General features: G+C 43.0%; 3 protein-coding genes and 1 non-coding gene across 9 annotated transcripts; 2 read left to right on the forward strand and 2 right to left on the reverse strand.

Annotated features, from left to right (window-relative positions):
• Window positions 1-18985: 18985 nt before the first annotated feature.
• CNBD2 (cyclic nucleotide binding domain containing 2) lies at window positions 18986-74839 on the reverse strand. The gene is made up of 12 exons (XM_047771192.1): window positions 74789-74839; window positions 71688-71825; window positions 68716-68769; window positions 62500-62663; window positions 57497-57653; window positions 56839-56990; window positions 54263-54401; window positions 44805-44919; window positions 37240-37417; window positions 34625-34745; window positions 26512-26675; window positions 18986-19329 (listed from the first exon to the last, which is right to left on the reverse strand). Exons 1-12 carry the CDS (start codon window positions 74837-74839, stop codon window positions 19011-19013), a joined length of 1752 nt encoding a protein of 583 aa, XP_047627148.1. The 3' UTR covers window positions 18986-19010.
• A 10502-nt stretch (window positions 74840-85341) lies between these two features.
• SCAND1 (SCAN domain containing 1) lies at window positions 85342-86200 on the forward strand. The gene has a single exon (XM_047771191.1). The coding sequence runs from the start codon at window positions 85465-85467 to the stop codon at window positions 86002-86004; it is 540 nt and encodes a 179-aa protein (XP_047627147.1). The 5' UTR covers window positions 85342-85464; the 3' UTR covers window positions 86005-86200.
• Window positions 86201-88056: 1856 nt separating this feature from the next.
• PHF20 (PHD finger protein 20) lies at window positions 88057-236055 on the reverse strand. Of its 6 annotated transcripts, none has more exons than XM_047771195.1 (18): window positions 235972-236055; window positions 213501-213615; window positions 185056-185227; window positions 183712-183796; window positions 170643-170722; window positions 166364-166751; window positions 161122-161235; window positions 159952-160140; window positions 158959-159138; window positions 131994-132272; window positions 116607-116705; window positions 116016-116180; window positions 114459-114634; window positions 107126-107225; window positions 103795-103990; window positions 96468-96873; window positions 94797-94980; window positions 88057-90093 (listed from the first exon to the last, which is right to left on the reverse strand). In XM_047771195.1, the coding sequence occupies exons 2-18, from the start codon at window positions 213581-213583 to the stop codon at window positions 89951-89953; spliced, it is 3039 nt and encodes a 1012-aa protein (XP_047627151.1). In that variant the 5' UTR covers window positions 213584-213615; window positions 235972-236055; the 3' UTR covers window positions 88057-89950. The 6 variants fall into 6 exon arrangements, with proteins under 6 accessions (XP_047627151.1, XP_047627150.1, XP_047627153.1 ...); XM_047771194.1 differs by having other exon boundaries at window positions 114459-114637; XM_047771197.1 differs by lacking the exon at window positions 159952-160140 and having other exon boundaries at window positions 114459-114637.
• Window positions 106641-106743, forward strand: LOC125123774 (U6 spliceosomal RNA). Its single transcript, XR_007134154.1, has one exon. It is a non-coding gene; the product is annotated as a U6 spliceosomal RNA (small nuclear RNA).
• Window positions 236056-262923: the final 26868 nt, after the last annotated feature.

Below are 262923 nucleotides of genomic sequence, written 5' to 3' on the forward strand. Positions count from 1 at the left end.
CCTTACATGTATACTGAATTCAACCACTTTTCGCCATCTTTGCTGCCATCATCCTGGTATAAACCACTAACCTGTTTCACCCCATGTACTGCAGTAGCCTACTAGCAGTCTCCCTGCTTGCAGGTCTCCCTGCTTCTACCCCTAGCCCCACTTCAGCTTTTCTCCATGCTGCAGGTCAAAGCCCTCTAATGGCTTCCATTTCACTCAGAAAAAACCACCAAATTCCCTTTGCTGTCTTTCACATTACATGAGTAGTTTAACCTCTACACTCTTTTTTTTTTTTTTTGTCTTTTCTGGGGCCGCTTCCCGCGGCATATGGAGGTTCCCAGGCTAGGGTCTAATCGCGGCCTGTAGCCGCCGGTCTATGCCAGAGCCACAGCAACGTGGGATCCGAGCCGCGTCTGCAACCTACACCGCAGCTCAGGGCAACACCGGCTCCTTAACCCACTGAGCGAGGCCAGGGATGGAACCCGCAACCTCATGGTTCCTAGTTGGATTCCTTAACCACTGAGCCACGACGGGAACTCCTAAGCTCTACACTCTTGCCTGCTCACTTTGCCCCAGCCTGTGTGCTGCACCTAGATCAAGCCAGCCCCATATAGCTGTAGCTGTGCACTGGCAGCTCCCTCTGACAGGAAGGGTCTTCCACCTAACAACCCCTTGAATGGCTCATTCCCTCACCTCCAGATGTCTGTTCAAAAGTTACCTAGCCACCATCTAAAACATTCCACACACACACTTCATATTCCCCTTCTCTCGTGTGCGCTTTTTTTTTTTTTTTTGGAAGCACTTTCTATCTTTTACGCATTTTAAAGATTATCTGTTTTCCCTACTATAGAGTAAATTTCAAGACATTTTTGTGAGTTTTTTTTTTTCTTTCACCGCTGCCTTCCCCAGTGTTTATGTGACACAGAGTAGGTGCTCAATAAACAGGTGGTAAGTGAGCGAAAGAATGAAAGATTGTAAAGAGCCTCCTTGTCCAACAGCGGAGCTGTGAGGGAATATAGAAATACGCATGCTCGGAGAATTCTGAAAAATTACCGTTTCGAAGCGCAAGCCAGGAGGGCGTGGAATTTACCTCAAGTGACACCTCCCTCGTCCTTCCCCTCGGAACGTTTCCGTGCCGGAACCTTGGCTCGAGGGGCCCGGAGCGGTGCGAAGGCACTTCCGGTGCCCCTTCTCGATTGCCAGTGAAGAGAACTGCCAAGTCAGTTCCGGCAGAGAGCGCGGTGAGAAGCGGATCGCGGCCTTCTGTCCCGGGGCCCTCCGGGCCCTCTGGCCTCGGCCGGCGGTGAACTGGGGGGCCCTGGGACAGGCCTGAACTGTGTCCTGCAGAGCCCCAGAGTCCTCGCGGCCGTCCATGGCCCAGGCCTTGGAGTAGCAGCGAACCTCTCCCCACCCCCACCTCCGCGACCAAATGGCGGCGGACCCCGCGAGCCCGGGCCCAGCCGATCGCCGAGTCTCTTGGCCCAGCGCTGCAGGGCTTAGGCGAAGCCTCTGCCAAATCGCCTTTGGGAGTCCAGCGTGGCAGGGCGAGAAGAATGGCGGCCACTCGAACGCCATGGAGAGCCGTTAGATCCTCGAAGGCCCGAGAAGGCTGCCACTCTTGGGCCTTGGAGCCGTGCGGATTTGGGACCTGTGGTGGCCGCTCTGTCCCGGTTGGACGAGACCTCACCTCATCCGGTAAACGACGGACAAAGGCCTTTACGGGCCCGGAAGGTGAGCAGAGCCCCATCAACGACTGGTGGAACGTTAGTGGGCCATCGTTGGCTCTTGTTCTACCGAGACCTTGAAGATAGAAATGGTAGAATAACGTACCACATGTGTCCAATAGGAAGTGCCCGCCACCTTTTGGGAAGATTTATTGGCCGTTTAGAGAAGGCCTGTGTATATAATATGAAAAAGCTGCTCTCAACTTTCCCCCCAACCTTTCAGAAGAAAACTTTTTGCTACATCTAGGCCTCCTAGATGTAAAGAGGTTGCCGACGTATGATAAAGTAGAGTTAGAAAATCGCATGTCTTGTAAATGCCCATTTTGGGTTTTTTTTTTTTTTAAATCAAAAGAAAAGGAATGTCTTCTGGAAATGACTTTGAGATGGAATTGTTTGACCACCTCTGAAGTGACATCAGGAGCGACAGAGATCCACGTTTGTTCAGTGGGTTAGAGGACATGGAGTGGAAGATTTCGAGGAAGAAGAAGGTTCTGTGCCAGACTCGTCATACTTAGAAGACATTTGCATATTATAACCATTGTTTTGTGTGTGTATTTTATTCCTCACTTCTATATATAGTTGACAATAAGTACTTTCTTGAAATATCTAGGCTTTCTAGATTTTCTGAAGTGCCTGACGTATGTTAAAAGTAGAGGTAGTAAAAAGACATCTTTTTGTTAAATATCTTTGTTAAAACTCATATGAAATATTGTTTATTTGGGGGGAGGGGGGTTGGCCAAACCACCTCTTTGAATAGTGCATTGTGTTTGTGCACTGGTTCAAGGTCGGGGGAGGAGAAGGAAGTGCAAGGAGCTCTTTGCTAGTGTTTATAGCAAGGCAAGGTTAACCATTGTTCTTTTTACGTGCATTTCGTTTCACTTTGTGTGTATATAGTGTACATAACGGACAAATGAGTCCTAATTTACAACATCTGGTCCTTCTAGATGTTAAAGAGGTTGCCAGTGTATGATAGAAATAGAGATAGTAAACTAATACCATCCTATACATTTTGTGTCCTGAAAATGTGAGCATTATAGCCCTCTGGGTTGGTAGAGGGGGGAGAGAAGAGAAGGGGGGTGGTCTTATGCTAGAATGCTCACATTTGGAAGACACTTTCAGATTATAACTGTTACATGTCGCAGTTTATTCGAGACTGCTCTGTATATAGTGGACAAATTAAGTCCTTATTTGAAACATCTAGTCCACCTAGATGTTTAGAAGTGCCCGACGTATGTTAAATGTAGAGGTAGTAAAATATCACTTTGTAAATAGCTTTTAGCTAAAATTCATAGGAAATATTGTCTTTTGAAAATGGAATTGTTAAACCACCTCTGTGACCAGTAGTTTGGAGTAGGTGAGAAGGAAAGAATTGGAAAAGGTAATATGCTAGTGTGTTTGGACGTTTTCAGACAAAACCATTTTTTGTATGTTAGGTGCATTTTGCTTTTCTGTGTATATAGTGTATATAATGGACAAATGAGTCCTAATTTTGCAGAGGTTGCCAGTGTAGGACAGAATAGTAAGATTTACATATTTTGTACACTTTGTGTTGAAATTTATAGGAAAGCTTGTCTTCTGTAGATGACTTCTGGATATGAATTTGTTCATTCACCTCTAAGCATTACACATTGCCTGTACTTGTCCACTGAATTCATGGTGGAGAGAAGGAAGTGAGGGAGGGAATGCTTCAGGCCAAAATGGTCATATTTAGAAGATACCTCAGATTATAACCATTGTTACACATGTGCAATTTTATTTAACAGTGCTGTGTACTTAGTGGACAAGTAAGTTCTTATATGAAATATCTAGTCTTGCTGGGAATTTGCTAGAAGTGCTTGATGTATTTAAAAGTAGTAGTAGTAAAATAATGCTTCTTGTAAATAGCTTTTAAAAACATGGGAAATGCTGTCTTTGGAAATGGAATTGTTAAACCTCCTCTGACCAGTATACTCTGCTCATTCATTGGGTTGATGGAAGTGGGAGGGAAGATTGCAAAAACATGTTTTGCTAGTGTGTGCTAAAAAATTTCACCTTATTGGTTGCTCTATGTTAAATGCATTTTGTTTAACTTTACTGTATATATTGTGTATATACTGGACAAATGGGTTCCAATTTTATAATATCTAGTCTCTAGATATTAAAAAGAGGTTGCCAATGTATGACAAAAGTAGAGTTAGTAAACTAAACCATTTTGTACACTTGTGTTAAATTCCATTGAAAGGCTGTCTTCTGAAAAGGACCTTTGGAAATAAAATTGTAAATCACATCTAAGTGACACATGTGCCTGAACTCAGCCACTGTTGGATGGACAGTGGGAAGGAAGAGTTAGGAGCAGTGAAGCGTTCTAATAAGCTAGAATGTTTCTGTGTAGAAGACACTTTCACATATAACCATTTTTACATGTGTGTGGTTTATTCAACACTACTGTGTATATATAGTGGACAAACTTAAGTCCTTATTTGAAACATCTAGTCTTTCTAGATGTTTAGAAGTGCACAAAGTATGTTAAAAGTAGAGGTAGTGAAATAACATTTTGTAGATATCTTTTTGTTAAAATTCATATGAAATATTGCCTTTTAGAAATGGAATAATCAAACCACCTCTCTGAGCAGTGCACATTATTTTATTTGTGCTGGTTCAAGGAGGAAGAAAAAAGTACAAAGGGCTTTATACCAATATGTTTATAGTTAGGAAAGATTAACCATCGTCCTGTATGTCTGTGTTTTGCTTTACTTAGTTGTGTATATAGTGTACATAAAGGACAGATGTCCAAATTTACATCTAGTCCTCCTAGATGTTAAAGAGGTTGCCAATGTATGACAAAAGTAGTTAGAAAATAAATACATTGTGAATACTTTGTTAAAATTCATAAGAAAAATTGTTCTGAAAGCAACTGGAGGAGATGAAATTGTTAGAATCCCCTCTAAGCATTTCAGATGCTTTATTACACTTGCTTACTAGGTTGATAGAGATGAGAAGGGGAAGGGTTCTAGGCCCGTGTTCCTGTTTAGAAGACACTTTGAGATTATAGCCTTTGTGTGCAGTTTATTCAATACTACATGTATGTATAGTAAACTAAAATCCTTATTTGAAACATCTAGTCTTTCTAGATGTTTAAAAGTGTACAACATATGCTAAAAGTAGATAGTTAACACCTTTTAAGATTTTTTTCTGTTAATTCATAGGAATGGTCATATTTGGGGAATGGGATTGTTAAACTTGAGCCTTGGAGAGTATGCTGACTGATGACTGGGGTGGTGGGGGTTGGGGGGGACAGGGAAGGAAGCTCAGAGAAGGGTTCTGTGCTCATGAGTCTTTAGAAAGCTTCAGATTTTCTAACCATTGTTCTGTTTGTGTGTTTGAGTTAATATTGCTGTGTATTAAAGAATAAACAAGTCCCAGTGTCCAAAGTATATCGAAAGTAGAGGTAGTAAAATAATTCCTTTATAAATGCCCTTTTGTGGGTTTTTAGGAAGGGCTATGACTTCTGGGAGTGTCTATGTTAATCCACCTTTTGTAGCTAGATGTAGTCCTGTAGTTAGTCACTGAAATGCTGGAAGAGGGTTAAGAGGAAGGGTGAAGGGAAGGGCTCTTGGCTATTATCTCCATATCTAGACAGTTTTAGTTTATAACCATAGGTCTATATGTGCATTTTTGTAAAGTATCTGTTTATTGTGGACAAGGTTCATTCTTTATCTTGCAACATCTATGTCCCAAGGTAACAACATATGATAAAAAGTAGAGTTAGTTAACCAATTTGTAAATAAATATCTTTGTTACAATGATATAAAACAGCATCTTGGACATGAATTGTTAAAGTCTCAGAAATGTATGTCAGGACTTGTTCACTAGGTTGGCAGCAGAGGGGCAGAAGGAAAGTATAAAGGGAGGGTTGTATGCGAATGTGTTCATATTTATATTTTGGTGATAACCATTGATGTGGGTGCATCTTTTGGCTGTAATATAAGCAATTCAGTGGAAACATACCTCCTTGCTAATATTTTAATAGTTTAGATTGGATAATTAGTCCTCTTAGAAGCATTATACTTTATGTACTCTGTTGCTTTATGTGTCTTTTTTAATTGAACATAAGGGAATGTAGTATTTTAATCATAACTCTACCAATATCTTTATCTTGAAGCCTGTTGCTATTTTTGTCTTTTATGTAATTTTATCGCTAAGAAAGGCAGGATTACATTTTTTTTCCTTCCAGATCGAGTTGGTGTAGTATATTCTTGGTTATCAAAATAAAATACTCATATAGCTTTGGGACTTTGAAATGGTAAATATTCATGATGTGTGAAAAAGCATGATACATAACTATGATCTTAATTACATAAAAATGGATGCTTCATTGTGTAGATACACAAACGAAATCTAGAAGGACATATCAACCTGTAAACTGCTTGATTATGGATGACTTTGTTTTTTGCTTCCTATTTGCTTGTGTTTTTCAGTTTCCTATTATGCACATGTTAACTTTTAAGAAATAAATGTTACTTAAAATAGCCTTCATGAAGTCGCCATTGCTTGTTAAGTTAGCATACTCCATAGAAGCATAGTGTTCACATCCTGCCTGCCTAGGCTAAAGTATCTGAAGTTTTTACCTCCTATGATGCCTTCCACTGCTTAGATATTAACCCACACCCCACAACCTGTGCCTTGGTGTTCAAGATAACTCTGCACTTTGCTGGTTCCAGCTTTGCTCAAGCTATGGCCTGTGGTGCCCTCTCCACATTCTTCACCGAGCAAACTCATTCTTCATTGCCCTATCAAATTGTAATGTAGATGCAGTCTTGCAGACTGACACCCCAGAATTAAAGTGCTAGAATCGAATGTCAGAAATTATGCCCTTTCCTTTGTAGCTCCTACTTGCCTCTTGTATATAGAACCCACTTGTACTGTTACTGTTACCTGGAAGTACTGGATTGAGTCTAGGCTTAAATCGTATGACAAAGTGCAACACAATGCCTGATAACATACTAGGGGCTTAGGAAGTGTCCACTGAATACAAGGGAGACAAAGGTCAGCTTTGGGGACTGATTTTATGGCATAGCTGCTACAGGCACAGGTTGAATAGTCAGGGCTTCCCAGGCTGACAGTTCCTATCATAGCTCACCAAACCAGAGGGTAAAAGTTGAATGCTAATCAGACATAAAACATGGCAGGGCTTCTCATTCCCAACTCAGGATGAGGCTAGAGACATGCCTGCCTCCAAATGTAGGGAGGTAGCATTTCCAGTGTTTGCCTGGCTGCCGTTGGTATAACCTAGGTGGGCTGGGAGCCAGTGAGGGCAGGTGGAGGCCCTTCCCATTGCCATCTCCTCTCCTGTTGAGGCTCCTATGAGACAGGCGTTAGCCTATGAAGGTGGAACTTCAGGGAGGCACCTATGTCTGGAACCCCTGGCCTGGAGGGGGAGAACCAGGTGTATCTGGATAACTCATCCCAGGCTAGGACCAATCTGCAATTCCCAAATTCACCAGAGCTGGAGCTGAGGCTCTCTAATTAAAGGTGGATTCACCCTTAAAGTCCGGGGTCTGGGGGCTCATAAAGATCTAAAAGAGACAAAGTTAGTTTTCAAGCAGTCTTGGACCCCCAGGGCAAAGCTAACCCTCAGTGGACAGAAGACAAATGTCAAGTCCAGAGAGGGGACAGACCCCCCCACCCCTGGGATCACACATAGCTAACAATACGTATTGCCAGGGAGAGAGCACCGGGTGTCAGAGGCCTCAACTCTCATCTAAGCTCTCACAAACTGGGGAATATTGGCCAGTTGATCCCATCTGGGCCTCAGTCTCCTCATCTGTGAATGAGGGGTTATTCTGGCTGGTTGATGAGGGAGGCCTCACCAGATCAGCTGCTGGGCCTTTCAAAGTCACAAGTTTCATCACCTGCAGAGCACGGGCTAGAAGCTTCTAAATACCATTCCCTACAAAGGACCCAGGGTCCTTGGAGAAATGGCTAGTTCCAGGGCTGCAACAGAAAAGTACAAGATCATCCTGGAATATCCCGTTGTGGCAAAAGAACAAGAAAGTGCCTCAGAGAATGATAGAACCATGTCAAAAGGAACCCAGAAGCCAGCCTGAAGTGGCTTCCACTCCAAGCCAATGGAAGCATCAAAATATAAAATGTAATTTGTGGGAGTTCCCGTCGTGGCGCAGTGGTTAACGAATCCGACTAGGAACCATGAGGTTGCGGGTTCGGTCCCTGCCCTTGCTCAGTGGGTTAACAATCCGGTGTTGCCGTGAGCTGTGGTGTAGGTCGCAGACGCGGCTCGGATCCCGCGTTGCTGTGGCTCTGGCGTAGGCCGGTGGCTACAGTTCCGATTAGACCCCTAGCCTGGGAACCTCCATATGCTGCGGGAGCGGCCCAAAGAAATAGCAAAAGGACTAAAATAAAATAAAATGTAATTTGTGCATCAAAATATAAAATGATAATAACAGATTATAACACATTGAATAAAATAAGCCATGAGTCCAATGCTGATATAATAAATGTATAAGTAAATGGAAAATATAAGGGGAGAGTTATATAGTTCCAAAGAATCTCCTCACAAAATACCTATTAAAAGAGAATAAGACCCACTGAACAGAGTGAAAAGGCAACCTATGGAATGGGAGAAAATATTTGCAAATCATATATCTGATATATCCAGACCACAAAAAATTGGACAAATGAATAGATATTCTTCCAAAGATGATACACAAATGGCTATCAAATGTATGAAAAGGTAGAGTTCCCACTGTGGCACAATGGGATTGGCAGCATCTTTGCAGCTCCAGGATGAAGGTTTGATAACCCAGCTGACACAGTGGGTTAAGGGATACGGCATTGCTGCAACTATGGCTCAGATCTGACCCCTGGCCTGGGAATTCCATATGCTGCGGGGCACGCACTCCCCCGAAAAATGTACGAAAAGATGCTGAATGTCACTAATAAAGAGAAATGCAAATTAAAACCAAAATGAGGACTTCCCATTGTGGCTTATAGGGTTAAGAACCCAACTAGTAGCCATGAGGAATGCAGATTCAATCCCTGGCCTTGCTCAGTGGGTTAAGGATCTGGCCTTGCTGTGAGCTGTGGTAAAGCTCACAGAAGTGGCTCCAATCCGGGTGTAGCTGTGGCCGGTAGCTGTAGCTCCCATTTAACCCCTAGCCTAGGAACGTCCATGTGCTGCAGGTGCGACCCTTAAACACACACACACACAATGAGTTATCATCTAATACCCATTAAGACGGCTACTAAAAAAAAAAAAAAAAAAAAAAAAAAAGAGAGAACAACAAGTGTTTACAAGGATGTGGAGAAACTGGAACTCTTGTTCACTGTTGATGAAAAAATCGTACAAATGCTATGGAACACAGGATGATGATTTCTCAAAAAAATCAAAACTAGAACTACCATATGACCCAGCAGATCCACTTATGGATATATATCCAAGAAAATTGAAAGCAGGTCTCAAAGAGCTATCTCCATACCATGTTCATAGAAGCATTATTCACAAAAGCCAAGAGGTGGAACCCAAATTTCCATCAACAGATGGGTGAATGGATAAACAAAATGTATGTACAGGCCATGGAATATTATTCAGCCTTAAAAAGGAAAGAACTGTCACATGCTACAACTTGGATGAACCTTGAGGACATCGTGTTAAGTAAAATGAGCCAGTCACAAAATGAGAGATACTGTATGATTCCACTTATATGTGATATCTAAAGTTGTCAAATTTATAGAGACAGAAAGTAGAATAGCAGTTACCAGGGGCTGTGGGGAGGTGGGAAAGAGGAGTCATTTAATGGGTACAGAGTTTCAGATTTGCAAGATAAAAAAGTTCTGGTTATCTCTTTCACAACAATGTGAATATACTCAAGACTCCTGAACTATACATTTAAAAAGGTAAAAATGGTAATTTCATGTTATGTTTTTACATAACAAACATACACACATTTTAAAATAAAGAGAGTAAGAAAGAGTAACTTTACAGTGGAGACACCATTTTAATCCAGTAATCAAAATTACCACCAGTAATGGGACAAACTGAAATCTTGGCGCCACCATATAGCATCTAGTGGGGAAAACGCAGCATCACTTCTGTCATTTCCCGCCAAAGAGGCATAACCTAAATCTAATCATGAGAAAACATCAAACAAGCTCTTCCTTATAGAAAGCACACTACAAAATAACTGTTCTATAACCTTTAAAAGTGTCAAGATCATGAATGTCAAAAAAAGGCTGAGAACTATATCAGACTGAAGGAAACCACAGAGGCATGACATCTAAGTGTACTGCATGATCATGAGCTGGATCCTTTGCTCTAAAGGACACTACTGGGACAACTGGCAACATGTGAATGGACTCTGAGGGTTCAATGGCTATGATATGTCAATAATATTTGCCTGATTTTGACGGTTGTGGCTATGTAAGGAATGTCCTTGTCTGAAGGAAATAAACACTAAACTATTTGGGTGTGCTAATGTACACCAGACTTACTCTCAAATGGCTCAGGGGAAAACTTTTGTACTGCAAAAAGCTGTAACTTTTCTGGCTGCCCCACTTCTCTTACAAGTCTTCTCTATCTCAAGAAATGACTACTCCATCCTTCCAGCTCTGCTCAAACCAAAATCTTTGGCATTATCCTTAGCTTCTCCCATTCCTCACATTCAGTGCTTTAGCAAACGCTGATCAGTTCTACCACTGAAATTTGTCCATGATCAGCTTCATCCAGACACCTCTACCACAATTCTGTGATCCAAGCCAACATAATCTCCTATTTGGATTATGGCACTGGCTTCCCCTGTCCTCTAGTCTCCCCCATTCCACCTTCATGCTTAAACCCTAAGTCTGTAGCCATATCATATCACTCCCTTGCAAGAGCTTTTCAGAGGCTTCCATCCCTCATTTACCCTGATTTTTCTTAGGCATTTTTTATGTTCTTTAACCACTGACCCAGAATGCAAGCTCTTTGATGCCAAGGACCTTGGTTTGGTTTGATGCTGTATCTTCAAACCCTGACCAGCTCCCTCTCCCTAAAGCACATCTGCTAATTGGAGATAACACTGGTTGAATTCATCTAGATTTTAGTTCAGTCCTGCCAGTTCCCATATGCCTCCCTATCTAATGGAGATGCCAGAAGCCTGGCAGCTAAGGGACAGAAGGCAAGCACTGGCAGAAAGGGAGGAGGAGGAAGTAGGCAGCCAACAGGCTCCAGGGCTCTTCTCTTAGAGAGGCAGAAGATCCCATGAGCTGGGCATCAAAGTGGATAAGGTGTGTGGGGTAATAGAGCAATATGCAAATGCAGAATGGTTCACTGGTGAGATCTTTCACATATGCAAATCCCCCAGCTGCTGTGATCCATTAAGCTGAGAAATATCCACATGTGGGACTCTTAAATTTTATCTCTGTGGGCAGGGCTCCCAGACCTACTAGCAGTATCATTTTGTCCCTGGGAACTACTTTTTCTCCTAATTCAGACATCTTTCTGAGAGTCAAACTCTGAATTTAGTGTTTTATATAGACTACTTAATCTTCACGATTTTATGAAACACATGTTTTTATTATTCCCGTGTTACAGGTGGGGAAACTGAGGCAAAGAGCCGTCGCTTGCATCATGTCATACAGCTGGTTGAGAGCAGAACAACCTAAATCCAGAACTGCTGCTCATGATGCTGCTCCTTTTGTTCTGTGATGTCAGTAAAATCAGAAAGACAAGAAAGGGGCTGGCTTTATTGGGAGGAGGCTTCCAGAAGAGCAATGAGCAATTACTCTCCATCTCCACCTCATATAAAACAAGAAATAGTCTTGAACTATAGTGTGAGTTTTAAGTTATGACAGGAAGAAAGACTTTCTGACAGTAAGGGGTTTTTTTGTTTGTTTTTGTTTTTTGTCTTTTTGCCTTTTCTTTTTTTTTTTTTTTTTTGTCTTTCTGCTATTTTTTTGGCCGCTCCTGCGGCATATGGAGGTTCCCAGCCGGCCTACACCAGAGCCATGGCAACTCGGGATCTGAGCCACATCTGCAACCTACACCATAGCTCACGGCAATGCCAGATCCTTAACCCATTGAGCAGGCCAGGGATCGAACACGCAACCTCATGGTTAGTCACATTCGTTAACCACTGAGCCATGACGGGAACTCCTCTGACAGTAAGTTTTAAGATAAAAACCTGCTCTCAGGAAAAGATAATAGTCTCAGTTTCTAACCATTAAAATCATAGATAACTGTGTTGTTAGGGCTTAAAGACCATGAGTCCTCTGCCTTCTTTCACGTGACAAGCCTTCAATAATGGAGCAAGAGAGGAATGGCCCTCACCTGCAGCCAACCATTCTAGATGCTAACTTTGTGGTATCAGGAAGGACTTGAGATTGAGAAGTCTAGAGCCAAGTAGAAACAGGCAGACCCTTCATTTAAGATACCCTCAGAGAAGGGAGCTCACAGAAAACTGAGTAGGAGGCACATATGAAAGAAGGGAGTGACAGAGTTCCCGTCGTGGCACAGTGGTTAACGAATCCGACTAGGAACCATGAGGTTGTGGGTTCAATCCCTGGCCTTGCTCAGTGGGTTAAGGATCCGGTATTGCCGTGACCTGTGGTGTAGTTTGCAGACGAGGCTCGGATCCCGAGTTGCTATGGCTCTGGCGTAGGCCCAGTGGCTACAGCTCCAATTATACCCCTAGTCTGGGAACTCCATATGCTGCAGGAGTGGCCCTAGAAAAGACCAAAAAAAAAAAAAAAAGAAAGAAAGAAAGAAAGAAGGGAGTGAGGACAAACTTCTCCAGCCTCCTTGGGTGAGAAAAAACTTTATTACCCTGCTGAGGGACTGAGCAGTTTCTTCCTTTCAAATAATGAAATACCATGTTTCTTTTTTTTTTTTTGCCTTGGCTGTCAGGGAGCTCAAAACTAGATTTTATAATCACCATGGCTAATGCTTCTACAAATCCATATTGACTTCCATTTTCTTCTTGCTCTCTCTCTCTCTCTTTTTTTGAGGCCACACCTGAGGCATATGGAGGTTCCCAGGCTAGGGGTCTAATCGGAGCTACAGCTGCCATCCTGTGCCACAGCACAGCAACGGCAGATCCAAGCCGCTTCTGCAACCTACACCACAGCTCACAGCAATGTCAGATCCTTAACCCACTGAGTGACGCTAGGGATGGAACCTGCAATCTCATGGTTCCTAGTCAGATTCGTTCCCCCTGTGCCATGACAGGAACTCTTCTTACTCTTAATTATCTAATTTCTAGTGAAATAGCATGCTTCCCCTTTTGCCTTGGCTATCAAGGAGTTTATTATCAGATATTAAAATCAATTATCATCTAATTACAAAGTCAATTATACAGACAATTATGGTTGTAATTTCTTGTTGTGGGGGGTGGGGGGAGCTGAGCCCACAGCATGCAGAAGTTCCCAGGCCAGGGATCAAACCCATGTCACAGCAGCAAGTTGAGCGGTTGCAATGACAACGCCATATCCTTAACCCAGATCCTCAACCCACTGCACCAAAAGGAAACTGGTTTTAATTTTTATTTTAAAATAATTTCACACCAAAATTGCAAGAATGGTGCAGCCACTGTGGAAAACAATTACTCAAAATATTAAAAATGGAATTATCATATGATCCAGCAGTTCCATTTCTTAGTATATACCAAGAGAACTGAAAGCAGGATCTCATAGATATTTGTACACCCATGTTCATAATAGCATTATTCACAAAAGCCAAGAGGTAGAAGCAACCCAAGGGTTCATCAGTAGATGAATGGATAAACAAAATGTGGTCTATACCTACCTTTTTTAGCCTTAAAAAGAAGGAAAATTTTTTTTTTTGTCTTTTTGCCATTTCTTGGGCTGCTCCCGCAGCATATGGAGGTTCCCAGGCTAGGTCTAATCAGAGCTTTTTGCTGCTGGCCTACGCCAGAGCCACAGCAACATGGGATCCAAGCCACATCTGCAACCTATACCACAGTTCACGGCAATGCCAGATCCCCAACCCATTGAGCAAGGGCAGGGATCGAACCCACAACCTCATGGTTTCTAGTCGGATTAGTTAACCACTGAGCCATGACGGTAACTCCGAAAAAGAAGGAAATTCTGACACATGCTACAATATGATCCTTGAGAATACTATATTATGTGAAATATGACACTTACAAAAAGATATTGTATAATTTCACTTATTTAAGGTATGTAAAGTAGTCAAATCAGAGACAGTAGAATGGTGGTTGCCAAGGGCTGGGAGAGAAGGGTAGGAAATGGGAAGTCATTGTTTAAAGGACACAGAGGCTCAGTTTAGCAGGATGACAAGAGACCTGGAAATGGATGTGGTGATGGTTGCAAACAGTGCGAACACCAATGAACTTAAAAACTTAAAAATAGGAGTTCCAGTTGTGGCTCAGCGGTAACGAATCCGACTAGTGTCCACGAGGACAAGGGTTCAATGCCTGGCTCTGCTCAGTGGGTTAAGGATCCAGCATTGCCATGAGCTGTGGTGTAAGTCACAGATGCGGCTCAGATCCGGGATTGCTGTGCCTTGGCGTAGGCCGGCAGCTGCAGCTCTGACTCAATCTCCTAGCCTGGGAACTTCCACATGCTGTGGGTGGGGCCCTAAAAAGACAACAAACAAATAAAAACAAACTTAAAAATGGTTGCAAGGGTAAATTTTATGTTCATTATTCAATTAGAGTAATTTTTACAAAAAATAAAGGAATTGTTCAAAGAACTCCTAGGTATCCTTCATCCAGATTCACCAATTGTTATTATTTCGCTATACATGCTTTGCTGTTCTAAATATACACATAATACATTTCTAAATCACTTGAAAGTAAGCTGAAATCATCTCCCTTGATAACAGCCAAGTACCTCAGTGTGTGTTTCCTAAGAACAAGGAGATTCTCTTACATAACCACAGTACAATTACCAACATCAGGACATGTAACATTAATACAATACTACTATGTCATCCGCTATTCATTTTCACACTTCACAAGGGTCTCAATCCATTTTCTTTTTTATTCTGATTTGCTGTTGTGTGTGGGGAGGTTTTAGAAGATAATAGGTGGGGGTAAAACAAAAGACAGGATCAGGGGCTCTGCAGAGCCCTGGAGTTTCGGGGAAGCTTAAGAATATTTACTGGACTCCACGGATTTTACAAATGATGGTAGTGAAGATCCAGAAGGGGGAGGAGGGAGCCTGGCTAAAAGTTACACAGCCCTTGTCCAGATTCCCACTTGTCCCCAGGGCTAAAGCCCACAGCCTTTAGTAGCCACGAAAAGCCCTTGTTCCAGCTTTGGTGCTGCTTCTCAGCCACCAAGAAACTACTTGTCTTAATGTCAGCTCTGAACTAGTCACTCAAATTCTGCATCTCATCACCCTTGTGATTAAACCCCTTAAATTCTCAAGTGACACAAAAACATCACGGCAAAGTGGCCTCTGGTGGTGCTATGGGAATCTCGAAGTGACACTTCTCACCCCTTAGACTTTCCAGAAGTGGAAGGTAAGATTTTTCCACGAGTTATGTAAAAGAATCAGAGGATTTAAAGAATGCCTTTTGCTTCCAGCCCCAAGAAGGGATCTTAAACACATAACAAATGCTGGCAATATCTCTTGTGTTTCTCAAATGGGTTTTTTCATGTATCCCAAACAGTGGAAGCTCTCAGTGCTGGGGGCTATATTTTTGTATATTTTTGGCTTGAGTGTCCTAGGTGTGCCTCTCCAAGTATGACTACACTTATTTACATATGGCAAATCATCCCAGAGGGCCAATATTGTCTCTCTAGCACAGTTCCAGGGTTGTGTGTACAGAATTTCTGTTTTGCAAACAGGTGGCTCATTTGGGATAGATGAGTAAGGGTGCTGTCACAGTACACACCTGCTACGTTGCTATTTGCCTAGGAGGGCGCCAGGGCACAGTGAAAGCACATGGATTTCCTGGAACAACCACCTGGTAGCTTAGACAAGGCCTTTGCCTCTCTGGGCCTCAGGCTCTTCATCTCTCAAATAGGGACAATACCACCTAGTTAGTAGCCAGGAAGTATGTTCAGGATAAGTGATAGCCTCTGTAGAGTGCCTCACACAATGCAGGCATACACTGGGCACTCTGCACCTAAGCCTGCGCCTTTCTCCCTTGTGACAGGTCACTGCAGGCTTCCTGACCCCCGGATCTGTGCCAGGTGGGCAGGGAGAGCCCCTGTAGCACTGAAAACACTTGTGCCAAGAGGTATCATAGTAGCTCCTTCTACATGAGCTTTCCTCCCATATAAGTCCTAATTTATCCTCCCTGCCTGATTCTGATCCCTGCTGCCAGAGCAGGTAGGGGTGGGGGTGGGGATTCTGAAGCTCACAGCCCGGAGGCTACAAGGCTCTCACACACACAACCACTAGCCCTCCCCACACTCTTTCAGCCATTCTTCCTTCAAATAGCAAGCACCCTCATCCACAGTGCTTGTTAATGCTTTGGTGACCTGCCTCTGCTCTCTCCCTCCAAGGCTGCCCCTTAATACTGACATTAACCATTTCATTTAGTGAAGAGTGTGGGGATTGGGCGGAGATGACATCTAGGACCCTCCCATCCCACATCTCTCAGGGATGGCCCTCCTTGTCCATCATGAAGGTTTAGCCTTTCAAAGCCTCAGTTTCCTAGTCCATTGAGGGGGATGAGAGTCTCTGGATGGCCAAATTGATCTTGGTCAAAAATGTACTAATACCATTTAATGTAGCTTACCATTAAGCACTTAGTCTCTACAAGGGACCGTACATGTGTAACTGAACACAACTAGGGCCAAGTGCTGCCCACTCGCTGCTTGATTACTAAATTCAAAGAAGCAGTAAAACTGCATAAAATCATAAATAAGAGCTATTCAAATGTTTATTTGGATTTTAAAGAAAATGCCAAAGGAGAAACTCATTCTCAGTGCACAGAAAAGCTCTTTGAAGACTGGATATTTCTTATTCTCAAGTTTTGTTACATAGTGGTTTCGGAAAAAGCTTTGCTCTTTCTCTGTTCCCCTCAAGACTTCCTAAAGGTCTGCCCTCACAACCTCTCCCCCTGCACATGGTGCCCTCACTCCCAAGATGCCCTTCTAGACTATTTTCTCACCCACCACTCCCCTAGAAAGCAAGCTCTGCCTCTTACGCTGTAAGTCTTTTCTCTCACTTCCCAGGAAGCAGGGCACAGGGGTCTTGGTGAAATCCTCCACCTTGCTGTACATGTACCACTTCTTTAAATCCTCAGCAGCTATTAACTGGCAGACCTAGGATCTTAGCCCTGAAGTCATTAGACTCCAGTCAGATGCTCAGCAAGATGGCTGTCATGGAATAAACGCTCAATAATAAGTTTCTCCCTTTCTCTGGTCCTGTCATGTCTGCTCAAGAACCTTCAAGATTTCCCTATTGCCTAGAGCATGGATCAACAAACAATGGCACACAGACCAAATCTAGGCTGCCACCTGTTTTTGTAAATAAAGCTTTATTGGAACACTAAAGCGACTTTCACCAGAGTTGGTAGTTGCAACAGAAACCATAAGGCCTGCAAAAACTAATATATTTATTATGTGGCCTTTTATAGAGTTTGCTGACTCCTGGCCTAAGGCAAAAGAGGGAACACAGATTGCCCCTTATCTTCCTTTGGATCTGCTGCAGAGCAAATACTTAATAAACACATTGCAAATGAATGAACAAAATATCCACATCATCATCTTGAGCCACAGCCCTCCATGCAAAGAGGCCCCTAAATATAGTCAGATACCCCAACTTACCTGGTCCCCAAACAGTGCCACTTAGCCTTGTAGGTCACAGACAACCCTTCCAGGACTGCCACAGATGTCCCAGACTCCTCCACCCTCTGAGGCCATCAGGGTCGTCCCGATGATTAAGTCCACTGCTTCTCTCCTCTTGTACATCCACGCTCTCTTCTGATGGAAAATTCCCTACTCCTCCTGCTTGGCTGCACGTGTAAAGTTTTCTTTAAAATTCAGCAAACAAAATTATAATGTTGAATATGCATTTCAAACTATACTCACCTCTCACTGGTGAAAACCATTGATCCAGCATGCTCATTTTGCCACGGGAGGAACTGGGGCTGCAGGCGAAGGACTCAAGGCGCTCAAAGGGGACCTGTGAGACAGACACAGAGCCAGGCTCTCCAGAGCTCCTAATGCCCGGCTCAGCGTCCAGGTGTTCCTCTGGGTCTGCTCACGGGGTGGGGGTGGGGGTGGGGGTGGGGTCGGTGAGTGTGTAGGTACTGGGTGGAGGAGGGCTCCTGTCTCTCCTGGCAGCTCCGGGCTGGACTCTTGTGCTGCCATGGCCTCTACCAGGCCCCTCAGGGCTCTCAAAGCTAAACCATAGGGTTTCCCAAGGGAGAGAGGTGACTTGGTCCTGGGTCTGTGGTGCTGAGACTAGACAGGAATCCTGAGTTCTAGACCCAGCACTACCAGCAAGGAGAGCCAGCCCAGGCCAGTGATGGGTGTTGGCCAGGACCCACCAGAGGGACTGAGGAGCCCTCTGAGTCCCACAGACCACCTTCTTGTCTCTGGTCTGCATCCTCTCAGGCTGCTCACTCCTCATCCTTGAGCCAGAACGCCGGCTCCTGTGGCTGCCCATCTGTCTTTGGCTCCTCACACCTCCCCTCACGGTCACACCTCACTCCACTTGCTGGCAAAGCCCTGTCAGTCTGACAGAGCTCCGTGACAAGCTACTGGCAAACCAGCAGCCTGTGGGCCCAACACAGCCTACGTATGTGTTTTGTTTGCCTAACGTAGTATTTCAAAAACAATTTGAATTTGTTGCTCACATTTGAAAACCAGTAGGAATCATCTAAAATATTGGGTTTCTGGATTGTCTTAAAAAAAATCTAAAGATCGGCAGTACCAGGCCTGTATTATTTCTTGGCATGGCATCAGCTGACAGGCTGTGGAGCAGCTGCTCCACCTGGATAGGGAATGAGTGCACCAGTCCCCACCATTCCCTGTTGCCTTCCCAGTCCTTCTGCTACACTCCTTTAGAGGACCTCTCTGGCCTTGCACCCCCCATCCCCCATCCCCACCCCCATCTTGTCTCTGTGCTTCCCACCTATCTCATCAGGTAAGACCCCTCAACCCTGAGGCTATCCCCAGTGATTAACCCATCCACATCTAGCTGCCTGAGCATAATTTACTCAGTCTCACAATGTCAAGGGAGACAGAGCCCCAGCTGCTGCTCCCAAATACCTCTCTGGACCCAGAGCTCAGCCTCCAGGATCACCCAGGTGTAGGCCCCACAACTCCCATGGTAGGTATGCAGAAAACATGGTGGTCAATCCAATACCTTTTATTGATTCTAAACAAGGACCCCTGCATTCTTATACTGAGGCAGGAGTTCTTGGATTTTGTACCGGGGTGCTATAATAGCTTGAACAATCCTCAATGGGGGGAGATATTTCTGGGGTGCCATAAAAATGGGATGATGACGTTTAGTCTTCTTGTCTAAGCTACACAAATCCAGCATCACAGCCTTGGGGTTGTAGATCCCTTTCTTCTTGGGCCGGATTGGGGTGAATGGTGGACATTGGCGAGGCTCTACAAGCAGTCGTACCAGGTCCTTTCGAAAGATATTCCAGGTGTTCTCCTTGAGGAACTTCTGGCACATATCTTCATCGCTAAAGGTAAGGCACAGATGCTGACGTTCCCACACCAGCTCCTCCCTGACCCCTACCCCTCCAGCCCTGCCTCCTGCCACTTTTTCCAATCCCTAGACACACTGTGCTCCGACCCACTTCTGTGCCTTTTCCCAGACTCCTCTTTGGATACCTTACCTTTCCATGCATTCATCCCCTAAACATGCACTAGTCCATGCAGTGGCCATGAGCCACATGTGGCTACTGAGTAGCAGAAGTATGGTCAGTCTGAATCAAAGATGGGCTCTGAATGTAAAATACATACCAGATTTCAAAGACTTACAACAACAACAAAAAGAATGTAGAGTATCTCAGTAATTTTTTTGTTGATTACATGTTGAAATGATAATGTTTTAGATATATTGCATTCAACAAAATAAATTATTAAAATTAACTTCACCCATTTTATTTTAATGGCCACACCTGAGACATATGGAAGTTCCTGGGCCAGGGATTCAATGGGAGCTGCAGCTGAGGCCCATGCCACAGCCACAGAACTACCAGATCCAAGCCACACCTGCGACCTCCACTGCAACTCACAGCAACACCAGATCCTTAACCCACTGAGCAGGCCAGGGATCTAACCTGCATCCTCACAGAGACAATGTTGGGTTCTTAACTCACTGAGCCACAACAGGAACTCCTCACCCATTTCTTTATCTCTGTCTTTCCTTCTTTTTTTTTTTTTGCTTTTTAAGGCTACCCCTGCAGCATATGGAAGTTCCCAGCTCAAATCAGAGCTGCAGCTGCTGGCTTACACCACAGTCATAGCAGTACAGGAGCCAAGCCACACCTGTGACCTACATAATAGCTCATGGCAACACCAGATCCTTAACCCACTGAGTGGGGCCGGGGATCGAACCTGAATCCTCATGGATACATTTGGGTTTGTAACCCACTGATCCACAAAAGGAACTCCTTTTTTTTTTGTTTTTAATTTTAGGACTACACCTGTGGCACATGGAAGTTCCCAGGCTAGGGGTCGAATCAGAGCCATAGCTGCTGGCCTACACCACAGACACAGCAATGCCAGATCCGAGCTACATCTGCGACCTACAGTGTAGCTCACAGCAACGCTGTATACTTAACTCACTGAGTAAGGCCAGGGATCAAAACCACATCCTCATGGACACTTAACGCATTGTGCCACAATGGGAACTCCCCCACTTCTTTCCTTTTTAAATTGTATTTAAAGTTTTCTTAAATTATAGTTGATTTACCACCACCATTTCTTTTTATTCCTTATAAGGTGGCTATTGAAAATTCTAAATTATGTATGTGATCATTAGCCATCAGGGAAATGTAAGACAAAGCCACACAAGATGCCACTTATGCCCACTAGAATGACAATAATTAAAAAGACAAATAATAACAATGTGTTAATAGGGATGTGGTGATGTTGGAACAAGGGTTTCAATACATTGTTTGTTTTTTTTTTCTTTTTTTTCTTTTTAGGGCTGCACCTGCAGCATATGGAAGTTCCCAGGCTAGGGGTCAAATTGGAGCTGCAGCTGCAGGCCTACACTACAGCCACAGCAACTTGGGATCTGAGCCTTGTCTGAGACCTACACCACAGCTCACGGCAATGCCAGATCCTTAACCCACTGAGAGAGACGAGGGATCAAACCCAAGTCCTCATGGATCTTAGTCGGACAGCTGAGCCACGACAGGAACGCCCCAATACATTGCCGACAGAAATGTAAAATCATTTGAAAAACAGTCTAGCAGTTCCTCAAAAGGTTAAACAGAGTTAACGTACGATGCAGCAATTCCAATCCTAGGTATACACCCAAGAGAAATGCTTGCACAAGAATGTTCACAGCAGCATTACTCATAATAGTCAAAAAGTGGAAAGAACCCAAATGCCCATCAACCGATGAATGGATAAAGTGTGGCATATACATGCACTGGAATATTATCTGACAACAAAAAGGAATGAAGTACTGGTACTTGCTACAACTTGCATGAACCTTGAAAACATTATGCTAAGAAGCCAGTCACACATATATGGTTCCATTTAACTGAAATGTCCAGACTGGACAAATCTATAGAAACAGAAAGTAGATTGGTAGCTGCCTTGGCTGGTCTTGGTGCCCTGGCGCTCCTCTGCCCCTTTCCCTCATTGCACATGAAGGTGAGGCAAGTAGAGGAGGGTGGAGTAGGCTCAGGACTCACTGGCTTATTTCCTCCTGAGACCACGGCAAGAGACGGGCACATTCAACTTCTACCAACTTACCTGGACTCCCACCTAAGGAGACAAGCCTGATAAATAACACATTAGAGCATTCCTACGGGTAGACTGCATTGACCAGAACAAAATTAACTCTGATTTATAGGGATCAACTTAATACAAAATTGAGAGGTCAGAATGGGCTACAAGTTAGTTCTAGTGGTCTCAGCTGTGCCAGAGTCAGCTCCTACCACCTCATGAGAGCAACTCCTTAGCTCAAAACCGGCCATGGCGGGAGTATGTGCACCTCAGGACCAGCAAGCACTTCCAGTCAGGGAACACTTCCACCTCCCAGAGAGCTGCTTCTTGAACATTCTCCAGCACACCACTGGATAGCCTCCACTTAAAAAGTTCCATTAGGAGTTCCCGTCGTGGCGCAGTGGTTAACGAATCCGACTAGGAATCATGAGGTTGCGGGTTCGGTCCCTGCCCTTGCTCAGTGGGTTAAGGATCCGGCGTTGCCGTGAGCTGTGGTGTAGGTTGCAGATGCGGCTCGGATCCCATGTTGCTGTGGCTCTGGCGTAGGCCGGTGGCTACAGCTCCGATTGGACCCCTAGCCTGGGAACCTCCATATGCCGCGGGAGCGGCCCAAGAAATAGCAACAACAACAACAAAAAAAAAAGGCAAAAAAAAAGTTCCATTAACTCCTAATTTCTTCATTAACAAATAACAATATCTGGGAGTTCCCGTTGTGGCGCAGCAGAAACAAATCCAACTAGGAACCATGAGGTTACGGGTTCAATCCCTGGCCTCACTCGGTGGGTCAAGGATCTGGCGTGGCTGTGGCTGTGGCGTAGGCCAGCAGCTGTAGCTCCGATTGGACCCTAGCCTGGGAATCTCCATATGCCGTGGGTGTGGCCCTAAAGAAAAAAAAAAAGGAAAAAAAAGCAAATAACAATATCTAACTCTACCTGAGCAATTACCATGCACCAAGCACTAAAGTTAACTCATTTGATCCTCACCACCACCCCATTTCACAAACATGGAAACTAAGACTCAGTGATGCTAAGGAACTTGCCAAAACCTATGAAGGGGCAAGCAATTGATTACAAACTCTTAAGGGGGAGTTCCCGTCGTGGCGCAGTGGTTAACGAATCCAACTAAGAACCATGAGGTTGCGGGTTCGGTCCCTGCCCTTGCTCAGTGGGTTAAGGATCCGGCGTTGCCGTGAGCTGTGGTGTAGGTTACAGACGCGGCTCAGATCCCACGTTGCTGTGGCTCTGGCGTAGGCCAGTGGCTACAGCTCCGATTCGACCCCTAACCTGGAACCTCCATATGCCATATGCTGATTCGACCCTTAGCCTGGGAACTTCTATATGCCGCAGGAGCGGCCCAAGAAATAGCAAAAAGACCAAAAAAAAAAAAAAATTCTTAAGGGATTTTTTTTTCTATTCTTTTGGATCAAGAGTCCAAGTTAGGATGGACCAGATTCCATGTCGCCTCCTGATGCTGGTGGCCATACTGACTTCTAGTCTAGTCTTTCACTAAATGCAGTAGCTCATCTAAAGCCCTCAGCTTCATGTAGGGATTCCAGTTCCAATCTGGGTTGTGCTTGAACTGTCCTTGCAGGCTGCAAAGCTTCAACCCATGAGGCCCTCAGCCTCCACCCCTACCGCACATCCACCCAGCAATCTAGCATTGGATCACGATCTGGGCTTTGGTTTTAGGCTGCTCTTCCTTTGAGCCCTTGGAGACTTCCTTTCTTTCTTATGAACTCAGCTGTTCATGCTCTACATGGTACCCCCCCTGTGTTTTGTCGAGGGCGAGGCTTCAGGTTATCTCGTCTGTGGGATCCACAGCACCCACTGACTGTGTGATCTTCAGGATGTCACCTCCCCTTTCCTGGGCCTCAGAGTCCTCAATTAAAACATGGAGGATTTGAGCTAGATAATGGATATGTTTTCTGCCTGCTATACCAGTCTAGAAAACTATGAGTTCAACAATTAATGAATAACCCCAAATTCTATCTGTCAGCATTACAGATGCTTACAGTGAAGTGTTGACTGGGCAGCACAGTTACTGCCCAAACATCTGCCACCCTGAGTCCATGCAAACCTTCTCTGAACTTCAATCTGACCAACATTAACTGACACCCATCATGTACCAGTCATTATGTGAGAAGCTAAGGCTCCTTAAACCCTTTTTTGAGTAGGTGGCTCTAAATATTACAATTTTGATTAACTCTACTTAGTTTCATCTACTTAAATATTTAGTTTGGCTTTGCTCTAAGCAACAAGATCATCAAATCATGGGTTTAGTGAGCAAGTTGTGTGTTTCTAATTCACACTAGAATAAATACAGAGCTGTTTAAACTGAAAATGTCAATCTATGTACCACTTAAAATCATCCTGTAAGCCTTCTGTGAATATGTTCCATACTTTGGGAAACTGATCTAGTCTAATTTTCTTGTTTTATAGGTTGGAGTCTGAGGCCTAGAGCAGGAAAAAATGGCTTATTCAAGATCACACAATTCCATATCAAATGCTTTCACATGCTCATTGGACATGACTGAAGTTAACTTTACAGATCTGCTGCCTCACATCTCCTCTTTCTTGGCCACAGGAACCACTTGCTTCTCACACCTGCCCACACAACCATGTCTGATCACAATATCACCACAAGAGAGGAAAAGGAGGAAGATGCAAAATGATATACTCTTCAAGGTTTCCATTGTGAAATACTGTGTGCCTGAATGCCATATTTGGCACATATCCATACAGTATAAAAAAATACTAAAAGGAAACATAAAATGCTCATTGGGATTGTTAGAGGAATGCAAATGTTTGGGTCTTCACCTTCTTAAATGTTCAGCAGTGAGTGTGCCCTATTCATTCATTCACTCATCCAATGATTACTGAGCACCTACCATGTGCCAGGTACTGTAAGGTACATGCCTTCATGAAGCAATTGATTAAGTGATGGGGAAAGAACTGTGAAAAACTCCACAGCTCTAAACAGCTGTGATACAATGTGGTGTGGCCACTGATAGAGCTATGTAGGGAATACTATCAGTGCACAGAAAGGGGGACTTAGGCCAGCCTGGCATCAGTCAGGAAAAGTTTTCTGGAGGAGATAAAGAACGAGGAGGAATTTATCAGAAAAAAAAAGAGGGGCAGGATTGAGGGATGGCATTGCAGGTATAAGGACCTGTATTGGCAAAGGCCAGTGTATGCAGGTCTAGGAGGCAATCCACCTAAGCTGCTGGAGTGGGTTAGAGGTGGGAGGAGGAGGTGCTACAGGGGCGCTGAAGGGCCAGACTATGAAGGGCAATTAAGTGGCACTGCATCTGCACTGTATCCTCTAGGCAGTGAGGTACCACTGAAAGCTTTTAAGCAGGAGTTTCACATGGACAGATCTGGGGTTTAGCAAGAGCACAATGTGCAGAAAGAATCTCTGGGAAGGGAGAAGCCCAAGGCAGGGACAGGTAGTATGATGGCTACAGGAGTCTAGGCTGGGGATCCCAAATTCAGGGTAGGGGCGTCACCCAGGGAGGTGAATGAGATCCATTGGGGTATGTGAAAAAATAATAGGACTTCATTTATATTTACCTTTGTCTTATTCTTTTTAGAGATCTATTTTTACATGTTTGTATGTGATATATATATTATAAACAATAATATAGTACAGTAATATATGAATCTAATAAATAAAAAGAAATTAACATACATTATTTATATCACATATATATTCTGGGAGTATACTCTCAAACACTCTTTACTAATAGCAGCGTGAAATCAAAACAGTTTTTGTAACCAGTGGTCTGGGCAAAAAATTAGTTTTTATGTAACAAAATAAAGGTTTTTTTTTCCACACTATAAAAGTATTCACTCTGAAAAACTTAGAAACTAGGGAAACGTAAAAAGAAATATTTTTATCAACTCTTTCAAGATGTATTTTTTTTTTTTTTTTTGGAATTCCCGTTGTGGCTCAGCAGGTTATGAACCTGACTAGTATCCATAAGGATGCAGGTTCGATCCCTGGCCTCCCTTAGCAGGTTAAGATCTGGTGTTGCCACAAGCTGCAGCATTTTAAATCACAGATGTGGCTTGAATCCTGCATTGCTGTGGCTGTGGCATAGGCCAGCAGCTGCAGCTCTAATTTGACCCCTAGCCTGGAAACTTCCATGTGCCACAAGTGTGACCCTAAAAAAGAAGAAAAAAAAATTTTAATTATAAAGGTAATACATCAATACCAAACATGTGGAGAATAAAGAAAAAACCCACTTGGAATGTCATTACTCTGATAGCAATTTTTAAAAAGTATATCCCCCCCATTATAAAAGAAAGGCACCCTCATTGCAAAAACAATTAAACATGAGAAGAATATATAACTCTAACCAGAAAGTCCCTTTTAGTCCTACCTTCCAGAGAGAATAACTATTATAAATTGGGCAATACCACAGATATTATAATTTTGGTTATTTTCCTTCTAGATTTTTCTCATGTGTTTTACAAAGGCATAGTCATAGCATATTTATAATTTTATACCCTCTCCTTTTCATGCGGCATTTTATCACCCGCTTTACTTATGTTTTTTAATAAAACAGTTACTTTCTATCAAGGGAATGTATCACAGTTTCCTAAACTATCCCCTTGGTGTGACACATGTGGGTGGGGGATGGTTGTTTTTCTATTATGAATATGGCAGCTATGAATATCTTAATGCACGCAGCTTTCCCTATAGCGATATAAATTCTCAGGTAGACCATTGTTTCAAAGGGTAGGAATAGTTTTGTTGCCCTTGAAACATTATTATTACTACTATTCAAAATTATTATCAAAGGATTGAACCAATTTCAAGTGTACCAACAATTATGTTTCATTCTGCCCTTGTCATTATTAGGAATTAGCATTTGTTTTTTTCTTTTACTAAAATAAGAGGTTAAAAACTATGCATTTGATCTGGTGGGATGTACACACATTTCCAGCACTGACCTGGGGTACATGATCTTGAACTTCGACAACTTTTCTATTGTCTCACTGTCAATCAGTTCGCAGAATTTTTCTTTCCCCACCCGTATCACCTCAGCTCCCAGGCTCACGAGGATCAAGGGCCGTATGTCATGTTGGCTGTCCGGGAGGAGGATCTGGTGAAGGCCCTGGAGAAAAGAAGTCCCAGAAAGTTTGACCTCAGAGACCATTCACCTTTATAACCAGATTTTCAGGATGGGAACAACAAGGCCCTGAATAGAAGGTGAGTCCATCTGGGGTCATTCAGGGCTTTCTTTGCTACATGACACTGAACTCCTTGGACTCCTCAAAAAGGAAGAGCCCTCAAGGCACTTTATCTACTGTCCTCCTTCCAGGCAAGCAGGCTCTGCAAGAATCATACTCACAGTCACTTGCCAGGTGATGGCATTTTACAGGCTTTCCCCAATGTTCAATCTCAACTCTTCCTTGTGCCAGGCCAGCAACTCCTTTTCTCTTCCTTAAGACCATGACAAACATCTAGTCCTCCTCTTTCAGATCTCCCCCGAGCTTTTCTGCTGGGCTTCATTCATATGCCTGTGTCCCCACTGAGTCTTAGTTCTTTTTCTGTCCCTCCCAGGCTCTGGGGCCACTGGTGGCCCCTGCGCAGCTCCCGTAGCTCCTCAGGCTCCCTGGCGTGGCTTCCTGCTCAGTTATATCTGGAAGGGAGATGGAGATCAACAGGTATACCTGCTTGTTTTACAGAGTGTAACCCCTTTTTAAGGAAACACTGAGATGGGGCAAAGCTGGGACTTTTGAGTCCTTGCTTCTGGATCCTAATCCAGGGCGCACTCTTGGCCTCTCAGCTACTAAGACCCAGGCAAGGAGGGGAAGGGAGATCAGGGGTCCAGAGCCTACAATGCCCAGCTGTCTTGGGCTTAAGAAGACATGAGGGGTGCCATAAACCAAGAGGTCTGCTCTATGGAGGCCACGTGGAATCAGGAATAATCCTGGCTGCAGAAGGAAGATCTATATGTTTACTTATCATCTGACTTTGGGCAAAGTTTTACTTCCCTGGCCATTGTTTGCTCACCTGTGAGAGGTGGAAACACCTGCCCCATGTGTCTTGTGTCTCCAAGGACTCTCAACTCAAAAGGAGATATGAAGTGGGATTTGGAAGAGCTTCCCCTCCCCCGCCCTCCCCCACACCACCACCACCATCACCATATGGATTCTAGACCCTGAAGAATGAACATATGCTCTGAGCACTGGCCTTGTCTCTCCTTGGGTAAGACCGGAATGGAGATGTGTTATCTTTCTTATGAAGCTGGTGAGTGTGAGGATGCTCTGGAGGATGTGAAGCACCTCACACATGAGTTGTGCTCAGTAAGATGGGCATGAAGGCCCTTCTAACACAGAAGCAAGAAGGGCTACTTGTAAAGGTCTGTATCTTATAATTACCGTAACAATGATGACAGTGGTGGTGGTGGTGATGATAGCGCCAACTGCTGTTTAATGAGCATTCAATAAATTCCAGGCCCTTGTGTAGCTTTCGTGCATACTAACTGGTGTAACCGCCACTAGACCCCATGAGGTGAGTCCATTTATTATCATCATATTACAGAGGACACTGCTGGGCTAAGAAACTTGTCCAACATCATACAGCATGGAAACAATAAAGCTAGGATTTGAACTCAAGTGGGTCTGTCTTTAGAGTCCATGCTTTCACTGCTCTACTCTGAGGAAACTGAGACCCAAAGAGGTTAACTAATGTGCCCAAGGTAACAAGACTGGAAGTGGTTTTGCCCAGGAGAAACAAGACTGGAGCCAGGATTTTCCCAGCATCGTCAGCAGGCACTATTAACCACTCCAATCCACCCACACACTCCAGCCAGAGTCGGGTCCTTTCTCTGCCCATCCTCTTCCAAAAGCTTCTCAAAGCACCCAGGATAAAATAAAACTCACTGTGGGGAGTTCCCGTCGTGGCGCAGTGGTTAATGAATCCGACTGGGAACCATGAGGTTGCGGGTTCGGTCCCTGCCCTTGCTCAGTGGGTTAACGATCCAGCATTGCCGTGAGCTGTGGTGTAGGTTGCAGACTCGGCTCGGATCCCGCGTTGCTGTGGCTCTGGCATAGGCTGGTGGCTACAGCTCCAATTTGACCCTTAGCCTGGGAACTTCTATATGCCGCAGGAGCCGGCCCAAGAAATAGCAAAAAGACAAAAAAAAAAAACTCACTGTGGCCACCAAGGCCCAGGCTGTCTCACTCTTGTGAGGCTCCCTGCCTTGTTTACTCTGTTCCAGCCATGCTGCCCTCCCTTCCAGTCCCCTCAACAGACCAAGATCCTTCTCACCTCAGGCTTGACCTGCTGTTCCTCTACAACACTCTTCCCCCCAGGTTGTCTGGAGCTGCTTCTTCTTTTTTTTTTTTGGTCATTCAGGTCTCAGCTTAAACATCTCTTCCTCAGAGCAGGCTTCCTTGCCCCCTCTGTTTAAGAACTCCAACACCACCCCTCTGCCCCCCAACCCAGCTTTTGGATCCATTCCTAACAGCAATTTAAAACCTTCTGCATGTTGGGCATTCCCTTCATGGCTCAGCGGTTAACAAATCTGACTAGGATCCATGAGGATGCAGATTTGATCCCTTGCTCAGCAGGTTAAGGATCCAGTGTTGCTGTGAGCTGTGGTGCAGGTCACAGACATGACTCAGATCCCGAGTCGCTGTGGCTGTGGCATAGGCTGGCAGCTGTAGCTCTGATTCCACCCCTAGCCTGGGAACCCCCATATGCCACAGGTGTGGCCCTAAAAAGCAAAATAAATAAATAAATTAAATAAATAAAAAATAAAACCTTCTGTGTGTTTGCTGCTTTATCTGCTTACTGTCTGTCCCCAGACTAGGTCATAACCCCTAGGAGGGCAGGAACGATATCAGTTTACTCATCCACACTGGCACCTTAAGCCATGCTTGGAGCATGAGAGATGCTCAAGAAACATCTGCTGAGTGAATATGCCAATGAAGTCATAGAACATTAGAGTCAGCCACTAACTCAATTGAATTTCCTCATTTTCTGATGACAATACAGGTTCAGAGAGGTAAAGTGATTTGCCCAAGGCCACACAGCTAGCTAATTGGAAGCAAAAATTAAAAGATGTGAGGTGGTCCATTTGCCATCTCTCTGCTGCTCTGCTGGTCTTAACCATGTCTGAGGCATCAGGCTCCCCTAAGACCTCCTGGCTCACAACATGGGTCTCCTTCCTCCAAGCCCCAACCTCTGCTAATTCCAGCGCTGACCCGGCTCTACATTCCTGCCTCCAAAGGAAAATGTGATCTCCAACCTCCTGGTAGGTGAATACAGTCACAGATTTGACCATTCATCCTCCTGCAAATGAAGCCAGGGCCTTGAAGCAAGGAGAACAGAATTTTACCAAAGGCACATCCAGGCACTTTCTTCAACAGATCATGTTCATGAATATTTGGGGTTGTGGGGGAGCTTATAAGCCCTGGGTCCTGTGTGGTGAATGAGGCAGTCAGGGCCTTGCTCTGAGTCCCCACCCAGAGCCCTTGGGGATTGCCTAGAGAATCAAGTCCAAAGTCCCTCTTGTTCCAGTTTCATCTTACACAGGCTCCCACTCCTATCACCATCTCCAGACCAGGCAGTGCCTTTCCTGCCCCGTGGTGCCTCCATTCACCCAAGGTGCATCCCAGCTTCTCTTCTGCCATCCAGGCAGCGCACAAGGCTGCTGCATTCACAGCAGGTCCCTGGCCTCAGGTAGCTTGTGTTCAGTCCTGAGACATGGAAACTGCAGTGAAGCAGAGGTGGAAGGCTGGAAACTATATCACATAAAGACTGAAGGAATGGAGGAATGTTTTCCTTGAATAAGAAAGTAATTAACAGGCATTGGCACTGTGCCTGGCTCCATAAATGCTGAATGAAAAATAAAACAGCATTCCTTAAATATCTAAGAGGCCATCATGTGGCAAGGAAGCTGATTTCTGTTTGTTCTTGGAGGAGGGGCGCGTAGGGTGATGGAGGTGGTGAAGGGAGCTAGTTAAAAGTTGTAGGAGGCAGAATTTTACTGAGCAAAGGGAAGAGCTTCTGCAGCTCAAACATTCAATCAGCATTGACTGAGGGCTGTGCTAGGGCCTGAGTCTCCCAGAGAGTGCTGGCTGACCTCCCTGCCTCTGAAGATACACAGTCCAGCAGAGCAGGAACACTAAACACCCATGGCAACATGGGCTGAAAGGGCATAAAGAGGGCCCTGGAGATTCATGGTGATGACGATGACCATACAGAGGACATCAGGAAGACTGAGACGCATCACTACTCACCAGGAAGCCTCGTGCCCTCCCCATGCTGCTCACCCAGCCACCCAGCTCCCACAATGGTCAACTCATGGCCACACTTGTTTCACCCATAGACCCCCCTACTATTGGATAATTTTTTTTAATAGACTTTGTTTTTTTGGAATAGTTTTAGACTTAGAGAAAAACTGAAAAGATATTACAGAGTTCCCAGATGTCCTCCACTCAGTTTCCCACTACCATCTCATATTAGTGTGATTAGTGTGACACCTTTGTTACAATTAACAAGCCAACATGGACACATTATCAATAACTGAAGCCAATGAGTTTAGATTTCCTGTCTTTACCTAATGTCTTTTTTTTTTTTTAAGTTTTAGTGCTGCACCTGAGGCATATGGAAGCTCCTAGAGCTTCGAATCAGAGCTGTAGCTGTCAGCCTGAGCCACAGCTGTAGCAACGCCATATCTGAGCTGCCTCTGTGACCTACACCACAGCTCACGGCAACGCCAGATCCTTAACCCACTGAGAGAGGGAGGGACAGAACCCACATCCTCATGGATACATGTCGGATTCATTTCCACTGAGCCACAATGGGAACTCCCTACCTAATGTCCTTTTTCTCTTCAAAAGTCCTATCCAGGACACAACATTACATTTATTTGTCATGTTTCTTTAGTTCCTTCATGGTCATGGCAGCTTCTCAGACTTAACCTTGATGCTCTTGACAGTTTTGAGGAGTATTAGTCAGGTATTTCACAGGATGCCTCACTATCTGAATCTGATTTTTTTCCTGATGATTCGACTGGGGTTATGAGTTATTGGGAAGAGGACCACAGAAGTAGAGTGCCATTTTATCACAGTACAGCCCACTTTTATTATCTTGTGTTAAGGGGACATACAATCACCATAGTTTATTACTGTTGATCTTGGTCTTGGTCACCTGAGGAAGCACTTCTCACTCAGAGGTTTTTTCACTGTAAAATTATTCGTTTTTTTCCTCCTTTCTACACTATACTCTTTGGAAGAAAGTCACTATGTACAGTCCACACCTAAGGAGCAACAAGTTATATACCCTCTCTATCTCTCTCTCTCTTTTTTTTTTTTTTGCCACACCTGTGGTATGCCTAAGTTCCCAGGCTGAGGATCAAATCCATGCCATAGAGGTGACCTAAGCCACAGCAGTGACAACACTGCATCTCTAACCTTCTGTGCCATAAAAGAACTCCTATATCCCCCTCTCTCTTAGGGCAGAGTATCTACATAAATTATTTGGAATTCCTCAGCATAGGAGGTTTGTCTCTTCTCTGTTTTATTAATTTTTTCGTCGTTTAAGCATTATATCAGTATTACTTATAGATGTTACCAGCTCTGGCCACTGGGAGTGCTTTCAGTTGGCCCCTATGTTCCTTTGATAAGCCTGCCCCCCATCACCGTAGAGATTTTCTACCCCACTCCCCAACACATCCTTACTTCCTTACTACTTGGCACTAAAAAATACGCCAGGCTCATCTTACATATTTCCTTCCCTGATTCTAGACTCAACCATTTTCCAAGAAGCCCTTGTTTCTTTCATTGAAGAATGGTATTAGGAATCAAAATCTGGGCGTTATGTGTGTGCTTACTGCTACCAGTATGTTGTTTCTTTTAGGCCCTGTTAGCTAACAGAGAAAAAGATATGTGTTTATACATCTATCTATAAATACTTCCATATGTAATCATCTGTATCTATATTAAGCTAAACATGAGTTCATACCGATATTTATAACTCTAATCCATTACCACATGGATCATTCTAGTCTTCTCCTCTTGGATATCTGTAAATTTCCACTCTAATGGTGAAAACCATGGCTCCTACTATCTGCCATTCATTTATTTAATTGATCCATTTTAATGTACATGTAGAGCTGTATCAGAACTGTAAGTCCATACACGCAGGGAGAAAACTTTGTCACAGAGTCCAATGCTCAGGCGCAGTTCCTTTTGCTTTTAGTCTTAAGAGACGCCACTTAATGCCAAAGTTACTTAGGGCAGCACCTTCTTCTCCCATCCTCTTCACTGAGGTTCTTTCATAGATTTGTAACACTGTTAGATTCTCTCCTCACAGTCTGCATTCCTTCCTGAGATTCCTCCTCCCCACCTCCTAAATTGCATACATTAAGGTTCACTCTGTACTATAAAGTTCTATGGGTTTTGATAAATGCTTAAGGTTTTATATCTACCATTACAGACAGTATCATACAGAATAATTTTAAGCCCGTAAAAATATCCTGTGCTTTACTTATTCATCCCTCCACCTGAACTCCAAACCTCTAGTGACCATATTTTTGCCTTTTCCATAACGTCACATAATTGGAAGCATACAATACCTAAACTTTTCATATGGCTTCTTTTATTTAGAAATATTCATTAAATCTTGCCATTTTTTTCTTCCCAGATGCATTTGAGGCATGTGGAACTTCCCGGGCCATGGATAGAAGTGGCATCACAGCAGCAACCCAGGCCACTGAAGTGACAATGCCTGATCCTTAACGCACTGTTCCACAATGGAGTTCCCAAATTTTGCCATGTCTTCTCATGGCTTGCTAGCTAATTTCTTTTTATTGCCAAATAATAGTTCATTGTATGGATTTACTGGTTTGTTTATACTTACCTTTCCATGTAAATTTTAGCATAAGTTTGTCAATATCCACAAAATAACTTGCTGGTTTTTTTTTGGGGGGGGGGGGGCTCCACCCAAGGCATATGTAAGTTTCCAGGCTAGGGGTTGAATCAGAGCTGCAGCTGCCAGCTTATGCCACAGCCACAGCAAGGCCAGACTGGAGCCGTGTCTGTGACCTACACTGCAGCTCACAGCAAAGTCAGATCCTTAACCCACTGAATGCGGCCAGGGATCAAACCTGCATCCTCATGGACACTAGTCAGGTTAGTTACTGCTAAGCCACAATGGGAATGCCAACTTGCTGGGATTTTGATTGGGATTGCATTAAATCTATACATCAAATTGGGACAAGCTTATGTATTAACAATATTGAGATCTCCAACACATGAACATAGAATATTTCTCTATTTATTTAAATCTTCTTTGAATTATTTCATTAGAGTTACACAGCTTTCTGCAATATAGATCCTGAATATATTTTATTAGATTTATACATAAGTATTTCATTTTTTGGTGCTATTATAAATGGAAATGTGTTTTTTATTTCAAATTACAAGTGCTCATTGCCTAATATCCTGTGACCTTGCTATAATAATTTATCAGCATCAGGAGGTTTTGTTATTTTTTATCATTGTTTTTTTGTTTGATTCTTTGGAATTGTCTATATAGACAATCATGTCATCTGCAAACAGATGTGTTTTATTTCCTTTTCCTAATGCACTAGCACTTCCAAAACAATATCAAATAGGAGTGGTGAGAGGGGACATTTTACCTCATTTCTGGATTATTTTTTTTATCAAGTTTTTTTTTTTTTGTCTTTTGTCTGTTGTTGTTATTGTTGCTATTTCTTGGGCCGCTCCCGAGGCATATGGAGGTTCCCAGGCTAGGGGTTGAATCGGAGCTGTAGCCACCGGCCTACGCCAGAGCCACAGCAACGCGGGATCCGAGCCGCATCTGCAACCTACACCACAGCTCACGGCAACGCCGGATCGTTAACTCACTGAGAAAGGCCAGGGATCGAACCCGCAACCTCATGGTTCCCAGTCGGATTCATTAACCACTGCGCCACGACGGGAACTCCTAGAGCAGTATGTTTTTAAACTTTAACTCTCACTACTTAGCACCCTCAGCCCATCTTGTTACACACTCCTTTGTGAACAAGGCTCTCTGCACACTTACCAAGATTTCTCCTTGCTCCACGGTGTGGATCTTCATGTAGGCCCCCACTGCAGCCTCCTTGGGGAGATCACCATACTTGGTTTCAATCATGGAACATTCCATCAAATGAGGACACCTGGATCTGAAATGAGGTTGTTAAAAAGAACTCTTTTGTAACACAGCCAGTTCTTATTGTCCTACGTAATCAGCCTCTACTCTACTGCATATTGAGATCACCCTTCCCTTCTCCCAGGTGGTGAGAAAAGTCAAAATCAAGCCCTGGAAGAGACTATCAGGAATTGGAGAGATTGAATAGGGAGGAGACTTGGGAGAGGGGGAGCAGGACCCCTTTAAACACTGGAAGGCTCTGATGTAGAAGAAGGTGTAGATGGTCTCATACACGTGAGCCAGGCCTGATGGGTGAGAAGTCCAGGCTGACTTAAGCTCCTTATGAGGCAGGGCTTTCTTTCTTTCTTTCTTTCTTTTTTTTTTTTTTTTTTTTGTCTTTTGTCTTTTTAGGGCCACACCTGTGGCATATGGAGGTTCCCAGGCTAGGGGTCTAATCGGAGCTACAGCTGCCGGCCTACACCATAGCCACAGCCACGTCAGATCCAAACCACATCTACAACCTACAACACAGCCCATGGCAACCTTAACCCACTAAGTGTGGGTTAACCCACTAAGCCTTAACCCACTGAGCCTTAACTCACTAAGCTAGCCCAGGGATCAAACCCACAACCTCATGGTTCCTATTCGAAATTGTTTCCACTGTGCCACGACGGGAACTCCAGGAAGGGCTTTCTAAGTCACTGCTGTCTGAAAATGGAACAGACTACCTTAAGAAAGAGCAAGCTCTATGCCTCTGGGGACACAGCAAAGGTTAGGATGCTTCTTCACAAGGAGGCAGAGAAGAGATGGCTTTGTCTACAAAAACAGGTTTCCCTGGGTGGTCTACAGATTCAGTATTTTGTTCATGTTGGTGTGCTTTCTTTTTACACAGGCAATCCTGTTGTGCTTTCTTTAGTTTCAGGCTAGGTAGAAGGAAAGCTATCTAGGGTATGCTATCCAGATAAAAGGCAGGGAAAAGATTATGTATCAGCTGAGAACATAGCTGAATTCTCCCAGTGTATACATAAGGTAGGCCTCCATTCTCACCCCCTAGGACATGCCAGCATATGTCCTTTATTTCCTACTGTGGGGCCAATCTGTCCCCTTTTTCCTTACTGATTTACAGCAGAGAAACTAAGTCTGTTCCATCTCCACCTTCAGAACTAGGATTGGGATTTCAAGCACTGGATCCCTTGGAAAGAACATAGATCAGAGGAAAAAAACAACAAAATAGGCACGGGGTGCTCATTATGGAGGCAAGAGGGCTGGAAATATTAACAGGCAAAGGATTCCAGTGAAGCAGTATTTGGGGCACCAGGGAGATTGTGACATTGATGTCATTATTAGTATTGTTGTGATATTTTTATTTCCTCTTTAATGGGAGGGGTGTGCAGGTTATGCTGCTCTGGGCCCAGCGCTGAGCTGCCTCTAGGCCACTGCTTGCTGAGTGTCCCTTCCTCTCCAGGACAGGCAAAAGCATGGCCTTCATTGTGCATCCCCCTTGGTCCTTTCATGACAATCGTACCAGACAAGACTGAGCATTTATAAGCTGCTCAGGTTTGAATGGTGGCTCTGCCACTTCTTACCTGCGTGACCTTAAACAAGTAACTTGATCTCTCCCTGTGCCTTGGTTTTCTCATCTGAAAAATGTGGTAATAACAGTACTTACCTTGTAGGGTTGTTGTGAGCGTTAAGTTAGATAATCCAGCACCAGACATAGAGTATTCCATAAATGTTAGCCATAATTTTCTTTACCTCATTTAATTGCTGGTTTACAACAAACCTGAGGTTTAGGCACTGTTATCTACAGACCAGGAAACTAAGGCTTAGAGAGGTCAAGCCCCTTGCCCAGGGACACAGCTAAATTAAGTGGCCAAGCAAGGATTTGAACCTGGCTCTTATTTACTGCCTTCTTTAGGTTAGTCGACTTTTCTGAAGAAGCTCAGAGTCAAAAAGGCCCAGTGATAAACAGAAGGTAATTACCAAAAAATGTGTCCCGGAGTTCCTGTTGTGGCTCAGCAGGTTAAGGACCCCACATGCCTCTGTGAGGATGTAGGTTCAATCCCTAACGTCACCCAGTGGGTTTAGGATCTGTCAAGCTGCAGTGGAGGTCACAGATGCAGCTTGGATCCGGTGTTGCCATGGCTGTAGCATAGTCTTCCGCTGCAGATCTGATGTGACCCTGGCCCAGCAACTTTCATTTCCCTCAAGTGCAGCTGTACAAAAAAAAAAAAAAAAAAAAAGAAAGAAAAAGAAAGAAAATGTGTCCTGCCCCTTAGAATCTTCCCTGAGAAAGGACACAGCTGACCGCCTAGCATTGCCCTGTCAGTTGGAGGCAGAGAAGGCAGCTCCAGGACATTAAACCTAGACCTTTCTAGGCTGCCTTCTGCACATGCCCCAACCCTGGGGTCAGGCTGTGATTGCTACCTTACTCCCACCCCAGCACCCTTGACATTCTTCCCTATAAATTATATTGCCCATTTTCAACCAGAACACGGACCCTCCTATTTGTCAAGAGCAAAGCTTACTTAATCTTTGACCCCAAGGTCTTTGGGAGGGTATTTCCTGAGGTTTTAATCTTCCTACTGAAGCTGGATCCCTGCTGCTCCTGGGATTTCTGGAGGTGCAGAAGTTTCAGAAAACTAAAGTCCTGTACAGGATACGATCTGATTTGGAATTCCTTAAATCTCTCCACAGGAGACAGATCTGTTGGAGAAAGCATAAGAAGCCACATTAATGGGTGTTTGCAAAATGAGGATTGTGTGGCAGTGCTTGAGAGGTATACCATAGTTTCCTGGCTGGCTAGTCTGAGGCATGGGGGAATTAAGAAAAATAGAAAAGAAAAACACCGTGGCTTCCATATATTGTTCCTCCGGGCCAGGCCCTGAGCTAGAGCCTTTATATCCATTACATCCAGATAAATGTCACTAGACTTATTTAAGAGAGAAAATGAGAAGCAGAGTTTAACACCCAGGAAAGGGCTGAAGCTGGATTTCAACTCAGGTGTTCCTGATACAAAGCTCATGTCTTTCCATTAACAGACCACATTTATCTGGGCTTTCATACTGGGATTGGGGGCAGGGACAGCAATAAAAGATAAATGGATGACCAGACATGGAACCTTGAACAAGTCTCAATCTCCTGGAACCCTCCTAGGACTATTGAAAGAATTACAGATAAAAGTAAATGTGCTATGGGGAGTTCCCGTCATGGTGCAGTGGTTAACAAATCCAACTAGGAACCATGAGGTTGCGGGTTTGATCCCTGGCCTTGCTCAGTGGGTTAACGATCCGGCGTTGCCGTGAGCTGTGGTGTAGGTTGCAGACGCGGCTCAGATCCCGCGTTGCTGTGGCTCTGGTGTAGGCCGGCGGCTACGGATCCGATTAGACCCCTAGCCTGGGAACCTCCATGTGCAGCGGGAGCGGCCCTAGAAAAGGCAAAAAGACAGGAAAAAAAAAAAAGTATGTGCTATGCTTAGCACAGTGCCCAGAACAAAACAGACCTTCTATGAGTTATTAACAAGATCTTCAAGAGAATATAATTCAGAAATACAATGCTGAGTGAAAGGAGCCAGACACAAAATGGTACATACTGTATGATTCCATATACATAAAACCCTAGGAAAGACAAATGTGATCTATAGTGATAGACAGTGATCAGTGGTTGCCTAGGGCCAGGGGTGAAGGATAGGGATTGACTGGGAAGGGGCACGAGGGAACTTTCGGGGGTGATGGAAATGTTTTATAACTTGATTGTGGTAGTAACAAGAGATATAAATTTGTTAAAATTCACTGAACTACGTTTTAAGAGTGTGTATTTTATTGCGTGAAAGTTAAACCTTAATGACATTGATTTAAAAAACAGATCTCCAATGTTAGAATCAACTATTAAAATGAATAGAAATAAACCTAAACTACACAAGGAATACAGTTGGATGAACAGAGCGTATATAAAAAAACCCTGAGAACAACTTATTTGGAAGGCATTTTAGCAATATTTATCAACATTTTAAATGTGCATAGCCAGTACACACTAGACCAATTACTTGATCCAGTAATTCTAAGAATTTGAACAATATGATTTTGTGCACAAGTATGCAAAGATAAACACCCCAGGAAATTCACCACAGTAGGGTAATAGTGAAAAATTGGAAATAACCCAAAATATCTGTATAAGGTAACTGCTTTGATTATGGTATATCCATCCATATAAGAGAATAAAACTAAACTATAAAGAACTATAGGAGTTCCTGTCATGGCTCAGTGGTTAACAAATCTGACTAGGAACCATGAGGTTTCGGGTTAGATCCCTTGCCTCGCTCAACAGGTTAAGGATCCAGCGTTGCTGTGAGCTGTGGTGTAGGTCACAGATGTGGCTCAGATCCCCAATCGCTGTGGCTCTGGCATAGGCCAGCGGCTTACAGCTCCAATTAGACTCCTAGCCTGGGAACCTCCATGTGCCACAGGTGTGGCCCTAGAAAAGACAAAAAGACCAAAAAAAAAAAAACTATATATCTAGATTTCTGCTTCCAGCCAAAGAGTAACAGGGACTAGAGTTACTCTCCCACCTGAAACTTAAAAAATACTGGGCTAAATACATGGGGGAAAAAGGTTTTCAAGATATTGGGCATCATCAGGTTATGAAGAACAATTATCCTTGAAAGACAGAAAACAAATGGGGTGATCCCTACTATTGCCCCAGCCAACCATCTGGAGGCTTTCTGGGTAACAGGGCAGGAAAGGGAAACTTAGGAGGAGGCCAGCCATCTCTCCAAATTAATGAGACAGAATTGAGAGTCCAAGGAGGACAAGGCAGCTGGAGTTCACAGAGCAGAATGGAGAGAGCTGCACAAAGAACTCTGAAGATCTCCTGAGGGTCCCTTTCAGTCTTGGCCAAGTATTAAGCAGCACACATACAATGCTAGGAAAGCACCAGTGGCAGGCAGCCTCTAACATGGCCCTCAATGATCCCCACCCCTGAGGGCCACACATCTGTGTACCATCCTCCTACTAAGTGTGGGGTGGATTTGATTCTAATGAATAGGATATAGCAGAAGTGATGGGATGTCACTTCTGAGATTAGGTTTAGAAGATTGTGACTTCCACCTTGGGTACACTCTGTGTTGCTCTCTCTCTCACTCTTGGGGAAGCAAGATGCCATGTCATAAAACATCCCCCTGGAGGCACCCACAAGGTGAGGGACTAAGGTTTGCAAAGAGCCAGGAAATGTGATAAGAACTCTCAACTGAGGAGTTCCCATCGTGGCTCAGTGGTTAACGAATCCGACTGGAAACCATGAGGTTGCAGGTTTGATCCCTGGCCTCGCTCAGTGGGTTAAGGTTCAGGCATTGCTGTGAGCTGTGGTGTAGGCCGCAGATGGCGGCTGGGATCCCACGTTGCTGTGGCTGTGCCGTAGGCCGGCTACAGCTCCAATTAGACCCCTAGCCTGGGAACCTCCATATACCACAAGTGCAGCCTTAGAAAAGACAAAAAAAAGAATTGTCAACTGAATTTTCAGATAAGACCACAATCCTGGCAGAAAGCTGCTGCAACTTAATGAGAGAACTTGAGCTAAACCATGCTCAAATTTCTGACCCACAGAAACAGGGATAAGTATTGTTTTAAGTCACTAAGTTTGGGGATAATTTGTTACACAGTAATAGACACCAAAATACTACCCAAGACTGAGGAAAGAACCACTGAAAATGTTTAGAGGGATAAATAATCAAAATTCACACAGGACCAGAAATAGTTGCTATTTCCAATAGCTATAACAGAAAGCCTCACATGTCTTGGGCACTGTGGAATATTCAGAATGGTTTTGAATCATAAAAGGGGCAAAATTAGCTCTAGATTAAACACTGCTCTGTTTGCACCTACCAAAGCCTAAATGCTAGTCTTCAAAAGATCAAAATATTTCCAAATATCTTACCTACATCCTAGAACAAATCTCAGAAATACATACAGGAATTTTTAAATAATCAGCACCCAAAATTCAGTTTCTAGCATTCTGTGCAAAATTACCAACCATGCAAAGAAGTAGGAAAATATGAACCATATAAAAAAAAAAACAAGATAAAACTGACCCAGAAATGACACAGATGACAAAATTAATATATAAGGATAGTAAAAGAGTTACTATAATTTATTCCAAGGAGAAAAATTTGTGTATACTAAGCAAAGACATGGAAATTATTTTTAAAAATAAAACTTCTAGATATGAAAACTGCAGGGTCTAAAATGAAAAATACACTGGATGGGATTAATAGCAAATTAGACAATGCATAAGAAAGGCTACTGGCCTTAAAGACACAGCAATAAAAATTATCCAAAATGACAGAAAAAAGACACACAAAAAATTAGTAGAGCATCAGTGAAACAACTTTAAGCAGTCCAATATACATGTGATTGGAGTCCCCAAAGTGGAGGAGAAACAAGATAAAAAAAACTTTGGGAGTTCCCATCCTGGCGCAGTGGTTAACGAATCCGACTAGGAACCATGAGGTTGCGGGTTCGGTCCCTGCTCTTGCTCAGTGGGTTAACAATCTGGCGTTGCCGTGAGCTGAGATGTAGGTTGCAGACGCGGCTCGGATCCAGCGTTGCTGTGGCTCTGGCGTAGGCCAGTGGCTACAGCTCCGATTCAACCCCTAGCCTGGGAACCTCCATATGCTGCGGGAGCGCCCAAAGAAATAGCAAAAAAACCCCAAAAAACAAAACAAAACAAAAACTTTGAAAAGGAGTTCCCATTGTGGCTCAGCAGTAAGGAACACAACTAGTATCCATGAGGACCTGGGTTTGATCCCCGGCCTTCTTCAGTTGGCTAAGGATCTGGCACTGCCATGAGCTGTGGTGTGGATCAAAGACGAGGCTCTCATCCTGTGTTGCTCTGGCCGCTGGCAGCTGTAGCTCTGATTTGACCCCTAGCCTGGGAACTTTCATATGCCATGGGTGCAGCCCTAAAAAGACCAAAAAAAAAAAAAAATTTTTTTTAAGTTGTGGCCCAAAAATCCCAAATCTGATGAAAAATATAAACACATAAATCCAAAAAACTAAGTGAACCCAAACACAGAAACATGAAGAAAATTTTGCCAAGGCATAATGTAATCAAATTGCTTAAAACTACTGATGAAAAGAAAGTATTTAAGCAGGGAAGGGCATGTGTGATCATTTTACAATCTATAAAAATATCAAATCACTATTTCGTACACTAGGAACTAACGTGGTGTTGTGGGTCATTTTATACTTCAAAAATTAACTCATAGAAAACGAGATCAGATTTGTGGTCACCAGAGGAGGGGGAACTGAATGCAAGGTCAAAAGATACAAACATCCAGTTATAAGTACTAAGTAATAGGGTTGTAATGCATAATGTGATTAATATAATTAATACTGCTGTATGTTATATATGAAAGCTGTTATGAGAGTAAATCCTAAGAGTTCTTATCACAAGAAAAAATTGTTCTTTTATTTTTCTATCTATATGAGATATTCATTAAACTTATTGTGGCAATCATTCTATGATGTATATAAGTCAAATCATCACTCTGTACACCTTAAACTTGAACTGTGTTGTACACACAATTACATTTCAATAAAACTGGAAGAAAAAAAAACCAGCCAGAGCAAAAAGGCATATTATGTACAAACGATATATAAAGTTATGCAAAGAGATTACACAAGATAAGAATGTTGCAGACTTCTTATTGAAAACAATGCAAGCCAGAAGACAGACTTTAAAGCAAACCTTTAAAGTATTAAGGGGGGAAAAAACTATTAACCTTGAATTCTACACCCAGCAAAAAATTTCTTTAAAAAATGAAGACAAGGAGTTCCCATCATGGCCTAGTGGTTAACGAATTCAACTAGGAACCAAGAAGTTGCAGGTTTGATCCCTGGCCTCACTCAGTGGGTTGGGGATCTGGCATTGCTGTGAGCTGTCGTGTAGGTTGCAGACATGGCTCAGATCCCAAGTCACTGTGGCTGCGGTGTAGGCTGGCAGCTGTAGCTACAATTCAACCCCTAGCCTGGGAACCTCCATGTGCCGCAGGTGTAGCCCTAGAAAAGACCAAAAAAAAAAAAAAAAAAGTTGCAACTGTAACTTGGATCTGATCCCTCAGATCTGATCCCTCGCCCAAAAAGTCCATATACAGCAGAGTAGCCAAAAAAAAAAAAGACAAAATCATTTTCAGACACAGAAAAGCTGAGAGAAATATTAAAGGAGTACTTTGGGCAGAAGAAAATGGTACTATGTAAATCTGATCTTTACAAAGGAATGAAGAGCATCAGAAATGGTACCACAAAGGCAAATACAAAATACTTTTGTTCTTATTATTTAAGTATATTGAAAAGATAACAGGTGTTTTTTTTTGTTGTTGTTGTTGTTTGTCTTTTTAGGGCCGCAGCTGCAGCATATGGAGGTTCCCAGGCTAGGGGTTGAATCGGAGCTACAGCTGCCAGGCTATACCACAGCCACAGCAACACTGAATCCAAGCCACATTTGCAACCTACACCATAGCTCATAGCAATGCCAGAGCAAGACCAGGGATCGAACCCTCATCCTCATGGATGCTAGTGGGGTTCATTAACCCCTGAACCACGATGGGAACTCCAAAAGATAACTGTTTAAAGTAAAAGTGATAACCATATATTGTAAAGTGTCTAATGTGTGTGTAGGTAGACTATAAGACCAATAGCACACGGGAGTTCCCGTCATGGCGCAGTGGTTAACGAATCCGACTAGGAACCATGAGGTTGCGGGTTCGGTCCCTGCCCTTGCTCAGTGGGTTAACGATCCGGCGTTGCCGTGAGCTGTGGTGTAGGTTGCAGATGCGGCTTGGATCCCGCGTTGCTGTGGCTCTGGCGTAGGCCGGCGGCTGCAGCTCCGATTGGACCCCTAGCCTGGGAACCTCCATATGCCGCGGGAGCGGCCCAAGAAATAGCAAAAAAAAAAAAAAAAAAAAAAAAAAGACAAGACCAATAGCACAAAATCTGAGAGGGGAGAAATGAAAGTATACCATTGAAAGGTTCTGATTCTATATGTGAAATGGCATGATATCACTTGAAGGTAGACTGTGATAAGGTAAAGATATATACAACAAACCATAAAGCAACCACTGAAATACTATGACAAAGAGTTATAGTTAACAAGCCAACAAAAACAACAAAAGGAATCATACAAAATAATCCAAAGGAAGGCAGGGGAGGAAAAGAATGTATTTAATACCACTGGTATTTTAAATGTGCTTAAAAATGGTGAACAGTAAATTCTACGTTGTGTGTATTCTGCCACAATAAAAAAACCTGGGGAGGAAACGTGTGGAATGTAGCTTTTTCTCTGGTGGATTGGCAATGGAAAAGAGGGGAAAAAAGAATTGACATGAGAACAGAAGTGAAATTTATTGCACACCTTCCCGGGTCCTGTGCACACATGATCTCACTCAGCCCTCCTAGTAACTAGTGTGACAAAGACAGTGGGTATCTATTATATACGAATGTATCTAGGTAGTGTTCTAAGAGCGTTATAGATTCATTTGCCTAATTTTATAACAAGCCTATGAGGTAGGGACCCTAAGTCACATTTTACAGACCCTGAGGGCATTGCTGTGCAAGGACACAGAGTAACTTCCCAGGATCCACACAGCTGGTAAGAGAAGGACCCTGGATTCACAAGTTTAGCCCCAGGGCCTATGCTCTTTTTTTTTTTTTTTCTTTTTTTCTTTCCTATGCTCTTAACCACAACACACAGCAACAAATCCCAAGACACCAGGCCCAGAGGCCTGAGTACTCACCAAAGTCGCCCAGCACATCAGCGGGATTCACATCTGGCTCTGTGTAGCTCCAAGCCCTTTTTTCCCACCCATCTCCCTGGGAGAACCTGAACTAAAGGGGAAAGGCTAAAAAGGGGCCACAGAGGTGGGTAGGAGCCTCCCTTCGCAGGGCTGCGTGGACTGGGTTTCCACAGCTGGAAGAAGAAGGGATCAAACCAAACATTGTGCCAGGCCTTTTTGGCTCTAGATTTCTAAGATTTTGGGGACCAGGCACTGGGAACCCTCAGGACCAGGCGCCCCCTGCCAAACTGCCAGTTATGGGCTTACCCTTGAGACGGGAGTTCAGAGGTCTGTCCTCTATTAGCTGCAGGTGCTGCCAGACCCACTTGTGGTAGAAGGGTGAGGTCCCAAGGTCTATCAGCCGCAGGACTTCACAGCTGCCCTGGACATCAAGGGACAAAAGCAGAAGGGTTAACCCCAGCTCCAGGCCGGCCAAGCTTTGAAGATAAGCTCTCTTTTGTTTTACTCGATTAATGCAAGTAGTTTCAGGTGCCTTTTAAGAATGAAAATGTTATTTACTCATCATAAAAAATTCAAATAGCTAAAGAGGCATGAGAAATTTAAAAAAAAAAAACACCATTAAGGACATTATGGGGACAATTGGTAAAATTGATTATGGACTATAGATACATTATACATTTATTAATGTTAAATTCCTAGATTTTGATAATTATTCTGTGGTTAATTTCTGATCTTAGAAAATAATCACAAGTATATAGGGGTAAATAAGGATGATGAATGATACTTAACTCTTAAATGATTCAGGTAGGAAAAATATATATATTAAAGCAAATGTGGCAAAATATTAACAGTTGTTGAATCCAGGTTAGAGTTATACAGGAGTCCTTTGTACTGTTCTTGCAACTTTTCCATAAACTTTAAATCATTCCAAAATTAAAGGTTTAAAAAAGAAGAGAGGAGTTCCCGTTGTGGCGCAGTGGTTAACGAATCCAACTAGGAACCATGAGGTTGCGGGTTCGATCCCTGGCCTTGCTCAGTGGGTTAACGATCCGGCGTTGCCGTGAGCTGTGGTATAGGTTGCAGACGCGGCTCGGATCCCGCGTTGCTGTGGCTCTGGCGTAGGCCAGTGGCTACAGCTCCGATTCGACCCCTGGCCTGGGAACCACCATATGCCGTGGATGCGGCCCAAGAAATAGCAACAACAACAACAAGAACAACAACAACAAAAATAATAAAAAAAAATTAAAAAGAAGAGAAAGTTAAAATTATGTTAATCCTAATATTCAGAAATAACAAGTGTAATTTTTTGGTGAATATTATTTCAAACTTTCTTCTCTAAGCATGTAAGATGTATAAATGCAATTTTTTATAAATGAGTCCTTTTATGTAAAATAGACCTTGTAGCCTTTTTTAAAGCTCAATAATATATCAAGGATATCTTTTTTTTTTTTTGACAATAATGCTTTGCTAAAATTATTTATTTATTTATTTTCAAGGATATCTTTTTATGCCAAGCAATATGGTCCTATGTAATGTGTTTTTTGGGGAGGGGGCATGACCGCAGCATGCAAAAGTTCCCAGGACAGGGATCGAACTCATGTCACAGCAGTGGCCCAAGCCACAGCAGTAACCAGAGCCACAGCAGTGACAACGCCAGATCCCTAACCATGCTGAACCACCAAGGAACTCTTGTAATTGTTTTTAATGATTACGTATCATTCTATGTATGCCATAATTTATATAAAATGAAAAATAATATTCAGTTGAGCAAAAGTCAGACACAAAGAACACATATGATTCCATTTACATGAAGTTAAAAAATAAGCAAAAGTAAACTCTGGTGACAGAAGTTAAAAGAGTGGTTACCTGGGGTGGTGGTGGGATTTTGTCTGGGAAAGGCTGTAAGGGAGCCTTCTGAGATGCCGAAAATGTTCTCTATCTTGATTTAGGTGATGCTTACACAAGGGTATACAGATGTAAAATTCATCAAGCCATAAAGTTTAGGTTTGAGGTCTTAACTACATATACATTATACCTCAAGAAGACATTTTTGAAGATTAATATTTATTTGTAATTTGCCAGTATTGTATATAATTCTGATTTTGTTCAGGACAGCAAAATCCTCATTTAAAAAAAACTCATCACCTTCCCAAAGTCTTCTACAGTGGGGCTGGCAGTGAGTGACCCAATTCTGGCTAATGAGCTATAATTGGAAGACCGATGGATAGAGCTCCCAGGAAAGCGATGGTTATCCTTCCCCCTATCCTCTGCCTGAAACTCAGATGTAATGGCTGGAGATGGAACAGCCATATTGTGACCATTAGGATGAAAGCCATAAAGTGTGGATGATGAAGGAAGCAGCTAGAAAGGGCCTAGGTTCTTGATGACTTCCTCGGATAGCTGTTCTAGCCCTGGATTGCTTAATTCTAGACTATTTATGTGACCTGCAGTGGACAGCAACTTTAACTGATAATCTTGTACATATATCTCAATGCCCATAGTGGTCATTAAGGCAGTTCATACATACTCGAGTTCTCCTCCCAGATACATGGCAGGATAGAACTTTTCTACCCTTTAACTAGGCATGGCCTTGTTACTGCTTTGGCCAATTTCCTTAGCAAAGTGACTTGTGATATTCTGGGTAGAAACTTTAAAAGCCAGTACTTGATTCTCAGTATTATCTTCTTCTGTTCTATTGATCATGGAATCATGGGTCAAAAGTCACACTTGTCTCCATGTGACCTGGGTCCCTGAGTGACCATAAGGAGGAAGGCCTCCTGTTGACCTGCTATGACCAGGTAGTAGGAGGAAGGAACAAACCTTTGTTAATCCACTGAAATTTGAGGATTTTTAAAAAAATAATTGCAGCATAATTTATTTTGTCCTAAAATAATACTTATGTTTAAATATCTCCTTGGGCTGCATTCCTAAAGGTATTATGCATGCTTTAAACTTTGATACACATTTGCCAAACAGCCCTCCAAAAAAGTTAGATTGGTTTACACTCTCTTCAATAGTGTGCAAGAAAACCTATTGTGATACATTTTTGTAGTATACTGACAACTGAGTTTTCACAATCCTTTTAATCTTTCCTAAACTGAGAGGCAAGAAAGATATGCCATTTTTCTTATGTATTTCATATCTTTATAAAATCTTAGGAGTTCCCGTCGTGGCGCAGTGGTTAACGAATCCGACTAGGAACCATGAGGTTGCGGGTTCGGTCCCTGCCCTTGCTCAGTGGGTTAACGATCCGGCGTTGCTGTGAGCTGTGGTGTAGGTTGCAGACGCAGCTCGGATCCCGAGTTGCTGTGGCTCTGGCGTAGGCTGGTGGCTGTAGCTCCAATTCGACCCCTAGCCTGGGAACCTCCATATGCCGCGGGAGCGGCCCAAGAAATGGCAAAAAGACCCCCCAAAAAAAAAATCTTAACCTTTTTAGTAAGAACTCTAAGAGACATTATAAGGTGTTAAGGTTCAAGACAAATTACTGTTGAAGAAGAAGAATAGATCAAACATTTAATAAGCCCTTATTATATTCCAGGCATTTTGCTAGGAGCTTTATTCAACATTCATTCAACAAACATTTATCCACCAGGAACTGCAGGTACTAGAGAAACACACATGAGCAGTTTTCTCTGGAAAGACTCTCATGGGTCTTTAATCGCATCTGTATCTGTGGAGAAAAACAATTTCACCATGTGTTCCCAAATGATAAACTGTTCAAAGTGAGTTGATTGTAGGCATTAATTATGTTTGCAGTGCCAGTGGAAATCATGTTCTCCAACCTTCCCAGGTCCCAAGGACACCCAGCCACCGGCTGCTGATTTCTCCCTCTGGTGACAATATGAGTAAACTACAGGAGATGGGACAACTGTTTTTAGCAGATAAACGTTCAAGCAGTTGGCCAGGTGGGAAATAAAAATGGGAAAAAAGAGCAGTCCCTTCAAGAGGCAGCAGATGCTCTTCAACTCCAGCCAGAGGGACCATACCAGAATACAGCCTGGTCTTCTGAATATTCAAAAGAAGGCAGAAGTCAGAATTTTTATGTAGAATCCTCGCATTAATGATTAAACAGAGTTTTAACAAAACACTGTAAGGGATAAACCAACTCATCTGCTAGCCAGGAGGCCCTCTACCTGCTGTCACTTTGTGACGTCTGTGTTATTTTTCTCAGGTGAAGCTCAAACATTTAAAATCACATGTGACGCTCTATCAAATGCACATTTCCAGAGTTAATGAAGCAGAATCTCTGGGTGAGGCAGGAATATGCCTTTTTAAGAAGCACTTAGGTGTTCTTTATGCTTATCAAAATTTGAAAACTCTTCCCTTAGGTCAGGGGTCTTCCAACTTTAGTGCACATCAGAATCACCTGGAAGCAGATGTCAGTGTTGTCAGAAAACAGATTACTGAGCCCCTCCTCCCAGAGTTTTGGGTTTAATAGCTCTTGGGTGGGTGTGAAATCTGCTTTTTTCTTTAGGGCCACACCCGAGGCATATGGAGGTTCCTGGACTATGGGTCGAATCGGAGCTGGAGCTGATGGCCTACACCACAGCTATAGCAAAAGGGGATCCAAGCCACGTCTGCAACCTACACCACAGCTCACAGCAACGCCGGATCCTTAATCCACTGAGCAGGGCTAGGGATCAAACCCTCATCCTCATGGATGCTAGTTGGGTTGGTTACTGCTGAGCCACAATGGGAACTCAGGAATCTGCATTTTTAGTGAGTTCCCAGGTGATACTGATGCAGCTAGTCCAGTGATAACACTTTGAGAACCAATGGATTAAGAGCTGACTGAGTTGAGTAAGTTATGTACCAAACTTATCCTCACAGACTTAATGAAGTAAGTATATGTTTGGTTTCTTTCTTTTTTCTCTTTTCAGGGCTGCAACTGAGGCATATGGAAGTTCCCAGGCTAGGGGTCGAATTGGAGCTGCAGCTGCTGGCCTATGCCACAGCCACAGAAACGTGGGATCTGAGCTGAGTCTGTGACCTACACCACAGCTCGTGGCAACAGTAGATCCTTAACCCCCTGAGCAAGGCCAGGGATCAAACCTAAATCTTCATGGATACTAGTCCACAATGGGAACTCCAGTACATAGTTTAACAGATGAAGAAAGGAAGGCTAAACTGGATTTAGAACTTTCTGCTGGTCAAGAAGTAATCATCACTAATGGGAGTCTGGAACTTTTACCACTATCTCACAATCTTTCCTGGTTATACGCTATCAAAAAAGCTTAGAGTTAAGTTTGGGGACACATGGCATTCTTGGCTTTGGAGGTGATCACCCCAAAATTTTAGGCGAGAGGAGGCAAATATCTTGGATGAAAAGGAATAGCAAATTATTCAGGTTGGACTTCAGGGCTCTCCACTACCAGTTCTTCTTCGAGGCTCTCTCCCACCTCTCCTCACATGATCATCAGGATTCTCTAAACTTATCAGACTATTCCTCCCCAGTAGCAAGGACCCCACCCTCATCCCCAGGCCCCCCTGGGTCAGATCCTGTGCATCCAACCCCCTTTCAGCATCAGTGTGTAGAGGCTGGAAGCCACACACCACATTTCCCAAGCTCCCTTGAGGCTAAGGCCCTGGATATGTTTTGGGTTCCGCCCATCCAGTGCACCTGGGCAAGGCTTGGCTTTGGAACTGCCCGACATCCACTTAGTGGAGAAAGTTGCTAGAGAGGTGGCTTCCTGAACCTGGCAAGAGCAGCAGCACCTGTGTCAGTCTAGTTCTGGACTCTGGAGTCGTTTGGAAGTCATTTTCGGCCTAGAACCTGTTTCTTCAGATCTCCTCCTCATCAGTAAATCTGCTAGCCATTTAACATCCTGCAGTAAATCCCTTCCTGCTTACATTAGCTAGATTTGACTGTTCTTCAGGACTGAAACCAGAATAACAACACAAACACACTGGCGATGCTGAAACAACCCACCCTTGAGTAACATGAATGTACATCTATACATTTCACTGTTATGAAGGATGTGTTACAAACAATTTATAAATAAAATATACCATGCTCTTATTGGAAATTCCATATAGCCAATCGATCCTCACAGAAGCTTTTTGTTGACTTTGAACTCTTTTATCTGTGGCCGGTCTGTAATCACAATTCAACCAACATTTGACAAATGAAGTTGCATCCCAATCCACTCTTTTCCCAATAAATTTAATATTATTAAATCTGATTTGTAACCTACTGGTAAACTGTTTCTCACACTCACATAAATTATATGCATTAAATTGAAACCTCTTTTAGCTTTAACACTATCTTTATTGGAATTCCACCTGTTCATCAATGATATAACTTCTATGATGAATCTATGATGAATCATTTTATTAAATTTTTTATTATAGTTTATTTACAATGTTCTGTCAATTTCTGCTATACAGCAAAATGACCCAGTAATACACATATATACATTCTTTTTCTCATATTATCTTCTATCATGTTCTATCACAGTGATTAGATATAGTTTCCTGTGCTATAGAGCAGGACCTCATTGCTTATCCATTCTAAATGTAATAGTTTGCATATGATGACCCATTTTTAAGTACTGGAAAAACATTTCTTTAATTTTCTTCTCTCTACAATGTAAGGGCTACAGACCCAGCTCACTTTTATGTTTTTTGGGTTTTTTTTTTTTGTCTTTTCTAGGGCCACACCCATGGCATATGGAGGTTCCCAGGCTAGGGGTCTATCGGAGCCATAGCTGCTGGCCTACGCCACAGCCACAACAGCAAAGGATCCGAGCTGTGTCTGCAACCTACACCACAGCTCACAGCAACGCCGGATCCTTAACCCACTGAGAAAGGCCAGGGATCAAACCTGCAACCTCATGGTTCCTAGCCAGATTCGTTAACCCACTGAGCCACGATGGGAACTCCTTATGTTTTCGTGGGTTTTTTTGGCCAGCCCACTTTTAAATTTAATCTGCTTTATAAACATTTTCTCCATAGCTTTCCTAAAACAATCAGCAAAGCCAGCAAAGCCATAAATCAAGTGTCTGCCTATTTCCATTGTGTATATACTCCCACCAAGGTTGATTTTAAGCTATCAACGAGAAGTCACTGAATGTGGAATTGAGAAGAGATCTGCACAGTGGTATAGATATCTGCCATATAGATATGATAGATAAAAGTAACCTCAAGAGCATAAACAACAGGAGTTCCCTGGTGGCTCAGTGAGTTAAATGATGTCACAGCTGGGGCTTGCATTTGATCCCTGGCTGGGGAATCTCTGCATACCATAGGCACGGCCAGAAAGAAAAAAAAAAAAAAAAGAGCACAGATAACAGTAAAATGCAATAACTTCACTAGGAAATGTTTTTCATTATTACCCTTGTTTTGAATATAATACATTGAATTTTAATTTCATGTAATTTATTTTTTTTTTTTTGCTTTTTTTGGGGGGAAGGGAGGCCTCACAGGTGGCATATGGAAGTTCCCAGGCTAGGGGGTCTAATCGGAGGTACAGCCGCCAGCCTATGCCACAACCACAGCAATGGGATCTGAGCCACATCTGTGACCTACACCATAGCCTGCAGCAACTCTGGGTCCTTAATCCACTGAGCAGGGCCAGGGATTGAACCCATATCCTCAATGGATAATAGTCGGGTTCATTTCTGCTGAGCCACAGTGGGAAGTCCCATATAATTTAATTTTTTTTCTTTTTCTTTTTTTGCCTTTTCTAGGACTGCTCCTGTGGCATATGGAGGTTCCCAGGCTAGGGGTCTAATCAGAGCCACAGCCTCCAGCCTGTGCCAGAGCCACAGCAACACAGGATCCGAGCCGTGTCTGCAACCCACACCACAGCTCACGGCAATGCCGGATCCTTAACCCACTGAGCAAGGCCAGGGATCGAACTCACAACCTCATGGTTCCTAGTCGGATTCGCTTCTGCTGTGCCATGATGGGAACTCCCCATATAATTTAATTTTTAATAATTATTATGTCTTGCAAGATTCCTGAAAACTTAACAATCAGCTCTTGCAGGCCAGGAACAGCCAGCTCCAAAATGCAGCTTATATTGCCCTCTACTTTTGTGTAAGAGTCCAATAGTTGAAGGCTCATCTCCCACTTTACCTCCTTCAGGAAGCCTTCCTTAAAGCCTTCAGCCTTTGGAGAGTTCCCCATCCTGAAATCTTATAATGCACAAAGTTTGCACTCATCATTTGGTATTTGGCATTGACAACTTTGTCTATGTTCAGAATCTAGTGGAGAAGATATATATATAGAGAGAGATCCAGTCTTTTCCATCTTTGTATCCCTCCAGAGCATGAACCAATGAATCAAGACTTTGGTAAAAACTTTGCAAGTATCTGTGGTGGCCTAACATGTAAGCAACAGGTATATGAGAGGTACTAAAAGTGCGGGGGCAGAAATCTGGCTCTTCCACTTACTAGCTGGGTAGTTTTTCTTAAGGAATCTTAGCTTCAACTTCCTCATCTGTAAACTTGGAATAATAATATCTTCTTGGTAGAGCTATGGTGAAGGTTTATGGTAGAATGGTAGGGAATAATGATGCTAGTAGAACTCCTACCATAGCAGTGAAGAGCCTCAAAAAAAAAAAAAATTGTGGCTCTTATGAGGATGATGATTAACTACTTAGAGTTTGAGCAGAGTCACCAGTTGACAGAAAGGTCAACTCAAATCCCAAGTCCCAGCACCTGGGAAGAAGAGCTTTGGAGCTGCCCCTCATCAGCTGTATGACCCTGGACAAGAGACTTACCCTTCCTTTCCACTTCTGTCAAATGGGGATAATGACAATACCAACCTTCTTTTGGTATACAGAAAGCACTCAACAAAAGTTAGATTTTCTCTTCATCATCAACCAACAGAGAAGTTGGCAAAGGACATAAAGCAATACATAAAACACAAAATTCAGATAGTAAAAACATGATTAATCTCACAGTAATCAGAAAAAACATAATTTAAATCACCAATAAGATAGTAATTGCTACCTATTAAATTAAAAACCTTAAAAAAAATTTATAGCCACACTTGCAACATATGGAAGTTCTCTGGGCCAGGGATTGAATCTGAACCCCAGCTGCAACCTACACTGCAGCTGTGGTAACATGAGATCCTTCAACCCACCATGCCTGGCTAGGGATCAAACCTGAACCTCTGTAGCAACCCAAGCGGCTGCAATCAGATTCTTAAATCTACTATGGCACAGTGGCAACTCCAAATTAAAAAACTTTTGAAAGAATGATTGGTAGAGGTTGGTGGCACTAGCAAAGTTGTACTTTGCTGGAAGCTATAGAAAGTGGATCCCTCCTTTTGGAAAGCAATTTGTTCCAAGAGTCATAAAACAGTGATTCCAAGCAATTCCACTTTTGAAAATCTATTCTGAGGTGATGAGCTCATTTTTTCCTCTTTCTGGAAAGTTATAATGTGGTTGTATCACTTTTACAATTTAAACATTATAATTTTTTAAAGTGACCTGACATCATTAAAATTCAAGAGCCAAGTGCATAATTTAAACATGTATCTCTGTGTAAATAAAGTTTATGAGCTCAAGGAGTGGGTACTCTCCCCCCTATACCACCAGCCCTTTTTCTAATATAATAACTATATACGGTAAAATTCACAGCAACCCTCTAAGGGAGGAAGGCCAAAGTGTGTCCTTTGCATTTTTAAACTAGGACATGGGTGCTCAGAAAAGGACCTGCTGAAGACAGGGCTCAGCCCCGTCATCTGCCCACGGGACATTAGATTAGGTACCCTCTTCCCAGCTTCGCCACCCTCTACCCTAGACCTCTCACCTTACAGACAAACATGATGAAGGACGATTCTACAAAGTCCTTTGAGATCAGCTGCCCATAGGAGAACTTTTCTACCTTCCCCAGCATTACGAGCTTCCAGAGCTTATCATCAGACCAGGAGTGAAACAGATCCATTTTCCTGAGAGGAAAAAGCCTGTTAGACTTTATTGCCTCTATCACCAAAGGTGTCTAATACTTAGCAATTTCTGGCAAGGGAATATCTTCACCTGCTCTTGCAAATGCCTAATGTGGAAGATTCCACACACCCTCTGATCGCTAGCCTAACCTGTGGCCAGTCTCCTGTTACCTGTCGTCTTTGCTCCCCTGCCCTCTTCTTAAGGCCCTACCCACCAGCCCCTTAATACACCTCAAATACTCCTGGGGTAATCAGAGCTATGCCTCTCTCACTCCCATCCCCCCTCCAGGAGCTTCTCCTGGCTGAATCCCCCCTCCAGCTTTGCCATCACTAAGCTGTTCCCATTTCAAGGAACATTACACTCAAGAGTTTCTCACACTTCAGCTCACTGGCTGTTCTGCCCCCAGCCTAACTGTCGTGGCCCTACCTGTGGTTTTGGCAGCTCATTCCAACCCCTGTCTCCTCCAGCCTATTGACTTCAAACACTCAGTCCTGGCCTGGGAATGGGGGAAGTCGGGATGCTCCTCTTTTTGCTATTTGTGCCCTGTGGTAGAAGGTAGCAATCCCGCGGTGACCACCCCTGCCCCTGACCTTGAACCTCATACACAACCAGTCATACGAGGCTCCATGCACGGGGCTGCTAACAATTGTCTTAGATCTCCTCATATTCAACAGATTATGAGTTCAGGACTCAGGTGCCTCAGACCCTCAGAGAAGGGGGTCACTGAGTTCTGTCCAGGGCATCAAAGGGGGAACAGGGTTAGTGCCATGTCCAAGGAGGAGAAGGACCTGGAGGCACAGGAGGTAAAGCAGGGTCACCACAGAATGAGTGTCTACTGTGCCCAGACTAGGTCACACACATCCCACGATCATCTCATTTGATCCTTACAATGACATCAGAACGGAATCGCTGTCCCCATTTTACAGGGCAGGAGACTGAAGCCCAGAGAAGTGACCTATCTAGGGTCCCACGGCTGATAAGCCTAAGAGCTGCAATTAGAACACAGCTCTGGGGAGTTCCCATCGTGGCGCAGTGGTTAATGAATCCGACTAGAAACCATGAGGTTGCGGGTTTGGTCCCTGGCCTTGCTCAGTGGGTTAACAATCCGGCGTTGCCGTGAGCTGTGGTGTAGGTTGCAGACGCGGCTCGGATCCAGCGTTGCTGTGGCTCTGGCGTAGGCCAGTGGCTACGGCTCCGATTGGACCCCTAGCCTGGGAACCTCCATATGCCGCGGGAGCGGCCCAAGAAACAGCAAAAAGACAAAAAGACAAAAAAAAAGAACACAGCTCTTAGGCTGTGTAAAAAAAATGAACAGCCCCTCCTTCTGGTCTGAGACCCCCCAGCCCTTTTCGGGCTGCAGCCCCTTCATGTAGACTGCTTTCCCTCAGCTCTAGACCACAGGGGCCAGACTTCTTTGTCAACACGCTTCTCAATGGCTGTGCAATCCTACAACCTTGTATTTTCCATACCAGTGCAGATATGCCACTTGACTTTCACTCTTTTCTTCAAGGTGAGTAACTAATGATAGTTAAATGACCACCTGCAAGTGCCTGGCACTGTGACAACATGAGGATTATGATGGTGAAAAAGGCAGGCCATGGAGTTCCCATTGTGGCTCAATGGTAATGAACCCGACTAGTACTGTGGACGCAGGTTTAACTCCTGCCCTTGCTCAGTGGGTTAAGCACCCAGCATTGCCGTGAGCTGTGGTGTAGGTTGCAGAGGCAGTTCAGATCCCATTGCTGTGGCTGTGGTGTAGGTCGGCAGCTACAGTTCCTATTCAACCCCTAGCCTGGGAACTCCCATATGTCATGGGTGCAGCCCCAAAAAGACAAAAAAAAAAAAAAAAAGGCAGGTCTGCCCTTGCCACCATACCACTTCCTGTCTGATGGTATAAAAAAACTATAAAGAAAGTATTGTATGATCAAGAATTCCAGTTTGGATGGAATTTAAGGAAACACAGGGTGTGACAGAAGCATTGAGGGGGGCATCCTCTCTCTTCTGGGGTATGGGAAGGTGGCCCTGGTTAGTGAGGTGGGATGGTGAGGTCCAGGGATTTCTGAATCAGACATTCTGGACACGTCACCATCCTGAGCCTTGGTTCCCTCATGATAAACTGGGGAGAATAAGAGAAACAACACTATGGGATTTAATGTGAGATTAGAGAAAATGGGTGGTACAAAGTGCTTACTTAGCACCCTGCCTGGCCCAGCAAGTGCTCAGTGCATGTTAGCTATTCTGTTGTTACTATCCCACAAGGAAGGAATATTTGAGCTTCAACTTGAAGGTAGAGTAGGAGTTTACTAGACAGAGAATGTGGGGGAGAGGTGGGTATGGGAGAGCATTCCAGCAGAGAACAGCACGTAGTGTTTCGCACCGGGCCTAGGACAGAGGCAGCTAATAAATACACAGAGGGAAGATGCTGGCTCATGGAATTACCTAAAAAATTCAAACCGATGCTTAGCATCCTTTTTAACTTCTTCGTCCAGTTTATTAGCAAGGAAATCCTCTCTGTCAACAACCAAGAACTCTGTTTCTTCCATACAGACCACGGTGGCCCTCCTCACTGAAGATGTTAGAAGGCCCATTTCCTGTTGGGTGGACAGGAGCAAAGGCATGTGAGAGGCCATCTCCAGCTTTCTGTCCACAGCCTTGAACACCTCTTCCTGGCTTCCACCTACTCCCGGAAATCTCTCATCCCCAGACTGCAGGTTCCCTGGCCCGTTCTGTGCCCATTCACTCACCTCTTCTGTGGGTCTACTCCTCTCCCTCTTAATCTGCTGCTTATGGAGAAAGAGGCCACAGACTTGACCAAAGCAGAGAGAAGTAGCTGCAAAGGCTTTGCTGAGGAGTTGCCACATCTCTAAGGGGTTACATAGGCAACATACTCCTTAAACATCACGGATGAGGTGGTCAGACTTGGACATCACAGGGTTTATCTCAGTTGGTGTCTGACAGGTAAGAGCTCTGGAACCCACAACAGGGCAATGGCTTATACTGAGTGAAGGCAGGACTGGGCCTGGCCTAGAGGTTCTAGCAGGAGTCCTGTCACACCCCTAATCCCAGCCAGGAAGACAGACCCCTCCCCCATGCTTACCCCAAAACAGTTGCCCTTTTGCAGCAACGTTGGGTGGGGGTCCAGGAAGGCACTGCTGCCATCCTCGTCCTCGGTCACTGCGACCATGCCCAGGTAGATAAAATAAAAACTCGTGCCCCTTTGGCCCTTCTTGACGATCACACGCCTACGACCAAACCTGGGAAAAGATCATAGCTGATTGATATGGTAGCAAGACAGAGCCTGGTCCACAGTGGCAGGAGATCTGGACTAGCTGTGCTCTTGCTCTGGAGTATGAAAGCACAGACTGGGACTAGAAGGGAACCTCAGAAGAGCCCAGCCCTAGCCCCATCAAACTTGACCTCTTCACTAACATTTATCCAGTTGCCCGTCTCCATTAGATTGAAGCTTCCAGAGAGCAGAGCCTTTGTTTGCTTAGAATGTAAGTAAATGCTCAATGAACAGTCATTGAATAAATGAATGAACAAATGCTGACAACAGTGGATGAGTAGCTAAATGATTAAGAGCACTGGCTTGAGAGTCAGACCAGAGTCTGAAACCTGGTTCTGCCCCTAGTTGTGTGACACTGGGCCTGCTTCATATCCCCATTCTGAACCACACTTTCTCTTGTCTGTAAAATGCAGATAAGCATGCCTAGAAAGAGAGGGATAAATGGTCTTATTATGTATGATTCCTAATAGCTCACTACTCAACTGGGAACCTTCAGAGCAGAGGTGCCCAAGTTCAAAGCAAACTAACAGTTCTTAAGCTCAGAGAAGGATAGTTTCTGTATTTCAAATGCAAGTTCAAATCTCACTTCTTTTAATATTTATTAATTTTATTCATTCATTCAATAAGTTAGACAAATACAAATTATGTCTATCAGATACAGTAATAAAGGACACAAATTCTGTTCTCAATATTATGGTTAAGTACAAAAAGCAAATAAAGTGATATTGTTGTTTGTTTTTTGTCTTTTAAAGGGCCGCACCCACGACATATGGAGGTTCCCAGGCTAGGAGTTCAACTGGAGCCAAAGCCACTGGCCTACAACACAGCCACAGCAACTCGGGATCCTAGCCTTGTCTTCGACCTACACCACAGCTCACTGCAACACCAGATCCTTAACCCACTGAGCAAGGGCAGGGATTGAATCTGCATCCTCATGTATACTAGTTGGGTTCGTTAACCACCACAGGAACTTCTTTTTTTTTTTTTTTTTTTGCAAATATAGTTTAAAAATGCTTTAAGAGGGAGTTCCTATTGTGGCTCAGTGGGTTAAGAACTCAACATAGTGTCTGTGAGGATATGGGTGCAATCTTAAGCCTCCCTCAATGGGTTAAGGATCTGGCATTGCCACAAGCTTCAGCACAGGTCACAGATGTGGCTCAGATCCGACATTGCTGTAACTGTGGCACAGACCTGCAGCTGTAGCTCTGATTCACCCCGTAGCCTGGGAACTTCCATATGCCACAGGTACAGCCATTAAAATAAAAAAAGAAGGAGCTCTCTTCCTGGCTCAGAGGTTAACGAACCCAACTAGGACCCATGAGGATGTGGGTTCGGTCCCTGGCCTTGCTCAGTGGGTTAAGGATCCGGCGTTGAAGAGAGCTGTGGTGCAGGTCACAGATGCAGCTTGGATCTGGCATTGGTGTGGCTATGATGTAGGCTGGCAGCTGCTCGACTCCTAGCCTAGGGATTTCCATATGCTATGGGTGTGGCCTTAAAATAAATAAATAAATAAATTTAATTAAATAATAAAAATGCTTTAAGAGAAGTAAAGCACAGGCTAGTTCAGAAGCACAGAGAAAGGGCACTTAACCCAGTTTACGAAGGCCAGAAAAGGTTCTAGGATGGCGGCTGAAGTCATCCAGGTGGACAGAGAAATGAAAGAGTGTCATAGGCAGAGACACCACCATGTCCAAAGGCAATGAAATGGCTGGAAGGCTGGCAACTTCAAAGAAATAACAGTAAGCTTCATCAACAGAAGAAAGCAGAGATGGCCCATTGACAATGACTAGATGGGAGAAGGCAGGCATATTCAGCCACGAAAAAAATAAGACTTTGGGGACAAAAGAACACAGGCCAGCCTTCATTCCAAGGTAGATTCTCAGAGACCATCTATTCAACCTACATTTTGGAGGTGAGGAAAGAGAGTCCTGGGGAGCCCAAGGCTTTCTGAAGGCCACATAGTGAGTCACACTTAAGTCAGCGCTAGAACCAAGTCTCCTACAGCAGATATCTATTATTTTCACTTCCCAGCAGCTGGTCACCCTTTTTCACCAACTGAGCCCTGGTTTTACTCTGGGAAAAACACCTTTTTCTTAACTCCTAGATGATCAGAACATCACTGACCCACTTGTGACTCAGCTAAGGTCAGTCTGGTTCAGAAAGAACTAATCCTAAGGCTTTGACTTGCCTGGCAAGAGTTTTCTCTCTTTCCCCAGGTTCTTAACCTGGAAAGCTGTAAGTTTGGAGCTGTGGTTTTAGCGGCCATGAGAGTCTCAGCCAGAGGCTCTTCTTTGCATTTGCATAAGCTGCCTTATGCAAATGAAGTATCAAGATTGGGAGAGAGACAGACACAAATAGTGGGTCCTGGTGACACTGAGCCCATGAATCCAGCTAAGCCTAAAGCTGGAGAACTATTTCAGGACTTTTCAGATAAAGGAGCACCAATGCATTCCCTTACGCTGGGTTTTCTGTCACTTCTGAGTGAAAGAATCCTATCTAATCTGCTAATTTCCAGTCCCAGAAATAATCAGCAACTAACAGAGGGTTTTAACAATCACCACTTCCTAATGCTAACAAAAAGCCCATAAAATCCATATTATCCTTCTCACTTCACTGATGAGGATACTAGTCTCAGAAAGGGAAAGTGGGAGTTCCCTTCATGGCTCAGCAGCTAACGAATCCAACTAGGATCCATGAGGATGTGGGTTCGATCCCTGGCCTCATTCAGTGGGTTAAGGATCCAGCATTGCCGTGAGCTGTGGTGTAGGTCACAGACATGGCTCGGATCCCGTGTTGCTGTAGCTGTGGTATTACGCTGGAAGCTGTAGCTCTGATTCAACCCCTAGCCTGGGAACCTCCATATGCTGCCACAGGTGCAGCCATAAAAAGCCAAAAAAAAAAAAAAAAAAAAAAAGAGAAAAGAAAAGAAAGAAAGAAAGAAAAAGGGGAAAGCAGCTTGCCAGAGGTCACTCCGGGTAGACCAGGCATTACATTCCAGAGCTCCTAGGCCTGTGATTTTTTTTTCTGTCTGCCATGAAATCCTACTTAAAAGAGCAGTGACTCTCTCTCTTTGGGCTGGAACAAAGCAGATGGTTCCTTCTGCCGGGAATGTCCCGTCTATACCTTGAAATCTACCTGTTCAAAAGCCACCTCTCCTGTGAAACTCCCTTGGCCAAGCCAGCTGGAAGGTTACCCCCTCCCCCCATCTTATTACCTGTGAAATGGACCCTGCATGAGTCATAAAGGGCCGTAATACATAGTTAGTTGTGATATGTCCTAGACTGTGACTTCGATAAAGTAAGATATGAAGGTACAAAACTATGGTGCACTTACATCTTAGATTTTCAAAACAGATCTTACTTCAAATATTCTGCTAGGCTGTCCTCCTTAGGCCACTGAGATGTCCTAGAAATAACTATCTCACATGCACTTCTTAGACTTCTCTAATACAAGGGATTTACATGGTCCTTTTTTGTGGCATGGACCAAATGACAATTTGGTGAAGACTTCACAGAACAATGTTTTAAATGTATAGAATCAAATACTGCAGAATTACAGTTAACGAAACCTCAAGTTTGTGATATGGCAATTTATGTGCCTCTTTATCAAGGCACTGAAAAACAAGATCTAGCAGCAGATCTAATAACTACCATAATTTCAAAGATGTGATAAATATAAATTATTTTTTGAGAAATTTGCAACAACTTGAATATGTAAAAATATCTGTAATTTCTTTTGGTTAAAAAAAATAAGTCAGAGCAGAGTTCACACTGTGGCTCAGCAGGTTAAGAACCCCGCTAGTATCCACGAGGATGCAGGCTGGTCTCTGGTCTCGATCAGTGGGTTAAGGATCAAGAATTACAGCAAGCTGCAGCACAGGTCACAGATGTGGCTCAGATTTGGCGTGGCTGTGGCTGTGGTATAGGCCAGCAGCTGTAGCTCTGATTCAACCCCTAGCCCAGGAACTTCCATATGCTACAGGTATGGCCCTAAAAAAAAAAAGAAAGAAAAATAAAATAAATAAATAAATAAAAATTTTAAAAGTCACAGGAATGACCAATACTAAAATGGTTACCTACATCCATGACTAAAGGAAATGATAAATTTCAGAGGTTAGTGAAAGTACAGATATGTTTTTCTCATCCAAGTTCACAGACCCTTGCCCTCATTGTTCTTATGTGGATACAGTACATCATCTATGACCCCTTCTGGCTTTTAGGGCCTGGATTTGAGTCTCAACTCTGCTACTTATTTTCTGGGTGACCTAGGATGAGTCATTCCCTCCTCTCTGAGTCTCAATTTCCTCATCTGAAAAATGAGAGAATTAGATTAGATCCTTTCCAAGGTTCCAGAAAGATCCTCTTCAGATTCAGTGGCTCCTCAAATGGATGAAATAAAATGTGCTACAGGAGTTCCCATCGTGGCACAGTGGAAATGAACCTGACTAGCATCCATGAGGATGAAGGTTCGATCCCTGGCCTTGTTCATTGGGTTAAGGATGCAGCATTGCCATGTGCTGTCGTGTAGGTCACAGACGTGGCTCAGATCTGGCATTGCTGGGGCTGTGGCATAGGCCAGCGGTTACAGCTCTGATTCAACCCCTAGCATGGGAACCTCCATATGCCATGGGCGCATCCCTAAAAAAAATAACAACAACAAAAAAATGTGCTGCAGTCATAACTGAGACCACAAAGGTGAAGTGATAGACAGTTTCTCATGGCTGACATCCCACAGAGGGGCTGGTGGACCTGCCAGAGCCCTTCTTGCCCAGCCCCACCCCTGCCCAGGGGCCAAGGGGTGTGCCCCTCACTGACCGTTCAAAGCGTATAACCTTGGCCAGAAGCAGCTGCAGGGGCTCTGAGTAGTTCCGGAAACTATCCAGAACCTGCAAGAGGCTACAGAGAGCCTGGATCTCCTGCTCTGTCCTCCAAGCGGGCTTCTTCTGCGCTATCTGAATGGCCCTTGGAGGGAAGTGACCCTGGGGAGAGAGAGCCAAAGTGACACAGAGGACCCAGCAGTTTCCCTCAGGGGCTAGCAGGCAACTCCCACTCTCCTGCTTTTACACTTTCCACTCCCCAAACAACAGGGGCTGACATGAGTGCCTACTGTGTGCCAGGCTTTGAGATAAGCATCTACACACACTGTCTCGTTGCATCTTTGCCCAAAGAAGTGAGGCACGATTATTATCCTATTTGACAAATGAAGACACTCAGAAAGGATTATAACCTAGATCTGCTACATGCCAAGGCCTGTATTCCTAACCACTGACCCTACTGCCCCTGCCGTTCATTGACTGGCCCCCAGTCAATAATGGGACTCCCTGGGCTCCAAGAGCCCCTCAATACATGCACACTGCAGTCAGGGGAGATCTCCCTGCCTCAGCCTGTACCTCAGCATGCTCAGGAGATGAAGGAACAAAGAGAACCCACAGAGACTCTTAGCTACAACTCACAAGCCAGAACTTATAGGGAGGCAGGAAGATCCTACCCATTTCCTCACACTCCTTCCTGAGCGGGAAATGGCACTGTGAGTTGCTAACAGCCCCCACTGGCTGCCCTTCACACTAAGGAAAAAATCTTAACTCCTACAACAGCCTAGGGGGCCCACACAGTCTGACTCTACTTCACTACCACCCTCCAACTTTACCTCCTGCCTCTCCCCTTCATTCTCTCATCTCTAGCCTTCTACCCATCTCTTGCATGTGCCAAGCTCACTTCTGTCTTTTCGTCTTCGCTTGGGCTGTTTCCTCCACCTAGAATGTTTTTCCCCCTGGATTTTCATATGGCCAAGGCTGCCTCCTCCTCCTCCTTATTCTGCTCTCAGCTCATATGGCAACACAACCTCAGGTAGTCCCTTCTGGATCATCTGAGCTAAAATACTAGGCAGCCTTCCCAGCCCTCTGTAAGCTCTGAATCATTTTCTTCAATACCTTCTGAAATGATCTTATTTCTTTTTGTTAATGTGTATATTATCTGTCAGTTCCCCACCGTGCCCCCCCAAACTGAGAACTGCACTGTCCAGGATGGCAGCCTGTAGCCACATGTGGCTATTTAAATTAAATTAGATAAAAAATAAGTCCCTCAGTCACACTAGCCACGAGTGCTCAATAGCTACATGTGTCTGTTGGCTGCTATAGTGGGTAATGCAGGCTACAAAACATCTCCATCGTCAGAGAAAGTTCAATTGGACAAATAAGTTATAGAATATAAGCCATCATATAAACAAGATAGAGGCCTCTTCTACCTTGTTTACCTCTCTAGAATAACATCTCACTTTAATGGACATTCAACAGAATAAATATTTATGAAGGGACTGAATGAATGCCAGCAGCCTTACATAACAGTAGTTATAGAAGCAAAAGGAAAGTGGGACATGATGCAGAATTCTGGACACCACAACAGATGTGAAGCCTTGCATATTCACTTGGAAAGGCAATATAGCTCAAACAATTAAAAGCACACAGGTGCGAAGTTCCCATTGTAGCTCAGCAGGTTACAAACCCAACTAGTACCCTTGAGGATTCAGGTTCCATTCCTGACCCAGCTCAGTGGGTTAAGGATCTGGTGTCACTGTAAGTTGTGGTATAGGTCACAGATGCAGCTTGGATCTGGCGTTGCTGTGGCTGTGGCATAGGCTGGCAGCTGCAGTTCCAATTTGACCCCCTACCCTGGGAACTTCCATATGCTGCAGGTGTGGGCCTAAAAAAAAAACCCATATAGGCTTTGGTGCCAGGGCTCTGAATTGAAACTTTGTCCTATTTCCTAGCTGTGTGCCTTGGCACAAATCACTCCTCCCTGAGCCCCAGCCTCCCTACCTGAAACTATACGTACAAACAGGAGAGTTAATATGTGTCAAGGGCTTACAATGTGCCTGGCACAGAGCAAGGGCTATATGGAAGTGATGGTCTTTTTTATGGTGAATCCAATCTTTCTCCTTTCTAATCCTCTCTTACTATCAATAACCCACTAGGATTTTTATCATAAGGTCTACTTATGGCAAAACTCAGATACCTCTGGCTTCTATGAACCAAACTTACTCTTTCGGCCCACTCAGGGCCCTGAGTCAGGAAATCTTTCTTACCATTCTCAACCCTTGAGATTCCCTCCCATGGAGTCCTACAGAACTGACAGTTTGTTCTTTAATGTCCTGGGTAAGTTTCATCACCTTAACTCCTAATTAGCTTCCTTAAGGACAGGTGTGAAAGGTACACAACCTAGCACAGTCATCCTCGTCCTCCAGTATCCACAGCGAGGGGAAGGATTGGTTCCAGGACCCCTGCCAACACCAGATCTATAGATGCTCAAGTCTCATAAAAAATGGTATATTTGAACACCCCCCCATACGTTAAATCACCTCTAGATTACTTATAATACCTAATGCAATGTAAATACTATGTAAAAAGTTGTAAATACAATGTAAATACTACATAAACAACTGCTGAGTGCAATTATTCAAGTTTGGATTTGTGGAAGTTTCTGGCATTTTTCTTTTCCAAATATTTTCTATCCATGGTTGGCTGAATCCACAGATATGGAACCTGCAGATACAGGGAGCCATCTGTATTCCCCACCACTAGACAGAGATCTAGGCCTGCCTCAGGAGTTCAAAAAATATCTGGAATGGAGAAAAGGGAATATTATTCAAACAGAGCCTGGGAGACTTGATCCTTGCCTGTTTCTCAAGCACCATTTCTCAATGCTGTCACCCTCACTCACTTCAGGCCAGACCGTCACTATGTTCCTTTAACATACAGGAAGGATAAATGAAACTAAGAAGGGTGGCTATGGGAGTTCCCATCGTGGCTCAGTGGTTAACAAACCTGACTAGCATCCATGAGGACATGAGTTTGATCCCTGGCCTTGCTCAGTGGGTTAAAGATCCAGCATTGTCGTGAGCTGTAGTGTAGGTCACAGATGCAGCTTGGATCTGGCCTTGCCATGGCTGTGGTGTTGGCTGGCAGCTACAGCTCCAATTGGTACCCCTAGCCTGGGAACCTCCATGTGCCGTGGGTGTGGCCCTAAAAAGACAAAAAGACAAAGAAAAAAAAAGGGCTGCTGTAAACCTACCACCCAAAATTAGCCATTAACATGTGGCATACTTGTTTCCTGCATTTTTCTTATGTATAAAGACAAAATATGAACATTTTTTCAAGTAAGACATAACTGGATTTTCCATTAAAAATCAGAACAATGTAGATAGTTAAATCCCCTTGTACAATGTCACCCCAATTCAGATCTGCTCTCCACCACTACAGTTAACCATTTATAATAATAAAATAAGTATATATATTATTATATACTTACACATGTGCCCAAATAATGCATATAGAATTGTTGTTGTTTTGTCCTTTTTGGGCCTCACCCACGGCATATGGAGGTTCCCAGGCTAGGAGTCAAATCGGAACTGCAGCTTCCAGCCTACAGCACAGCCACAGCAATGAGGGATCTGAGCAGCGTCTGTGACCTACACCACAGCTCATGGCAATACCAGATCCTTAACCCACTGAGCGAGGCCAGGGATTGAACCCATGTCCTCATGGGTCATAGTTGGGTTCATTACTGCTAGCCACTCGACAGGAACTCCAGAATTTTGTTTTTATTACATAAAGGTAAGACTGCTGACATCCTTTATGCAACCTGCTTTTTTTCACTCAATTTTTTAAACTATATTTTAGAAATGTCCCCATTGGAGTTCCCATCGTGGCTCAGTGGTTAACGAATCCAACAAGGAACCATGAGGTTGTGGGTTCGATCCCTGGCTTCACTCAGTGGGTTAAGGATTTGGCGTTGCCTCGAGCTGTGGTGTAGGTCACAGATGCGGCTCCGATCCCATGTTCCTATGGCTGTGGCGAAGGCCGGCAGCTACAGCTCCAATCAGACCCCTAGCCTGGGAACCTCCACATGCCACGAGTGGCCCTAGAAAAGGCAAAAAGACAAAAAAAAAAAGAAAGAAAGAAATGTCCCCATTGTTTCCAGTGTCTCAAAAATGCTAACATAAATGAGTCTTTGATTCTAAGCCTCTATAATTCTTAAAGTTCTTCTTGAGAAGTCTGGCATTAGTCGAGTCCTAATATGGACTCTACTGGTTTAGTTTTCAGTCACAATCCAAGTGTTGTCCTGAGAGACAGCTTTTATATGTACAAATGTGTTTGTGCGTGTGTTAGCTTGATTGAGATATAATTCACATGCCATCTGATTCAAATCAATTTTAGTGTTTTCACAGAGTTGTGCAACTACCACCACAATGCATTTTAGAACCTTTTCATCACCCTAAAAAAGGAACCCAGAACCTATTAAGCCACTCAAAGGACAGGTTTTTAAAACGGGTCTTTACTCTCCATCTCTGTGTTGCAGAGTCAGTTATAACTCATTCAAGAGGCAGAGAGTCCTTGCCTGTACGATGGGTTTTTCTTTCATGCTCTCTTCTCTCCCTCTACTGCAATGCATAGAAATGCCTTCGTCTCTAGAGTCCTGTGGCTCTGAGAGAGACTCCTAATTTCTCCTGTCTGAAGGGCAACACTTGAGTAACCTTCAATGCCCAATGTCAGACACTGGCTGGTCTTGAAAACTGAAAAAACAGAATTTGGATGGCTTCACTGTGCTTAATAAATAACAGAGCATGAGAAATTAGATTATGTCCAGGGGAGGCAGGCAACAGAAGCCACAACTTCGTTCCCAGGGAGGAGGGGGAGCAAGGTGGCACAGGTGGTGCTAATACCAGTTATAAAGCTCTATTCTCCCTGCCTTTCCTGAGAGACAAACCAGCATGGCTGTTTCAGGCTGGGGTCGGGTCAGGCCTACATTGGTGAGAACTTCAGATTTTGCTATAAACAGATAAGCCCCTTTAAAATTTAAGTGAAATTTTTTTTTTTTTTTTGGTCTTTTTAGGGCCTCACTTGTGCTATATGGAAATTGCCAGCCTAGGGGTTGAATTGGAGCTGTAGCCACTGGCCTACACCACAGCCACTGCAACACAGGATCTGAGCCTCGTCTGCAACCCACACCACAGTCACAGCAACACTGGATCCTTAACCCACTTGAACCCCTGTCCTCATGGTTACTAGTCAGATTTGCTTCTGCTGAACCACGACAGGAACTCATGAAATTTTTATTTTATTTTATTTTATCTTGCTTTTTAGGGCCACAGGTGCAGCATATGGAAGTTCCCAGGCTAGGGGTCGAATCAGAGCTGTAGCTGCTGGCCTACACCACAGCCACAGCAGCACCAGAACCAAGCCACATCTGTAACCTACACCACAGCTCACGGCAACATTGGATCCTTAACACACTGAGCAAGGCCAGGGATTGAACACAAATCCTCATGGATCCTAATCGTTAGCACTGAGCCACAACGGGAACTCCTGAAATTTTAAATTTTAATATCCAGGATTTGGCAGAGATAAGCCAGGAAGATAATTCTTGAAATTCAGAGAACAAATCATACAGTCTATTCCCTTCTCAGAATGGCCACCAGAGTCCAGGTGGGGGACAGATATGCCTGCATCTCTCAGGAAGTTTAGAGCAAACTGTGCTAATTCACACACAAGCTAGGGCTTTTCCCACTACCCTGATTATTTCTGAAGTGTCTGGGGCTCTCACATCCTCTGCTTTGCCTTCCACTGTTTTCCCATTGGTCCAAGCACAGGGAGATCACCCTTGCTGATTGTGCTCAGCTATGAAGCAACAATGGGTTCCAGGGGGCTTGCAACCTTGGAATGCCAGAACTGAAAGGGATAACTCAGTTCAGCTGTTTTATAGATGAGGAAACTAGCTCAGGGTGGCCAGCTCTCCTGATACCCAGCCCAGTGCTTCTTTCAGGCTAAGATTCAGGAAAAAAAAAAAAAAAAAAATTCCCAGGAATTTCCATGTGGCTCAGCAAGTTCAGGAGCCAGTGTTGTCACTACTGTGGCTTGGGTTGCTGCTGTGGTGCAGGTTTGATCCCTGGCCCAAGAACTTCTGCAAGCCTCTGGTGTGGCCAAAACAAACAAACAAAAAATTCCCAGCAGCAAGGACAGGGCTTTCTATACATACCGACTCTGCAACGAAGTCCATGGTATCAAATGTGATTCGACCTTGCTTCCTTTCCTGGGGGAAAAAAAAGGGAAACAGGAGTTGCAGAGAGGAAGGAGAATCAGCAAGACTGCTTCTAGAATGCTGCATTGAAACCAGAAGTGCCTACCTGGACCTCCACGGTAGGCAGGAAGTCTTGGGAAACCTCCTACCAACTGGGCCTCTTATGTCCACCTATGTTCAAAAGGCCCAACTCCACACAAGACTTGAGCCCAGCGCTGACAATGTATTATTATGGAGGCAGAGAGAGACGGGAGTGGGGAAAGGGAAAGGAGGATAGAGAGGAAGGATGGACAGAGAAAAGGAAGAGGGAAAAGGAGAAAAAAAGGCAGGGGTGTAAAGATGTGAAAAAACAAAACAAAACAGAAAGGAGGGATAAAATGGAAGGAACAAATGAAGCTGACCTTAATTAAGTGCCTATAAGGAGCCAGACTTGGCTGATCTTACTCCATGTCATCATCAGAACAAAGCAGGTATCTTAAGCAGCCTCATTTAGGGCTTGAAGCGGGTGAAGGAAATTGCCCAAGGATCACACAGTGAGTCAGTGGTAAAGGACTTCTTCCTTGGGTAAAGGACAGCCAGGAAGAAGAGGTGTAGGGAGACTTAGAGATGAACTAATCCAGCCTTATTTCCTAAACAGATGCAGAGAGGATGTGGAAAGAATAAAGGGGTAGAGAGAGAGGGAAAAGATGTTTAGGGGGAAGTAGAGGGGAGGAAAGGGAGAGACAAGGCCCTGGCCACTGTCCTGGGCCAAACCAGGACCCCCCCATTCATCTCTCTGGGCACACCTCATGTCCTGCCCCAGAGCCCACTTGGATCCCTGTCCTCTCCCTCCATTTATAGGTACTTCTCAGGGAGACTGATGAAAGAAAGATGTGGTGTTCACAGAGATCCGGACTCCACTGAAAACCAATCTATAGCTCCGTCTGCCTGACATCACACTCCAGCCCCCTGGTTTTCTGCCCGGAAGCCACATGACCCCCATACGTTGTCCCCAAGAGGCTTCTGCTCTGTTCGAGGCCATCCTGACTGCAATGTTGTTAGGTTTAGCCTCACTCCCCCCTGATGACAAGTGTGGCTCTAGTCTTCAGTTTCCACCGCCCAGGCACCAGCCCAAGTCTCTTGGTAACCAAAGGCTGCTGGTCTCCAAGGCCCTTTACTTCACCACCACATGACACCCTGAATCAGAAAGTTCTTCTTCCTGAGGTTACAATGCTCCTATTTTATATATATTTTTTTGTCTTTTGTCTTTCCAGGGCCGCACCCGGAGCATATGGAGGTTCCTGGGCTAGGGGTCTAATTGGAGCTGTAGCCACTGGCCTACACCACAGCCACAGCCACACGGGATCCAAGGTGTGTCTGCGAACTACACCACAGTTCATGGCAACTCCGGATCCTTAACCCACTGAGCAAGGGCAGGGATTGAACCCGTGTCTTCATGGTTGCTAGTTAGGTTCGTTAACCACTGAGCCACAATGGGAACTCCTACAATGCTCCTATTCCATCCCTTCTCATCTCATGACCCAACAACATGACTTAATGTGGCTGCAGACTTGTTCGGTTTGGCCAGCACAGTGCCTTTGAAACATGAATTTGAATGTCCTTTTTTTTTTTTTTTCTTTTTATGGCTTCACCTACAACATATGGAAGTTCCTGGGCCAGGGACTGAATCCAAGCTGCAGCTGCCACCTACACTGCAGCTGGGGCAATGCTGGATCCTTTAACTCACTGTGCCAAGCCAGGGATGGAACCCGCACCTCCAGAGCAACCCAAGCTGTTGCAGTCAGATTCTTAACCCACTGTGCCATAGTGGGAACTCCTCGAATGTCTTTAGATGGGGTGAGCCGTTCCTCTCCAGCTGCCGCTCAGGTGGCTACTTCCTGCTACATCTTAAACTCAGCCACATACACACACAGTTACATTACCTGTGGGCCCCTTAGAAATCAATCTCAGACATCTTCCTTTCCCCTGTCACCACCCCTCCATATCCCTCTCCTTGAGTGTTGGCCTTATAAACCATTCTGGGAAATAGCTTGGAGTGAGTTGCTAGATACAATAGGGCTGGATCTGGTCACTCTTGGGATAACAGGAATATGTGCAGGTTTTGTCCAGATATTTACTGGGGAAACTTTGGAGTCTTGGATAGTAATGAAGACACTGGGGAACCCAGAACAAGTTAACAGAATGGTGATCAACTTGTCTGAGCCAAAAATGGGCTCATGATCTACCACTGGAATAAGATATTTGAAATTGGGACTTTCTAGAAAACCTAGAAAGCATGGTCATCAGAGTGGTCTACAAATGTCCCCTTCTTATCTAGGTGGGGGACAGGAAAAAAGGCAGAGTAGATGAACATTTTGGTGGGAATTCAGGAAATCCTGACTCTATTTTGACTCCTTGATTTCTGTCTGTTCTGATCACCCTTAGAATGGAGATCGTCTCTCCCCCACTCCTGATGTTTCTTTCCACGTGGAGGGATAATACTAACAGAGCACTACTGGCTCCTCTTTCTCATTGAGTAATGTAAACTCCTTGGTGAATGTGGAAGGAGAAACTGGGCATGATCATCCCCTATCCTTCCCTCCAAGTCCACATTCTGCTCTCTGCCCTTCTCTGCTCTGAGTGTGGGACAGGGGGCCCTGCCACTGAAGTGAGGCCTGCCTTGGTCCAGCACTGCCTTGACTGGGGTCATCAGGAAGGCTGCCCAATTCTCAGGTGTAGTATTAGGTACCTTCTTGCTTGATGATACCAGTCACCTCCTCCAGTATAAGTCTCATCATTAATAAAAGGGACAATTTTTATTACAAAGGGTCTCCCATCTGCTCTACCCTTTTTCTTCTCTCTTAGTTGATTCAGAACTTGGGCTGGGAAGTATGGTGCTATTAATTGGACACTTTTAAACCCTCGTAAACCTGCTAAGCCCAAGAGCTTACATCCCAGAAAGAGAAGATAGGGTGCTTTCTGTGAGCAGTCTCAATGATCTGATATTCCCGAAATCCCCGGAGGCCTTGGCGGAACATTTTACACACTCGGTTCATCATAATGATACCCATGGTAAGCTGGTACAGCCCCTGTGGAAACAAAACAAGCCAGATCAGTGGAAAACATCTGTTTTCAACAGTCAACATCAGGCTGGATAGTGCTGAACAAGGTGAAATGTAATAGGATTAAAAGCAGGGGTGCTGCTAGAACCATAGTTACATCTTCAGGAAGATTCCAGGCCTGTTGAAGTCATGTTGGTAGCCTGAAATTGACCATATTGGGAGTATTTATGCTACAGAAACTGGCAACTGCTACAAATGGGGGAATCTCCCTCCCCAGGAGCCAGCTATTAAAGCATCACCAGCACAACTCTTTCACTGCAGTCCAGAAAAAGAGTGTGCACAAGTAACAGCAGTCAGGAGTTCCCATCATGGTGCAATGGAAACAAATCCAACTAGGAGCCATGAGGTTGCAGGTTCAATCCCTGGCCTCACTTAGTAGGTTAAGGATCCAGTGTTGCTGTGAGCTGTGGGGTAGGTCGAAGTCGCAGCTTGGATCTGGCGTTGCTGTGGCTGTGGCGTAGGCCAGCAGCTACAGATCTGATTAGACCCCTAGCCTGGGAACCTCCATATGCTTTGGGTGTGGCCCTAAAAAGACAAGTAATGGCAGGCAGTGAAGAGTGATGTGAAGAGCCTGAATTTCAGAAACAGATGGATCTGAAGGAAGGACAGTCAGAGAAGATGCAACACTGCTGGCTTTGGAGGCAGAGGAAGGGCCATGACCCAAGGAATATGGGTGGTCTCTAGAAGAGAGAAAGCCAAGGAGATGAGTTCTTCCCTTCACCCCTGAGAAAGTAACATAGCCCTGCTAACACCTGGATTTTAACCCATGACAGACTTCCATCCTATAGAAGATAATAAATGTGTATTGTTTTAAGTTGTTTAGTTGTGGTACAGCAGCCAAAAGAAAACTAATGTAACACCTAATCCAAGATAGGTCATGCTATCTTTCCCCTGGGAATCAGGAATTGGAACTGAAAACAGTATCAGCCTCTCCATTCCAGTATGAATTGAGGAATAAGGGCAGGCATCCTCTACCTCCTAGGTAAATACAGGGGACAGGGAAACAAGTTCAACAACAAGAGATAAATCTGGAATGTAAAACAATCTGCAAGTTAACTAATCCAGTTTCTTCAAAAGTCAATTTCACAGGAAAAAAGCAAAGTGTGAGGGCTGTTCCAGATTAATACTCAAGAGACATACAAACAAATGCAAAATACAAAGCTTGATTGGCTCCCGATTCATAATAACAAGCTGTAAAAGACATTTTAGGGACAAAGAAAGAAACATTCTACATACAGCAGAGTTACAGGACTGAACATGGCACTAAAACTGCGTGTATCAATGCAGGTAAAGGTCACACATAAATTTTGAGTGGAAAAAGGTTGAAATGAGATGCCATTTATGATTATCATTTAAAAAAATGTTCCACATACTGCAGTTGCTTATAAATATATGCAAACGTAATAAAAAATTTTAAATATAGATTGGAAGGGTACACATCAATCTCAGGAAAGAGGTTGCCAGTGAGGAGAAAGGGAGATGGTGAGGCACTTTACTTAAAACTGTTTTATACATATATACTTTTTGTTGTTGTTGTTGTTGTTTTTAGGGCCATCCCTGCGGCATATGGAAGTTCCCAGGCTGGAATTAAATTGGAGCTACTGCTGCCAGCCTATGCCACAGTCACAGCAATGAGGGATCCGAGCCACGTCTGTGACCCGCACCACAGCTCACGGCAATGCCGGATCCTTAAGCCACTGAGCAAGGCCAGGGATCGAACCCGAAACCTCATGGTTTCTAGTTGGAATTGTTTCCACTGTGCCGCAACAGGGAGCTCTGACTTATAACTGTAATATTTTCTTTTAAAATTATATATCTTAAAGGAAATATGGGGAAAGCTTTATTAATAAAACTAATATTTACTGACTACAATTTGCCATTCTCAGACACTACTCTAAGCCCATTATCTGTACTGACATTTAATCTTCAAAAATAAATTGAGAGTTCCCATCATAGCCCAGTGGAAACGAATCTGACTAGCATCCATGAGGAGGCAAGTTCAATCCCTGGCCTTGTTCAGTGGGTTAAGGATCCGGCGTTGCCATGAGCTGTGGTGTAGATTGCAGATGAGGCTCAGGTCTGACATTGCTGTGGCTGTGGAGCAGGCCAGCGGTTACAGCTCCGATTCAACCTCTAGCCTGGGAACCTCTGTATGCCTCAAGGGTGGCCTTAAAAAGCACACACACACACACACAAACAACAACCACAGGCACAGTGGAAACAAATCCAACTAGGAACCATGAGGTTTTGGGTTCGATCCCTGGCCTTGCTCAGTGGGTTAAGGATCTGGCATTGCTGTGAGCTGTGCTGTAGGTCGCAGACGCGGCTCGGATCTGGCATTGCTGTGGCTGTGGTGTAAGCTGGCAGCTGTAGCTCCAATTAGACCCCTAGCCTGGGAACCTCCATATGCCACGGGTTCGGCCCTAAAAAGACGAAAGACAAAAACAACAACAACAAAATAAACAAAAAACAATAAATTGATGCAGTAGGTACTGTTATCATCACCCTTTATAGAAACGGACAGTAGCAAATCAAATAACTTGCCTAATACTAATATTAGTCACATGACTAACAGGTGACAAGGATTTGAACCCAGGAAGCCTGGCTCCAGGCACCATAAGTTTAACCTATTACTCTACCCTGATGCCAGGTGTTATTCTCTGAATCTCCTAACAGCAAGAAGGGTGATTAAAGAGTCGTTCTCAGGGGCTCAGAGTGTAGCCAGTGCCAAGAGCAGAGTAGGCTACAGGGCAGGGGTCAGAATTCAGTCTTTCTGAAGCCTGATCTGGAATTCTTTCCTTTGTGACTCCAAAAGGTACAGGGTGGCCATGTTTATCCAAGGCCTTTTCCTACTGCTGACTCCCCCTTCCTCAAAATACCTGTCTGTGCAAACCTTCACTCTTTCCTCCCAGGCCCTTGGCACTCCTCACCAATTCCTTCTTCAGGATCTGCAAGGAGTGGGACACCATATATCTCCTCATGGTCCCTGAACTGGCAAATGGCACAACAGCCCCTTTTCCTTTCAAGAGCAGGACCACTAATCTTTGCCCAAGAATCTAGTAATATTAGAAACAAAGTTTCCCTCAGTGGCAAGGTTAAGGGTTCCTCTGTTCCTCCCACCCTACCAACAGTGGCTGGAAGCCTTGTTCTGAAAAATCTCATTCTCAGAATCTCCTTATGTCATACTGGAAGATTCTGGAAGGAAGAGGGGGAAGTGGGAAGTACTGGACTCTGGGAATCTAACATTTAGTAAGCACTCATTGGCATTATCTTAGTTAATCTTCACAATTATTACAAGGTGAGGGACATCACACCCATTCCTGACATAAGGCTGAGGTTCAAAGTAGTTAAATGACTGCCAGAGTCACATGGCCATCTTCAAGAAAGTAGGAGGCTTCTGGGCTAGAGGCAGGGGCATCCAAAACCTCAGCCTGGGGACCACTCAGGCTTAGAAATTGGAGACCCTGGAGTGTAGGTGCATGGCATGACCCTACAAACCTTGTTAAAATCAGCAAATCGGGAATGCTCAGCAAATTGGAAGTTGTCAACTAAATGGTGTATCAAATCTTAAAAGGGGAGTTCCCGTCGTGGTGCAGTGGTTAACGAATCCGACTAGGAACCATGAGGTTGTGGGTTCGGTCCCTGCCCTTGCTTAGTGGGTTAACGATCGGGCATTGCCGTGAGCTGTGGTGTAGGTTGCAGACTCGGCTCGGATCCCGCGTTGCTGTGGCTCTGGCGTAGGCCAGTGGCTACAGCTCCGATTCAACCCCTAGCCTGGGAACCTCCACATGCCGCGGGAGCGGCCCAAGAAATAGCAACAACAACAACAACAAAAAGACAAAAAGACAAAAAAAAAATCTTAAAAGGAACTTGGTGACCAGAACTCAATAACTCTGAGGTGGGAATTCCTGTTGTGGGGCAGCTGAAACAAATCTGACTAGTATCCATGAGGATGTGGGTTCGATCCCTGGCCTCCCTCAGTGGGTCAGGGATCCGGCACTGCCACAAGCTGTGGTGTTGGTTGCAAAGGCAGCTCGGATCCCACACTGATGTGGCTGTGGCTGTCAGCTGTAGCTCCAATTAGACCCCTCGCCTGGGAACTTCCATATGCTGCAAGTGAGGCCCTAAAAAGCAAAAACAAAAACAAAAAAACTCTGAGGTCACTCCATTTAAAGGGGAGTTACAGTAAAAATAATAATAATAATAATAATAATAATAATAATAATAATAACACCAGAAAGGTAGGAGGAGGAGGCAGGGGATAAGGAAAACAAATGTTAGATAAAAGGCATGCACCAGAAAAAAAAATTAACATGAAACAGATGATAATCATGAACAACAAAGGACTCAAAGGGCTTAATGAATTTTAAAGCAACAGATCAAAGTAAAGATGCCAGAGTTCAAAGAAGAGATGATGAAATAACTGGAGGGGATGGCACTGGCAAAGCTCAGGAAAGGAAGTATTCTTTAAAAAACCACCTCACAAGGGAAGGTCATTTGAGCAACATCAAAAAGGAAGCAAGCCTTGCTGAATATAGAGGACAGGACTGCAAAAATCGAGTGAAGGAATTGGAAATGAACAATGATAAGGAAACCAAGAAAAATAAAGCTAACAAGTATGGAGACACGGAGGGAGAGAAAGCAGGACAGTTGAGATCTTTTTCAGAGAGAAAACTTCACTGATTTTTTTTTTTTTTTTTGGCTATGCCCATAGCATGCAGAGGTTCCCAAACCCAAGCCCTGAGCCCTGAGTGACAATGCTGGATCCTTAACCCACTGAGCTACCAGGGAACCCCAATAACTGTAAACCTTAAGATAGCTCTTAAATCTGATAAACCAAGCATATTTACAGCTATAAAGGGAATTAATGATAATAATTAAAACTGGATAGGAAGGGTGAAGAAAAATGGAGGTATGACAACTACTCTTTTCTGACTTTTGTACTATCAGTTTTTAGGTAATAAAACAAAGTCAGTGCAGTATAATAAGGAACAAGGAGCTAACAGGTAGAGTACCACAGTAAAAACAGATTCACTGAAAATGGGAACCAGAAAGGTTGCAACTGAATAGGAATCAGTGAAAGGAGAAAAAAGCAAAAAGATTATGAAGTATCTAGGCTCCTGAATTACATTGGCTTATCAAAAATGAGAATGGCTAATAATAAGAGTTAATTACAAACATAATTATATACATAGGTTAGATTAAGCACCCTAGACTAGTTATCTTCTCCAGCTTATCAAAATATCAAAAGATAAAATAGACCTTCATCCCAAGATCAAACATATATGATGAAAAAAGGTCATCAAAAAGAAGTTAATAGTCAGTAGAGAGATCAGAGCAAGACTCTTAGACTTCCTAATAAAATTTTAAACACACACACACAAATGGAACATCCTGGGAACTTTTTATCCAAAACACTCCATTAGCTGATGAGGCTTCCTCTTTATAGCTGGCCACCTGGAATGATGTATGTAGTAGCATGTGGTATATGGAAGTGAAATTACAGGATTACTAAATCTGTTGAAAATCTGAATTTCTTGGAGTTCCCATTTGTGGCTCCGCAGTAACAAACCCAACTAGTATCCATGAGGATGTGAGTCCAATCCCTGGCCCCACAGGATCCAGCATTACCATGAGCTTTGGTGTACATCAGATCTGGTGTTTCTATGGCTGTGGTGCAGGCCAGCAGCTGCAGCTCTGATTCGACCCCTAGCCTGGGAACTTCCATGTGCTGCAGATGTGGCCCTTAAAAAAAAAAAGAAAGAAAGAAAATCTGAATTTCTTGTCCACTGGTAACTTATCTTAAAAATTTCTATTTAACATCTCACATTAATAAAAAATAAAGCAGGATTTCCCAGGTGGTGCAGTGGGTTGAGGATCCAGTAGTTGTCACTGCTGTCTCAGGTCTCTGCTGTGGCATGGGTTCAATCCCTGGCCCTGGACTTTTTGAATGCCATGGACACAGCCAAATAAATAAATAAATAAATATTTTTAAAAAATCTTAAATGCAAAATAACAAGCGTTGTCAAGTATGAGGAGAAATTGGAACATTTGTGCATTGTCGGTAGGGATGTAAAATGATGGAGCTGCTATGTTAAATATAAGGTGGTTCCTCAAAAGATTAAATATAGAATTACCATATAATCCAGCAGACAGGGTAGGGGGATCCCTGGGGAAAGGCAACCAGGCATGGCTTTCTTGACATAAGAGAAACCATTTTCGGCCGAAGCCATTTTGTGATCTAAATATGGCCACAAGGCTTGTCCTTGAACAGGTCTTGCAATTAATGATCTTAAGGGAACAAAAGAAGGCAGAAACATTGCCTGTTATCAGGCAAGAGAAGTAACAATAGCAAAGATAATACAGCAGTGGTTATGACTCCCTTTTTCTGTCTCAATGGTAAAGATTAGCCTGAAATGTTCTACCACTATATTAACTGGAACCTAAGAGATGACAATGTTGACCTTTTCTGACCCTCATGACTTCAACCAACTACAGCTGTTGACTGCTCAAGCCCTTTCATTAATATGCAGTATGCAGAGCTCAAAACTTCTCCAGTTTTACTGTTTGGCTTAGTTATATCTTTTGGCTCAATATCTACCAAGCGGCAAACCCAGTTTTTCAGGTTAACAAGTATATACTCAAAGGAATTAATAGCAAGGACTCAAAGAGATGTCTGCACACCAATGTTCACGGCAGCTTTATAAACAACAGTCAAAAGGGAGAAACAATCCAAATGTCCATTGACAAATTAATAGATAAAATGTGCTTATATATACAATGGTATATTAGCCTTAAAAAGGAAGGAAATTCTTAGACAGGCTACAATGTGGATGAACCTTGAAGATACTATGTGAAATAAGACACAAAAGGACAAATATTGTATGAATGACTTACATGAGGTACCTACAGGAGTCAAATTCATAGAGACAGTAGAATGATGGTCACCAGGAACTGAGAGGAGAGGGGAATAGGGGGTCATTGTTTAAGGGGTTCAGGGTTTCAGCTGGAGAAATGCGCTGGAGATGAATGGTAGTGACAATCACGGGACAATGTGAATGTACTTAGTGTCACCAAACCGTATACTTAAAGATGGCTAAAATAGTAAATTTATGTTTTGTATATTTTGCCATAATTTTTTAAGTTATAAATGAAGTATGTTTGGCATTCCCATTGTAGCGCAGTGGAAACAAATCCAACTAGTATCCATGAGGATGCAGGTGTGATCCCTGGCCTTGCTCAGTAGATTGGGGATCTGGTGTTGTTGTGAGCCGTGGTGTAGGTCACAGACTTGGCTCAGATCTGGCATTGCTGTGGCTGTGGTGTAGGCCAGAAGCTGTAGCTCCAATTAGACAGCAGCCTGGGAACTTCCATATGCTGCTGGTGTGGCCCCCAAAACAAACAAACAAAACAAACAGAAAAGTATACTTCCCTTCCCCCACTCTTCCTGAATGATTCTGGTGAGGCCAGGCATGGTAGGCATCTGCCTGAAGTGGAGGGAGGCTGTGGTGGGCTCACACAAGGTGTTGGAGCCCTGAGTGAGCAAGGTGAGGAGGTGGGGGTGGGGTGGGAACATGGGAGTGGAGGTTGGTGTGGGAATGAGGGGCAGAGCAACAACAGGAGATTGGTTACATTTAGGAGGACTGGTCAAAGAAGATCATGAGAAGCAGGTTTCTCCCTATCAAAGAAGGGAATTAAATGTATGGAAAGAGAGAAAACTATAGAGTAAATCCTGTGCTGTTGGACTGGAGTTGAAGGTGTTGGTATGAATTCATGGATTTCAAAAGATATGGATAGATGCAGAAACACACAGATATAAATGTATGTGTATATACTACACACACACACACACACACACACATTCACAGTGACTATCCAGAGTGCAATGGACAAACCCAGTGCCCAAATCTTGGTTTCTAAATACCATTCTTCACTAAAAGAACAAGGGTTTCTTGGAGAAATGGTTGATTCCTAAGCTGAGACACAGAAGGTACAAGAGCCTAAAAAGTAAGGAAATACTCGGAAAACAACAGAGATGTGTTAAAAGGACCTGAAGGGACTCCCACTAGCCAAATCAGAGATAATCTGAGCATCAGAATAAATAACGAATTGCAGTGGCACCCAAGATGGAGCAATCCCATTGCAGTCGCTCTCCCCTATTCATTACACCTATAAATTCTGGACAAAATACAAATAGCAACTCACTTGAGATTCTGAAAAGCAAATAATGCCAAGTGGGTTTTGAGCAAAGGGTAGTAAAAACTTGAATAAACAACCCCAGTGGGGCTGAGTTTCCTGGATTAATGAAGGATAAGTTGCTAAACAAAAATCAATTGTGTTTTTACATACTGTCAAACAATTAAAAATTTAAAAAAATGTTAAACAATACCATTGCTAGTAACACAAAAACATGAAATATTTAAGTATAACAAAATTTGTGCAGGTTCTGTACACTCAAAACTATAAAACATTGATGTAAGAAGCTGAAGAACATCTAAATAAAGCCAGACCTGGTACCAGTTCTTTTACATATATTCCCTCATTGACTCTTCAGAACCATTCTGTGTGGTTGTTATTATTCCCAGGCTTAGAAAGAGTACACAACTTACTGAAGGCCCATATTATAAAATAATTCATAGCAGCTTTATTTCTGATAGCCCCAAGTTGGAAATAACTCAAATGTCCCTCATGGGTGATTGGTTAAACACACAAAAGTACATCTATACCATGAATTATGACTCAGCAATAAAAATGAACAAACTGGAGTTCCCATCGTGGCTCAGTGGTTAACGAATCTGACTAGGAACCATGAGGTTGCTGGTTCAATCCCTGGCCTTACTCAGTGGGTTAAGGATCTGGCGTTGCCATGAGCTGTGGTGCAGGTTGCAGACATGGCTCAGATCCTGTGTTGCTATGGTTCTCGTGAAGGCCGGCAGCTATAGCTCTGATTCGACCCCTAGCCTCGGAACCTCCATATGCCACGAGTGCAGCCCTAGAAAATACAAAAAAAAAAAAAAAAAAAAAAGAACAAACTGGTGACACACACAACAACCTAGATGAATCTCCAGGGAATTTTTCTTAGTAAAAAAGGCCAATTACCAAAAATTACTACTGCATGATTTCATTCATATAATATTTTTGAAATGACAAAATTATAGAGATGGAGAACAGGTTAGTGTTACCTGAGGTTAGGGATGGGGGTAGGGGAGAGGAATGGGTGTAAATATAAAGCAGCAGCACAACGGATCTTTGTGGTGACCAAACATTTTGGGATATTGATGGTTGTACGAATCTAAGCCTGACAAAACTGCAGAGGCTGACATACACACATAAATGACAGCATATTAAACTGGTGAAATCTGAGTAAACACTGTGGATTAGATCAGTGTCCATTTCCTGATTCTGATATTGTACTAGTTATGCAAGATGTTACCACTGCTGTAGTGAAGTGTGCATGAGACCTCTCTGCATTCTTTTTTTTTTTTTTTTTTTGCTATTTCTTGGGCCGCTCCCGTGGCATATGGAGGTTCCCAGGCTAGGGGTCAAATCAGAGCTGTAGCCATCAGCCTACGCCAGAGCCACAGCAACGCGGGATCCGAGCCGAGTCTGCAACCTACACCACAGCTCACAGCAACGCCGGATCGTTAACCCACTGAGCAAGGACAGGGACCGAACCCGCAACCTCATGGTTCCTAGTTGGATTCGTTAACCACTGCGCCACAACGGGAACTCCCCTCTCTGCATTCTTTTTGCAATTTTCTATGAATCTATAATTATTTCCAAATAAAAAGCTTTTCTAACAAAAGGATCCAGGCTTCTGTTCCACAACTCCCAACAGTGTGCCATCAAAAGACACTGAGAGTCTGGAAATCATCTTAGAGCTCCTGTTTCACAAAGATGGTATGCAATCCACCACCAGTCCTCTTTAACCAATATGTACTGAGTGTCAGGTGGGAATCAGGCCTTGTGTTGGAAGCTAAGTGATACGATTTATGATCCATTCCCAGGTGAGCATCCAACCTATTGGGAATAAAAATGCCTAACGTGTTAAGTGCATTGGACTAGGAGTCAAAAGAATTCTGTCCTTCTGGAAACACTTACTAGGCTTTTGATTTTGGACCAATCCTTTGCCTCTTGGTATCTTGACTTCTTAACCTGCAAAATCAGGAGAATGAAATACATATAAATATACACATTTTAAACTTAACCTCAGCCCACTGGGTGGGTTCAAGGCTCTGAAATTATATGCAGAAGTATGTTAGTGCATCCTTCTTCTAGTAAGAGGTATTATAACTTTAAAAAAATAGATTTGGGGAGTTTATTGACCCAGAGAGTTTAGAATAACTGAATGTGATTTTTGGATTTAATCTCTAAGGTCCCTTCCATTCTAACATTCCACACCTTCTAGTAGCTCTCTAAGATCTACTAGAAGATCTCTAAAATCTTCAAATACATCTGTAAGATCTCTCCTTCCACCTCTGATATTCTGTGATTCCAACAGGGATAGAAAAAATGGGCTAAAATCAGCTATAATGGAAAAAATAAAAATCATTAATAACAAATACATAAATAAATGAAAACAGGGAAAAAAAGAAATGGGCTAGAGCTCTAACAATCATGATTCCCAGTAACACAAGAGTTCATTCCCTTCTGCAAGACAAAAAGGATTCAATTTTTCAACATGCAATTCTAGGCTCTTTATGATTTACCCTCTAACTGACCTTCCAACTTCAGTCAACTCTCATTCCTTCCCCAGACCCCAGCCACTCCCGTGTCCATCCTGCAATTTCCACAAAGCTTTGCCCCCATTCAGTCTATGCCTTGGTGCCCGCAGTGCCTTCTACCTGGAATGTCCCTAACTCAAACCTTCTTCTTCTTGAGTCAAGGCTTAAGGTCCTCTCCTCAGTGAAGACTTCCAGGACCCCTCATCCTTGCAGCAGGGTTTGGTGTGCTCCCTTAGCCCTGGATACCGACTGCCTGTTACCACACAGGAAGTAGGGCAGCAAATCCAACTGCCAACTGCCAGGTTGGTAGGCATGACAAACTACAGGCCCCTGTTTTCCCACCTCTGAAAATAAAAAAGAGCAGAACATTGGCTCTAAGGAAACAACAACCTGAGCGCAATAGGAAATGAACTGTTCTGAATGTTAATGTAACATGAAACAACATTCTATTTCAGAGACAATAGGGAGTGGTAGGGATTGAGGCTAACTGGAACAAAGTATCTTGTCTAAAGGAAGGAGACAGCTCCTACTAATTGTTAACAGGCAGGAATGTGGGTGGGTCCAGTGTAGCCAGCTTGTCCACTTTTTCAAGAAAAGCTGGAAGTCCAGATTTGCACATGAAACCTCCCAGTTTTTACATGTTAGTAACTAAAAACAATAAAGGCCCAGTGTGATGACTTGCAAGGTTTTCAGGCTATGGAAAATGTTCTGTGAGGATCCATTTCAACACATTTGCAAGAGTATATCCTATAGGAGAGGCAAGTTTTATACCAGAGCCACTAGTATGTTGATGGTTGTTTAAACGGCCCATTCATTCTGCACAGAAATCAAAGGGACTGCAAGGGTCATAAAAAGCTTTTCATAAGGGACCCGTCTCTTTCCTTAGTTTCCCTGTCTGTGAAATGGGGATACAAAGCATGCATCATCTCACTGACTTTTCATAACTACTAATGACATAAGTTCTATTACATCCAAAATGTACAGACAAGAAAACTCAGAAACAGCAGTTTAATGAAGACAAATATTTAAACAGCCCTTTCTTTCCAAAGTCTTTACTATTTAATCCTCTCAACAACTCTGGCCTATGGCAAATAGATTGGGATTCCACCAAGGCAGCCTGATTCCAACAGGGTAGCACAGTTTTACTTTTCAACATATATGTAATGGAAGGCATATATATAATTTAAAGTTTTTGGATTTCCCATTGTGCCTCAATGGGTTAAGAACCCAACTAGTATCTGTGAGGATGCAGGTTCCATCCCTGGTCTCATTCAGTGGGTTAAGGATCTGGTGTAGGCCACATAGGCAGTTTGGGATCTGGCATTGCTGTGGCTGTGGCTTAGGCTGGCACTGCAGCTCAGATTCCACCCCTAGCCTAGGAACTTCCATATGCTGTAGGTGCGCCCCCCCCCCATAAAAAATAGTTTTCTAGTAGGCCACATTTAAAAAGTAAAATGACACACATGAAATTTGACATTTATATACATATATATATATATTTTTAGTACCCATGGCATATGGAGGTTTCCAGACTAGGGGTCGAATCGGAGCTGTAGCTACTGGCCTAAGCCACAGCCACAGCCACACAGGATCCCAGCAGCATCTGCAACCTACACCACAGCTCACGGCAATGCAGGATCCTTAATCCACTGAGCAAGGCCAGGGATCGAACCTGTGTCCTCATGGATGCTAGGTGGATTCATTAACCACTGAGCCACGACAGGAACTCCTGAATTATATATTTTATTTGACTCAATATATGCAAAATATTATCAATCCAACATGTAACAACAGAAAAAATTACGGCGATACTTTATCTTTTTCATACCAAGTCCTGTATATATGTCACGTTACAGGACATTCCCTTTCTGACTTAGCCACATTTCAAGAACTAACGAGGTAAGCATACATACCTAGGGACCACTATATGGCAGTACACATTTAGTCTATTTAGTAATCCTAAAATTAAAAGCAAAACCTACAGAGCCACCTGTCCCTTGATTCCAGAGGACACGCAAAAAAAAAAAAAAAAAAGTTCTTCAGCATTTACTTTGTGCCATGAGAAGGGCAAGTTTTACTCTGTGTGCTGAGGATCTTACACACGTTATCTGTGTCACTCCCTCTACCAGGCGGGTGTACTGCCCTCTTTCGACTGAGCGAAAGAACTTTCCCGAGATGGGCCCTCCCTCTAGTGCCTGACAGTCATCCCGCCGTCCCTTCTCTGCCACCTGCTAGGCCCCAGACCCCGCGAGCTCTGGCTCGCCTTCATCCCAATTAGGGTCGGGTAAGAAGGTGCGCATGCAGAGGCAGGGGCGGCGCAGGTCACCTGCCGGCCGAAGCAACCAAGTCGCATGATGACCCTTTTGGGCCCCTCTTCCTTGGGCCTGAGTAGGCGTTCCGGCACCGGCTCCTCCCCCGACTCCTCCTCCAACTCCTCCTCAGAGTTCTCCTCCTCAGAGTCATCCTCCGACACCTCCTCGGGTTCCTTCCCCACCTCCTCCTTCTCCTCGAACTGCTGCTCGGAGGCGCCACCATCCCGAACTGACCATTGCACGCTTAGATTAGCCGGGTGCCCTGCTGTGGCCGCCGCCTCCTGGCGGGACTCGCGAACGCGAGGGGGCGCCGCGTCCGCGAGCCCAGACTCGGCTTCCGGGCGCTCGCTCACCGAGGTCATCATAGAGAAGCCAGCGGGGACGACCACTTCCGGCCGCCCCAGCCGCTTCACCGGCGCTGGTGAGCTCGCGGCGCCCCCCGCCCGCCTCCCTCGGGGTCTCGCGGACTCCGCCCTCTAGCGGAAACGTCTCCCTCCTTACCCCGCCCCCGCGCAGACGTAGTGCCGCGCCCTCAGCTGCGGGACAAAGAGTGACGTCCGTAGCGGAGTTATGGCGGCCACCGAGCTGAACTTGGCGGCGACCGGGAGTCTCGCGCTGCCGTTGGGGAAAGAAGAAGGGGCCGGCCCGAGCTCAGGCCCGGAGCGTGACTCTGCGGACTCCTTCTCGACTCCTGAGGCCCCACCGCCTGCCCCCAAGCCCTCCAGCCCCAAGGCCGAGGTCGCCGAAGAGAATCCTACGCCTCACTCGGCCGCCTCCGCCTCCCTGGAGCTGCCCCTCCGGCCCGCAGCCCTGGGCTCCGCGTCGTTTGCCGAAGCAGCTCCGCGCTCACCCCCAGGCCCTGGCGGTTCCCGGCCCGGCCCAGAGACGTTCCGCCAGCGATTCCGGCAGTTCCGCTACCAAGACGCTGCAGGCCCGCGGGAAGCGTTCCGGCAGCTGCGGGAGCTTTCCCGCCAGTGGCTGCGGCCCGACATCCGCACGAAGGAGCAGATCGTGGAGATGCTGGTGCAAGAGCAGCTGCTCGCCATCCTGCCCGAGGCGGCGCGGGCCCGGCGGCTTCGCCGCCGCACAGACGTACGCATCACAGGCTGAGCAGCCGGGCTGCCGGCGGCCCGGCTCTCCATTCTGCGTTAATGAAAAACGAGTTTTGGCTGTTCCTGCAGTCTCGAGTGTTCTTTTCGGTCGTCCTTTGCCATGTTTATTTCCCCGAGCCTATTTCCAACCTTTCTGACTGGTGGCGAAATCAAGTTGGGAGCTCATGAGAATAAAGCCTTTCTTATTCACTTGACCTTCGTAGGTTTTGTGGAATCATTGTGTTGGCTAGGCTTGGGCCTCCACATCTGGAAATTTTCTCCTGCGCGTTCCCTAGGACCCCACTTGGGTTTCCTTTGTTTGGTAATGTGGGTCCAGCAGCCTGGGTTCCGTATTCGCTCTACCCTCTCACTAGCTGGAATTTGAGCTTGTTTTCCTAACTAAGAGGGTAGATGATGGTTATAGTCTTACCTTATGACTGTGGGATGGTGCAGACAAATTGTTAGCTCTACTAAATACTCGTTTAAGTGGCCATTGCTGTGCCAAACTACTTGCCCCACTTGCCTGCCCTTTGGGCACTGGCTTCCCCAAAGGCCCAATTCATCAGGCTATTTTAGTAATTGTTTTAGCGCAGGTCCTTACAGAGATAGGCTAGTTATTACTGTTTGTGTCTGGTTTAGGCCTCCAAACTCACCTTCCTTAACAAATTTTAGGCCTCACAAATGATTTAAGGGGCAGATGTAGTGTGAACTAATGTATTACACTGCTGGAGCTACTCATTTTAATGTCTCTCCAATTGCCTCCCTAATTGTTTAGGAAGGGAAGAAGGAATTTGGTAAGTAATAGGGAAGCTCTGCAATATAACCCTAAAGCCTACTCTGTTCCTTGAATCTTCTGCCCACCCAGGAAAGAGTTTCATTAGGGTTCACAGACTGGATTGGTCTCAGAAGGGTCCTAGTTGCAGTGGGTGCCATCTTTTAATGTAAGAAAGGCCAGACTTGTCTTCCCTGCACCACTTTCAACAAAAAGCTAAGCCTGTAGCTCACCACAGTACATCTGCCAGATTGGGCTAGAGGCTGGTAAGGGTCATTTTACTTTTTAATATTAAAGACACTGGAGTTCCCGTCACGGCTCAGCAGAAACGAATCTAACTAGGAACCGTGAGGTTGCGGGTTTGATCCCTGGCCTCGCTCAGTGGGTTAAGGATCTGGCGTTGCCGTGAGCTGTGGTGTAGGCTGCAGGCATGGCTCGGATCTGAGGTGGCTGTGGCTGTGAGGAAGGCCAGCAGCTGTAGCTCCCACTGGACCCCTAGCCTGGGAACCTCCCTATGCCAAGAGTGCGGCCCCAAAAAGCAAAAAAAGAAAAGAATAAAAAATAAAATGCTAAAGACACTTAAATGAATTCCAAAGTATTTTGCATACTTGGGATTTTGGATTTGAGCTTGCATCTGCCTCCCTGCAGAAGATAAATCTATTTAGAATGTAAAAGAATTCCTTTAAAAGATAATGTTTATAGAAAATTAATGCACATTAAAAGTAGGGTAGAGAACTATAATTCAAAAATAAATGACTGAGACATAGCAACAAAAACCTGCTTTATTTTTTTCCAAATACAGATACAGAAGTTTGCATGTTTTGCAAATATTGCTTCAAAGCAACATTTCTATATACAGCGCCTTCTGTTCTAATAGCGTAAACAGATATGTATCCACAGTGCAATGTTGGCTGATTAAGGGTCCACCTTGCATACACTCATTACTTAAAGAAACAAAATGATTAGTCAAACCAGAACTGCTTGTGTCAAGGCAATTTTTTTTTTTTTAATAGGTGGATGGTTTTTCTCAAAAGAAAACTTAGGTAGTGTACATATTTCTAAATGGTAACAGTAATATTTGCAAATAACAGTTTCCAGTGCTCCAACTTGCGGTTAATTCAACTTGACCCAGGAAGTGGGGATGGAGTCCCGCAACATGGCTTTAAATTAGGGAAGCACACTTTATCAGAACTTGGAGTCATCTCTGCCTCCCTAAGGACAAAAGTGACAATGAGTGAAATGGGATTATTTCCTTTACAAAAAGCATACAATAAACCCAACAATGGCCACTTGGCAAAATTAGGGTAATTCAGTTTCTGCTTCCATCTTTAATAAAAACATGAGATTGACTACCTTAAAGTTACAGCTTCCCCAGAGGTGATGCCCAGATGTGCTTTCAGAAAAGAAAAAATGGTAATCCAAGTAATTTAAGTCACCATACCTCACAGTTGTAGCTACCGAAAATCATCCTGTTTCTTCCCTTTTCAGATGAGCGTCACACAGTTATTACAATGTGGCTGTCTGATAAATTAAGCAAAACATAGATGCCATGCACACTCCTTGAACATTTCTTCCCACACCAGAAATACCAACGTTAGCAATGGGAAACAACCCTTGAAGAGGAATTGTGTCACCTTTATTATAGACGTCATAGCCACATGTATTCCCTCTAATGGATAAGCTACAGCAGGTCAACTTGTCCTAAATTCATTTTATATCAAATGATGAATTAAATCACTAGACAGAGCATTCCCTGAAACAAAATCTTGGTACAGAGGCCTTCATGACCACAACGACCTGTGCCTTAAAGCCTAACCATTCCAAAGGTTGCTGGAAATACTGTCATTGCTATTGAGATATTGGCTACTTTTCGTTTACATAGTAAATATTTGCAGCATATAACATTACAGATTCATAAACCCATAATTAACTCTTGAGTGTTAATGGACAACTGTGCTTTGATTTTTGCCTTCAGTGATAAGAAAACTAAATGGTGAAATGGGTCACTCCTCAAAGCACTGAGCATTTTCTTAAACTTTGCCTGGTAAGGAAAAACAATTACAAAACAAAAACAATTACATGTGGAACCGTAACCTGTGAGAGTAACAAATATTGTCTCAAAAGGTACAAATTGTACCTGGACCTTAAGCAGCATAATCAACTTGATCTCACAAAATAATACAAACAGGAAATTTAAAGTGTTAAAGTATATTAAAACAATTCCGAAAATGCCAGGTACTGAACACATACCCTCAGGGAAGGAGAAAAGCGGCACATTTAGGATCTGGTGTGTTTACAACAATATAAAATAAGGTAATTCCCCAAACCACATTCTCTGTATCAAATCTTTACAGTGAAAGAGTTCAAAATTTTGGGAACCACTTTTTGGACGTTAAATAGAACTGGTAAGCTGTCAATATGAAGAAGTGGGTAGAAAACGCTGTCCCTTTGGGTTCCAGACCCTGCCTGCTTCAGTTTGGAATTCCTCCTAGATTCTTCTTACAGTGAGATTCTAGTTCTTCCACAGGCTGTACGGGCTCTGCTACAAAAGACACACGACCCAGCTGATTCGGGGGTGAAAGCATACAAAATTTGTCCTCAGTACCAGGAAGTCATGAAAGAGATGTGGTGAGAAAAGTGAAGAGTCCTAAGGAGAAGGCAGGGCAGCCAAGGCCTCTGGTCCTTCCCAACCTCCACAGAATGGTGACGTCACAACACTCCCATGAAGCTGGAAAAATGAAAATGATGCCTGCTGCCTAAATCCATGCCAGGCAGAAAACCAGAAGGCTTGGCATGTGCCCCAACCTGACAGAAAAGTCAATTAAATAAGCTGCAAGTTGAATTTACAACTGTTTCCGACTAAACTTTTTTGGCTCTCATTCCATTTATCATCAGTGGCACGATTTCAAGTGAAGATTGTGCAAAAAGACTCACTCTCCATTCAACAATGTGCACAGAAGAAGGGAATTCCAAGAGTCTATATCTGCTACCTTCTTGGTAGGCTTTGCCATCAGAGTGCCCTCCCTTCCAGTAGCCAAAATGGCCTCTTTGTCCAATGTCCATCACACCCCCTGCCCAGATCCCTGAAGTCAGTCGGTGTCACGTGCATTCGGCATGCTAGGTTTATTTATTTAAATATGAGAAGCTCCTCCTGCAGGTGCCCCAGGATTATGCCCCCCATTAGTTCTTAGTTTCATGTTGAGCAGCAGAGCGCGATCTGCTGCACCTTGCCCAGGTCCGTCAGCAGCTGCTTGATGCAATGCTTGAGCTGCGGAAGCCTGGCCAGAGGCTCCGGGGGTTCCAGTTCCCCGGTGTAGTCCAGCCAGCTCTCCAACACTGTAGGCAGAAGAGAGAGAGGACCCGATGAGTTCCCAAGGCATTTGATTGGCAAGAACGCCAGCAAGAATTGCCGCACTTTATCCCATCTGACAACTCATGGGGGACAGGAAGGGAGGGCCATTTCAGGCAACACTGACTCATCACTCTTTCTGCAAAGTATTACTCCTAGGACGAAGCTCAAATTCTGTAAGCAGTACAGCCCAACAGAACATTCTATGATGACAGAAATAGGTTATGTTTATGTTGTCTAATATAGCCACTAGCCATAGGTAGCTACTGAGCACTTAAAACATGGCTAGTGCAACTGAGGAACTGAATTGAAACTTTATTCCATTTTAGTTAATTTCAACAGCCACAAACAGCTAGTGATGACTGCATTAGTGCAGCTCTACAGTCTAGCAGGCTTTTCTTCATGTTACTGCCCCATCTTAATAAGACTTTCGCATGCTGAAAATCAGAGAGCCTGGAATTCCTGTCATGGCTCAGTGGAAACGAATCTGACTAGTATCCATGAGGATGCAGATTCCATTCTTGGACTCGCTCAGTGAGTTAAGGATCCGGCATTGCTGTGAGGTGTGGTGTAAGTCGCAGACGTGGCTTGGATCTGGCCTTGCTATGGCTGTGGCGTATGCCAGTGGCTACAGCTCCAATTTGACTCTAGCCTGGGAACCTCCATATGCTGTGGATCCCACCCAAAACAGAAAAAAAAAAAAAACAATCAGGGAGGCTGGTGTTTTAGCCTTACGTTAAGAAAACTGAGAAGGGACTTGAAAAGGTCTATTTTTATCAGCATAAATTATGATTCACTTGATATTAATTCCTCTCATCAGTAGCACAGAATACTCCGATTTTATTTTCTCTCTTTAAATATTTAATGTTAAGATGTCCAGGTACCAACAAACTTGATTATTACTATTTCAATGTCTAAAGAGCTGTCCTGCTTCTGAGAGCAGGGATTTCTCCACAGAAAACTAGTTTTTCTTTGCCAAGCCACTTCCTTAAGCTCTGGCATTTGGAAAGAGGCCATCTCAGAACGCTGCATCTTTGACAGCCTCCAGGTGGGCTGTGTGCTGACCCCAGCCTGTCTGTAGCCCTTCTAGACTGTGTATCAACCTGTACTGAGCACCTTATGGACCCTGGAACCAGAGGTGCAGAAAGAGGAAGACCCTGTAGTGCCTGTTCCTCAAGCAGCCTGAGCCTCATACACAATCCTGTGCCTTCTTCAGACCAACCTTTGGCCTTCCTTCCCACCTTTCTAAATGGCTGATTGTTCCCTGCAAGTTACTTCTCAGGGAAGCCTTCCCCAACTCTACCCTGTGTCAAAGGTGCTAGGCTCTCACTTGCTCTCCTTTGGAGCACTTACCCTGGTTTGTAATTATACATAGTGGGGTGATTTCATTAATAACTGTCTCTAACCTAAGATCAAGCTCCATGAGGGCAGAGGCTGAGTCTGCCTTGCTCACCAATAACTCCCTAACACTCAACTATGCCTGGAACATAACAGGTTCTCAACAAAGGTGGTGAGCAAGTGCAGGAATGGTCTAGTGATATGCCTCACTGAACACTCGGGCTCTGCAGAGCTCACCTTCCTCCCTCTATCAGATTCCTTGTTGGTATCTGGGGGTTCCAAGGAGGAGGAACTTTCCCTCCTCCTGATCCCAACAAGTACAAGGACATGAGAAAAGAAAATAAGACTGCCTTCTCAGACCTTAACTTGAAGACCAAGAGCAAAGGATCGAAGTCAAATGAGAGTGGAGTTCCTCTTTGGCTCAGTGGGTTAATGACCTAGAGTTGTCACTGCTGCAGCTGAGGTTCTATCCCTGGCCTGGGAACTTTTACATGTTGTGGATGCAGCCAAAAAAAAAAAAAAAAAAGAAACCCCACAAACTGGAGGAGACAGGAACTACTCAGCAAAAGAGCACAAGAATAAATGGAGAAAACAGCTAAAGTCAGTGCTGGAAGAGCCCATGTGGGTGAGCTTAATGAGGTGGTCAGGGCCGGATGGGCTGATTCCAACAGAAAATGTCAGTCAGTCTTCTGGACAAGATTATGCTACAATCGCTGAAAGACTCCTCTCAAAGTCACTGTAACTACTTCAGATCTGGTTCCAGGCTCACCAAAGATGTCCCCCAACACTGTAGTAACCAGCAGACATGGACAGGGAGAAAGAGCATCAGACTAGAAGTATCTAGGCCACTCAACAGTCTCTGAACTTGGTTAAAGTGTTTGGGGCCCCTAAAGTGGAAGCCTTCTTTCTAGATCTGCAGGAACAAAGACTAGACCTCAAATGGGGGAGCTAAGGGCACCTCCTCTGAACCTCAGCATCTAGCAAGCCAGCCTCCTCTCCGTAGCGGCTGCTGGACCATTACTCTGTTTCCCTTTTAAAGAAGCTTAACAACTCCTCAAGAGTACAAGGACTGCAGTTTCAAATACACTCCCCTGACCATCTAGAAAGAGGTCTCACAAAGGTAGCACTTTAAAAAAAAATCTTCCTAATGCTAAAAGATTAAGCATTTTTTTTCTTTTTTTCGCTTTTTTAGGGCTGCACCTGTGGCATGTGGAGGTTTACAGGCTAGGGGTCAAATCAGAGCTACAGCTGCCGGCCACAGCAACGTAGGACCCAAGCCGCATCTGCGACCTATACCACAGCTCACGGCAACGCCGGATCCTTGACCCGCTGAGCAAGGCCAGGGATCGAACCTGAAACCTCATGGTTCTTAATCGGATTCGTTTCTGCTGCACCATGACAGGAACCCCCCCAAGATTTAGTATTTTTATGGTCATTAAATACCTTTCATCTTTTAGTTTCATAAGACTGTTCACATAATTACTAAATTATTAAATAATGGTTAATACTAAAATGACATTTTTAAAAGTATTTATCAGTCAATATAATAGCTTACTAGGCTTTTTTAAAAGGAATATTATATATAAATTCCTATAAAAGCTCAGTTTATTTTGATGGTATTTAAATGAAATTAAGATAGTAGAAATAAAATAGTATTCTGATGAATCTCAATTTAATACAATGCAAAGTCTATCGACCTGAATAAAATCTTTAAATGTTATAAGTGATTTTCATGCTTCCAATACCTCTCAGAGTCTGGAATATCAGAACACAAACAGAATATGTGGCCTCCAATCAGCGGGACATATGAGTCTTCTGGGCCAAAGAAGGGGGCCCAGACTTATCATCCTGGCCACACTGCCCACTCGGTGAGCTCAGGGCTGGAGTAACCCAAGCTGGGAGGGAGGGCCAAGTCAGCAACCAAGAAGTGGGTAGCCTCTGACTTCTCCCCTAGGGACAGGTTCTTCTGGCAATAACAGAACATTCACCTTGTTTCCATGGTGCTAAGTGATCCAGAGCCAATTCCACTCTGGGTAGCAATGAATTGATTTCAGCAGTTTTCAGCAGGGCATTCAATCCTCTTTCAACTTTCTAATAGCAAGGTTTTCACAAACCAAGCATCATCAGCTACAGTTCTAAAGGAGTCCTAGGAAAGCTTTTAGGAATAAAAGAGAGACAGAACCACTCCCCCTTCCAGCCCTCACAATGGACTCTGGTCTGGCCTCCCATTCCTGATTCCTCAGTTTTGCTTCAGGGGCAGGAGAAAGAGCATGAGGGCAAGTTCGCCTCTCTCTCGCTCCTCCAAAAAGGCTATCCTTTCTCCAGTCAAGCCAGTCCTCTTAGCATCTACCCTCAGCTGCCGCTTCTCTAGCAGAAAATACCACTCTTTTCAAGGCTCCGCTTCAGTCCCAAGAGTTCCAGGAAGCCTTCCTGCTGTCACTTCCCCTCACAACAGGTCTCCTCCCCTGGCATGGCCTCAGCCACACCTTGTGAGCTAGCCTACATAACATATGGCATTTTTCTGAGTTATTTCATCCCCAATTATAGTAGTAATAGCCTGGCTATACTCAGAATCCTCAAACAGAACACACAAGGTTCCTAAGGATGAAAATAAATAATTAAGGAGTAAGTGAACAATCAACAAGGAAGTTTGTCTTCAAAAACCAAACTGACCAACATCCTGGGGGTCAGTCCTCTGAGCTCATCTGTTACCACTAACACCAGGGAGAAATATCCAGGGGCTACATAAATGACTCCATCAAGTTCTTTTTGGATTTGACCACAGTATGTGGAAGTTTCTGGGCCACAGATCAAACCTGAGCCACAGTAGCAACCCAAGCCACTGCGGTAACAATGCCAGATCCTTAACCTGCTGTGCCACAAGAGAACTCCTCAGCCAAGTTCTTAAATCTCTACTAATAAATAAAGAGGAGAAAGGTTCATTTTAGACTTTATCAAAGGCTGAAATAAAAGGCATTTCAGACCAATCCTCAGATATAAAAGCTCAAATAAGTCAGAATTTCAATTCCCTGCCAAACTTGGTTAGTAAAGATCTGCTCAGAGCAAACACTGCCTGTAGGCAGAGACCTTCTGCTCTCCCACAGTCTCCATGTAGAAGGGATTGCACAAGTGAGGCAGGAGCCCTGACATTGCTCAGACCTTAGAAGTGCCCAATGAACACTAAAAGTAAGGCTCGGCATGTTGGGGGGAGAATGGAAGTGGGTGAGACTCAAAGAAGATGAGGCCAAGTATACACAGTTGTCCCTGAAGAGCCAGATCAGGGGTTCAGAAAGCAGCTCATCCCAGCAGGCCCACGGTGCCCAAAAACAGCAGGGAGCCAAACGAGCCCTACCATCCAGCTCCTTCTCAATGGAGTCCATCCTATGTGTGACTTCATCCTGAAGAGATTCCACATGGGTCAGCAGGTTAAACTGCCACTGGTGCTGGGAGCTCAGCAGCCCCTCTCCACCTCTGTCCAGCAGCTTCCGAGTGGGGGCTTCCTCCGTGAGGACCTTTTTGGAGACATATTCCCTCACCTGGGGATGCAACAGCATTTAAGTTACTGAATGGAGAAAGTTCCCAGTCCTTTCTGCAACCAGCCCATGTTCGTAACCACCTGAAAGCTCAGCTGCAGTTTGAACGTTCCAAATCTCTATTTCCCTGCCCCTTCCTTCTCTCTTGGGCACTGGGCAAGAGCGTGCCTGCTGTACCAGTAACAACCACCTCAGGGCAGCACAGACCTCTGACTCAGAGGATCCCACAGCAGCTGGCCACAAATGGCCCAGGGCCCTAGGCCTGACATAGGCCTCACAGAATGGCCCCCAGAGCCCTGAGGTCAGAGTGGAGCAGGGAGAGTCTAAAAGGGGGTTAGTATGCTGGTGTCAGACAAACTAGCTCTAAGTCCCAGCTCTGCTCCACGTTGTGCTGAATGTGTGCACCTGGATGATCACGAACCTTTTCTGGGATTTATGATCACAACCTTACATTCATTCATTTGAAATGAAATAGGTTCTAGTTAACATTTACTTAGAGGCTACTATGTGCAAAGCCATGTGCTGAGAGCTTTCCACAGATATGTTCCACAGTGACTGCGAGGGCAATGTCACTGGCCCCCTCTGCGGGTGGCTAAAGAGACCCATCTGAGGAGGTGAGCTAACCTGCTCAGAATCACACAGCAAGTGGCTGAGCCTAGACCTGAAACTGGGTCTGTCTCCAAAGACTGTGTCCTCCCCAGCCTTACCCAGCACTGTTGGGACCTGGCAAGGGCACAGGCTGAATGAGGGGCTTCTAACCTAGGGTGCTCCCCTAGATAAGAGGCAGCAATGTACCTATGCTGGTGATACCAGCCCATAGGGTGAGGCCTGTGTAAGGACAATGATGAGGGTAAAGCAGCTCTCAAATCACAAACATTGTCACTGACAACTGAGGATGGCAGAATGTGACCAATGACTACTGGCAAGAGAATGCCATGGGGGCTCCAGAAGAAAATGACTTGAGTAACAAAAAAACTGAGACTATCTCTTGGGGAAAACTGACAAAGCCAGCAAATATTTTGACAAATTGGACTGTTCTTATGCTAGGGCTGCAAGGTTAAAAGTAAAGATATTGTAAAAAACTTGTGCCTAACAACACACTTGACTCATTCTTTGTTACTTATGCTAAGGATTAGCACTTTGGGAGCGATTACAGTATAAATTGCCTGAAGAAAACTGATTTTCCTAACTGACTTTCATTTATCAAGTTCCAATCAACCTTTTTCTCCTTGCTACCTCCCACCTCTCCACTCCCACCGACTCTGCCATTTTGTGGACATTTCCTAGAACCAATCATCTTTGAAGTTTGTCTCCTGACTCTATATCCATTTTTAACAGACAAAAATACACCTGTGACAAGCAGATTGAAATACAATTTTATAGTAAATACAACTTGATAATAAATACCTTTCACAGAACATTTAGTCCTAGGAGGAGATGGTACAAGCACTCAAACAAGGAATTAAGAACAAGAACAACGAGCCCCATACCTTTGGGGAGCCAGATTTGGGGTCACTGTCCCCTCTGCTCCTGTCTTGGTCTAGAGGCCAGCCCAGGCGCGGAGGGAGGGCATCGTCACCGTTCTCGTGGAGCGGGCTGACAGCATCATCAAGGGCGGAGCGCCGGGTCTCCACCACCAGCTTCTGTTCCACAGCCGGGTAATAGGTGCGGGGCTTCTGGTAGCAGTGCTCGCTGGTGATATACGACTCCTCCACTGACCGGGGCAAGGGCAGGGGCAGAGGCTTCTCCACTGCCCCATTCAAAGTTCTATAGCTTGGGGCTTCCTCCCTGCTCTTGGCTTCAGTGACATGGATGTGTCTGGAATGCAATCTCCCCTCTAACAGACGCTGTTTCCAAGGCTGACACCACAGCTGCAGATCAGGATGCTCCCGGCTTCTATTAGGAGGGCAAACACAGAAAGGGTTTTGGAGTACCTGGGACCATAGCAGGGGCTTCCCAAAGTGGGGAAGAGCTCCCACCTGGGCCATCTGGTCACAAGCCACCACTTTCTACACAAGAGGGAGTGTAAATCCGCAGTCTCTGAAGAGGCTACTTCCAGGCAAGCTCCTGCTGCACCACTTGCAGTGAGGGGGACTGGACGTGGAGCCAGGAGACCTGACAGCATTTCAGCTCAGCTGCTGATTAACAATGCAGCTGGGCTGTGCACTCAGCCAGCCTCATTCCTGTCCCTCCCCTGCAAAACTCACTGACCATCTGTCTGCCAGCAACCACTGAGTTTGATATGAGTTTGATAAAGATTAAGTGAATTAATTTGAATGGAAGTACAGAATACTTTGTTGGTGGTAAAGTGCTCTTCAAATGTCACTCACAAAAAATAACTTTAATTAATTAGAAACAACCAATAAACAATAAATGAAACTTTTTCTTTATTAGTAATGAAAGAAGTAAAAAAAAAATCACAATCCCCCCCAACTTATTAATAAACAGTCACAATAATCCTGGCATGTAATGCACTCAATTATACAAACCCGGTTGGTAATCAAAAATCTCTGCAAAGGCCATTAATAACAAAGTTTTTAAACATCCTTCAGGAAAAAAAAAAAAAAACTTCCAAAATCTTCTGTTCTCACCATTCCAAAAAAAAATTTTGTTACTAAACAACAAAGATTCGCAAAATTACAATGAGGTAACCACCTCACACCAGTCAGAATGGCCATCATTAATTAAAAAGTCCACAGATAATGAAAGCTGAAGAGGGTGTGGAGAAAAGGCAACCCTCCTACACTGCTAATGGGAATGTAAACTGACGTAGCCATTATGGAGCCCAGTATGAAGGTTCCTCAAAAAACTAAAAATAGAGTTGCCATGTGATCCAGCAATCCACTCCTGAGCATATACCTGGACAAAACTACAGTTCAAAAAAATACAGACAGCTCTGTTCTCAGCAGCACTATTTACAATTGCCAAGACATGGAAACAACCTAAATGTCCATCAACAGATGAATGGATAAAGATGTGGTATGTGTGTATACAATGGAATATTCCTTAGCCATAAAAAAGAATAAAATATTACCATTTGCAGCTACATGGATGGACCTAGAGATTATCACACCATAGGAAGTAAATCAGAAAAAGAAAGACAAATACCAAATGTGGTATCTAAAATAGGACACAAACTTATCTACAGAACAGAAACAGATTCACTGACATAGAAAATTGACTTGTGGTTGCCAAGGGGGAGGAGGGGCAGGGGAGGGTTGGATTGGGAGTTTGGGACTATATCATTTATAGGAAGGATAAACAAGAATCTACTGTATAGCACAGGGAACTATAGTCAATATCCTGTAATAAACCATAATGGAAAAGAACATGAAAAAAATAATGGCGTAGGTCACAATTGTGGCTCGGATCTGATCCCTGGCCCGGAAATCCACATGCCACGGGGCAGCCAAAAAAGAAAAAAAAAAAAAAAACAATAAAACATATGTATGTATAACTGAATCACTTTGCTGTGTATCAGAAACTAAAACAACACACAAATCAACTATACTTCAATTAAAACAAACAAACCAAAAAACCCTCAAGGATTATGATCCCTTTCTGGGTAACAGACACCTCCAAGAATCTGAAACCTCTGCCTACATGTATGTGTGTACATAAAATTCTATGTATGACTTTAGAGTTCCCTAAAGTTATCTGTTGCTTGAGGTTTGACCCAACAGAAAGTCATTAAATTAATTTATTGGATCATAATCAATTATTTAAAAAAAAGAACAGAAAATACCAGAGTGCACCATTCTGAGGAGTTTTGTGAAATTTTAGTTTTGAACATGTGATATAAAATGTATTTCTAACTGTGATATATATATATATATTTAAGTTAAAAAGTTGCTACTCTGGTGGTTCCTGTCATGGCTCAGTGGTTAGGGAATCCGACTAGGAACCATCAGGTTGCAGGTTTGCTCCCTGGCCTTGCTCAGTGGGTTAAGGATCCGGCATTGCCGTGAGCTGTGGTGTAGGCTGCAGATGTGGCTTGGATCCCGTGTTGCTGTGGCTCTGGCGTAGGCCAGCAGCTACAGCTCTGATTAGACCCCTGGCCTGGGAACCTCCATATGCCTCAAGAGCGGCCCTAGAAAAGGCAAAAAGATAAAAAGACAAAAAAAAAAGTTGCTACTCTAGAAAAGCTTCACCTTTTAATTCTTATCTGTCACCCCAAATTTCCATTATAATTTTTGATCGTTAAATGAAAGGAAGGAAGCAAGGAAAGGAGAAAAGGAGGAAGAAAACCTGGGCTTCTCTAGTAATGCCCACTAGCTCCCAGCAGTTCCTAGCTAGGAGGAGTGTTTGGAAACAAGTGGGAGGACTGACGGGTGCTACTCGCATTTGGTTCACAGATGTGCAGAAATGTGTGGGAGCCTTTCTGACTGTCACAATGACTACTAATTATCACAAATGTACTAGTGGTATTCAGTTCACTGAATTCAGAGATGCTAAATATCCTGTAATGCTCAGTACAATCCCACACATACAGAGAATTATCTCATGGTATAACGATGAACATTACCTTCCCATTCCCAACAGAGAAACGCTGAAACAGCAGGAACTCACCAGCAACTCCTACATATGGGTACCCCAACCCCCACTTTCCTGAAGCCTTTCTACAGAAATGGAATGGCATGGAATGATCTTACAAGATCTAAAATTCTGCTCGTAAGGGGCTGGAACTATGCTTTCTCAGCTCTCCCACTCCAAAAATCCCCAATACCCCTCTTAACCCCTGGGGAAGGAGAGGAGACTGCCAGCATGGAGGCAGCCTGGGTCTCTGGCCCCCTCCAGTAGGGTATTACAGCTTGCTAAAGGACCCCAGACACACCTTAGAAAACATAACTGCATCAGAGGAAATAGGAGTCATTGTTAACTTCCAGGTCTACTATAGTCTGAAATCTGTTAACTTGGAGCATGTAAGCCATAGTATGGACCTGTTCTTGTATGAAAATCACGAAAGTCTTTTTGCTCCTTCCTTCCTACAATTTTGACCCTCCTAGCTAAGATCTGAAGCCTTCTTCATCCTAGATGATCCGGGCCTTTCTTTGTAAACCCCATCAATCATGTACAGCCATTCATGTTACTTTTTTTTTTTTAATAATTTATGTTTAGTTACTATAGACAGCCAGGAAGTTGTTTATTTTGGCCACGCCCATGGCATATGGAAGTTCCCAGGCCAAGGATCGAACCCATGCCACAGCAGTAACCTGAGCCATAGCAATGATCCTTAACTACTAAGCCACCAGGGAACTCCCATGCATGTTACTTTTTAAATAGCAAGAGTTGCTCTGAAGTTACTCCCAATTTTATTGTTTGCCTTTGAAAATGAATCATTTAAGTACAAAATTTTTGAGAATGAAGACCTAAAATCCTGCTAGCAGAGACTATCCAGGTATACAGAGATACACTGGGACCACGTCCCCATCTCCCAGGATCTTTTCTCCATATATAATGTCGAACAAGATCTCCTCATACGCCCCGCTGAACAGCTCAGAGAAGTCAGGTTTAATTCCAGTACAAACTCACTGCTATAGGGAAGAAGGATCTAAATGGGGTTTCACAAAGAATAAGGTTCTAGAATATGGGACAGGGCCAGAAGCACTGGCATTTCAGTGAGAAGAGAGAACACCATCTGATCGAATCCTCAAATGAAATGAAACATGGTAATATTTACAATCAGGAGCATCACCTGAGGTTTTTCCATGCCCTCGCCTTCCACCTGTCTCAATTTCTGACATCTCATTTGGTTTACATTGAGTAGAATTTTCTGATTTTATAAAATGTGATGGAATAGCTAGTCTATGACATCCTAAACAGGGGCTGTCAATTGATTCAGTTCACCTCAACAGATACTGCCACAGTAATGGCTAATTTCCCCTGGTAACAGCTATCCTTTCCTTCTCTTATACGTGCCTCCACCCTCCCTCCTGAGTTTGCAGAGGGCACATGGCCAACTGGTAGCCTCTTGCAGTAAGGTGTGTTCATGAAACCACTTGCTCCCCTTTTTTCTCTCTTACCCCTCCCTGGAGGTTAGAGCAGGTGGGAGGGTGAGAGGTACAGGTGAGACTACTTGGACCATGCAGATGAGATTAACTTTCATGGAATGTCAGCACAATAAGACAGAAGGAACCCAAGTCCCCAAGTCCACAGTTGGAACCTTGGAGAAAGGCCATCTACCTGGCCTGGACCACTGCCTACCTCTGGACCATGTTTTATATGAAAAAGAAAATGCCATTTTGTTTTAGCTTTTTTTTTTTTTTTTAATGGCTGCGCCCACAGCGTATGGAAGTTCCCGGGGAATGAATCTGAGCCGCAGCTGTGACCTATTATGCCACAGCTGTAGCAATGCCCGTTCCTTAACCCACCACACAGGGAACCAAGAATCAAACCCATGCCTCAGCAGTGACCTGAGCCACCACAGAGACAATGCCAGATCCTTAACCCACTTCACCACAGCAGGAACTTTTTTTTTTTTTTTTTGGCTTTTTAGGGCTATACCCACAGCGTATGGTAATTTCTAGGGGTCAAATAGGAGCTGTTGCTGCCAGTCTACACAGCAGCCACAACAATGCAGGATCCAAGCATGTCTGCAACTTACACCAAAGCTCACGGCAACGCTGGATCCTTAACCCACTGAGCGAGGCCAGGGATCGAACCTGTATCCTCAAGGATGCCAGTCAGGTTCATTAACCACTGAGCCACAACAGGGACTCCCACAGCAGGAACTCCTAGCTTCTATTTTTTTGGTCTTTGTTATAGCAGCTTGGCTTTTGCCCAAATCAGTATTAGACCCTTGCAGAATGTGCCCTGTCCCCCACCCCTTGTCGTGCTAGTACATGAAGCCAGGCCTTTGCGCACTGGAATGCAAGAGAAAGCAACCCCCATTCTGTCAGCTCCAGGCTGACACTCTACTTTGCCTGACACCAAGAGCCTCCAGAACTCATAAGCACAAAGGAAACTTAGTTGGAGACTGGCCTATCGGTCTAATTCACTTGTGGCACTAGAGTTTGTCACTGTTGATGACTTCATTAAAATAGCACCCTATGGGCAGGCCTGTGGGAGAACCTAAGTTTGAGACTCTATCTCTGCCATCCACTGTGCTGATACCAAAAGAAAATTCATGGAACTACTGAGGAGAGGCAGTTGGAAAGATCAGGACAAGCACTTGATGAGAGTAAGGATTTGGGTTCTAGACCTGGCTCTGTCCCTGGAAACCATGAGAGAGTGGCTGCCACACTTAAGGCCCAACTGCCCTATTTGGTAAAGTGGGAGCAAATCATAAAAGCCAACAGACCCCAATAGGAGCCACATTTCTTTCTCAGAGCTTACATGAACTTGGGTCACCTGACACTAGAATGCAACCACAGAAGGAAACTCATACTCAATTTACTCCAAATTCTGGCCACAAAAAGCCTTAAGTCCAGCTCCAAAAGGCCTAAAACTTTTCTAGATGAGGAAATCATCAAAAGACATATGTATTAGGCAACCATTATGCCAGAGAATGGGCCCACCACCAGTGTTTCTTCTAGCAGCTTTTGATTTTACTTTGTTTACCAACCAAGAATGTTTAGGATGAACAGAAAAACAAAACATAGTATTGTATATAATGGAATATTATTTAGCCTTAAAAAAGGAAAAACCTCTGATACAGGTTACAATAACTTTGGACATTATGCTAAGTGAAATAAGCCAGTCGCAAAGAGACAAATACTGTATAATCTCATTTATATATAGTATCTAGAGGAGTCAAATTCAGAGAGACAGAAAGTGGAATGGTGGTTGCCAGGGGCTGGGGGAGGGGAAATGGAGAGAAGTTGTCTAATGGGTACAGAGTCTGGTCTGCAAGATGAAAACAGTTCTAAGATTGGATGTGACAGAGTGAATGTACTTAACACTACTGAACTGTACACTTAAAATGGTTAAGACGGTAAACTTTATATCACGTATATCTTACTACAATTTTTAAAACAAAACCAAAAACCTCAGAACAGTACACCAAAACAAAAAGACAAACTAAACACCATTACCTTGACTATAGTGGTGTTTGCAAGGTTATATACATTTGTTAAAACTAAATAAATATTTTAAATGAGTGAACTTAATTACACGTAAATTACGATTTTTAGAAAGAATGTTCATCATGTAACAAAACTTTTTTTTGGAGTTCCCATCATGACACAGAGGAAAGGAATCTGACTAGGAACCATGAGGTTATGGGTTCAATCCCTGGCCTCACTCAGTGGGTTAAGGATCCAGCGTTGACATGAGCTGCGGTTAGGGTTAGGTCACAGACATGGCTCAGATCTAGTGTTACTGTGGCTGTGGTATAGGCCGGCGGCTATAGCTCCAATTGGACCCCTAGCCTGGGAACCTCAATATGGCGCCAGTACGCCCCTAAAAAAAAGACAAAAAAAAATTTTTTTTCTGGTCTTCCGTTTTAGGGCTGCACTTGCGGCATATGGTGGTTCCCAGGCTAGGGGTCCAATCGGAGCTGTAGCCACCAGCCTATGCCAGGGCCACAGCAACATGGGATCTGAGCCATCTCTGCAACCTACACCACAGCTCACAGCAAAGCCGGATCCTTAACCCACTGAGCGAGGCCAGGCATCCAACCTCTGTCCTCAAGGACACCAGTCAGGTTTGTTAACTGCTGAGCCACGATGGGAACTCTGACAGAATGTTTAATAAAGGTCACAAACTCATCCATCTCATCATTGATTTTCTGGCTTTTCAATTTCTCATATTTATCCTGCTCTTGGCCCAGGCTGAATCAGACTCATCCCCAAAGCTGCAGGTGCCACACACACTTACTGTAAGATGCTCATCTTGAGCTGAAGGCCATGCAGAACCTCGATCACTCTCTGCACATCACCAAGAAGCTGGTGAGTGGCCACAATCTTCTTGGCATTCTGATGGGAGTAGTTCTCTTCTAAAAATGCCAGGCCATGCATGTGTCCCCTGCTCAACCACTCCTTGTCATACCAGTACTTGAAACCAGGCCTCTGACCTAAAGCAGTAACAATAAGACAGTTAATCCTTGGTCTGAAGGAAACCCAGACCATTTCATCATTGCACAATTACCACACAAACTAATGGAATGATGGACTGGTGTGTTCATTTTATTCATTCACTCATCCAATATACAATTACTTGGCACCTACTATATGCTGGGCTCTGTACTAGGTGTTGGCAATAAGGTAGTAAGGTATGCAAATTTCCTGATCTCTGCAAGAGAGAGAGTGAGAACTTGGATATCTTGCTAAATTTAAATCACATCACTCCCTCTCCCACTTAATACCTTCAATGACTTCCTAATGTACACAGAAGAAAACTCAAAGCCCTTACTCAGGTCTCATGAGGCCTATAGGATCTGGCTCCTTCCTGCCCTCCTTATCCCATTCTTTCTGGAACACAGAGAGCTCTTCCTATCTTAGGATCTCTGGTCTAGCAACCCCACCCCTGCCCCCAACCCCTGTCTGGAGCACTAGTCCCAAGGTCTTTGTAGGACTGGCTCCTACCACCTCCTCAGAGAGGCCTTATGTTACCTCCCAAGGTAAAAGAGCCTCTTCTGGGCCTCCCAGCTCCCTGTCCGAGGGCTTTTGCCCCATTGAAGCATTCATCCCTCCCTAACATGTTCTTGTTTGACTTATTGTGCCATCTGTTTCTAGCCCCAATCCCACTAAGAGTCAGAAAAATGGGAACTGTTTTGCTCATGGTTATACCTGCCAAAGCTATCTTGAATGGACTGATCAAATGGAAAGAAGCCCCAAGGTCCCCTCCAACTGTCACCTACCACTTAACCAAATGGGTGGTCAGCACCCACTCCCTTCTGTGGACCGCCCCCCCTTTCCCATCTGTTACAATGACAGATGAACTGAATGGCTTCAGTGGTCTTGTTCATCACAGAGATCCTTAGGAAGGACTGAAAACACAACCACTTATGACCTGGCAGTGTTTCTTGCTCCAAAAGCCCAGGGAACAGCTTTCAATCAGACCATTGTTCACCTACCAGTAGCTATAAAAACCCTAAAATAACCCAGGTAACCCCTCACAAAGTCCTTGGGCTCTTTCCAGCTTTCCTAAGACAAACAGTGGGGATGCACCTCCACCATGTTAATGGCACCTTTAAGGAACCTTTAAAGAATAAATCTGTTAGGTTAAACTTCTGGCCCAAGACATTGCATAGTTAAATACAGTCAATAAAAATGACAGGCACTGAATGCTCCATTCAAGGAATCTATTCCCAGGCTTGGCAATTTGGTTATAAAAGTTCAGAAAGTGCACAGGGATTGATGAAGATGGTGCATATGATTTCTCAAAAGGGAAAAGCGGAGGGAAAGACTGAGAGACAATAAAGCAGACAAAAGATATTTTTAAACAGTGCCCTAAAGGAGCCCTTGTTATTGTGTGTGGAATCTCAGAGGCCTGAGCAGCAGGAGGCAGGATTCAGAGCAGCACTGCCTGCTTCACAAGACAAAGGTTAGAGACAGGGGTTTCCTATTTAGCACCAACTGTCTGAGTGATCCTAGGCCAATCCGGTCCCTTCTGGCGCTGGTGCTCACTTGTTAAATGTCAAGGCTAAACTAAGTGGTCTGTGTGTTCCTGCCCATCAATTATATTCTATGACTCATAGACTAATCTTCTGTCCATATTCTTTCCTTGGGATAAAGGGAAAAACTGAGGCAGAGTGCTCTCAGTCTATGGACTAATCTAGCACAAGAAGACACAGTGTCACAATAAAAGTTATCAGGCCCCAAAGGGACCTACTTGCTAGAAAATGAACTGGGGTAGCCCAGTCCCTCCCTGTTTAACCAGCAAAATCAAAAGAGTTGGTTCCACAAGTCAGTCTTTCTTTTTTTTTTTCGTCTTTTTAGGGCCACACCTGCGGCGTATGGAGGTTCTCAGGCTAGGGATCGAATCGGAGCTACAGCTGCCAGCCTACACCAACACAGGATCCAAGCCACGTCTGCGACCTACACCACAGCTCACGGCAATGGTGGATCCTTAACCCACTAAGCAAGGCTAGGGATGGAACCTGGTGTCTTCATGGATGCCAGTCAGGTTCATTTCCACTAAGCCACGATGGGAACTCCCCACAAGTCAGCTCTAATTCCAACTTGCCTTATGAGATTAGGAAAGTCATCCATACTGGGCATCGATTTCTTCCTCCTAAGCAAAGACAGCAATAGGCGCTCCTACCAGGCCCACCTCAGTGGACTAAAAGGAATAGCAGAAGCAGAGGCTCTCAAGCGTTGTCTAGCTCTAAGGGGATCATGAGCCTGGACCCAAGGAGAGAGACCTTACAGGTGATGAATGGAGACAATGTCACCATCCCACTGACAGCAAGACAAGAACCACAGATTTATAATCCACCCCTGAGATTTCTGGAAAAGAGCACCCAAGAGCCACAGGCCAGCCCTGTGGTCATAGAACAATAAAACTAACTGATCCTAAGGAATTAATTCACTGCCCTCGGTGGCAGATAGGCTCTTGGCAAACACGCCTTTCCCCTCCCAAGGGCCTATCTCCCTTCTAGGTGGCAACAATGCAGTGGAAGGCAGATGCCACCAGAGGGAGCAGAGGTCGGTTTCTAACCTTCCAATGGCCCTGAAAAGCCAAGGACAAAGCCTATATCCTCATGAACTCTTAAGGAAAAGGTGCTCGCTCTGGCAGCACCTATTCTAAAACCGGAATGGTAGAGAGAAGATTATCATGGACCCTACACTAGAATGATATGCAAATCTGTACAATATAGTTTATAGAGAATTTTAGTCATACAGATGAAAAAGTTCTAGAGATCTACTGTACAACACTATGCTTACAGTTTATAAGCAATGCTGTATTGTACATTTCAACATTTAAGAGGGCAGATCTCATGTTATATGATTTTTACCACACACAAAAATTCCAGCACAAGGCCAGGCCTTCCACTAGGTGAACCTCTTCATGTATGACCTCTTAGTACCAAGTTCAGGACAGCTGGCCACCGGGTGAGCTAGCAACAAAGGCGAAGAGGAGTCAGAGTCTAGCCGATGCTGAAGAAATGAGTCTCAAGACCACAAACACTCAGGCTGCTTCACCGCCAGCTGTGCCAAGGAAAAGACTACATACTGTTAACATCCCTGACTCCAGAAATCTCTACCTGGAGGGTCTTGGCAAACATAACAGGTGTATTTCTCAGGCACATTTTCTTCCAGTAATCCCATGCAGACCCCATGCTGCCAGCACTGGCACTCTTCACACTGTCAGAATTAAAGAAGCAATAAAAATTAAACTCAGAAGGAATCCTCCATCCAAAGATAAGACCCACCTGTGGAGGGAGGGGTGGTGGGAGGAAGGAGAGAAGGAGAACACTCCCTACTGGCAGACTTGGGAGCAGAGCTGCAACCACTTGTCTAGAACCCCTTGTCTAGAACCGTGCTGGCCAATAGGGCAGCCACCAGCCACCTGTGCTTCTAACATTTAAATTAACAAAGTTAAAAATTCAGTTCCTTAGCCCCATTAGCCATATCTCAAGTACTCGACAGTCACATGACGCCAGTGGCCACTGTACTGGACAGCACAGATGAAGAACATTGGGATCTATTAAACAGCACTGATCTCAGAAAAACAACTATCTTCCCTCCCATTTCTAGAGGCTTTCACTTTTATGATCACTTTATGAAGACAGAGGAAAAATGTCCAAGTCCTTAGAGGAAGGCTAACTTAGAAAGACAAAAATCTGAGCTTGAATCCTGGCTCAGACATTCATTAGCTGTGTGACCATGCAAAGGTCACTTCTCCACCCTGGGCTCCAGTTCCCCCATCTACAAAATGAGATACTATTCCTATCGACCACATGGGGCAGTTAGGTGAGGAATCAATGGGTCACATGTAAAAGCTCATACTGCAGAGCCCAGCAACCAGCTTTTCTGTATTAAGAGTCTACTACTACTGCTACTGGGCAGGTGAATTCACCTTGATGCCTCCTGGAGGAACCATATGCCAGCACTTTGCATTTGTTCTCTCTAAACCTTCCCAAAGGTCACACAGCTGAGGAGAGGTAACGGTGGCTCAGAACACAAGCCTGGCTAACTGCACAGCTAGTTCTTTTAACCCCTAGGTGCCACTGCCTTCCATGGGGAAGGAGGAAAGGGAGAAGGAGCAGAAGGCAGAGAAGGAAAGAAAGGAGCAGACAATGAGGGCAGCACTGGGAGACGTGGGGCTGGCCTGAGGATAGTAAGCCTGAGGGGCTAGGGGTCCAGAGCAGGAAATGGAGAGGAAAAGGGAGATGCCGAAAGAGATAGTAGGATACTTTAAACAATTCCAAACCAGGGCCCTAAACCTTATGACTACCCAACTCAACGGATAGCTGTGGACGATGACAGTGGGTGAGCTTCTGTCCTGGGAGTGGGCCACCAGCCTGGCCACAAGGGAAAAAGTCCAAAGCTCACAGTTCTTAGACACTAGGAGTCACAGAACCCAGCATCAGGAGGGCTTTTATGGGCTAATTATATCGCAGTCAATAGGGGCAGATCTAGATGGACGAGAAACTACAGATATGATCCACATTCTTCATTTTCCAATGAGGAAACTAAGGCTCAGAGGGAAAGAAAAGGGTGTGAAGACAACAAAGGCAGTTATTAGCAGAAAACAGAATGAATAAAAATCTCTCTCATCAATGACTCAAGTATCTTAAAAACTAGGATACATCGAAACTGAAATAAATACAGCTAAAGTGAAAATTTCTAAATAACATTTCTCATGTGGGTATGGCTAAAATACATTATTCTATTTAAAAAAAAATTTTTTAGCTGTACCTGTGGCATGTGAAAGTTCCCAGGCCAGGGATCAAACATATGCTTCAGTTTTAGCCTGTACCACATCTGTGGCAACACCACCAGATCCTTAACCCAATGCTTTACAATGGAACTTCACATTATTCATTTTTAAAAAGTTTAAATTTAGCAATGAATAAGAATAACAACAGAAAGGATAAAACATCTAAGAATAAATCTAATACTATTGAAGAACAAAACATGCAAGATCTATATGAAGAAAATTTTTAAATATTTGAAGGTCAACGAGACTTAAGTCAAAGGTAAACTGTACTTTATTCCAGGATAGCAAGAGTCCTTTTCCAAAGGATGTCATTTCTCCTAGGATTAATATATAAAAACAATGTAGTGGAGTTCCCATCCTAGCTCAGCGGAAATGAATCTGACTAGGAACCACGAAGTTACAGGTTCGATTCCTGGCCTTGCTCAGTGGGTTAAGGATCTGGTGTTGCCGTGACCTGTGGTGTAAGCTGTGCAGACGTGGCTTGGACCCGGCACTGCTGTGGCTGTGGCACAGGCCAGCAGTTGTAGCTCCGATTTGACCCCTAGCCTGGGAACCTCCATATGCCGTGGGTGCGGCCCTAAAAAGCAATAAATAAATAAATAATGTAGTGCTTGGAGTTCCCACTGTGGTACAGCAGAAACGAATCTGACTAGTATCCATGAGGGAGCAGGTTCGATCCCTGGCCTTGCTCAGTGGGCTGGGGATCGGGCACTACCATGAGCTGTGGTGTAGGTTGCAGACATGGTTCAGATTCCAAGTTGCTGTGGCTATGGCACAGGCCAGCAGCTGTAGCTCCAATTCGACCCCTAGCCTGGGAACTTACATATGTCGAGGATGAGGCCCTAAAACAAAAAAACAAAAAAAGAAAGAAAAATAATGTAGTGCCAATGAAATAATAAATACCTTTCGAACCATAAAGAAGCTGATTCTAAAATTAATAGCCAGGAAATTTATAAAAAATAAAAGGAGGTACTAGATCAACCAGATATTTTTTAATATTATAAAGGTATATTAAAACAGGATTGTACAGCAAATATATGGACAGAAGGATCAACGGAAAGAGAGAATGCAAATGAAATCCAAACTACATACAGAAACAGCGTGAATAAAGGTGGCTTTTCAATAATGGGGCACAGTGTTGGGACAACTGGATAGCAGGAGCCCTCACCTCATACCAGGATAAATTCCAGGCAAATCAAATATTTACATTTTTTTTTTTTCTTTTTAGGGCTGCACCTGAGACATATGGAGGTTCCCAGGCTAGGGGTCTAATTGGAGCTACAGCTGCTGGCCTACACCACAGCTAGAGCAATGAGGGATCTGAGCTGCATCTTCGACCTACACTACAGCTCACAGCAATGCCAGGGATTGAACCCACAACCTCATGGTTCCTAGTTGGATTCGTTTCTGCTGCGTCATGATGGGAACTCCTTACATGTTTTTTAAAAAATAAATGAAACCTCAAAAGTACCAGAAAAAAACCATGAGAAAATTCTTTTATTGACTTTTCTATAAACTTTTATGAGCTTCCAATGAGGAAGCAACTGCTATTTAATTCTCAAGAGCCATTAAAGAAAAGTTTAATATATTTGACCTCATAAAAACAAAGTATCTATAAGACAAGTCAAAAGACAGATGACAAAGTGGGTACAAATATTTTTACTGTTCTCACAGCTGATACAAAAACATACCTACAAAAAGTCTATACAAACAAGTAGGAAAATGACCAACCATCCAATAGAAAAATAAAGGACATGAACAGACAAGTCAAAAGGGAAAAAAAAAGAATTGTTAAATAAAAAGATGTTCAAACCAACCACTAGAGGAATAAAGTAATGAAATGTGAAATGAAACCAGCCTAATAATATTCATACACATTAGTATTTCTAGTTTTGGGGATTACATGTAAATATCAATTAATTCTTTATACCTTTATGTACTGTCTGAAGTTTGTGTAATAAACATTTACTACTTTATTCTTATGTTATTCTTATGAAAAAGTGTCTATACAGCATAATTTTCATTTATATATGTATGGGTATGTGTATGCCAAAATAACAACGGTTATCCTGGGTAAAAATAATCTGGATAATTCTGTTCTTCTTTGTAACTTTTGGAAAATATGGAAAATCACAATCAGAAAAAATTTTTTTTTCTTTTTTAGGGCCATACCTGTGGCATGCGTAAGTTCCCAGGCTAGAGGTCAAATCAGAGGTGCAGCTGCTGGCCTATGCCACAGCCATAGTCACGCCAGGTCCAAGCTGCGTATGCGACTAAGCTGCAGCTCATGGCAAAGCCAGCTCCTTAACCCACTGAGGCCAAGGATCAAACCTGCATCCTCATGGATACTAGTCGGGTTCTTAACCCACTAAGTCACAATGGGAACTCACTGGCAAACTTTTTCTTAAAGACCCAGATAATAAATATTTTAGGGTTTGGGCCATGTAGTCTCTCTCACAACTACTCAACTCTGCCCCGAGCCCCTGGAGGAAAATGAATGACCATGGTTATGCTACAAAAATAAGACTCAAGCTAAATTTGGCCTGTGGAACATAGTTTGTTAACCTTTGCCCTAGAGCAACAAATATGTAACATTAGGTGCCAAATCCCTGTAAAAATTGTATAGCAGCTTTGAAAGTCTTTTCCCCCCCCCCCCCCCCATGGCTGTACCTGCAGCATATAAAGGTTCCTGGGCCAGGGATCAAAATCCCAGCCACAGCTGAGGCATCGCAGGATCCTTAACCTGCTGCACCACAGCAGAAACGCCAAGAGGCCCATTTTAAGCTTTGTTTGCTTGCCTTCCCTAGAAGCAGCCCTTATCATCTCCTTCTTTATTACTCCAGCAAATATATTCTCACCATTCTTTTTTTCCCTTTCTTTTTATGATAAAATGTACATAACATAAAATTTACCATCTTAACCATTTTTAAATGAATGTAGCAGTAAGTGAACTGGCATTGAGTACATTCACACTGCTGTACAACCATCTTTTTCTAAAACATGTTAACTTCCATATGCCACAGGTGTGGCCCTAAAAAGCAAAAAATAAGATAGCTCAAAAAAAAGAGGAGTAAGTTTATCAAAACCTGTGCTAAAAGAGTTTAAAGAATTTAAATATTAAATAGGTTTCCTGATGTTCATTTTTTATGTGGTACCCAGATTTCTGAAACATTCATGATTATTAAGATTTTTTTTCATTGTGAAGAGTATTTATTTTAGTTGCTGTAACTATTAAGTAAGATTTTAACCTTCCAGTGATTTAAATTAGCACTGGTAAATAAAATCAAGTAATAATATACATGAGCAATATTGACACCAAATAATAAAAATGACCAAAGAAAACTATTTCTCAAAAGTAATGTATTCATCTTCCAGAGAACAAACTGTAAATGTATTCTAGGGTTGTGCAAATTATCAACTAAGTTAAAAAATTTTTAAAAGAAATTATTTAAACTTTCCTAGATGACATATGCATTTAAAACTAGACAAATACAGTTTAAAAATTTAAACTGTATTTGCTCCAGTTAGCTCCCTCTAAATTTATGCGTTTTGCTAAAGTTACGGAGTGAAACTACTATATATAAAAATAGATAATCAACAAGGACCTACTATAGAGCACAGGGAACTCTATATAATATTCTATAATAACCTATATGGGAAAAATGAAACTGAAAAAGAATGGACATATGAATATGTGTAACTGAATCACTTTAGTGCACACCTGAAACTAACACAACATTGTAATTCAGTACTACAACAATAAAATATAAATTTTTTTTAAAAGTTACTGAGAGGAAAAGGTACACTGCTCATAATGACAGGGCAAGTTAGAAACTGTTCCTCTATAATACAAAGCCAGCTGGACAGCAGAGAAAAGTCTTCTACAGCAAAACCCAAGGTGTTTTCACATTCAAGTGAGCTCATCACCACTGCAGTGCCAGATAGAAAGCCACGGTGCTGAGCTGAGCTGAGCTCGGGGGAGGCCATGCGGAGCCTGGGAGGCAGAAGATGACTCTGTCATCGTAATAGTTTCAATTCTTCCAAACTTAGTTTCTTCATTTAGCACAAAGTGGCACTTCAAGCACTACTCCCCAAACAGCCCATGGCCCTTTCCACTTACAGAAAAGTCAATGAGAGAATACCACGGTGGATCAGAACTGGTGTCTTATATTGATTAGACCAGAGCCTTGCCAGGAGGGGCCTTCGCTACTCACCCACCAATGATCTCTATGGATAAATGAGGACCAAATCAGGCTTCTAAGCAAGGCTCAAAACTGGGCACAAGCCCAGAGAGACAGGATAAAAACTAATGACCTTCAACATAATTTTAGAAGCCAAACTAAAAAAAAAAAAAAAAATCTACTGAAAAAACATTTCATTTTACATAAATTTTTGAATTATATTCCATAGAGCTTCATAGATTCTACAAATGGGTTTTATAAAATGGGACTCTTTTAAAAGACAAAACAAAGCAAAAAATGCACACACACATGTTCTATGTCAAGACAACAGAGCCCACCAATACACATAATTCTGTACTCCTAGGCTAACTTACTGTGTTGTCCTCAGAACAAAGCTTTTCCTCCCATTTCTGATTAATCAAAGTGACTATATAGCATGTTGTTTAGGAAAAATCACCCATACAATGGCCATGTTCATTAGGCTTGTCTCATAAAAAAGAGGAAAACTGAGCCACGGAACTGCTCTAGGCGGCAACCATCACTCAAAACCCTGACTGCAGACTGGACCTCATAAGAAGAGGTGTGCCATTCACATTTCTGAACTTAGAAGTGACAATTATTCATTTTGAACTTGAAAACCACTGACCTAGAGCAAACTAAAGGTCATAAATATCAGGGGCTATTTGAGAACATTCATGTACCTTGAATTCCAAGGTTGTCATGAAATCTATTCAAAATAAAAGAAACTCCTTAAGAATTCTAACCAACATAAACAAGACTCCTTTAGAAAATTCAGGTTCCCTGGACAGGCCAGACAGCCCCCAAGACACACAGGGTATTTATGACGGCTCTTGGGGTCAGCAAGGCAGCAGCCACCTCCACCAGAATTGTGATTAAAGGCAAGAAGAGCCAGAAGCAAGCAGGCGCTGGCCAGGGATGGTCTCCCCAAGCAGGCAGGGAGGCCCCCCCAAAAGCACATCCCAGAGATGGAGATAACAAATACAGCTGCCAGGGAAATAAAGAACAAGAAACAGACAAGTTATGAAACTAGCCTCCATTTCTTTGGGCCATGAAGAAAATTTACTCAGAGAGAAGATATGTGTCCCCTGGAAGATTAAACTGCCTCTCCAGAGATGCAGGTCCCTACTGTTCAACTCCTCACTGTGTGACCACAGGCAAGGCCCTTCCCATTTGTGGGTCTAGCTGCCCCAAGCAGAGAATGAGAGGTTTAGACTCAGTGATCCCTCAAGTCCCCTCTTAGTCCACCAGCAGACTATTCATTATACCAGCATGAGATGCAGAGGAAGCTGAACCAATAAATCTACTGCTCAATCTACTGCTGATGGTACTGCCTACCTGGGGCTTCTGATGTGACCTATTATTTCTGCTGGCCTCAAGCCGCAGTCCCTCAAAACTCCCTCCAAGAACCAGATGTGCTTCTCTATACCTGTGTCTCCTGGAAGCTCCACCTACCTGAATCATGAAGTCATTTTCCTCCTGAACCTCACAGACGCAGCGGACCACTTCAAAATCGTAACGGTCATCCCCATCGAGTTCCTCGTCTGGGTTGGTGGTCACGTCGATGTCCTGGCCATACTCCTCATCGCTCCAAAGAAAGCTCTCAGAAGAGGACTCGCTCAGATTATCCTCTTCTGAGAGGAAAGGGAAAACAAAAGCCATGACTTTAAAAATAGTTTAAAAATGTTACAAACCCTCGACTATCAAGAACAGTAATGAGTTTTCAGAAAGCTGGGAAATGTGAACTCCGTCTGTTCCTTGGGCTGTTATCTACTAATCGCGCAAACAATATATGCTGCCTGGCAGTGAACTGAACTCCGTTTCCTCATTTTCCTGAGGGTGAAGGCCAAGCTAAGTTGCTGCTCAAGGTCATAGAGCTCACGGGGAGAGAAACTGCACCACACCACGAACCACCAAGATCATCATCCCTAACGATCGTGTTCCTCCACCTCGCCCAATCCAGCCAGGACCTGCATTACAGCCACCTTTATTTTTTTTTATTATTATTTTTACTTTTTATTTACTTTTGTCTTTTTAGAGCTGCACCCACGGCATATGGAAAAGCCCAGGCTAGGGGCTGAATAGGAACTGCAGCTGCCGACCTACACCACAGCCACAACAATGGGATCTGAACTGCCTCTGCAACCTACACCACGGCTCATGGCAACACCAGATCCTTAACCCACTGAGCAAGGCCAGGGATCAAACCTGCATCTTCTTGGATACTAGTCGGGTTCTTAACCCGACGAGCCACAACAGGAACTCACAACCACCTTTGAAATACTATAAACAGTGGGGAATGAGGAAGGGGCAAATTCCAGGGATAATCAGAACTACAATCACTAGATCCTAGTGCTTGATTTGTGATAATTACAGCTAACCTTTACTCATCACTTATTCTGTATCAGATACTATTCCAAGTACTTTCCACACACTTATTAACCATTTTCATTATTTTTTTACCATGTTATTTTTTATTTTATTTATTTTTGTCATGTGCACAAGACATGTGGAAGTTCCCAAGCCAAGGACTGAACCTGCACCACAGCAGCAACCTGGGCAGCTGCAGGGACAACACCTGATCCTTAACCCGCTGCACCACAAGGGAACTCCTATTCACTACTTTTAAACTCAGAATCATCCTGTAAGTTGCTGAAGAAGGGGAAGCTTTAAGGTAAACTCAGACTTCCCCAAGCCACCAGGTTAGATGCAGAGGCCACCAACAAGCAGTGGAAGAATGGAAGGGGCAGGTGTGCAAGGGAATGGGGGACAGTGGATTTGGTTATATACCCACTGGCTTGAGGGTACTTCAGACATTCAACTAAGACCAAAGCTACAGAGAAGGGAAGTTCAACGAAGGTATAGTTAATGGCCTATTTTATTTGATGTACTTCTTAAAAGATTTAACAGATTACTTGCAGAGGCCTGAGAGGAGATTACAATATCAACATACATCCAGCCTTCTCATACTATAGTGCTGTACAAATGATCAAGCCAGCAGAACCTCCTTACCAGACACTTTCACTTTCCCTTTGTGGTTTCCAGATTCTGAGCCATGGAGCTGCGGGCTCATGTGGACCCCAGGCTTATGGGAGGACCCACACCTGGTGACAGCAAATGCCTTGGGTGGAGAAGGTTCCTGGGAGGTGTCACTGATCTCCTCACTGCAGGGGCATTCTGGGAAAATAAGATCAGAAGAAAACTGGAACCCCCAGACATTACCAGGGCATTCCAAAAAAATCAACCCCATCCAACCAACAGCTCTGACGTTCATACAGCTCAAAGGCTCAAAAGCAATTCAGCTAGAACAGACTTAGGGATTAAGATTTCTAGTTACCTCCAAGAACCTCAAAGCCAAAAGCTTCCTCCTCACCATCACCCCTTCTCCCATTCTTCTGCCAGGACTGTTTGTCTAAGCTAAAAGATACTTGGAGAATAAAATGTGGCATCCCTTTAGCTCCCAAGATTGGAATACGGATTTTCTTAAATCTGTATTTTTATCAGAGATAGAAACACGCTTTTCAAGAAGTGAATCCTTTCTTGGCACCCCCTCCCCACTTATAGTAAGGAAACCCAAGGAAAACAGCACAGGGGAAAATTTACCAGGCTTAGTTTTCTTTTTCTTTTTCTTTTTCTTCTTTGGCTTCACCCTCACAAACTCTTTGAATTTCTTCTCTTTATTCTTTTCCTTGTCTTTTGCAGCTGAAATTAAATACAAGTATAAGTACTGGCATTCTAACATTTTGTTTTCAACGCTAGGATCTTTAATTCTTAAGTAAGTAAGCCCATGCACTATAAAGAACTAAAATGAGCAGGAGAACAGAGTTCTGCCTGGGAGGTCACCTTCCATTCCCCTTAGAGCTCTGCTGCCCCTTCTCTACCACAGAGCCTTTAGACCAGGGGTTAGCAAACTCTGGCCCACCACCTGCTCCTATAAAAAGTTTTAGCGAAACACACCACGATCATTTGTTACGTGTTCACCATGGCTACTGCCATGCTTCAATGACAGAGATGAGCAGTAAAGATAGAGACCAGGAGTTCTCTTACGGCACAGTGGGTTATGGATCTGGTGTTGTCACTGCAGCGGCTCAGGTTGCTGCTGCGGTGTAGGTTCAGTCCCTGGCCTGGGAACTTCCACTTGCTGTGGGCGCATCCAAAAAAAAAAAAAAGGAAGAAGAAGACAGAGACCTTATGGCCCTTAAAGCTGAAGAGATTTATTGTCCGGCCATTTTCAGAAAAACTTTGCCAACGCTACTTGGATTCCTACTCCTGAACGCTGGCTGCATACTGTAATCACTGAGGGAGATTTTTTTTTTTTTTCCCTTTATTGGCCACTTCACAGCATACAGAGTTCCCAGGCCAGGGATCAGATCCAAGCCACACCTGCAACCTATGCTGCAGCTGTGGCAACACCAAATTCTTTAACCCACAACTGTGCTGGGCCGGGGATAGAACCTACATCCTGGCACTGCAGAGATGCCACCAATCCTGTTGTGCCACAGCAGAAACTACACCAAGGGAGATTTTTAGAAAGTGAATGCCCAGGTCCCGCCCACAAAAATTCTGATTTAACTGGCTTGAGGTGTGACTTAAGCATCAGGATTTGGGTTTTGTTTTGTTTTTTTTTCCTTTTTTAAATAAATGAAATATAAGTCACATAATATAAAATTACCCGTTTAAAAAGGAAGAGGAGTTCCCACTGTGGCGCAATGGGATTGGTGGCATCTTGGGAACGCTGAGATGCTGGTTTGACCCCGGGCCCAGCACAGTGGGTTAAGGATCCGGCATTGCCACAGATGCAGCTTAGGTCACCACTGCAGCTAGGATCTGATCCCTGGCCCATATGCTGGGGGGTGGCCAAAAAAGAAAAAAGAAAAAGGAGCAATTCACACCTTCCAAAAACTCCAACTTCACAGCAAAACTTCTTTAGTTATCAATACTCCCTGTCCAAATTTCAGTGCAGTTTTCCCAACTCCCTTCTAAAAAGCTTCCTAGCTATCTTTCTACTGAGACTATAGTTCTCAAGCTAATAATAGCCTCATCATTACAAAATCCAGTTGTTTCTTCTCTCTTATCAAACATATCTGTAGCATTTCAGCAATTGGTCATGCCTTACTTTTTAGATGTTAAGACATGTTTAAGCACACACACATCCTGTGACCTAGTCATTTCCCTCCCAGATATTTACTCAAAAGATAATTTATGTCCACACATGAATGAATGCCCACAACAGCCTTTTTTTTTTGCTTTTTAGGGCTGCACCCACAGCATGGAGGTTCCCAGGCTAGGGGGTCTAATCAGAGCTACAGCTGCCAGCCTACACCACAGCCACTGCAACGCCAGATCCAAGCTGCGTCTTCAACCTATGCCACAGCTCATGGCAACGCTGGATCCTTAACCCACTGAGCGAGGCTAGGGATCAAACTCACAACCTCATGGTTCCTAGTCGGATTTGTTTCTGCTGCACCACAAAGGGAATTCCAGCCCACAGCAGCCTTAATTGTAATATCCCAAGGTGAAAACCTCCCAAATAGCCATTACTGGGTGAATGGACAAATCTGTGGTATATCCATAAAATGGAATACTTTCAACAATAAAAGTAGAAACTATTAATATATGCAATTAATAAGTGAATCTCAAAATAAGTGCTGATTAAAAGGAGCCTATAAAATCTAATGCATACTATATGATTCCATTTACATAAAATTATAGAAAATGAAAAGTAAACTCTATAATAGAAAGGAGAATAGCGACTGCCTGGGGATGACGGAGAGCGGTGGAGAGGAGGAATTAAAAAGGGGCATAAGGAAATTTTAAAAGGCAATGGATATGTTTACCCTCTTTACTGTGGTAATAGGTGGGTACATATGTCCTATCTCATCAAATTTTACAATTTAAATATGTACAGCCCACTGCATAACAATTAAGCTTCAATAATGCCACAGGGAGATAGAGAGGGAGGAGAGGGAGGGAGAGAGGGAGGGAAAAAGAAAGAATGGCCAGTGGCATGTAAAACATTCACGATGTTGTGCAACCAGTTCTACTCTAGTTCCAAAACATTCCCATCACTCTGAAGTAAAACCATTCACCATTAAAAGCAGATTCTCCCCAACCCCTCAACCCTTGGCAACCACCAATCTACATCTGTCTCTATGGATTTATCCATTCTGGACATTTCATATACATACAAAACGTAATCTGCTGTGTCTGGCTTCTTTCACCTAGCATAACGTTTTCAAGAGCATCAGGATTTGAACACTCTCCAAGTAATTCTGATGTGGAATCAAGAGGGATGACAAAGCATGTGTCGGGTAGAGTAAGCAGCAATCAGATATTTGAGATTTTAACCGAGCACTTATGTGCAAATACTGCAAACATCTAATTTAACCCTAACAACCACCTGTGTGTATCATTCTACTTTTACAGAGGAGGAAACTGAGGCTCGGTGAGGTGAATGCACCTGCCTGACATAATACAGATATTTAAAAACAGGGTTATCTGGCTCTCCAGCACTACATCAGCACTACTGCCCAGACCCCTCCTCCATATAGGCATCCAGGAACTGGTAGAGAAGACATCAGGCTGCTTTCACCAGCTGGTAAGTCCGGACTCTACAGGCAGAAGTTAATCAAACAGCTAAAGAACAACACAAGACTATCTCTAAGCTCCCTTCCTATTAAAATACTCTGCAACTGGGAAACAAAGTTCAACAAACAAGAACTCTAAAATGACCTTAGTCTAATTTACAAAAGTACTTATTTTAGGAGTTCCTGCTGTGCCACAGTGAGCTAAGAATCCAACTGCAGGAGCTTGTGTCGCTGCGGAGGTGTGAGTTTGATCCTTGGCCCAGCGCAATGGGTTAAAAAGGATGCGGCATTGCCAAAGCTGCAGCGTAGTTAGCAGATACGGCTCAGATTCAACCCCTGGCACAGGAACTTCCATATGCCACAGATGCGGCCATAAAATAATAAAAATTTTTAAATAATTTAAAAAATAAAGAAATAAAAAAAAGTTAAAAGTACTCATTTTAAGATTAAGAAACCAGGGCCTATAGAAATAAGCTGACTTATTCACAGTCATGTAGTTGATGAGCAAAACATGGTTTAAATTTCTCCTAAATTCATTAAAGCAATCAAGAATATTTACTTTTCCTCTGATCCTAGGAACAGTCTTCCTCTGGAAGAGAAACAGAACAACTCATTTCTGCATATTCTCTTGGCCACAGCCATATTATCAGTGATGGCTTCAATTCATTTACCTAACAAGTATTTGAGCATCTACCATGTTCCAAGCACCAGTCTAAGGAGGAGGGTGGGATAAGGCACTGAACAAAAAAAGACAAAAATTCTTGCCCTCACAGAGCCACATTCTAGTGGGTGGCAGCAGAAAGCAAATAAATTACATAGTATTTTAGGAGGTGGTTAGCGCTATGAAAAAAATAAAGCAGGGAAGGGGGGCAGTAAAGATGAGGGAAGGAAGATTTGTAATTTTAATAGTCTGTAGTCAGAGAATGCCTCATCGAGAAAAGGACATCTGAGCAAAGACCTGAAAGGAGTGAGAGAACAAAACATGCAGGAATCTGGAAGAGTCTTCCAGGCAGGACACCCAGGACTTCAGAGTTTAAGAAACAGGCACAGGGAACACTTCCTAACTCATTCTATGTGGCCAGCATTACTGTAATACCAAAATCAGACAAAGACATAACAAGAAAGGAAAAGTGGAGACCATTATCTCTCATGAACACAAAGGCAAAAATATTAGCAAACTGAATCCAACAATGTATAAAAAGAATTATATACAGTGACCAACTAGGATTTATTACAGGTATACAAGTAAGACTGGTTCAACATCTGGTAAACAAATAATGTAATTTACCATATCAACAGGCTGAAAAAAGTAATATATCAACTGATGCAAAAAAAGCACCTGACAAAATCCAACACTCATTCAAGATAAAAATTCTCAGAAAACTAGGAACAGAGGGAAACTTCCCTAACTTGATAAAGGACATCTATAAAACACCCACAACTAACTTCACATTTAATGGCAAGAACTGGATGTCTTAAGAGCAGGAACAAGGCAAGGATGCACCCTCTCAACAGTCTTATTCAAGACTGTACTAGTCATCCTAGCTAGTACAGTAAGATAAGGAAATAAAATATAAATTGGAACTAAAGAAATAAAACTGTCTGCAGAGACATGACTGCCCCTGTAGAAAATCCCAAAGAGGAATTCCCATTGTGGCTCAGCAGGTTAAGAATCCTACATAGTGTCCTTGAGGACACGGGTTCGAGCCCTGGTCTCTCTCAGTGGGTTTCAGATCCGTCATTGCCGCAAGCTGCTGTGTAGTTTGCAGATGTGGCTTGCATCTGCAACCTTGTGGTGCAGACCTGCACCTGCAGTTCTGATTCGACTCCTGGCCCAGGAACTTCCATATGCCAAAGGTATGGCCATAAAGAAAAAACAAAATTCTCAAAGAACTGACAAGAAATAAACATAAAAATCTGAACTATGACTATAGCAAGGTTGTAATATACAAGATTAATATACAGAAGTCCATTGCTTTCCCATGTATTAGCAATGAACAATTATTTAGTGAAATGAATAAATAGCAAGGAGGTCTGTATGTCTCTATTGGAATTGAAATTAGAATTAGGTTGAGGGATAGATGATGATGCAGGCTAGACGATCATGCTTTACAAGGAAATTGGCCTTTTCTATGAATGACTAAGGGGCTATTGGAAGGATTTGAGCAAAGAAGTGATAGGATTTAATGTACCTTCACTCATAAACATACAGAATCCATTGCCCAATTCAGTTTTTGATTTATAAATTCAGGTTTTAATGACCTCCAAACTAAAGTAAAGTAACTATCTATTAGCTCAATGAAATGCCAACAGCATTAACCCAGTCATGAGCAGAACTGGTTGAGGAAGAGATACCACCTAGGTTCTGGATCCTTGAGATGCAAAGGTCAAGATGTAGGGTATAAACTGTCAAATGCCAGGGCATACCCAGTCATCACCTAAGTATGGGAGTTCCTTTGGGCTTCTCTAAACAATGATTTTTTTTTTTTTTGGGGGGCTATTTCTTGGGCCGCTCCCGCGGCATATGGAGGTTCCCAGGCTAGGGGTCGAATCAGAGCTGTGGCCACCGGCCTACGCCAGAGCCACAGCAACACAGGATCCGAGCCACATCTGCAGCCTACACCACAGCTCACGGCAACGCCGGATCCTTAACCCACTGAGCAAGGGCAGGGACCGAACCCGCAACCTCATGGTTCCTAGTCGGATTCGTTAACCACTGCGCCATGACGGGAACTCCATAAACAACGATTTTTTATGCATTTCACATTTTATTAAAATAGCATCACATCTTTAGGGAACTCAAAAGGCAGTAAAAGAAGGGTGAAGGAAGTTCATTCCACACAAGAGATTCTTGAGGACGCCACATTATTCAAACTCACATAGGTCATGACTAATAGTCCCAGAAAATAAAGGCATAATGAACACACTTTCACTGGCCTACCAGCTTTGAAATCATGAATTTTCTCAATTTGGTAGGATATGTATTAATTCAAGCTATATATATACATATATATGTGTATATATATATGACTTTTTTTTTTTTTCCTTTTAGGGCTGCACCTGTGGCATATGGAGGCTCCCAGGCTAGGGGTCGAATCAGAGCTACAGCTGCCAGCCTACACCACAGCCACAGCTACTCGAGATCCAAGCCACATCTTCAACCTATACCACAGCTCATGGCAACACCGGATCCTTAGCCCACTGAGCAAGGCCAGGGATTGAACCTGCAACCTCATGGTTCCTAGTCAGATTTGTTTCCACTGCACCATAACAGAGACTCCTATATAAGACTTTTATATCAAACAACTTCAAACTGATAAACTCAATTTTGCATAAAATATATAAATATAAAATACCTTAAACATGATTACCACTTTACAGAAGAGGAAGTGAAATTCAGAGAAGCAGCAAGATCACATAAGTTGACCTTCCCTGGACTTCCCCATTAAGTGAGCTAACACATTGCCTCTACTGCAGAATCAAATTAAATTGGGTTTCCTGTTACTTAAAACCAAAAGCATCACAATGTTGCAGTTGATCAGAAATATGATCACATTAAGCTTTAAAGATTCCCCTCCTGAGGCTTCAATTAGAGAAGTAAACCATGAGGATAAAAATAAGAGATATTCTAGAAAATTGTTCTATAGAAACCTGTGTTCTCTGAAGAGAGAAAACCTGCAGAGGCTCACCCTGGCTTCTGACGGAAGATTGTAAAGTCACATGTAGCCTTAAGCGGCAGAGCCCACAGGGAGAACTGCCCAGCAGGGACTAAGCTAACCCAGGTGAGTCACTGAAGAGGGAGAGACAATAAGCAGAACTCATTCACTCACTCATTTGGATGACCCATGTGCACAGAAAATCCCCTGCAGGGAGGCATTCTATTCCCTGCTCCAGGCCCAGGGCAGGGCATCCTTCCCTGGAATCCTAAAAGACAGCAGGGCCTAGTGGTGGAAGTACAGGCTCCACAACTAGATTGAAATCGTGGCTCCACCAGGTGCTAGATGTGTAGACACTTGGCTCTAGTTAGTCCATCTCATCAGCACCTCAGTTTCTAATCCATAAAATGGAAACAACAGTATCTGCCTCATAGGGTTTGTTTTGAAGATTAAATAGATAATACAAGTAAAGAACTTGCAACAATGGCCAACACATGACAAGTACTTAAACATTAGCTCTGTTATCTCACCTAACATACTGTCTCCTTGGAAAGTGGTGCTGGTCTGCTGTCACCTCTCTCTTTGAACAGGTTGACCGATTGTCCATGACCCACAGAACACAGAGCTGGCTGCAGAGCCTCTTCCTGATGCCCAGCCTTGGTTGGACAATGGGAAACTTCCTGCCAGGGCTCTGGATCAGAGAGCAGCTTGTTTTGCCTGAGGAGAGCACGGCTTTTCCAGGACGGCCCCTGTACTCTCCTCAGGTAGCAGGCACCCATGAGGAGAGATACCAGGGCCCTTCTTGCTCCCTCTGCACAGCCTGCTCCCTATTTCTCCCTTGGATCTTCACTGAGTTACGAGAGCAGGACATCAAGACCACTGCTTCCACGAGGGAAGAGGAAAAAACAACATCACCCTCCCCTATGGGAGAACTGCCTGTACACCCCAGAGCTCGGCCATGCACAGTGGGGACAGTCACCAGAGAACGTTCTGACCTGCACAAGGAAATGGCAGCTCAGGGGCAGAGCGTGGGTATGAACTTGGAGGGGTTCTCACTGCCTATCAGAGGAAGTGACCTCACAGCCTAACACCATCATTTCACCTTGTTCACCTTTCCAGCCTCATCTCCCATCAGTCCCCCACCATGGATCTCATCCAGACACTAGCCCAAAGGGGCCTTCAACAAACCCTTCCCTCAAGCCCTGACTTCTCCAATACCTATTTCTCCATTTCTTCCCTAGGAAAAGAGTGCATTTTCCAGCTTCCCCTGAGAGATAAGTAGCCATGTCACATGTTCTGACCTACGGGATATAAACAGAAGTCATGTGTGGCACTTCTGGGTTGTGCTCTTAAAAGAAAGAAAGAGGGATGCCCCCTTCCCTGCAGCTGAAAGATGGGCAAGGTGGTAAATGAGTGATTCTAGATCATGCAGAGAGTGCAACACCTTAGACCTGGTGGCACAATGGGCAGAAAGCTGGCCCTGGACAAATGCAGAGAGCCACAGCAGTGTCACTGTGGGGCGCTTGCAGTCTGACATGAGGTGGAAATAAATCCCCATCTTTTTTTTTTTTTTGTCTTTTTGTCTTTTTGCTATTTCTTAGGCCGCACCCACGGCATATGGAGGTTCTCAGGCCAGGGGTCGAACCAGAGCTGTGGCCACTGGCCTACGCCAGAGCCACAGCAACGCGGGATCCGAGCCGTGTCTGCAACCTACACCACAGCTCACGGCAACGCCGGATCGTTAACCCGCTGAGCAAGGGCAGGGACCGAACCCGCAACCTCATGGTTCCTAGTCGGATTCGTTAACCACTGCGCCACGACGGGAACTCCTAAATCCCCATCTTAAACCACCTTCTTTGGTTCTCTAAGACCACATAATCCATATCCTAGTTTAGCTCCTATCATTTCCTTCCCTTTAAGGGGAAAGAGGGCATGTTTTGGTAAGAAGGTCCCTCAAGCACCCCAAGAGAAGGTGCAAAGAAGTACCCATTCTGGTGCCCCAAGGCTTCTTTTGACCTTAGATAAGGTTTGCCCAGAGTGAGAATATGAATGAAATGGATTTAACAAGAGGTAATAAGCACAGATAAGTTCCCTTTGATACCTGAATATTCTTTCTGGGCCAAATCTCTACTCCAGACTGAAGTGACTTACACAGAATCAAACCCAAACACCAAGGAAGCCTGAAATCACCTCTGGAAGAGACTTTACTAAGTGGATTCTGGCATTCTAAGAAACCTTGTTTGGAAAAGCAATTCGAAACTGAACTTAACATACAAATGGCCAATAGGCACATGAAAAGATGTTCTGTTCAACACTGCTAATTATTAGAGAAATGCAAATCAAAACTACAACGAAGTACTGTCTCACACTAGTCAGACTGGCCACCATTAAAAAGTCTATAGGAGAAGTTGCCATTGTGGCCCAGTGGAAACGAATCCGACCAGTATCCATGAGAATGCGGGTTCGATCCCTGGCCTTGCTCAGTGGGTTGGGGATCTGGCGTTGTTGTGAGCTGTGGTGTAGGCTGCAGACACGGCTCAGATCCCAAGATGCAGTGGCTGTGGTGTAGGCTGGCAACTACAAGTCTGATACGACCCTTAGCCTGGGAATTTCCATATGTCGCAAGTGAGGCCCTAAAAAGCAAAAAAAAAAAAGTCTATAGGAGTTCCCAGTGTGGTTCAGTAGTAACAAACCTGACTATTACCTGGTGAGGATATCTAGCCTCACTCAGTGGGTTAAGGACACAACGGTGCTGTGAGCTGTGATGTAGGTCACAGACTCGGCTCAGATCTGGCATTGCTGGGGCTGTGGTGTAGGCTGGCAGCTGCAGCTCCGATTCAATCCCTAGCCTAGGAACCTCCATACACCTCAGGTGCAGCCCTAGAAATAAAAAAATATTTAAAAAGATCTAGGAGTAACAAATGCTGGAGAGAGTGTGGAGAAAAGGGAACCCTCCTACACTCTTGGTAGGAATGTAAATTGATGCAGCTGCTATGGAGAACAGTATGGAGGTTTCTCACAAAAACTAAAAATAGAGTTGCCATGTGATCCAGCAATCTCACTCCTGGGCATATATCCAGACAAAACTGTAATTCAAAAATATACATGTGCCCCAATATTCACAGCAGCACTATTCACAATAGCCGAGACATGAAAATAATCTAAATGTCCATCAACAGATGAAGGGATCAAAAAGATCTGCTACATGTACACAATGGAATATTCCTCAGCCATAAAAAAGCAATGAAATATTGCCATTTGCAGCTACATGCATGGACCTAGAGATTATCATAGTAAGCAAATTAAGCCAGAAAGAAAAAGACAAATATCACGACATCACTTATATGCGGAATCTAAAATATGACACAAATGAACTTACCTACAAAACAGAAACAGACTCACAGACACAGAGAACAGACTTGTGGTTACAGGAGGTCAGGGGGAAGGGTCAGAATGGGAGTTTGAGACTAGCAGATGCAAAATATTACATATAGAAAGGATAAACAACAAGGATCTACTGTAGCACAGGGAATTATATCCAATATCCTATAATAAACCATAATGGAAAATAAATAAAAAATAAACTGACCTTCCAAATTAACTTATGGGACTAAGGGCCTGGCTGAGGGAAGAGGAAACATCGGAAGGCCGGAGTGGAAAGGGGTACCTTAGGGACATGTGATCATGACACTTTTTCCCCCTCAATGCCTCTGAACTTTGCTCTGCTTGTTCCTGGCATAGGGATGCCTTTCCTATTCCCCTGCCATCTGGTCCAACCCCTACCTACCCTCTCCCTTTAAGACTTAACTCAAATGACACCCCCAGCTCTCAGCCTCCCAGCCCATTTTACAGGAAAAACCTGAATCTGAGTTCCCATAGCACTTTATATGTTCCTTATATAAAATGTAGCAGTTCTCACTGTATCTGTTTATGTGCTTTTCTCCTCACATGAAAGAGCCCTGTCTCATTCCTACCTAGTCTTACATCTTCATTTTGGAGAGGAGGAAATCAGATCTTCGAAGAGCTCAGATTAGTGAACAGTAGCAACATTATTACTAAGATTCAGTCTATGGAGTTCCTGTCATGGCTCAGTGGTTAACGAATCTGACTAGGAACCATGAGGTAGCAGCTTCGATCCCTGCCCTTGCTCAGTGGGTTAACGATCTGGCATCGCTGTGAGCTGTGGTGTAGGTCACTAGCCTGGGAACCTCCATATGCCATGGGTACGGCCCTATAAAAGACAAAAAAAAAAAAAAGATTCAGTCTATGGACACTCAGACCAGAACTGCTTTTCTCTGCCTAACCTGACCAGCAGGGAAATTAGGGGCAGGGGCAGGCAGTGGAAGGTGGGGGTGGGGCAGACCAAAAATAAAAATGTCTGTAGAGCACTTTCTGGTCCTGATGGAATCTTCATCTGAGAAATCTTTTAGTACCCAAGTTCCCAGTTGTCATAATCAGATTACTCACCATAAAAAGAGTACTTTTTTACCTTATTTATTCCCAAGCAGGAGTTCCCATCATGGCTCAGTGGAAATGAATCTGTCTAGTATCCATGAGGATGCAGGCTCAATACCTGGCCACCCTCAGTGGGTTAAGAATCCAGCATTGCCATGAGCTGTAGTGTATGTTGCAGACATGGCTCGGATCCTGCACTGCTGTGGCTGTGGTGTACGCCAACAGCTCTAGCTCCGATTTGATCCCTAGCCTGGGAACTTCCATATGCCACAGGTGTGGTCCTAAAAAAAAAAAAAAAAAAAAAAAAATCCCCAAGCAGCATACATTCTGTAATATTCTGTTTTTCACTTAAGCATAATGTCAAATTCACACTGCCTGTGAACTAGGACACAGGCTGCCTGGTGTCAGAGTCTCATCTTGAAACATCTCCCCAACCAAACTCCCGCCACCACCTGAAATTCCACCCTAAAGATAAGAGCTTCCTTAGCAGTTGAGGTGAAAACTAAATATGCTGCGAAAACAGGTGAGCTATTGAGCTGGTTTTATTTTTTCAAATCTTAAGAAATTTAGTTATCAGATTAGTCAAGTACCCAACAACCATTAGGAAACAGAAAGAGGCTCTGATGTGAGAAAAGTGGGGGCAATGCCTGGAACAGAGGGTGCCTTCTGGAGGGCTGGGACCTACGGAATATTCTGATTATGCCTCTACGTTTTTCACATTGATATCCAGCAGCATGATGAAAGCTAAACATGCCAACTGACTCCAGTTCACAGATGGTCAAAACCGAGGATCCTGCTGGTTAGTGGCAGAGGTAGGAAGTGCGGCCAGAGCTTTAATTTCCCAGCTAGAGCATAGAAAGATGAAGGGTCTGGTTTCCTTCAGCCTGGGAACTACTGGCAATCTCAGCAATCTGAGTTGTGAAATCATCTGTGTCCACCTGAAATGAGGGGTGGGGGCAGCACGTCCCTTCCGGGCTGCACAAACCTGCTCTCAATCTGAGATGGTGCAGGAATGACCAGGCTATACTCTAACAGCGGGTGAGAGGCTGTGTGGCACACTCTGCCACCAAACTGACCAGTTCTACAAAGGAACAGCAGAAAGGTAACAAGTTAAAACAGAAGGATTTAAAAGACCCTTTTGTTTCCTCAAAGCATTTTGTAATTGTCCACCCCTGCCAACCTGGCAACTGTACCCAGAGCAGATCTTGTTATTTTAAAAACCTGGCAGGGAAAAATCCTCAATTCAGGGATTTCCAAATCCCAGTAAAAGATATCCTTCTATATTGAGAGAGAATAAAATCCCCGTATATTGGTATGAGACCCAAGGGCAGAACATAAAAAAAAAAAAAAAAAAAAACGTTTTGCGGAGTTCCTGTCATGGCTTGGCGGTAACAAACCTGACTAGGACCCATGAGGGTATGGGTTTGATCCCTGGCCTCACTCAGTGGGTTAAGGAGCTGGCGTTGCCAGGAGCTGTGGTGTAGGTCGAAGACGTGGCTCAGATCCCACATTGCTGTGGCTGTAGTGCAGGTCAGCAGCTGTAGCTCCGATTTGACGCCTGGGAATTTCCATATGCTGCAGCCGCCCTAAAAAAGCAAAAAAGACTTTTTTTTTTTAATCTTTTCGGGCCACACCCACAGCATATGGAAGTTCCCAGGCTAGGGGTTGAATCAGAGCTGCAGCTGCCGGCATATGCCACAGCCACAGCCACGCCAGATCCAAGCCCCACCTGCAACCTACACTGCAGCTCCTGGCAACACGAGATCCTTAACCCACTGATCGAGGTCAGGGATCAAACCCGAGTCCTTATGTCTATTATCCGGGTTCTTAACCTGCTGAGCCACAACAGGAACTCCTCGCTCAGGTTTCTTAATTTGGTAACCACAATGGTAACAACTTGTCTTTTGGTTTTGCAGCTCATCAGAGGTAAACTGAGTTTAGAACTTAACTTTCTGACTGCTTGGGTTAATGTTTTCACTAAGATAAAGAGCTAGTATTTACTAAGAATTTACTATGGGCCTGACATTGTGCTAAGCCTTTTACATTAGGTCATTTAATGTAACAAAGTTCTGAGATAGCTAGTTATATTATCTCCATTTCACAGACAGAGAAACTGAAGCTCAACAGTTCTTCTGCCCAAGGTCTCACAGACAGCAAGTAGTGGAGGCTAGATTCAAATTCAGGTGTGCAGACTCCAAGCCTGCACATATTGCTCAACACAAATCAAGACCTCAAGTAAAATTAATCAGGAATTCCAAAACCAAACAAGAGATCTGTACATGACCAGGAATACCCACCCTCTAAGTCAGGTGCATTACACTGGGCAAAGCCTCCCCATGGACAATTACCATGTTCATCCGTCATAACCCATAGTGGGAAAGAAAGGAAAAGCAATTTACAGAGTTTCTACTTCTTCCTAGCATTTTGTTTACCTTAAAAAAAAAAATCTTGGAAATTCCCATGTGGCACAACAGCTGAGGGTAATAGAGCTGTATGGACCAACTCTGTGGCCACTTAGCCATATGTACCTACTGAGCACCTGAAATGTGGTTGGTCTCAACTGAAATGTTCAGTAAGTTTAAAACACACACTGGATTTTAAAGGCTTAATACAAGAAAAAGAATACATAATAGCTTATTAAACAATAATTCTTACACTAATTACATGCTTAAATGATAGATATAGCATTTTGGATATTTTGAGCTAAAATTTACTCAAAGAAATTTCACTTATTTCTTTTTATGTTTTAAAATGTGGCTACCAGAAAAAGCTACAGGCTGAACGCATTACATTTCCTTTTATTTATTTGGCCATACCCTCAGCATGCACAAGTTCTTGGGCCAGGGATCGAACAAAGCCAACAGCAGTGACAATGACGAATCCTTAACTGTTAGGCCACCAGAGAACTCCATCACATTATATTTCTAATGGATGATAGAGCACATATGACTAAGAAACTGCAGCTTGACACATTATGTCTTCACAGCTTAGTTAAGGACTGACCTCTCAGAGTCAGAGATCATCTTAGTCTGTTTGATCCTGCCCTACTTCCCTGAAACCTGACTTTATACTTCCTTGGGAATGCTGTCAGATGTCCCAGGAGTTCCATACACCATCTAATACCTATGTATTGTAATGGAAAAGTTACCAGCCAAAAAATATATAATGACATTAAAATTTGAGGTAAAAAGAAGTTGGGGGAGTTCCCTCATGGCACAGCACATTAAGAATCTAGCACTGTCACTGCTGTGGCTCAGGTTGCTACCATGGTGGTGGTTCAATTTCTGGCCCCAGAACTTCTATGTGCCACAGGTGTGGCAAAAAAAAAAAAAAAAAAAAAAAAAAAGAAGCAGCAGCAGCAGCTGGGAAGCCTTGTGGAATTTACTGGAAATTCATTAATTATTCTGAAATCCCCCAGAAACATGTAATTTTTCAGTTTGAGAAGAAACTGCCAAAAAGATTCTGTTATAATAAGACATGAACATGAGACTTTATGGTAACCCTTACTACCACCATTGTAGTTTCTATGCAAAGCAAAGTGTTGCTAGAAAACTTCTTCGGTTGCAATTACAAAGAAACTGGACTCAAAACTGGACCCAGGAGGAGACACACATCACCTCTTAGTTCTTTAGTTCTGTTAGCGGGGATGAGGCATAAGTCTGGGGGAGGGGATGGCTGTGCCCGTGCTGTTCCAAGCACTAGTTCTCCTGCTGACTTCTAAAGGAGCTTCCTTTCCTTGGAATTCCTGTTGTGGCGCAGTGGTTAACAAATCTGACTAGGAACCATGAGGTTGCGAGTTTGATCCCGGCCTTGCTCATTGGTTTAAGGATCCAGCATTGCCGTGAGCTGTGGTGTGGGTCGAAGATGCAGCTCAGATCCCGTGTTGCTGTGGCTCTGGCGTAGGCCGGTGGCCACAGCTCCAATTAGACCCCTAGCCTGGAAACCTCCATATGCTGCAGGAGTGGCTCAAGAAAAGGCAAAAAGACAAAAAAAATAAAGAAATAAATAAAGGAGCTTCCTTTCCTTGACTGTCCCCGCTCCATACTGGGAGTACCAAGCCCCTCAGAGACTAAGGGATTTTCTAAAGTAACTGGACCGGCAAGAGGTGGAGGTAAGAATGAGAGTCAGGGATTTCTGCTTCCTCCAGGAGGGCCACAACTCCATGATACAATTCCCGATGATCACTTGTCATTTCCAATTTTGGGGGGTTCAACTGGACCAGTCCAACCTGACACCTGCTTTCCATGTCAGCCCTTCATTATACAGATACAATCCAGAACCAAAATGCTTACTTGGGGAACTGGCAGAGACCCGCTTCCTGGTCAGGCTCTCCTGGCTGGTCTTGTCTGAAGCTGAAGAGCCCCTTGTCTGGACATGCCTCTTTCCTGGGTTCTCCTCTGGCTCTGGTGACTTCTCCATTCCGTGGAAATACTTCATGTGATAGTGCAAGAGCTTGGCTTTGCGGAAAAATTTTAAACAATCTGCAACCTTGCACCTAAACTTGTGATCTAGGTCGACAGCTGGTGCTTTAGATGTCACAAAATCATCTGTTTTCTTAAAAGTATTTGTTACTGAAAAACAAAAACAAAGATCCCTCATGCTTATTTTGGTTATTACAACACACGCATCACAGGGCAATAAAGAGTGAAAAAGCAGCATGCATATGTAGACGAGACATCAATGACCACTGCTATTTGAAAGACCAGATATAAATAACCTCAGGGTACATGATAGAGACTCAACTGTGAAATCTTTTGAAAGAAGAGACCAACTTTTTTTTTCTTTTTTAAAGCACTCCTACAAGTTCCCAGGGTTTCAGAAGAACAAGGGAAAATCCTAATCAAAAAGAAAAAAAAAAAAAATCAGAGATCCAACCCAGCACTGTTATTCATGAGTTGGACCAGATTCAGACTTTCCATCATCCCGATACTTTGTATAGACAGGACTAGAGAATATTCTGGTGGGATAGCTTTATGAAACCAAAAGGATCTTACAATGGTTTTTGCACAAGGAGAGTAATTACCACAAAGCTTTTTAGTACTGAGCTTTTAAGATTTCCCTACCATGTAACTCTGATCAAGAGGACTCAGAGACTAAAAGAAGACAACCAACTGAATGGAGCTAGGAGGCATGAGGTGAATTCGGAGGACTCAGTCAAATTCACAGAGACAAAAAGGTTGACACCCCACCCCCCAAATACACAGAAGATGATGGTCCGTCATGCACCAATGACCAAAAGGAAAGCAGTCACAAGGAATTCATGAATGTTAGAAACTTAGTTTATTGACGACTCCCTTCACTATGCCCTTACCCCAATGAGAGCAATCATCTGAAACTCAAATCACTCCTACTCTATAGACTGTCTACCCAAGAATATCCTGAATGGACAGATCTTTCTGGAGTGAATAAAAATTTTCCTAAATGCAATTATACATTTTCCATCAGAAGTGAAAAGCATGCTGAACTTACGGTAAATATTATGACTACTTTTTCAAGTACCACTTGAAAAAGTCAGACCATTCCATAGTCAGAAGGAATACAAAAATTCTTCATACTCTACATTTCTAGGGTATACTCTACAGAACTAGGGTATTATTATAAAATGGGTAGGCTTGATGATCTCATGGATTCTGTTACATATGCAATTTAAACAAGTAAAAAATTATACAACACCCCCCCAAAGCAAAATGCCTTAAATCACTTTCTATTCGTGACAAGAAATATAACAAGGAGGTTCTTATCAATCAGATGCAGTTATGAGAAGAAAATGTAACACAAAATGAAATGGAATACACATGTCTCAGACAAATAGTTCCATGGGAAAAGCAAAAAACAAAAACAAAAAAAAGTCAGTGAAAGAGTTCCCCTCATGGCTCAGCGGTTAATGAACCTGACTAGGATCCATGAGCATGCGGATTCAATCCCTGGCCTAGCCCAGTGGGTTAAGGATCCGGCATTGCCCTGAACTGTGGTGTAGGTCACAGAAGCGGCTTGGATCCCAAGTTGCTGTTGCTGTGGCTGTGGTGTAGGCTGGGAGCTGTAGCTTCAATTCAACCCCTAGCCTGGGAACTTCCACATGCCACAGATGTGGCCCTAAAAAGAAAAGAAAAAAAAAAATTCAAAATTCAAACCTCCAATATATCCTAAAATTCTTTCTTAAAAAATAAAATACAGGGAATTCCTCTGTGTCTCAGCAGGTTAAGGATCCAACATTGTCAATGCAGTGGCTTGAGTCAACGCTGTGGAAATACAAGTGGTTTCTCTGGAATTTCCTTGCCTTAGGCCTATTAAGTTGAACCATATGAATCTGCCATTCTTGTAAGTTAAGAAAGGTTAGATATTGGCTATTTCATATGGTCCAACCTAATAATTCCTTTTCCATCTGACAGTCTTTCAAAAATCACTGCAGAAAATTCCATTTACCACTGTGTGAACAAAGCTAAGGTCTGAGGAGGTCAGAGAGCATCAAGGACTCTGATGCCCACTACCACCTGAGGACCACAGAGGTCAAGCTCAGCTACGATAAAGTCATCCTTTGGTGTGTGTTTAAAGCTCTGTTGGTGGAGTTCCTGTCGTGGCGCAGTGGTTAACGAATCCGACTAGGAACCATGAGGTTGCGGGTTCGGTCCCTGCCCTTGCTCAGTGGGTTAACGATCCGGCGTTGCCGTGAGCTGTGGTGTAGGTTGCAGACGTGGCTCGGATCCCGCGTTGCTGTGGCTCTGGCATAGGCTGGCAGCCACAGCTCGGATTGGACCCCTAGCCTGGGAACCTCCATATGCCGCGGGAGCAGCCCAGAGAAATAGCAAAAAAGACAAAAAAAAAAAAAAAAAACCTCTGTTGGTGATAAACTTACTTAGAAAAGAAGAATGTCAAAATACAAATACCTCCGAATTAAAGAAAAAAAAAGTTAAAAATGAAAACCTTGAAGCAATTCCATTAAGAATTACTATTCTTTCTATTCAAAACCTTTGCACCCTTGTGTACACATACAGGTCACTTGCATAAGGCAAGAGAGAACAGTGGTTTAAAGTATGGACTCTGCAGCTGGACATCCTGGTTCAAATCCCGGCTCCTCTGATTACTCCTCCTGCCTCCTCAGTTTCCTCATGTGCAAAGTGGAGACAATGGTAAGGAACTACTTCATGAGTTGTAAGAATTAAATGAATTACATGAAAAGATCCTAGAAAATCATCTGGCACATAATAAGTGTTCAATAAATACTAGCTTGTATTACATATAGTGTCATTTTGGATTTAGGAATAAATGGGACTTAGGAGCAGTCTTTCAGGAATTAACCTGCTCATAAGCAGAAGGGCAAAAGTCCCCATCTCCCGGCCTCACTGCATGCTCATTCCAGAGGCAGTTATGGTATAATGGAAACAACCCAGACTCTTTTTTTTAATTTATTTATTCTTTGTTTGTTTGTTTGGCTTTTTAGGGCCACACCTGTGACATACGTAAGTTCCCAGCCTAGGGACTGAATAGTAGCTACAGCTGTCAGCCTACCTCACAGCTCATGGCAATGCCGGATCCTTAACGCACCAAGCAAGGCCAGAGATTGAACTCAAATCCTCATGGATACTAGTTGGGTTCATAACCTGCTGAGCCACAATAGGAACTCGTGAAACGGCCCAACTTTAAATCCCAGCTCTAGCCTTCATTAGCTGCATAAAGAAGCTTTGCATGATGGGTTTGGTTTTTTTGTTTGTTTGTTTTTTAGGCCACTCACTCAGCATATGGAAGTTCGCAGGCTAGAGGTCCAATCAGAGCTGTAGCTGCCGGCCTATACTATAGCCACAACCACAGCAATCTACAGCACAGCTCACGGTTCATGGCAATGCCAGATCCTTAACCCACTAAGCAAGGCCAGGGATCAAACCATGTCCTCATGGATACTAGTCAGATTTGCTACTGCTGAGCCACGACAGGAACTCTTGCATGTTTTTAAATTTATTCTGATTATCCAGGCTCCTATCCATAAAAGGGAAATATACCACCTATTTCAAAAAAGTTATAGAGAGGGCTATATTTATTTGGCACAAAGCAGGCTATTTCAAGTACAAAATAACACTGTCATGTCATTTATGGAACGTGGCTAGAGAAAGCTATTATAATTATCAACCAGAATGAAACATGCCTCCAACCTACACTCATAACTCTGGCTGGGAGACAGATCATTCTGTAGACATTCAGTTTTGTCTACATCTTTCTAAAAATGTAAAACCCAAAACCAACCACAAGATTCCTAGTATGGCCATTCAGTGGGATTACTACCCCCACTTTTCAGGACATCTTTTCTTTTGGAGCCATCCTAGGGATCAAACCTGCACCACAGCAGCAACCCAAGCCCTAGCAATAACAATGCCAGATCCCCAACCCACTAAGCCACCAGGGAACTCTGAGGATATCTTACTTTTACTAATGCAGCCAAAAACAATTTTTTTTTAATAATTATATTATGTGGTGCTGGATAGTACCAAACTTGATCCACCAAAACCTTGAACTCTGTATTGTCTTTTTAAAACATAAAGCTCATTTTCCCATTTTATCAACCATTTGTTTGAAGTTACACTTATCTCTAATAAACTCCATCTGACTATTTTAGCCCAAGAATTTTATAACTCTTGTTTCTGTAATCCTAGGTATTCTCAGGTCTTTACTCAAGTTGTTGATAAGATCCAGTAAGACAGAGCTGAAGCGAGCTTTCAGAATAAACTTCAGGCTGATATCCATCCATTAATCTACACTCTCTAGGCAGAGCTGCCTGAGCCAAGCGAATTTCATCTATGCAGATTACCGGTGCATTCATGTATCTAGTTCCTCCTTGCCCACAGAGAGATTTTAAGAGTGATGTGATCAAGCCATCTGCTGAAATAAAGATATACCTGGTTTGGCACTCCCATCATGGCTCAGTGGTTAATGAATCCAACTAGGAACCATGAGGTTGCGGGTGTGATCCCTGGCCTTGCTCAGTGGGTTAAGGATCCGGTGTTGCCGTGAGCTGTGGTGTATATATATGTATACTGGTCTGACAGTACTTTACTAGACCCCCAAAATTTGTAATGTTGAAACCTAATTCCCAATGTGATAGTATTTGAGGTGGAGCTTTGGGGGAGTGATTAGGTCATGAAGGCAGAACTCTCAGAATAGGACTAGTGCCCTTATAAAAGAAAGTGCAGAGAGCCCCCTTGCCCATTCCACCACATGCAGTTACTGTGAGAAGATAGCTATTTATGACCTAGGAAAGCTGGCCCTCACCAGACACAAACACAGAATATCTTGGTACTTGATCTTGAACTTCCCAGGCTCTGAAATTGTGAGATAAAAAATTTCTGTTGTTTATGAGCCACCCTGTCTGTTATAGTAGCCCTAATGGACTAAGACAGTCCACCAATCCAGTAAGCCTCTCAAAGGGAAATAAATTAGTTTGGCAGGTTAAAAATTCTTCCCCTCAAAAGCAAAACCCTTGATTCCTCACAGCTAAGCAGAAGGTGGCAACAGTTGGCCCTCCAAAGGTAAACAAACTTGGCCTCTGAGAGGTGGTATTAGAGGCTCAAGTAAACAGATAAACTCTCCAGGAGGAAAACCATTAGCTGGTACCACTGTCATGAAGCCCCTGGCCAAACCAAGAGTGCTTTTCAAGATGGCACTATTAACAAGACAAAAATGAGTTGCTGGGTTTTGTTTTTTGTTTGTCTCTATTTGGGTTTTGTCATTGTTGTTATTGTTTGTTTTTTTTGGCCACAACTACAGCATGCAGAAGTTCCTGGGCCAGGGATCAAATCACAGCAGTGACCCAAGCCACAGCAGTGTCAACACTGGATCCTTAACGGCTATGCCGCCAGGAAACTCTGAGGTGTGAGGTTTTGTCTGAAGGAGTAAACATTAAAAGAAGAAATATTTGAGAATTATGAATCTTCAACCATGGAAGTTCAGGGAGTAAGATTCTCCCATAAACTCAACTCAGTGAAGTATGTATAAATCATTGATACGCAAGCTCTTCTGATTATAAGCCAACAGGTATATCCTACCTTGCAATGTGGAAAAAACACAATCAACACAAGCATCAGAGAGACAAACAGCAAAGACAGTATCATTTAATTATGGATAACAGCCTGTGACAAAGCCTGACAAATTACAAAATTAACTATAATTTCAGACTCAGAAATGAAGTAGATCAAATACCCAAGACTTAAGTAACAGCTTTCCATGAAAGTCTTGCAAACTTTGGAACACGTAATGTGAGAAAAAAGAATGCATACATGTATGTGTAACTGGGTCACCATGCTGTACAGCAGAAAAAATATATATATATAAATAAATGATAAAAAAGAAAGTCTTGCAAACTGTATTACTTCATTTCTGAAACCAACAAATTTTTAGAGATATGAAAAACTGTATTTCTCCAATCTTATCCTAATTTTCTCATATGGCAGCCAAAGGAGCCCTCTGTATGCATAATGAAAACTGCCAGTTCAGCCAGTGCAGGCCACTTGCTCCTGCAGGCAAACCACCTCCACATGCAAACCAAGCCTTGCTCAGCCTCCAAAGGCCACCTGCTTGTACAATGCTTTTTCCTTAGTTCCTTTGCAAGAGATTATGTCTGCGTTTTGTAAATTCCCATAAATACTTCATGGAAAATAGATATTATAGAATCTGTTCCTTTCTTATTTGTATTACAGTTAGTTCTGTTCATTCCTTATTCTAAAATGTTGAAATGGGGAATGTGCTCTGTTCTTCACTTCTCCAACAGTACTCATCTCAGGGTACTACTAAGTCAAACAAGAGAGTCAGCCTCTCCAAGACAGTTTCCTTATCATTAAATGGGAATAAAAATACTTTTTTCACAAGGCTCCCACATTTCCTTGAGGTAATAGAAGAGAAAACATATCACTAACAGCAACAGGGTACTTGAACATTAGCTGTTATTTGGTTGTCACTGACCTCAAAGTTGTTTGCTTAAAACAATCAAAGTTATGCATAACCCCAGGCAGGGGTCCATGTACCAGGGCACAACCTACAAAATTTTAACATCTAACTGCCCCACTTTATTAATCAAACACTGAAGTGATAATGGTAATTAATAAAACCACAGGAACATCAAAACAATGCGACCAGCAAAAATGTTTTATATTTTAAAAGGAAGAATTTTAAAGCAGAATATCCACAACAGAATTATGCTAAAGAAAGCCTGCAAAAGAAATGGTATCAGAAGTTCCCATTGTGGCTCGGTGGGTTACAAACCCAACTAGTATCCATTACAATACAGGTTTGACCCCTGGCCTCTCTCAATGGGTTAAGGATCCAGAGTTTCCTTGAGCTGTGGTGTAGGTCACAGATGCAGCTTGGATCCTGGGATAGGCCAGCAGCTGCAGCTCCTACTCAACCCCTGACCTGGGAACTTCCATATGGTGCAGGTGCAGCCCTAAAAAGCAAAAATAAAAAAAAAATTTTAAAGAGAGATGGTATCAGCAAAACATAAAAGTATATATGTAACATATAAAATATAATAGTATATATTTTTAGAATTGTAAGAATATAAACAATGGCAGTCTTTTGTTATGAGACTTCAAGTAACAGAAAAAAAACTGATTTTCCTACTCTTCCATGTTATAATACTCAAATTACGTTAGAGTAGAAAGAACAATTCTTTTTTTTTTTTTTTTGCTTTTTAGGGCCGCACCTGCGGCATATGGAGGTTCCCAAGCTAGGGGTCAAATTGGAGCTACAGCTGTTGGCCTATGCCACAGCCACAGCAACACAGGATCCGAGCCATGCCTGCAACCTACACCACAACTCCCGGCAACTAACCCACTGAGCGAGGCCAAAGATCGAACCCCTAACCTCATGGTTCCTAGTCAGATTCGTTTCCACTGCGCCACAACAGGAACTCCAAAAGAACAATTCTTTTATGTATGATATTATACTTCTCCCCAGAAGAGTTTTCCTGTGACAAAAGAAACATGGTGATGGGAGCATGGTTAAGAAACCAGGAGAGGAATTCCCATTATGGCACAGCGGAAACAAACCTGACTGGGAAACATGAGGTTGCTGGTTCGATCCCTGGCCTCGCTCAGTGGGTTAAGGATCCAGCGCTGACATGAGCTGTGCTGTAGGTCGCAGATGTGGCTCAGATCCTGTGTTGCTGTGGCGTAGGCTGGCAGCTGTAGCTCGGACTCAGCCCTTAGCCTGGGAACCTCCATTTGCCGTGGGTAAGGCCCTAAAAAGAAGGGGAAAAAAAAAAAAAAGGAAACCAGGAGAGTCACTGGCTGCCAAAAGGGCCTGCTGGGCCACTGTCTACAGAAATCCCACGTCTCACACACAGTGTCTATTTCCCAACAGGAAGACAGTTCATTTGGAACATATGTCACTGATGGCACCAGCTAAGTGACATCATCCACTCTTGGGATACTATGGCCCTTTGTCAACAGAAAAGCAGTTACTAGGAGACAACATGCAGAAAAATACGTAAATTAAATCCTCCAGGGAACCTGGTTCAAAAGTTACGGGCAATCGAATTATCCTTGAAATAGAAGGTATACTACTGAAACCAATTTATTCCTGTTTTAGAAAGCAGTACGGAAATCAATATTTGCAAATAGTTACGGGTATTACCATTTAAATACTCTGTGCTCTCCCTCATGTTTAACAGATTTTCATTTGCAAGAACTGAGGCAAAGCACAGAGCTCTGTCCTAGGTTACCAGACTTAAAATCTCAAGTCACTCTTTGCTCTTGCCTCTCCAAAATTACTACTATACCTTAGTATATGAGGGGGAAAATGGTCCACAGAATCTCAATTTGCTATTTTTCTTGGCCACACCTACAACATGAGGAAGTTCTTGAGCCGAGGATAAAACTCCTGACCTGAGCCACCGCAGTGATCCTTAACCAGCTGCACCACAGGAAAACTCCCTTGAATTTGCTTTTAATAATGGTGTTTGGTATAACACTAAGGAATGCTTGTGGGGTTTTTTTGGTGGGGGGTAGAAATAGACTATAAAATGTCTCCTAATAATCCCTGCTTCCTGGTACCCACATCCATGTGTAATCCCCTCCCCTCGAGTGTGGGCAGGACCTATAACATGGCTCTAATAGAACAGACAAAGGTGAGAGGGTGTCCCTTTCATGATTATTAAGATTGTAGCATCCATCTTACTAGCAGGCACTCTCACTTGCTGGCTGGATGAAACAAGCTGCTATGTTGTGAGCTACTCAGATGCATGTGGCATGGAACTGAGAGTGCCCACAAAAAAGCTGGCCCTCAGTCTGGCAACCTGCAAAAAATTGAATGCTACCAACAACCTGTGAGACTGTAGAGTTTCCACAGTAGAGTTTTCGGATAAGACTACAGCCCTGGTCAACCCCTTGATGGCAGCCTTGCAGAGAAGCCTGTTAAGCTGTGCTTGAACAGTTAACCCACAAAAACTGTGAGAAAATAAATATGTTGTTTTAAGCTATGTTTGTGAATACTGTCACATAGCAAGAGAGTAGAATCAGAAGCCCACTTGTTTTCTATTTGTTTGGGTAATGCTTTATACTTTTCCTTTTACAATAAGCACATACTACTTTCTTACTTAAAAAAAAAAAAGTTTTTAAACAATGTTTTCTAAAGCTTGGCCTAGAAATAATGTCCCATATAGCTGGGGTTTTTGTATGTCCATTGCCTGTACCTCAAAACCTCAAAGTCGGATGACTATGATGATGGTATTCATTCTGGCCAGCAATACTCAGTCTGGTATTCTAAGCCCATGTCATTCTGAGCACCATATTACCTTCCAAACTCATCTCCTATTAATTAATCCAAAATGGGCCTCAGCAGCTGCCCCGGCCAATTCCTGGCCCCAGGAATAGCTTCACACTCTCATAGCTTGCACCTCTGCTAATGGTGTGCCCTCTCCCTGCCATTCCTACCCACCTGAGCCAAGTCTTTACTGCCACCCAGACTTAGCTCGTTCCAAATGCATGAAGGCGTCCAGATGGCCCTGGCTTGCAGGCACCACATGCTATCAACACCTGGCACAAACAACAATTTGCTGCACCCTATCTTTAGCACTGCAGAGCTGCTCCTGGATCTTGCTATCTGTCACTTCTCCAGCCAGAGGATAAGGCTCATTGTCCTGTGTTCCCTCAGAACCAACCCCTAATACAGCTGGTATTCTTGTCAATGAGGATACCACATGACCCCAATAGTTTAATACTTTTTTGACATGTATTTCAAATACTATGAATAAAACATTTTCCAGGTCTATGAAGGAAAAACTTTCTCAGCTATGAAGCAACAAAAAGCAACCAAAGAGAAACATGAACAAATTTAAATATTCATAGCAAATCCAGTCAAATGCTTAGAATTAAAAAAGTAACAAAGTGTCCATAAACAGAGGGATAGTAAATTATGAGAAGTCTACACTATATAATTCTAACAAGCCATTTAAAAGAATGAAGTAGCTCTGTACTTACTGATATGGATCATGTCAAGATACATTATCAAGTGAGAACAGGAAGTTGATGAGTACATATTCTATGACCCCATATATGGTTACAGACAGGAAAAAACATATTATAAAAACGCCCAGAGGCGTTCCCATTGTGGCACAGCAGAAACGAATCTGACCAGGAACCATGGGGTGGCAGGTTCGATCCCTGGCCTTGATCAGTGGGTTAAGGATCCGGCGTTGCTGTGAGCTGTGGTGTAGATCGCAGACACAGCTCAGATCCCAAGTTGACATGGCTGTGGCGTAGGCCAGCGGCCTACGTAGCCTGGGAACATCCATATGTCGTGGGTGCAGCCCTGAAAAGACAAAAAACAAAACAGAAAAAAAAGCACAGAAAGGAAACCATAAGGATAGATATCAAACTGTTGGCACCTCTAGTGAGGAGCTCAAGCTAGGAAAGCAGGTAGTAAAGAGGAACTTTCACATTTTCTCTGTATGCCCCAGGAGCCATGAGCACACCTAGCACTCAGCTCTTGGTTCCTTACTACAGTTCTCCATGTAAAGTGGAGAAAGGGTTTCTTACAGAAAAGACTGAATCCAAGATTGGATAAGAACAATATAAGCTTGGAACATCTTGTTATGCCAGAAAGTAAAGATGACAAAGGAACCAGTTTGAAGGGCTCCCACTGGCCAAATGTGGGATAATAATTGATTAAAATAAATAATGATAGAGGCAGACTGTAACCCAGAGAACAAAAGAATCCATCAGTCCATGTGGATACAAAAGAAAGAAAAGGAGTTCCCTAATGGCCTAGCGGTTAAGGATTTGGCATTATTAATAGCTCAGGTTTGATCCCAGGCCCCAGGACGGAAGAAGCAGGGAGGAAGTCAGGACAGGCAGGCTCTTCCTTACAATAGAATACAAACTAACAAGTGTAGAAGAAAAGATGAGAGTTAGAAATAACCGTTTGGCAGGCATCAAAGTAAAATTTGTATCGGGAGGAATTCCCATCATGACTCAGTCTTTAACAAATCCAACTAGGAATCATGGGGTGGCAGGTTCAATCCCTGGCCTCGCTCTAGTTGGTTAAGGATCTGGCATTGCCATGAGCTGCGGTGTAGGTTATAGACATGGCTTGGATCTGGCATTGCTGCGGCTGTGGCATAGGCCAGTAGCTACAGCTCTGATTAGATCCCTAGCCTGGGAACCTCCATATGCCACAGGTATGGCCCTAAAAAGACCCCCCCCCCCCCCCCCCGCAAAAAAAAAATTGTATCAGGCAAGAAATAGCATGTATGAATAACTCATACAACTCAACAACAAAAGGACAACCCAATCAGGAGTTCCCGTCGTGGTGCAGTGGTTAACGAATCCGACTAGGAACCATGAGGTTTCAGGTTTGATGCCTGGCCTTGCTCAGTGGGTCAAGGATCCGGCGTTGCCGTGAGCTGTGGTGTAGGTTGCAGACACGGCTCGGATCCTGGATCCCACGTTGCTGTGGCTCTGGCATAGGCCAGTGGCAACAGCTCTGATTAGACCCCCGGCCGGGGAACCTCCACATGCCGCAGGAGTAGCCCAAGAAAAGGTAAAAAGACAAAAAAAAAAAAAAAAAAAAGGACAACTCAATCAAAAAATAGGCAGAAGACCTAAAGACATTTTTCCAGTGAAGACACATGGATGGCCAGTAGGCACATGAAAAAGGCTCAACATCACTAATTATTAAAGAAATACAAATCAAAACTACAATGAGGTACCACCTCACACAGGTCAGAATGGCCATCATTAATAAGTCCATAAATAACAAATGCTGGAGAGGGTGTAGAGAAAAAGGAATCCTCCTGCACTGTTGGTGAGAATGTAAATTAGTACAATGACTATGGAAAACAATATGGAAGCAGCTCAGAAAACTCAATATAAAACTACCATATGATCCAGCAATCCCCACTCTAGGGCACATACCCAGACAAAAGTGTAATTCAAAAAGATACATGCACCTCTATGGTCAGGTCATAGCATCATTATTCACAATAGCAAAGACAGAGAGGCAACCTAAATGTCTATTGACAGATGAGTGGATTAAGAAGATGTGGTGTAGGAGTTCCCGTCGTGGCACAGTGGTTAACGTATCCAACGAGGAACCATGAGGTTGTGGGTTCGATCCCTGGCCTTGCTCAGCAGGTTAAGGATCTGGCGTTGCTGTGAGCTGTGGTGTAGGTTGCAGACGTGGCTCGGATCCCACGTTGCTGTGGCTCTGGCGTAGGCCGGCGGCTACAGCTTGGATTTGACCCCTAGCCTGGGAACCTCCATATGCCACAGGAGCGACCCTAGAAAAGGCAAAAAAAAAAAAAAGAAAAAAAAAATAGAAGAAGAAGATGTGGTGTACACAGACACACACACACAATGAAATACTACTCAGTCATAAAAAGAAAGAATGAAATACTATTTGCAACAACATAGATGGAGGTAGAGATTCTCACAGTAAGAGAAGTCAGAAAGAAAAAGACAAATACCATATTTATATGTGAAATCTAAACTATGGTATAAATGAACTTATCTGCAAAACAGAAACAGACTCACAGACATAGAGAACAGATTTGTGGTTGCCAAGGGGGAGGGGGGAGGGAGAGGGATGGACTGGGAGTTTGGAGATAGCAGATGCAAACTATTACATTTAGAATGGATAAGCAATGAGGCCCTACTGTATAGCACAGGGAACGATATAGCCAGTCTCTTGAGATAGACCATGATGAAAGATAATATAAGAAAGAGAGTGTGTTGGGGTTCCCGTTGTGGCACAGCAAAAACTAACAGACTCATTTGTATATACATACATAATTGGGTCGCTCTGCTGTAGAGCAGAAATTTTGGCAAAACATTGCAAATCAACTATATTTTAATTAAAAAAAATTTTTTTCTCTTTAAGGCCACACCTGCAGCATATGGAAGATCCAAGGATAGGGGTCGAATCAGCTATAGCTGCCAGCCATGGCCACAGCCACAGCCACAGCCATGTGGGATCCAAGCAGAGCCTGCGACCTACACCAGAGCTCACAGCAACACTGGATCCTTAACCCACTGAGTGAGGCCAGGGATCTAACCTGCATCCTCATGGATGCTAGTCAGATTTGTTTCTGCTGAGCCACAACAGGAACTCCAATAAAAATTTTTTTAATTTTAAAAATTAAAAAAAGAAAAATCAATGGGTACTAAAATAATGGGTGAACATTTGATGAGGAAACAAGATATTTACATAGACTCAAAGTATCCTCTCACAAGAAACTCATTTAACTACAAAGGGAAAATAATAACTTTACAGCAGAGAAACCTGGTGGGCACTACCTTAGCCAAGTGACCAAAGTTAATGTCACCAATAAATGGGACAAACAAGTATCACATTCCTCCTGACAGAATGCACTTGAAAAGGACACATTACTTATATGGTATATCTGCTAAAAATGAATAAATCTAATTATGTGGATAAATAAGAAAACCCCATATTGAAGGACATCATATTCTTCAGAAATATCAAGGTCATGAAAGACAAGGAAAGACTAAAAAAATCGTTTCAGATGAAAGGAGACTAACAAAACATGACAATTAAATCCAATGTGTCATTCTGTATTGGATCCTGATTAGAAAAAGTGTTTTTTCCCACTTTTGCTACAAAAGACATTATTAGAACAACTGATGAAATCTGAATAAGGTCTTGATTTTGCTAAGCACATTGTGGTAACGTAAGAGACTATCCTTGTTTCAAGAAATATGCACTGAAGAATTTAGGGTAAAGATCTGCAAACAATTCAGAAAAAAATACTTTTAAATTTCAGAATAACAAAGCAAATATGTAAATTGCTAACAAGTAGGGAATCTGGTTGAAGGAACCAGATTCTAATACTCTTTCTCCTATTTTTACAACTTTTTATAAGTCTTAAATTATTTCAAAATAAAAAGATCTTTAAAATATATGTAAGGAAAAAAATACATATGCAGGAAGAATACTTTTGAGGTCACAGAATAGCTAAGTGGGAGGAAAGCAATCCTACCAAGGCTATCCCCTGGAAGACAAGTCTTTGCACCCAGACCTCACAAAAATCACTGGGCATTTATTCCACAAGATGGCAGACTGCCTCAAATGCCAGAGCTGCTTATGGAACAGCTAAGGCCTCTCTTCTGCTCTATACTAGATGGCGTTGCCTTCCCAGCTCTTCCTTCTGCAGCCTAAGAGCCTCCTTCACACAGATTTCTCAGTAATGACTCCATCCCAAGTTAGAAATTCCAAGACTAGGGAGTTTCATAGGGGAAATGAATCCAACTAGTATCCATGAGGATGTAGGTTCGATCCCGAGCCTCGTTCAGTGGGTCAGGGATCCAGCGTTGTGGTGAGTTGTGGTTGTATATCACTGACGTGGCTCGGATCCTGTGTTGCTGTGGGTGTGGCTGTGGCATAGGCCAGCAGCTGCAGCTCTAATTCAACCCCTAGCCTGGGAACTTTCATATGCCATGGGTGCGACCCGAAAGAAAGAAAGAAAGAAAGAAAGAAAGAAAGAAAGAAAGAAAGAAAGAAATTCTAGAACCATCACCAGCTTAGGACAGCAACCTCTAAAGAATGACTAACACAGCAGCATCTTGGCCTCCAGGGGCCTTGTTGTATGTTTCTAAAGATGATACAGCCCTGCTTCGGACTTCCTTGCATAATACATTCCTAGTGAATGAGTTCTCCACAACCCCCTTCTCTCCTAGCAATCTTTCTGGATTGTCCTGTACTCACCACTGAGCCCGTGTTCTAAAACAGACACTAAGGACCAGGACAGCACTCAGTTCCCAGATCAACAATTCCTCCCTCTTCAAATTAAAGATTCCAAAGGCACCACCCTGTCTGGAGTACTGACATCACTTGCACCACACACGGCTCTTCAAACCAGACCATCCTACTGAGCTTCTTACTCAGAGTGAACACACTGCCTTAACAGGTGCCCTTGAGAGCAGTGGGAGTTCTGTGTAACGTACATGCAGCTTCTTTAAAGGCAGGGACTGTGTCTACTTCACTTGATTTATGTGGCACCCTGCATCTCATCAGACGGCATTAGACACACATTCGGAAGATGGGAGTCACAATGACCCAGCCATTGGGAAGTGTGCAACTCTTGACTCTATCTAAGTCATTCCTTCTTGCCAAGTACAAAACTCTTTCGTAAAATGGGGAGAATTAAGAGTGAAAAATTAGAAGTAACTTAAATGTCTTTCAGCAGAGGACAGTTAAATAAATTCTGTAAATAAATTATATGTAATCATGAAAGAAGCTATGAATAGACATGGAAAAATATAAATGAAAACGACAAGCCATTGACTAATTAAGAATATGATTCCTTTCTTTCTTTTTTTGTCTTTTTAGGGCCACACCCACAGCACATGGAAATTCCCAGGCTAGGGGTTGAACTGGAAAGGCAGCCACCAGCCTACAGCCACAGCAACACCAGATCCAAGCCGCATCTGTGACCTACACCACAGCTTGCAGCAACACCAGATCCTTAACCCACTGAACAAGGCCAGGAATAGAATCTGCGTCCTCATGGATATTAGTCGAGTTTGTAACCGCTGAACCATAATAGGTACTCCTCTTTTTTTTTTTAAATGACTACACCTGTGGCATATGGAAGTTCCCAGGCTAGGGGTCAAATTGGAGCTGCAGCTACAGGCCTACACCACAGCCACAGCAATACCAGATCTGAGCCACATCTGTGACCCACACCACAGCTTTGATCAAAGCTAGATCCTTAACCCACCGAGCAAGGCAAGGGATTGAACCTGCATCCTCATGGACACTGTTGGGTTCTTAACTCACTAAGCCACAACAGGAACTCCCATTAAAGTGTTTTCAAAAAGCTATATGGGTGTATGTATGTTTGTATGTGCAGAGTTTGTACGTGTGAAAGGATGGAAGGCCACACACCAAACTCTACCATTATTCCTTCAAGAGTGAGAAGAGTAAAAGAGGACTTTTCACTTTTTTTTCTCTTTTACTTAGTTTTCATTTTTCCTAGAATGTATTGGTTTTGAAATTTATGGGGGAAAAAAATAGCAAAATGACTCTTTATATAATAATTTTAAAAATAGGAATTCTAGCCGCCTTTACTTCAGAGTAGCTGTGAAAATTTATCAAGAACTAGTACATATAAAGAGTTAATATTCTTCGGTGTTTTGATTGTTAAAAATCGAATACAAATTTTAAAAATCAATATTCAATTAAAACCTTTCATTGTTATCTCATGATTCAAAAATGATGATCATGCTAGTTGCACCCAGTCTAAGATGACCTTAAGTTCCTGCCATGTTGTTTCTTCAGTGAAAAAAACTAACAATTAACTGGTGTGATCTGGGGTTCCCTTTGTGGCTCAGCAGTTAACGAGCCTGACTAGGATTCATGAGGACGCGGGTTTGATCCCTGGCCTCACTCAGTGGCTTAAGGATCTGGTGCTGCCTAGAGCTGTGGTACAAGCTGCAGACACGGCTTGGATCCCACATTGCTGTGGCTGTGTCCTAGGCCAGCAGCTGTAGCTCAGATTTGACTGCTAGCCTGGGAACTTACATATGCTGCAGGTGCAGCCATAAAAACCAAAAAAGAGGAAAAAAAACAACTGGTTGATTTAACTTTTAATTCCTTAGAAAATATTAAAATATATTTTCACATTAATTTTCAAAGTAGGAGTTCCCGTCGTGGCTAAGTGGTTAGGGAATCCGACTAGGAACCATGAGGTTGAGGGTTCGATCCCTGGCCTCGCTCATTGGGTTAAGGATCTGGCATTGCTGTGAGCTGTGGTGTAGGTTGCAGATGCGGCTCGGATCTTGCATTGCTGTGGCTGTGGCGTAGGCCAGTGGCTACAGCTCCGATTAGACCCTTAGCCTGGGAATCTCCATGTGCCGCAGGAGCGGCCCTAGAAAAGACAAAAAAAAAAATTTTTTTTTTCAAAGTAGATTCTTTATCTCATCATATATATTGATTTTTATAAATCCCCATATCCAATAGGAATCCTGGAAATAGAATCACTGCATCAAAAAAATTGGACTTACTTAAATTTTGTTTGGGAAAACAGCTGTCAACATTACTGCAAATCTAGAAATGTTTAAGCTGGGCAATGATCAATCAAAAATGTTATTCACCAGTTGTCAATGAAGTATCCAAAACAATCCATTCTTAACCTAAATGTCTATTGACAGATGAATGGATTAAGAAGATGTGGTATATATACACAATGGAATACTATTCAGCCATAAAAAAGAATAAAATAATGTCATCTGCAGCAAATGGATGGAACTAGAGATTCTCATACTAAGTGAAGCCAAGAAGAGAAAGATAATTACCACAAGATTATCACTTATATCTGGAATCTAATATACGGCACAAATGAACCTTTCCACAGAAAAGAAACTCACGGACTTGGAGAACAGACTTGTGTTTGCCAAGGGGGGATGAGGAGGGAGTGGGATGGACTGGGAGCTTGGGGTTAACAGATGCAACCTATTGCATTTGGAGTGGATAAGCAATGAGATCTTGCTGTACAGCACATGGAACTATAACTGGTCACTTGTGATGGAACATGATGGCAGATAATGTGAGAAAAAGAAGATATGTATATGTATGACTGGGTCATTTTGCTGTACAGTGGAAACTGACAGAACACTGTAAATCAACTATAATGGAAAAAATAAAAATCATATTAAAAAAATAAAACAATCCATTCATATAAGTACATGTCTCCCAGAGGTCAAGAAGATAAGTTGTTCATGTTTTCCTAACCCCCTCCAGCTTTCTTCTCTCCCCCTCAAAGTTTTGGTTCCTAGGAAATGTTCAGGTAACTACTGAATGAATGGCCCAATGACAAATGGTACCACTACTTGACTGGTGAAATAAGATTTCCAATGGATCCATTTGCTCTGGCTGGGAATAAAATGTATTCAATAAAGGTGTGCTGAATGAATGCCCAGAGGCAGCAGGAAGAAGAGAAGCAGGAAAGATGGAGTTGGAAAGGTTACAAGTGGCCAGAAGGAGTAGGACCACTGTGGGCCAGGGCAAGGACCTGAGGCACTCATGTTCTAATAGTTCTGGGTTGTGGGAAACATGAATGTTAGTTTTATTATTCCTTTACTTTTCTGGATCTCTTTTCAAATTTATTGATATAAAAAAGCAAGTTACCAAAAAAGAATACACTGGATGAAGACAAGATTTCTTTCATAAATAAGGTAAGAGGTACCAATGAAATCCTTGATGGAGTCTGAATAAGGTCCTGATTTTGATAATTATTTTGTAGTAATATAAAAGAATGTTCTCATTTTTTAGGAAATACATGTCAAAATATTCAGGGGTAACAGTCTGCAACTTATTGTCAAACAATTCATAAAAATACTTTAAAATACTGTAAGGTCACAGAATAGTTAAGTAAGAGGAAAGTAATCTTACCAACAGAGAGATCCAGGCAAACATTTGAGGGCTATCTCCCTATCCTACAACTGAAGCATTTTTTTTTTTTTTTGCTTTTTTAGGGCCACACTCATGGCATACAAAGGTTCCCAGGCTAGGAGTCTAATTGGAGCTACAGCTGCTGGCCTATGCCACAGCCACAGCAATGCCAGACCAAGTCTCATCTGCGACCCACTCATGGCAACAACCAATCTTTAACCCACTGAGCGAGGCCAGGGATTGAACCCAAAACCTCATGGTTCCCAGACGGATTCGTTTCCGCTGTGCCACGACGGGAACTCCATGAAGCATTTTCAATAGTGCTATTTAAAAAAAAAAAAAAAAAAAAAAGACAACTCAAAGCAAATGACCTCAATTTGACAATGACTTACCTGCTCAGTCTTAACCCACTTTGGGAAGACTGCAGTTAAGTCAGAAAGCACACCTAACAGTCTCAGAAAAGACTCTATGATTATGTGTTGATGCTGCTCTCTGCCTCCATCTGCAAATGCCTAACTACCACTCATCCTTCAAGGCCCTGTGTTAGTCTCATACTCTTCCACTCCTTCCCTCAAACCACCAACCTAAGTATCACCTCTCTCCAGAGTTAGATCCAAACAGCATTTAATGAACACAAAGACCACAAGGGCCCCATTCATCCTTGTATATCTGGCAGTTAGCAGAGCTCCCAGGCATATAGAAAGGGTTCAACAAGCAAATCTTGACGTCAACCTCCACATGGCAGGGAGGCATATCACCATCAGTTGTCTCTCCCATAGTTTTATTTTAAGTATTTCTCAGGACATCACCTTACTTTCTCTCTTGTAATATAGGTACCTGCAGTCTTATTCCTTCCTCTGGACAGAAAGACCTGAAAGGGCACTGACCAGATGTCTTTTTCATTTCTCTAACCCCTCTCAGCCAATGTTTCATCAGAACATGTCTGATGACAGACCATAGACACTCCCAACTTCCCAAACTACAATGGCTATAATTCTATGATTAACCTACTCAAGAAAACATAGAGAACACAAGTTCCTGAAACCTGAACTATTGTAGGCATTACACTGAAGCAGACAAAGTTAATTTAAAAATAAATAATCTGCAAAAGGCATTATAGGCATTATGCTGAAATTAACCTGGTTAATTCATAAGTAAATTACCTGCAAACATGTGGCAATGTCCCATTTCTAACAGGTACTTAGTTAAAAAACAAGAAAAAAAAATTTGCTGAATAAGCCTGTACTTCTTTTAGGTCTTCTATCTTATTTATTCTGTGGTTCATGTAGAATATTCACAAATGACATAGCTTACAATAGAGTCTGGCACTTAGTAGGCATATTTTGTTGACTAAAGTGAATGAATGGACTATAGCCCATTTCAAGCAGCTCTGGTTATTGTAAATGGCTAAATAGCCTGGGCCCAGATTTAGAGAATGATCTGAGATTTCTGAACTTCTAAGGGCATCCATTCTATTTCTGTTTTACATAATAAATAAATGCTTACCCAAGTAAAACAATTCCAACTGCATTCTCCTCTAGCATTTTAGTCATGAAAGCAAACAGCTTAGAGCCTATTTCAAAAGAGTACTCTTTTGAATGTAATGGGATCCATGCTGCACTTACTTCTCCCAGCTCAAGCTTAAGGTAATTGGACCTCTACCATTAGGTAGAGGAAAATGGGCAAGTGCTGTAGTTACTTTCAGTGGTTTCAAAATTATTCCCTAGAAAATCCTCTATGTAATCTAAATAAGCAAGACAACATAAAATCTTGCCATCATCCTTTCCCAAGACCTGTCCTACCCTGACTTCATCTTATTTCTATCTTCTCCATAAACCAGAGATTCAGCTAAATTAACTGACCCAAGACAGAAACCGTATGTGTATGCAAACTTTAAAACAGGCACTGGGTTTTAGCCTCTAACCTAGTCCCCTCACTCATCTCATCTGTACAACATATTTCCTAGTGATATAGGAACCATTCACTGCCAATTTCAAGTGATGTCATATCACCACCCTTAAGGCAACATAACGAAGAGCTTAGTTTGCTGGGTTATAAGGGATATGGCTCTCATACAGAGTTCTCTATGCCAAAACAGACTTCTAAATTCTGAGATAAAATTTCCACCTAATTTGTACATCACGTCTAATAACTTTCTCTACGGACAGAAAGTAGGTTGGGAGGACAGAAGCCTTGCCACTTAGAGGAAGCTCGGCAAGAAAAGGGAGATGCCTTGTACCCAAGAGCCCATGAGGCTGAGGCACAACACTCTGGACCAAGTGAAAGAGCAGACCAACCTAAAGGTACCAAGGATGAGCCGGGAGTGATATTTGAGTACTTTCAGTTTACTATTTTCAAAGAGCTGCTCTGCTCTGTATATATGTTAACTACACAGTATGTGACCAAACCCGCCACCCCACAAAGAAGAAACTACGCCTTCCCCCCAAATTGAAATCGAAATAAAAGTATACAATTCTGTAGACATTATGGTATATAAGTCTTATAAATGACCACACTATAAAATCAAAACTATTTAAATGCCATTAACATTTTAACGGTGTATAATTTTCTATTTATAATCTAAATTACTTCTGTTTGAATTTGCCTTATCAGAAGAAAGGCAAAGAATTTCAAATCTTTATTAAATACATACATTAGATTTACATTTAGTATAACACAAATGAAGATAAAAAGTATAGATTTCATGACAGCTTATATTAAAGTCACAAGTTCACAGTGTCAAAATACAGAATCACTAAATATTTGACTCTCTCCTCTCCATTTGAAATAGCCTAATAAGAGATCTGCTACAACCCTGTTCATATTGCCTCCTCTGGTGGAATACATAGACCCATCTATAACTCAGGGGACAGTGCTACACATCCATTAAGGTTCAATTAAATGTCATGCCTCCCAGGTTAAGATGGACAGGCACCAAGTCTGACTGAACTTAATCACTGACGCCTATAGGCACACCACCTAGCATTTGGCAGGTCAATAGGACATTCTAACCAAACTGAGCAGAAAAAGACATGCTACAAGTGCTTACATGTTCACATTTGCAGCTTTGCTTCTCCCTTGCATGCCCTAACCTTTCATGCAAGAAGACAATTTCGTTTACCCTTTACTACTTCCGTGAGCCTCTCGCTAAAACTCTGTCCACACATTCCTCTCCAGGGAAAAGGGGCACCCACAAATCTCCAGGAGGTTCCTCATTTTTCCTCTGGACTCATATACACTGAAGAAGCTCTGCTTTAGGAACTACAGAGCTCATACTCTCCACACATGGGAAGGAAGGAAGAACAGAGGTTTCAGATGCTGCCCATTGCCAAGGAAAAGAATTTGGAATTTGGGTTCAGCCAAAGAACTTCCCTTTAAAAGAAAGAAATCATTATTCTTCAGAGGAATGTAAAATTATCCAAACTACAACCTATCACTCAAAATGCACAGAATATAATCCAAAATATTACACAGATAAAAGGAAAGGAAAATGTGACTTGCAGTTAAGAGAAAAGTCCAATCAGTAGAAATGAACTTCAGGATAAACCAGATGTTGGAACTGACAGAAAAGGAGTTTAAAGCACCTATTAAAACTATGCTTGGATGGAGTTCCCTTTGTGAATCAGTGGTTAATGAATCTGACTAGGAACCATGAGGTCGAGGGTTTGACCCCTGGCCTTGCTCAGTGGGTTAAGGATCCGGCGTTGCTGTGAGCTGTGGTGTAGGTGGCAGATGCGGCTCAGATCCCAAGTTGCTGTGGCTCTGGCATAGGCCAGCAGCTACAGCTCTGACTAGACACCTAGCCTGGGAACCTCCATGTGCCGCAGGTATGGCCTTAGAAAAGACAAAAAAGACAAAAACAAACAAACAAACAAACAAAAAACCCCACTACGCTTGGAGTCCCCATTGTGGCTCAGTAGTAACAAACCTGACTAGCATGCATGAGGACGTGGGTTCAATCTCTGGCCCCACTCAGTGGGTTAAGGATCTGGCACTGCCATGAGCTGTGGTGTAGGTCGCAGATGCGGCCTGAATCTCAAGTTGCTGTGGCTATGGCAGCAGCTATAGCTCCAATTCAACCCCTAGCCTGGGAATGTCCATATGCCATGAGTTCAGCCCTGAAAAAAAAACAAACAAACCTCGAAGAGTGAAATAATGCCATTTGTAGCAACATGGATGGACCCAGAGATTAAGTAAAGCAAACCAAAGACAAATATCATATGGTATCACTTATATATGGAATCTAAAAAGAAAAATGACACAAATGAACTTATAAACAAAACAGAACCACAGACATAGAAGACAAACTTACGGTTACCAAAGGGGAAGAGGGAAGGAGAGATAAATGAGGAGTTTGGGATTAACATGTACATACCACCATATGTAAAAGATAATCAACAGGGACCTACTGTATAGCATAAGAAACTGTACTCAATATTTTATAATAATCTATAAAGGGAAAGCATCTGAAAAGAAAAAATACATATATATGAAACACAGATTGTAAAAACTATGCTCATAATGAATCAACAGACTGAAAATCAGGGAATCTAGGAGCAAAAAAGGGGTACTGTAGAACTAAAAAGTATCAGAAATAAAAAAACTGACTGAATGAGTTTAACAGCAGATTGGAGTTGAGAGAAGAATTTGAAAACAGATCAAAAATTATTCAATCCCAGAGTTCCGGTCACGGCGCAATGGAAACCAATCTGACTAGGAACCATGAGGTCACAGGTTCAATCACTGGCCTTGCTCAGTGGGTTAAGGATCCACTGCTGTGAGCTGTGGCGTAGGTCAAAGACACGGCTCGGATCCTGAGTTGCTGTGGCTGTGGCATAGGCCAGCAGCCATAGCTCCAATTGGACCCCTAGCCTGGGAACCTCCATATGCCGCGGGTGTGGCCCTAATAATATTAAAAAAAAAAATTATTCAATCTACAAAGTTCCCACTGTGGAGAAATGGGATCAGCAGCATCTCTGAAGCACTGGGACACAGCTTTGATCCCCAACCTGGCACAGTGAGTTAAGGATCTGGTGGTGCTACACTGCAGCTCAGATCTGATTCCTAGCCTGGGAACTCCATGTGCCCCAAGGCGGCCGAAAAAGAAAAAAGAAAAAAAAATTAATTTCAACATCGTCCCAGTGACCTATGGGATAGTATCTAAAGGTCTAACAAATTTGGTGAAATAAATTCTGCATATTCAAGCTCAGTGAATCTCAAACATGTTAAATACAAAACTAAAACAAATTTGAATACATCACAGTCAAACTGCTAAAAACCAAAGATAAAGAGGAAAATCTTGAAATCAGCCAGGAAGAAAAATAGCACATTACAACCAGACAAACAATAATATGAAAATGATCACTAACTTTTCTTCGTTAACAATAGAGGAACATCAATAACATCTTTTAAGCACTTTAAAAAAAAAAAAAACTGTAAACCCACAATTCTATATTCAATGAAAACATCTTTCAAGGATGAGAGTTAAACAAAGTCATGATCAAAAAGGGAAAAACCAAGGGACTCTGTTACCAGGACACCAGTTAGAAAAAGAGCTAAAAGAAAAATTTCAACCTGAAAAGAAATCATTGAGAAGAAATAAAGAACACTGGAAATGGTAAATACATGTGTAAATCACTATCTCTTTTGTGTCATCTTCTTTAAAATACATAACTATTTGGAGCAAAAATTATACCACTACACTGGGGATTTTTTTTTTTTTTGGTCTTTTTTAGGGCCGCACCTGCGGCATATAGAGGTTCCCAGGCTAGGGGTCAAATCAGAGCTGTAGCTGCTGGCCTGTGCCACAGGCACAGCAACACCAGATCCAAGCTGCACCTGTGATTTACACCACCTCTCATGGCAACACCAGATCCTTAACCCACTGAGCAAGGCCAGGGATCGCACCTGTGTCCTCATGGATACTAGTCAGATTCATTTCTGCTGAGCAAGGATGAGAATTCCTACCTTGGGAATTTTATAGCATGTGTAGATATAATTTGTGTGATACTAGAGCATAAAAAAAGAATGTTAATGGATTACACACTATTTTTATAAGGTGGTAGTTCCCTTGTGGCCCAGTGGGTTAAGGACCTGGCATTGTCAGTGCAGCAGTTCAGGTTACTGCTGTGGTGAGGTTCGGTCCCTGACCCGGCAACTTATACATGCTGTGGGCATAGCCAAAAAATAAAAATACAAAACAAAATAAATGCTAAGAAGTATAACTAAAAGCAAATAAATGAATTAAAATGATATTTTTAAAAATTATTCAATTAGGAGTTCCTGTCATGGCTCAGTGGTGAATAAATCCGACTAGGAACCATGAGGTTGCTGGTTCAGTCCCTGCCCTTGCTCAGTGGCTAAGGATCTGGCGATGCCGTGAGCTGTGGCGTGGGTCAAAGATGTGGCTGGGATCCCACGTTGCTGTGGCTCTGGCGTAGGCCGGTGGCTACAGCTCTGATTCATCCCCTAGCCTGGGAACCTCCATATGCCGCGGGAGCGGCCCTAGAAAAGGCAAAAAGACAACAACAAAAATTATTCAATTAACCTGAAAAAACAGGAAAGGAGAAAGCAAAAAGCAAAATGGCAGACCTAAAAGCAATCATATCATAACCACATTTAATGTAACTAGATTAAACATTGCTGTTAAAAATCCAAGCTCAACTATCTATACATAAAAGACACACTCTGAGTTTAAAGACACAGTTATGTTGAAAGAAAAGTGATTAAAATGGATATACCATGCATACAGAAAGCAAAAGAAAGCTAGAGTACCTGTACTAATAGCAGCAAACATAGACTTCAAGTAAAAGACTATCACCAAAGACAGAGTGATATTTCACGTTACAAAGGGGGCAGTGCATTAGGAGGGCATAACAATTATACATGCGTATGCACATAATGACATAATTTCAAAATACATGAATCAAGACTGACCGAATTAAAGGGAGAAAAAGATAAATCCACAATCACCCCTCTCTTAGTAAATGGTAGAATTAGACAAAAAAAAAATAATCCACAAAATCAATAGTGAGATACATCAGAAAAAAACACCATCAACTACCTTGACCTAATACACAGATATAGAACAGATTTACAACAATGGCAGAACACACAATTTTTTCAAATGCATGTAGAATATTCACCAAGACAGATAATACACTGGACCGTAAAATAAGGCTCAACAAACTTAAAATCCTACAGAGTAGATTCTCTGACTACAACGGAATTCCATTAGAAATCAATAACAATAAGGTAACTATAAAAACCCCATTACTTGAAAATGAAACAACACATTTCTAAATAACCATAGTCAACAAATAAATCTTAAGATATTTTGAATTGAATGAAACTGAAAATATAAGAAATCAAAATCTGTAGGATGTAGCTAAAGCAATGCTTAGTGGGAAGTTTATAACTTTAAATGCTCATATTGCTCTTGCGGCATCTCACTGATTTTGAGTGGCTGTGTCTTCATTATTATTTGTCTCGAGGTATTTTTTAATTTATAAATATCCTGCTGTATAGCACTAGGAACTATGTCTAGTCACTTATGATGGAGCATGATAATGTGAGAAAAAAGAATGTATACATGTATGTGTAACTGGGTTACCTTGCTGTACAGTAGAAAATTGACAGAACACTGTAAACCAGCTATAATGGAAAAAATACAAATCATTATGAATAAAAACAAATAAATAAATGAATGCTCATATTGGAAAGGGAGATCTAGAAGATCTAAAATCAATGACCTGAGTTTCTAGAAATATTTAGGGAAGAAAACAATTAAGATCAAAACAGAAATCAATGACATTTAAAAAAGACAAAGAGGAGTTTCCGTCGTGGCGCAGCGGAAACGAATCCGACTAGGAACCATGAGGTTATGGGTTCGATCCCTGGCCTCGCTCAGTGGGTTAAGAATACAGCATTGCCATGAGCTGTGGTGTAGGTTGCAGATGCGGCTCGGATCTGGTGTTGCTGTGGCTGTGGCGTAGGCCAGCAGCTGTAGCTCCGATTATACCCCTAGCCTGGGAACCTCCATATGCCACAGGTGCAGCCCTCAAAAAAGACAAAAGACAAAAGACAAAAAAAAAAGACAAAGAGAGAAAATTAAAGCAAAAGGTTGGTTCTTTGAAACTATCAACAAAATTGATAAATCTTTAGCTACACTAATCAAGAAAAAAGGAAATTAGCAGCAGAAATGAAAAGTATATAGCATTTTTTAAAAGTAGATAGCATTAAGAGAAGAAAGGATTATTAATAAAAGATGAAAAAACATCAACAGAAAAGTCCATTCTCTTAGTTCACAATCAAAGCAGAAGCAAAAGTCTATATTAGAAGAGGATTATGTTAACTCTAAATATGAACCTGCCACAGTAGAAATCTCTTGTAACTCAGTGAGGGGAGAAGCCGGTTCTGTTTTCATAGCGTTTTCTCCCATTGACTTGCAGTTCAACTCCAAGCCTGCAGGCCCCAGTCCATCCCCAATGGAGTGGCAAGTTAGTGCAGATGAAACCTGGCCAGCTTCCAAAGGAGATTTCAACTGACCTAGAGGAGCAAAAGAAAGATTGGGGAACATACGCATGTTTATAAGAATCAAAAGTTCCAAAAGACTGATAAAGCCAGAGTCTTTTTAGAGGAAGCCATTCATTTCACAGTATACAAGAATACACTTACAGGTTCCAGCATATATAACGAGGACTGTGAGCATATCAAAGAAAGGCTAATAAAAAGCTAAATGGAAAGGAGAGTTTGCCAGAAATATTAATAAAAAGGCAGAGGCACTGAAGTAAGATGGCAACAGAAAGACAGAGAAGAACAGGGCTCTTCAAGAGCTGTAACTCCAACGCAACATTCAGACCCATACAAGCAAAACCAATCACAAATACATACAAAAGTTTGTCTATTGAAACCTCAGTGAAGAATAATATAAGAAATAAGGCACGGGAGTTCCTGTCATGGTGCAGTGGTTAACGAATCTGACTAGGAACCATGAGGTTGAGGGTTCGATCCCTAGCCTTGCTCAGTGGGTTAAGGATCCGGCGTTACCATGAGCTGTGGTGTAGGTCGCAGATGCGGCTTGGATCCTGTATTGCTGTGACTCTGGCGTAGGCCGGCAGCCCCAGCTCTGATTGGACCCCTAGCCTGGGAACCTCCATACACCACAGGAGCGGCCCTAGAAAAAGGCAAAAAGACAGAAAAAAAAAAGAAAGAAAGAAAGAAAGAAGGCAGCCAATTCATTAACTTGATTTCAAGACCATCTAAAACTTGTATGAAGCTACTGCAATGCTTGGTTTAGATTGGTTCACAACAGACAGGCATCAGGTTGGCAAGACCAATCCAGAATAGACTCTGACTCACCTTCTTCAGATTCCTTGGTACCGGTTGATGTGTTTTGCAAAGGATCGGTATTAATCGTATCAACCAAATCTGATACAACCAAGTCAGGGTCTAGGATCTCATGGGTCCCATTAGTGGACAGCCTGGAAGACCGTCTCCTTGATAAGTCTTTGTCAGTGTTTTCCGAGTAGTTTTTTGACTTTTCCTGGGCTATAAACCATTAAGAGAGTTGTAGTCAAGAAACCCGAAGAAATAACTCTGCTACTACAGATTTCTGGACCAGCTGCCTCTATAAAGGCTTTACAGAGGGACTTTAGAATATCAGATCTGTGATGAAAGGAAATACCCTATCCTACTTTATAATTTTAAGTAAAGTGAAAAGGCCCAGTCTTTCTGCCAGGATATAATTTTCCTAACTTAATGGATTCATGATCTGAAAATATGTGCCAAGGTCACATCCCCATCTTGACAAGTTCTGTTTTGGGGCGTTCCAACATAAAAGTCTATGATGAATTTCCCAAGTTACTAAGATTTACAGAGCCTTAGAGCCATCACAAATCTTTCTTGAAGCCAAAAGGGTATTTTTAAAAAAAAAAAAATCAATAAATCATTTTTTGTTTTTTGCTTTTCAGGGCTGCACCCACAGCATATGGAAGTTCCTGGGCTAGGGGTTGAATAAGAGCTACAGCTGCTGGCCTACAAAACATCCACAGCCACGCCAGAACCAAGCCAGCCATGTCTGTGACCTACACTACAGCTCACGGCAACACTGGATCCTTAACCCACTGAGTGAGGCCAGAGATCAAACCCGCATCCTCATGGATCCTAGTCGGGTTCGTTAACCGCTGAGCCACGAAGGGAACTCCCTAAATTGTATTTTTAAAGTTTCACTTAGCATATGATATCCATCCCTTCCTAAAACATTAAATTTCTAGTAGAATGCAAATCAAATGTAGTTTATGGGTATGGAGATTACATCCCTGAACCCAACATTGATACAGCTTGTGCTCTGGGATTTATTTTTCCTTGAACAAAACTTCTCTGATCCAACCACATCCCACTCACATCTGTTCCTGTGATCAAGGACAACAAGCATTAAAGCCTATAAGGAATGAGTGACATCCTGGATATAGGGGAACTAACACAATGACTGTCAAATTGTAATCACACAGACACAAACTGAGAACTCACATGAATTTTTGTCAAGCCGAGGACGTTTTATGGGGACTTCACTTCCTTTTGATATTTTCCGTCTTCTCAGTTCCAACGTTATTGGTTGCAAAGTTTGACTGTTTGAATCCACAGCTACAATGTATATAAAACCATACAAAAAAAGGTATGTAATTTCTTAGTGACCAATCTCCACATTATATATAAATAAAACATACATATATATACACACACACACACATATCCTTGTTTGATACATAAGCTCTCAAAGGGTATTCTTACTTAAGCTAAAAAGAAAAAAGGATGAGAATTTTTTTTTTTTTTGTCTTTTTGTCTTTTCTAGGGCCATACCCTCCGCATATGGAGGTTCCCAGGCTAGGGGTCTAAGTGGAGCGGTGGCCGCTGGCCTATACCAGAACCACAGCAATGCCAGATCCAAGCCACATCTGCTACCTACACCACAGCTCATGGCAACAGATCCTTAACCCACTGAGAGAGGCCAGGGATTGAACCCACAACCTCATGGTTCCTAGTCGGATTTGTTAACCACTGAGCCTTGACGGGAACTCCAAGAAATTTTTTTCTTACAGGAGATGCTGATACCTACAGACCAACCTCCTGAATTTTTTTGGTCTCTCATATGACCCAGCTCTAGTCATAATACTTATCTCCTGAAACTCTCTCTTTAAATATCCCATGACTGCTTTAAAATATGAAGGTGGAGTTCCTTCGTGGCAAAAGTTCAACCCCTGGCCCAGGAGCTTCCAAATGATGCAAGCACAGACAAAAAAATAATTAAAAATAAAATAAAATATGAGAATAGAAGAAGTTCCCTTGTGGCTCAGCAGGTTAAGAATATAGCATTGCTGCAGCCTTGGGTCACAGCTGCAGTGAAGGTTTGATACCTGGCCTGGGAATTTCTGCATGCCACAGGCAGAGCCAAAAACAAAAGAATAAATTTTTTTTAAATATATGAGGATGGAAGGGCAACAGAAAAGCCATTTTTTATCACCATCGAATCTTCTCACCAAAATATAGCTTATCCAGTACTCAGGAAATCCATCATGCTGGCTAATTCTTAAAAGGTGTACCCTGGGACTATGGCTTGATTATTATTCTCAACCTCTACTTCTAAATTGGTTAGCTTGGCATTGGTCCTCGTTTTGAGGACCTTTTGAAAACAATTCCAGAAAAAACTCAGGAGTCTATGCTATTTGTTAGTCAGTGTTCCTGGCAAGGGTGCTTATCACCAGCAAATCCAGCCCTGATATAATTTAGCAGTTCAGAAGCTGAACCTTTATACAGTACTCACTCCTTATTTTTATTTTATTTATTTATTTTTTTTGTCTTTGCCATTTCTTGGGCCGCTTCCCTCGGCATATGGAGGTTCCCAGGCTAGGGGTCCAATCGGAGCTGTAGCCACCGGCCTACGCCAGAGCCACAGCAACTCGGGATCCGAGCCGCGTGTGCAACCTACACCACAGCTCACGGCAACGCCGGATCGTTAACCCACTGAGCAAGGGCAGGGACCGAACCCGCAACCTCATGGTTCCTAGTCAGATTCGTTAACCACTGAGCCACGACGGGAACTCCTCGCTCCTTATTTTTAAACCTAACACTTAAGAAGCTCTCCTCCTCCATGGAGTTTCCATGTGGCTCAGCAGGTTAAGGATCCAGCATTGTCACTGCAATGAAGTGGTTCCCTGCTGTGGCCTGGGTTCAGTTCCTGGCTTGGGAACTTCCACCTGCCACAGGGGTGGCCGAAAGAAAGAAAGAAAGAAAGAAGCTCTCTCCCTTTGGGAAAGATGAAAATCCAAAAGGCTAAGAAATACAACAAAAGAAATTGGGAAGCATGAGGGAAAGGTAGGGCTAGGGGGTCTGATGAAGGTTGAAGAGAGAGAAAGAAGCAGCAAGGAGAAAGAAGAGGGAGGAAAGGAAGCAAATGGGTGGGAAAGAGGAAAGAGAAGGCTCTGAGACCAGTAGCTTCAGATCTGCCATGTCAAATGGTCAAAGCAGGCAGGGCTGAGCTCTGAGGAGGCAAACCTGATGAGAAAGCTAAACTCCTTGGCTCTTCCTGCATTCAATCGTCCCAATGTGCCAACATTATTTTGTTCCAAGGGTGGGAACTTGGAGATCACACACATTCCAAATTAAACACAAACAACCTTCCCTAAATAGCTCAGATCCTGTTCCAATAAGGAGCTCAAGGCTCCACCGTGTCAATGAACTTATTTCAAGCAATTTTTGGCAAACCTTCCTCACTTTGATACCCTTTACAAAGGAGGGCTGACCACATAGAACTTCAGTGCTTCCCAAATTTTTTACAGTAAGAATCATGTGGGAAAGTCATTAACAACTAGCACCCCCAGATCCTGCTCCAAACTGACTGGGGAAAAATTCCTCAGGCAAGTGTTAACAGTAAGCTTGGAAAACACCAGTTCTCTATTAAAACGATCCTATCTCTGTGAAATCGTATACTTTTTTGGGGTGGGGGCAGGGGGCCATCCACAGCATGTAGAAGTTCCTAGGTCAAGGATCGAATGCATGCTGTGACAATGACCCAAGCCACTGCAGTGACAACATCAGATCCTTAACCCACTGAGCACAAGGGAACCCCTGAAATCCTACACTTTTAAAGGCAATAAACTGAATGCCCATTTTTCATCTGAGTGAAGCAATGTGGCCTCATAGAAGCAGTCTGAAAAACAGAGTCCACACTTGCCAGAGGGAATAAGTCAGAGCATGTATAACTAAAAGGAACTCTGTTTCAGAACACTCAATTCCCACACACACTCTTTCATAAACTGAGATGCTGAGATGAGGACACATCAGATTTCTTCCAGTTCGTATTTTCTGCCTTTCGTTGCATAAGTGCCCTTCTGCTTACACAAAAAGGCCTCCTTATCACATTCCACATCTTTTTCTTTCTTTCTTTTTTTTTTTGTCTTTTTGCCATTTCTTGGGCTGCTCTCACAGCATATGGAGGTTCCCAGGCTAGGGGTCTAATTGGAGCTGTAGCCACCGGCCTATGCCAGAGCCACAACAACATGGGATCCGAGCCGCGTCTGCAACCTACACCACAGCTCACGGCAACGCCGGATCCTTAACCCACTGAGCAAGGCCAGGGATCAAACCCGCAACCTCATGGTTCCTAGTCGGATTCGTTAACCACTGCGCCATGATGGAACTCCACATTCCACATCTTAACATGGTACACTGCCCAGAGGTTTAAAACTTCCAGACTTTATCAACTGGGGTCTCTCATTTGAAAACAGAATACAGAGGTCATTTCCTCAATAGTCCCAAGAATGGGTTATAACCAGTACCACTCCCAATTCACAGAAGTCAATTCAATACAGATCATGGATGCTTTGGGCATTAGAGTTTAATTCTTGCTTAGAACCCTGCTGAGAAACCCAGTGAACTTAGGACAGTGCTGAAATATAGTGAAAGCCACAAATGCAAGCTACACGTGTAATTTTAAATTTTTAGTTGTCACTTTTTAAAAAGTGAAATTGGAGTTCGTATTGTGGCGCAGGGGAAATGAATCCAACTAGGAACCATGGGGTTACAGGTTCGATCCCTGACCTTGCTCAGTGGGTTAAGGATCTAGTGTTGCCATGAGCTGTGGTGTAGGCCGGCAGTTGTAGCTCCGACTGGACCCCCAGCCTGGGAACCTCCATATGCCACAGGTGCAGCCCTAAAAAGCAAAAAAAAAAAAAAAAAAAAAAAAACAACACAAAATAGCCACATTTGAAATGCTCAGTGCCCACCTGAGACTAGCAGCTACCACACTGGACAGCACAGGGACAATTCCAGCATGCTTGGCTCTTGAGGGTGAGACCCAGTTACAACCACTGGAGGGGGAATTCCCTTATTTCCTTTGTGAAGAAATCAATCATCTAATTTCATATCTTAAAATAAGAATGTAAGAAGACTGTCTACTGAGAACAAGCACTAATATATTTATTTGATATAAAGAAAGAGATTCTTCCACAGAAATTAAGTCTGGTGTAGCTGTCTGGATTGATAAAGAGGACTGGCTTTGCATTCCACATCATAACAGAGTAATAAGTGGGTTAACTCTGTAGCTCCACAGTTTCTATGAAAATACATTCTATATCATATTGTGTATTTAAAATTTATCTTTGGCAGCTTTTAAACTTAAGAAAAAAAATAATTTTAAATGTGATAGGGGACTCAGTCTTTCAATAGTCATGTAAAGACTATGCAAGCAAGAATATCTGAAGGCCACAGCTAGATAATCATGGGGCCAGATAATCATGGGCAGTGTTCAGTCTAGAGATCCTGGGGGCTCCTCACATCACTCAATCTAGAGAAGTTATGTTTAGCTTAAGAAGAAATTCATAGTTTGTTTCATTCTTGGCTATTCCAGAAGCCGTCCAAATTTCAACTTTTTAAAATAATTGTATATTCCTCTCTGAATCTGTATACCTTAACCTTGACTCTTACCAACTAGCAATCTCAGCTTTTTATTTAGATTGAAAATTTCCAATGCATAATCACTCTCCAGAGAGCCCAATTTCTTTTCTTTTCTTTTTTTTTTTGTCTTTTTATCTTTTCTAGATCTGAACCCACAGCACATGAAGGTTCCCAGGCTAGGGGTCTAATCGGAGCTGTAGCTGCTGCCCCACACCACAGCCACAGCAGTGCCAGATCCGATCTGCTTCTGCAACCTATACAGCACAGCTCATGGCAATGCCAGATCCTTAACCCACTGAGCAAGGGCAGGGATCGAACCGGCAACCTCATGGTTCCTAGTCGGATTCGTTAATCACTGAGCTACGACAGGAACTCCATGGAGAGCTCAATTTCAAATGTACCCATACCTTCCCAGTCTAGTGTTCTTTGTTCCTGCCTCCTTCATGTGCCCATACCTACTTACTTCTCCTTTTCCCTTCAATGTCTCTCATGAAAATACCATTGCCTGCTTCCAGGTTCCATTAAGCTTAAAGTGAACTCATTTGAACTGGCACAAACAAAAGGCCTTAGCTTATTAGGTTTTATTATATTAGCTGAAGTATCTAGTGAACAGTTACCCACCATCCCAGAAGCCCAGTCAAGAACATGTTTCCCAACTTATGTTCATCTGGATATATGTTTCCCTTAAAATTCAGCTTCACAGACAGGACCTGTTCTCAGATGACAGGATAATTCAAAGTCATTCACCAAAAAGAAGGGCTGAAGTATAGAGGTTATAAAGAAGAGAAGAATACTCGCATTGCTCACTTGGGAAACTCACCAGTAGGAGCTATGGAAGGGGGTCTGCCTCGTTTTCTTTTTGGCTCCCTCAAGTTTTCTTGTGGACTCTTCACAATGTCATTTTCAGGTTTCTTATCCACTTGAGCATCTCCAGAATACTCTCTGTCATTTTCTGAAATGTTCTCCTTATCTTCCTTCTCGTTCTTAGGAAGGTTCTTCTCTGACACCTTCCCCTTTTCAGAACAGATTAACTTTCCTTCTTTATCGGGCTGCTTAGGTTGCTTTTCTGTCTTCAAGGCTTTGTCCTCTTTGTCTTTCTTCACATTAGCTGTCGCTTTTCTCTGCTCTTTAAACTTCTCTCGTTTATCAGGAGATGATGAAAGACTTTTGTGTTCTGTTTCTTTAGGCCTAGCATTACCCACAATATTCTAAAATGAGCAAAATAGCGATGAAACACACTTTGTGATTACTTGCAAATATAAAATCAGATGGCTTTTTGTAAACTTATGAAGACAAAGAAATTAAAAAAGGTCATATATCAGGTCACATAATGGAAGGCACCATTGAAAATGCTCACTCATATTCTGAGGTTTGAGAACCAGCTCAAAGTTTAAAGGAAATAACGGTCATGTTCAATTCCATCTGAGACAGTGCTATCTGCCTTATGATTAGTAAGTCACTAGAAAATAATTAAAGGGACAGACAACTACCTCAGGGACATCTTCTGGGAAGCAATCTTTCTTACAGAGATGTTATAAGAAAATGCCTCCATGCTCTGTCTTTCTCATCACAAGCGTGACTACAGTGACCCAGGCCTTTCTGAGGCCCGGCTCAGTTTGCCAGATGCTGACATCCAGTGTAGGGAAGATCCCAAACTGGTATCTGGAGGCTGAACAAGAAAGCTGTAAAGATTTTTTACCCAGAAAAGTGTCTTTACTTCCTCTACTGGGTAAAGCTGTACTCAGTCCAATAAGCCACCTACAAAGTTCCTGAGGTACTGAGTTTTTGTCCACCAGGAGGAAATACTGCTTCTTAGTTACTTTCCTCCTAAATTACATTCTTTAAAATTCATCCTAAAAATCTTGTGTCCCAGGAGACTGTCTCATGATAAAGTCAGCTCTGAAAGCTCTGGAGTTTCCAAAACCACAATTAAGTTTGTATATTTATCTTCCTTCCAAGACCTTAAGAGTAGAAACTACCATACCATGTTGATATGGGATCCCTAGCACCTAGCACACATTAGGCACAGAGGTCTTTTTCTTTCTTTCTTTCTTTCTTTCTTTCTTTCTTTCTTTCTTTCTTTCTTTCTTTCTTTCTTTCTTTCTTTCTTTCCTTCTTTCTTTCTTTCCTTTTTTCCTTCCTTCCTTTCCTTTTTTCCTTCCTTCCTTCCTTCTCGTTTTTTACAGCCACATCTGTGGCATATGGAAGTTCCCAGGCTGGGGTCAAATTGGAGATAGAACTGCAGCCCTACTACATCACAGTCACAGCAACACCGGATCCGAGCCACAACTGTAACCTATGCCGTAGCTTATGGCAACACTGGATCCTTAACCCACTAAGTGAGCCTGGGATAAAACCCGCATCCTCAAGAAGACTATGTTGGGTTCTTAACCCACTCAGCCACAAGAGGAACACTAAACACACAGATCTTTGCCATAAGCAGGAAGAAACACCTTTATACTCAGTGAAAGTTTAATTTGTCACATAATGAAAAGTAATAAATAAGGCGAATCCCCGTGGTTAAAGCCTAGAAGAAAAAAATTTTTTTCAAGTCCCCAAAATTTTCTGAAAGCAGCCAGGTTTAAGATAAGCCCTCCTCAGTAACTGCTGGCAGAAATATAAATTGCAACCACCGAAAAAGGAAGTTGGCAACTTGGGTCAAAAGACTTACAAAGTTTATACTTTTGAACTGGAATGAATTCCTAGAAATGGAATCTCCTAACAGAATAATCAGACTTGTACACCCAGATTTACAAATATCCTTCAGTGACCATCAAGGAATTCGTTACACAAAGTAGGGTTACATACATATAAAATAATAAATAGCCATTAAAAGCTATATTCCCATAGAGTACTCAGGAACTTAGGAAAATGTTATTTTGTTAAAAGAACAAGTTATAGAACAGTCATGTATGCATATAACTCGAATTTTGAATAGCAGTAAATATATACATGTATGTGTGTGTGTGTGTATATATATATACACACACACACACATACAAACTTTAAAAAAAAAAAAAAACAGGAGAAGTTCCTTTGTCACTCAGCAGGTTAAAGATCTGGTTTGTCATTGCAACAACTCAAGTCGCTGCTGTAGCATAGGTTCGATCCGTGGCCACATGCCATGGGCATAGCCAAAATGAAAAAGAAAAGGGGGGAGTTCCCGTCGTGGCGCAGTGGTTAACGAATCCGACTAGGAACCATGAGGTTGCGGGTTCGGTCCCTGCCCTTGCTCAGTGGGTTAACGATCCGGCGTTGCCATGAGCTGTGGTGTAGGTTGCAGATGCGGCTCGGATCCCGCGTTGCTGTGGCTCTGGCGTAGGCCGGTAGCTACAGCTCCAATTCAACCCCTAGCCTGGGAACCTCCATATGCCGTGGGAGCGGCCCAAGAAATAGCAACAACAACAAAAAAAAAAAAAGAAAAGGAAAAAAAAAACCACTCTGACCTATTCTAATACTATATCAAAAAGATTTTAAAATTTTCTGACATATATTTTTAAGAAGCTTTGCTTTGTAAGTGGCCATTATATAAACCTAGATCCTTAGGGTTGAAGAGAGCTAAGAAGTCATTTATCCATACTACTATGTCCTCTTAGAAAAGAAAAACAAACAGGAGACAGGGGCCTGTGCCTGACCACCTGCCAGGTCTGAGTTGAAGTGAGACACTCAGAGGCAGCTGGGAATTGACGACTGAAGCACCCACAAACCTACACAGGGTGAAGTGCCCATCTCCAAGCCAAGGCACATGCGTACTATCCATCAGAGTGAACGGCTGAATGTTAGTTATCTGGAGCCCTGGACTTCCATCTGGAGATACTCTAGATCCATTCTGGAAGGTTGTTCTTAATACATTTCTCTGTCTATATAAACTCATTCTACAAACTTAACATAAAAATTGCCAAATTTAAGGCCAAAATAATGTTTTAGAGTACTGGGAGGCTCCTTAGAGGCCTGAGGGGCAAATAATCAAAGAGAAAACATCTTTAGGCTAAAATTGTCAATTTTCTGAAGAGGAAAATCAGCAAGAGGCAAAAACGTTTTTGAGGCTATCATTAATAATATCATGGAGTTCCCATTGTGGCTCAGTGGTAACGAACCTGACTAGTATCTATGAGGATGTGGGTTCGATCCCTGGCCTTGCTCACTGGGTTAAGAATCTGGCATTGCCATGAGTTGCAGTGTAAGTCTTGGACATGGCTTAGATCTGCATTGCTGTGGCTGTGTGTAGGCCACCAGCTGCAGTTCCAATTCGACATCTACCTTAGGAACTTCCATATACCCCAAGTATGGTCCTAAAAAGCAAAAAAAAAAAATCATGTATCATAATATTTGAAATTGATAACTACATGTACAGAAGAACTTATTAAAATCTGTGATAAGTAGAAGCTTTTGCTCATCCTAAGAAACAGCTTCCAGCATTACCAAATACTGTCATATCCACAACCACCCAAAGAGGTAAGTAACATTAATTAGAATCTGTCTCCTCAGCTCTTTCATTAAGACATAAATATGAAAAAGACTAAAGGGGGAAAAAATCATGAAGAAAGTAGACAACACTTCTATATGGCCAGTATCTATTTGTGTTCACCGTATTTCCAGTATCAAAAATCAGGTCCCATGCTCAGGGAAATATATGAATGGTGACAAGAACAAGAGCAAACAAAATTCTCGACCCAGGAACATCTACACCAAACTAGCTCTATAATCACCAAGCTATGGTTTTGAGCTGAAAGACAAAGTTAAATGAGGAGAAAACACATCTCTAGATCTCCTCAAGCACTCAGCAAGTTCCCTCAGAAGGGAAACAACTCTATAGGCAGGGTTCAGGGAGAGAGAAAATCCACACGCTTTGCAGAAAAACAGGTAACAAGTGACAGTATTCATGTACTGGCACTTCCAAAAAGAAAAATCTGTATTAAAAGGAAAAAGCACAGAGAGACAAATATTCACAATTTCTGAAAACTTGTATACTGCTTTTAGGGCAATCATGTCAAGATGAAGGAAAGACTGCCATCATAAACAAATGTAACAGCTTTATTTGAGAAACAAAACCACATTAGCATTATTCATAATATGGAGCGAAAAAACACATTTCTTACCTGATCTTTGGAAAAAGCTTTGACATGAATATGTTTGACAGTCTGAACTACTCCATCATAAAATTTCACAGTGTAAGTACCTAAAATTCAAAAATATACCATGATTTTTTTTTGTAATTTCATGAAAGCTCAAAACTTTTCAAAGCATAAAACACAAAAGTGCTCCAACCATAGCAGTAAATTTGTGGTAATTACAAAATTGTCTAAGGGAGTTCCTGAGGTGGCTCATCGGTTACAAACCCGACTAGTATCCATGGGGATGCGAGTTCGATCCCTGGCCTTGCTCAGTGGGTTAAGGATCTGGCGTTGCCCTGAGCTATGATGAAGGTCGCAGACGTGGCTTGGATCCAGTGTGGCTGTGGCTGTGGCGTAGGCCAGCAGCTGCAGCTCTGATTCAACCCCTAGCCTGGGAACTTCCACAAGGCGCAGGTATGACCCTAAAAAGCAAAAAAAAAAGTTTAAGAATCACATTCAATCTTACATATGTCCAAGATAATAGTATCCCTGCTTTTTCTCTTTTTCTCTTTACAAATCTTTTTATCTACACAGATCAAAATCCATCAGAAAAAATTCATTTCTGGGGAGTTCCCATAGTGGTGCAACAGAAACGAATCTGACTAGGAACCATGAGGTTGCAGGCTTGATTCCTGGCCTCGATCAGTGGGTTAAAGATCTGGCATTGCCGTGAGCTATGGTGTTGGTCGCAGATGTGGCTCTGATCTGGCGTTGCTGTGGCTCTGGCGTAGGCCGTGGCTACAGCTCGGATTCGACCCCTAGCCTGGGAACCTCCATATGCCATGGGTACGGCCCTACCAAAAAAAAAAAACTCATTTTCATGACGCTTCGTAAAAATTAAATTTACACTGATTTTAGGAATTCCCGTAGTGGCTCAGTGGTTAATGAATCCGACTAGGAACCATGAGGTTTCGGGTTCGATTTTTGGCCTTGCTCAGTGGGTTAAGGATCCGGCATTGCCATGAACTGTGGTGTAGGTTGCAGACGCGGCTCAGATCCTGTGTTGCTGTGGCTCTGGCGTAGGCCGGTGGCTATGGCTCCGACTCGACCCCTACCCTGTGAATCTCCATATGCCGCAGAAGCGGCCCTAGAAATGGCAAAAAGACAAAAAAAATAAATAAAATTACACTGATTTTAGACAAAGAAAAAAAGAGCAGTAAAATAATTAAGAATGTAAGAAAACACCAACAATGAACTATCAAAAAGAGAAATTAAGGTGTTAAACAGTTGGTGAAATGTAAATTGGTACAGCCACTTTGGAAAGTTTCCCAAAAAACTAGAAATAGAACTATCATATGACCCAACAATTCCACTCCTTGGTACATGTCTGAAAAGAAAAACACTAATTCAAAAAGATACATGCACCCCCATGTTCACAGCAGCACTATTTACAATAGCCAAGATATGGAAGCAACCTAAAGTGAACATCAGCAGACGACTCGATAAAGAGGTGCTGTATCTCTATCTCTATCTACGTCTGTGTCTATATCTACAGACACATTATGGAATACCACAAAGCCATAAAAACAGAATGAAATCTTGCCATTTGCAACAAAATAGATGGACTTAGAGACCATTATGTAAAATAAGTCAGAGAGAGACAAATACTATATGATCTCACTTATATGTGGAATTTTAAAAAAAACAAACTAGTGAATATGACAAAAAAGAAACATTCACAGATATAGAGAACAAACTAGTGGTTTATTGGTGGGGAGAGGGAAAGAGGGAGGGGCAATACAGGCGTAGGGAACCAAGAGATACAAATAACTATGTGTAAAATAAACTACAAGGATATACTATACAATACAGGGAATACAGACAATATTTATAAAACCAATAAATGGAGTATAACTTTTAAAAATTCTGAATCACTATATTATACACTTGAAACTTATATAATATTGTACATCAAATACACCTCATTAAAAAAAAAAAGTGACACACCAGGTTAAGGATCCCATGTTATCACTGAAGCAATTTAGGTTGCTGCTGTTGTATGGGTTTGATCCCTGGCCCAGGAACTCACACAAAACAAAATGAAACAAAACAAAAAAAGGATGCTAAAGAAAATGCAGATTTATTTATTGCTTGGTGAATTATTAACGTTTATCAATTAATCTTTATTTTTTCTGGGCTTAGGGATAGTAATATCTTTAAAAGCTTTAAAAGAAACATGACTATCTAAAGGTATTATGTTTTTAGAGGTCAGATTAATCTCAAAAATCCATATGAATTACCTGCATGTTACAATATTTAAAAACAGAGACTAGGCCAAAGTAGTAAAAGGTGTCTGCTACACTGTCAATTTTACTAGTTTTATTCCATTAAAAAAAATATAGTCTGGGAGCTCCTGTCATGGCTCAGCAGTTAATGAACCTGACTAATATCAATGAAGACACAGTTCGATCCCTGGCCTCACTCAGTGGGTTAAGGATCCAGAGTTGCCATGAGTTTCAGTGTAGGTCACAGAAGAGGCTTGGATCATGCGTTGCTCTGGCTGTGGTGTAGGCCGGCAGTTACAACTCTGATTCAATCCTGGCCTGGGAAGCTCCATGTGCTGCAGGTGTGGCCCTAAAAAGCAAAAAAATTAAAATAAAAAATAAAATATAGTCCTACAAAAAGCCAATCTCTACTAAAATATTAAAGCTGGAAATCCAAATAATCTTATCCTCCCAAACAAGGAATCCAGCTACAAAAGTTCTCATTAGTTGCATCCAAACACAGTCAAGCTTTGCCCCCTTTTTTTTTTGTCTTTTTAGGGCCACACCCATGGCATATGGAAGTTCCTAGGCTTGGGGTCAAAACAGAGCTACAGCTGAGGCCTCCACAACTGCCACAGCAACACGGAATCTGGGCCGCATCTACAACCTACGCTGCAGCATGCAGCAACACCAGATCCTTCACCCAGAGATCAAACCAACATCCTGACAGACACTATGTTGGGTTCCTAACCTGCTGAGCTACAACGGGAACTTCAGGGAGTTCAAAATACAAACTCTGGGAGTGTGAAACAGAAATGCATGTTGCTGTGGGGGTTTTTTTTTGTTGTTTTTTTTTTGTCTTTTTTAGGGCCGTACCTGAGGCACACGGAGGTTCCTAGGCTAGGGGTCTAATCAGAGCTACAGCTGCCGGCCTATGCCACAGTCACAGCAACACCAGTTCCGAGCCACATCTGCAACCTACACCACAGCTCATGGCAACAGATCCTTAACCCACTGAGAGAGGCTAGGGATTGAACCCGCAACCTCATGGTTCCTAGTCGGATTTGTTTCCACTGCGCCATGACGGGAACTCCAGAAATGTATGTTTTAATAAGTTCTTCAGGTGACTCTGGTGCACACTGAAGTCTGAGAACTATTGTCATAAACAATTATTAATTACCTACTGATTTTACTCCTAGTAATTACAAAATAAGTGATTATTTGTCACAGTGTCACCAACACAGAAAGAAATGGCTAGCAAACAAAACAGATACAAGGATATATAGCTGGCTTTATATAGGTGTGTATATATACATGTTTATATAAATATAATTGGTTAAAACAAGCAATGAGATGCAAGCTATGATAAAAGATTCCACATGAGGCAATAACTGGTGACTACTTACAACAAAGGCCTGAGTTCCTGTTTTCCTGCTTCTATTGTGAGGGTGTTGGCAAGCAAAGAAGCAATAATAGGCAATGCTGTGGAACTCTAAACAAACACTTTTCATGCAACCATAGCAAAGCTCTGGCCAGTCTGAGGACAGGTTTGGGTTGGGGACTTTAAGAATCCAATTCTCGAGAAAACTTAAGTGTGCCAACCAGCCACCCAAGTCTTGTTTCCACTATTTCGTCAACAAAATTCAGCATCAGGTACATCAATTTGTCCATTTTTACAGACATTTCAAATATCCAGAAGGACAACATAAATAATATTAACCGAAAGTCCAACATTTTCCAGGTCAATTTTGAAAGCTTACTCCTGACGGCAGGCTCAGAATGGAGTCCTTAGATGAAGGGATGTGTGCCAAGCGCCATGTTAGTCTAACACAGGGCTAGAAGCAAAACCCAAGCCTATCTGCAGACCTCTGATTAATTCTTCTCCCATCACCCACACTGTCTAGTCCCAGAGACTCTCGGCCTAAATTCTAAACCAGACCCAAGTACCACTGGTCACTCTAAAATGAACCAATCTACAGCCAAAAGTGTGCAAGCACCACTATCCTTAGATAACAATATCCCAGCTCTAACCCTTTTCTACTTCAAAAGAACTACAAGGGATCATCTTGAAACCTTCTCCCTTAATCATGCACACAGCCTAACATGGGCTTCAAAAATCAGAGGGAACAAAATGACATGTCCCATGGACAACAGTGGCCCAGCCTCACTTCTGGAGAGAGGCCCCCAATCTAATGGCCACAGAATCCTCCCATGGGAGCCTGGCAACAGAGGTCCCCCTTCACCACAACAACATCTAACAAAAAACATACAAATGACAAAATTTAAAAAAAGAGCATTCACGACACAAATGCCACCTGCATCAGGTTCCCTTAAGAAGTTCCTATCTTGGGGAGTTCCCATCATGACACAGCAGAAACAAATCCAACTAGGAACCATGAGGTTGCAGGTTCGATCCCTGGCTTCACTCAGTGGGTTAAGGATCTGGAGTTGTTGTGTGAGCTGTGGTGTAGGTCGCAGATGTGGCTGTGATCTGGTGTTGCTGTGGCTCTGGCGCAAGCCAGCAGCAACAGCTCCGATTAGACCCCTAGCCTGGGACCCTCCATATGCTGTGGGTATGGCCCTAAAAAAAAAAAAGAAGTACCAGATGAAATGAAGCTTCCTAGCCTTGAGCTTCTTGGTGTTAAGAACTCAGTGTATCAGACAACATTACAGAGGTCAGTAATAGCAGAAGGGATGTAAGAACAAAAAGCAGAAGGGATGTAGCAAGCTCTTCTTCCCTAGGAACAAGGAAAGAGGAACAAAGGTGACTGGAAAGGACAGATTTCTGCTGCTCTTGAAATCTACCAAATTGTGACTTTAGGGCCCTTTTTCTATCCCACTCATTCTCCAGGAGTCAGAAAATTCAATAATACTATAGATAAGAGTTTTCAAACATAATATCTCCAAGTCCTGAGGGGGTGGACAGAGGGATGAATAAGCACACGGTTGCAGGCGAATCTCCCCTTAACTAATTTCCTCTTAGCAATTGTACACGATAAGCTTCTGAGGCCAACAATTTCCAAAAATGCTCATTTATTCCAATTCCTTCTTCCACTTCTAACTGCTCAAGTGGGTCCATACCAAGGAGAGTGACCTGCCTGTAATCACCCAGCAGGGACTGGGACAGAGTTTATCTCCCATCAGGGCTCTCAAGACACCATCAGGCTCCAGAAAAGTACAGACAATCCACACCTACTATACCATATCAGATGCATGTACACACATGCCCTCCAGCAAGCACCCAGCCCTGACAACTCCTGTTGTTTAAGGAAAACCTTGCTCCAGAGAAGCAGCCTTGTACTGTAGAACTGCAGTTTCATGAACCTTGGAGTGCACAGATCTCCATTCAGATCTCAGCTCTACTTTTTTCTTTTTTTTTTTTTGGTCACACCAACTGCATGTGGAAGTTCTCAGGCCAGGAACTGAACCCACAACACAGCAGTGACCCAAGCCAATGCAATGACAATGCCAGGTCCTTAACCACTGCACCACAAGGGAACTCCTCAGCACTACCATCTATGTTTGTGCTCTGGAACTTACAGCAGTTTCTCCCCTGAGCTTAGTTCCTGAAAAATAAGGATAGGGTTGGTGGCAACAACCTTTCCATGTTTGCGTAAAGACTATATCAGGAGTTCCAGTCATGGCTCAGTGGTTATGAACCCGACTAGTAAGCATGAAGATGCAGGTTCAATTCCTGGCCTCAATCAGTGGGTTGAGGATCCAATGTTGCCGAGCTATGGTGTAGATCACAGACACAGCTCAAATCCTATGTGGCTGTGGCTGTGGCTGTGGTGTAGGTCAGCACCTGCAGCTGATTCAACCCCTTTCCTGGGAACTTCCATATGCCTTGGGTGCAGCCATAAAAGGACCAAAAAAAAAAAGACTAAATGATAAATGAGATCAGGTATGGAAACTATTGGGCAAAGGGGCTGTCACAGAGCAAAGTGGTTCTAATTATCCCCATCCACCAAGTCATTTTAAAAGGGAGCCCCCACCTGCATAAACGATAAGAGCCAAGCTAGCACCTGCATATATTGGCCTAAATTGTCCTTTTATGTCTTTTCAAAGCTTTTCAAAGTCTCAGTATCCCCACGTTTCAAATGTAGGATCAGTTACAGCATGAAGAAAACAAAAAAATATTAACCGTTTCAACCAGAGACTCCAGAAACAAGACCATTTCCAAAGAATCTCCCTGTAAAAATGCAGACTTTAGGCACTGAAAAAGAACCAGGGGACAAGGTGGGGGGCAGCTGTGACCTAAAACTATGGATAATTGTAAGGAAGAAGGACCTGGCTTGCCTGCACAGTAGAGTTAGAGAACCACAGATCAACAGGAAGGAACGATTCCTCATTCTGCTGTATGTGTGTACGTACTTTCAGTTTCCCTAGAAAGAATGCCTTGCAAAGCAGGAGGCACACAGCCCTAACAGACAAGTGGCTCTGACATCCGCAATGTCAGAAAGGGAACTGAGCAGCCCTGGTAAAGAGCTGAGGTCAACTTACCAGAGGTGGTTTCAGAACAAAGAGTCTCTGAGAGCAGAATCCCTTCTTTTACTCCAACACAGACTGAGGCTCTAATGAGGCTACCAGGTGTGGCTGCCTTCATACAAAATGATGCTTAATTGACATTAAAAGAATTATTCCAGGTGAAAAGAGCTAAATAACATGGCATGTCTCTCCCCAGTTTTCAAGTGCTAAATAACTCCCTTAAGGAACTCAATTTACTATCTAGCTGTGACTGGGCCATGCTGGATTCCCAGCACTCTCCACTCTGGCTAGAGCCCCCACCCATCAGCCTTTTCAATATTTAGCCTCAGCACAACCACCAAGGAAGTTAAGAGCAACAGAGGTGTTCCCACAGTGGCACTAAAGGACTGGTGGTGTCTTGGGAGCAATGGGATACTGGTTCCATCCCCAACCCAGCACACTGGGTTGAGGATCAGACATTACCTGCAGCTGTGGCTTGGGTGCCAACTGCAGCTCAGATATGATCTCTGGCCCAGCAACTCCATATGCTGTGGGGCAGCCAAAAAAGGAGGGGAAAAAAAAAAAAAAAGAATGGCAGAAAAATCAGACCACGCCTTTCCAAGATGAATCTGTAGAGAGTGACTTCCCTATATCCCCAGCTAGTAGCATCAAAAAGAAAGAATAACTTTACAGGAAAGAAAGGGGGCATCTTGCCTGCAGAGGTTCTTCTCACAGCACCATTAATGATACTACCGATGAAACTGAGGCCAGGGCAGAAAACACAAGAAAAAGAGTGAAAAAAAGAGTCCAACATTGTCCCTCCCAATCCTGCAATTACTAGAATAAATCATGAACTAGAAACTGTCCCCCAGCTCCCCTGGATAGAATCTAGCCCAAAGGCAGCACCTAAGAGTCATTTTATTGCAAAGTCAGGCACAGATCTGAGCTCCCATGAAAGCTAGCTTTCCTTCACCATCCACCCAGCTGTAGCAATAATGCCACCCAGCTGGTTCCATTACCTTTCAGGATTTTCCTTCCCCAGCATCCCTCCTCTCCTCCCTCTTTCAATTAGTTTTAAGAACCCAGTAAGGGATTCCTGTTGTGACTAAACAGGTTAAGGACCCAACACTGTCTCTGTGAGGATGCAGGTTCAATTCCTGTGCTCGTTCAAGTGGGTTAAGGATCCAGTGTTGCCACAAGCTGAGATGTAGGTTGCAGATGGCTTGGATCCAGTGTTGCCGTAGCTGTAGCATGGGCCTCAGCTGCAGCTCCTATTCGACCCCTCACCCAGGAACTTCCTTATGCCACCAGTATAGCCATGAAACAAAGGAGAGAGAAAGAAAAGACCAGGACTTCCCGTCGTGGCTCAGTGGAAACGAATCTGACTAGCATCCACAAGGATGCAGGTTTGATCCCTGGCCCGGCTCAGCGGGTTGGGGATGTGGTGTTGCCGTTGGCTGTGGTGTGGGTCGCAGACACGGCTCAGATCTGGCATTGCTGTGGCTGTGGCACAGGCCAGAGGCTACAGCTCCAATTCAACCCCTAGCCTGAGAACCTCCATGTGCCCTGGTTGCGGCCCTAAAAAGAAAAGAAAAAAAAAAAAAAACGAGAAAGAAAAGACCCAGTAAGGACAGCAGTATAATAGAGGACTTCAGATCCAAGAACTCTGGGGAAGACAGGTTCTCCAAAAAACACCCACTCATTTTCTTTCTTTTTTCTTCTTTTTCTTCTTAGGTTTTCTTTTTTTTTCTTTTTAGTTTTTTAGGAACTAAAATTCATTGAAAAGAATTTGAAGCTCACTGAACTAAAACATTAAGGTGGCAGATGAACACTGTAGGAACAAGCATTACCTCAAGATTTGCCTTTAATTTTAGCTCATGGAGGAAACAAACTGAAAAGACTTTTACGAACAATTTGCGAAGCTCTGGTTGCCCAAGTTTAAAAGACATGTAAAAACCTTAATACACTATGACTAATAATTTGAAATGGGTCTTTATTTTTTTAATCCATGATGCCCAGGCATGGGCTCTATAGATATTAGATACAAAGTGTAGCTTCTACCTGGACCCCACCCCGTCTATGAGACAGCATCCAGGCTCTCCAAACCCCTCTTCCTCAATCTGCCCCTCCTTTGCCACTCCCTTATCTAATGCCCTTCACCTCATCTCTGTCCTCCACTTGACTCAGAGATATCAATGGAACACAGAGAAATGTTGCTTCCTTTCTGCTACCTCCTTTATCTACAGCTACCCATGTTATTTCCCACATCTTTCAATGGATCTACAAGGCAGCCATTTCCCAAGGGAGCACATCTCCAATGGATATTACTCAAGCGTAAAATATGACTTGATCAGCATAAATCAAATTAACAGACTTTCGACCACATCTACACATACTCAAAAGGACCTGTATTTCATGTCACAGAATTTACAATCAGTAAGAGCAGAAAAGTTACTAATATTGAAAATAAGACACTAAAAATAAATTCTATCTCTTTTTTTGCTGACTTTTTTATTGAGGTATAGCTGCTTTATGATAGTAGTTTCAGATGTACGACTCAGTGACTCAATATTATTAGAGATTATACTCCATTTAAAGTTATAAGAAGTTTCCATGTAGCATAGCAGGTTAAGGATCTGGCATTGCCATAGCTATGGTGCAGGCCATAACTGCACCACAGGTTCGACCACTGGCCCAGGAACTTCCACATGTTATGGGTGTGTACAAAAAAAATAATAAAGTTATAATAAAATATTGGCTATATAACCTGTGCTGTACAATATATCCCTGCAGCTTTTTTTCTTTAACTTTGATTATATTTTCCCGATATAAGTGATATCATACAGTCATTTTAATAAAAATAGACCTAGGGAGTTTCAGTTGTGGCGCAGTAGTTAACGAATCCAACTAGGAACCATGAGGTTGTGGGTTCGATCCCTGGCCTTGCTCAGTGGGTTAAGGATTCGGCGTTGCTGTGAGCTATGGTATAGGTTGCAGACGCGGCTCAGATCCCATGTTGCTGTGGCTCTGGCATAGACCAGTGGCTACAGCTCCAATTAGACCCCTAGCCTGGGAATCTCCATATGCCATGGGAAGCAGCCCTAGAAAAGGCAAAAAGACAAAAAATAAAATTAAATTAAATTAAAATAGACCTAAAAATAGACTTATAAGTTGTATTTAATGAGTGTCTTAAACTTTTTTTTTTCTCTTTTTGTCTTTTCTAGGGCCGCTCCCTCGGCATATGGAGGTTCCCAGGCTAGGGGTCGAATTGGAGCTGCTGCCACCAGCCTACACCACAGCCACAGCACCGTGGGATCCGAGCCACGTCTGAGAGCTACACCACAGCTCACAGCAACGCCAGATCCCTAACCCACTGAGCAAGGCCAGGGATTGAACCCGCAACCTCATGGTTCCTAGTCGGATTCGTTTCCACTGTGCCACAACGGGAACTCCTAAGTTCTTTTTTTTAGATTCCACATATAAGTGATACCACATGATATTTGTCTTTCTCTGACTTACTTCACTTAGTATCATAACCTCTAGGTCCATCCATGTTGCTGCAACATGGCTGAGTAATAGTCAATTGTATACATGTACAATTTCATTCTTTTCTATGGCTGAGTAATATTCAATTACATATATGTACCACATCTTCTTTATCCATTCCTCTGTCGGTGGACATTTAGGTTGTTTTCATGTCTTAGCTACTATAAATAGTGCTGTTATGAACACTGGGATGCATATATCTTTTTCAAATTATATTTAACTCCAAGATATATGCCCAGAAGTGGGATTGCTGGATCATCTGGTAGTTCTATTTTCAGTTTTTTAAGGAACCTCCATACTGTTCTCCATAGCAACTGAACCAATTTAATGACTGTTTGATTTAATAAACTACATCTTTTACTTAAAGGATTTGAAGCAGTTTAATAACATGTAAGCCTTCCTTTAAAATAGCTTTCTAGGTTAAAGTGATATGAAAAGTAACAACAGGATTTTGTTTTGAACAAAGGCTTATTAAAGGTAACTGAAGCAAACAAGGGACTCTCCAAAAAGACTTAATCAACTATAAACAAGAGGATCAGAAACTGCTTAGACAAGACAGATGATGCAACCTTGCTTTGGAGGCTTCTGGTAAGAGGTAAGAGGATCATGGTTTAAGGATAACCTACATCTGTCAACCCACACTGGTCTAATAGCTGCCAGACTGGGGGTGGGCAAACGCAGCAATAAAGAAACAAATTTCTGCTACATTCAAATGTATGCTCATTTTTTACCATTTCGACCCATTCTCAAATAGAAATTCTTGATCACTCCAAGGTCCAGCGTTTAGCAGAGTGATGAATAAATACTTGAACAACTTCACTGAATGAAAAAAATCAATCCAGGGAGTTCCCATTGTGGTTCAGTGGGTTAAGTATCGACACAGACTCCGTGAGGATGCAGGTTTGATCCCTAGCCTCATTCAGTGGGTTAAGGATCCAGCATTGCTGCAAGCTGCGGCAGAGGTCAAAGATGCGCTCGGATCCAGTGTTGCTGTGACTGTGACATAGGCCTGCAGCTGAATCTCTGATTCAGCCCCTAGCCTAGGAACTTCCATATGCTATAGACGAGGCTCTAAAGAAAAAAATCAATCCGGCCTCAGAGTCATCACTAACCATGGTACTAAGAGGTCTGTTTGCCCTAAACAACCATTGCAAAGATCAAGGACATACAATAAACATCTTGGTAGAAAAAGCTAAAAGAGGAGTTCTCTGGTAGCTCAGCAGGTTAAGAATCCAGTTTTGGAGTTCCCGTCGTGGTGCAGTGGTTAACGAATCCGACTAGGGACCATGAGGTTGTGGGTTCGGTCCCTGCCCTTGCTCAGTGGGTTAACGATCCAGCATTGCCGTGAGCTGTGGTGTAGGTTGCACACGCGGCTCGGATCCCGCGTTGCTGTGGCTCTGGCGTAGGCCGGTGGCTACAGCTCCGATTCAACCCCTAGCCTGGGAACCTCCATATGCCGCGGGAGCGGCCCAAGAAATAGCAACAACAACAACAAAAAAGACAAAAGACAAAAGACAAAAAAAAAAAGAATCCAGTTTTGTCACTGCTGTGACAGAGGTTCAATCCCTGGCCCAGGGAACTTCCACATGCCCCAAGTGTAGTCAAAAGAAAGAAAAAAAAAAAAAACACAGAAAGTGCTATTTAAAAAAAAAAAAAGGTATCATTTGAACCCCAAGTCTGTCCTCTGAGTGTCGGGCTACTGACAACACATATTATCTACAATAACCCTCCTATTGCCTTTGTATGGGCAAAATGAGCCTCTGCAGTTCATGGAATATGTCCAGATGCCTCATGTTCTAAACTCTGGCAAAGGCATCCCAACTCAGTGCCCTAAATCCCAGTACCCCAGCTTCAACTAGCAACCCTGATATTACAGACCATTCCCAATCACCTTGCAGCCCCTAAGCTCCCCCCACCCCTTTTTTGATCTTTTTGCCTTTTCTAGGGCCACTTCCGTGGCATATGGAGGTTCCCAGGCTAGGGGTCTAGAGGAGCCATACCTGCCGGCCTATGCCAGAGCCACAGCAACTCCGGATCTAAGCTATGTCTGCAACCTACACAACTCACAGCAATGCCAGATCCTTAACCCACTGAGTGAGGCCAGGGATGGAACCCACAACCTCATGGTTCCTAGTCAGATTCGTTAACCACTGAGCCATGACAGCAACTCCTAAGCACATTTTTAAGAAATGTATGTTGTTTGCTTCATTTCTAGGCCGTCCACAAATAACTAAAAGGAACATTGGGGGCTTGTTTCAATTATTTTATTTATTTATTTATTTATTTTGTCTTTTTTAGGGCCGCACCTGTGGCATATGGAGGTTCCCAGGCTAGGGGTCTAATCGGAGGTGTTGCCGCCGGCCTACACTGGAGTCACAGCAACGCCAGATGTGTGCTGTGCCTGTGACCTACACCACAGCTCATGGCAATGCCGGATCCTTAACCCACTAAACGAGGCCAGGGATCAAACCCGCCTGCAACCTCATGGTTCCTAGAAAGATTCATTTCTGCTGTACCACGATGGGAACTCCGCTTGTTTCAATTATATTAGGAACTCTTAAGACAGCAAAAAGCGGCACACTTCCCAGCAGAGTGGCAGATGAAGAATGACTGTTATAGAAAACAATGACTAAAACTTAGGAGGCAAAGAATTAAACTTCCCTTCTTTAACCTAGCTTTCTCTTGTTGATATTTCTTCCTAACGCCTGACATAGTAATTAACTTGAAGAGAAAGGAATCCTAAGCATTAAATACATACTGAAAATATACTATCAAACTCCAATATCAAACTCACCCCTAAGTCCAGAGTAAAAACAATTACAACTCAAATGTCTTACCATCCTTATTAACAGCAGTGACTTTGGCTGGGTAAAAACGACAATCAGACCAACAGGCGAGAACCTGCTCGTTTATTTGAAATTCCTAAAAAACATTAAAAAACAAAAAAAGACCCTGTTATTAATCCAATTTCACAGGACATAACACAGTATTTCATAAAAGAGGCTGAAACTGGGAATTCCCTGGTGGTCCAGCGGGTTAAGAATCCTGAGTTGTCACTGCAATGGCCTGGATTGTTGCTGTGATGAATAACAATCCTAACCCCGGAACTTCTGGAACTGGCATGGTCCCAAAAAAAGGGCTGAAATTGACAACAGTGCAAAGGAGAGATGGCTATTGAGATTGAGGAAGATGTTTCTGCTATTCAGCACTGGGAGTCAAAACAAAAAGTCTAGAAACAGAATTTTCCCATTTTAGGAGTTCTGGACACGCATGGCACAGCACTGTCAATAATCCTATCCTGTCCTGAAAGGGAGTCTTAGAATCCAGGACCACCAGGGAACACACCAAATATGTAAGCTGGAAGGAGAGAGGCTTCTTCACATGAGGGAAGCAGCTTTCATGCTGCCTAATGCCACCCACATTTTTAAAGGGTCTTTTGCCAAAGGAGGGCACTCATTCGCCATTAATATTTCATATTGTTTTCCCAGCACAAAGTGCCTTAATACATCTTGGAGAATGAATACTGAGCAAACTGGATAACAGTAAACAATCCTAAATTGAGAGGGGAAAAAAAGGCTAGCAAGAGTTCAAGTTCCCTCATCAGGATTAAAATGGAAAACAGAAACCAGGGCTGAGTCAGATCAAAAGGCAACGGGATTTCTACAGATGTCTCAGTGCCTGTTCAAAAAACTGAAAATAAATACTTCACGCTTCATTCTGAAGTCAATAAAAGCTCCAGGCACAGTGATGAAATTTAGAAAAAATACCGTCCTATCCCAAATATTTCAGGGGCTTATAAAATGCCTCAATATGACGCTAGCACAATGTTCCACATGGAATAATTCCTTAATAAATGGTCAGACAGAAGACCAGCTTAATAAATGATCTAAAGGGACACAGTATGAAAACTAGATAATGTCCCCCATCATCATCAACACAGTCTCAATCAAGTTAGTTTATGAGTTGTCATTTCAATTACATCATACAAACAGATGACAACTGTGATTCTTCAACAATCTCCCAGATCAGCCATGTAGATCTCAGGGTTGCACTACAAAAGCCTAAATAAGGATTAGCCCCCGGCTGCTACTGAACTTTCACACTAAACATCAAAGACTAGATCATGAAGTGCGCAACAGCTGACCCAGCTCATTACTGAACTGCCCAGATTTGTTACTCACAGAAGATCCTTCCTCTGCATGTAAGCCCTCTTTCCTCAGCTGTATTTTCTCTAAAGGACGTAAATAAGGACTGTCCCAGCAGAACCACTCATCATAACGATGGTTCCAACGCTTGAAATGAATGAGTACTTTTCCTTCTTCGTAGTCAATATCTTCTATGTGAGCTGGATACCTGAGAGTCAGGGAAAAAAAAAATTGAAACGCCTTTAATACCCACCCAGAAGACTCAAAACAATGCTGTCCCAAACCTCCTCCCAAAGGAGTAGGTCACCAAAGTAGTAAATAAAACCTATCAGTTAGAGGCTCTGTGTCATTGTGTCAAATCAAAAATTATGAAAGCCAACAGACTTTGGACTCAAATCCCATCCTAAATATCCCTTGGTTTGTGATTAAATTAACTTTTCAGAGCCTGGGTTTCTTCACATAAAGTGGAAGGATACCTAACTCACTGTTATAGTGCAAGTTAAACAAGATGACATAAGACCTGAACACCAAAGAGGCAGAAAGCAAAACCTTTAACAACAAATTATATTTTACATGTGCCAAAAAATTATAATCTAGATACTGGAATACCATTCAGTTGTTTAAATGAACAAAATCATTCTATGTCATGATATGGAAAGCTCTCCCAAGATGAACTATTAAATGAAAAAAGTGAGGTGTAGGATAAGCTACTGCCTACTTTTTTTAACAAGATGTAAAAGACTATATATTTATATAGGCATAAAATATATGGAAAAATACAAAGGAAACTAGCAATGTTACTTGTGGAACTATAGTCAGTTTAGGAGATAGGCTCTTTCAATCTCCAATCTACACTTCTAGACTAAGAGTTGGGGGGAAAAAAACTGCATTTTCCTGACTCCCTTACAACAGATAATCAAAGTCATGGATACATGTGGGTTTGAAAGCAAAGATCCAGTGAGCCTGTGGAAGACCTCTCAAACTTTCATGCAATGCAAAACATCAGGGGATCTTGTTAAAATGCAGATTCTGATTCAGCAGATGGAGCTAAGGCCCAGGAGCTTTAAACAAGCTCCCAGATGATAGTAACATGCTGGTCTGCAGTAGCAACGGTCTAATGTCTGTCTAGTAGCAAGCTTGCTGAGTGTCAGGCAGCAGCGGCTGGGATGGCAATAGAAGTAGGGACTTCCTGACCTTCAGTTCACAGCTCTCACAGTGGGTCCTTCAAATTGAGGCTCTAAGAGCAGTCCCCTTGAGTCCCACTCCTCCAACCCTTCCAGCAATTGTGTAAATACCCAACTTCTTGTGTTAAATTCTTTTGTGGTTAAAGGACCCAGAGTTTGTTTCCAGCATTTAAACCTGATTAATACAAGTAGGAACTAAGCATGAGGGCAGAAAGGGGCAAAAGTGGGAGGGAGACCTTTTGCAGTATACCTCTTAAAGATTTTCATTTTTCTTTTTTCTTTTCTTTTTATGGTCACACCTGAGGCATAGGGAAGTTCCCAGGCTAGGGGTCGAATCGGAGCTGCTGCTGCCGCTGCCGGCCTATGCCACAGCCACAGCAACGCCAGATCCAAGCCAAGTCTGAGACCTATGCCACAGCTCATGGCAACACCAGATCATCACTAAGCAAGGACAGGGATCAAATCCGAATCCTCATGAATACCAGTCAGATTCTTAACACACGATGGGAATGCCTCATTTTTCAACCAAATGACTATTTTGCTCATTCCAAAAAAATATATAAAAGGTTAAAAATAAATATAATATACAATTGTTCTCTTAAATACACTTGTATTAATCAGAATGCTATTCTAGATTGAGAAAGTTTAGATATACGTATTTTCTCCAACTTGAATTTGCTCCATTTCCTTCCTTTCTAGATACCCTGCTGTCCTAACAAATATGTGCTACCTAAAGGAATAGGCCTGCTTCCTTGTGTCATCTGTATACTGTGTCCTCTTCAATTCTACATAGTACCCTCTAAGGCAGTTTGCCTGGAGTTAGCCAACCCCTCCAGGCAGTTTGCCTGGAGTTAGCCAATGACTAGACATTCAATAAACACTCAGCAAATTAATTCCCCCTGTTCTTCCCAAAGGTTATGTGTATCTCATCAATTCTTCAATCCCAAGGCTTTCAAAATTCAGCCACCGATTCCAATATCAGACACTCTGCAAGTTCAGGTCCCAATCAATTCATGTCAGTATTTCTCACACATGACCAACAGGGTATGCTTTTCAAAATTCCCAGTGGTACTATACATACTTTAATTGTTCAAAAAATATTAACAAAAGGACAACCCAATCAAAAAATGGGCAGAACACAATACTGTAAATCAAGTATAATTTTTTTAAAAAGGGGCAGAAGACTTAAAAAGACATTTCTCCAAAGAATACATAAAGATGGCCAATAGGCATGTGAAAAGATGCTCAATATCTTAATTATTGTAGAAATGCAAATAAAAACTACAATGAGGTATTACCCCACACCTGTCAGAATGGCCATCTTTAAAAAGTCTACAATTATATGTTCCCTCGGTGACACAGCAGAACTGGCTTGGGCCACTGCAAGGGCATGGATTTGATCCTTAGCCCAGCACAGTGGGTTAAGGATCCCACATTGCTGGCAGTGGCAGCATAGATCGCAGCTGAGGTTCAGATTTAATCCCTGACATGGGAATTTCTATGCCGAGGGACGGCCAAATAGAGTGAGAAAGGACTAGGCATTCCTGCTGTGGCTCAGCAGGTTACCAACTCGACTAGTATCCATGAGGACAGGGGTTCAATCCCTTGCCTTGCTCAGTGGGTTAAGGATCCAGCATTGCTATGAGTTGTGGTGTAAGTTGAAGACGCAGCTCGGATGTGGCCGTGGCTGTGGCCAGCAGCTGCAGCTCCAATTCAACCCCTAGCCTGGGAACTGCCATACACCACAGGTGTGGCCATAAAAAGACAAAAAAAAAAGAAAAGAAAAGAAAGAAACAAAAGAAAGAAGGGTCTACAAATGCTTTTGAGGGCGCAGAGAACATGGAATCCACCTACACTGTTAGTAGGAATGTAAACTGGTGCAGACACTATCGAGGACAGGATGGAGATTCCTTAAAAACTAAAAATAGAGTTCCTATATGATCCTTCAATCCCACTCCTGGGCATATATCCAGAGAAAACTCTAATTTGGAAAGATATGTGCACCCCAATGTCCACTGCAGCACTATTTACAACAGCCAAGACATGGAAATAACCTAAATGTCCACTGACAGAGGAATAAATAAAGATGTAGTACAATATATAACTGAATATTCCTCAACCATAAAAAAGAATGAAATATGCCACTTGTGGCAACATGGATGGACCTAGAGATTATCATAGTAAGTAAATCAGAAAGAAGCAAATACCATGAGATACCATTTATACGTGGAATCTAAATGTGGCACAAACGAACATGTCTACAAAACAAAAAGACTCACAGATGTAGAAAACAAACTTATGGTTACCAAAAGGGATAGTCAGGGGGAGGTGTAAATTAGGAGTTTGGGATTAATATATGCTCACCACCATATGTAAAACAGATAATCAACAGGGACCTACTAAACAGCACAGGGAATTATACTCAATATTTTGTAATAACCTATAATGGAAAAGAATCTGAAAAAGAATGTGTGTGTGTGTGCACAAGTGTATAAAGTCCCACACAGAAAAAAAAATTAACAAAAAGAATAAACAACCCTAAAACTAGTCTCCCTACTCCACTCCATCTGACACACAAGTGACATAAATCTATCTTGACAACAGACTGGCTAATGTACAATCTGATGAAGTGAGCAATCTGATAGTAGGACATAAAGAGGATTCCCTGAGTTGATTCCTCCCTGTAAAATGGGGAGAGGGATAGGGATATTTCAGTCATACTCCTCTTATGCTCTCATTCAGTCAGGCTACCAGAGACTAGTAGGCCTAAAAAGACCTAAATAAATAAATAAATAAATAAATAAATAAATAAAACAATGAAAATTGGTGGGGGGATTTTTGGGCTTTTTCTTTTTTTGGTCTTTTTTTAGGACCACACTCACAGCATATGGAGGTTTCCAGGCTAGGGGTTGAATTGGAGCTGTAGCTGCTGGCCTACGCCACAGCCACAGCAATGCCAGATCCAAGCTGCATCTGCGACCTACACCGAAACTCATAGCAATGCTGGATCCTTAACCCACTGAGCAAGGCCAGGGATCGAACCTGCAACTTCATGCATACTAGTCAGATTGTTTCCGCTGAGAGACAAAAGGAACTCCTGTTAATATTTTTTTAACTGTTCTCCCCCATATCCACCCTCAAGTCCCCTGTGATCTGTTTTCTATGGGGGTTTTTTTGTTTATTTTCTTTTGGTCTTTTTTGAGCCACACCTGCGGCACGGAAGTTTCCAGGCTAGGGGTCGAATAGGAGCTTCAGCTACCAGCCTATGCTATAGCCACAGCAACACCAGATCCTAGCCATGTCTGCGACCTACACAACAGCTCAAGGCAATGCTGGATCCTTAACCCACTAGGCAAGGCCAGGGATCGAACCCACGTCTTCACGGATACTAGCTGGGTTCATTTCCACTGAGCCACAATGCAAACTCTAGTAATTGTTTTTAACCTTACTAATATTATGCAGCCATTAAAAAAAAATGAGGCGGCTCTTGATGTACTGATTTTTTTAAATGTAAAGATGTCTAAGAAAAGCTGGGGAAGAAAACAATTCAAGATGCAAAACTGTACTGGATTCACTACTGTTTATTTGGGGGAGGGGAGAGAGCCAATACATTCGTACCTGTTTTTATCTTTTTTTTTTTTTTTTTTTTGCTAGTTCTTTGGGCCGCTCTTGCGGCATATGGAGGTTCCCAGGCCAGGGGTCGAATCGGAGCTGTAGCCACCGGCCTACACCAGAGCCACAGCAATGCAGGATCCGAGCCACGTCTGCAACCTGCACCACGGCTCACGGCAACGCCAGATCCTTAACCCACTGATCAAGGGCAGGGACCAAACCCGCAACCTCATGGTTCCTAGTCGGATTCGTTAACCACTGCGCCACAACGGGAACTCCCGTACCTGTTTTTAAATGTGTGGGCTATCTCTGGAAGGATGATCAAGCAACCTGGTTTGCCTCTTGGGAGGGGAACTGGATAATTAAGGAACTAGAGAAGAAATATGAGACTTATGTATTCACTATATATCCTTTTGTTTGTTTTGAATGTTGTACCATGAACACATTAAATATAAATAAGGAGTTCTTGTTGTGACTCAGCAGTTAACAATCTGACTGGGAACCATAAGGTTACAGGTTCAATCCCTGGCCTCACTCAGTGGGTTAAGGATCTGGCATTGCCGTGGGCTGTGGTGTAGGTTGCAGATGCAGCTCGGATCCCACATTGCTATGGCTGTGGTGCAGGCTGGCAGCTACAGCTCCGATTCGACCCCTAGCCTGGGAACCTCCAAGTGATGTAGGTGCGGCCCTAGAAAAGACAAAAAAAAAAAAGACCCCCAAAAATATATATATATAAATAATATAATGGGATATTTATTTTAAATATCCTTATTTGGCAAAATAAGAAGTTGGCAACCTCAGGACAAACCACAAATTCTTTTGAATTTGCACTTGGTTAGTGCTTCTACAAGTCTGTATCCACAGAATTAACTGCAAAAACCCTAGGCTAGCAACTCCACTGCACACCTCTGATTGTTAAAAGGACCTCTGGGTCTTTGTTAGCCTAAAACTATCTCCTTGCTCAAAAAACTTCAGAGGACACAGGTATCCCACTGCCTCTCTCCTGGAGAATTAAGAACAACCAAGGGGTCAGCAAGTTTTCCTAAGGAGAAAGGGTGGTTCTCCCCACTTGTCTAAAGTATGACAAGGATGCAAGTCACTCATGGTGGACAGGGAAACCCAACTGCATTTCAGAGAAGAGGCAGTTGACCTTAGAGATCAACCCAGTAGGAACTGGTGGATCACAACTACTAGTTGCCTTGGGGACAGCTCAAATTCATCAGTCAACAGAACTTGATTAAGTGATTTTGATCTGGCCAGTCAATTCCAAGTCTTGGAAGAGATTCTAAGAGGTATGTGGTTCAGGCCTCTGCCCTTGAGAAGAATCAGATACATGAATCAACCAAGTTTTAAAATTACTAGGTAAACAGACATTTTTTGAAAAAGGAAATGTAGATGGCCAATAGGCACATGAAAAGATGCGCAACATTACTAATCATCAGGGAAATGGAAGTCAAAACCACAATGAGATGTCACCTCACATCTGTCAGAATGGATATCATCAAAAAGAACACAAATAACAAATGTTGGCGAGGATGTGGAGAAAAGGAAACCTTCATATGTTGTTGGGGGGAATGCAAATTGATGAGGCCACTGTGGAAAACAGTATGGAGGTTTCTCAAAAAACTCAAAACAGAACTATCATATGACCCAGCAATTCCACTCCTTGGTATGTATCTGAAAAAAAAAAAAAAAAACTAATTCAAAAAGATACATGTACCCTAATGTTCATAATATGATTTACAATTGCCACGATATGGAAGTAACCCAAATGTCTATCAACAGATAAATGGATAAATGTTTGAGTATACACACACAGGCAAATGCACATGTGTATGCACAACGGAATACTACTCAGCCATAAAAGAATGAAATTTTGCCACTTGAGGCAACATGGATGGGCTTGGAGGGCATTATGCCAAGTGAAATGTCAGACAGAGAAATACAAATACTGTATGATTTCACTTATATGTAGAATCTAAAAGATACAACAAACTAGTGAATATAATAAAAAGGGAGCAGACTCACAAATGTAGAGAATAAACTAGTAGCTACCAGTTGGGAGGAAGAAGGAGGAACAATATAAGAATGGGGGAGTGGGAGGCACACAATATTGGGTGTAAGATAGGCACAAGGATGTATTATACAACACAGGAAATAACAGCCAATATTTTGAAATAACTGTAAATGGAAAGTAACCTTTAAAAATTAAACAGGGAGTTCCCGTCGTGGCTCAGTGGTTAACGAACCTGACGAAGATCCATGAGGACACAGGTTCAATCCCTGGGCTTGCCTTAACACTGGTTTAGGATCCAGCATTGCCATGAGCTGTGGTGTAGGCCACAGACACTGCTCGGATCTGGCATTATTGTGGCTCTGGCATAGGCTGGCAGTTACAGTTCCGATTCGACCCCTAACCTGGGAACCCCCATATGCCTCAGGTGCGGCCCTAAAAAGACAAAACAAAACAAAACAAAAAATTGTATAAAAATGGAGTTCCCAGAGTTCCCGTCGTGGCGCAGTGGTTAACGAATCCGACTAGGAACCATGAGGTTGCGGGTTCGGTCCCTGCCCTTGCTCAGTGGGTTAACGATCTGGCGTTGCCGTGAGCTGTGGTGTAGGTTGCAGACGCGGCTCGGATCCTGCGTTGCTGTGGCTCTGGCGTAGGCCGGTGGCTGCAGCTCCGATTCGACCCCTAGCCTGGGAACCTCCATATGCCGCGGGAGCGGCCCAAGAAATAGCAACAACAACAACAACAACAACAACAAAAGACAAAAAAAAAAAAAAGGAGTTCCCGTCAAGGCTCAGTAGTAATGACCCTGACTAGTATCCACGAAGACCCAGGTTCAATCCCTGGCTGCACTCAGTGGGTTAAAGATCCGGCGTTGCCATGAGCTGTGACATAGGTTGCAGACAAGGCTCGGATCCAACATTGCTGGGGCTCTGATGTAGGCCAGCAGTAAAGTTCCAATTCAACCCCTAGCCTGGGAACTTCCATATGCCATGGGTATGGCCCCCAAAAAAGATGTAAGTAAATAAATAAAATAAATATTGTATAAAAATTGTTTTAAATTTTTTAAACTACTAGGTAGAACCACATGAAACATGATAATCAACTGCTTTTCACTGACAAAAACAGCAATTTTATCTGGCTCAACCTAAATATTTGAACAACCATAAGGGAAGCTAGAAAGGATACAGAAAAACTAACAAAACAGGAGATGTGAATGGAATCTGTCTATACAGAAAAGGAGAGAATTTCCAGCTTTGACATGTAATTAACAGCCACTAATGAGATTCTAGCCTCCAAATTAACGTTACAGCTGGGAGTCACATTTCTAATGGAAATATTAGTGAGATAGGAGCAGATACAAACCACTAAATGAAACAAAACTTAGCTCTGGAGAGGGGAGGTGGGTTGGAAATAGCCAAGAGATTTGTGACTGTAGTTTTAATTTTTACAAGGATTTAATCATACTAACACCTGTATAGGCAAAAATAAATACTTTTTTTGGTTGTACCCACAGTATACAGAAGTTCCCAGGCCAGGGACTGAACCCAAGCCACAGCAGTGACAAGACAATGAGCCACAAGGAATAACAACATCAAGTCCTAAACTGCCAGGCCACCAGCAAACTCAAAAACAAAATACTTTTATTTTTGTTCCCACCTGCAGCATGTAGAAGTTCCTAGGCCAGGGACCAAACCTATGCCAAAGCAGCAACCAGAGCCATAGCAGCGACAATGCCAGATACTTAGCCCACTGTACCACAAAGGAACTCTCAAAAACAAATACTTTCAAATTAAAGTTTTGAAAAATATTTTTCAAATATTTAGTAGTTATCACCTAATAGTTTCAGGGCTGTTGGATTTACGTGCTGCTTCACACATCCACAAAACAGATTATGCAGCTGTTTAAAAAAAAATGAGAATAGGAGTTCCCGTTGTGGGCAGTGGAAACGAACCCAACTAGGAAACATGAGGTTGAGGATTCGATCCCTGGACTTGCTCAGTGGGTTGGGGATCTGGCACTGCTGTGAGCTGTGGTGTGGGTCGCAGACACGGCTCAGATCTGGCGTTGCTATGGCTCTGGTGTAGGCTGGTGCTACAGCTCTGATTGGATCCCTAGCCTAGGAACCTCCATGTACCTCGGGTGCGGCCCTAAAAAAAAGGGGGGGGGGAGGACAAAGACAAAAAGAAAAAGAAAAAAAGAGAGAATAAACCATGAACTGATAAAGAAAGAGTTCCAAAGTTTTTAAAAAGCAAGCTAATGGAGTTCCCATTGTAGTTCAGCAGTAACAAAGCCAACCAGTATCCATGAGGACGAAGGTTCAATCTCTGGCCCCAATCAATGGGTTAAGGATCTGGCAGATACGGCTCAGATCTGGTGTTGCTGTTGCATAGGCCAGCGGCTGCAGCTCCAATTCAACTCCTAGCCTGGGAACTTCCATATGTCATGAATGCGACACTAAAAAAGAAAAAGAAAAAAAAAGAATAAATTTTGAGACGATTCCATTGTGGCTCAGGGGGTTAAGAACTATATATAGTGTCTGTGAGGATAGAGATTTGAGGTTCAATCCCTGGCCTTGATCACAACCCCTAGCTCAGGAACCTCCATATGCCACAGGTATGGCCCTAAAAAGGAAAAAAAAAAAAGGATAAATTTTAAGAATTTTCAGTCGTTGTCAAGGTGATTATACAGTCCTTTTTATTACTCTATGAATATAACAATACATTTCCCAAGCTTAAGTTAGCATTATTCTGCTAAAATTAAGTCATATTTGGTTGTGCGTGTCATTTAATAAATGTCTCTTTGGTGTTCTAGCATTTGATCGACAAGTTTTCTGTCTTTTATTTATTTAATGTCTGCACCTGGGGCATGCAGAAGTTCAAGGGGCAGGGATCAAACCATGCCACAGCAACAACCGGAGCCATAGCTATGACAATGCTGGATCTTTAACTTGCTGCATCACCAGGGAACTCCTTGTGCCTCTTTTATAAGTAGACTTTGTCCAAGTTCCCTTGTACTATGCCCTTGCTGCCCAGTTTCAGTATTAGGCTATCCTAACCTCACAGAATGAACAAGAAAGCTTTCTCTCATTTTCTATGAAACTGCATACTCTGGGGAGCTTTCATAACATAGTTCTTTATCCACCTTTTCCATTACTTCTGTGGTTACTAGCATGGTCAAGTTTTCCACCTCTTCTTGAGTATATTTTGTCTAAACTAATCAGTTTGAAATGATCAGCACATACAATTTAGGCGTTCAAAATCCATAGTTTTCCTTTGAAAAAAGAGCTCAAGAGCCAATATAAACATTTCAAACTCAAGTCACAAACAGGATTTTTAAATGGTAAATACAAGCACTAGATTGCTTGTAGGACAGAAACGATGCCATAGAGTCGTTATTCAAACATTCCTTAGTTTGTATTCTGAAACAAACAACTGCTAGGTGACGAAGATACAAACTAGATGTCCAAGGGGTGGCAAGAGCCAAAAGAGAAGTTTGGTGTGCTCCTTGGAATTCCCTATCTGTCCTCAAGCAAAGAGACCAAAAATGCTCAATCTCTGGAGAAAAAAGAGTAAAGGAATATAGCCCAAGAATTACCTGGCCTGACTATATCCCTATAATAAGGACCGGATGGAAGAGAGGCAGTGTGTCTCTGCAGAAAGCCTGCGCTGGAGAGTGAGTTTCTGCACATTCTCCCCTCTCTCCCTCTAAAGTATCTAAATGGACCCTTCTCCTTTTAAAGAACATTTCCTGCCACCTGCCTCCTAATCTTTTCCTTTGCAAATCTACTTCCTCTGTTCACCTTCCCCAGAAGCAGCAGTAGAGTCCACTACAAAATTTTTCATCAGGTACTAGAAGCTTTGGCTTTAGGGAAGCCTTGGCACTTGGGCTGAACCTTAAAAGATGAAGAAAACTGTTTGCAAAATGTTTAAATTTCCTCGGGTGCATTCTGCATATATTAGGCATTCAATAAATGTTCATTAAATGTACTTCTAAAAAATATTTGATTATGAATACCTAGAGCTACAAAACAGCAATTAGGAATATATACACACAAGCCAAAGTGAATTACAAGTTCCCGTCATGGCGCAGTGGTTAACGAATCCGACTAGGAACCATGAGGTTGCGGGTTCGGTCCCTGCCCTTGCTCAGTGGGTTAACGATCCGGCGTTGCCGTGAGCTGTGGTGTAGGTTGCAGACACGGATTGGATCCCACGTTGCTGTGGCTCTGGCGTAGGCCGGTGGCTACAGCTCCGATTCAACCCCTAGCCTGGGAACCTCCATATGCCACGGGAGCGGCCCAAGAAATAGCAACAACAACAACAACAACAAAAGACAAAAAAAAAACTCACTTATCTAAAATTCAATTTGGGGGAGTTCCCGTCGTGACTCAGAGATAACAAACCAACTAGTATCCATGAGGACAGGGTTTGATCCTGGGCTTCGCTCAGTGGGTTAAAGGATCCAGCGTTGCCATGAGCTATTGTGTAGGTCACAGATGCGGAGAGGATCTGGCACTGCTGTGGCTATAGCTCAGATTCGAATCCTAGCCTGGGAACTTACATATGTTGCAGTGCAGCCCTAAAAACACAAAAATAAAATAAATAAATAAATATGGAGTTCCCGTCTTGGCACAGCAGAAACGAATCCAACTAGGAACCATGAGGTTGCAGGTTTAAAGCCTGGTCTCGCTCAGTGGGTTGGGATCTGGCGTTGCCATGAGCTGTGGTATAGGTGGCAGACACGGCAAGGATCTCGTGGTGCTATAGCGTAGGCCATTGCCTTCAACTCCAATTGGACCCCTAGTCTGGGACCGTCCATATGCCATGGCTGTGGTCACAAAAAAGACAAAAAAAAAAATTTTAAGTAAAATTCAATTTGGAAAGGTCAGATAACTTAAACCTCATAATAAATTAGGTTATTTTGGTGCCCTTATCTTTTTTGTTTGTTTTTTAAGGGCCACATTCTTGGCATATGGATTTTCCCAGGCTAGGGGTCGAATCAGAGCTGTAGCCACAGGCCTACGCCACTGTCACAGCCCAATCCAAGCCATGTCTGTGACCAACACCACAGAGCTGAAGCCACAGGCCTACGCCACAGTCACGCCCAATCTAAGCCATGTCTGTGACCAACACCACAGCTCACAGCAACTCTGGACCCTTAACCCACTGAGCGAGGCCAGGGATCGAACCTGCGTCCTCATGTATGCTAATCAGATTCATTTCTGCTGAGCCACGATGGGAACTCCTGGTGACCTTATCTTAAGCAACTGGTATAACTGGTTACTAAACCAAGAAGCCATAGCAGGCCAGTGTAGACAATCAAACATAAAGAGACAAGGAAAATAACAAAAATTAGAGAAAGAGAAACTCATCAATTCCACATACATTTTCTGAGTACCTACTCTGGGCCAGGAAGTATGCGAGGATTTGGAAACATAGAGTCAACTCTATAAAGATATCGTGATCAGAACAGCTTGCAGAGGGAAAAAGATTATATTACAAGGCACACTGGCCCTTTCACTTCCTCAGATGTATACATACCTTTCCATACCCACTCGGCTTCCTTGACCTGAATCACTTCCCCCTGCCCACTCTTTCAGACAACAGCCTTTCCCTCCTACAGCCTCAGAATCCTGACTACACTACAAGTAGCTGCCATCTCTTTCCAACCTGTGACAGTTTCCTGCTTACTTCCTTCATAAATAACATTTACCCTAATCTGTATTATTTCATTTGTTTTCCTGTTTACTTGATTATGTTTATGGCCTGCTTCACTAGGAGATTACAGACACCCTTAAAGACAACTATCTTCTATTCACTGCAATATCCTCAATATCCTCAGGGGGATAAATGTGTATCAATACACACAAATAATTGTAATAAAGTATCACAAGTGCAACCCCAAAAGAATACTTAAAGTAGAATAGGGCACAAAGGAGCAAAAGCCTAGTTCAAGTGTAGAGGGGGAAAGGAAGGAGGCCGAGGAAATAGGAGGCTGAGGAAGAAGGAGGGGCTGAGATAATTCTAGTGAAAAGGAGACACGTGACTCAATTCTGAAAGATGAATAGGCATTTTCCAGATGACCAGGAGGCAGTGAGGCTGAAGAGTGTTTCTGGGAGAGGGTACAATATGAGTAAATCAGCAGAAGTACATAGGAAGGGAAGCACAAAAGAAGATAAGGAAGTAAAAGAAACTGAAGGTGAGGAAAGAAATAGCAATTCCGTGCAGAGAGCTGTGCAGGAACCTTATAGATTCTGTACCTATGTACAGATGGGCAGCTGAGCCCTAAATGACTTTTTTCCCAATAGTAAACCAGGACTATGGGTGTTAGTGAACACAAAGCTGGTGGTCCACAAGGTCTCTGAGGAATATTTTATTGTGTTTTTCGATAATCTGGACCATCTTTATCAGAGCTTCCTAGCTGAGGTGCTACAAATGGATTAAAAGTGAGGAATGACATGAAAAAGGCTGAGATGCACTTATCAAGATGACCACCACAGGACCTCCCAATGTGGCAAGATGGGATCAGCAGTGTCTTGGGAGCCATTGAGAAATGGGTTCATTCCCCGGCCTGTCAAAGTGGGTTAGGGATCCAGAACTGCCGCAGCTGCGGCTTAGGTTGTGACTGTGGCTCCAATCCCTGGCCCAGGAGCTCCATATGCCGAGGGGCAGACAAAAAATGACCAAAAAAAAAAAAAAAGACCACAATATAATCAAGCGATTCTAAAGAATTTTAGTATATGTGTTTACAATTAACCTGGCATTATATGATCACTCTCAAAAGGTAGTTGCAGTGGTTTTAAAATAGGTCTGCAAATTTGACACTTCTTCTTTCAAAAGGTGAAGCCTAATTATCCTCCTCTTGAATGTGGCTCATTTCTAACTAATAGAATGTGGCAGAAGTGACAGTGGAGGACTTCAAGGCTGGGTGATAAAAAGCACTGCTGCAATTCCACTGCTGCATAAACACCCAAAAAAACTGAAAGCAGGGACTAAAACAGATATCTGTGTACTAATGTTCATTAATAGCAGCATTGTCCACAATAGCCAAAAAGTGGAAGCAATCCAGGTGTCCATCAACAGATGAATGGATAAACAAAATGTGATACATCCACACAATGGAATATTACCCAGCCCAAAAAAAAGAATGAACTTCTAGTATACCCTATAACATAGATGAATCCTGAAAACATTATACTAATGAAATAAGTAATCACAAAAGGACAAATACTGTATGATATATAAAGTATACAGCAATTCTGTGTGGAGAACTCAAATTTAGGAGTTCCCACAGTGGTGCAGCAGGTTAAGGATGCAGCATTGTCTCTGTGGCAGCTTGGGTTCAATCCTCAGCCTGGCTCAGTCATAGGTCACAGGTGCAGCTCAGTTCCCTGGCCTGGGAAATTCCATATGCCATGGGTGAGGCCAAATAAATAAGTAAATAAAGCAGTCAAATTCACAGAAACAAAAAGTAGGATGGTGGCTGCTAGGAGCTGATGGGGCAAGAATGAGGAGTTACGATTTAATAGGTACAGAGTTTCTGTTTGGAAAGGTGAAAAAGTTCTGACAACAAAGGAAATAGAGTCAATATTTTATAACAACTATAAATGCAGCACAGCCTTTAAATACTGTGAATTACCATACTGTACAGCTATAACTTACACAATATTGTACATCAACTATATACTTCTAAGAAGTTAATTAATATAAAGTAAAATAAAAAGTTCTGGGATGGGTGATGATAATGGTTACACACAATATGAATGTACTTAATGTCACTGAACTATACACTTAAAACGGTTAAAATGATAAACTTAATGTATGTATATTTTAACACACAGATACAAACACACAAAGTATGGCTGCTTCTTGAGTTTCCCATTCTGGGGGAAGCTAGGTGCTATGTCACAAGAACATTCTAAATGCCCTACGGGAGAGGTCAACGTGGCAAGAAATTGAAATCTGCCAGCAACCAGCACTAACTTAAGACCAACATAAGACCTCAACCCAGAACCTTCCATTAGGCTCCTGAATTCCTGACCAACATGCTGAAAGGATAACAAATGTTTAAAGTTGTTTTAGGCCCACTAAATTTTGAGAAAATATGTTATGCACCAAGAAATAATACAGTAGCATTTTGCTCCAATGCTACTAAAAGTGGAATCTACAGATAGCATCTAAATTGGAGACACCAGTCTCCATTTTTTGAGTTTCAGAAACACTGCTCTAAACTACCAGTTAAGCCAACCTACCCTACAGCACCACCAAGGAAAGGAGAGGACTGTGGGAAAGTGAAGCTCACACCAAACAAGAGGGAATAATTGCACTGCATGTCCAGAAAGTCAAAGAACAATTCAGGTCCAACACAGAAATACAATGTTGGCTTGCCTACAGTACATGACCTCAGGTCCTAAGATGGCTTGCTACTCAGGGTCTTGGCTGCTTCTGAGTAAAACAGTGTGCCCGGCACTACACACTGTACACATGCTTAAATTAGAGCAGCCAGACAGTGTTTGGCAGAAATCTATTTGGTCCCCCGACATACACATCAAAAGCACAAACTGAAGAAATGCTATGGGGAACGGGTAGAGGTGGGGGGAAGGCTGGGGGAGGAACAAGAAAAGATAACAATTTCCCTCTGATTTCCCACTCCAACCAGTCAGCATTCATTCACATGGCTATTAATAACCAATCTGTGTGGCTTACTGCAGGGGTTATAAACTGCCTTTACACAAGGTATCTCACTGGATCTTCACCACAATCCCATAAGGACTTAAGGAACTGGTATTACCACTACACTTGTTTTACATTCGTGGAAGGGGACACTCAAAGAAAGTTACTAGGAAGAAGTATAACCAAGACAAGTATCCAAATCTTCTGACTCTAAAACCAGTAAAGAGACTTCAGCTCTTAATTTGATTTCACATGCAAACATCCCTGCAGCGACACAGGTCCACAGAGATGTCTTTTAAATTAGCCACCTAATGGAATCCCATAATTTGCCTCAACCTTCCCCCAGGGGTTGGGCATTCAAGCTGCTTCCAGATTCTTCCCTATATAAACAGCCTGTCTGCAACTATATAGCATTCATTTACTTCAAGAATCAGAGTGTGGGAAGTTCCGTGGTGGTCTAGTGGGTAAGATTCGGCGCTTTCACTGCTATGGCCCAGGTTCAATTCGTGGTCTGGAAACTAAGATTCTACATCAAGCCACTGCATGCCTCAGCTAAAACCAAAAAAAAAAAAAAAAAAAGAATCAGAGTGTGTCTCTATTCCTGGCTTAGAGCACACACCAGAAGCAAACGACTCCTATGTACAAAAGTGACATTCTAAGCCATCTCCAGCCTTTGCTGGAGAGGGGATGGGGATGGAAATGGTATTTAGTATAAAACAAAGGGCTGACTATTAAGCTGAAGAAAAACTGCTGTCTTGTATGCCTTAACCCTTTGCCTATGCCTTCACCACTTCCATTAATCAACATCTGACACTTCAAACTCAGGAAGCGTCTTGCATTGATCTCTCCTCTCTATACTCATCATTTTTTTTTTTTTTTTTTAGGGCCGCACCCATGCCATATGGAGGTTCCCAGGCTAGGGATCTAATTGGAGCTACAGGCACCAGCCTACGCCACAGCCACAGCCACACCAGATCTAAGCCGTGTCTGCAAGCTACACTACAGGTTACAGCAATGCTGGATCCTTAACCCACTGAGCGAGGCCAGGGACTAAACCCTCAACCTCATGGTTCCTAGTCAGATTCGTTTCCGCTGCACCATGATGGGAACTCCTCTATGCTCATCATTTCTCACAGCTGAAGAGTCAGTACATCCAGGTAACCCCTGTGCCTCTCCATCAGTAAAGGAAAAGGGCCTGATACAAAGGAACTCAATAAATGTTTGGAGACTGAGCACAACCACTGTTCTGTTTCTATGAAGGATCTGATCACATCTCTCTAGCTTAAAATCTATCTTTCTAGCCCAGTCTCCCACCACTCCAGATCTGCCTCCTCTCTAGATTCTGAGAAGACACCATGTTCTGTGAACCCTCAATACCTTTTTTTTTTTTTTTTGTCCTTTTAGGGCCTCACCCGAGATATATGGAGGTTCCCAGGCTAGGGGTCGAATTGGAGCTGCAGCTGCCAGCCTACACTACAGCCACAGCAACAGCAGATCCTAGCCATGCCTACAGCCTACACAATGCTGGATCCTTAACCAGTAAGTGAGACCAGGGAGCGAACCCGAATCTTCATGAATACTAGTTGGGTTTGTGACTGAACAGTATTCATGGTTTGATCCAGCCTGGGAACTTCCACATGCCGTTGGTACAGCCAAAAAATAAATAAAAGGTATGTACTATAATACAAATGATACCTCAACAAATTTTTTTTTTAAATAAGAAATTCTACAAAAAAAATTAAAATTTTAAATAAAATAAAATAGCAGTTCCCGCTATGGCACAATGGGATCAATGGCATCTTGGGAGCACTGGGATGCAGGTTCCATCTCCAGTCCAGCACAGTGGGTTAAGGATCTAGCATTGCTACAGCTTCGGCTTAGGTCAAGACTGTGGCTTGGATCTGATCCCAGGCCCGGGAACTCCATGTGCTGCAGGGCAGCCAAAAATGAAAACAGAATAAAAATAAATAGGAGTTCCTGTTGTGGCTCAGCAGAAACGAGTATGACTAGTACCCATGAGGACAGAGGTTCCATCCCTGGCCTCACTCAGTGGGTTAAGGATCCGGGCATTGCCTTGAGCTATGGCGAAGGTTCCAGATGCAGCTAGGATCTGGCGCTGCTGTGGTTGTGGAATAGGTCAATGGCTACAGCCCTGATTCAATCCCTAGCCTGGGAACCTCCATATGTGAGAGTGTGGCCCTAAAAAGACCAAAATATATAAATAAATAAATAATTTTAAGAAGTACCATCTTTGTTCTTTTCTTAATTCAATGTCTCATAACTGTAAACTGGCATAAAAATTGTCAAAAATTTTTATAAAAAAAATCCACAACCTGAAGTTTCCTTTTGGTTCAGTGGTAACGAACCCAGCTAGTAACCATGAGGACTCAGGTTTGATCCCTGGCCTCAGTGGGTCAGCCATGAGCTGTGCTGCAGGTTGCAGATGCAGCTTGGATCCTGTGTTGCTTTGGCTATGGCACAGGTCAGCAGCTGCAGCTCTAATTTGACCCCTAGCCTTCAAACTTCTATATGCTGCAGGTACAGCCATTAAAAAAAAAAAAAAAAAAAATCCAGAACCAAGGAGTTCCCACTGTGGCACAACGGGATCAGCGACATCTCTGGAACAAAGGGATGCAGGTTCAACCTCCAGCCCAGCACAGTGGGTTTAAGGATCAGGACTTATGGTAGCTCCACCACAGGTTGAAATTGTGGCTCACATCTGATCCCTGGCCTCGGAGCTCCATATACCATAAAGAGGCCAAAAAAGAAAGAAAGAAAAAAATCCAGGACCAGGAGTTCCCTGGTGGTCTGGAGGTTAGGACCTGGTAATTTCACCACTATGGCCAAGTTCAATCACTGGTCTAGGAACTGAGAATCTACATCAAGCTTAGCAGTCAAAAAAAAAAAAAAAAAAAAAATCCAGAACCTACTACGGGCTACTGAGTGGAAAAGAGCCTGAGGAGGAAAAGTGGTCGAGAAGAATGTAGGAAACCAGTCAGGTGGCTACTACTGAGTGAGGTTCAGAAGATTCATGATGGAGCTCAGGCCACATCATTAGGATAGAGGAGGCAGCCAGTGTTAGAGTCAGGATAGATTCTACAGGTGAATCTGACAGCTGAGGGACTAAATGATGGAGTGGAAGAGAGAAGCCAAGGTGACCTCAAAGGGCTTTGAAAGGTTCTGCCTATTGGGTTCTGAGTCACTTGTCTGTTTTTATTTTTCATTCAAAATCATCATCATTCAGAATCCAGAAGCAGTGACCCTCAGTAACAAGGGGTACACCTAGAAGCCAGATCTCAGTACCTAATACTATTTTTCAAAAAAAGAAACCAGGACTCCTTGAAAAAATGGGTGATTCTAGGACTAGGGCAGGAAGTACACACAAGATGAGCCAGGGATATTCTGTAGAGCCAGAAATAAGGAAGTATTAAACACAGTTATGATGAAAGGATGTCAAAAGGATACAAAAGCCAAATGAAAGAGCTCCCAATGTAACAACAGGACCAACAAAATAAATAACATAGTACTACTGGATTGTACCGAAGTCTAAAATAAATGCCCATAATGATATAAATAAAATTATCAAAAACAAAGAAAATCTAGAAATCAATATAACCAAAAGCAGCCTAAGGAGATATGACCACTAAATGTAATGTTATATCTTAGATGGGATGCTGGAACATAAAAAGGACATTAGAGGAAAATTAAGGATATATAAATAAAGTATAGACTTTAGTTAATATACCAATATTGGTTCATTAAACATAACAACTGTACCTTACATTTCTACTCTTATTCTTTTCCTTCTATTTCATTCTCACTAATGTACCATGTTAATAGCAGAGGATACTGGGTGTGTCATATATAGGAACTCTATTATCTCTGGAATTTTTCTGCAAATCTAAAGCTACTCTAAAATAAAAAGCTTTTTTTTTTTTTTTTCGGTCTTTTAGGGCAGCACCCACAGCATATAGAGAGGTTCTCAGGCTAGGGGTCAAATCGGAACTGTAGCTGCCTACCTACGCCACAGCCACAGCAATGCCAGATCCAAGCCATGTCTATAACCCACACCACAGCTCATGGCAATGCTAGATCCTTAACCCACTGAGCGAGGCCAGGGATCAAACCTGCATCTTCATGGATGCTAGTCAGATTCGTTTCTGCTGAGCCGCGAAAGGAATTCCACACTTTGTTGTTTAAATTTTTGACTTTTTTTGGCTGCACCCGCACCACAGCAGTGACCCAGGCCACTGCAGTGACAACACCAAATCCTTAACCTGATGCCCCACAAGAGAACTTTAAATGTTTTAATTTAACTACAACTGATTTACAATACTGTGTTAGTTTCAGGTGTACAGCACAGCAATTCAGTTATATATATATATACATATATATGTATACATATATATGTATATATGTTCTTTTTCAGAATCTTTTCCCTTATAGATTACTAAAAAATATAATATTGAGTATAGTTCCCTGTGCTATACAGTAGATCCTTGTAGGTTATCTAATTTCTATAAAGTAGTGTGTATATGTTAACCCCAAACTCCTAATTTATCCCTCTCCCACCCTCATTTCTCTTTTGGTAACCATACATAAATTTTTTTATCTTTGTGAGTCTCTTTCTGTTTTGGTAATAACCTCATTTGCATGTTTCTATAGGTATGGATGTGTGTGTATATTTTAGATTCCACATATAAGCAATATCATGACATTTGTCTCTTTCTGGCTTAATTTACACGTGCGCGCGTGCGCGCACACACACACACACACACACACACACACACCCCAAATCTTATTTTTCCATTCATATGCTGATGGACATTTAGGTTGCTTCCATGTCTTGCCTATTATAAGTAGTGCTGCAATGAACACTGGAATGCACCTATCTTTTCAAATTAAAGTTTTCTCCGAATATATGCCCAGGTGTGGGACTGCAGGATCCTATGATAGCTCTATTTTTAGTTTTTTAAAGAACCTCCATACTGTTCTCAATAGTGGCTGTACAAATTTACATTCTCACCAACAGTGCAGGAGGGTTCCCTTTTCTCCACACCCTTTCTAGCACTAGTTTCGTAGACTTTTTGATGATGGTCATTCTGACCAGTATGAGCTGATACCTCGTTGTAGTTTTATTTGCATTTTTCTAATAATTAGCAATGTTGAGCATCTTTTCATGTGCCTTTCAACCATTAAAATAAAAAGTTTATTGAGGAGCTCCTGTCACGGCTCAGAGGAAACAAATCTGACTAGAATCCATCAGAATGCAGGTTCGATCCCTGGCCTCACTCAGTGGGTTAAGGATCTGGCATTGCCATGAGCTGTGGTGTAGGTCACAGACAAGGCTTACATCTGGCATTGCTGCAGCTGTGGCGTAGGTAGGCAGCTACAGCTCCAATTCGACCCCTAGCCTGGGAATCTCCATATGCCGAAGGTGCAGCAACATGGATGGAAATAGAGACTCTCATACTAAGTAAGGTCAGTCAGAAAGAAAAAGACAACTACCATATGATATCACTTATATCGGGAATCTAATACACGGCACAAATGAACCTTTCCACAGAAAAGAAACTCAGGGACTTGAAGAACAGACTTGTGGTTGCTGAGGGGGAGGGAGTGGGATGGACTGGAAATTTGGGGTTAACTGATGCAAACTATCGCCTTTGGAATGGATAAGCAATGAGCCCCTGCTGTATCTGGGAACTGGGAACTATATCTAGTCACTTACGATGGAGCATGACAATGTGAGAAAAAGAATGTATATACGTATGTGTGACTGGGTCACCTTGCTGTACAGAACACCATAAAACAGTTATCATGGAAAAAATAAACATCATTTTAAAAAAAGAAAAAATTCATTCACAAATTATTCATAGCAGTGTTATTCTTAACAGCCAAAAAGAGAAAATGATACAAATACCAACTGATGAATGTATAAACAAAATATGGTATACCCATATAATGGAGTATTATTCACCCACGGAAAAGAATGTTGAGCTAAGGACATTATGAAATTCAGATTTTTAAAATCCTTTGTAGGAGAAATGGAAAGAGATTGTGACCAACTTAAACAGAAACAAAGTAGTGGAAACATGCCAAAGAGACAAGAAAGCAACAGATAGAAGGACCTTTTTTCACTGTGTTCAGAGCAAGAACAGGGAAGGCCAAGCCGACTGATCAGGGCAGACGGTGTGCTCCTGTAGGATGACAGGAAGAAGGCAGAAGGTGTCAAAAAAAGTAGCTTCCATTCTATCTACCAAGCATCATTACTAGGACACTGATTAGACAGTCAGCTCATCAATGCAACCATGAAAGTAAAAAGGGCAAGATTACTCCATCTACAGAGTAGAAAATGGGTATGTGCAAAGTTCACCACAGAGTGGTAGGTTCAAAATTAGAATACGGATTCTTATCAATATTCTATAGTCTGTCTGATGAGATAAACAAACTGTTTTGAGAACTGATGATCTCTATGGAAAATCTAAATCTGTATTTTATAAACACACCCCTCTAAGAAAAAAGAAATCCTAATTCCATGATTTGGGGAGACCCTGTAATTTAAGAAAAGCCGACTTGGATGATTTATAAATAAATTCTGGTAAGTCACACAAACCACTGTCAAAAAACAGAACTGTGTTAGGTCTCAAATTCAGCAGTGATTAACCTGGGGCAAATGATTTTACCTCTGAGCATCAGTTCCAAATGGGCTTCCTATGGAGGATTAAATGAGAGAGCACATGTAAAGCAATTAGCATACCTGACACAAAGCAAATCTTTGATAAACGTTAGCTGTTACTGCTCTTATTGATAATTTGACAGAAGAATAATATGTGCAGTTTACAAAAGTGAGAAAAAATGGTTTCTGCTAAAGTAATACAGACAAAATTAATCAAAGATACAGACCTTTCATAAATATGAATGCATTAACCCAGAAGGATCTACTCTGGGTCACACTGTTGTCTCCATATATTTCCAGTGACACTTGGGTTTTGAAAAATACCAAACTCTTTTTATGTCTTTGTTTTCCAAATAGGACTAAATCCAGGAAATAAGAAGACCACCCAGAAATGTATCACCAGGGGAAAGGAATCACCTGGGAGGCATGGCAAGCCTTTGAAGTCAGATGGACAGGGTTGTTCAAACCCCAGCTTTACCACTGACCAACTCTGAAATTTGGGAAAAAGGACTTTCACCTCTGAGCCTTGGTTTCTTCCTTCATTAAATTGAAACAACAAATTCAGTTTGTTGAGAAAGTTAAATGGAGAAGCTGCATATGGAGAGCCTGGCAAAGTCAGTCCTTTACCTAACTGCTTTCTAATTCTGCAATATTAAAAAAAAAATTTTTTTCTTAAAAGGAACCTTCCCACACTGCTGGTGGAAATACAAACTGATGTAGCCACTATGGAAAAGAGTATAAAATTTCCTTTAAAAACTAAAATAGAGGAGTTCCTGTCATGGTGCAGTGGTTAATGAATCCGACTAGGAACCATGAGGTTGCGGGTTCAGTCCCTGCCCTTGCTCAGTGGGTTAATGATCCAGCGTTGCCGTGAGCTGTGGTGTAGGTTGCAGACGTGGCTTGGATCCCGAGTTGCTGTGGCTCTGGCGTAGGCCGGTGGCTACAGCTCCCATTCGACCCCTAGCCTGGGAACCTCCATACACCGCGGGAGTGGCCCTAAAAAGACCAAAAAATATATATAATAATAATAATAACAACAACAACTTAGGAGTTCCCGTTGTGGCACAGCAGAAACGAATCCAACTAGGAACCATGAGGTTGTAGGTTCGATCCCTGGCATCGCTCAGTGGGTTAAAGATCCGGCATTGCCATGAGCTGTGGTGTAAGTCACAGACGTGGCTTGGATCCCACATCACTGTGGCTGTGGCGTAGGCCAGCAGCTGTGGCTCCGATTAGACCCCTAGCCTGGGAACCTCCATATGCCACAGGTGCAGCTCTAAAAAGCAAATAATAATAATTATAATAATAATAACTTGTACGTGGAATCTAAAAAATAATACAAATGATTTTTGAATTCCCATTGTCGCACAATGGGTTAAAGATCCCAGACTGCCACAGCTGCAGTTCAGATTCAATCCCTGAACCAGGAACTTCCATGTGCCAAGTGTGCAACAACAACCAAAAAAAGGTAAGAACAAGCACAATTTCACACACAAAGAAACAAACTTATGGTTACCAAAGAGAGAGAGGAGGGGACAAACTAGGCATATCAGATTGCACATTTAAACCACTACATATAAAATAGATAAGGATTTACTGTATAGCACAGGCAATTATATTCAATATCTTCTAATAATGGAATATAAACTGAAAAAAAAAAAAAAAAACCTGAATCACTATGTTGTACGCCTGAATCACTATGTTGTACACCTGAAACTAACACAATATTGCAAATCAACTACACTTCCATTAAAAAATTATTTTTTTCTTTCAGGCTTAAGATGTAAGCAATCAAAATGACCTAGGAAAATGTCTTCTTAGAATCATTTGAAACTCAGTTCACAGATTTTATTTAGTATCTATTATATGCCAGGTTCAATTGTGAGGCAGTAGAGATATATCAGTGAACAAAAAAGACAGCCGAACTGTGGCTGCCTTTGAAAATATACCTAACACATCCTTTTTGAATGGCTAGTAACTGACCACAGCTGCAACAGCTTTAGACCCATCACCACTCAGATTTGTTAGTAGTAATACTGGTATTGTAATATTAAAACTATTTTGTGTATAATATAGAATAAAGAAAATAGGTCAATATACTCATGTGATTAGAAACAAAAATTTTCTTTTTTGGGGGGAGGTTTTCAATATTAAAGAAGGCAAAAATAAAAACAGAAACTACAAAATGTTACATTTAATTAGAAATATGGGAGTTCCCTGATGGCTAAGAAGGTTAATGGTCAATGCTGTGGCTCTGGTTACTGCTGTGATGCAGGTTTGATCCCTAGCCTGGGAAGCAGGAGTGACCAAAATAAAACAAAAAATCAATAAATAGAAAATTTTAAAATGAACTCACAATTTTTCAAAAAACTTATTTCTTGGCTCTACCCACTAAAAATGCCTTAAAGGCAATGCATTGTAGCAGCAATAAACAAACCAGTGCCCAGAGCTTAATTTGTTTTTCTTTCTCTTTCTTTTTTTTTTTTGCTTTTTTGCTTTTTTAGGGCCACACCCTCGGCATATGGAGGTTCCCAGGCAAGGGGTCGAATCAGAGCTATAGCTGCTAGCCTACACCACAGCCACAGCAACATCAGATCCAAGCCACATCTACAACCTACACCATAGCTCATGGCAACACCGGATCCTTAACCCACCAAGCGAGGCCAGGGGTCAAACCTGCATCCTCCTGGATCCTAGTCAGATTTGTTTCTGCTGCACCACAACAGGAATTCCCGGAGCTTAATTTCTAAGTACCCCACAACTAAAAGGAACCAAGCCTCCTTGCAGAAATGGATAGGGTCTGGGAGAAGGACATGAACAAAATAAATCTGGGGCTTTTAGTAATGCCAAAAAACAAGAAAATGCTTAAGGAGTAATAGGAGTGTGTCGAAAGAACAAAAGAGCTAGTTTAAAAGGCCTCTCACTGACCAAATTTGGGATAATTTCAGCACCAAAGAGAATAATGAATATAACTGACTACAAAGCAACACTGAATAATCTCAGTCCTTAGTGATCTTTAAAAAGAGAAAACAAAATCACTCTTCTTACAGAAGAACATCAGCTAATAAAACACAGATGGAATGACGGAGGTAGAAAATCACTATTCTTTCACTTCCAGTATAACTGGTTCAGACAAGGATTATCAATGGATGCTAAAATCATTAGGTAAATGGTATGGGGGAACAGGATACTGATATATTCACTTTAAGATGGTGAGAGACGGCAGTTATTACCTTATCCAAGTGATACATGGAAGAGTGAGTGGGATGCTATGGTTTTATGTGTCCCCCAGTGTGATGCGATATGAAATACACAGCATTAGCATTCAAACATTCTGCAAGACAATGTTTCATCTGAGGTCTAGACTTAACTTCCAGTTTATAGGAAATAGAAAATCCGGGAGTTCCCATCGTGGCACAGTGGTTAACGAATCCGGCTAGGAACCATGAGGTTGCGGGTTCAGTCCCTGCCCTTGCTCAGTGGGTTAACAATCCGGTGTTGCCGTGAGCTGTGGTGTAGGTTGCAGACGCGGCTCAGATCCTGAGTTGCTGTGGCTCTGGCGTAGGCCAGTGGCTACAGCTCTGATTCGACCCCTAGCCTGGGAACCTCCATATGCCGCGGGAGCGGCCCAAGAAATAGCAAAAAGACAAAAAAGAAAAGAAAAGAAAATCCAAGACACAAGTTACACTTACCATAAGAAAACAATATGACCAACCCAGAATGTGAAATATTCTAAAAAACAATTGTTCAGAGCTCTTAAAAATAAATAATGTCAGAAAAAGGGGAAACTGTAGGGAGGAGAGAAGGATTATCATGGACTAAAAGCAACTAAAGAGACATAAATCTGAATACGTTCTGGATATCAGATATTATGAAACTATTGTGAGTTAATGATTACAGTACAATAAGTATATAAAGCAAATGGGATAAATACATTAACCAGTGAATACAGAAGGTAAGTATAGTGTTCACTGTACCATTCTCTCAATTTTTCATTATGTTTGAAAATGTTCATAATAAAAAACTGAAAATCGGCATTCCCGTCGTGCCTCAGGGGTTAGCTAACCCGACTGGCATCCATGAGGACATGGGTTCGATCCCTGGCCTTGCTCAGTGAGCTGAGGATCCCGTGTTGCCATGAGCTGTGGTATAGATTGTAGAAGCGGCTCGGATCCTGTGTGGCTGTGGCTGTGGCGTAGGCCGGCAGCTGTAGCTCTAATTCAACCCCTAGCCTGGGAAGCTCCATATGCCGCAGGTTCGGCCCTTAAAAAAAAAAAAAAAAAAAAAAGCTACTCAAGATGGGAGTTCTCTGGGGCACTTAGGTTAAGGATCCACAGCTGTGGCAGAGGTTCAACACCTGGCCCAGGAACTTCCACATGCTATGGATGTGGCCAAAAAAAGGAAAGGAAAAAACAAAAACACTCAAAATGATTCTAACTAGTGTTATTTCTGGATATATAGTAAAAATGTAAAACATGGACAGAAAGGAAACATCCAACTTTAGGAATGCTGGTTGCCTCTAAGGAATGCAGGAGGGGAATTGAAATGGGAAGAGTATAAAATGTACTCAAGACATATGGAAGTTCCCAGGCTAGGGGTCGAATCAAAGCTGCAGCTGCCAGCCTGCACCACAGCCACATCTGCAACCTACACTGCAGCTAACTTGTAGCAATGCCGGCTCCTTTAGGCCAGGGATCAAACCCACATCCTCATGGATACTAGTCGGGTATTTTTATCCCACTGAGCCACAGCAGTAACTCCTTATTTTTTTAAATATAAATAAAACAAAAATGTTAATGTTTAGAGATTCTGAATGACAAGTACATAGATTATTTTATGGTTAGCTGTACTTTTAAACATTTTCTATATATTAATTTTTTCCACAAATTTATCATTTGGGGGGGTTGGTCCATACCCGTGTTATGCATAAATTCTTGGACCAGGGATCAAACCTATGCCATAGCAGCAACTTGAGCCACTACAATGACAAGGCTGGTTCCTTAATTCAAGGAGCCACTTTTTTTTTAACGGGAAATTTAAAGAGACTTATTTCCCTTGATAAAGCTCCCTTAAAAAATACTGAGGGAAACCAAAAAGGGAAATAATTATAGAAATACAAATAGCCTAAAAACTAGGTGTTCAAAGTGTCACTAATTCTTACATCAACTTTCCCAGCCCCAAAAGGGAGCAGAGACATTTTCTACTCTAGCCATTTCCCATTTCCCTCCCCATCCGCTCTTCTTCCTACACACTAGAAACTAGTTAGCCTGTCTAGTCTTTTTCCTTTTTTTTGCTTTTTAGGGCTGCACCCACAGCATGTGGAGGTTCCCAGGCTAGGGGTCGAATGAGAGCTGTAGCTGCCAGCCACAGCCACAGCCACAGCCACAGCAACGCAGACTCTGAGCTGCATTGGCAACCTACACCACAGCTCACGGCAGTGCCAGATCCTTAACCCATTGAGCAAGGCCATGGATTGAACCTCCTCATGGATGCTGTTAACTGCTGAGCCACGACGGGAACTACCTAGCCTGTCTATTCTGAGATAAGCCCCAAAAGCACTACACTCTTCTTTCTGAAAACTCAGAAAGATTTGAGTTCTGAAACCTCCACTTTCACCTTAAGCAGTAACAAACGACCAAAATCCAGGATATCCTTAACAACGACCATCATTTTACAGTTTATAAGGCCTTTTACCACATATTCTATTATCTGATTCTCAAAAAAACTCTGAGAGGTCTTTATCACTAGTACCCACATTTATAGATGAAAGTTGCTCAAAGCAGCTAATTACCAGCCAGAGGTCACACGTCAATGACAGAGTTGGGACTACACTCCCTCAGCTTCTCATTCTAATCAGCCCTACAATGTGATGACTAAGTTTCAACAATACAACAACACATGCAGAAAATAGGAGGGGTTGTTCACAACACACAAGATGTTCAGATCTAACCCCTTTTCTTCATTCTTCCATCCCTGATCTTTCTCTTGTCTCTTCTTCCAAACAGGCAGTCAAAAGCAAGACAGCTGCCACAATTAACTCTTCCCTGCCCTGTAGCCACTCCTGCTTCTTTTTCCCATACCTCCCTCAGATGAACAGGCTGAAAAGGGGAACAGATAGAAGAGGATGGTCGCCTTGACGCAGGGATCACAGCACCAAAAAGAAAGGACATCCCCACAGCTCTAGACTTAAGTCTCCTTCCACCTTACAAGAATCAGGGAGCAGGAAAACACTACAGAAAAGCCCAGGCTACCCCTCTTTATCAGTGCTGGCAAAAGTCCTTTACAGAAGGGATTTAATTAACAGAAAAATATAAAAGTACCAGTTTTTTAATCGGTCCCGGGCTTCCAACTGGGCTCCCACTTCAAAGCTGATTCCTCGTCTGTTAGGTGGATGCTTTGTCATTTTCAGTCATCAACGGGGCTGCCTTTATTCTCCTGAAAAAGCCAATTAAATATTTATGAAACTTAGGCAAAGTCTGCCCAGAGTGGAGTATCACTCACTACACATAAAAGACAAACAGGCATTATTCAAAACACAAAGCTCCAGGAAAGCCTGTCAGCACTCTTTTTACTCCTGCCCTCGTCCTGACACAGGTGTGCCCTCCACTGGTTCCTTCTTCTCTGTTATGTGCATCGTGTAGTCTCTGGAACTGTGAGGAGACCCTCCATCAACACTGCTTACCAAGGATTCACCTATAAGGGGCACCCCTCGGAACCTCAAAAATCAATTGCTCTCAGAGTTGAATTTAGGAGTTCCTACTGTGGCACAGTGGGTTAAGGATCCAACTGCATTGCTTGGGTTGCTCCGGATGCAGTTTGATCCTTGGCCCAAGAACTTCCATATGCCATGACTGCAGCCAAAAAAAGAAGAAAAAGACTTTAATCATTTGCTGATGCATTCAACAAATATCTGCTGAGCGATTATTTAGGAAAACAGCTGCAAGACAAAAAGAGAGACAGCTCCTGGCCTCAGGAAGCCTCTGGTCTACCAGGGGAAAGACAAAAATGTAGTCAGTAAACACAAAAATGACTTCACTGCACGCTGTAACTGCTATGAATTTTAAGTGCTACAAAAGAAGCAAACAAGGGCAATGCCAGATCCTTAATCCACTGTACCGGGTCAGGGATTGAACCCAAGCCACAGCAGCAACTTAAGTCACTACGGTGACAACCTGGGATCCTTAACTCACTGCTCCACAAGCGAATTCCTTTCTTAATTCTTTTTTTTTTTTTTGGTCTTTTTGTCTTTTTTAGGGCCACACCCACCATATGGAGGTTCCCAGGCTAGGGGTGGAACTGGAGCTGCAGCTGCCAGCCTAAGCCACAGCCACAGCAATGTGGGATCTGTGCCACATCTGTGACCTACACCACAGCTCACAACAACCTGGATCCTTAAGCCACTGAGTGAGGCCAGGGATCAAACCTGAGTCCTTGTGGATGCTAGTTGGGTTCACTAACCGCTGAGCCACAACGGGAACTCCCCTAATTCTTTATCAAGCCTTTTGGTACTAGCATTGTTGGTCATTTTCTTCTTCTTCTTCTTTTTTTTTTTTTTTTTTTGGCTTTTGTCTTTTTAGGGCTGTACCCGTGGCATATGGAGGTTCCCAGGCCAGGGGTCTAATCGGAGCTACAGCTGCTGGCCTACACCACAGCCACAGCAATGCCAGATCTGAGCCGTGTCTTCAACCTGCACCACAGCTCATAGCAACACCAGATCCTTAACCCACTGAGCGAGGCCAGGGATTGAACCTGCATCCTCATGGATGCTAGTCAGATTTGTTTCCCCTGAGCCACAATGGGAATTCCTCTCCCACTAAATTTTGGATCTCAACAGCCTACAATGCCCAAGAAATGCCAGAGCCCTGCCAGGGCAATATCAGCCTCATACCAGAACAATCTTTGCAATGGATAAATGAAGAGTATCTTCATATCTAATGTGTAATACCATCAAATTTTAGGACGAATTTCCTTGTAATATATCACAGCTCACATTAAAACCCATGTGCATTAGGGTGTGAGTAGGAGGGACTCAAGGAGTTTGGGGTTAATAGATGCAAACTATTACATTTAGAATGGATAAACAATAAAGTCCTACTGTATAGCACAGGGAACCATGTCCAATCTCCTAGCATAGACAATGATGAAAAATAATACAAAAGAAGAATGTACGGAGTTCCCTTTGTGGCACAGTGGTTAACAAATCCGACTAGGAACCATGAGGTTGCGGGTTCGGTCCCTGCCCTTGCTCAGTGGGTTAAGGACCCGGCGTTGCCATGAGCTGTGGTGTAGGTTGCAGACGCAGCTCAGATCCCGCGTTGCTGTGGCTCTGGTGTAGGCCGGCGGCTATAGCTCCAATTAGACCCCTAGCCTGGGAACCTCCATATGCCGCAGGAACGGCCCTAGAAGAGGCAAAAAGACCAAAAAAAAAAAGTACATAATACTTTGCTGTATAGAAGAAACTGGCAAATAATAAATGAATTATACTGTAATTAATTTGTTAAATTTTTTTTCTCTTTAGGCTGCACCTGCAGCATATGGAAGGTCCCAGGCTAGGGATCAAATCACAGCTGCAGTTGCCAACCTACACTATAGCCACGGCAATGCCAGATCAGAGCCATGTCTGTAACTTATGCCTCAGCTCACAACAACAGCAGATCCTTAACCCGCTGACCAAGGCCGGGGATAAAACCAGCGTCTTAATGACACTAGTCTGGGTTTGCTACTGCTGAGCCACAATGGAAACTCCCCCCAAATTTTTTTAACTAAAAAGACTGGAAGAAAAATAACAGGTTGTGACTGTTCTTTTCCTCTTAAACAGTTTCCTAAAGTCACAGAGTTTTGCACAATGGAAATTTTCCATAAGAAAAAAAACATGTAGGGAGTTCTCCCGTGGAGCAGCAGGTTAAGGATCTGGCATTGTCTCTGCTATAACTTGGGTCATGGCTATGGTTTGGGTTCAGTCTCTGGCCCAGAAACTTCCACATGGTGCAGGTGCAACCAAAAAAGAAAAAAAAACATGTAATGGAAAGGAACACAATCTGAAGGGCTCATACTGGGGAACACACAAAGCAAATCAAGCTAAGACCAGAATGGTTGACAGTTGTAATTAAGGAAGCTGAAACCTAATAAACTGAAAGTTATGGGGTTTTTTGTTTTTGTTTTTGTTTTCTCATAAAGGCCACACCTGTGGCATATGTAAGTTCCCAGGCTAGTGGTGTAATTGAAGCTACAGCTGCTGGCCTACAACACAGCCACAGCAATTCGAGATCCGAGCCATGTCTACTACCTACACCACAGTTCACGGCAATGCCAAATCCCCAACCCACTGAGCAAGGCTAGGAATCGAACCAGCAGCATCATGTGTGCTGTCATGTGTGCTAGTCAGATTCCTTCTGTTTCTGCTGCTCCACTAGGGAACTCCCTGAAAAGTTATGTTAAGCCAGTGTTCTGATCATAGGGACCCTAAAAAGGAAGGGTCAGTGCTTTGACTGGCTTTACTTCACACTCTACAAAAAAATAAGGTATCAATTCTGACAAAAGTAAATCCAATCAGTCTTCACTTTGACTTGCCTGAGATATGACCTCAAATTATCTTTTCGACTTCATACATACCAAGTAATTTCGGATTAATAGTTTGGCCTCTCAAATTATATGAAAAGGTGATACCTGACAAGAAGAAAGGCAGAGTAGCACAGACAATTCCCCAAGCATCTAGTATTTGTCAGACTTCATGCAGGGGGACAGCTTTCTTTCATACACATCAAATAACAGAGTTAATGTAACAGGATTAAATGCTTTTAATCCTCAGCCCCACCCGCCTATTAGCTGAATGAAGCTGAGTTAGTTACTTAACCCTCTGAATTTGTTCCCTCTCCCTAAAATGGGGAAGATAAAAGTACCTATCTCCAGGCAGTGTGTTGAAGACTAAATGAGATAATCCCTTTAAGGAGCACAGGGCTGATACAAAGTAAGCACTATAGAGATTCCATGTATTAACAATTCTATTATCACAAGTAAAGGGGGAGTACCCCATGGTCTAGTGGTTAGGACTCAGAGCTTTCACCACTGCAGCCCGGGTTCAGTCCTTGGCCTGGGAACTGAGATCCCACATCAAGCCTGCTGCATGCCATGGCCAAAAAAACAAGGTTTAAAGTAATTTGATTAAAGTTTAGGTGCTAAGGAAAAGGCCCAGAACAAGAGCCCATGTCTGCTTGATTTCTGAATTAATCCTTTCACCACACAACTTCCCTAGGAGGCCTTCCATTAAAATACAGGAATGTGGGAACAAGGCAATGAATGAAAATGAGCAAATTATTCCCCATGGCTCAAGAAAACCAATTCCTCTTCTTCTTTTTTTTTTTGCGTTTTAGGGCTGCACTCATGGCATATGAAAGTTCTCAGGCTAGGGGTGGAAACAGAGCTACAGCGGGTAGCCTATCCCAGAGCCACAGCAAAGCAGGATCCAAGCCGTGTCTGCAACCTATACCATAGCACACAACACCAGATCCCCAACCCACTGAGTAAGGCCAAGTATCGAACCAACATCCTCATGGATACTAGTCAGATTTCCGCTGCACCACAAGAGAAACTCCCAAAACCAATTCTTCCTGAGACTAAATTGTCAAAGGTCTTCCTTATCATGAACTAAAACCTGTTTCACTGTTAACTCTGACCCACTTATTTGAAGCTTCACTCTCTGAAGTCACACAAAACAAGACTAAGGACTAATCTAATCCAGCCGCTTCCATGTCCCATCCCCAATATTCCCTCCACTCCTCTGGAGTGGCAGAGTTTGTTTTTTGTTTTTGTTTTTGTTTTTAGGGCTGCACCTGTGGCATGTGGAAGTTCCCAGGCTAGGGGTCAAACTGGAGCTGCAGCTGCCAGCCTACACCACAGCCAGGGCAACACAGGACCCAAGCCACATCTACCTATACCAGAGCTCACAGCAACGCCAGATACTTAACTCACTGTGCAAGGCCAAGGATCTGCGTCCTCATGGATACTAGTCAGATTCCTTTTGTTGGCCAGAACTCCTTACATTTAGTTTTAAACACAAGTTTTTCTCAAGATGCAAGACGGTTAAGATTCTGGAGCTTTTAACATCCATTCTTCATCAACAGCAAAAAACTCAACAACCCAGTTGAAAAATGGGTAAAGATCTGAATAGACATTTCTCCAAAGAAGATATACAGATGGCTAACAAGCACATGAAAAAATGTTCGACATCACTGATTAGAGAAATGCAAATCAAAACTACTTATAGGTATCACCTCACACCAGTCAGAATGGCCATCATTAATAAGTCCACAAATAACAAATGTTGGAGAGGGTGTGGAGAAAAGGGAACCCTCCTACACTGTTGGTAAGAATGTAAATTGGTACAAGCACTATGGAAAACAGTATGGAGGTACCTCAGAAAATGAAATATAGAACTACCATATGACCCAGCATATATCCAGACAAAACTTTCCTTGAAAAGGACACATACACCCATATGTTCATTGCAGCACTATTCACAATAGCCAAGACATGGAAACAACTTAAATGTCTACCAACAGATGAAAGAATTAAGAAGATGTGGGGAGTTCCTCTCGTGGCACAGTGGTTAACAAATCCGACTAGGAACCATGAGGTTGCGGGTTCGATCCCTGCCCTTGCTCAGTGGGTTAACGATCCAACGTTGCCGTGAGCTGTGGTGTAGGTTGCAGACACGGCTCGGATCCCGCGTTGCTGTGGCTCTGGCGTAGGCCGGAGACTACAGCTCTGATTCGACCCCTAGCCTGGGAACCTCCATATGCTGCGGGAGCGGCCCAAGAAATAGCAAAAAGACAAAATAATAATAATAATAATAATAATTAATAAATAAATAAAAAGAAAAAAAAAGAAAAGCTTTTCTAGAGGCAACTTGGCACCACCTAAAAAAATGCACACACCTGCAACCCAGCAGTCCCATTACCAGTAACTCATCCTACAGATAATTCCCCAAACTACCTGTAAGGATGAACAATGTAGCCTTGCAATTTCTGCAACTAAAATGTCCATCAAAGGAGACCTCGTTAAATGAATTATAGTCATCTGATGGCAATCTGTGGATGCTGATACAGAGCTACCTACAAGATACACTGTCAAGTAAAAAAGTCACAGTGTAGAGGCATGTGATGGTCCCTTTAATGTAAAGCAACAGATACAAATACAGACGGATTATAGTAAATGCATAAAATTGTTTCTTGGAAGGAATAAAAAAACTACTTAAGTAGTTCCCTTAATGAGAGGAATAGTATTGTTAGAATTTTCTAACCTTAAGAATATACCTCGGAGTTCCTGGCGTGGAGCAATGGTTAACAAATCTGACTAGAAACCATGAGACTGCAGGTTCGATCCCTGCCCTTGCTCAGTGGGTTAAGAATCCAGCGTTGCCATGAGCTGTGGTGTAGGCTGCAGACACAGTTCAGGTCCCACATTGCTGTGGCTCTGGCGTAGGCCAGACCCCTAGCCTGGGAACCTCATATGCCGCAGGAGCGGCCCTAGAAAAGACAAAAAAAAAAAAAAGAATATACTTCTTCATTACTATTTTAATTGTCAGCAGGGATTATCTAGTGGTAAGATTTTAATTTTGAATTACTTCTCTATATTTCTTCATTTTTTTAAAAAATGTTATTTAAATTTGTAAAAATCCTTTCATTCTTACCATACTTTTTTGGAACTACACAACCACCAAATGATGTAGTTAGAACTAAATGTGATGTTCCCATGGCACAGAAAGGAAACTGAGGGCCAGAGGGTAAAGTGAGGTGCAGAGGGCTGGCTGCTTTCAAGGTCCTCCAAAGTAGAAGACATCACTTTCATCACAAGTAACAGGATTTTCCCAGAGGGAGACAAACCACTTCTCAAAGGCCCTTCCTCTTTCCCCTACAAAAAGCCAATGCTCTGCTTATACTCATGTCTGAAATATAAACATACTTTGAATACAGGAAGATGAAGCAATTGGATCCTTTTCAAATGTTATGTCAGAATTAGGACACCCCTATATAATATGCAGAAATATTTATTTTTCAAAAGGGACAAAACTTAAGACAGGCCCAGCTATAGGAATACTGGAACAAATGAACCAACCACCGCCCGAGGCCCTGACCATGGCCGTCTTTTTATACTTCAACCTGGAAGCAAGAAACAAGCTGTCGGAGTTCCCATCGTGGCGCAGTGGTTAACGAATCCGACTAGGAACCATGAGGTTGCGGGTTTGGTCCCTGCCCTTGCTCAGTGGGTTAACGATCCAGCATTGCCATGAACTGTGGTGTAGGTCGCAGACGCGGCTCGGATCCAGCGTTGCTGTGGCTCTGGTGTAGGCTGGCAGCTACAGCTCCAATCAGACCCCTAGCCTGGGAAACTCCATATGCCGCGGGAGCAAAAAGACTAAATAAATAAATAAATAAATAAATAAATCATTTGTGAAAATGGGGGAAAAAACATTTTCTACATACGATTCTGGGGAAACTAGATATAATTTACATGTTTAAAAATAAAAGAATATTTAAACCTAATATAGAAGGACTACATTATAAGCTCCATCAGGAAAAGGAATGACTGCTGACTGATGCTCAACAGATGCCTAATAAATCAAACAAAGAATGTTAATCAGCTACTAAAATGATGAAGATGTGAACTAACCTTACCCTTATATAAACTAATAAGACCTACATAAGGTACACTGATAACAGTAATAATAGCTAACTCTGTATATATTAAGTCATGTAATGCTTACAACTGCAGAGATAAATACTACTATTAATATCCACAATGAGAAAAAAAGCAGGGGCCGTGCGGGGCGGGGGGGGGGGGGGGGGGGGGAATTGTCCTAGGACACCCATACAAAAAGAAGCTGAGGCAGAATTTGAATCTAGGCTCTGTGGCTCCAGATTCCTAACCACTACCACATGTTTGCTTATAAGCTACATCTTTGAATTCCCCTTAACTCACCAAATGAGAATTAATGGCCTCTATCTTGGGTGCTGAAAGAATTAGATGAGAAAAGATTTCCAAAGCCCCTATACATCTAGTACAAAGTAAGCACTCAAAAAATAGCAGAATTTTCTGAATTCATAACACTTTTACAGTTAATGTTGTACTTACACGGACTCTGGATTTTATTTGGGGAGAGATTTAAGAGTACTGTAGCCATGGTACTACATGGAGGTCCTGCCCTCAGCAACCCAACTGTGCTCTGAGAGAAGAGGCTGTGGGCTTAAAGTAATAAAGAATTAAAGTGATAGGTGGGAAGTTCCTGTCAGGCTCAGCAGTTAACAAACCAGACTAGCATCCATGAGGACACAGGTTCGATCCCTGGCCTTTCTAAGGATCCAGCATTACCATGAGCTGTGTGGTGTGGGTTGCAAACACACCTCAGATCCCGCATTGCTGTGGCTGTGGTGTAGGCCAGCAGCTACAGCTCTGATTCGACCCCTAGCCTGGGAAACCTCCATGTGCCTCGGGTGCGGCCCTAAAAAAACAAAAAAAAATTTTAAATAAATAAATAAAATGATAGGTGGGCATGAAACAAGATTTTTTTTTTTTCTTTTCTGCCGGCCACCCCGAGGCACATGGAGTTTCTGGACCAGGGATCAGATCCAAGCCACAGTTGCAGTTGTGACAATGCTGGATCCTCAACCCACTGTGCCGGGCCAGGGATTGAACCTACGTCTTAGCACTGCAGAGACGCTGCCAATCCAGCTGCGCCATAGCAGGAATTTCACAAGGTCTTTTAATGAGTCTGCTCTAGACAGGATTAGGGGGAAATAAATTCTGGAAAGATTGTCAAGCACCAGAAACTACAGAAAAGGCTTTATGAAACCTAACAGTGCTTACACCAGGCTTGCACTAAACCTCCATTAAAGGGTGATGATGACTTTTAAAGGTAATGCAACCCCCTTGCAAACTGAAGGACACTTCAAGTGAAAGACAAGCTTAAATCTTTATGCCTCCTTCATTCAATAAATATTCGCTGAGTGCCTACTACATGCCAGGTGCTGGAGATAGGTGCCAGAAGGATGAGACACCCCAGCCCTGTTCTATAGTGGGGAATGATAAACACATATACAAAGAAGACAATTTCTGGGAGGACAAATTCTATGGAGAAAACCCAACAAAACAATGTAAGCCAATGATGGGGAGGACCACTTTAGATAAGGCTGTTAGAAAGAACTCTGAGGGGAGTTCCCACCATGGCTCAGCAGTTAAAGAACCCGACTAGCATCCATGAGGACGCAGGTTTGATCCCTGGCCTCGCTCAGCAGGTTAAAAATCCAGCATTGCCATGAGGTGTGGTGTAGGTCACAGCTGTGGCTCAGATCCTGCATTGCTGTGGTATAGGTGCAGCCCTAAAGAGACAAAAAAGACCAAGAGAAAAGAGAAAGAACTCTGAGGAGCTAAAGTCTGAGCAGTGATCTGAATGACCAGGAGACAAGCAAGAGAAGATCTAGGGGAAGAGTGAGGGGAAAGCCCCAGAGGTAAGGCGCCTAAGGCAGGCATGCGCTGCCCTCACCCACACAGCCCTAAGCCTAGGAGATGGAGATGTCCCTACAGCCCTCACTGCCTGCCCAGAGAAGCACAAACAATATCAGCAGGTCCAGACACCCCTAGGTCTCACAGGAGGAAGCTTCCAAGGGGACTCTGCCAAAGTTCTGTCTTGGAGGAAGGCCAGGGAATACTTAAGGATAGGACCTGACTTTCTAGCCAATCCTGGCTCCGCTCTTTGTCCACTAAGTGAAAATGAGAAAAATCACCCAGCCTCTTTCTGTTTGCCCATCAATAAAAGGGGATTAATAACCCCTACCTCCTGGAGTTGTTTGGAATAAGTGAGTCAATGGATGTTAAGTGCTCAGCAAAGTACACACTAAATATTCACACTAAATATTCAGCATTGGTGATAAAATGGTTGTGTGATAACAGCAACACCAGCAAAAAGGACATCAGACACAAAGGATTACAAGTCACTATCATTATGCAATATTAACCAATAGTATCCAATAGAAAGAACATAAAAGAGCACATCTTTAGTCCTGGGGAAGTGACAAGGTGGTTCAAGTAGGGGCAAGGGCCCCTCCACTATCATTTCCTCAACACAGAAGGAAGACAAGGTCTAAAACCAATCATATCATTCCTTCAGGCCCTTGCCCAGGTCACACTAAAAGAGCCGAATTAGCCTCTTTTACTTGAGATGGTAAGGAAGGAAAAAAAGAAAGGCGGGAAGAATGAAAGAAATAGGCCAAAAAAAGTCCTTACCCTCTTCCCAGATACTTGAAATGCTTTTTCCAAGGGCCAAGCTTTCCTTCCACAATTAAAACTCAGACAGAGAGCAAATACAGGTTGAGTTTACTCGTTCCAAATTACTGAAAATGAATTGGTTAAATCAGTGGATCTTCCCAGAAACAGTGGAAAGGGCCTAGTGCCCAGGCTTGGCTCAGGAATACATTTGTTAAATGACCTTTGGCGCATTACTCAACCTCACTGAGCTAATCATCTTACCCTCACCAGTTCCTTCTCCTTTTCTCCCCATCACAATGTGAGGCCCCAAGACTGGCCAATGTGCCAAGTAGAAACATGAGCATTGCCCATGCCTCCCACTCTCAGTCACCATTCTGTCACACCTACTTTCTACATTTCTACCATTGCCCAGTTGCGGCCCAGTTGAACTGGGCCCCCATCAGCTCTAATCCGATTACTGCAGCAGCTCAAAATGGAGCTCAAAACCTCCACCCACACCCTCCCCAGATACAAATCAAAACTATCTTAAGAGACTGGCTTTTTTTTTCCCTCTTTTTTTGGCTACCCCATGCCATATGGAGTTCTCAGGCCAGGAATCAGATCCAAGCCACAGTTGTGACCTATGCCACAGCTGCAGCAACACCAGATCCTTAATCCACTGTGCCAGGTGGGGATCAAACCTATGTCCCAGCACTCCAGAGACACCACCGATCCCACTGTGCCACAGTGGGAACTCCTAATTTGACTTCTGATTACCTATTTATGACAGACACTTTACTAAGGGCTTTATATATATACATCATCTCATTTAGCACCTACCTCATAAGTTTGTAATGAGGATTATTATATACGTTTTATAGATGAAAAAACGAAGGTTCAGAAAGTAAGCTGCCCAAATGACAAAGCTACTAAGTATTGGAGTATTGGAACATGAAATTGAACCTGGGTAGTCTAAGTAGTCAACTACAACTCTGTAGCTAACTTTTGTCAGTGCTACTACAGTAATATTTTCTTCTTTCTTTCTTTCTTTTTTTTTTTTTAAGGGCTGCGCCAGCTGCATATGGAAATTCCCAGGCTAGGGGTCAAATCGGAGCTGAAGCTGCCAGCTGCCACAACAACTCAGGATGAGAGCTGAGTCTGCAACCTACACTACAGCTCACAGCAATGCCAGATCCTTAACCCACTGAGTGAGGCCAGGAATCAAACCGGCATCCTCATGGATACTAGTCGGGTTCATTACTGCTGAGCCACAATGGGAACTCCTACAGTAATATTTCTAAAGCATAAGACTTCTCTGTTTAAAACACTTCAGGATACATGTCAATTATATCTCATTTAAAAAAAAAAAAAAAAAAAGCTCAGTAGTTCTCCTACAGAACGGAATTCAAACAATTCAGTGTGGCATCAAGGCTGTCAGCGAGTTACCATTATGACCAAGCCAAGCCTGGGGTTGTTAAAGACAAGAGCTTAAAAGGAGAGGAGCAGACAAGCTCAAGAGAGAAGTAGAAACACATAGTGGTTTTGAGACAGAACTCTGAAGTAAGAAAGCCTGAGTTTGGATACTAGCTCCACCATTTTCCAGATAATCCTGCATAAGTCATTTCCTCTCCGAGCCTCAGGCTCCTCGTCTATTAAATGGGAATAAGACCAGCACCTACTTCATAGCTTCACACAGGTGTGGTGAAGATAAAAATTACTTAGCAAAGAGCCTGATGCACAATAAGCTCTCAAGGTTATTACACACTCACTCTTTGCAGTTCCCACCTCCAGACCTTTGCTCAAACAAGCTACTCCCTCTGCCTGGTTCTTCAGACTGGGCTCAGCCATCAGCACTTCACTGGCTGCTAGGCCAGGGTCCAGTTCATTATTCTATGGCAGCCTTGCCTGCTGTCTGGACCAAAACACAGCATTCTACATTGAAACTGCCTGTTTCTGAGCTGCTACCTCCTTGGGCATTTAACAGGCACCCCCAGCATCTAACAAGAGAACCCCATCCTTGGCAGTCAGATGCTTGTTAAATGAGCTAACCTCAGCTTCCTCATTGTGAAAATTGGAAGAAAAACAGGAAAGAGACCAATATCACCCCGCTTAGGGGATGTAGGGATTCAATGAAACAATCAAACGGAGGCTCTTTGAAAAGTGCTATCCACAAGTAAATGCAGGAATGCCATTACTTCTTGGGAGCAGGGGGAGGAAGGCAAAGCACAGGGAACAAGGCCCCTGAAGACAGACCACATTATTGCCCTGGAGCCTAAGAAAAGCTCTACTTGTTCTTCAATAACCAGGAGGCCTCTAGTCTATAAATGGTGGCAGGCAGCTCTAGAGTGGGTTTGTGTGGGTTTCTTTTAGGGAAGGGAGTCTTTTTTTAAACACACCTGACTAAGCTGTTCTTACAGGATTCCTTAATAGAGATATCACTATATTATAGAGGAAAACAATTTGGAGATGGAGTCATTACCCCACAGGACCTCCAAAGACATTTTCCTAAATGACAACCATTTCACTCTGCATGAGGTTTTAGAAATAAGTCAAAATTATTTAACAGTCAATTAGTTTATTCTTTAAGTATGAACTTTCACTCCTGGTCTTTATTATTAATACCATTTAAACATTTACTGAGTTTTCACTACAGGCTAAATCCTTGACAAATCTCATTCCCAACAAGGCAGAGAAGTGAGAAGTATTCTCCCATTTTAGAAAGGAGAGTAAAGAGACTCAAAGCAAATAATTTGCCCACCGGTCACCTTGCTAGGAGGAAGAGCTGGGATTTAAGATGCAGGACCTCCTCCAAAACCCACTGTACTTATACTGCTTTTAAAAATAAGTCCTGTTGTGGCGCAGTGGTTAGCGAATCCGACTAGGAACCATGAGGTTGCGGGTTCGGTCCCTGCCCTTGCTCAGTGGGTTAATGATCCGGCGTTGCCGTGAGCTGTGGTGTAGGCTGCAGACTCGGCTCAGATCACGTGTTGCTGTGGCTCTGGCGTAGGCCAGCGGGGCTGCAGCTCCGATTGGACCCCTAGCCTGGGAAACTCCATGGGCCGAGGAAGCCGCCCAAGAAATGGCAAAAAGACAAAAAATAAATAAATAAGTAAATTAAATAAATAAATAAATAAAAATAAGCCCTTTGGGAGTTTCCACTGTGGCACAGCAGGTTAAGGATCCAGTGCTGTCTCTGTGGCAGCAAGGAATTGATTCCTAGCTTGGCACAGTGGGTTGAGGATCTGGCGTTGCTACAGCTGTGGCACAAACTGCAGCTACAGCTCAGATTCCATCCCTGGACCAGAAACTCCCATGTGCCACGGGTGTGGCCAAAAAAAAAAGCCCTTTGACATATTTGAACACTAACAATATTAAAGGATTACTGTTAAATTGCTATGCATGAAAATAAGAAAAAAGTTTAAGTGTCTTTCTTACAGAGAGTACTGACTTAGTTATGGATGAAACACTAACAAGATCCATGAGGGAGTTCCTGTCGTGGCGCAGTGGTTAACAAATCCCACTAGGAACCATGAGGTTGCCGGTTCGATTGCTGGCCTTGATCAGTGGGTTAGGGATCCCGAGTTGCCGTGAGCTGTGGTGTAGGTCGCGACACGACTCGGATCCTGCGTTGCTGTGGCTCTGGCGTAGGCCAGTGGCTACAGCTCCGATTAGACCCCTAGCCTGGGATCCTCCATGTACCTCGGGAGAGGCCCTAGAAAAGGCAAAGAGACAAAAAAAAAAAAAAAATCCATGAGGGAATTTTACAAACATTTTGTAAGAGGGATAAAACAAAATAATAACATATACTCAAACTCTTCACAATTCACCAAGCTTTAATGACCTAATAAATTCGATTTTCTTATTCCTATCTTACTGATTAAGAAATGAAGAGAAAGGGTAATATTTTTTTTTCTTTTTTTTGTCTTTTTGCCATTTCTTGGGCCGCTTCCACAGCATATGGAGGTTCCCAGGCTAGGGGTCGAATCGGAGCTGTAGCTTCCGGCCTACGCCAGAGCCACAGCAGCGCGGGATCCAAGCCGCGTCTGCAACCTACACCACAGCTCACGGCAACGCCGGATGGTTAACCCACTGAGCAAGGGCAGGGATCGAACCCACAACCTCATGGTTCCTAGTCGGATTCGTTAACCACTGCGCCACAACAGGAACTCCAGAGAAAGGGTAATATTTACTGATACTTACAATGACGGATGTGAGAGAGAAAAGAGAAGTCCAGGTAGATTAGGAACTTGCCATGCTGGAAGTGTGTGTCCAATGTCTGTGCCACAGGGAGGGTCCCAAGAGGTTTGAGCCCCATAACTAAGTTACATAGGGCCCCAAGAGAGTGGCAGATACTGGAAATCAAAACTCCAGCATTCTGTCTCCAAATCCTGGTCCTTTACCACTATATACCATGCAGCCTGCACATGAAAGGTGACCTCTTTAATATCTTGCCTTTCCGAATTGCAGATCTCTAATTTTCATATAGGTCACAGCTTGACCAACTTCCTACAGGCACTCACACTCCATGAGACCAAGGCACAGTCAAGCAGCCCAAACTTGCCATGCCCAAGAGCCTCAAGAAGCGGAAAAAGGCAGCCTGGGCTGGGAGAGGCTGGCTTTCATAGTTAAGGGATGTTTACATGGTCAGGATGAGAATATGGGATGAGGTGGCAAGGCCATCTCTTCTCTCATCAGTGATTCAGTCCTGGGTTCCAGGCCACCACCTGTTTAGTGAAGTGACTGATGTGACTTATTCAAACCTTGAGGGAGAAAGGTAAGGCAGCTGTAAAGATGAGGATGTAGAGTACCAGGCTTACAGGCAAAGAAACCTGAATCATTAGGCTAAACGACCTTGGACAAATAAATTCCTTAACCTCAGTTTTCTTGTCTATTAGATAAGGATAACAGGAAAACTGTAAAGATTCACTAATATCCAGAGCTCCCACTGTGGCACATTGTGATTGTGGTGTCTTGGGAGCTCTGGGACTCAAGTTCGATCCCTGACCACGCACAGTGAGTTAAGGATCTGGTGTTGTGACAGATGCGGCAAAGGTCAAGGCTGCGGCTCAGGTCTGATCCTTGGCCCAGGAGCTCCATATGCCAAGGGGCAGCCACCCCCAAAAAAAAGGATTCAGTAAGATTCAACAGAGTGCTCCAAAAAATGCTAACTAAAATGCCCACATTTCCAGGCCTGGTTTCCACAATCTAGAAATCCCAGCATCTGCAGGAGCAAGGAAAGCATGTCAATCCACCTATGTATGCACCTTTTCCACACAACAATGAGACCTCTTTTCCACACAAGAATCAGGCCTCAACTAGGACCAAGAGAATCCAAAGACTTATCTAAGACGCCTTTAAAACTCCTAGGATTATGTTCTTGACAAGGGGACAAGGAATCAATTCTTAACAAATCAAATAAAACTATCATTTAAAATGCTTCCCCAGGCCCCTCCTCCTCCCTCTTCCCCTAAGTCCACTGCTTCAGGCACCAATTCCCTTTCATACAACTGCCCTACTTATGTTTGGTGACTCATACCCTAGCTCCTAAAATTTTACAGGATTTCTTTAAGCTCGTCACTTCCATTATTTGGCCAAAGAAGGCAAATGACATTAAGAAGATGTGGTGTGGTACTATATACAATGGAATACTACTCAGCCATAAAAAAGACAAACTAATGCCATTTACAACAACATGGATGTATCTAGAGACTCTCATACTAAGTGAAGTAAGCCAGAAAGAAAAAGGCAAATACCATATGATATCACTTATTTATGGAATCTAAAATATGAAACAGGAGTTCGCATCATGGCACAGTGGAAACAAATCCGACTAGAAACCATGAGTTTGCGGGTTCGATCCCTGGCCTCACTCAGTGGGTCAAGGATCTGGCATTGCCATGAGCTGTAGTGTAGGCCTGCAGCTATAGCTCCAATTAGACCCCTAGCCTGGGAACATCCATATGCCATGGTGCGGCCCTAAAAATCAATAAATAAATAAATAAATTTTAAAAATTAATAAAATAGGAGTTCCCATTGTGGCGCGGTGGTTAACGAATCCGACTAGGAACCATGAGGTTGCGGGTTCGGTCCCTGCCCTTGCTCAGTGGGTTAACGATCCGGCGTTGCCGTGAGCTGTGGTGTAGGTTGCAGATGCGGCTCGGATCCCGTGTTGCTGTGGCTCTGGCGTAGGCCGGAAGCTACAGCTCTGATTCGACCCCTAGCCTGGGAACCTCCATATGCCGCGGGAGCGGCCCTAGAAATGGCAAAAAGACAATTAATTAATTAATTAATTAATTTAAAAAGTAAAATAAAATATGGAGCAGATGATCCTATCCAAAAATAACAAACACAAAATGGAAATAGATCATGACCAAGAAGGGCAGACTTGAGGTTCCCAAGGGGGAAAGGGGAGGGAGTGGGATGTATGGGCATTTTGGGGGTTTTCTGGACGCAGACTGTTATATTTGAAATGGATGGGCAAAGGGATCCTGCTATACATACAGCACAGGGAAATCTGTGTGATTGGGTCACTTTGTTGTACAACAGAACTTGATGAAACATTGTAAATCAACTATACTTTACATAATAATAAAAAGAAAGCAAAGGACAGCTGGATACCTAGCCCAGGATCTAGCAAAGTTGTCACAGGACCATCACAAATCAAGGATTTCAATTTTGAATAGGTTACCCCAAGGTTAATCAACAACTTATAAAGGGTAGTTGCTGAGACGAATAACACAGGGACAGCACCCTCTCTTTCTCCAAGCTTACAATCTAACCAAGAAGGTCTCGACTAAGCACACATTTTGGTTTAAAGAATACTTATCAAGAAAAACGTAAACTTCTCCCCTATTAGTTCCTAAAAAAGATGAGGAAGGGGGATTAGAAGGCTATATACACCTTTGATCCCTGATTTCCAGGCAACATCAGCAACTGACTTTGAGAATAATCAGGTGTTCTCAAAGAATTGTCATCTTTGGAGTTCCCATGTGGCACAGTGTGTTAAGGATCCAGCACTGCCGCAGCTGCAGCAGAGGTCACAGCTGTAGCTCGGATTCCATCCCTGGTATAGCCAGAAAAGGCAAACACAAATTGTCAGCTTTATTCGCTGATAAAGTTATCTGAAATTTTTTTTTCTTTTTCAGGCCCTCACCTGCAGCACATGGGGTCAAACTGGAGCTGCAGCTGCTGGCCCATACCACAGCAATGCCAGATCCAAATGACATGAAGCTTGATGCAACACCAGATCCTCAACCCACTGAGCAAGATAAGGGATCAAACCCAAATCCTCATGGATAACAGTCAGGTTCTTTTTTTGCTGTTGTCTTTTTAGGGCTGTGCCTGTGGCATATGGGGATTCCTAGGCTAAGGGTAGAATCGGAGCTATAGCCATTGGCCTACACCATAGCCACAGCAACGCCAGATCGACCTACACCACAGCTCACAACAATGCTGGATACTTGGAGTTCCTGTCATGGCACAGCAGAAACAAATCCGACTGGGAACCACGAGGCTATGGGTTCAATCCCTGGCCTCGCTCAGTGGGTTAAGGATCCGGCGTTGCCGTGAGCTGAGGTGTAGGTCACAGACACAGCTCAGATCTGGCATTGCTGTGGCTCTGGCGTAGGCTGGTGGCTGCAGCTCCCATTAGACCCCAGCCTGGGAACCTCCATATGCTGTGGGAGTGGCCCTAAAAAAAGAAGAAAAAAAAAAAATGCCGGATACTTAACCCACTGAACAAGGCCAGGGATCGAACCTGCATCCTCATGGATACTAGTCAGATTTGTTTCCACTGAGCAAAGACAGGAACTCCAATAGTCGGGTTCTTAACCCAATGAGCCACAATGGAAACTTCTGAAATTTATTTTTTTAAAGAGTTTTTTTTTGGGGGGGGGGCGCGCACCCATGGCACATGGAAGTTCCTGGGCCAGGGATCACATTACAATAGCAACCTGAGCCACAGCAGTGACAACCTAGGATCATTAACTCCCTGGGCCACCAGGGAACTCCCAGTAATTTGTAAATGAAGTCTGAACTTAACATATACTTCAAAATTTCAGATAGGGTATTTAAGCACCTTTAGAACCCAAGAAGTACTGGCTAGCTGATTCCCCACAGACAGGGGAGATCTTGAGAGAAGAGGGCTAAAAGCATCACATCTTAATTTCCCCAAACTCCAGCCAAAGGCAAACTACCTATCTCATTTTTTTTTTTTTTCTTTTTTGGCTGCCCTGCAGCATATGGAGTTACAGGACCAGGGATCAGATCTGAGCCGCAGCTGCAACCTAGCTGAGGCACCACCAGATCCAGAACCCACTGTTCCGGGCCAGGAATAGAATACCGCAAATCCTGTTGGGCCACAGCGGGAACTCCTGTTTTTTGTTTACCTGCTTCATTTTTAAATTTCGTTCTACCTACTCTCTCCAAATTCAAAGCAGAAAAGAAAGGGGGGGTAGGGAGAAGGGAGGAAATATTTTTTAATACAGACCATATAAGAGGACTTATGAATAAACATAGTTGAATGTAAACTACAGACTCCAAGTGATTTGGAGAAGTAGCTAACACTGACTGGAGAATTCAAGGAAGACATCTTTGAGACAGCTTTGAATGAAATAAAGCATGGAAATAGCAGAGAACACAGGGGCAGAAGACTGTTGAAGTTGGGTGTGAGGACAAGTTGGCTGCCTCAGCTAGAAAAGAGGTAGTGGCAGAAGTGACTTGGACATGGAAATGACTGGCAGCATGCCTAACGGAGCACGAGAAGGAAATCAGATCTGCTACAACAAGCTTCACAGACGCTGGATTTCTAAGCAAGGTATGGACAAGGGCTCAGTGCAGGGCAGACTTCAGAGATAATCAGGCCCTCATTTTATAAATGGAGAGAATGAGGCCCAATAGCATTAAGTGACTTGCCTGAGGTCTCACAGTGAGTGGAAGAGCTAGGACTAGAGCCAAATTCAGATCAAATCCGTTACTGAAGAGGATCTATCTGACATTCATCTGAGGGATGAGGGGGAGGGGAGAGGATCAGGACACAAAATAGTCTAGTCATTCAGGTTTGTCCTGATTAGGGCCCAGAATAGGATCATCTGGGGAAAGGCCATGACAAACGATAGCCAGGGAAATCGGTACAGATGCCCTAAGATACTTAGAAAGTAACTAAGACTTAGAAATTGATGTAGACACAAAAGGAGAGTATCATAAGCCATGATTCCCATTAAAAAAAAAATAAAATAAAATACCACTACCATTCGCCTTTGTGAAGCTCCCATAGAGAAAGACAAGTCAGTAGCTTCCATTTGAGGTCCAGGCACCTACCTTTCCCAGACCATTCCCAGAACCTAGAAAATCAAAATCAAAGACTCCTCAGAAATTCTAACACCTGTGACCCTGCTGACTTGGGGTATCTCAGACTCACTACCCATAGTAAGATGACAGGTGAAGAACCAGAGCAAAACACATAGAAATCAAACTCCTGGAGAAGTTCTAGCAATGATTTTAAAAGCTAAATGCTAGAATAACCATAAATGCTAGAGTAATCCTCCAAAAGAGACTGTGGCCTTATACAAACTTTAAGGGATGTGTGTCAAGAGAAAATGGAAAATAATGCCCCAGCATAACGCTAACCACCACCTTCTTATTTTCACAGAGAAATCTTTGGCTTTATGCCTAGAACCTAACACCTTGGAAATTTTTTAAAAATCAGATATTTAGGTCCCATCCTAAACCTACTGGATTAGAATCACATTTTACCAAGACTTCAAATTCAAGTTTGAGAAGCACTGGTGCAGAACACTTTAAGGGTGGGACTATATATAGCAGAACACAGATAGAATACCAAATAGGCAAATAAGAGACAAAGTACCTGTTTGCTTTCTGTAAACCATATTTTATTAGGTACTGCCCAGACCTCCAACTTTTTTTAATGAATTTGTACTTACTGGTGACCATATGATCTAAATGTGGGATCTATTTTCACTTCCTGAAGTATCACAGATCTAGGGTTTTCACACACATGAAATATAAATCAACTTCGTTGTTTTGAAAATACAACGATTAATTTTATTCAAGTTCCAACACTGAGTTCAGAGCACTTCTCCACAAGCCTCAATAATTCCTACAGGTTCCTGGGAGTATCATTAAATCTCCCAGCATCCCTAAGAAGCAGGTGCTTGGCAAACATCCAATCCTCAAATGAGATTCAGAAGGACATGGTCCTGAAAATGCAATATTTTCCTGACTTATCCTGCCAGGGTAGCTTCTCAGCCTCAAACTCTCTCCCCCACTGAGGCCTCATACAGCTGCACACTCAAGTACTTCCCAAAAAGGAGAAAGGTCAGAGGTGTCATTATCCCATAAGCACTTGAGATTCCAGCTGCGGAGAAATTAATCTGGTTAGGGTTCTGGCTGAGAAGCCCTGAGTAAAATCTGGAAAGACAGAGGGAAACACAAAAGAAAAGAACCTAGTGAGAGGCTTTTAAGAGAAAAGGAGTCTCAGACATTTGCAGATTTTAAGGTGGGGGTTAGGAGAAAGGCTAGGCAGATAAGTGAGAGGATTACAAGGAGAGATAAATATTCATGCCCCCCACCTGTACCCCAGGAACAAGAAAAAAAAAGAGTGACCAGGAAATTCCTCCAAATGACCTCTTCTCCTGATAAAAGAAAGGAAGGAACCCAATGTAGGGAAGACCTTTATGAGCTGAAAGCAAGACTAAAGAATCTCTTGAGGGTTTTTTTCCTTTTGTTTTTTTTCCCCAATGAAGGGAAATGAAGCAAAGGAGAAAATAGTGCCCATCTAATCAGACTCTTATAGGAAGCAAACCACCAGGAAGATTAAGAACCCTGTGAATAATCAGAGAAATGCAAGGGAATTCCTTTCTGTTTAAATCCAGCCCTGGGGAGTCAGGTAGTCCTGGACTTGAGGCCACTTCCAGAGCAAGGGGAAGAAAGGGGAAAATCTGTAGAGCTACCAGCAAGCAGAACAGTTTCCAAAGGAAGAAAGAAACCAGAAAAAAAATGCCCCAGGGATAGGGCAAGCCAAAAGAAAAGAGTTCCTGTTAGCAGAAAGATAAAAGATAGAGAAGACACAAGAAAGAAAATGTGCGGGGGGGGGGGGGGGGGGGGGGGGTGTTCCTACCCTAGGGGGCGGGGAATTTTAGAGGTAGGAACATAGGAAGTGTGTTCAGAAAAAAAGGCCACAGAAGCATAGAAAGTGTAGTGCTGAAAAAACATATACATTCACCAAAGGAAGGAAGAGGAAATAGGTGCACTGACCAGAGAGACCACCTAAAGGGAAACGTGGTTCCAAAGAGGGAAGAAAACTGAGGACAGAAAATATCTTGGATGGCAGAAAAGCTTAAGAACCACAAACCATCCCCTGGAAATGAGAGGACTCAGAAAAAAGGTGTGCCCTCTGGATATAAGAAGCATCAGAAAGGTGCCTACATCCTGTATAACCGAAGGAGTGCATGCTGTACATTTGGGGGGCACTAGAACCAAGCACACTTTAACATAAGAAAGTAAGTCTCCCCCAGGAAATAAGGTGGTCTGATTTGGAGGACTCATGAAAAAGGATGCAACTCCAAGAAGAGAGTGACTGAAAAAAAAAAAAAAAAAACACTGAACTCCCTTGTACAAATACAAATATGTATCCCCAAACTGGTAATGAAGTGCACGCCCAGATTTGAAGGGTTAGGGAGAGGAAGCAGCCCCTACAATGAAGAAATTCTGGAAAGCACGTTACCAGATTTTGGGCCTAGAAAGGAGATTCTTCCTTGGATTTCTGGGAACATAAGTACTCCCAAAACTCTGGTTCCCGGGCTCCAGATTTTAGACTCGCTAATGGGATGAACCCCCAAATTTGAAAGGAAATGCTTATTCAACTGGAGGCTCGAAATGGGAGTGCCCTCCCAGACTGGGGGGTCGTGGGTCAGGAGGTACATCCTCAGTTGAGGAGGGTCTATAAATTAAGATAAAACTCCATGGCTAGAGCTTAAGAAAGGGGATGCACCGACCACATTTTGCAAAACTATAGAGAAAGGGGACACTCCCATAGTCGAGGGCTTGGAGAAGGGGTGTGCTCCCCAGAATACGATAAAAGAGTCAATAAAAGAAAACGCGTTCCCGAAGCACAAGGAAACAGCAGGGGTTGGTGGTGGAGCCCTCCGGGGGCCACAGAGCTGAGGATCCAGCCCTAGCGATCACCCCCCACCCCCAACACGGCCCGCTCCGCGCCCGGGGCCCGCACCCCGCGGCTCAGCCCCCTCGGGCGGCGCTGATTGGTCGCAGCCACTGTCACTCTCGCGGGCAGCCCTGGGGATTGGGTGCCGCTCGCACGCCCGCCACGCTCTCGACAGCGGTCCCCGGGCCTCCCTCCAGGCTGGGCAAGCGGGGCCAGGCGGGGAGCGGGGCCGGGCAGGGGACCGGAGCAGCGGTGGCGTCCGTCACCGTCCCTGCCCGCACGGCGCGCGCACGCGCGCGCGCGGCGCGGGCCCGACCCGACCCGGCCCCAGCAAGCCGGCTTCGCCTCGCCGCGCCTCGCCGCGAGCTCACCTCACAGCCCGGCTCCGGCTGCGCCGCTCCAGGACCAACCGACAGAAGGGCTCTGCGTGCTGCGCACCACGTGACCCCCGGGACGCGCCCAGCGTATCCCCCGCCCCCCACACACACGCACCATCGCCACCACCGAGTGACGCAGCGCCTCAACTGCCCCGCCCTTGGCCCCGCCCCGCCCCTATCACCGTGGCGACGGCCCTGACGGGTCACACCCACGGCCCTGACGCGCGGGAACTGGACTGCACCCGGATCCGAAGCACGAAGTCCTGGTTCGCCTGTTAATTTTGCCTCCTAAATGCATCTCGAAGCCTCCTACTTTTCTCCATCCCGCTGCCAACATTCCACTCTAGTCCACCTTAAACCCTCTTCTGGATGGTGGTTATTATCTTCTCCATCTCCTTACTCTTACCCCTTCCAATCCATTCTTCACACTCAGACAGCTGGAGCTTTTCAAAACGCAGCTATAGTCACAGCCATCCCCTGCTCAAAACTCATTACTCACTGTTCTTCAGATTAAGATCTAAATCATCATTGTATTCTATCAGGCTTTTCAGAGTCTGTGCCTAATGTGCCTCTCTCCCATTCTCACACATTCAGATCTTAGCATCCTTCAGGTCCCCAAACAAGCCAGGTTCGTTCCTGCCTCAGGGTTTTTGCCCACATCTCTCCTCCACTTTACCTCATTAACTTCTTGGAAAGGATTCCAATAGCTGGTGTCGAGACGAGCTGTATTCTGCCTCAAAGGATTAAGGAGGAAGCCTCAGAAGGGTCTGAGATGCTTTCCCAATGAGACTTGGGAAGTTCCAAAGAGAAATGCTAAACATTTGTTTTTTTAAAAAAGGCAACAACGACTTTATTTTATATTGGAAAAACTGGGTCGCTAGATTGCACTTCTTAAAATGTAAATGTAATCATGTCACTCCCCCTGCTTAAAACAACCAATCTCTCCTTCAAATACTCCTCCCTGCTAACCCTTTGGCCACAATGACCTGCTGTCCATTTTTTTGGTTCCATTCTCTTTCCAGGTGCTAGGCCATTGACGAGGCTGTTGCTTTTGGCAAATCTGACTCTTTAAAGATCTGTTTGTCATCTTCTCAGTGAGGTCTTTTTTTTTTTTTCTGTTTTTCTATTGTTATAACCACCTAGTGAGTGTGAAGTGGTAGCACATTATGGTTTTAATTCACATTTTCTTTTTTCTTTTTTAAAATGTATTAATTAAAGAGTAGTTGATTTACAATATTGTATTAATTTCCACTGTACAGCAAAGTGACTCAGTGATATGCATATATACTTTTTTTTTTTACCAAAACCACTGGCATGTGGGGGTTCCCAGCCAGGGATCTAACCTCTACCACAGTTGCAACCTGTGCCACAGCTGCAGCAATGCGGATCCTTAACCAGCTGCACCACCTCCCATACATTCTCCTATACCTTCTTTTATATTCTTTCCCATATTGTTTACCATAGGATATTGAATATAGGTCCCTGTGCTATACAATAGGACTTTGTTGTTTATCCATTCTATACATAATAATGCATCTGCTAACCCCAGACTCCCCTGCCATCCCTCTCTCTTGGCAACTACCATCTGTTCTCTATGTCTGTGAGGCTTTCTTTTTTGTAGATAAGTTCTTTTTTTTTTTTTTTTTTTTTTTTTTGCTTCTTAGGGCCACACCCACGGCATATGGAAGTTCCCAGGCTAGGGGTCAAATCAGCTGCAGCTGCCAGCCTACACCACAGCCACAGCAACAGGGGATCCAAGCTGTGTCTGCAACCTATACTGCAGCTCATGGCAACACCGGATCCCTGACCCACTGAGCAAAGCTAGGGATCAAACCCACATCCTGATGGATACTAGTCGGATTCATTTCAGCTGCACTGCAACGGGAACTCCTATGTCATATTTTAGATTCCACATTTCGGCAATATCATATAATATTTGTCCTTCTCTTTTCTACTTACTTCACTTAGTATGATAATCTCTAGGTCCATCCATGTTGCTGTAAATGGCATTATTTCATTCTCTCTCTCTTTTTTTTTTTATCTTTTTAGGGCTGCACCCGTGGCATATGGAGGTTCCCAGTATAGGGGTCCAATTGGAGCTGCAGTCACTGGCCTATGCCACAGCCACAGCAACACCGGATCCTTGACCCACTAAGCAAGGCCAGGAATCGAATCTGAAACCTCATGGTTCCTAGTCAGATTCGTTTCTGCTGTGCCACGATGGGAACTCCTATTTCAGTGGCTTTTTTATGGCTGAGTAGTATTCCATTGTATATATGTACCACATCTTTATCCATTCATCTGTTGATGCACATAGGTTGTTTCCATGTCTTGGCTATTGTGAATAGTGCTGCTATGAACATAGCGGTGCATGTATATTTTCAAATAATGGTTTTTTTCTAGATATGTGCCCAGGAATGGGACTGCTGAATCATATGTTAGTTTGATTTTTAGTTTTCTGAGGAACCTCCATGATGTTTTCCATATTGGCTGCACCAGCTAACATTCTCACCAACAGTGTAGGAGGGTTACCTTTTCTCCACGCCTTCTCCCGCATTTGTTATCTGAAGATTTATTTATGATGGCCATTATGACCCATGTGAGGTGGTACCTCATTGTAATTTTGATTTACATTTCTCTAATAACTAGCAATGATGAACACATTTCCATGTGCCTATTGGCCATCTGTTTCTCTCTCTCTTTTCTTTTTTTCTTTTTTTTTTTTTTTATTTTGCCTAGTCCATGGCATGCAGAAATGCCCAGGCCAGGGATTGAACCCAAGTCACAGAAGTGAAAACACTGAATCCTTAACCCACCAGGCTACCAGGGAACTCTCTTCTATCTTCTTTAGAGAAATGTCTCTTTAGGTGTTCCGCCCATTTTTTGATTGGATTCTTTTGTTGTTGTTGAGTTGAATGAGCTATTTGTGTATTTTAGAAATGAAGCCTTTGGTCGCATCATTTGCAAATATTTTCTCCCATTCCACAGATTGTCTTCATTTTTTTTTTAACAAAAACTTGTAAGTTTGATTAGATCCTATTTCCTTATTTTTGTTTTTTGTTTTTTATTATTTTATTTATTTATTTATTTATTTATTTAGTCTCTGCCATTTCTTGGGCCTTTCCCATGGCACATGGAGGTTCCCAGGCTAGGGGTCGAATCGAAGCTGTAGCCACTGGCCTACGCCGGAGCCATAGCAACATAGCAACGCGGGATCCAAGCCGCATCTGCGACCTACACCACAACTCACGGCAATGCCAGATCCTTAACCCACTGAGCAAGGCCAGGGATCGAACCCACAACCTCATGGTTCCTAGTCGGATTCATTCACCACTGCACCACGATGGGAACTCCCTTATTTTTGTTTTTATTTTTGTTACCTTGGAAGACTGACCTAAGAAACACTGGTATGATTTATGTCAGAGAATGTTTTCCTTATGATCTCTTCTGAGAATTTTATGATGTCTTGTCTTATATTTAAATCTTTAAGCTATTCATTTTGAATTTATTTTTGTACATGGTGTGAGGGTGTGTTCTGACTTTACATACGTCTGTCCAACTTTACCAGCACCACTTCCTGAAGAGACTGTCTTTTTCCCATTTTATATTCTTACCTCCTTTGTTGAAGATAAGTTCATTCTAAGTGTGGTTGAGGTCCTCTTTGATTACATTATCTAGAAGTGCCCCCACCTCGATCTCATGCCTCCCACATGGCAATTGTTCTCTACCTTACCACTCTTCATTTTCAGCAGAGCACTTTATACAGTTTGTAATTATTTAATTTCTTTGTTCTCTTGGTTTTGTCTCTTTCCCTAATTACAGTTAGGGATAATCATGTATGTACTGAATTATCAGAACCTGAGAAATAGATGTTCACTGTGTATCTTTGGAAGGAATGAAAGGAAAGAGAATATTTGGGGGAAAAAATTATAATTGAGGAGTTCTTGTTGTGGCTTAGTGGTAACAAACCCGACTAGTATCCATGAGGACATGGGTCCAATCCCTGGTCTCACTTAGTGGGTTAAGGATCCAGTGTTGCTGTGAGCTGTGATGTAGGTTGCAGATGCATCTGGGATCCCACTTTGCTGTGGCTGAGGTATAGACCAGCATTGCAGGTCCAGTTTGACCCTTTGTATGCCACAGGTGTGGCCCTAAAAAAAAAGAAAGAAAAAAAAAGATAATTGAAAATAATGAATAGATTCTTCTTTAACGATGTGACTCAGTAGGAGTGGTCTTTTCAAATCTGGGCTAGAGACTGAAGAGGGTATTTCCTGGGCTGAGGTAGTCAAGGCAGAGGGCAGTACTTAGGGAGAAGCTCTGGGAAATCAGAGACAAAAGGTTCAGCCATACACCCTTTGACAACACATATACAAATATTGTTGCTATACAGAGAAGGCTAGTATGACTCCTGTCCAAGCATAGCATGCAAATTAGTGAAGTGCTCTGTATTTTAAAAAACAAACAACTTCTAGAATTTGAGGACCAAAACTACCTGTGTAAACCGAGCTAAGCACTCAGATACAGAAAGAAAGGACTCAGGATCCTCTGGGTTTGTTTATTAACATGAAATTGCTCAGATTTTTGTGGCCGTTGTAGCCTATAGAGAATTTTTGCCTACAACCTCAGCAATGCCTAGAATCCGCAGCCTCATAAAACAAATGTAACATGTTTCTTGTATTATTCAACCTGCACCTATTGAGTCGAGCTTGAGCTGGGTATCAAAGACACAGAAGAGAATGAGATTTAGGCCCTGTCCCTAAGGAGTTTACATCCTAGTAAAAGAAATCTTCACAATTTGTAAATTAAAATTCTTTTTGTCTGTTGCAAGTACAAACACTGACACTGTTGCAAGCACAAGCAAAAGAGAAATACATTAGGAGGGAAATACATTGCATGGACAAGAGGGCAGACTTAGAAAACAAGCGGCACAGCACAGCTCCAGTAAGAAGCAAGAAGCAGAGCTTCTGCTGCCAGCAGCACCACACACCACAACTGGGATTCAATCCTAACATCTCTTTGTCTGACTCACTCACTCAAGAGGCAAAGTCTTGGCCAGGAGCTGATGTTGATTGGTCAATCTCAGATCACATGGATTAGTCCAGGCTGCCAAGGGAAGAGAGGAGAGATTTGCCCTTAAGGATATCCCCCCAAATGAAAAGAGAGAGGAGGACTGATGCTAGCCAGGCAAAAATAACTTGATACAAATATGAATAAAATACCTTGGAACTTAAGCTTTTCCTGATTAAAAACCTGCAGAAACCTGGTTTAGTAGCTTCTGAACTGAGCAGTCACTGGCTCCTAGTCACAAAACTCTAGTTTGCAAAGTTCTGGTCTAAAGTCCAGGTCTCACCACTTCCTCTTTAACAACATCTACGATTCTGCCTTAAAGTCTTTCCAGTGTTTCACTAGTAATTGGCTTTTTTTTTTTTTTTTTTTTTGGCTTTTCAGGGCCACACTCATGGCATATGGAGGTTCGCAAGCTAGGGGTACAATTAGAGCTCCAGCTGGTGGCCAATGCCACAGCCACAGCAATGCCAGATCCAAGCCATGCCTGCAACCTACACCACAGCTCACAGTAACGCCAGATCCTTAACCCACTGAGTGAGGCCAAGGATCAAAATCACAACCTCATGGTTCCTAGTCAGATTTGTTTCTGCCATGCCACGAAGGGAACTCCAACTAGTAGCTGGTCTTAACCTCCAAATTCTTTCTTAGGTTGAAAGCTTTCTTCATTGAAATAGGCATTCCATTAAAAGTTGAGGTAGAGTGAATGAGTGAAAGAATGAACATACAAGAGCCTTGACTCCAGAGACTAGACTCTCTCCAGCCATTACAGAACTGTGTAGAGGAGTTCTATCTTGGCTCAGTGGTTAACAAACCCAACTAGCATCCATGAGGACAAAGGTTTCAATCCCTGAACTGGCTCAGCGTGTTAAGGATCCGGCTTTGCCGTTAACTGTGGCATAGGCCAGCGACTGCAATTCCAATTCAATCATTAGCCTGGGAATCTCCATATGCTGAGGGTGCAGCCCTAAAAAAAAAAAAAAGAGGAGTTCCTGTCATGGCTCAGCAGTTAACAAATCTGACTAGCATCCATGAAGACACAGGTTCAATCCCTGGCCTTGCTCAGTGGGTTAAGGATCGAGCGTTGCCGTGAGCTGTGGTGCAGGTCACAGACACAGCTTAGATACTATGTAGCTGTGCCTTTGATGTAGGCCAGCATCTGAAGCTCTGATTCAGCCCCTAGCCTGGGACCTCCATATGCTTCCGGTGCAGCCCTAAAAAGCAAAAAAAAAGAAAAGAAAAATAAAAAACTGTGTAGAGGTCCTGCTATGGTGCAGTGGGTTGAGGATCTGGCGTTACCACAGCTATGGCATGGTTTGAAACTGCGACTTGGATTTGATCCCTAGCCCAGGAACTTCCATATACTGCCGGTACAGCCAGAAAAAAAGGGAAAAAAAGAAAAGAAAAAAAAAAGAAAAAAAAAAAAGAAAGGAACTGTGGTTCTATCACTCAACAGCTTGGAGTTCCCACTGTGGCACAGTAGGTTAAAAATCTGACTACACCAGCTGGGTCACTTTTATCCAGGTTTGATTCCCCAGCCCTGTTCTATGGTTAAAGGATCCCACTGTTGCTGGGATCTCAGCTATGGCTCTCCCAGGAACTTCCTTATGCTGAATATGCAGCCATAAAACTTAAAAAGAGAAATGGATAGCCATAAAATTAGCACGCTCCACAAGGAAACCCTACATGCACATCAGCGTGTACATTAGCACCAGAGACATTCAATACCTGCATGGGTACAGCCACTATGGAGAACAGTTTGGAGATACCTTAGAAATCTATACATAGAACTTCCATATGACCCTGCAATCCCACTTTTGGGCATATATCCGGACAAAACTCTACTTAAAAGAGACACATGCACCCGCATGTTCATTGCAGCACTATTCACAATAGCCAGGACATGGAAACATCCCAAATGTCCATCAACAGATGATTAGATTCGGAAGATGTGGTATATATACACAATGGAATACTACTCAGCCATAAAAAAGAATGACATAATGCCATTTGCAGCAACATGGATGGAGCTAGAGAATCTCATACTGAGTGAAATGAGCCAGAAAGACAAAGACAAATACCATATGATATCACTTATAACTGGAATCTAATATCCAGCACAAATGAACATCTCCACAGAAAAGAAAATCATGGACTTGGAAAATAGACTTGTGGCTGCCTGGAGGGAGGGGGAGGGAGTGGGAAGGATCGGGAGCTTGGGCTTATCAGACACAACTTAGAATAGATTTACAAGGAGATCTTTCTGAGTAGCATTGAGGACTGTGTCTAGATACTCATGTTGCAACAGAAGAAAGGGTGGGGGAAAAAATGTATGCATGTAAGGATAACTTGATCCCCTTGCTGTACAGTGGGAAAATAAAATAAAATCTGTTAAAAAAAAAAAAAAAACCTGCATGGAAATGTCCTTTCTTTCCCTAAGCATCACTTCTCTTCAACTGTAATGTGGTGTGAAATATTAACCCTCACTCACAGAATTATCACAGTTAAATATCATGTGAGAAAGTGCATCATAAGCTGCAAAGTTGTATATAAATTATTTCCCGGTTGCTTTCTTGCTAGATTAATTATCTGGAGTATTCAAAATGTCTCTAGCTAAAGAGAAGCAGAACTAAAGACATGAGATAGGATATTCAATTAGAAAACTGATCTTTTTCAACTCTACCCAGCAAACCTTTATACTCTGTCCTTATGCAACCCCAAGGCATTTACAAAGGGTCTGTCAAGGGGAAGGGGGAAAACTAAAACAGAAAAGTAAGCCCCTTAGCTGTGACTCGCACCCACAGCCCCCATGTACTCAGAGTATCACCAAGCTTGAGCATGTCAGTCTCCAAAGCAGGAACTGGGGTGGGATATCTGTAGCACCCAGCTGAGTGTGAGAACTCAGGAAGCCGGAAACCACAGTCACAGCAGCATCTGAGAGTCCAAGAACCTCCACAAGGCACCAGGGGCCCAAGGGAAGTGGGTTGAGTCTTGGCGTGGGTCTGAGGTCCCTCCAATCTGGGCCTGATGGGAAGTTCCTGAGCTCCTCAAGTCGTAGGAGAATGAAGTAGGAATTCCATTCTATTTCCAGCATTTTGCAAAATTATAAGGAGGGAGGGAGAAAGGGGGGGAAGAGAGGAGAACATTTCGTATTCTTGTCCTAGCCACTAGTATCCACCTGGCTCACTTCAAGAACAGGGACTATGTCCTGTTCTCCTTTATCCCTTGGGAGCCCCTGTACCTAGCACTGTTCCCTGTAATTTAAATATACTTAATACTTGTTTCTTGTAGGTTGAAACTCATGCCAGCTTAGAGATAAAGAAAAAGGGGGAGAAGTTTAGTCCTATGGACTATAGGAATGGAAGTTATTATAAAGACATCAGTTAAAAAAATAGTCTCTAAATATGCTAGACTCTAATTCACTCCCCAAACTTCTTGTAACCTAATTTTTCTTTTTTTGGATTTTTAGGGCCACACCTGCAGCACGTGGAAGTTCCCAGGCTAGGGGTTGAATCAGAGCTACGGCTGCCAGTCTACACCACAGTGACAGCAACATCAGATCCAAGCCGCGTCTTCAACCTACATCACAGCTTACGGCAATGCTGGATCCTTAACGCACTGAGTGAAGCCAAGGATCGAACCCACATCCTCATGGATACTTGTCTGGCTCCTTAATACTGAGCCACAATGGGAACTCCCTTTTTTTTTCTTTTTTCTTTTTTTTTTTTTTTTTTGGCCCAATGGAGCTCCTGGGCCAGGGATCAGATCTCAGCCACAGCCAGAAACTAAGCTGCAGCTGTGGCAACACCAGATCCCTTTTTTTTTTTTTTTTTTAGGTCTTTTAGTGCCACACCCACATCATATGGAGGTTCCCAGGCTAGGTGTCCAATCAGAACTGTAGCCCCCAGCCTGCACCAGAGCCACAGCAACTCAGGATCCGAGCCATGTCTGCAATTTACACACAACATGGCTCATGGCAATGCCAGATCCTTAACCCACTGAGAGAGGCAAGGGATTGAACCCACATCCTCATGGGTGCTAGTCAGGTTTGCTAACTGCTGAGCCACGACCAGAACTCCAGCAATGCCCAATCTTTAACCCACTCTGCTGGGCAGGGATTGAACCCATGTTCCAGTACTCCCAAGACACTGCCAACCCTGTTGCACCACAGTGGGAGCTCCCTGCAACTTAATTTTTTTTCTTTTTTTTGGTCTTTTTGCTGTTTCTTGGGCCGATCCCTCAGCATATGGAGGTTCCCAGGCTAGGGGTCGAATCAGAGCTGCAGCTGCCAGCCTATGCCAGAGCCACAGCAACGGAGGATCCGAGCTGTGTCTGCAACCTACACCACAGCTCACGGCAACGCCGGATCGTTAACCCACTGAGCAAGGGCAGGGACCAAACCCGCAACCTCATGGTTCCTACTCGGATTCATTAACCACTGTGCCACTACGGGAACTCCTGTAACTTAATTTTAAATAATCATGTTGTCCCAGATTCAAATGTCAGAAATTATTTAAAAGTATACAGTATAGGAATTTCCATCATGGCTCAGTGCTTAACGAACCCGACTAGTATCCATGAGGATGCAGGTTTGATGGATCCCTAGCCTTGCACAGTGGGTTAAGGATCCAGCACTGCTGTGGCTCTGGTATAGGCCAGCAGCTGTAGCTCTGATTGGACCCCTAGCCTGGGAACCTCCATATGCTGTGGGTGTGGCCCTCAAAAGACTAAATAAATAAAAGTATACAATACAAAATCTCCTTCAAATTTTGTCCGCATTTGTCATGTTTCCATTGGTAACTACTACTCTTACTTTCTTATGAATCCTTACAGTATTTTTCTAGGAGTATAAACAAATTTGAATATAAGTCCAAATATATTTTGAAAATTTTACACACAAAAAAGCATTTATACATGATGTTCTCCACCTTACTTTTTTCATTAAACTACACATTTTGGACATGTTACGTACATTTTGTACAATGCTTTAAAAATAACTTTCTCGGAGTTCCCGTCGTGGCTCAGTGGTTGACGAATCCAACTAGGAACCATGAGGTTGTGGGTTCGATCCCTGGCCTCGCTCTGTGGGTTGAGGATCTGGCACTGCTGTGAGCTGTGGTATAGGTCACAGACATGGCTCAGATCTGGCATTGCTGTGGCCGTGGCATAGGCCGGTGGCTACAGCTCCGATTAGACCCCTAGCCTGGGAACCTCCATATGCTGAGGGAGCGGCCCTAGAAAAGGCAATTAAAAAAAAAAAAAACTTTCTCATTATCTTGTTTCAGTTTACTGCTACATAGTATTCCTTGTGTGGGTGTACTTTATTTATTTATTTATTTTTGATGTACTTGCTTAATCAGTCCTCTATTTAAGGGCATTTGACTTGATTCCAAACTCTGGCAAATTAAAAGTTATGTTCTGTGGAGTTCCCGTTGTGGCTCAGTGGTTGACAAATCCGACTAGGAACCATGAGGTTGCAGGTTCAGTCCCTGGCCTTGCTCAGTGAGTTAAAGTATCCGGCATTGCCTTGAGCTGTGGTGTAGGTCACAGACGCGGCTCGGATCCCGAGTTGCTTTGGCTGTGGTGTAGGCCGGCGGCTACAGCTCCGATTCAACCCCTAGCCTAGGAACCTCCATATGCCGAGGGATCGGCCCTAGAAAAGGCAAAAAGACAAAAAAAAAAAAGCTATGTTCCGTTTACAAATAGTACAACACACATGCTCAGACAGAACTAACTGTAATCTAAATTCTCTAAATGACAGATATGAGTCACAGGGTTATATGCGTTTATAATTTGGATAGAGATTGCAAGTTCCTCCCTACAGATTCCCAAAAAATATAACTCCAGAGTTGCAAAATGTGTCACAAGTAATCTGTTAACTTGTAACATTTAAAATCCAGCAATTTGAGGAGTAGATGCTGTGCCTGCATTTTATGAGTGCTGGGATTTAGCTTTGATCCCTGGTCCAGCATAATGGGTTAAGGATCCGGTGTTGCTACAGCTGCAGCTTAGGTTAAAACTGCAGCTCAGATCTGATCCCTGGCCTGGGAAACTCCATATGCCTCAAGTGGCAAAAAAAGAAAAAAAATGTATATGTATATGTATATACAGAGTCTAGCAATTTATTTTTATAGTTTAAGAAATAGAAATAGTTTCAAGATTATCCCTATAATGTTATTTTCACTTACTTGCATTTCTAATAGAAAAATGAGTGACATTCCAGTTATCCAGCTAGAAATGTATATAACCCACTGCCACAACCATGTATATCACATGTCATCACTATTTTTTTATTTTTTTTTAATTTTTTTGGCCATACATGTGTCATGCAGAAGTTCTGAGTCTAGGGATCAGGCTTGCACCACAGCAGTGACCGAAATCACAGCAATGGCCAACTCTGGATCCTTAACCCGATGAGGATTAAGGGGATCCAGGGGATTCCTAAAAGAGATATATTGGGAGTTATCTTGATAATCTTGCTGTAGGGGAAAATATCCATCAGACATACAAAGGACAAGCCATTAAAGAAAATATTAAGAAGTCTGTAATGGCTCAGAGGTTCAGGGTCCATCCAGCATTGTCAGGGCTGTGGCTCAGGTCACCGCTGGGTTTGATCACTGGCCCAGGAACTTCCAAGTGCCACAGGCATGGCCAAAAAAAAAGGGGGGGGGATAAGTATAAATTCAACAACATAAAAAAAATTATATTCACAGTTCCTGTTTTGGCTCAGCAGTAACAAACCTGACTAGTATCCATGAGGGTTTAGGTTTGATCCTTGGCGTTGCTCAGTGGGTTAAGGATCCAGTGTTCCCATGAGCTGTGGTGTAGGTTACAGATGTGGCTCAGATATGGCTTTGCTGTGGCTGTGGTGTAGGCCAGCAGCTATAGCTCCAATTCGACCCCTAGCCTGGTAACTTTTGTATGCCACAGGTGCAGCCCTTAAAAAAAAAAAAAATTATATTCTATCTGTGAATGCGTGTATACACATGGGTGGTCTCAGGGCTAAAGTGAAATGAGACAGGGAGTTGAGGCTAAAGGAAAAAAAATTCAAGCAATTGAGTATATCATACAATTATGTGCATTTGAGGTTAAAAGAAGTAGGGGGAGGCAGTTGAAGAACATTGATAATTGATGCCGTACCTCACACCCCTTAGGACTCCTAGCCTGCTTATTGACTTACTAAGACCCAAAGTTCACTGCCCCTCTGTTGTCACACACTTGAGGGTATGAAATCTCACCTCTTTGACTTCACTCTACCCAACCCAGTTTCCTTGGGCCTAAAAAAGTATCTGAAGGAGTTCCTGCTGTGGCGCAATGGGTTAATAATCTGGCTTGTCTTTGTGGAGGCGCCGGTTCAAGCCCAGGTTAAGCATCCAACATTGCTGCAGTTCCAACTTGGATTCAATCGCCTACGCAGGAATTTCCATATGTCACAGGTGTGGCCAAAAAAAAAAAAAAAAAGATCTTTAGTCCAACTTAGATTCCAAATTCCAGGTTCTAAATAGTACCACTAAAAATGTTGTTGGATGAAAATTATGGAAAACTGGTAACCACAATATGTTCACACATTACTCCATTTTCTCTGCTTTCCTTGCCTACGTCATTGTCTTATTTTTTTCCCCCTTCCTACTTCGTAAGCACTTTTAAGGCCTTTATTCTCTTCAAAGTTTTCTTATAAATTATCACCCCTCCTTCTCCCACTCATCTCCTTTTATTTTCAGGTGAGCCTTTTAATTCCAGGACATAAAATAGAGGCAGAAGCCTGTCGAACGTACAAATTAAAGGTGTCATAAAAACCCCAATGATGAAATTATGAATATACAGAGAGCTGGATTCTGCCCACTCAGAACTCTACTTGCCCCAGAGATCCTCTTTCCTACCACTGCATAAGTTGGGGTAAGACCTCTGACTTTTCAGAGGCCAGATGGAAAAATAAATTATACATATATTCCCTGCAGATTTTCCAAATTTTCTTTTACCTCTGCTCATTCACCTTTGCCTGTCCCCCCTTCCTATTCTACTTCAAGTTTTTACCACCTTTGGGGGGGGGGGAAAGTAATGACAGTATTTATTGAACATTCACTGTTTGCTAGGCACTGTGCTATTCATTTTACATGAATTGTTTCATTTAATATTCACAATAACTCTTGAAGAGAGTTTGAAGAGAGTTTCTATTTATTATCAGTTTGTAGTGGAAGAAATGGAGGCCCAGAGACATTAAGTTACTCATAGTAGGTCACATTGCCATGAATAATTTAAGCACAGACAGTTTAACTCCAGATCTCATGCTTATTAATCCTAAACTAACCAAATCCTCGGTAGAGCCTCCCTTAGTTCCTCTGTCTTCAGTCTCTCTCCAATCTGGCCTATTCTCAAAACAATTCAAGTTGCCATTATAACATAATAGTAATAATGAGCAAAACTATCCTATTAAAACATACCAAATCATCCACTCTTCAGAATTCCCATTGTGGCCCAGCGGAAACGAATCCGACTAGGAACCATGAGGTTGTGGGTTCGATCCCTGGCCTTGCTCAGTGGGTTAAGGATCCGATGTTGCTGTGAGCTGTGGTGTAGGTCACAGATGTGGCTCGGATCTGGTGTTGCTGTGGCTGTGACATAGGCTGGCAACTATAGCTCTGATTAGACCCCTAGCCTGGGAGCTTCCATATGCCGCAGGTGTGGCCCTGAAAAAGTGAAAAAAAATAATAATCTGTTTCATATTTTTAGAATTTAAAATTCTTGAGGGCAGGGACTTTGTTCTGTTTACAGCTGTATCCCCAATGCATGAAATGATGCCCAGCGTATGAGGTGCTTGATATTTTACATGAATGATAATATCAAATGATATTTTTGGAGTGCTTCCATTACAGCAGGCACTCTAAGTACTGTACAAATGTATTTTCTTTCTTTTTCTTTTTTTTTGGTACAAATGTATTTTCTTATTTAATCTTTATAACAATCTTATGAGTTTGAGGGGTTTGGAGTTTTTTTGTTTTTTTTTTCTTTTGTCTTTTTAAGGCTCCACCCATAGCACATGGAGGGTCCCAGTCTAGGGGTGGAATCGGAGCTGCAGCTGCCAGCCTACAGCACAGCCACAGCAACGCCAGATCCAAGCCTCATCTGTGACCTACGCCATAGCTCACGGCAACGCTGGAACATTAACCCACTGAACAAAGCCAGGGATCAAACCTGCATCCTCATGGATGCTAGTCAGATTCGTTTCCGTGAGCCATGGCAGGAACTTCTCCAATCTTATGAGATTTAACAAACTTTTTAAATGTTTTTTAAAAAACTTTTCAGTGGTCTGTGAATAACTAGCTCTTCGAGAAAAAAAGAAAAGGTTGATATGTAGCATGTGTGATATCTATGATGTAATTACTCTGTGGCTGATTTCAAAGCACTAATATGAGATCAACTGGCTCACAAAGTTCCCAGACACTTATTAATTGGCTCGTAAGCTGCTATGAGTCTGCTCAAGCACACTACTGCTACTGTTCTTAGCAGAACACAGAAAACTCTTCACAAATTAGCCCTTATCTATCTTTCCAAGTCTCCTCTGACTCTCAAACTTGCCCACACAGCCCACTTTCCAATCATACAGAATTCCTGCTTGTGTGAGAACATGCCCTGCTTGTTCTATACTTAATTGTGCTTTATTTTGGAGAAGTTCTTTCATCCTTCCTCAGTTTGGCTCTGTACCAATGCATCTTCAAAGCAATAGCAACTAATTCAACAAACAGTAAGCACCCAGCATATTCCAGGTAGGATGTTAGGAACTGGAGGGTAGAGATAAAGGAAAAGCAGTTGACATTCCCAGGGTAGCTCACAATCTGGTAGTGAAGGCAAATGTACAAGAAATAAAATTAAATTATAGTCTAAGACGAGCAATCATGAGGGATTGACTGAGTCTAACAAGGGTGGACATAATCAAGGCCACCTTCCTAGAGGAAGTTAAACATAAACATCTTTTTTTGTTTGTTTTTGTTTTGTTTTTTAGGGCTGCACCCATGGCATATGGAGGTTTCCAGGCTAGGGGTCAAATCGGAGCTACAGTTTTGTCCTACACCACAGCTCATTGCAATGCCAGATCCTTAACCCCCTGACCAAGACCAGGGATCGAACCTACAACCTCATGGTTCCTAGTCGGATTCGTTTCAGCCACACCATGATAGGAAGTCCTGTCAAGATGTTTATGTTCTGAATTTCCTTTGTGGCACTGTAGAAACAAATCTGACTAGGAACTATAAGGCTGTAAGTTCGATCCCTGGTCTTGCTCAGTAGCTTAAGGATCTGGCATTGCAATGAGCTGTGCTGTAGGTCTCAGACACAGCTCGGATCCTGCGTTGCTGTGGCTGTGGCATAGGCCAGCAGCTATAGCTCTGATTCGACCCCTAGTCTGGGAACCTCCATATGCCACAGATGTGGCCCTGAAAAGCCAAAAAAAAAAAAAACCATCTTTACAGATAGACATTTTCAAGGTAGGGAGATACAGGCAATTTGAGAGTTCTGGACAGACTGAGAAAGTGGTGTAGGATAGACAAAAAGGCTTCCTGGACTCTTTGCTCCCCAAGCCTGCAGAGGGAAACTGTATTCTACTCCATTATATCAGAATTGCCAATGGGAAATGGGTCAAAATCAATGAATAGTCATGAACACAGGGGAAAATATAATGATAAGTCAACATCTTGAGAATTTTTTCTACAATTTTATACCTCTAGGTTAAAATCATGGCCAGAAAACTAGGTATTCGGTTGATGGATCAAAGAATGCAACAGAACTGGATAAACTGTTTAATCTGTTACGAACATTGGAAAATGCAGCAGAAATAATTGGAAATGAAAAATCAATGTTTGGTGGGATATGGTGGAAATAACAATAAATATATAATGATAATAACACTATGTGCCGACACTGATTTATATGCTTTACTTGTATTAACTCCTTTAACTTTTGCCATAATTTTATAAGTAGTTTCTTCTTCTTCTACTTTTTTTTTTATTTTGCTTTTTAGGGCCACATTCAGGGCACATGGAAGTTCCCAGAGGCTAGGGGTCAAATTGGAGCTGCAGCTGCTGGCCTACGCCACAGCCACAGCAACACGGGATCTGAGCAGCATCTGTGACTTACACAACAGCTCAAGGCAATGCCAGATCCTTAACCCACTGAGCCGAGCCAGGGATCAAACTTGCATCCTCATGGATACTGGTTCGGTTCATAACTGAGCCACAACAATAACTCCAAGTAGGTTCTATTATTATCTCACAGATATTTCATTGAGAAACTGAGACTTAAATCAGGTTGAATAACCCACTCAGTGTCACAGACATACAGTGGAATGCTGGAGCCAACCTGAACTAGCTTGCAAGAGCTGATTATTACATACTCAGTTAGTAGCTTAAAATAGGTTATAGTAGATAGTATAGAATTTATGCCATCACACTTAAGAATTTTTTTTTTCTTTTTTATGGCCACATGTGTAGTATATGGAAGTTCCCAGGCTAGGGGTCAAATAGAGCTGTAGCTGCCAGCCTACACCACAGCTACACAGCTACAGCAACATGGGATTTGAGCCACATCTGCGACCTGCACCACAGCTCATGGCAATGCTGGATCCTTAACCCATTGATAAAGGCCAGGGATTGAACCTGGATCCTCATGTATACTAGTTATATTCATTTATACTGCACCACAATGGGAACTCCTCTTTTTTGTTCTGTTTTGTTTTGTTTTTTAGAGCAAATGTATCAGCACACCGTTAGTATTCCAGGCCCTGGTGATATAATAATGAACAAAATAAACAAAAATCTCTGCCTTCATGGAGTTTATAGTCTAATTGTGAGATATGGACAATGAACAAATAAAAAAAAATACATGGTATGTCAGATGACAACAAGTGCTGCAAGTAGGAAAGAGGAATAAGTAGTTAGGGAGCTATTCCATTTTAAATAGGATGATCAGGGAAGGCCTTATTGAGAATACAACATCTGATTATGACCTTAAGAAAACATGAAGGAACAAGACCTGCATCTGCCTTGAAGAAGAGCTTCAGCAAATGCCAAACCTCTAAGAATCACAGATGCACCTTGGGTATTTAAGGAAGAGCAAAGAGGCCAGTTGACTGAAACAGACAAAGGGGAATCTACAAGGGGAAATGTGGTAAGTGTACTTCAGCATTTTTTTTTCCCACTGTAAGCATTTTTTTTCTTTAATTTTTGGCTGCCCCAAGGCACATGGAGTTCCTGGGCCAGGGATCAGATCTGAGCCACAGTAGTGACCTGAGCCACAGTTGTGGCAATGCAGGATCTTTTAACCCACTGTGCCCGGCAGGAGAGCAAACTGGCAGAGATGATGCCAATCGCATTGCACCACAGCAGGAACTCTTATTTTTTTACTTAAAAAAAAAAGGGTCTTGGTACACATAGTTGGATAAAATCATAAACATATAGCAAAAATAATAGCTCACATACATTTAATGTAATGATGGTTATACAACAACAAAGATAATAAAGTTCATTGAATTTTAAAAAATTATGAGATATCACCTCACATCTGTCAGAATGGATATCATCAAAAAGAGAACAAGTAGGTGTTGGCGAAATGTGGAGGAAAGGGAAATCTCGGAGTTCCCCCGTCCTGGCGCAGTGGAAACGAATCTGACTGGGAACAATGAGGTTGTGGGTTCGATCCCTGGCCTCACTCAGGGAGGGTTAAGGATCTGGCGTTGCCATGAGCTGTGGTGTAGGTTGAAGATGCAGCTCAGATCTGGCATTGCTGTGGCTCTGGCGTAGGCCGGCAGCTGTAGCTCCGATTAGACCTCTAGCCTGGGAACCTCCATATGCCACAGGTGCAGCCCTAAAAAAGACAAACAACAAACCAAAAAAAAAAAAAAAGGAAACCTAGTGCACTAGTAGTGGGAATACAATTTGGTGCAGTCACCATGGAAAACAACATGGAGATTCCTCAAAATTTTTACACAGAACTACTAGGTCCAGCAAATTCACTCTTGGGTAATTATCCAAAGAAATTTAAAATACTAATTCAAAAAGCTATGTGCACCCCTATGTTCACTGCAGCATTGTTTACATAACCAAGTTACGTGGAAGCAAACTAAGTGCCCATCAATAGATGAATGCGGTATACAAACAGTGAGATATTACTTAGGCCCTCAAAAAAGAATGCAATCTTGCCATTTGTGCTAAGGATGACTTAGGTGGTATTATGTTAAGAGAAATAAGTCAGAGAAAGACAAATACTGTATTATTTCACTTACACGTGGAATCTAAAAACAAATAAACATGACAAAACATAAATGGAGTCATAGATTCCGAGAACAAGTGATTGTCAGAGGGGAGGGAGCTCAGGGGAAGAGAGAAATAAGTAAAGGAGGTTAAGAGATACAAATTTTCAGTTGCAAAATAAATGAGTCACTGGGCATGAAACATAGTGTGGGGACTATAGTCAATAATTATGTAATATCTTTGTATTGTAACAGATACCTAGACTTAACTGTGATGAACATTTTGAAATGGAAATATTGAATCATTATATTGTGTAACAGGAATTAACACTGTTGTAGGTCAATTATACTTCAAAAGCAGACAAACTGACAAAAAGATATCACGTAACATTGTGAATCAATTATACTTCTATTTAAAAAATGGCTTAAACAGGAGTTCTCTTGTGGCACAGTGGGTTAAGGATCTGGCATTGTCACTGCAGCTATCTGGGTCGCTGCTCTGGTACAGATATGATCCCAGGCCTGGGAATTTCCATATGCTGCAGGTGCAGCCAAAACCACAACAACAAAAATGGCTTAAACAAAAAAAAAAATAAAGTTGAGTTCCGGTTGTGGCTCAGGTTAAGAACCTGACATAGTGTCTGGAGGATGCGGGTTCCATCCCTGGCCTCACTCAGCAGGTTAAGGATCCAGCATTGCTGCAAGCTGTGGTGTAGGTCAAAGATGCAGTTCACGTCTAATCCTTGGCCCAGGAACTCTATATGACTTGGGACTACCAAAAAAAAAAAAAGGTAAACCAAGTATAATGGAAAAAATAAAAATAATTATTAAAAAAAAAAAAGGAAAAGAAGGCAGTTTGCATGGTCTGGCTCTTCATAAGGTTCTTTGCTACAACCACATGCAGGCCCTTAAAGACACTGTACATCTGCTTCCTACAAAGCCTTTCGTAGATTCAATTCTTTGACTAGAATGTTCCTCACCTGTTAAATGCTCTTTCTCACAATAAATCTCCCTTTTATATACTTTCTTAACACCATACTCTTCTCTTGTAGCACTTGTAACAGTTGTACATCTTCACTGATAAGATCTTTTGATGAAAGCCTGCCTCCTTCAGCTAGATTGTAAGGTTCAGGAGGACAGGGACAACGAATGTTTCGTATGCCATTGTTTGTTCTCTCAATACCTAGTTTAGTGAACGACATACAATAGAAATTCAATATATATTTGTTTAAGAAATTATTTCATGGAGTTCCCGTCGTGGTGCAGTGGTTAAGGAATCCGACTAGGAACCAAGAGGTTGCGGGTTTGGCACTGCCCTTGCTCAGTGGGTTAATGATCCGGTGTTGCCGTGAGCTGTGGTGTAGGTTGCAGATGCGGCTCGGATCCCACGTTGCTGTGGCTCTGGCGTAGGCTGGCGGCTGCAGCTCTGATTGGACCCCTAGCCTGGGAACCTCCATATGCCATACGAGCGGTCCAAGAAATGGCAAAAAGACAAAAAAAAAAAAAGAAAGAAAGAAAGAAAAGAAATTATTTCAAGAGTTCCCATCATGGCTCAGCACAAATGAATCTGACTAGTATCCATGAGGACACAGGTTCGATCCCTGGCCTTGATCAGTGGGTCAAGGATCCAGCGTTGCCCTGAGCTGTGGTGTAGGTCTCGGTCTCAGACTCAGCTCAGACCTGGTGTTGCTGTGGCTGTGGCTGTGGCGTAGGCCAACGGCTACAGCTCTGATTCGACCCCTAGTCCGGGAACCTCCATATTGCCATGGATGAGGACTAAAAAGAAAAAAAAGACAAAAAAATTATTTCGATATCCTAAAAAAATAAGGAAATTTGAGAAAAGATGTGTTCTAGAAAGCAGGAAGCATTTATTTCCCTGCACCGTCTTGCTCTAGAGGTCCTTAGAAGATGTCTATTTCCTTCCTCCCTCCCATTATCTATCCATCTAATCTTTCTTTTTCTTCTTCTTCTTCTTTTTTTTTTTGTCTTTTTGCTATTTCTTGGGCCGCTCCCTCGGCATATGGAGGTTCCCAGGCAAGGGGTCCAATCGGAGCTGTAGTCTCCGGCCTACGCTAGAGCCACAGCAACGCGGAATCCCAGCCACGTCTGCAACCTACACCACAGCTCACAGACAACGCCGGATCGTTAACCTACTGAGCAAGGTCAGGGACCGAACCCACAACCTCATGGTTCCTAGTCGGATTCGTTAACCACTGGGCCACGACTGGAACTCCTCTTCTTTTTTTTAACTTGAGGCAAAATTCATAAAACACAAAATAAAATTAACAATTAGCCATGCTGAAGTATCCAATTTTTGGCATTTTCTATACTCACAATTTGTGCAACTATCACCATTAGCTAGTTCCAGAACATTTTCAGCACCCCAAAAGGAAATATAATCTTCATTAAGCAGTCACTCCCCATTCCTCCATCCTCCTAAACCTTGGAAACCACTATTCTGCTTTTCTTTCTCTATGGATTTACCTATTCTGAATGTTCAAATAAATGGCGTCATGTAATATGTGACTTTTTCTGTCTGGCTTCTTTCACACAGCATAATGCTTTTGAGGTTCATTTCCTTTATAACATGTATCAATACTTCCTTCTTTTCTTTTTAAAATTTTTATTATTCATTTTTTTGTCTTTTTAGGGCCACACCCTCTGCATATGGAATTTCCCAGGCTAGGGGATGAATCAGAGCTGCAGCTGACAGCCTACACCACAATCATGGCAACACCAGATCCAGGAAGCATTTTCAACCCATACTGTAGCTAATGGTAATGCCAGATCCTTAACCCACTAAGTTGGGCCAGGGATCCAACCTGTGTCCGAATACCTGATACCAGTCAGGTTCATTACTGCTGAGGCACAATGGGAACTCCTCTTTTTTTGGGGGTGGGGTGGGCTGTACTTGTGGCATATGGAGGTTCCTAGGCTAGGGATTGAATCAGAGCTGCAGCTGCTGGCCTATGCCACAGCCACAGCAATGCTGGACCCAAGCCCTATCTGCAACCTACACTGCAGTTTGTGGCAACGTCGGATCCTTAACCTACTGAATGAGGCCAGGGTTTGAATATGCATCCTTATAGATGCTAGTAAGATTCATTTCCTCCGAGCCACGATGGGAACTCTGAAAAGATGTTTTCAATTTTCTTGTGTGTATATGTATACCTAGACGTGGAATTGCTGAGTCATATGTTAATTTTATAGTTAACTTTTTTTAAAACTTTAAAAATTTTTTTGTCTTTTGTCATTTTAGGGCCACACCCTCGACATATAGAGGTTCCCAGGCTAGAGGTTGAATCGGAGCTATAGCTGCCAGCCTATGCCAGAGCCACAGCCACAGCAACACCAGATCCGAGCTTTGTCTGCAACCTACACCACAGCTCACAGCAACGCCGGATCCTTAACCCACTGAGCAAGGCCAGGGATCGAATCTGAAACCTTACGGTTCCTAGTTGGATTTGTTTCCACTGTGCTACGACGTGAACTCCTTTTTTTTTTTTTTTTTGGCCGCATCCCATTGCATAAAGTAGTTCTTGCGCCAAGGATTGAACCTGTGCCACAGCAGTGAACCAAACCACAGTATTGACAATGCCAGATCCTTAACCACTAGGCAACCAGGGAACTCTAAGCTCTTTCATTTCTATATTTAGTTAGGACCTGATTATTTGGAGATCCTTGTTCAAGTCATGACCCCTTGGACTGCCTCCAGAAAATGATTGTTAAGGACCTCCAGAAAAAAAAGCAAAAAAAACTGAGTCTGTTAGATTCATTCTTTCAGAACACTCCCTTTCTGGGCTATTCATTGTCATTCACTCATAACACAGAATCACCTACTTTACACTAAAAAATCATTGAGGATTGATGATTCTTTTGTTTTTTATTTTTTCCAGTCTCCAACTTGTAATGCCTATCAGCAGGAACTTCCTCTCCACTGCTAGATTTGCTTAAATTCCAAATCTTTTTGCAGTGCTATGTTTGAATGCATTTCTTTTTGCTTCTCTTACCAGATGTTTTTAAAGAATACTCTGCCTCCTAATCTGCAATGTTTTACCCATTTCTCCAGTTGTCAAATCAAGGATGTTTTGGAATAAAATATATTACTTTCTCTGGCCCTCGAAGCTTGTTTCTGCCCTTCCTTCACTTTTTTTTTTTTTTTTAATTTTTGTCTTTTGAGGGCCACACCCACAGAATATGGAAGTTTCCAGGCTAGGGGTCGAATCAGAGCTGCAGCTGCTGGTGTACACCACAGCCTTAGCAACACAGGATCTGAGCCCTGTCTTACAGGTCTTTGACCTACACCACAGGTCATGGCAACACTGGATCCTTAACCCACTGAGCGAGACCAGGGATCAAACCTGAGTCCTCATGGATACTAGTCAAGTTCGTTACTGCTGAGTCAGGACAGTAACTTCCCCTTCATTTTAATTTTTTTGTTGTTGCTTTTTAGGGCCGCAACCACAGCATATGGAGGTTCCCAGGCTAGGGGCCTAATCTGAGGTACAGCTGCTGGCCTACACCACAGCCATAGCAACGCTTCATTCTATTCTTTTTTTTTTTTTGTCTTTCTGCCTTTTCTAGGGCCACTCCCATGACATATGGAGGTTCCCAGGCTAGGGGTTGAATTGGAGCTGTAGCTGCTGGCCTACACCAGAGCCACAGCAACGCCAGATCCAAGTCGCATCTGAGACCTACACCACAGCTCACGGCAACGCCGGATCCTTAACCCACTGAGCAAGGCCAGGGATCGAACCTGCGACCTCATGGTCCTAGTCAGATTCGTTAACCACTGCATCATGATGGGAACTCCAGCAACACTTCATTTTAAATGAAATACTGGGAGTCTCTGCTGTGGTGGAGTGGGTTAAGGATCCAGCTTGTCTCTATGGCATTGCTGGCCTGGGACAACAGGTTAAGGATACTGTGGCATAGGTTGTGGCAGATGCAGCTCTGATTTGATTCGTGGCCTGGGAACTTCCATATGCCATGGATGTAGTCAAAAAAAGAAAAAAAAAATAAGCTGGATATATGGATAGAAAGAGGGATAGGTAGATGAATAGATATGTTGTAAAGCAAATATTGAAAAATGTTAAATTTAAAATAATTGGGGAGTACCCTGGTGGCCTAGTGGTTTGACTCCATGTTGCCACTGCTGTAGCTTGGGTTACTGCTGTGGCTCAGTTTTGATCCCTAGCCTAGGAACTTCTTCATGCTGCTGGTGCAGCCAAAAAATTAAACTATAAAAATTTTGAATCAATATATTGTACACTTGGAAATAATATAACATGGTAAATCAACAATACTTCAATCAAAACAAAGCAAAACAAACCTCTGGAAATTCCCTGGTGGCTCAGCAGGTTAACAGTCTGGTGTTATCATTGCTATGGCTCTGGTTACCGCTGTGGTGCATGTTTCATCCCTGTCACTGGCCTGGGAACTTCCATATGCTTTGGGGATGATTGGGGGGGGGAGGTCAAAAATACTTGTATATAGGTGTTTTTATTTATGTAGTCTTTTTAAAACTGCACCTACAGCATATGTGAAGTTCCCAGGATCAAATCAGAGCTGCAGCTGCTGCCTTACACCACAGCTACAGCAATGCCAGCTCCAAGCTACCCGTCTTCAACCTACATCACAGCTCACTGTAACACCAGATCCGTAACCCACTGAGCAAGGCCAGGGCTGGAACCCTTGTCTTCATGGATACTAGCTGTGTTCATTATCGATGAGCCACAGTAGAAACACAGTAGCTGTGTTTAAATTGTACTGTTTAATGGAACTTGGCATACCAGAAATTAAAATAAACAATGTCTGATTAATTGACTTGAGATTTGTGATTTTTATTTTTGCTTTTTAGGGCCACACTTGTGGCATATGGAGGTTCCCAGGCTGGGGATCTAATCAGAGCTACAGCTGCCAGCCTCCATCACTGCCACAGCAACACAGGATTGGAGCCAAGTCTGCGACCTACACCATAGCTCACGGCAACGTCAGATCTTTAACCCACTTAGTGAGGCCAGGGATCGAACCACAAAGTCATGGTTCCTAGTCTGATTCGTGTCCATTGTAGCACGATGGGAACTCTGAGATTTGTGATTTTCATTGGAAAGGTATTAGAGACTACAGTAAAATCTTTCAAGAAATTTAAAACGCTATTTGTGATTTTAATTTTTAATTTTATTTTAATTTTATTGAAGTATATTTGATTTACAATGTTTGTGTTAATTTCTTCCACAAAGTGACTCAGTTATAACATATGTATTGTTTTTTATATTCTTTTCCATTATGGTTTATCACAGGATATTGAGTATGGCTCCCTATGCTATAAAGCAGGACCTTGTCATTTATCCATCCTATATATAGTAGTTTCCCTTTGCTAATCCCAAACACCCAATCCTTGCCTCTAGAAGAATTGTTTTCATACTTGGGAAAGTTTTAAAGAATTCAAAAATAATAACATGTTAAATTGATAAAAGCATACTAAATTTGAGGAAATTTGTCTAACATGAACGGGACTGATTTTTTTTGGGGGGGGGACTGATTTTTTGAAGGGAGTTAAGTATAACTAGAATTGAACTCAATTTTATTTATTTATTTCTTCTTTTTCATTTTTTTCTTTTTAGGGCTACACCTGCGGCATACAGAGGTTCCCAGGCTAGGGGTTGAATCAGAGCTACAGCTGACGGCCTACACCACAGCCACAGTAACGAGGGACCAGAGCCGTGTCTGCGACCTACACCACAGCTCACGGTAACACCAGATCCTTAACCCAGTGAGCAAGGCCAGGGATCGGACTCACATCCTCACAGATCCTAGTCGGGTTTGTTAACCTCTGAGCCACGAAGGGAACTCCAAAACTTAATTCAATTTTAATGGGAAAAAGTGAAGATGATTCTAAAATTTTAGTTAGATCCATAAGTAAGGCAAATTTTATATGTCAGCCTTAAATTCGCAAGAAAAACTGGATTAAAATGCACTTAATGGAGTTCCCTGGTGGCACAGTAAGTTATGGATCTGGCATTCACTGTTGGGGCACTTGAGTTCGATCCCTGGCTGAGGTATTTCTGCATGCTGTGGGCACAGTCACGAAAAGAGATCAGAATTTTAAAGAAAAGAAGTTGAGGGAATATTACTAATTATGCAAAATCTATTAACTCTCTAAAAGAAACAGCTGATAGTTAACTTAAAATTGAAAGCCGCTTTATTTTTTTGCTTTTTAGGGCCGCACGTGCAGCATATGGTGGTTCCAAGGCTAGGGACTGAATTGGAGCTGCAGCTGCTGGCTTTACGCTACAGCCACAGCAACTAGGGATCTGAGCAATGTCTGCTACCTACACCACAGCTCAGGGCAATGCTGGATCCCAGACCCACTAAGCAAGGCTAGGGATCACACCCACATCCTCATACTAGTCGGATTCGTTTCTGTTGCGCCACAACGGAAATTCCCTGAAAGTCACTTTAACACATACGTTTGCTCTAAATAATTTTGTTTAGAAATAACTTTTTTTTTTTCCCCACACAAATAACGGAATTACTGGGTCAGGGATCGAATCCTAGCCACAGCAGTGACCTACACCACAGCTGGGGCAATGAGGAATCCTTAACCCATTTCTCAGCTCAGGGGATCTAATTCAAGGCCACCCTAGAGACGCCAGATCCTTGACCCACTGCACCACAGCATAAACTCCCTAAGTTAACTTTTTTTTTTTTTGTCTTTTTAGGGTTACACCTGTGGCAAATGGAGGTTCCCAGGCTAGGGGTCCAATCAGAGCTGTAGCTGCCAGCCTACACAAGAGACACAGCAATGCTGGGAACTGAGCCAAATCTGTGACCTATACCACATTTCACAGCAAGGGATCCTTAACCCACTGAGCAAGGGATCAAACCCGAGTCCTCATGGATGCTAGTTGGGTTCACTAACCACTGAGCCATGATGGGAACTCCCATAACTTTTTTGATGATTAAGTATTAGCCAAACATTTTACAACAATCTCATTAATCCTCACTATACTCCTATTAGACCTTCATTCATTCATTCACTCACATCCAATATCCACCTGGCTGGTATGCGGCTAAGGGATGAGAAATAGCTGTTAAGCATTATTCACCTAGGTCAGGATCAAGAAGTTAAGCCTATTAACTATAACCTTTTTCATAGGAGGAAATGAAGGAGAGGCTCCGATAGGTTAGTTTATTTGTCCAAGGTTACTCTGTGTTGGAGCACTTGCCCAAGTTCATTTCAAATCTTTGCCCTCAACCGTTAAGCTGTTAACATATTAAGTTTTCTTCAAGATTTTTTGCTTTTAAATTACCTATTTCTTTCAAAAAATTTTTTTCCTTTTTTTGGCCACACCCGTGGCAGATGGAAGTTCCAGGGCCAGAGATCCAATTCGAACTGCAGCTACGGCAACCCTGGCAGTTTGGGATCTTTAACCCATTGCTCCGGGGTGGGGGGTGGGGATCCAATACTTGCTGCAGCAGAGATGAGGGCTCCTTACCCCCCTTTGCCACAGGAGATCTCGTAAACATTTTTATCTTAGAGGTAAAAGCTTTATGGTCAGTGACCTGTCTGCTCCCCGCTCTTTTGCAGCACTGTAGCTCAAAGAACAAGTGGTGAATCTATATACTCTGCCAGGCAT

The sequence above is a fragment of the Phacochoerus africanus genome, chromosome 3 (assembly GCF_016906955.1).
Source record: "Phacochoerus africanus isolate WHEZ1 chromosome 3, ROS_Pafr_v1, whole genome shotgun sequence".
Lineage (NCBI taxonomy): Eukaryota > Metazoa > Chordata > Mammalia > Artiodactyla > Suidae > Phacochoerus > Phacochoerus africanus.

Coding starts and splice junctions, on each gene's coding strand:
- CNBD2 (XM_047771192.1), bottom strand. CDS start 74,839: ATGAGGAGATATATGGTGTCCCACTCCTTGCAGATCCTGAAGAAGGAA. Junction 68,770..71,687: donor CTATCTTCTCTTTCTGGGAT/GTAAGCTCTTGG, acceptor TTTTTCCCCCAG/GAAAGGAAGCAAGGTCGAAT. Junction 19,330..26,511: donor TTCAAGATCATGTACCCCAG/GTCAGTGCTGGA, acceptor CCTTACCTTTAG/CGATGAAGATATGTGCCAGA.
- SCAND1 (XM_047771191.1), top strand. CDS start 85,465: ATGGCGGCCACCGAGCTGAACTTGGCGGCGACCGGGAGTCTCGCGCTG.
- PHF20 (XM_047771194.1), bottom strand. CDS start 213,583: ATGACAAAGCATCCACCTAACAGACGAGGAATCAGCTTTGAAGTGGGA. Junction 132,273..158,958: donor AGAGATTTCTACTGTGGCAG/GTTCATATTTAG, acceptor TTTGTTTTTCAG/TAACAAATACTTTTAAGAAA. Junction 107,226..114,458: donor AAAATGACTTCATGATTCAG/GTAGGTGGAGCT, acceptor TAATTCTGACAG/TGTGAAGAGTGCCAGTGCTG.